At 34.7% G+C, this 288358-nt stretch overlaps 10 protein-coding genes and 2 long non-coding RNA genes across 17 annotated transcripts in view; 7 read left to right on the plus strand and 5 right to left on the minus strand.

The window, feature by feature from the left end:
- The first annotated feature begins 13150 nt into the window (after positions 1-13150).
- On the plus strand, positions 13151-15159 carry LOC111514819 (uncharacterized). Its single transcript, XM_023171061.2, has 2 exons — positions 13151-13625; positions 14066-15159. The coding sequence occupies exons 1-2, from the start codon at positions 13293-13295 to the stop codon at positions 14861-14863; spliced, it is 1131 nt and encodes a 376-aa protein (XP_023026829.2). The 5' UTR covers positions 13151-13292; the 3' UTR covers positions 14864-15159.
- A 656-nt stretch (positions 15160-15815) lies between these two features.
- Positions 15816-21819, plus strand: LOC111514852 (uncharacterized). Its single transcript, XM_023171094.2, has 2 exons — positions 15816-18892; positions 21477-21819. Exons 1-2 carry the CDS (start codon positions 18509-18511, stop codon positions 21621-21623), a joined length of 531 nt encoding a protein of 176 aa, XP_023026862.2. The 5' UTR covers positions 15816-18508; the 3' UTR covers positions 21624-21819.
- Positions 21820-22656: 837 nt separating this feature from the next.
- LOC111514829 (acireductone dioxygenase 1) lies at positions 22657-25192 on the minus strand. 3 transcript variants are annotated; one of them, XM_023171078.2, is made up of 4 exons: positions 24927-25191; positions 23953-24252; positions 23399-23498; positions 22657-22888 (listed from the first exon to the last, which is right to left on the minus strand). In XM_023171078.2, exons 1-4 carry the CDS (start codon positions 25047-25049, stop codon positions 22854-22856), a joined length of 558 nt encoding a protein of 185 aa, XP_023026846.2. In that variant the 5' UTR covers positions 25050-25191; the 3' UTR covers positions 22657-22853. The 3 variants fall into 3 exon arrangements, with proteins under 3 accessions (XP_023026846.2, XP_023026852.2, XP_023026841.2); XM_023171073.2 differs by lacking the exon at positions 22657-22888 and adding an exon at positions 23206-23342 and having other exon boundaries at positions 24927-25192; XM_023171084.2 differs by lacking the exon at positions 23399-23498 and having other exon boundaries at positions 24927-25186.
- Positions 25193-26208: 1016 nt separating this feature from the next.
- On the plus strand, positions 26209-27049 carry LOC111514870 (uncharacterized). The gene is made up of 2 exons (XR_002723443.2): positions 26209-26494; positions 26716-27049. It is a non-coding gene; the product is annotated as an uncharacterized lncRNA (long non-coding RNA).
- Positions 27050-27589: 540 nt separating this feature from the next.
- On the minus strand, positions 27590-28754 carry LOC111514860 (THO complex subunit 7 homolog). The gene is made up of 2 exons (XM_023171103.2): positions 28333-28754; positions 27590-28280 (listed from the first exon to the last, which is right to left on the minus strand). The coding sequence occupies exons 1-2, from the start codon at positions 28340-28342 to the stop codon at positions 27715-27717; spliced, it is 576 nt and encodes a 191-aa protein (XP_023026871.2). The 5' UTR covers positions 28343-28754; the 3' UTR covers positions 27590-27714.
- Positions 28755-29726: 972 nt separating this feature from the next.
- Zwilch (zwilch kinetochore protein) lies at positions 29727-41164 on the plus strand. 2 transcript variants are annotated; one of them, XM_023171139.2, is made up of 9 exons: positions 29727-29978; positions 30034-30471; positions 30529-30693; positions 31210-31477; positions 31699-31778; positions 36469-36668; positions 40004-40327; positions 40718-40836; positions 41022-41164. In XM_023171139.2, exons 1-9 carry the CDS (start codon positions 29886-29888, stop codon positions 41096-41098), a joined length of 1764 nt encoding a protein of 587 aa, XP_023026907.2. In that variant the 5' UTR covers positions 29727-29885; the 3' UTR covers positions 41099-41164. The 2 variants fall into 2 exon arrangements, with proteins under 2 accessions (XP_023026907.2, XP_023026899.2); XM_023171131.2 differs by having other exon boundaries at positions 29728-29984.
- Positions 41165-45161: 3997 nt separating this feature from the next.
- chp (leucine rich repeat containing G protein-coupled receptor chaoptin) lies at positions 45162-67950 on the plus strand. Of its 2 annotated transcripts, XM_023171120.2 has the most exons (17): positions 45165-45466; positions 48239-48530; positions 52585-52755; positions 52909-53092; positions 54453-54750; positions 58154-58464; positions 58687-58906; positions 58962-59186; positions 59467-59857; positions 60991-61238; positions 61297-61581; positions 61922-62116; positions 62279-62563; positions 63362-63487; positions 63548-63667; positions 63861-64096; positions 67203-67950. In XM_023171120.2, exons 1-17 carry the CDS (start codon positions 45464-45466, stop codon positions 67465-67467), a joined length of 3855 nt encoding a protein of 1284 aa, XP_023026888.2. In that variant the 5' UTR covers positions 45165-45463; the 3' UTR covers positions 67468-67950. The 2 variants fall into 2 exon arrangements, 1 of the variants encoding a protein (XP_023026888.2); XR_012467976.1 differs by lacking the exon at positions 67203-67950 and having other exon boundaries at positions 45162-45466; positions 63552-63667; positions 63861-63999.
- A 4150-nt stretch (positions 67951-72100) lies between these two features.
- Positions 72101-138880, minus strand: Lab (labial). The gene is made up of 2 exons (XM_023171150.2): positions 138075-138880; positions 72101-73553 (listed from the first exon to the last, which is right to left on the minus strand). Exons 1-2 carry the CDS (start codon positions 138751-138753, stop codon positions 73108-73110), a joined length of 1125 nt encoding a protein of 374 aa, XP_023026918.1. The 5' UTR covers positions 138754-138880; the 3' UTR covers positions 72101-73107.
- Positions 117428-118210, plus strand: LOC111514914 (sperm flagellar protein 1). Its single transcript, XM_023171160.2, has one exon. It carries the CDS (start codon positions 117506-117508, stop codon positions 118193-118195), a length of 690 nt encoding a protein of 229 aa, XP_023026928.1. The 5' UTR covers positions 117428-117505; the 3' UTR covers positions 118196-118210.
- A 3229-nt stretch (positions 138881-142109) lies between the features above and the next one.
- LOC111514925 (uncharacterized) lies at positions 142110-144869 on the minus strand. The gene is made up of 2 exons (XR_002723451.2): positions 144343-144869; positions 142110-142569 (listed from the first exon to the last, which is right to left on the minus strand). It is a non-coding gene; the product is annotated as an uncharacterized lncRNA (long non-coding RNA).
- A 55564-nt stretch (positions 144870-200433) lies between these two features.
- On the plus strand, positions 200434-205787 carry LOC111514747 (mesoderm induction early response protein 1). The gene is made up of 4 exons (XM_074185008.1): positions 200434-200588; positions 200647-200723; positions 203441-204234; positions 205482-205787. The coding sequence occupies exons 3-4, from the start codon at positions 203485-203487 to the stop codon at positions 205737-205739; spliced, it is 1008 nt and encodes a 335-aa protein (XP_074041109.1). The 5' UTR covers positions 200434-200588; positions 200647-200723; positions 203441-203484; the 3' UTR covers positions 205740-205787.
- Positions 205788-218621: 12834 nt separating this feature from the next.
- pb (homeobox proposcipedia) overlaps positions 218622-288358 on the minus strand; it is a 117870-nt gene continuing 48133 nt past the window's right edge. Inside the window, exons 2-6 of one of the 2 annotated variants that reach the window (XM_023171177.2) lie at positions 280656-280721; positions 230528-230670; positions 226036-226357; positions 223956-224258; positions 218622-220992 (exon numbers count right to left, since the gene is read on the minus strand). In XM_023171177.2, the coding sequence (XP_023026945.2) occupies positions 220052-220992; positions 223956-224258; positions 226036-226357; positions 230528-230670; positions 280656-280721 (1775 nt within the window). In that variant the 3' untranslated portion in view covers positions 218622-220051. The remainder of the gene's footprint in view (positions 220993-223955; positions 224259-226035; positions 226358-230527; positions 230671-280655; positions 280722-288358) is intronic. The other variant, XM_074184974.1, reaches the window with a different exon arrangement.

Raw genomic sequence — 288358 nt, forward strand, 5'->3', positions numbered from 1 at the left:
GAGATGTCTCCCAGAGACCTGTCCACCTTCCTGGAAAGGACAGGATGGACGATGACCTAGAAGGAAAATGTAGAATGGGTCACATGTGCCCTAAGTGCTGTGGGCCTACCCTCCCTACTTCACAGATACAGATGTATTTTTGATGAAAAAATAATGTTTGTTACGCAATTATAGATATAAACAAATTAGTCTCTTTTATTTTATTTTAAGATGATAACTTGTACAACAAAGATACCTGCATTTTCTGAAAACGTGACGTTTCTATGACAAAATGAATGTCGGTTTCGGGTTCAGCAGACCCAACAAACATAAGAAACACGCAATTATCAATGAAAACATTGGTTATATGTTATATCGGCCCTGTATTCAGTACTCTTGCTACGTTTCAACGTTTTTATATGTAATCCGACTAGGGAATTCAGAATCTATCAATAACTATCCGAGGTTAACAAAAGGAATACCATAAAAACCATCCCCCCGACTTAGGGATATATATTCCCGTCTATTCTCGCCCGAACGTTTTGTCAGAAGGCATTATTGAAAGCCCGCATTCTTTACCGAACCTACAACGCATCCCGTATCATTCAAAAAGGATTTGAACGACTCTCAGCGGACTGCTACGGCTTTTCACCAGTCTATTTCATGTTTGCGTAGCTATTCCCACGAACGTATTACACGATCTGAAGACTTTTCGGCCATCATGTAAAATTCTCTCACGAATATGCGGCAGTTCATTCAAGCGATGGAATTTTGATAGAATCGATTCGGATAAATGCTTCAGATTGTTTCAGTAACGTAAAAAAGGGAACTGAACTTGGGAATGTTTGGAAAAAATTATAGCAGGAGGCAAAAATTAATTCAAGGAATGACAGACGCAGCTTTAAATTATACCACAATCAGTGACACAAAGTACGCCACAATACTTCAATGGAAATGCAGTTCTTCAGATCTTTTTTCAAACGATTTCCTCATTGAGGTTCATTCGTATGTTTTCTTGAGCGTATTGTCCCAGTTCTTTCATATTCCTTCTTGAGCTAATTCCGGACCTGGTATTGTACCATAGACTTCAGTGCCTCCACAGCAGGTGGTGTTGGCTGTCTTTGTCCATCACCTAACTGCTCAAACTATAGATAGCTGCCTCTTGTTAGTGCGTCAGTTGAGATGATAAACATACTCAGCTAACGGGTGTCTGCTTCCTCTCAACACCACTATATGTGGTTGTAACACAACGATGGCTCTATCTTGGGATGTGTCTGTACATACCAAAGGGATAAGCCCATCAGTGTCATTAACAGAACCCTCGAGATACAGGCGGTCACTTGTCATAGAAAGCTTCTTCACATCCACTTCATTTTCCTATCTACTCATGTGACCCTTCGAAGACCTTCGAGTAAACAAAAAATCCAACCCTGATTCTATAGAGGAGCGTTGGCTGCCCTTTCTCTGACGTCGGATCAAAGCAATAGGTTCCTGGTTCTCCAACGTCTGATTCTACTGAAAAACCTAGGAAGCTTGATGATGCAGCCAGAAAACGACCAAATCGCTTCTTCAAGAGCAAGATATCTCATGAATCTGCCTTGAACCTAATTCTTGAGCAGCAGAAGTAAAATCAGCATAGTATGATATGTCTAAATCAAAGGTATCATCAGGTGTAGCTGACTCACAAATGCCCTCATGTGGGAAAGTTTCTGGGGTTATTCGGTTTGAAACTTGCACCTTATCATATGACAACCTAAATATTGATCAGTCAACTCGAATATCTCCAGTATGCCTTTATAACTGTCCCAGAGGTTATTTCAGGAGATCCACAAGTATGATGCCAGAGCTACAAATTTCGGCCTGACTCAGAAGAGCAGCCATAGAAGGGGGCCTCTATGGAATGCGTCACAGGACACTTACTTCTCGAGCCACACATTTTCACTGCTTGCTGAATTGTAGTTGAGAATTTTTTAAACTGTATTGCTGATCATTCATTTGATATGTGTGAAACAATAATTTTTCAATAATTATTTCTGAAATGTTCACGATAACATAGAATGGTGGATATTGGGTGGTTATTTCCATGTGTTTTTGGAAGTGTATGTTATCTGGAGAATGAGCCTTCTTCAGAAGATAAAGTGCTAGAAGTAGTTAGAAACAGATGACCCCTATAATAACCATTGCATTGAAAGTAAATTATGAGAAAATCGAGCCAAAAAAAAGGATATGAAATTAGCATCATTTTTTATCAATAGTTTATTTCTCTACTCGACAACCCCAAATAAAAAAACAACAAATACGCCAACTGTCCCTATATATCTATAAAAACAAAGGATGAAAAAATGAAGTAAACAGCTACAGAAACGTATGTATGCAATCACAACTAGCAAAAATAATTGATTATAGCTACTATATAAGATTGAGTAAATTCACTGAACATCACAAACTTATTCCTTATTGCCAATACGGCTTTAGGCAGAAAAGATCAACATCTGCTGCGATGAATGAACCCTGTGATCACATATATATGAACCTAAATGAGAAGTGATTCCCAGTCTGCGAATATTTTATCTTACCAGGGCTTTCGACACCATTAACCCTGAATTACTGCTTGAAACACTTTACCGAATAGCGATTAGGGGGTAGCCAATGACTGGGTTGCCTCATATCTAAAAAACAAGATGCAAGTAGAAGTTATTGATTCGATAAAATCAGAACATTCCCTTGTTACAATGGGGGTCCCACAAGGACCAACACTGACCCCGCTATTTTTCGTAATCTTTGTGAGTGATATAGTACTTGCATCTTTGTCACAAAATAAAACTATAACATATGCAGATGATATAAGCCAAATAGTAGCAAAAAACAACCATCCACTCTCGATAGAAGTCATATTAGATACTCATGACTTACCATTGATCAAAAACTGACTTGGGAAAATGTAAAAAATCTAATCTCAAAAATGAGTACCTTATGTTTTGTTATGAGACAGTTACGGGGAATTGTTTCATTGCAGGTACTCAAACTGACGTATTTTAGACTCATACAGTCTGCAATGTCTCATAGACTGGCATTTTGGGAAAATCTAAAGCAAATGAACTTTAAACGTTCAGGCCAGTCTCCATATACCTACACAGTAGGTTTAATGGACTGACGCCTATCAGAAAACAACTACTCCCCTGGCTAATACCACGAAGGGCGTTGGATTATATCTGACAGGCGTCAGTGCAGGAATATTCACAGAAAATATCCTGCATATGCAATTGGCAATACAACTGAAAGAGTCGACCCTCAATTTTGGAACGGGCACACTTGCAGACCGGTTTCGGGCTCATTAGCCACTCGTCAGTGCAAGATAGTACCCTCGATCTAAAGTCAATGATATTCCAGAATTGAAAATCGGAATTCTTTCAGAGTATTTCATTCCTCTTCCGAAGTTGGAGCGAACATCACAAAATGTCACTCCATCTAGTGGACGAGAATTCCGATTTTCAATTCTGAAATATCATTGACTTTAGGTCGATGATGGTCACTATCTTGCACTGACGAGTGGCTAATGAGCCCGAAACCGGTCTGCAAGTGTGCCCGTTCCAAAATTGAGGGTTGACTCTTTCAGTTGTATTGCCAATTGCATATGCATATTTTCTGTGAAGATTCCTGCACTGACGCCTGTCAGATATAATCCAACGCCCTTCGTGGTGTTAGCCAGGGGAGTAGTTGTTTTCTGATAGGCGTCAGTCTATCAGGCATAGCCCACTGACTAATAAGAACATTTTGGGAAAATTCCGCCCATATGATGAAAGTATTCAATGTGCAAAAAAGGATAATAAGATGTTATAGAGAATCTTCTAGGAATACCTTTACTGAACTGACATTCTTAATGGCAATTAATTTGATAGATGTAACTTCAACAAGATAACCGTTTTCAATTGTCAAACTTCAGAAGACCCTATATAACTAAAAGAAACTTGTAGGAATAGAATAAAAAATTATATTAGTTCGGAAAATAATGTAAAATCTTTTCTGAGTATTCACTTGTAATTGAAACAGTACCGGATTTAGGACTGCAACAAACCATGCTGGTTTTAATGGTACATATTACGGTTTGGTTGTTTCATCTAATCAAAGTATTCGTTTTCTGATAATTAAAAGATATTGTGGCTTTTAGGTTAATAGAATTTTGCTCTACACAGTCGGTGGTGCCAAAACAATACATCCGGTACAATGCACAAAAGTGCATCGCAAACATTGCAATTCAAAAATTTCAAACTATATGTCAATAACGATTATAACAATTTATTGTAATATCCGGTCCAACGAAAAAAGAAACAAATATTTTGGAAAAAATTTTATTCATTTTTCAATATAATCTTGTTACAGCTCCATACACTCTTCACAGCGACGTTCAAAAAGTTCGATATCGTTTCTTCTTCATCGGTGGAAAATCTTCGACCGCTGAGCAATTTTTTCAAGTTTGGCAACAGAAAATAATACGAGGGGGCTAAATCTGGGTAGCAATTCAAACTTCAATTCGTCAATTTTAGTCATTGCGCACTTTTTGGAATGGCTACTAAGTCTGCTAGCTCGTGAACATGTAGACTTTCGGGAGCAGACTCATCCAGAGTAGAATCTAGTTCATCTTTTATATTGTTTGGGCTGAGGCCTTTCAAATAAAGGTATTGTACCACGTAATGGTACCAATTTTCTCCATTTTCAAAAATTCACCGAAAACGTTCACTATTAATGGCTGCCAAACAAATACTAAACAACGCAGCGTCTTCAAACTTGAAATATATGATTTATAGATTGTTAACATTGTTAACAAACTACCGCCATCTCTAGGTCAGCACGGGTACTTCCAGGATGGCCTAGTGGTGTCAGTTTTATGAAATCGAGATTAGCATTTACGACTATATCATTACCAATAAAAAAGGCTCACAATCGGGTCTGACGGTTTTCAGTAATTTGACTCTTCATTGAAGAGAAATTGTTTGGACGGGTTTGCCATTCGTTTCAGTCAATTATCGTCCGGTTGCTTCGATGCCTTCCCATTTGTGAATATTTGTGTAGGAAGCCGCACAGCCTTCTCGGTCTCTCTGTTTCCACCTGCCTACATAACTTGAAAAGAAGAAACTCATATTTTCCGTCAAGGATGAAAGCTCGTTTTTCTTTAGAAAACATGCTGCTTTGAAGTTCTCGGCTTCTGTGCAACAACAAATAGTATATTGAGCTAATAAAAAGGCAAAGATAATATTGAAAAATATACTTCGCTTTTTAGAAGCTGTGAAGTGGAAAACATCGTTCAAATGAAGGTGATCATTCGAACTCAAGTGAAATTATCGGGTCTGACCTTCGAATATAATAAAGGAAGTTTTATCTTTCGAAGCGGTAGTGCTGTCAAGATATGCTGGAACACGTTTTGAAGTGATAACTTCTTATGGAAGGGTGAACCGCTTCGTTACCTACCGCGTAACAGCGCCAGTCTGTTTGAATTTCCTTTATCTCACGCATACGTTAGCGGAAGCCAGGCTCCTCCTCTCTCGTCGGACAAACGCTCAGTGTTATAGAGTGTTATAGAGATATACTGTTGACAGTATAATAAAAATCTAACCAGTAAGCACGTAATACACATTATTAGTGTCATTATTTATTCCCATAAAAGTAACAATTGGCTTATCTGTATATACACAAAATAATCAATAAAAGTTTTCAATAATGAATAACCTTTCCTTACATTATTTCAATGTTAAATGGTTTGACTCAGATTAGTTTAAGTTATCACTTCTGTCAGGCGTCTCGAGACGCACACATTTTTTTATTTCCCATGCGTCAAAGGCAACTATGGTGGACTATGGTGGTTTGATTTTTGAGTTTATCTTGGTTTTCGAATGAGATCATACAGTAAAAACTTACATATAGTTGAATTGTATCAAAACTGGAATTGTTTTGGTATCATCAACTGCATACTATGTATCTACGAATAGTCGTAAGAGAGATTCATGTCATTTGTTTATTTACGAAATAAATGTTTCCAAATTCGAGTCACTTTTATCCTTATGGGGTGATAAAATGAAGAACACTCATCTCATATTCTAAAAAATATGTGAACTATATATATGGGCATGTTGCATGCCCAAACCCTTACCTCTCATGGGAGACTTACGATTTTGTAGGTACGTGTGGCAGATACTTGACGGAAAAACAATAAATAACCCTGCTGATGCTGCGCAGAAATCTGAAGTAAAACCATCAGGCACCTGTGCAACGTCTTCTATTTGAAAGATGTTTCTTCTGATATGAGTCTTCCGAATGAATAACGTTGCACAGGTTATACTTAAGGACTAGTTTTTTCATCGATTTTTGTAGCCAGTGTAACAACTAATGCAGATATGTATCACAATACATGTGTTTTCCGACGTTTTTCTGATCATCACTGTATTGTCATACAATTCCCGATCGGAGCTACCTCAAAAAAGTGGGGACCACTATTTTTTGGGTCCAGAACTCGGTACATGAACTCCACATATCGGAGGAACATGTAATATACCAACTAACAAACATAAAATAATTCGTGTCACAATACTCTCAACCATCTACTCCTGAATTATACAGAAGATACTTTTCTCTACTCAGTTTGTATTTCAAACATTCGTTGTGGAATAAAAATAATAAAAATCAGATATCACTCACATGAGTTCTACTTTAAATGAATGGTAACAAATTGCACTTACATGGAACACTGTCATCCTCACTGGTAGACATCGATGTTTCGCCTCAAGACACTTGCTCTATGGCTCTTCAGTACCAAATTGGATAACATTATAGAAAATACACACACTTCATTCATGAATTACGATTTTTTTTAATGTCACGGAATAAGCTTGATCTGCTTATGTCATCGATGACATCCTAATGACATTCATTCACCTATTTGATTTAATCCCAGCCAAGAGGAATCTTATTTGAAATGAAGGGGTTATATTTTTAGGAGTGATTAATTTTTAGAAAAGAAAGTTTTTGGCTTTCTACTACTCCATCTTGATACAAAAAAAAATGAGGGAATCTTCCAAAGAAAGAAAGGAAGTAATCAATTTGAAAATAAGTAACTCTATACATGGATGTGTAGATCATGCAAAGAAGTCACTTTCAGACACAAACTGTCTACCAGTGAGGATGACAGTGTTCCATGTAAGTGCAATTTGTTAACATTCATTTAAAGTAGAACTCATGTGAATGATATCTGATTTTTATTCCACAACGAATGTTTGAAATACAAACTGAGTAGAGAAAAGTATCTTCTGTATAATTCAGTGTTCATATAGAAGTATTTGTTTCGAAAGAATTTTTTTCTTTCGTGTAATTCAATGTTTATATGAAAGTAGCTGTTTCAGGAGGACTTTCTTTCAGTTTGTGTCTGAAAGTTACTTCTTCGCATGATCTACACATCCATGTATAGAGTTACTTATTTTCAAATTGATTATTTCCTTTCTTTCTTTGGAAGATTCCCTCATTCTTTTTTTTGTATCAAGATGGAGTAGTAGAAAGCAAAAAACTTTTTTTCCCAAAAACACTGATGATCTCCAAAGATGACTCAACCTTTGACGGAAGCACAAAACTCTTAAGAAGTTCGAAATAGAGAGTTGAATTGGAATGTTCTGGCACTATTAAAAAAACATTTAATTGTTTCTCATCCAAAGAAGTCCAATCCTATATGTTCATTTCGTAAGAATCCGAGATTTCGAAATTTGTTTCCAATACCGTAGATTACATTATTCGATAATAGTTTGTGTCAATGTCTTATTTAAACAAAATACAAATTTTCTCTTATGTCCCACTCCAATTTTCATACCCATTCAAAGTTTCAAAGATAAAATGGTTGGGGATTAAAAGTTGAATGCCTAAATGAAAATTCGAAAATAAAAACCGGTCTATCCGAATATTTTTCTAATATATTTTTGTCGGCGATTTCAAAGAGTTCATCCATTACTTTCGGAAAACTCAGTATATCAATTATAGTTTGGTTTATAAGTGTCAAAAACCACAAAACTCACCAACTTTCCTCAGCCGCGACCAGAACCATAAAATTTTCACTCCCCGATTCCTTCGAAACTGTTCGAAAAGTTTTTGTGTCTGTGCTAAATAAAACACCACCGCGTCACTCGCGCTTGCACAAGTCGTTCGAAGTTGTGGAACAAGTCACGGCGTTGGACTGACTCGCGTCTGTTTTGCCGACGCTGTTACCTGGCCAGCGGCGCCTCGACGCCTCCGTGAAACTCGCGCACTTCGAGAAGACGCTTCGGACGGCGTTGTGGACTTCTCTCACTGGTGATCAGTTCGTGAAATGGAATTGATGACATTTCAATGATGATGGTGGTGAATTTTCTAAGTTACTTCTGACCGGAGTGGAAGAAGTTTAGGGAAATTCAAACAGAGTTTTCCTAAGTGGCAGGGTATGTGATTTCATTCACCGATATACATTAAGCTCAGGCTGAATTTTTGGAAGTCATGATACTTCTTTGTACGTGAAAATCCTAAAATTCTAATAATGGTTACGGCTTGGATCGTCTCTAACCTGCAAACGCCGTACATAAAAATGGATCAGGAATGAAAGAAAAATGTTAATTTTCTTCAAAATCAGTTTTTTATACAAAACATGCCAATTCATTCAATCACATTTTATAGAATTGTTAATTTATGGGACTTTAAACATATGATCAACCCCCAACTTATACCTGAATGAGTTTCTAAAACTAATTTCGTTCGTTTTTTGGGAAAGAAAGTTTTTGACTTTCTACTACTCCATCTTGATACAAAAAAGAAGGATGAGGGAATCTTCCAAAGAAAGGAAGGAAGTAACTCTATACATGGATGTGTAGATCATGCAAACACATCCATGTATAGAGTTACTTCCTTCCTTTCTTTGGAAGATTCCCTCATCCTTCTTTTATTTGTATCAAGTTGGAGTAGTAGAAAGCCAAACACTTTCTTTCCCAAAAATTAATCACTCCTAAAAAATATAACCCCTTCAATTCTAATTTCGTTCCTTTTTCAAAAACTGAAAATTCAATTGTATTACAAATTCCGTTTAAAATCAACTCAAATTTCCTTGTGTTGCTTTAAGATATATTTGATTGAGGTCTGCTATCTCTTGATACCTTGAGGTATCTCACGGTGGCCTCCGCGAAGGTTTCAGAAGGTGTAGCGACATTACTGTCGTTGCGCGGCTTCTTCAACCCTCTTGGGGTTCCCTCCGTGGAGGTGCACAATTGAGGGAGATTTTCTACAGGGGTAGCCGGTTCTTAGCTTTTATTCAAGGTGGAGCTCTTGGCGCCTGCCGCAGGAAGTGTCCTTGCTGTTGGAGGTGGAATGGAAGAGGAGTAGGGTGCACTTATAGGTGCTGCCACTCCCGCCTCTTTCGCTCTCTTTCTCCTTTTGGCATCGGCGCCGCAAATGCGCTTACGCCTTGGCCTTCGTATTACATCACGAGGTAATCTGCTATGTCCAGGCTCATTCCAAGCGGTAGATTGGGGTGGACATTTCAGTTCGTCCCCAGCCACTGCCTTAGATTGAGGTAAGCACTTCTGTCCAACCTCGGGATTGGTTTTCGTTTTGTTGTTTTTGTTTTTGTGTTGTTTCATTCATGTGTGTTCCCACGAGTAACAAGGGAAGAGTTGGTCACCTCTGACAGAGCCCCACTATGTAGGCTGATTAGAATGAGGTTTCGCCCAGTTCCCCAAGGGGATCGTTCATGACAGCATATCACCCTGCGGTCATTCAGCTGTCGGCACGATTCCTTACACCTTAGCTTGCAAAGGCTTTTGAGAAGTTTTAGTTTCCCTCGCCCTACTTATTTCTGCCACTGACTAGGAGTCCGGCAACCCCGTCGGTAAGGCCACATTGGCTTCCCGGACAGGGCCTCCAGTCCCCTGACCGTTTCCCTACCCGCCACCTGGGGACGCGCCCGATAGGTAGCCCAACCCACGGGTGTTTTAGAAGTATACATCCTAGTTTATACAAATAGCCAATTTGAACACCAAACTTCGTACTAACCGGACATAAAAATACAAGAATCGAGTCACAATAAATTCTCCATAAATTTTTGTCTATCAATCCATAAATCCTTGCCCATTAATTCTACTATAGAAAATAACCAATCTGTGAAGAACCAATTTCATTCTAATCGGACGTAGCTTTTTATATAAATACGTGAACCGCCTCCCAATGAATATTCCATAAATCCTACTATACAAAAATAGCCAATCTGTGATTAACAAATTTCACTGTCCATAAATCCTTGTTCGTGAATCCATAAATCCTTATCCATACCCTACTTATGTATAAAAATGGTCAATCTGTGAAGAAAAAAGTTCATATTAACCGAACGGAGCTTTTTATATAAACACGTAAATCGTCTCACAATAAATTGTCCATAAATCCTTGTTCATCAATCCATGAATCCTTATCCATACCATACTTATGTATAAAAATGGTCAAATTGTGAAGAACAAAGATCATACTAACCGAACGGAGCTTTTTATATAAATACGTAAATCGCCTCATAATAAATTGTCCATAAATCCTGGTCCATAAATCGTACTATATATGTGAAAATTGCTAATCTGTGAAGAACAAATTTCAAACAAATAGCTACATATAGGCTACAATTTTGGTCATAATATAACGATAAGTATTAGGGAAGTCGGAAAATTCTTCCTCCCTGAGAGCTACCTTGTCGTGCGCTGCCTATACCGTTGGAGTTACTTGCAGACAATGTACCATAAGATTGTTTATCTCAAATTGTTTTAAATAAAAGTCCGCGATAGTATATATCTACCTCTTATGTGGTAGCCATTATATGCGAAATACTGAGCCATAAATACAATTAAATTGGAAACTTTTTTACAATGCTCATTTCAGAGTATCTGTCAAATACTTATAAAAATTGATACAATTGTCATTTTAACTATTTGACATAGATTAGCTTTGTCTTTCACACTAAGTAATTTGGACGAATCGTTTAGAAGTTATCACGATAAGGGTAGTGGGGCGGTCTAAGCAATGAAGCGCCATCGCCGAGAACGCGACCCGAACACGGGCAGACGTGTGAGGGCAGACGTCGTTGACGGTCGTGTTATTTTTGCGAATTTCTTCATTTGTAACATAATTCGACTCTTGAAGCTATTCATTACTTAGTGCAGTTGGCATTTTTTTCAGTAACTGTATTTTTTAAGTAAAAATATAAGTTACCAGCTGTTGCCCGCTCTCATATTAACGTACAGCCCTATGCTACTGAACCTATAAACTTGAAATATGCAGGCAGGTGCTTTGTATAGCGTAAATAAGCATCAATGAAGAGAATCAGGAATATTTCCACCCCCAAAAGGGGAATAGAGGTTCATAGATTGTATTTAATTTCGTCAGTTTTGAAGTTGGAAACCTGAAGTTTTCGGTTGATAAAAAAAAATTTGTAACTATTTATTCAAAATGGTCTGTCACAAACCAAATTCTACGCATGCGAAGCCGCGGGCAACAAGTAGTGGTCCATAAATGAGGGATGCACCAACGACCCCGTTTACACGGGCATATAACATCCATTGTTATAACAATCGGAGATCTAAAATCCAGCGTGGGCCTAATCGAAGCGTAATTCTCGAGTCGACATATAAACTAATGTCAAATTCAATTATATGCGATTATAAACATACTCGTTTGCCCTAAAATGTCAAATCACGTCATTTTGACATCACTCTCTAGTGATAAAAGATCTCCATTGGTAAGTATTTACTCAGTTCAAACCCCACTACCTTCATAAACCATGTCCCTGATATATTTTCATTGTAAATAAACAAATATGATTTACAATTCGTAATTTAAGCAGATGAAGTGACATTCATTTGAGGTTATTTTCCTACATGATGACAGAACTTTTTTTCTGTTACCATGCTATTTCGATGTTCGTAGTAAAGCCATATATTCAGAAAAAAAGAAAATGCAGTTTTATTTTTTATAAAACCATGCAGATATTTGTATATTTTGAATTGAAAGGAGTATATTTTTTACAGAGAATAATTTTTATGATAGAAAGGTTTGGGCTTTTCGCATCCTTACACAAAAAAATTAAGGAACTTCCAAAGGAAGGAAATAAGCAATTCATTTCGAAATAAACTCTTGACTACTGATTGATTCAACATGTATATTGTCTCTCTACTTGGAATCGTCTCAACAAGCACTGAATGTTGTTCTACTATTGTTGAATATAATATGGTATAAACTTAGAATGCACAAAAAACTTGAAAAGGAAAATATACGTGAACAAAATTATTGAAATATGGATATAAAGTAGACTACATCATCCCCTGAAGATGCCAACTTGGTTAATGAAACACGCCTCCAAAAAAGTGTTGCAGTTCTGGTGTTTGGAAACAGTACTTGTTTTGAAAGTTGTCTACTCCATCTTCTGAAGACGTCGAATTGGTGAAACTTGCATCGAGAAGAGTGTAACATTTCTGGTATTTGAGAACTAGATTTCGATAATTTTTTTGGGATAACTTCAAATTCCACGAAAGTTCAGAATGTGTATACAGTGTGTGAAAACAATAACAAAAGTAACAGCACCTCGCCTTCAGAGGATAAGACTCCATGTATAAAAGTGTAAATGGACCTGTCTCATCAATAGAATTGAATTATGTATGATAATAGTATACAATACATATATTTTTCTTTTTCAAGTTTCCTGTGCATTCTGAGTTTATAGCATAATTATTATCAATAATGAAGAACTGCATAAAATGTCCATTCTAATTTCATGTTAATGATATGTTTTTCCAGAAAAATCATTCAGATAAAATTATAAATTTTTAATGTCAATCTATCACTTGTAAATACATATTGAAAAAATAATAATAGTATTCCGTACTCCAGTGAACCGTATATTGAATATTGATTTCTTCTGCTTTAGTACTAGTGTTGTTGAGTAACGCGTGCTGAAAGTTATGTTTCGTCGGAACCACAACTATATTAAAATTGAACAGAACTCTTTGTGTGGTGTTGGTGCGACACGAGGGCACTACAAGGTTCACCTATGGAACACGCTATTATCACTTTCTACCAGTAACTTTGTATTCCGTCACACGCTTCTGACAAATATATTCTGTGGTCTGGTTTTTTTTCATCTTTGAAGTTGTCAGTTGTCAGTTTTATTATTTAAATATTGTGGATGGTGAATCCCAAATCGATTCATTTTTACGATATTTTTCTTTGGAGAACTAATTCAATCTCTCGATTATGAGTTTCTTGAAATAACTCAAAACAAAATGGAACTGGAACCAAAAGTGATCCGTATTGTTAACTTGCAGAGTATCGAAACTAATGAGTCTCTGAATAATTTTTTGAATGATCAATTGCAATTACAAGGAAAAGTCGAAAAAATTTATATCGGTCGTGATACAAAACTAAGTTTGGTATTTGCCTATGTCATATTCGAATTCAGCTGTGATGCCACAAGAGCTGTGAAAGAATTATTTGACTTCGTCTACAAATCATTGAAAATTGATGTTGCTATTATATCACCAAATGTTAGAATCAAACTATACACATCTTCAGGAAAGACATCTTCCACAGAAAAAACAGTTACACAAAAATCTCAGGTAAATTTTGATGTGATTAATAGTACTTTTTGAAAATATAGACATTCATACATATTATTTTTCTAATTTGTTGAAATTATTTTATAAACACTTTGTGATAATTGAAAAAAATATTTTCTCTTAAAACTACAATGCTCATTAGTTGCAGTGCGAATTTTAATCTCAACATTATTACATTTTTGTTACAACAAATATTATAATGTAAGTACCCTATAGTAGAATGAAACAACAGATTCAAAAAATTAAGAGAATTGTCGACTTTTTTTTATTTTTGTTCATCCCCACTCAAACAGGACTATGTTTAATTTGCATTACACCTATAAGATACGGATTTTCAATACATAACTATTTTTATACCAAATTGGCACATTTGCAAAAATATTCTTTTATCTTTTAGAGCTTCTTGTTATTCTACGCAATAACTTTAATCTTATTTTTAGACTACAAGAAAGCTTATAGGCTCAGAGAACAGTTCTAATGTGAGCAAAGAGCAAAAGGAAAAAGTTCTTGATGCATTCAGTCATTCTAAGGCAAAGAAGAATAAAAAAATTGCTACTTCCTCCTCGAGGAATACTCATTCAAAACACTCTCCAGGTGCATTAGAAATTGCGAATACTCCAAGTAAACCCCAGAAAAACAATAAAACTAACGACCTTAAAGACAAAGGAGCTATGAGCAAAAATTCTTCCAGAAAGTCAACTTCAGGTTCAACTCCACGAATAAATTCCAAAACAAATGGTTTAGGTGTGTCGCTGGATTCAAGAAGGGGCAGATCAGATTCATACCATGATCATGACAACAAAACTAAAACCACTGAAGTGAGCAGAACGTCTCGTAAGCATCCGATCAAATCAGAAAATAAAAATGATATAAAAGAATCTAGGTTAGCTTTGTCGACCGCTCTCAATAAAGATGCACATCTGTTGCAAAGTTCGAAAAAGGTACTTACAGATTCAAATAAGGCGAAACCCCAACTCAAAATGCCAAAAGAAAAATTGTGTGCTTCTGAAAAATCAAAGGGTGATAAATTGAAATCTAGTCGTTCATTGAAATATGCCAAAAAGAAATCTAGTCCTTCATCAGTAAAAAAAAAATCCACTAATACAGGAGCCGTAAGCCTAATATCATATTCTACTCTGAACACTGTGATAAATGATTGTGTGGTATCAGAGAGTACATTAAAAGGGAACCTCGAATCAAAAAAACAACAAAAAGCAAGTGGAATATTACTGAGCTGAATATTCAATCAAAAGGATCAATAACAAAAACGACATTTAAGATGAGTGCTAGTTGTTTTGAAAATTTAATATACTAAGGAACAAATTCATTCACTTCAGCTTTGATTACCAATATTAATGAAAGATAAGTTTTACAGAGGGAAGGCAAACAAACAAGGAGGAAGGATCTAAGATCTTAATGAATCTATGTTTATGAAATCAAGATATTATTTATAGAAGTTGTATGTTTAGTTCCGTTTGAATTAGCTTTTTTCATGATGTTTTTATTCGAATTGGAAAATATAATGTTATCTGAATTTCTCGCTCTACTTAGGTATTGTATGAGTTTTGCATGTGATTTTTATAAATTATGGAAGTTACGAGTGAAATAGTGTAATTCTGCTTGTAACCGTTTTCTGTTTTCTGCAATAGAGAATCTGCTGAAGTGTAGATGTTTGACATTTCGGAAAATGATCTTTTTCTGGTTTCAAACCCCAAAAAAATTCCATGAATTTCATGTAATGATATGCCAAATATATTCAAAAGTCGTCACTATCTCTATGCTCAGATTCCTTCGAAATATTCTTAACTGGCTCAAATTTTGTTTAATATTTTTTCATACTTGTATATGGGTTTAGTCTGATCATATAGAGTGAATAATAATAATAATAATTTTTATCAGTCTCAAGAAACACAGTTTTTAGACACGTCAATACAATTTCTAAAATAGGTTTGAGAGGGTAAGATTTGTCAATATAGTTTTCAAAAAATGCTTGTAGATAAATTAGATTTCCAAAAAAAAAATACAAGTTAACAAGATAAAATTCCAATCTTATAAGACTTGACTAAAATGTAAATCCATGAGCTTTTACAAATTATAAATCACATAGCTAACGTATTATATATATTCAAAGTTCAGGAGGTGACCACAAAAGTGTCTCTTCTTGGATAACTTCGAAAAATTGATCAATTTCATAAAAAGGATGTTTGGTTAATATTTTCTTCAATAAGTTTTTGAATCTTCTAAATGGCAAATTACGAAATTCGGCAGATAAGGCATTGTATAGCTTAATTCCTATATTATCTGTTCTTTTCAACCTATTAGCTGTAAGAACAAGGTTTGATTTATTTCTTGTATCATGTTGGTGTATATCCTTGTGAGCAACTTCATTCAACAACTGTTGTTGAACAAGAAGCAGATTTTCATAGACAATAACTGAATATAGGGTCATAATTTTAAGTTTTACAAATATTGGTCGACACTTTTCATCATAATTGGCACAGATTATGCTTCTTACTGCAAATTTTTGAATGACAAATAATATTCTATTAAGATTGCATAATTCCAATTGATTATACCATACCTAAGGACTGAATGAAAAAGATAATGATATGTTGCAAGTGCCGCACTTTGATTTACTATTTTTTTAATTCTTCTGATAGCAAAAACCGTCTTACTAAGTTTACTACACGTGTTATTTATGTGGTCTATCCATTTCAGGTTGGAATCTATTTGTACTCCCAAAAATTTGGTAGAATTTTTGTTATCTCGATTTAAGCAAATTGTTTCAAAAGTTAGAGTTTCTGTTTTTTGTTCATTGAGAATCAAGTCATTTGATGTGAACCATGATCGAGCTTTCTTTAATATGTCAGTATGGATCATATGAGGATCATCTATTTTATATATTTTTTTGCCCAAGGTTGCATCACCTGCATACAATATAGTTTCTATGCCTGACGAGTTCATCACGTGAGGTAAGTCGTTGATATATATTAGAAACAGAAATGGCTCCAATATTGACCCTTGTGGCACTCCTCCAAATCTTTTTCTTTTTTCACTTTTGGTATTTCCTAGATCAACAATTTGATATCTTTCGTTAAGGTATGACTTCATCATGACCAGGCAGACACCTCTCACTCCGTAGAAATCTAATTTGGCCAATAAAATCGAGTGATTTACCGAATCGAATGCTGAAGTAAGATCTGTAAAAACGCTCACATATTTTTCTTGGTTATCAAAGGCGTCTTTTATACTATTTGTGAGAAAGTTCATTGCATCAGACGTCGATTTTCCTTTCCGAAATCCAAATTGATGAAGACTCTGAAGATTATTTATATCAAAGTATTTTACTAGTTGTTCGTAAATTATGTGTTTGAAAAGGTTGGCAATATTGCTATATGTCGAAAAGTTTTTGGTTCGGATGTAACACCTTTTTTATGAATTGGCAGGATTCTACCAATTTGTAATTGCTGAGGGAAGTAGGCTTCACTTAGACAGGTATTGATAATATCTGTTAAGGGTTGAGTTATACATTCAATGGCACTTTTTATGACTAAAACATTCACACCGTTTATATCTTCCGTTTTTTTATTTTTTTACTTAGTTATGATTATTCTCACCTCATCTGTCGTTACAGGCCTAAAGACTTATCGTGGAATAAACGTTATAAGTGTTTTGCTTGTTCAGCGACTTTATGCTATCAAAAAAATTAAAACAGAAAAATGTTCACAAGTGGTACAAACAATTCAGACATTGTAGCACAACATAAGAATATGTTGGTGGCAAATAGATATCTTGAAAATTTCCAAAGTTATTTGCAAAAACACGCTCCGAAAATAATATTCTTTTTTGTGCGCCATATTTGGGGAGAGCAGATCGATTTCCGTTTTGAAAGTGGAAATTTTTTTTAGGATACGTCCGGGAGATCAATTTGAACGGCTCTCTCGCATATGTCGCACTTCAAGTGTGAATTTGGCGAAATAAAATATATTTGAAATTCCCGCCATTTTTTATTGTTTATATCTGGAAAAAGTTTTATTTTCTACTAATTTTAAATACCATAAAATGACAATTTTGGAAAGTTTTATAAACTCGATCCTTACAAAAAGATCAAAACAGCATTCAAAAAAGTTTTTTGTCGTTATATTCGAAATGTTCCCCATGTTATAATAATGTTACTAGCGTTCAAAATTGAAACTATTCCAACAGGTTAATTGTAATGGTCCTGCTATTAATTATGGTGAAAATCGGCACCTTTCTGGATAAGTCGCCGAGATTATCCCTGATCCTCTCATGTTGAGTGGATCAATAGGACTTCGTAATGACCTTGAAGAAATTCATAATGAGTTCATTCCTGTTTGCAGATAAGCCAATCTAAGATTTTTAACTTCTGATATGAATCAATAAATCTCTCCCCTGTTGTCAGGGGAAGTACAACCGTGGAAAGGACGATTTGGGATGCACATCGAGTTGACGCAGCTTTTCTTGAGTCCATCTCACTACTAAAAACAAGAAGAATAAGTTTGGAACGGCAAGCATATTCGTAGCAGCAGCTTTGTTCTTCCCCGGCAGTTCCGATGGTTAATATTTCAGTTTTTTGTAGTGAAACACTTCAAGAATCGGCAACATTGATCACGTTATCTATATGTATGCAACGCTGCAACTGTGTAATGCCACATCATTCGAATGAGTCATGGGAATCCCAATCCCAGTATAAAGTTATATTATATTTTCACATTAAAGATACCAATAATTTCCATTTCATAGTTATCGATATATTTATACCAATTCATTTGCATAATTTTGAAGACATATCCCCTTAAAAAAATTATAACTAATAAAGTATATGAAGTGGTGTTTGAACAGTTCAGTATAGTGAAGAAACAATGGATAACTCTGAATCGAAAGTAATCCGTATTGTCAACTTAGATAAAGACACCACAAATGGTGAACTGAAAGAACTGTTGAAGGAACGAGTGAATCTACGAGGAAAAATTGAGAGAACCCATATTCGAACTAATTCAAGGCTTAATTTGGTTTTCGCTTACATTATATTCGAACTCCAATGTGATGCCAAACAATCAGCAGAAATATTGAATGGTGCCTATTACAAAGAGCGTCAACTAGATGTGGCTGAGGTCACTCCGTATGGCACTTACAAGAAATACTTGCAGAGTCCAAGAGGAAACTTACCAAAATTTCGTCTGGAAAGAGGATTTGGCGAGTTCCGGAGGGAACTTGATGCCAAGATTTCTGAAACTTCTACAAAAGTAGGTATTTCTACAATTCTTGATGATTTTAATATACCAGGTTACCATGAGAATCATTACACCAATTTGAGCGATTACTCACTACTTGAACATAGATAATTTTGAATAACTACTGCAGAAATCCTCAACAAAAGTTTTTATGATATTTATTCACCTTCAAAAATTTTTACAGAAAACAGTGTGTTACAATAGTTAAACAACAGTTTTTTGTTTAGGTACATCACAATATTATAAGGAGTATTCTCAAACTAAAAAAATATTTAATAATAAAAAAAGTATGTTAGTGTATCAAAAATTAGATATTTACATATATAAAACTAGTCACACATACATATATGAACAGTTTAAGTTTAGAGGCACACATATGGAAAACACAGAAACATCAATCCCAAAATCTGTAGTCCACACTCTTGACAAGCAAAAATATAAGTATTTGGACCCATGAGTGAAGAAAAATTTCATTTATATCATATAGTGGATTCAGTAGCAATGATTATTTTAGTTGGTATTTTAATTTTTTAGTTGTGTAGTACTTCCATTCCACTGGTATTTGGTTGTACAGATTCATTGGCAAATATTCAGTTTTTTTTTTGTTATTTACTTTTGGCATCCTATATTGATTTTTATTTCGTGTATCATGTCCATGAAAATCTGTTCCCGAAATATATTCATCTTTATTTTGATGTATCCACAGAATAGCCTCCATTATATATATATATATATATATATATATATATATATATATATATATATATATATATATATATATATATATATATATATATATATATATATACAGGGTAATGTCAAGATTTTTATTTCAATAAAAATTGGCTTGGCATGTGTTCTGTTGCCCAAATTGGCCATAGTTCTTGTAATTTTCTTTTGGCTCACCAATAGTTGAACAAACCCGGCTTGGCTTGTTCCCCACAATAGCACCCCATATACAAGATGGCAATGTACCATGCCATAGTAAACGGTTCAATTTATTTATTGAATTAGGATTCCCTAATATACAGGTTAGCTAACTTAAAATATAATATAATCAACAAGATTTATATAAATAATACAACTTTATATACATACATAATTTGAACTGAACAAAAAGGAATTTTTCAATTTCCACCGTGAATATATTTTAACAGTTCGCTCTTGAAAATCTTCTTCCATGATAGAGTAGATTTAATTGAATCAGGTAAATCATTGAATCAGACAAAACCTTTGAAAAATAAACTGCTCATACTATTTCTTGTAGATATTTGTTCTGTTTATATGAATGTGACTGTTGTACCTAGTAGAATGGTGATGAATGTCCTTATTGAAAGTTATTAATGATGGCAAGTATGGTGGGGTCATTTTATTTAATATTTTATAAATGAAAACCATGGAACAATAGAATAATCTTTTGGATACTGAGAGCCATTGTAGAGCAGATAGCGTGGTAGAAATTGGTGTATACCTATTAAATTTTAAAATTATTCTCATTCCTCGATTTTGTATTTGTTGCACTTTGTTCAAATTAAAAGAGAATAAAATAGATGCACAGTAGTCAAAATGGGGTTGGATTATAGATGTACATACCATAATTTTTGTATCTGTTGATAAGTTAGTGGAGATTGTTGAGAAAAAATATATTTTTTGCAATCTTTTTTTCAATATATTTGAAGTGGTCGTTGAATGATAAGCAATTATCAAGTTGAAATCCCAAATACTTCACTAATGTTACTATTTCTATATGTTCACCTTCAATTTTTATATTTATGTTGTTTGTATTCATATGATTATATTGGAATTTAGTAGTGATTATCAGTGTTTTTGTTGTTTTAACGTTAAGTTTCATTTCATTGGTTTTCAGATATTTTTCTACTTTCTCTAGAACTTTATTCATTCTGCCAACAGTTTCTTCTAAATTTACTCCAGTACAGGCCAATAAGGTATCATCTGCAAATAAGTTAATGAACTGTAAATAATTGTATATCAATACTTTGCTAGATAATACTTCCCTGATTTCTCAAAACAAATAGAGCCTTGGATAGCTTTTTTTGAGTTTCATTTATATATACTTTCCAATTCAGTTGAGCATCAACATGAAAACCCAGTAGCTTAACTGTTGTTTCATTGTTGAGCGCTTGCCGATTTTTTGTGAAAGTGATGTTTCTTGTTTTATTTTTGTTTAGCGTCATAACGTTTGAATTTGAAAAGATTTCCATTTTTAATAATGTTTTTTCTGACTTACGTTCTATCACGCTTGAGTTTTTATCCTGTAACAAAAAAGTAGAGTAATCTGCATACATAAAAACATTAGCAGCATCAATTAATGTTGAGCTTGTCAGAAATTGCTGATTATTAATAAGCAACATGAACATTGGTATTTTATCCAAATTCTAAATCACTTGAATAATCCGTTTTTGTTTCATCTAGGCAATAATATTGATAAACACTAAATTCACTGTTCGTTATCTGATTTGAATTTGCTGGAAAATTATTGCCTAATTCAGTTTGTTTAAGAACTATAAGTGAAAATTTTACTGTCATTCCTTAACTCATATTCGCTAGTTACCTTAACAATTTTTTTTTTCATGAGAATTTGGTAGCAGATCCAAGATCATCCCGCCAATTGAGAAGCAACTTATTTGTAAATATACCTGAAAATCTATTTAAGCCTGGAAGTAGGCATCGAATGCACTTCGTGAACAATTCAGCCATTGGTGAAGGGGTATGGCCTGCATAACGGAAGAGGCAAAAATTAATGAAAAAAATGAAGCGAACTTATTTGGAGTTTTGATCTGGAATCAGTATTATTTTACATTTATAATTATTATTTCTACCTGTGAATATTTCATGAAGATTTAAGTAAAAAGTATCCATGTTAATTGTAAGTTGACCATATCTGAATATATTAATAACATACATGATTATTCTCAGTATTTATCCAATTAGTCCGTAACACTTTAGTCAATATACACAGTCTTTTAAAAAATAAGGTGCATTTTCATTTTTCTCAAAAAATATTTATTCAATTTCTAATTTGTCCCCTACACAGTAATTCCTCTCAGATATTAAACACTTATGCAAGCGCAAAACGCCGTCCTTTCATAGGTCTCTTCAATTTTGGGAACAGGAAAAAGTCCCTGAGTGCCAAATCTGGTGAATACAGTGGCTGAGACGTGATTACGGTGTTGGCTAAAAAATTATGAACAAGCAACGCGTAAGCAGGTGCATTATGGTTATGGAAATGCCAGTTTGTTTTTCCACAATACCGGACGTTTTCTTCGTATTGCTCCTCGCAAGCCCTGCATAACTTCGAGATAATACTCCTTATTGACTGTACTACCATGTAGCAAGAACTCCTGATGCCACGGTAATCGAAGAAAAAAGTGAGCAAAACTTGGACTTTTGAACGAACTTGGCGTGCTTTTTATGGTCTTGGCTCTCCCAGGTTCTTCGATTAGGACGATTAGATTTTAGTTTCGATGTCATAACCATATACCGATGATTCGTCATCAGTTATGACCCTTTTAAGCAAATCTGGATCGCCACTGACTTCATTCAACAATTTCTCCGCTACCACACGCTTCATGCCCAAATTTTCTAATAGCGGTTCGACGATTCTCCAAAATAATTGTCTAAAACATCAATATAAAACATTTTTTGGGAACCTCACTCCTCCACCTCAAACTCCAACAAAAAAATCCTGGGAGGTAACATCCCTTACAGAAGAAAGTCAACAGTTAGCAAATTTCAAATTCATAGATAGAGGAATAATAAACAAATTGAGTATTTATTTAATAGATGTACCCCAATAATAAACATGTTTGAATATATTTCAAAACAGTATATAAAAAAATCCAAATATAAGTGTAACTATACTTTCACAAAGGTTCCTGATCCGAAACTCTCAACGTAGTGTTTTCGACACTCCATATTATCACAAGGTCGATTGTGAGCCGTCCAAACTGGTTCACCTATGAAGAATCGTCTGGCTATTATGGTATTCTGTAAAAGAAATTGGATAATTTTTTAGTTTTTCAGTGGTTCAGCTAAAGATAGGAAGACATCGTGAAGATATTTTTTGTAAGCAAACCTCATTATTGATTACCGGAGTTGCGCCAAATTATGGAAGTTATTTGTTTGGAGATTGTTAAAATGAATATGAAACTGATGAAAACTCGGAAAAGACTGCTCTGATTTCCAAAAATGAAACTTTTGGACAAAGAATTGAAATACTTATCAAACGAGGTATCACAAGACCCCCATTCGTTAAAAAAAAAGTTGGGAGCGCTCTCTTGACAAAGTAATGCAAAACTGTTGTCTTTCTTCATAAAAAGTTACCAAAAATTATTCCTTTTTACTTTATTTTTGTCTGATATTGATATCTTGTCCCGTTCAAAAGATAATGCTGAGGGATGTTTATGACCGGACTGTATATATTGTGCCTGTATATGCCTGCCTAGAAATGAGTCCCAGTATGGTCAAGGATGTTATAAGGTAGCGTTTTTTGTTTACCTGAAAGACGTGCCTTTGAACATACGAGGGCTGCAAGTTTCACCCTATAGAAATTTCTGGAATGTTTGGAAAGAATGTATACAGAAATTTGACAGGAGACCTATAATAGAGTATTCTAATTACTTTCATAATATTGAATTCAACTGGAACAAAAAATCAATAACTCAACTGTAATAAGAAAAAACGCAATGTCACTAATGAATAATAAATACTATATTTGTGAAAACTATATCAGAGTCAGGGGTCAGAAGTTGAGAAATTTGAAGATAAGCCTCAGATATAAGTGGTAACAAAAACAAAAATAAGTTGAATGACTAATAATTATTTCCTTTAGTTCAACATTGAAAATGTAAATTTGAGAATAATCGAGACACTACCTTTATAGTTTTTAGAAAACTGATAATGTAGACAAAGTTTTGTTATTCACAGAATTACATAACATGAAGTAAAAACAGTATCGTAAAAAAGAAAGACACACTTGCATAGGTGTTGAAAAATACAATCATGAATTTAGAGTGTCTTCCATAAGAAATACTCAATATGTGTGTACTAACCTTCTCATCCAAAGTGAATCTGTGATAAATGCCACTTGGTAAAATCAACAAATCTCCTGGTACAACTTCAATCCTGATCCACTCGTCATTCTTATCCCTCACGTCGAAATACCCGGAACCTTTAACCACTAGTCGTATCTCTTCATCAGTATGTAAATGTTCAGTATAAAAAATTTTCAGTTTCTCCTCATAATTTTGGAGGCACCCTTCAGAAATCACTATTTCATCTTCATATGTGTAACCTCTTTCTTTTTTTAGCTTCTCTAAAATCCCATCGGTTTCCAAGGTATCGATATTCAGCTATAAAATGAATATTTAAATTATTGAAATAGTCATACAAATACTATGATGTCAAAATACAACAAACTGAGCTCCGCCTCTCTAGATACCTGTCAAAATTAGATATTCGCTTACTGACTTCATTTTGTGAGAGATTTCAAAGCGACCTGGTATCAATATTGAAAGTACGAGATATGTTCAAAAATGAAGGGAATTCTCGTTTCCTTTTTGTACATATTTATTTATTTGTCTACATTAATGTTATCACCACTAGATATTATCAGTGCTTCCAATCCTCGAAGGATTTCTCAGACTTGATCTATGGGATAGCTCTCAGCTCTTCCAGCGATGTGGTTTTAATGTCATCAGGTTCTTTTTATTAAAAAAATAAATAAAAAAAATCACATGGGTTCGTGTCTGGCGAATATGGAGGCTTGAGCATTCTTACAGTATTACTATTGGTCAAAAATGGTGTATTATCCTGATGCAGAAGCCATGAATCGTTTTCCCAGATTTGGGGTGGATTCGTACACCAGTGCAAGTAATAATATATATGTGCACCAGTAGCAAGTAATAATATGTATGTGCACCAGTCATAAGACTTTAGTAGCAAATTAAAAACATGAATTCTTATGACTTCAATCCATCAAGAGTTAACATTTACACTAACCAACATATGTTTATTGAAGAGTTACCTTGAAATATTCAACACCAGATAGTTTGAAAAGTTCATCAAGCTCAATAAATTGAGGAGGATTGCGGTGGTGTTCTTTTCTTTGATCACTATGATCATTGTCCATAAACCAAGCCCTCACCATCTTAACGTATTGACAAGCTTCAAATATTTCAGTCCATTAAATATTTACCAATTATAATCTAATCAAGTTTATAATCAAAAAATATATTCATTAAACTCCAGTTACGGCGTTCCTCGGTTCCATGTCAACCTTTGAATATTTACTTTATTTCACTAGCGCCTAGACACAACAGATTGCATTCATTTTAATTTAAGTGTCCTGTGCTAGAGATAACATTCTATTTAGGCAGATTAACTTCTGAGCAAGCACATTATTTGCGCAGAGGCATATAAAATATATTTCGTGGTGGAGATTCACATATCACTGAAGATTCGAATAGAGCATCGCATAATTCAAAACAAATATCTCATGAAAACAATTTGATGCTGAATTATGACAATCGAAAGTTTTGTGATTCGTGAACATTTCCTCAAACTAATCTACAGCAATCGGAATGTTCTAGTTACCAAAACGAAAATTTTTCTCTGTGACGTACCATTTAGAGTCATTGCGATTTTATTAATGGTCCGTGTTTGACCAAAAATTATAATGAATATATCATAGGGAACTAGACTTTTTTCTTCATATATCAGATTTCAAACCTATTGGGTGAATTTATATTTATTCTGTATATTTTGCTAATTTGCACCAAAGTGGAATTGAGCAGAACAATAACAGTGTCAGTGAAACGAGGTTGATACTGGTTTGACAATGGCAAACGCCATCAAGAAGATGACAGATGTCAAAATAATCAAAATCAGGCTTGCTACTCAGAGTAATAATATAATATTTTTTATTACTCTGATGCTTGTTACTTCTATTTTACTATACATTTTTATTACGTTATCACACCAAAGCATATTACGTTTTCATAATTCGATTATTCTGATCATTTTGCTGGTGTTCACAAAGTCTCCAAATGCATTTTGAAAGCTCATGTTGAACTTCCACTGGCTAAATTTTTTGTTTATCAAGTCTAAGTCAAACCCATTCTACTTATACAACTTTGGTTTCAATTTTGCGTCGAAGCACAATCTATTACGTTTTCATAATTATTTAACCTTATTAGTTTGCTAGTGGTAACAGTTTTCATGTTCATTTTGACGGCTCGTGCTCGTATTAAACTTTTATTGATTTGTTCATCAAGTCTAGGACAATGATCGTCTGGCATAAAAACTTCATGGAAACTTTTGAATATCTGACCTTGATGTATGGAGCATGAACAAAAGTTATGGAATCTGAATTAATCATGAATTATTCAAATTTTAGTACGAAAATAAAATATCTAGTCAAGGCAATTGGTAACACTGATGATGGCAACCCTAATCAAAATACAGAAATGAAGTGCTGAAAATATATTTTTTCAAATTATATAAAATGAAAAAAGTATCTAAATTTGATTTACTGAGATTCCCTCTTCTTTTTGGGACCATGCTGTCCATATTAGGAGTTGGTTTCTTGTACAGGTAATGGTTTTTGAAGGTGTATTCACAGGTTATGTTTGGAAATATTTACAAAAAATATCTACTAGAGTTAATTCAGAGTAGATTTTAATCGACCCCTAATATTCACCGTTCGAATTATTCTTTCAGTTTTTAGTAATAAAACCCAACTTAATCAATTGCTAGTTCCATTAGACATTTTTCAATGTCTTTGAAAAAAATATTAAAGCAGCAAATCATTTCAGAGAAAAATGGATGGGAAACATTGAAATGGAAAGGAGTAAACTCTATAAGCAAAATGTTGAACCAGACACTTTTTTAGAAGAATTGAAGAAGATGCATAAGCAGAAGTGATTTTTTAATTAGGTACCTATAACTCTTTAAAATTAAAGTATCTATATTGTTTATATTATTACAACTTCAATACAAATGAAGCAGCTTTAGAATTTATAGTTGTTACTATTTATTATGAGATTTTTACACTATAAAGGGTTTTACATAAACTGCTATATGTGTTTGGCTCTACAATAGTTTCCTAGGTTTCATTAAATAATGTTGAATAAAATTTTGGACTCATTATTTTAGTGTTTTTTATCCAAGCAAGATTTTTATTTTTCTAAATTCTTTTGGCATATGCTAGGAATTAATACCCTTGCGTATTTATATTTTTTTATTCAAGTTTTCAACTAACAAATTTGTTATGCCAACAGACCTGATTGATACAAATGGAATGAATGTTGTTGAAGTTAACATTCTATAAAGTTTTTCGTAGAGAACCCTTGATATCTTGAAGAAAATTAAGTAATTCTTATATAATGAAACTAAACAGTAACTTTTCAGTCTTGTGAAATCAATAAATAACAAAATTAAAATTCATATAACTAACAACTAACGGACATTCACAGAAGTCTTAATAATAAAACAATCTCATTATTGAAAAAATGTGACTAGCTGAAGCTATCTATTTACCTAAAATGTAGCTTGTACTTCATTCTTTTTTAATAAATCTTAAAGTTGATTGGCACTTGTGACGACTTTAAACTGCTTCCTACAATATGACTAGTTCAGTCTCCATCAAACATTATTTCTCCTCTCATGATTTTTAATAAAACTAAATGGTAACTTTTCAGTCTTGTGAAATTATTAAATAACAAAATTAGAATTCATATAACAACTAGAAGACATCCACAGAAGTCTTCATAAAACAATCGAATTAGTAAACGAGAATGACTAGCTGAAGCTATCTATTTGCCTAAAATGTCATCAGCATCACTTTTATTCAATAACTCTTGAAGTTGATTGGCACTTGTTGTTATGACTTTAAACTGCTTTCTACAATTCAACCACTCCTTGTTCAATTTCGTTTTTATATCGTTGAGCTGCATTATCTGTTTTGACAATTCTTCAGATTGTTTAGTAGTTTCTTCCCTTGAAGGTTGGCCTTCGATATCTCTTGCAATCATGTCACAATTCAATTTATGGACTTTTGTGTACTTCACATCAGCAAGAAGAGCTGTACTAACTCCTATTGCCTTCTTTACATTTCCTATATTATTTTCCATTGCTTCTTGATAGGCTTTATAGGACTTTATTTGCTTGTCATAAGTTTGTTTTACCAGTTCAGACTTTTTTCTGGAGTGTTCCACTGCACTCAGTTGGCAACAAATCTTATGGTACATAACTCGCATCTCATCTTGTGAATCATTTGGGATCAATATAAACTTCAGGATCATCTTTTGAAGAAAATTGATTCTTCTCTCATCCCCAGTTCCGTCGCCATCAAACATAAGTTTCCTTCTTATGATTTTTTCTGCAAAAACATAAATTACCTACATTGATGGGGTTCAATAAGTTATGCATACCGTCAGACATTTTTTAGAATTATTTGAATTTTATTTTTTGATAGTTTTGTAACTTCAGATTACCGCTAACTCTAATATCCTACTTCTCCGGACGGTGTTGCCAGGTGCTGTGGTAAGATTGAGCTGATTGTAATAATCACTTTCTATACTGATAGTCGATGTGTTTATTAATTGTAATAGAAACGACACAACATTATAACTGTCAGTTAAAAACCGAAGTTAAACTGTAAACAAGTAGAGTCGGTGTATGAACATTATTAACAATTGAATTCAAAACCTATGCAACATGATATTACTGGTGCAATACTTGTAGGTTAAATGGTCTTCAAACAGGAAAAAAATTAATGCCCATTCCAATATTTGCATTTTTGTTACGAATCGCAAAATAACCATCGCATTTAGCGTTTACAATTGTAAGGCAATTTTTTATGCGGATAGTTTGTTGTCAGCTGTCATTTTCTTTCAATATTAGACACTTCAATGTCAACGCAGAAGTTATTATGTATTTTGTTCACGATGTAAGTGACTTCTAACATACAACAGGGGCCTAAATCTCAAGTTATAGAAACATTTTCCCATAAAAACTAATGTAATATTCAACTATCCACCGTAATCAACATATGTCCTAGAATATGAAATTACGCCATTTTGACGACACTTGACACTTCCTCGAGTCAATAATTAGACTTCAAGAGAAATGATCCAGCATGTCTACTTAAGAATTACAGTCGTCAGCTTTTCTGCATGTCTCTGGTACTAAGAGGCCACATGAAACGTGTTCAATAAAGTGTGAATAATAGTGAAATGCTATTACGAAATGTAGATTCAAGCTAGGTCAGTTAATCATGTCAATCTGTTTTATCATTCTGGTGGCACGGCCATCTAATGTCATCAATAAAGATAGTCTGAAACTAATGGAGAATATGTGTCAATAATTAAAAATTCAAAGTTTGTGGTGTCCCAACGAATACAAAATTCTCTTAAACATTTTATTAGGCATATTTCTACAACACAATGAAAGCTGCAATGGCAAAGTGTTCCTGTATGTCTTCAAAAATAGAAGTTATCTCATAGTTGTTGACTCAATAATGTGGTTCATAATAAGCAACTTTACTCTATAGTATGTGATAAGGTGTGGTAGTCTCCCTGTAATTTTTAAAAATTTTATGAACACACTTATCTTTCTTTTCATTGAAGCTTGTCATAGTTTCCAGAAACGATATAGTTGATAAATTATTCCTGGTATCCAATTCATAGTTACGGAATACCGTGTTTTGGATTCACCAATTGTCTACCATATCTAGTGATGAAGCAGCTTTAAACGCTGGAAGTTGCTGGACGCAAGCAGTAACATTTCTTAAAGACATTTTTGAAACACTGTGAACTGTAACGGAACTGAAAATTTTGAAGTTTGAATTTGGGTTTGATATGACGGTTAACCGTTAACCTAGAAATTATAGGAATAAAGTTGCTGAAAATATATATTCGTATATGGGAATCCCATTTACGTAAATAAAGAATATAGAAGTATATTTGAGCATCCCTATTTTATTATGGAATTAAAATCTATTCTGAGAAAGCCTCCATCCTACTTAGAGGCTGTACATTATTCAGATATTTGGACTGAAAATATTGAACTTGTTTATGTAGAGGTAAAATATATTCACAATCTGCACACCCTGTTGATCCAATTTTTTTCAGGCAGATAACAGTGATATTATTTCTCCAAAACGAGAAAGCCTTCTGCCAGATCAAAGTAACGGCAGCATTCTTGAGATAACTGGGAGTCCACTTGAAGTCGATCTTCAAGGCGATGAAAGTCTTATAAAATTGAATAAGGCAGTTGTGAACCACTGGTCTGAAGAAGAATCTAAGCATTATCCGATTGATATCAAGACGGCCAGGTCCTATATCAATCAGCAAATGAAATTGAAAATAAGAAATCACGAACCTCTCTTTGTCATTTGCAATGGAGAAAACCCTCAGCGAACAGTATTAATAGGAGCTCATAGAACAAACAAATTCATATCGACGTGTTTACTCCATGTTGTGGGTTGTTTACCAAAGGATAATGAACAACTATCATTAAATGAAATGGAAAACAGTCATCGGATTTTAGTGAGACGTGGAGATTATAAGGTAGTCACTTTTGTTAATAGTAAACCTGAAGTAAAAAAAATATAATTTTATTTGTAGATCAATTACTTAGTCCGATTTAAGTACTATGTATTTGGTCATTTTCTTCAGAATGTGAAAGATATTTATGCAATGGAAAATTCTGGAAGTGTCAGTATCGAAATTATTTATAATAAAAAATATCATTTGGATCTACCCCAAGACTCGCCGAATGTAAAGAAAATGGTGAGTTAGTTACATATCTATACATTACATTACATAAATGTTGAAATTAACTTGAGAGGAATTGAAATTATCTTTTTTAATAACTACTTGTATATTCAAAAAATGCACAATAATTATATTTTAGAAAATTATAATTCTTGGTATAAGGACTTTGAATCACGAATGAATCAGAAACTGTTTATATGCTCCGTGAATTTTACAATTTGGCAATGTTCATTATTTGTATTGTTCCTATTGGTCAATCGAAAAAGAAGCGCCCGTGGCGTCACGGGCCTAGAAAATCCGATTTTCATTAATTTATTACTGGAAAACAACGCTATTTAGAGAGCTGAAACAAAGTAAACTATTTTTCAATTTGAAATTACTACCAAATGAACTGTAAACAGAAAATCATGAATCAAGCCCATTCAGTAAAACAGTATCACAAACAATTCAACTTGAGATCATCATGTGGAATACAGACAGAAAAACAAGCCTCATATATTTTTTGAAATCTAAAAAGTTTTTGTTTTCCAGGTTTTACAAATTATAGCCGGTCACAAGACGTCGCCCGTTCATTTTCTGTGGGAAAATCTTTGTTTGTTACAAAACTATCTGGATATTTTGTTGAGCAATAATAATGACAGGCTGTTGTCATTAGAATCTTTGTCTAGCTTTGACATTTTTCAGAGCATTAAAAACATTGTCGGCACGAATTTTTGGAAAAGAGAAACAAAAATTGAATTCAGCCTTGAAAATATTCGACATAAGAATATTTTGGATAAACTCTGGAACATTTTGAAATGTATGTGCTATTTATTGGTAATTATTAAGGAGCAAGTCAATTGAACGAATGCAAATTACAACTTTCAAATTAATTGTAATATTGAATATTAATGTGTACAAAATAAAAGTTAACAGTGTCATAACTTTCACCAACTGAAACATGCTTTTCTTGCTTATTCTTTTTTAGATAATTTGTTGTTGAATAAAGTTGGCTGTATGTTATAACTTCTTTCATTTCAGTTTCTGAGGATTTGCCTACCTTGAGGGATGCCTTTCACTGCTTATTTGAAGAATTAGCACATACTGATTCCAAGTTCCAAGTGAGTGACATGGATACATGTACTTAAAATTGCTTTTTTGATACTAATATATATTATATATTTAGCAACTCAATAGCATCATCAATTTTTATACAAATATCACACCTCAATACAAGACGAAAGTATTTAAATCAAATTATATGAGGTCTGTTGAAAAAATAATGTGAATTTTCATTTTATTCAACACATTTTTTGTATGACTATGGAGAAGTAGGAAGTCAAAACCTTGTTTTCCCAAAAATTAACCTCTCCCAAAAATATATCCCTTTCAATTGATATAAATATCTAAGAATGACCATTATAATAATAATAATAATAATAGAATTTATTCATCAATCAAAGGTTATACAAGGCATTATTCATACACATACATAACACTTATCAGACTAGTCAAGAAAGAAAAGAAGGTAATCTACAAATAAGTTGTTAATCGGAAACAAACCAGATAAATTGTACATACAATAGTCAGTCTTACAATTATGAGACATCACGAATTATAAAAGTCTTCAACATTATAAAATACTTTTTCAAGAAGAAAGTTTTTCAATTTATTTTTGAATAGAATGTCATTCAGATTCACATCTATCAAATCTCTTATTTTATTGAAACACTTGATACCAATATGCTTTGGTGAATTTTCACAGACTGATAACCTTGAATAGGGTTGTCGAAGTTTTTCTTTATTCCTAGTATTATACATATGAGTGTCTTCATTCCTCATTATTTCTTTTTGGTTACGTTTTATGTACATAATCAGTTCAAGAATATATAAACATGGAAGGGTTAGTATTTGGAGATTCTTGAATAAAGGTTTACATGTTGTGGTTGGATGAGCATGACAAATCGTTCTTATTATCCTTTTTTGAGATACAAATGCCCTTTCAAAGTGACAAGACGACCCCCAGAATATCACGCCATATTGTAGAGTAGACTGTACCATCCCAAAATAACATAGTCTCAAGATGTCTGCTGATACAGTATCTCGCAGATTTTTTATTATATAACATGTAGTGCTTAGTTTCGAACATACAGTATTTATGTGTGCTTCCCATGTTAGCTTACTATCCAAAGTAACACCTAAGAACTTGATGGTTTCCATGGATTGTATAGATTTACCAGATAAGGTTAAGTATAGGTCATAATTTGGATTCATGTTTTTTGGCAAGAACCGGACATAATTGGTTTTTTTTCCATTCAGGCTGAGGCCATTCTCAAAGCTATACCTTTCTATTTCATTAGATGCCTTGTTACTTAAATTTGTTAATTGATCAATGTTATTGTGTGACATCAGAATATTAGTGTCATCGGCATATAATATCATTTGATTTGCGAATTTACAGGTGTCTTCAATGTCACTCAGAAAAGCTACAAACAATAGTGGTCCCAGGATTGAACCCTGTGGAACCCCTGAATTTATTACTCTTGAATCTGACTTCACACCATTCACAACTGTCGTCTGGGTTCTGTTTGTTAAGTATGATGTTACCCATTGAAGCGGAACACCCCTGACTCCTAACCCTTCCAATTTCATGATTAACAAATGATGATCAATGGTATCGAAAGCCCGACTGAAGTCATAGAACAGTCCTAGAACATTATTTCTATCATTCATTGCACTGTAGATAAACTCTAGGCAATCAGAAATTGCCGAGCTGGTTGATTTGTGCTTACGGAAACCATTCTGATTTGCTGGGATGAGCTCAAAATATTCCAAGTACTTGGTCAATCTATCACAATAGGATGCTTCAAATAGTTTAGCGATTTGACTTTGTATGCATATAGCCCTATAGTTATGTATGTCACAAGCAGAGCCCTTATTTTTAAATACAGGTATACATTTTGATTCCTTAACATCTGGAAATGTTCCAGATGTGAAAGACTCATTTATTAAATATGATATGATATCTGCTACAAGAGTACAGACAGATTTGAGAATTTTCCCATTTATGTCATCTATGCCAGCAGACTGTTTAGCTGTTGTCTTATTTATAATGGATGTTACTTCTATGGGTGTCACTGGTGTTAGAAAAAAACTTTTGTGGAATCTGTTGATTTTTTTATCACCATTATTGGGTTTGTTGAAATTGTGAGAAGAGTCTATGAAAAAGTCATTGATGAAGTTACTTTTTATCATTGGATCAGTAATTGTCTGTTCTTGATTATCAACAATATTGACCTTATTTATCTGCTTGGTACAATTTTCCTCTTTAATAATTTTCCAGCTCTCTCTCATGATATTAGGTGAATTAAAAAGTCTGTCATCATTTTTTTGTTTTTTAAAATGTTTTACTCGGCATTTATACTCTTTTTTAAACTGTTTATATGCTGCAATGTAGTTCTTGTCTTGTGTTTGTTTTTTTACCCTTTCCATTTCACAAAGTTGAGCATGCATTTCCTTGATTTCAGGGGAATACCATTTTTTTGAGTTATTTTTCAATTTAGTTTTAGTTACGGGAAATGAAATGTTATAGTAGTAAATGAATGTTTTATAGAATATGGAAAACTTATCTTGAAATATCATTGAATATCAATATCCACATTTTCTATAGTTTTGGAACAAACTGTATACAATGATGAATTTTATTGAAGAGTTCAGTATACTAACTGTAACTCAGCGAGGATTTAGGAAAAATAGGTTAGTTGAGACAGTTTTTTTTAAAAACATAACAAGCACTACAGGATTTCCTGGAATGTAAATGGAATGTCGAGACAAGGGTGCTTTCGTTGGCAAAAGCAATATATTGGATTCTTGAGTCATTGATATACAATATGGATCCCTGGGGAACATCAGCGTTGATGGTAAACGTATTCAAGAGATATCCATTGATGGCTACTTGTAGGGAAGATTTTTTCAGGAAGCTAGAGAGCCATACACGAAAATTATATGACAGCCAAGTTTGGTCAGCAAACCCTCATACCAGACACAGTCAGAGACCTCAGAAATATCAAGCGGAACAGCTCTTGACTCTCCATGTTTCTTGATTGCCTCATTCCAAATATGGGTGACATATGATAGAAGGTCGCCTGTTGATCTTTGTTTCCGAAAGCCATATTGATGATCGCTCAATAGAAGGTCGCCTGTTGATCTTTGTTTCCGAAAGCCATATTGATGATCGCTCAATAGAAGGTCGCCTGTTGATCTTTGTTTCCGAAAGCCATATTGATGATCGCTCAATAGAAGGTCGCCTGTTGATCTTTGTTTCCGAAAGCCATATTGATGATCGCTCAAGATGTTAAAGCCTTCCAAATATATAAGGATATGATGGTTTATGGCTTTCTCCATGATTTTTGATATCACTGATAGCAAAGCGACTGTTCTATATAGCAGTGTCTGCACATCCATTGAATTTCGTTTATTACCAATTGAATCAAGATAAGCATGTAGACTGTGGGAAAAAACGGGATGCTAATAATTAATTGTGTACTGGTATACACTTCATTTTTGTTTAAAATCTTTGAACATAATTATTGAACATTCCACACCCTTCTGCAACGAAATATCCTCAGTGGTTTGTAAGCAATTGGTTTGCCATGGATGTCACAGTAAAATTGTACATTTTATTGGGACAGAGAATTATGTAGGTATTATTTGAAAGGAAATATCTTTAAATGCCACAAAATAGTTCCATTTGAAGCATAATCTCTCATGACTCTTCTATTTTTTATGCCTTCATCAAACACGTCTTTAACCACCAATGGATAAGATATTTTAAAATTTCAAGACGTGATTGCATATTAAAACAAGTTGTGACTAGAAATAATTTAGAATTCAGATTTTATTTCATAAGCTCCTAATGAAACTGAGGATGAAAATTCCATGGCTTAAGGGAATACAATTTGGCTGTCCCTTCAATAAAATAATACAATTTTCCGGACAGATTAAAAAAGGTGATAGATACAGGCTCATATAATCCTAAGTTTGTGAGAATTTCAATCTTTTTTGCACTAAGTGCTATTAAATATTGGGTAATATCTCTTCATATTTTTTTTGATTACTTGTAATGCCTTTTTAAACCACAAGGTAGACATTTTTATTACTGTAAAATTGAAATCTTTTCCTTGGAAGTATACCGTCTGGGTTTTCTACTGGAATGTTATGGAACCCTGCTAATGCATTTCCTATACATTTGGGCGTCTGGCTTTTCCTGACATTCTTAATTTTGTACCTGCTTCGGCTCCGCCTACTACTTTCCTATTAATTGATTTTTCTTGCCAAAATCATCCCACTCCAAAACTTATCATACCTAAGAACCCGCCTTTTGTTGTAAAAAGTTAGGAACATTCTGTACAGTAGTTTATAAGTAGTTCTTGAGCAACCTTTGTAGCAAACATTCGCTTTCAACTAAACTTAGAGTATATTAATTGCTCATATTTTCAATTTGGTACAAAAAAAATTGCGATATGTGATAGAATTGGTCGATACCTAAGGAACATCTATACCATATTGAAGTAACACTTTATTTTAAGGTTTCAACTGAACAGTTTATCATATATCGAAACACGTGTTGCAGTTTTGCAAACTGTGCAGTAAAAATATCAAAATAAAGTGTTCCTCAAATCAAATGGGAGGCATCTCTTCCATGATTCAAATGACGGTTCGTTATGTATATTACTCGGCAGTGTTTTCCTGTTTAGTTTTTACAGTTGGAATTTTTTACGATTTGTATTGTAACATAATAACTATTTGTAGGTTCCCGAGGGCCAGACATCCAATATTGGTATCATTATAAATGGAATTCTGGATGGGAAATTTGCCGTTCCAACTTTAACCTATCAACAGGCTTTAGAATTTTTATTTGAAATTGGGGCAGAGAAATTGAAAAATGACTATCAGAGTATCATCAAAAATTTTTATTCGACATCTGGTACCACAATTTCTGCCAAGTGGAGGTAAGATTGACTTGGAATATGTACCAGTATCACTGAAATATTTAATCCTGAATAAAGTGATTGCAGTGCTCACCTTTAATGTTATTACATAATGAAGATTGGGAGGATCTGTATCTCTCTGAAGGAAATGCAAATAAAAAATCTTAAGTCTTTTTACAAACTGTCAAACATCTATTCGATGTTCTTTTCCTCTGAAAACTGGAAAACCAAATCACAGATTGACCCAAAAAAGCCATGGTTGACTTATTATTGGAAAAAATTGTATAACTTCTATAGCCCAACTCCCAGGAAATGAAAATATCAAATCCTATTATAAAACGTGTAGAAATGTATGAAACATCTGTTGAATGTAGCATAATTGTACAACAATAGCCTGTTCGCCAACTCTAAAAATAAAGCTAAAACTGCTCAGATCATAACAAATCATTTTGCTGAGTATTTCATTAGTATTTCCACAGTAGACAGATAGATAGATAATTTTATTAATTCCCATAAATCATTTACGTGACATGAGATAAGTCCAATGGTAGTCATAAAGATAAGATGAATATAATAGTTTGAATAGTCAGCTATTTACACATAACAACATTTAGTAATTGATTGAGCACACAATATACAAATATAAGTCTAGAGTTGGAATGCAACTGTTTACAAAACCTGAAAATATAAAATAAAATGTACATATAAAATATACTAAAAGTGTTCAAAATTTGTCTATAGGTCAACTTAATGTAGTCAGTTCAAGAAATACTTTATTGTGAGACTTTCTTCTAAAACATTTTACAAAAACGCAACACGTGTTTCGTTATACAATAGCTTCTTCAGTCACTTCGCCACAGTAATCGAAGAAAACTGAGCAAAACCTGAAGGTTTGATCAAACTTGGGGTGCTTTTTCTAGTCTTGATTCTTTCCGGCTCTTCCAAATGGCTGATTGGACTGTGGTTTTGATGTCATAACCATATACTCATGATTCATCACCGGTTATGAACCTTTTGAGCAAATCTGGATCACCGCAGATGTCATTCAACAATTCCTAAGCGATGCTTATGCGATAGTTTTTTGGTCACAATTCAGCAATTTTGGAATGAATTTCGAAGCCACACGCTTAATTATCAAAATTTCCGAAAGAATTGCATGACAACTTCTCAAATAGTGATACGATGATTCGCCTTAACAATTTTCTTCACTTTCTCAACAGAAGAACTATACCAAGATGGCGACAACGAGCAAGTCGTCTGAAAGTGCTTAGTTTAAAAATGAGTGTGATTATTGTAAAAAACAGTTGTATATTCAGTGAAGTGTTTAAGATGTATGGATATCTTCCACCCATGCTGCATGGTACAAGCAGCCCATATAAAAAGTGCATCATGTCGACATGAGATAAAGAGTTCTATGGCTATGAATGAAGTGACTAATAAAAAATTTCAATAAGATCTGGAAATAAACCCATATTCAATTGAAAATCAATTCTTGCATCAGCTACTGCAAGAGTTTGAATTTAAATGTGACATACTAAACGAAAACTGCAGTTTGTTGAAAGACAAAATTATTTATCTAACTGAAAAAGTAAATAGTTGTGAAGTAAAAAAGAGCTACAACTCGGGTAATACGGCAAGTGTAGAAAAATGCCATATACCAACAAAAAGTGCTGAAATCAGTCAAACAGGAAAAACTCCTACTACTGGTTCATCGAAGATGATACAAAAAAAAACCTACCTATAGTTCAGTGGCAATAAACAAGAAAACGGTTAGAAATACAGCGAAAATGTTCACCCATAAGGAGGTTAATGCAGCAATCTTGTCAGCTGAAACTATAAATATAATGCATGATTTACAGGACTTGGGAACAAATTCAGATGAACAAAAATGGGAGAAAGTTTCACATAGAAAACATTTTAAAAATAAAAAAAGATATATGGTGGGAGGAAACGAAGAATTTCCAGGCATTAGTACAGTACCTAAAGTTATATCACTGCATGTTATACGGCTCACTCCAAATACAAGCTCTGATAATTTAAAAAAGGTTTCAGTGAAACAGTTACCAGACCTGTATGCTTCTATGAAAGAACTATTAAACAAGAAAACTTCAGCAGCGCTGGGAAACTTGAAATATGGCCAAGCGGTGCTTTTGTATCGTGGTTTTTGTGAAAGAAGAGGACTGCACCACAAGAACAAGTATAGCTGGTGAGTCCAGGGAACAAGTGAAATTTCAAAAATAATATCAAGAGATATCTTCTCAACCACTGTTTCTACACAATCGAAGAATATGCTGCTGTAGCTGGTCAATTCATAGTTCTTGAAAAATGATTTATGTTGTAAAGCTGGGATAAAGCCTGTTCTTATTTTTGTTGACCTTTTTATATTGATATCTTTATTTTAATAACATTCATGTGACACTGATCATTTAAGGAATTTTGATACGACAGTTTTATTTATTTATAAAATTTATTACTTCAATCTAGATACGTTGTTGCTCATCTTAAGTGTCTGACATAGTACCTATAGTATCTATGACTTGCCATAAATGTATTTTGTATATAAAGTGGTCAAATGAATTACTCTACTCTACTCGTTTTCATCGGTTGTTGATGTGCTTTGGCGTCCTTGTACCGCTTGTAAACATCCTACAGAAGTGCCACGAGGTTCTATTCTGGGACCCTTGCTTTATATAATCTATCTAAATTATTTTGCAGGTAATGTTATAACAATAATGATAATAATTTTATTAGTCTTCAGAAACACACGGTTTTTAGACACGTCAATACAATTTCTAAAATAAGTGTGAGAGGATAAGATTCGTCAATACAGGTTCTAAAAATAGCTGATAGATACATTAAATTAACAAAAAAAAAATGAGTCTTATAAAAATTGACTATAATGTAAAGTCATGAGCATTTTACAAATTATAAATCACGTAACTGACATATTATATCTATTTGAAGTTGAGTACAAGTTCAGGAGGTGACCGTAGAAGTGGCTCTTTCTTCTTGAACAACTTCGAAAAATTGATCAATTTCATATAATCAATGTTTGGTTAATATTTTCTTCAATAAGTTTTTGAATCTTCTTATACAAAATTCGACATTATGACACTACCTTACTGGTAAATGAAAAAAACATCACAGATGCAGGTGACTCTCTCCACAGGATTGGTTCTCCAATAATTAATCAATCTGTAATGATAAAACATCTTTATTTGTAAGATCTATCACAAATCAAGTAGTTGAAATTAGTGTATGAAATGCTTCCCTAATTATTCCGATTGTTACTCAAGTGAATTTTGTATTTCATTAACAAATATTTCAGTGAATAAACATTATTACTGTTGTTACAGCAATCTCCAGAAAAAAATGTTTTCGGAAGACTCCAACAGAAAAACCAGAATAACAGTGAACCTGAAAAGTGCCAAAGTAGATGTTATGAATGCTGTTTCGAAATTAGCTTACTTAGGCAAACTCCATGTGGCGACAGAGATGATATATTTGGTGAAAACTCACATTCACTTACCGGAAGATGCATTCCACTACTTCTCCGAGAAAATTTATAAGAGCTACGTAGATAAAAACGCTCCTTCTGATTACTTCTTGGAGTTGCAGGACAATCCTCTTTGTGAATTTGAGACGGCGATTGATACTCCGAATGAAACAATTATTAAAACGTGAGTAATTTTGAGATAAACATAGGGTATAGGGCATAGAGCTTCAAAAAGATGTGTCACAAGACCCCCTTTCCATTTAATTTTTTTTTCCCAGATGGCGACCAGTCGCCATCTTGAAAGTTTCATCTGTCAATTTCACTTCAAAATAAAATATTCTTGCATTAATTTCATTATCCCAAATTTCAACTTTTTGAGTTGACCTGTTCAAAAAATAAAAGGGGGGCGTTCAAAAAATAAAAGTGGGGCGTTCAAAAAATAAAAGGGGGGGTGTTCAAAAAATAAAAGGGCGTCGTTCAAAAAATAAAAGGGGGGTGGACATTGAAGAAAGGCACTGTACATATTCATGAGTTACTCTGTTTCCAGTATATTAATATTATTCTTTCCTTTTAGAGAATTGCCTGTATCGTGGTCATTGCAGATGACTTCTTCAGCTGATAATTTGGAGGCGACAACGGTTTATCACTTGTCAAGAACTCCTATAGTTCCAACAACAATTTTCAATAATTACGGTGAGTGACTTTATTAAAAATATTGGACTGTTTGGATATAACAAGTTTTCACCTCCATAAATACCAAAATGAATAGATCTGTTGAACAAATAGAGTGGGTGCATATGATTATTCTTTCAAGGGTTATTTGAGAATTGAACTTTTTTTTGTATTATCACTTCAAAAAAACTTCTCACTTTTTTCAGATATCTCTAAAATTTCTGAGGAAGATGCGATGGCCTATTACGTATGCAAATTCGAGAGCCACAAGGATTTTATATAGTGAAATATTTTATGTTAGTTGAATGATATATTTATGTTTTTTATTTTGAATATAAAATGTAAAATATTTTTTGTTTCAATTCCATTACTACTTTTTTCTCTCATTTACATATTTTCAAGTTTTTCAAGAACTTTTCTAGGGATCTTGCTTTGGAAACATTTTCTTTAATATATTCATACACCGACGAAAATTGGAGTAGTTTGAAAACCAAAGTTGAAAATCAAATCGAAACACTAAAAGATTGTTTGAAATTAACTTTGAAAAAACCAAGTTCCTGCAGTTCGCAAGCTACGAAAGTCATTTGCCAAACTATGATAAAATAATACTGAATGATCGCAAAAAAAACGTGGAAATTTCACGAGCAGACCAAATGAAATACCTGAGAGTTTTAATAGATCCTCATGTTAGATGGAATAAACATATTACCCAGATCTCGAAATCGCTAAATGCATACTACATAAATTTAAATACTTGAGATCTTTCCTCGATATCAATCACCTTAAAATATTCGATATCAGACAAATATACATATACAACTCATCTTGTATATCTACAAAAACAAAATAACTCTTCGACCAATTAGACACAAATATAATAGCCGCACTAAATCATAGGGTGATGTACAAGTGAACGTAACAAAAAAATCCATTGGTCAACACTCATACAAATACCACAGTGGGAAAATCTTCAACTTCTTACCGGACATGAACAAGACCTACATTTATACAATATTCAATATCAATAGGGTCATCGTTCATATTTTTATAAAAAAATAAAAACGACAATAGTTATCCTAAGTTCAAAATCTGTTATTCTTTCCTTTTATACCATTGCACATTTGCACTTATCACTCAAATATACCTATCAAAGTACCGTAATTCAATATTATATTTATGTCCATAATTATCTATTATATACTTCTAACTGTTTTATATATACAGTAGGCTGTATTACAAATAATTGTATTGTTTCTCAATTCAGCTCATTAATTATGCATTTTGTAATAGGAGTCCCACGCACAACTTGGGTTTTAGTGGGTTTCTCTGTCTTTGTTTGTACTGCGTTACTTAATATCACTGTTTCAAATTATTGTAAAATGTATTTATGTATGAATGAAGCTATTATTATTATTATTATTATATATGACTGACCCAGATTCAGATCCTATCATTTTTTAAAAACTTATATTCCATGAATAACTAACCATTAAAATCTTTCAAGAGATTCAGAGTTTCATTCAAATCGTATAAACCAAAAATTTATCATATTTTTTTCAAATTTTATTAAAACAATGATAAAAATGAAAACAACAATAAAAATTAATTGGCGCTCCGGGGCGACTTCATTGATTCCAGTGGCGCATTTGCTTTTTCAGCTGCAGGAAAACCCAGAAAAACCTGCAGCACCACATCATCTGAAGATCTTGATCTGCCAATGTCCTCTCTCTCATAAAACAAAATGTAGGGTGTCTCCAGAGGCTCCAATAAATTCAATGCATCGCCAGAACACTTCGTGACACGACTATCGTCAAACTTAAACCGGTCCGTTTCGTATTTGACCAAGGCGTAATAATGACCAAATTCAATGCCAGAACCACAGTGAACAATGACTGCATGAATATTATAATAGTGGTCTGCTAGATTGAAATGTTCATCTATTTCGAACCTTCCAAAGAGTTTCTTGATTCCGTCAGAGGTTGAGTCTTGTTTGAAGATCATCAGTGTTATTATTAGATTGGTGCCTCAGCTATACTTGTTTCCTTATAACAGTCTGTTAGTTTGGCAATAAAGTCGATCATCACCTGTTAAAAATTCCATTTTCAGATGATTTAACAATAAGCTTTGCACGGACTGGTTATTAGTCATATTAGGAAAAGCTAGATGAAGATGAAGGAAATTTCTGCATTCAAAAATTGCATCCCTTTTGGTAAACTTATCAATATATGTATAGTCTATCCATTCCCAATTGGAACGGCAATAAAAATAAGAGTACAGTCATAAACATTTCTTGTCTGTGGCTCCTTGTTGCCCAGAAAGTTAGTAAACGTGCTATCAAATGTAGTTGAGGAATGAAGGCTCAGCTAGCTGGACGGGCTGAATACTGATTTTTTGTCCGTTTCACAATATTTCTTTATCAGTGCCGTCTGTTCATGGGGTTAGGTGAGGTAGTGAGTGGTTTTGCAAACCGATTTTCGAAAAAATTTTCTAAAGATCAATTACCTTAACACCAAACTGATATTGTCAATAATAGATCAAAAAACGGACAAATTAATTTGCAGGTAGTGGTTCCACTAGTTAATTACCGAAAAATCAATTAGGATAATCATCATTTAACAAACAAAGTTCACATCGGACCAAAAAACTTTGGGTATATAAACAGCTAACCCTTGTCTTTAGAATCAGTATCCATTTGCTTCTCCTGAAGATGCTAACCTTGTTAGCGAAACGTGCGTCGAGTGCAAAAATATCAGTTTGGTGTTAGGGTAATTGATCTCTAGAAAAAGTTTGCAACTTTTACACCAAAGGTTCCAATCTCATCGTTTAAACCGATTTTTGTGAAAATCTTAGTGTTTTTGGATACTTTCATCAATATGGCTTTCTGGAGATCTTTTAAAACAAATGATAACATTACGTGTGAGCAGGGCCGTCGCCATGGGGGGGGGGGGACGGGGAGAGCCTATCTCCCTGCTTTTTCGACTTGGGAAAAAGTTGGTAAATTTTGGGCCGTGAAGATAGAAACAAATAATAGTAAAAAAATTTAAAAAATAAAAATGAGAGAAAAGAAAGGGAGAGGTGATAAAAAAAAGAACCAGGAGAAGGTTGGGATTTCCCAACATGTACAACTTGGAGATCCCTTACTTTGAAATTCAAAGTTGTTTGAAAACTTCAAAATAGTTCAATTTCTCCCAAGTAAGAGAACAGTCCTGTACAGTCCACAAATTTTGAACTGACAGTTTTACAAAATTCACAACTTTTCGCTGTTTTTTCGACTTGGAAAAGTTGGGAAATTTCGGGCCGTGAAGATAGAAAAAATAATAGTAGAAAACAATAAGCACAATATTATTTAAGTGTTGTTTCCTTTCATTTGTATTGAATATTCCTATACATGGTGGATAAGGTGGAAGAACAAGGACTTTGGTCCAAAGTAGAATAGTTCTCATTATTATTTTTATAATTACCAAAATTCATTTTTGTTTGTGCATACCCTAACGGGCATAAGCATTCAGCCAATCTTTGGATAGCTAAGTAAGAAAATTAATATAGTAGTTACTAATTCCTTGGCTTTCATTTTTTCGAAAGTTGGGAAATTTTGCTGGTGGGGTTGGGAATATTTGGATTCCCTCCCCCCTGGTTTTTATTTTCGCTACGGCCCTGCTTGGGATGGTAATGTCTGTATAGCTAGGTTTTCTGAAAACATTGAACTCAGAAATCCTTGGCATGCAACCACAAGTTCCCGAATCTAAACGATGCGGAAATTTTGCACTATGCAAGGAAGGGTTGCAAACTCAATTACCTATTTAGAATCTTTGGAAAATCTCAAGCATTAACATTGCGGGTGCAACCTGTTAAATGATCAAATCGATTTAGTTTCACCGGTTTTCAAATTATTAGCATATCCGCATTGTAACTATTAAACAAAATTCAGGTACTCAATCAAGCCAAGTACCTCTATTATTACCTACAGGGCTGCTATGTAAGGGCTAAAGTAATCAACCATTGTTAGTTTAATGTATGTCCTTATAGCATGAAACTAAGATAACGTTAGTTACAAATAAAAGTAGTTAAAAATATAGAAAGTTTCAATTCTCTATTCTTCATTATGATCTCCACGTACATCCATCAATTTATTTCTAAATAGTGTTGTCGTAAAAGAGACTTGTCCAATTTAGGTGAAGTTCAGTGAATGAACCGATTATTTAAAAACTTTTCTAATTGAAGACGTAATTTCCATCCCATCTCACTCATAGGCTATAAGCTGCTACCTAATTACTCATTCAGCTGAGTGTGTGGGTCATAAACAAATTGCCCTAATTAACGACCTTTGCTGACACAAATACCTATTTTGAATTCAATGAAACACATATTTTTTCAAATCCAATTGCAGTTCAATTTCGCAATGAATATCCAGGAAACGATGTGACACAGAAACAATTTGAAACCAATACACTGAAGGAATAAAGAATGAATTTAATCTCATTAGAGGAAACCTGAAATTCGTTACGTAGGTACATAATAAGGATTCATCACCTACTTCGGTAACATGTTCAGTTTGCTGTTCACGTCACAGGAGACAGGTATTGAGGAAAGTGTGGAAATAAGTTCGATTGTGTCGTAGTGTACGTTTTTGCTTTATGGTAATTTGGAAATGGTATGTATATATTATGTTATTGATTGGTTTATTGGAGAAGTTTTTCTACACATAAGTTTTTTATATTATTACAAAAAAGGCGAAATTAATCAACACTTCCGAAAAGTGATTAATTTCAAGGTATGATTCTTCGTCATATTTTATAAAAAAACTTCATATAAACTGATTTTTCTTTCGATGAAAAAAGACAAATCCAACAATTTTTTAATCGATTTGAAGATATAAACGTGAGAATTAATTTCAGCTTTACTTTTTGTATTGATATAATCCCTTTTTGTCAAATCTATTAGGATTTAATTGATTTTCTGAGTTTTGCGTATGACCCCCCTTTTCATTCATTTATTTTTCAAAAAGTGAATATCTACTATACAACAAGCAAGATATTATTTAAAAATTATTCAAACTCACGAACAATTATTATTGAAGGTACAATGAGTTTTATCCTAAATAGCAATGGAGTGATTTCATATATAGCCAAAGATACGACGAGTACAAAAAGGCATATATAAACCCAATAACGTATAAATCAAACCTCGCAACACACGCCATACAAAACAAACTTTCCCCCACCAGAGAACATAAAACTCTTTAAACAAGCCAACATCTGGAAAAACTTAATATCCATAAATTTAAAAGTCATAATTCACTTATCGAGGAACAAATATACAAATCAAAACACAACAAGACCTAACATTCAATATACTACACAATAAAATACACCTAGAGAACCTAGAGAAAATCCGATTATGTAACCCAAATAGAGTCAAATTTACCTGCAGTACCTGCACTAAGGTGTTCTAATCGCATAAAAGAGCAAACAAGAAGATACAACATTCAGTTTTGGTAGAGCCAAGAAGATGATAGCATAGCCAGCTATCGATAGCGCTCGCATATAATAAATAGGAGTCATAAGCTTCAAAGTTTTGTGACATATGTTAATATTGAAATACTGAAAATAAGGAAACATTATATGCATCATTAAAAAAATTATGTAGAAAAAAATGTAAGTACCTAATTAATAAAAAAACCTTTCTTTCTTTAAATATTCAATATCCGATAACTTGAATAAGGCATACCTATGTTCATATGAACTTCATCACTTATGACTCACCTCATATTTGTAGTGAGTTCTAAAAACAGAAAGTGAGAGATATGAATAAAGTATAGGTTTCAACTTTGAAATTGAAGTATGAAATGAATTTAAGAGAAACCATTAACAATTAAAACTTTTTCACGGATATATTTAAACCTCCCTATTTTTCCTAGTGATTTTGGCTAATGTTTGGCCTAATTTTGAAATTTTCTGCTATCTCGACGCATAATTGAATTATATTCAATTTAAAAAAGTGTATTTTTCATGAAATGCAATTTGCGTAATACCAAACATGAGAAATATATTATTGTCCTTGCGCTTGTGTTCAAAAAGTAGTCTGAATTATGATATTAGAAACGATAAACAAATTTGTAAAAAACAAATACTAAAATATTGAATCTACTGTTGTTTTTGAAAAGTTAGAAAAAAATACTAATTCTCGCTACTTTTATATCTGGTTAATGATTCAAAAAGTTCATTTATTGGAATTTACTTCATAATCAATTTTGACCCAGATTTTTTCTTAGATCCTTCCTTTCTGGGAGACTCGTTTTTAAGTTCCTACGTCTCCGTTACGAGTAAGAAGGAAAAAAGAACTTTCAAAGAAAGAAAAAACCTATATGAAATAACTACTTTTTATTGTCGACATAAAACGCTACATAAAGTAATAAATGACAGAATTAAGCCTTATATAAGAAGAAATATCACTTAAAAAATTGATATCAATCCTGGAGTTTGGATTAAATATTTGGTTCACCTAAACTAGGATTCTGGGGTGGATTTTGGTTCTCTTCCTTCTTTAACTTCAAATTTCTTCATTCCGGCCTGGAAAATAATAGTTTTCTCCTGAAAAATTTGTGTTAACCAACTCAAATTGAGCTATACCGGATATCTGATATGGAGATATGCTAATAAAGGTATTGTAGACTATAGTGACTGACTTCAGCGGCGAAAACCAATTAATCGACTTCTATAGGCAAATTTTCGTAAGATCTAATTTTTTTTCGAAATGTTACGGATTCCTAACCAAAAAAAGGTACGTTAATGAAGTGATGGGTGTCCAGATACGCCACAGAGCAGAAGCAGGAGGGCATATTTTCATTTTTATGCACGATGGGGCCTGCTCCTACGCTGCAGATATCGTGCGTCAGTACCTACAAACCAACAATATCCCAACTTTGGGGTTGCCCGCTTGTAGCCCGGACCTGAATCTCATCAAACATGTTTGGGGTCAACTGGAAAGAAGTATCCGAAGCCTTTAAAACCAACCCACCACTTTTGATGATCTAGAAATCGCTCTTAGAGTGGAAATGTTTGCCTCAAGAAAACCTCAGGAGGCCCAATAAACATGCCCCGGCGAATCTGAGCTGTGATTTCCATCCGAGGAAAACACACAAGATCGTAGACATAAATTGTAACACAAAAACAACTTTATGTTTACTTTTGATTTCAATAATTATAGGGTTTTCATTTTGATTTTGGTAGTTCTTTCGAATTAATATAACATATAATAAGTTTTTTACTGTTAAACTGTTTTTAGGAGTTTTTCAATTAGCGAAAGAGGTGACCACAAAATATGCCTCATTACTTCAAAATTAAAGTTTCTCATGGTCCATGTCAAGTTCTACTCTTTTCCACAACAGTTTATACACGTTCCTTGATTTCTCTTTATTTTCAAGGATCATCTACAGATTATGAAATTTGGATATGCCATAGTGATAGGAGCTTTCATTCTCATGATGTGGATTTCCATGTTAGAATCCAAAGAAATCGAATCCGTTCACTACCCGCCGTGTTTCTTCAATCCTCTGTGTAGTTGTTCGAAGTCCGTGCCGGATTTGGGTATCGTCAGGTGCCAAGATGTTCATTTGCCAAGAATTCCAGAAACTGTGAACATTTCCAAAGTTTTCATGCTACATCTAGAGAATAACAAATTGAGAACACTGGAGCCTTTTTTTCTTCAAAGTACAGGTGAGAACGAAGTAAAATCAGTAAGGTATCAGTATTCCTGCTCCATTTCTGTATTCTAGAGTAACATCGTGAGCGTTTTTAAAAGCTTTTATTTAAGTTGACTTGTATGTATGTTAACAAATCTTTCAAGTTTAATTTGACCCACTTCCCAGTATCCGATTGATCTGAAATCGGGCATGTTGGTCCAGAACCGATGACAATGCATGTTAATCATAAACGTGACCTGATGCTGCTGCCAGGATCGGCTCCGTACGAGAGATCACCTCAGCGGTAAATAGATAGCAGGGACACGAAATTTTGTATACGCATTCGTTTATCAGAGGCAGTTGGTAGGCCCACCATGAAGTAGATGCCACATCCAGGGTTGGCTTCAATGAAATGAATATATTTCTAAAAAAAAAAATCAAGCTTTTAGCTTTAAATACCTACTTCCCGACTCTAAAAAGAAGACAATAAATGGTGTAGTAGTTTGTAAGAACCCATATTGATTTGCATTGTAATAAAATAATTGCATAAGATAGTCTAATAGATTATTCTAGAAAAAATGATAATATAGATTCAAATAATATTATACCATCTGATATAAACAAGACTGGGGGTTTGCCTAAAGAGTTGGAATATTTGTGGGGGCCAAGGTGATGTTGCGATACAATGTTGATGTGTCTAAGGGTCTAGTGAATGGTGTCATCGGTCATATAATAGAAATTATATGGCCCTGTTTCCGGGGAGCACAAATGTATGACACGGACATTCCATCAGTCTGTATCGACTTCGGAAAAGATGGGATCTACGTTATTCAACCGAAATCTGTGCAATTTCCAGCTGAATTCAGCCATGGTACAGCTGAACGTAGAATGGTGCCAATTGTTTTATGCTGGGCTTGTACAGTTCACAAAATGCAGGGTAGTACGGTTGAGAACGCTGTTGTATACTTGGGTTCAAAGTTATTCGCTGCCGGCCAAGCGTACGAGGCTTTAAGTAGGGTCACATCAATAGAAGGCCGCCTGATAGAAGAATTAGACTGTTCGAAATTAACTGGGACTCGGCCATGTAATAATGACGCCATCAATGAAATGAATAGACTAAGAAATAGACTAAGAAATATAACAAACTGATTCTTCTTTAAAGGAATGCCGGAGGAGTAGGTACCAACCTACTTCTATAGAATATAGTTTATCCTTATAATAGTTTTCCCCGTTCCTTAAGTTTTTCTGTTGAAGGACTCTTCCGTTTTATAGATGGACTTTCGTATTGATCGATAACTATCGATTGATACTAAAAATATAAAATAAAATAATGATAATAAACTTTTTAAACAAGCTTTCATTTAAGTGCCCTGAAAAGGTCAAAATAAAATTTTAAATCACATTAACCACATTCATTTATGACTTTACAGAATTGAAATTATAATAAAAGCTTATCGCGATGCCTAGAAGAAATCTCTACATATTCAGTTAGATGAAATTTAAATAAAATTTTAAATTTCAAACCCGATAAATCCTATGTGTGCAAAAGAGTTATTCAAGGTTAAAGTTCCACATTTCAAGCTTTCACGTCACTTTTATTTAATTACAAACATTATGAATTGCTTACAAGTTTAGTAGGTGCTTACCTAACTACAACATTTGAATTACAAATTGAAATTATCGCGACAAGCTTTTATTATAATTTCAATTCTGTAAAGTCATAAATGAATGTGGTTAATGTGATTTGAAATTTTATTTTGATCTTTACAGGGCACTTGCTTTAAAACAGCTTGTTTTAAACGTTTTTTTATCATTATTTTATTATATGCTACCGAAAAGTAAAAGCCTTTTTTGTTGGCTTAAAGAAAGTCACCGAGAAAAGCAGGAGATTGAAGCTTATTCGGGTGTCGTGGATTTTGCAGTGGTTATACTGAGTATTATTACGGCCTGACAATTAATTGTTTGTGCAACAATTGATATTGTGATGTGAAACCAGAGTTGACAGGTTTAAACCAACATGCTTGAAACCATGGTTCAAACCAAGATTCAAACCAACTGTTTTTTTATTGGGTTCTTCTTTCTATGTTGTGGATATTATTTTAATAATGAAAACTACAGCTCAATAAACTATAAATCAAAATTTGATATTTAAATATTTAAATTGATATATTTTGAATTATTCTAATAATTCAAATATAATTTCATACTAGTAATATTTGAATTTCAATTCATTTTGATATAATTCAAGACCGGTTCTGATGGGTCCAGCAAAAGCCTTCAAACTGGTGGTTTCATTTAAAGTTTTATTACATCTGCCGCAAATAAAGATGAATAAATTCTATTTTTGTATTTTGGAACTTTGTTATTTTGAATACTAGTACGTTTGAAGATGTTTTTTTGTTGAATAAAATAAAAGTTGTTTTGTAAATAAAAATAAAAGTTGTGTTAATCATTATTTTATAAAATAGTTTAATAATTTTTGAAGTATTTGGACTTATAATACTTTGAATCAAATGAACCTAGTTTATACAAAAAAATCTGTTTTTTTGAAAAAAAACCTTGTAACACGCCAATTTTAGTTACCAGGGTGACATTCTACGTGAAAATCAACCTCTTGCCAGCCAACCTACAACCCTGAAAATTTCAAATGGAAGTAATAGTCTAATGAAACCTTATTTGAAAGGTATCTCAAGTATTTACCCAATTCTGTAATATTTTCGACATTGCGTCGATGAGCAATGTCATAAAAAATCAAAAATTCACTCAATTGCACCCTTTCGTTCTTTGTAGCGATCCTAGAAGCCTATTCTTTAAATAATTTTACAGATTTTGTGAGTAACGTGGAGGAGCGATGTCCGGTTCATACAGAAAGTCCACTTCTTCTTCAATTCAAGATCATTTACTATGATACTAGTAAGATCTGGGTAGATAGCATTCTGAAGTAAATCAAAATACTCGTCACCTATAAAGTTTTCAGGGCGAATAAAATACCCAGAAAAAATTACAAAAAAAACAACCCTTCTGTTTAATTTTCGAGGGTTTTGTGTATGTACCGCGTGACTAACCTTGAGATAACTGTTTCTCCAGCCACAATAATTGTGGCGATTCTTCTCTATACCAGGTGCTTCTACCTATTATGTTTTCGAGATGACTGGTAATTATCCACCCTTCACAGTTTGGGACTTCAATCATGAAGTTTGTATCAGATCTGTACATCGGTGTCATGTGGTCCGTGTAAAAGTAAAATGTTCGTTTCTCTACATATTCCGAAATTTCAATTTTGCCTGATATAGTTCTAGTCAAAATTGCACTACTCTTACCTTCCTCATTATTGCTAAATGTAAAGAGTGAATGTTACAAGTTCCATTGTCTAAATACTCTAAATTATGAATCCAACCACTAACAATCAACTAAGGGAGGAATCGATCAAACATTCAGATTCTGTAATACGAAGGAAAGCCCGAACAAGAAACTGGGCCACATCATGCGAGATTTTCAGCAGAATGGCTACTTTTAGAAGCTGATGGAACAGACTTGCCTAGAAGACAAGAGGAGCAACGGAAGGGGAAGATACCGCCACAAACAGTACTAACCTTTCCTTAGGATTGTCGGTGAGGATAAGAAGAAATAGACTGAGAGTGCGGCAAGTCCTATATCGAAACCAAGATGTTGATGAAAGTTTGCATTGGCGGAAACAAGAAAAATATTCAGCAAAGAGAAGAAACCAGCAAATTGGGAATAACAGAACATGCTGGAACTCACCAAAACAACAAAAACCAAGTGAATTTGAATAATCCATAGGAATACACACACTGGTTTGAGAGAAAGTTCAAAGGTGTTGCATAAATGTTGAACGAAGACACATTCAGCCAGGGTAGTGTAGATATACGAACGTAAACAAACTATGATACAATTATCAAATTTTTTTTTTACATATTTCAGATATTTCAATCGTAATCATTGAAAAGATACTACTTTCTGCAATGAACGTTTTCCTACATTCACGATGAAACTAATCTTTAAATCAGATGATTTAAAAATGATCACTATTATACAACTGAAATAAAATATAGTATACATCATTTCAGGTCTGTATAAAATTATAATAAGTGAAAACCCGCTTACAACAATACCTGATGAGGCGCTCATGGGTTTAGAGAGATCTCTCTGGGAATTGGAAATAAGTCATTGTGATCTCACATCAGTTCCTAACAGGGCAATAAGATATTTACAGAAGTTGAGACTTCTAGATTTGACAGGTAAGGCTATATCAAACCTACCTAATCATTTGCTACCCGAGTGGGACACAAAATCTATGACAAACATTAACTTCGGGAAAATTTTATAACATAGATAATTTCGATTTCGTAACCTACCTCATATAAAACTTTACATTGAGATCGCCTTTTTAGGAAATGACATCAACAAAATTTCTCCTGAGAATTGGAGAGGAATTGAGAACTCTTTGGAAGTGCTTATACTGGCGGAAAATTCAATAAACTCTATTCCAACAGATTCTTTTTCTGGCTTACCAAATCTGGAAACGATAGATCTCAGAGGCAACAATTTGAGGGAAATCGACCCATCAGTTTTCAGGTGAAAGAACAAAAAATAAGTGCATTTACAAAACTTTTTTTTCAAAGTAATCTAGTATTAACTCAGTCTTATATATATTTATGTGATTAGGTGTGTTTAAAATCGAAATATGTATTCTGTACATTTACATGTCGATGAAACTTTTAGACGCGACTGACAATTTGCTGAGAATGAACCTTTTCCGTAAATTATGAGTTGATGAATTGGTTAGGGCTTTCGCTGCCGAAATATTCAGTGTTACTATCTCCATTCGGATCTGAAGGCCGTCGTAGTTTGGAACTGCATCCTAACATTTCGCCAGCACGAGTGGCTGGATCCTTCAGAGGTTTATTTATCTTGATGATTCACCGATGACTGGTGATTTCTTTCTACGAACTAGAACCAGTCATCGGTGAACCATCAAGATGAATAAACCTTTGAGGAAGCCAGCCACTCGTCCTGACGAAACGTTAAGATGCCGTTCCAAACTACGACGGCATTCAAACCCGAATGGAGAGAGTAACACTGGAAATTATGAGTTGTTTGCAGAAAACTCAAACAGAAAATTATAAAGGTCGTCTGTTCTTAGCTAGTACTCCTATTTAGGAAATGGTAAGACTACCAAGATTGGTGAAATTAGATATCTTTTAAATCGCGATGGTCGTTTTCGAAATATTGGCGAACTTGCCGGATTCTGTTTGCCATTTCACATTATAAAAGGATAAGGCGAAGGAAGTTTTTATGCTGGTTCTGTTTGTTATGATCTGATATAAACCAATTTTAGACGCGACATTTCGTGTCATCTTTTTCAGTTAATACGGATATCTAGTTTATCGTCATAAATCATTTATGCCTTGGTTACTGTATGGTGGTCAGTGGCTGGTGTGATTAACTATAACTTTCTGCAACCGGGTCAAACCATCACAGCAGCGTCCTATTGTGTAACGGAAATTACGTCAGCAGCAACCACAGTGGTCAACAAAAGAGGTCCGATCCTGCTTCACGACAACGCTCGTCTTCACGTTTCACAAATCACCACCCGAAAGTTTACCACCATACTTCCCTGACCTCTCGCCAACGGACTACCATCTTTTCTAGCACTTAGGACCAGGTAAAAACGACCATCGTCGACTTAATCGAATCCCAAGCATACAATATTCATGTAAATGGAATTAATCAACTTGCATTACATTGACAAAAGTGCAGTGATTCAAATAACACTAATTTCGATTGAGTTCAATGATAATTCAGTGAGAAATTACAGTTTGAAGTAGACTCATAAAAACGGACTGAACTTCTGAATCAATCTAATAGTATCAGCACTCCAATAAAAAGTTTCATTCATAATCAGAAAGATTCAATCTTATTATCTATTCTTCAGGGATGGAATGGGCAGGTTGGCACATCTCTTACTGAGCGACAATCAATTGAGCGCCATCCCTTATCAAGCACTGCAACCACTCAGAATTCTAAAAACACTCGATCTGAGCTACAATAGAATAAACAAGATGATGCCCGCTACAGATCCTGGTGTGAACATAGCCTTCAATTTCCAACTGAACCTGGACACTTTGAGATTGGACTACAATCAGCTGACTATCCTTGAACCAGTTTCGTTCCAGTATTTTAGTGTGTTGAACAGAACGTACCTTGATGGAAATCCGTTAGCTACCCTGGAAGTATGTATTACCATCCAAGTAATATGCCCTGCACTGCACAAGGTCAATAAGTATTCTCCCGACATATTCCAAAATTATAGAGAAAGTAATGAAAAATCAAATGTGACATTTCAATAATCGTTACAATAGTTTGCCACATAAACAGTCTGGTTTTAGGAAAGGTTATAGTTCTGCAACAGCATTATTAGAGATCGTGATGACATAATTAAAGCTATAGATAAAAATGAAGCCATTTTGATTCTGTTGGATTATTCAAAAGCATTTGATACCATCAATCATAAAATACTTTGTGCTATATTACATTTTTTTGGGTTCAGTGATGGATCAGTGATGTTGATATCATCTTATCTAGATAATAGATTACAAAAAGTACAGATTCATGATATTTCTTCTACCTGGAGAGAAGTTGAAACAGTAGTACCCCAAGGCAGCATTTTAGGCCCACTGTTTTATACCTTCTATACTGCCACATTCATCAATAAGATGAAGTCTTGTAAATATCATCTTTCAAATCTTCAGATATAGGTCAAGCAGTAATCGATGACCTAATATAAGTTTTGATTTAAATATGATTCTAAAAGTGTCCACTGGCCATATGTTGAAAATCAATCAAAACAAATCAATAGCTATTATTTTTGAAAGTGATAGCATCAGGGAAGAAGTAAACAACTACAGCTTCAAAATGGAAAACTCTGAGATACAATTCAGATCGTATTCAAAAAATTTGGGGTTGATTTTAGATCATAAACTAAGATTTCATGAACATATAACCTACAAACTTTAAATTGCTTAGGCATCATTGAAACTCATATATCCCCATAGACAATATTTGGATATAGATGTCAAAAAAATGCTATATGATTCATTAGTTTCATCTCATTTCAACCACTGTGACGCTGTTTATCATTCATGTTTAGACAAGAACGACAGGTGTCGCATACAAATAGTTCAAAACTCTTGTATCATGTTAATATTTGGTATCAGAAGAAGGTCCAGATTTTCACACAAATTAGCAGATTTGAAGTGGTTGAATATGTTTAATCGTAGACGTCTTCATGCATCATGCATATTCTTCAAAATATTCAAATATAGGAATCCTTCCTACTCATATGAACATTTGTCTTATAGAACAGATATCCATAATCTGAATTTTCGTAAAAAGACAGTGCTAAACATTCCTGTACATAAAAGAGAAATATTCAAAAGATATTTTTCCTATGATATCTCCTTCACAATAAATTATCTCCATAAGTGGGAAAACAATTGTTTCAACATGTCAGAAACTGTTTTTAAAAGTAGGTTTAAACAGCATCTGTTCAGCATTCAGAATAACTAGGTCCGCGGCGAGAATCCTGAAAAAGGTTTCAGCTATTCATATATCTGTATATTTATATTACCTTCTCTTTCGTTACCTTTTTTTTTTCTTCTTTTCTTCTCTTCAAGCCCTCATTTATTTACTTTTATACATTTTCGGCATTGGTGGAAGAGCAGACGCGAATGCAAATTCGCGGTCTGAACCAAAATCTATTTGCAATCAAATACAAAGTGTTTTTATTTTTCTTTCTCTTGTATTTTGTTTTTTGTTATTATCTTGTATTTTGATGGGCAATAAACTTATTACTATTATTATTATTTTTTCCAATGTTGTCATAATAATGAGTGAAAAAATTACTTCTATATTTTGAAATAATATTTTTCAGTATTCAAAGAAATCGGGAGCTTGTCTAGACTATATATTTTATCACCATTTCTGAAGTCCCATTCTTGAGAAGCAATTCAGCGATCCAAATATTTCCTACCTCAATCCAATTTTAGATCCATCTGGTAATAATAATGTATTTGATTGTACTTTTCTGGTTTGAAACGGATTTAATGTCACATTATTCTAATCTTTATTTCATTTTGCTTTCTACACAATTTTTTTCCTTGTGTGGATAAAATCCATCTCCATTTATTTCATCAACTGGCAGATTTCTCAAGCAATATCTAGTAGACGAATAAATCACTTTTTTTCTCAAAATACGAAAATTTCACTGTTTTTCTGAACCTAATTTTTTGGTGTGGGGTGGAAATTCTCATAAGACAAGACCGCTACAATTTTACCTATCTCAGGACGGGATTGCTCGGGATGAGCGTTTTTCAAGTTCTATCGGTTGGACCATCATTTCGCCTCTCATCCTTCTCTTTGATTTCTATTATATTTTGTAATAGCATATCGCCGACCTTCCATTTCCGAAGGGATCATACGCTCTTCCACATCTACAGTTTGCTGGGCATCCCACAATAGCATTGTTTTCATCCAATGGAAGTTCCATTTGGGCCATATCGACACTGTGTGTTCCACATCGTCGGTTTCATTGCAATATATACATTGTTCATTTTGTGTTTTCCCAATCTTTTTCAATATGCTCGGAAGGATCCATGCCCTGTAAGTCTGTAGTATATTTTCTTATGCTTACACGCGGTATCAGGTGTTGAGTCCATCTGCCTTTCGTGCTTGCATCCCAGCGTTGTTGCCAGGTTATTATCGTCCTTTCCCTGGCTTCTGTCCTCTTAATCTTCGCCTCTTCCATCTCGCTCATGAATCGTCCCTCTTCTAGCTAGGATTTCAAAGGGTGGTATTCCCGTGATCACCTGGAGCGCCTTGGTGGAAACAGGCTGGCTATCCATATGAGAGACATTCTTTGGATACTCTCTAATATGTTCCTATATTTGCCAATTTCAATGACGCTATGCCATACTGACACCACATAAAGTATGATCGATTGCAATACTCTATTTAAAATTGCTCTCTTCGCCCAAGTGGGTCTTCCGACTTTAGGCATCAGGCTCGTGAGCGACCTAGCTTTTTCTTTTGCTTTCTCAGTACCTCGACGATATGCGAGCCGAATGACAGCCTTCTCTACGGAATCATTTTTTTCTTCATTTATTGTGAAGAACACCTCCAACCTAGCTCTGGAGCCGCTCATTATAACGGCTTCACTTTTCTCCAGGGACATCTTCAAGTGATTCCGCCTCAGCCATTTTCCGATATCATAAAGAGTGTTGTCTGCTCTCTCCATCAGTTCCTCAGCGATGTCTACACATTATATGGCTAATATGACGTCGGCGTATCCTACTAATTCGACTCCTTTCGGTTGACCACTTCTCAAAATAGGGTGGTAGGAGATGTTTCATAGTGTCTGAACCTTCCTGGTATATTTCAAAGAGACTACTTGGTAAATTCAAACTTGAAAATGTCTACAACTCTTTAAATTTACCTGAAACCAGCCTTCAATAATTTTATGAAAAAAGCTCGGAAATAATTTTAATTACTGTTATTATACCACAAGTGTTGTGCTTGTTTTGTGTTGATGATGTTGTTTTCTTACAAGAAAATACCCTTATTGACTTTTTTTTGTAGGAAAACGCTTTCAGACAGGCAAACATCAGAGAGTTGTACATGAGAAGTTGCGGTTTGACTGAGATTTCTCCTGCTGCATTCGGTGGTTTGGACAACTATCTGGAAATACTAGACCTGTCTGGAAATAACATATCTTTGCTTCCCCAAGCTATTTTCCATCGTTTTGCCTTGTTACGTACTCTATCCCTGCAAGACAATATTGTGACAAGGTTGAATCCAATTGAGGCTTTCAATGGTTTCCAGTTCACCCTGTACAAATTAGATTTGAGTGGAACTCAGAACGAACCTGTTTCGCTTCAGGATTTGAGAAGGTTTGATGTATTTTAAAATATACTTATTTGTAGGCAAATATTGGGAGTGTATCCTGAGTTTATCTTTTCCCTTGATATACAGAAAGAAATTTTTCACACATTTGAAAACCTGAGAAAATATTATTGAAAACTTCACATCCTTCTTGAGTTCCTGCTATCTCTTCAGTTTGTTGACGAAATAATGAAATTCTTGAAATGGAGGTTCTCTTATTCCTTTTTTAGGTTGAGAAGTTTACGAACTCTTTCCCTCTCAAGATTATCACAACCGGAATTATCACCTGAAAATTTTCTGGAATTTGGTATAGACTTGGAGGAGCTTCAAATCAATTTGGCAAACCTGCAAACCATTAAGAATAATGCTTTCAAATACATCCACGCCTTGAAATCACTCGACTTATCTGATAACTCCATTAATACTATCGAAATTAATGCATTTACTGATGTGAGTAAAATTAATTAACCGTGTAAGATGTGGGATTAACTGAATTTTTTTTTAGATAAGTCATTCATTGACTCAATTGAAACTAGCCCATGCTTTATCTTCTTCGATGTCAAATGTACCAACAGATGCAATTAAAACTTTGACAAGTCTGAGAGAACTCGATTTGAGTAACAACAAACTCAAAACAATGCCCGATACCTCTTTTCACTTTCTTCATGATCTGAGGAAGCTGGAACTTCAAGATAATATCATCGAAATCATTCATAAAGGTACTTTTCAGGTAAGGCTGTAATTGATGAACTGCAACTGCAACCCAGTTAACTCATTAAAAAAAAAGAGTCATTCACAAATTAGAAGTAGGCAAAACTGAAGGAGAACTCTGGGGGACCTGAGGTGGTAACTCTTTGGAAGCGATTGCAAAATTTTTCAGCTCAAAAGCTCCCAAATCAGTAACGGTTGAATATTGAAGTCTGTTTAGATGTTGAACTACCCCCTTTCTGTTCTGTGAAGTTTCAATGGAAGAGAAAGTATAATTTCTTCAATAATTTCACTCATTTTAGGGGGACATACATGCAAATCTTGAGGAAATCTATTTTTCGTTCAACAACATCCGGGCAATTAGTCAACATTCCTTTGTCCATCTTCCGAATTTGGAGCAGCTTCATCTAGATGACAATAAGATCGAATCTTTGGAAAGACGTTCATTTATGAACCTAGCACATATTAAGCGACTCAATTTGAAGGGAAATAAAATCACCAAGATATCTTTCGAAGCCTTTCAAAACCTTCCCGAACTAGAAGACCTAGATATGTCCTACAACGAGTTGAATACTTTCGATTTTACGATGTTCGATCAAGTAGGAACTTTGTCCATATTCAGCGTCAACGTGAGTTATAATAAGTTGAAGGATCTCCTGGTGAATGTGCCGATGAGTTTTGAATCTAGTGCAGGTGGGTCACTTGATTTTTCTCTACATAAGTTTGAATCTCTTCAATGGTTATTTTCCAAATGAGTTATTTCAACATGGATCATGGTGAAAATATTGAAAAAAATGTTGAAATATGTCTAAAAAGTGAATCATGAATTCGAGGTAAAAATATTTTATATAGTTTTCCCGTAAATAGAATTATTAATTCAGCAAGTGAAAGTTTTATATAAAACTGGTATATCCAAAAATGTGGTTTAATAAAATTTCGAAGATATAGTTTATGGATTAGTGAGTATAGTCATAACTATTATCAGTCCTGGCCACTCTGGCCTGGAAGCTAACTACTGCTGACTACTTTGCAAGGGGACAACTGGTGTCATTGGATCAGAAATTGTCATTGGTATCGCTTTAGGTTTTTGTAAATAGACACTGCAACAAGAATTTTTGATTTCTGGAAAAATCTACTGGAACTGGCCCATTTCGAGGCATTAATACATTGAAGAATGTTACCAAACACTTGTTAGACTACAGTGTAGCTGATCTTTGTTATTTACTAACCCAATTACAGGTCTCTCTTGTCTGAAACTTCATATGAAGAGACTTGAACATTTTAAAGCAGATCGTGCCGTCTCTATTTGGAAGATGATGAAACAACAGACATACTTTGTGTCAGGCCCGCCGTGGTTTCAATTGGTTTCTCTATATTTATAAGAGTTTGTTACATAATAAACCAATTCTCTTTTGATCTCAACCTAATTTACGATAATACTACAATAATGTCTATATAGCTGAAGACGGTGGAAGTCTTACTTCGCACATTCCTGGATAATTTTTTGATGAGGGCTCTATAGTAATCTATATTTAAACCCTTCAGAAAATAACTTTTATAACAACAGCAAAAAATGTGGTGTAAGTATTGATAACACAAGAGATATGTCGTAGCGCACAAAATAAAAGAGTGTTTCAAAACTGCGAACTGTTGTGATTGAAAGAACGTTTGAGAACACAGAGTAAATTGATGACACATAAAAACATTAAGACAGAAAACAGTACCACATTGAAAAGGTTCTATATTTTGAAGCACTCTGTTTCAAATTAGGTACTCTATGAAAAAATGAGGCACAATTTTTGTAACAGTCTGTTTGCTTTGCGCAGGTCTTGGTAGTGTACATTCGAATATCAAAATACTAGATTTGTCTCACAACAACATATCGTCCATATCTAAGCAGTTCTTCAGACCAGTAGATCTTTCTCTGACACATCTATATTTATCGCATAATCATATTTTGAATGCAACCAAGGATGTTTTCGGAAATTTAAGACATTTACAGTGGTTGGACATATCTCACAATGGAATGTATGAAATGGATTTTGATATGTTCAGGAATACTAGGAAACTGCAGGTCAGTGAATATTATTTTTCTTTCTAAGTAACAATAGCGTAAATGTTTCTATTTAAAGGTACTAGTTGCTTCCCACAATCACATTGCAGACGTGCCAAGTGACCTGTTTCGCTTTCTGTCCTACCTTAGACTGGTAGATCTATCTCACAATAGGTTACGTTCTCTTCCGGATAACTTGTTTAGAGAAGAAGGGTTGGAGAGGTTGGACATATCTCACAATTTGCTTAGTAAATTACCACTAAGTAGTATGTCGGTTGCCACAGCGATGACTGTATGTGAACTCGATTTATCTTGGAATAGCATTTCCTCTTTGTCACATGGTGGATTATTAACTAGATTCAAGGTAAGGTTCTGATTTAAGAAATGTCAGTATATTTGAGAATTTTTGATTATTTCTGTTTATCTTCCGGATTTCAGAAAAATTTTGAATATATGCTGAGCCTGATTAAAATTCACAACATTTACTGATGATTTTTTTTTAGTTTTGATATTTTTCATGTAAGTTCTATTCTCCTTAGCCTTTCAAATGTTCTCAGCCTCAATGTATGAGTTGCATCCTCATTAAGGTCTATAACAGTTGCTTGATGTCATGAAGAAATATTAAAAAATATGTGATTTTCCATAGTTTTACCGTAAACAGAATTAGCTATCAATTGGTTCAACAGTTTTTAATTCCATTCTAGAGGCTAAACTTTCTGGATTTGTCATACAATCGACTGGCTCAAATTGATGCTGGTACATTCAAGAGCTTACCTAGGCTAACGAGTCTTGATTTGAGTCACAATAGTCAATTGACTCTTGAACAAAATGGGTTGAGCTTTCAAGGACTGGAGTACTCTCTGCTGCATTTAAAATTGGATAATGTATCTCTGACAATGGTAAGGTTTCCTTATTGTCATTTATGAATCTTCTAAAATATTCTGGAAACTGTTGTTGTTGGACCAATCGCCATACTTTTTGGGAAAAATAATTAGTTCTGACTACACTAATTGAGAGATAGTTTCAGATAAAACTACCTGACTAATTTTACATTCTTCCAGGTACCTACATTACCGACGCCCAATTTGGTATCTCTGTCCCTAGCATACAATTCGCTACCGACTGTACCTCCAGAAATGGCAACCAATATGACGAATTTACAAAGTCTAAACTTGAATTTCAATGATTTGACCGCTGTGCCCATCGTAACACATTCTTTGATGGAGTTACGGTATCTCTATATGGTGGCTAATCCGATAACTTTCCTGAGTAATACTAGTTTATTGGGTGTCGCAGATCATCTGGTTGAGCTAGACATAAGGAATGTGGAATTGAATTCTTTAGAGGTAAAATAGTTTCATATTAATATACTACAAACATATATTTCTACTTCTCATTTCCCTAGTTCCTATATATATTTTGGGAGGAAATTGAGGTTGATTTTTGTCTCTTTTTCAAAATTGTGAATTAGTGGTCCTGTTTTTCGGTGTATCGTGATGCAAAATGAATTTTAATATTTCGAGGATATAGATTTCTGGACTCGTGCAAGATTATTCTTTTTCTAGAATTTTTTCGGTTTCCAAAATTTTTTTTTCATCGAAGTTGGTCTCCATCGGCATTTTTTTAATGATTTTTCAGTAAATCCTTCTCTTATTGAACCCTATTTGATTATTTACTGTCATACCTACAATATTTTTGTTCATATCGGGCTCGAAAAACAAAATATTCCAGGTGTTTCTCTTACAGTGAGAAAATGAACTTATCAACGATGATTTTATATAATAAAAGGAGATTCAGGCTCTCGTAGCTATTTATTAAAACTTTATTGTTTACGCCGTCATTTGATGGGATTATTTCCTGATGTTTCACCGACAGGAGTGGTTTTCTCCTTCAGAGGTCCCTGTCATTGCTTCCAATATTGGACATATACTGACGTTTGGCCAATTAGGTCAGCGAAAAGTTACTAAGAAATTCCAATAGATGACGGCACGAAAATCCGAAACCTCAAATAATTTTATTACGCAAGTATGTCTAATTTTATTTTTTGAATGAGGAAAATTATGAAAACGCCGTTTAATATTTCTGTTTACTCGATAAATCGAACAGAAAAGAAAGCAAATATTGAATCTGACTATTTGTTTCAGTCAGGAGCTTTTTGTAAAATGTATTCTCTGAGGATACTCAAGTTGAATTATTACCAAAACATGAAGAATTTCAACATCCCCACTATACTTCAGTTCGTCTCTGGTTTGAGAAATTTGGAGATACATGTAAGAAAATTATGTGAAAAATAAGGGTGGCAATGTCAGCTTTCATATATTTTTTGGTAGGTAGAATCTCCAACTGACAACAATTTGGATAAGGAAATGGCAGGCGAGCTGCCACCAAAGTTGAGAAATATTACGTTCACAGGGAAGGGTCTCAAAAGATTAGGATCGAATGTTTTACAGGTACGTATCCTGAGATCATCATAAATGTTCCAGTCAACTCGAAGAGGAAAGTTACGTCAACATTTTTTTAACTTGAATTGTTCGTGTCGCTTTGTATCAAGTGAATAAAGTTGATACCTGAGAAATTCCTGTTTTACGTTTCAGTTTTTCGTTGAAATTGTACACGAAATCTACACGAACATTGTTTTTTCAGGGGGTGAGAAGTCCAATTCTGCATTTCGGTGTACATAATACCAGCTTGATAAAAATCGTGTATGTTGTATTCGAAAATATTGGTTATGCCAGAAATTTAACCGTTGACGTTAGAGGAAATTCGCTACAGAATTTGTTGAATCCTTCCACAGGAACGAAGCCAAATTTATATAAAAAAGTTTTTCTACAGGAACTGAGGATATCAGAAAATAAATGGTCATGCGATTGCGATTTAGGGTAATGTATACAATGTTTTTTTTCCAAATAAAAAAAGGGCAAAGCTATACTGAAAAGGTTTTATTGCTTCTACAGCACACTTCCAACTAAAATGTAATAACTCCTAACTTCATGAGGCTCATTTAGAAAGTAACTTAATTTTTTAGTATTGAAGGTTGAAAAATATGGAAGGCATTATCATCCGAGGCGGAACTTACGCCATAACTAGACTTCAGTTCTTTTCAGGTGTTTTTTCTTGTCTACGAGTTAAAACTGCAATTATTCTTTCTCAATATATCGATAAGAGTCATTGCAAAATTGATTTGATGAACGGAAAGCGATTTTTGTTTATTCCACGGTTTGAGTATTCATAAGTAATTCGAATCCGATAAAGTACTTTCAGTTTAATTCGAAAAGGTATATTCTCAGGAGAGGACAATTTTTGGAAATGCAAGATTTTGGCTTCCTACTTCTCCATCTTGATACAAGAAAATATGGGAATCTTCCAAGGATGTGTAGATTATGAAAAGAAGTAACATTCAAACACAAACTGGAAGAAAAAGCCCCCTCGAAACAACTATTTTCATATCAACATTGAATTACACGAAAGAATAATTCCTTCGAAACAAATACTTTTTTTTATGAACGCTGAATTATACGAAAAACACTTTTTCTCTATTACGTTTCTATTCCAAACACTTGTAATGGAATCGAATCAGATATCATTCACAGGCTTCCTACACAATATAATTATTGAAAGGAGTAAAATTTCACTTACATGAAACACTAGCATCCTCACTGCCAGACATTTATTTTATTATGATCACCGCAATTTTGATTTTTGAATGCTAATACTTTCTAACTCACTAATATAGTTTACTGTCTGATTTTCACTATAACCAGTTCAATAACAAGCTAGATTCCTAGACATTGCTGATTATTTTCTTTGGAGGCATCTTGCGACTTTGGTGTACAGTCAACCAATTCAAACTGAGAAAGAATTGTTAAGCCTCTCGATATTTTCCTGTGAAGCAATAGGGAATACTCCAGGATTTTCCAATGACTACGCGAATCAATGAGAAGTAGAGCTGAAGCTTGCATACTTGCAGAAGGCGGTCATTGTGAACAGTACATTTGATTTTGGTATTTTTTGTTCATAATAGTTTTGTTTCCAAAAATAAAAACTGCAAATGGAAATTTCGCCGAGATTATTTGGTTACCACAATTATGAAATTAGGAATAAGAGAAAAAATCGAATAGGGACAAGCAAATAAATGCATTTTATTATTTACCTCAAAAACCGTTCTCCGGATAGAAAAAGGCAGGAGACCTTTTGAATTATAAAATAAAAGTAAATTTAATTTGAAAGGGTTATATTTTTAGGAGTGATTAATTGTTGGGAAAGAAAGTTTTTGGCTTTCTACTACTGGATGAGAGAATTTTCCAAAGAAAGGAAGGATTAATTAATTTGAAAATAAGTAACTCTATACATGGATGTGTAGATCATGCAAAGAAGTAACTTTCAGACACAAACTGAAAGAAAGTCCTCCTGAAACAGCTACTTTCATATAAACATTGAATTACACGAAAGAAAAAAATTCTTTCGAAACAAATACTTCTATATGAACACTGAATTATACAGAAGATACTTTTCTCTATTCAGTTTGTATATCGAACATTTGTAGAGGAATAAGAATCAGATATCATTCACATGAGTTCTACTTTGAATGAATGGTAATAAATTGTACTCATATGGAACACTGTCACCCTAACTGGTATACACGTGTTTCGCCTTAAGACACTTGCCCTAAGGCTCTTCAGTACCAAATTGGATAACATTATAGAAAATACACACACTTCATTCATGAATTACGATTTTGAATGTCACGGAATCAGATGGAGTAGTAGAAAGCCAAAAACTTTCTTTCCCAAAAAGTAAATTATAAAAATGACACTGGCGTATTATGATTGCGATTGAAAATATGGCAGGGAATGTTAACAGGGACCAACTGATGAACATTAAGAAAACATTAACTAAGGAAAAAAGCGTTTTTTGCATCTACAATGATTAATATTATTAGAGTTTTATCCCAATACCAAACCGTTATTTGTAACACCTCAACACGTGTTTCAATCACTAAGTGATCATTTTTAAGAAGAAAAATGAAGATTAGTTTAAGACTGAGGATTAGTTCAACATTTCTCTTGAAATGATTACTTGGTGATTGAAGTACCTACGTATCGAGATGTTAAAAATAACCATCCTTCAGGATCAGCATTCAATTATGAAACACCTTGTATAAGATGATACCTGTGCTCAAAATAGGTTTGCAAGTTGTTTCACCCATTCAAAATGCTGCATTTTTTGTAAATATATGGGAGTATCATAAAGAATAAAATCTACAGTAGCCCTATCAGACTGTGATCAGAACCTTCCATTCATAGAGTTGTATGCGAATCCTCGATATCAATTGGTCATTGCATATAAAAGGTTTGTTCTGGTTCTACGAAATTCAGGTTCTAGGACGTCGTGATCATGCGCAGTTGATATAGAGCGTTCTGGTTCATTGAGGATAAGTTCGGATTGATGAATCCTCTGTTCTGGTTTCGACTGCGAAATGATCCTAAACTGTCTTGAACCGTCCTGAATCGTTTATTCTCTGGAGGCTAAACTGTTAAGAACTGTTCCCGTATTCATGTGGAAATTTGTTTGGGCTATTTTCTAGGATTTTTTTTCGTTTATTTGATTTGAATAATTGATGAATGGGGTTAGATAACATTTGAACTGACTACAAGGATCCGCTACATAACAAAATGGACCAGAACCAGAACAAACCTTATTACAAATCTGTCTTCCAGAAGGTTTTGTAATATTTTGATAACAAATAGCCGCTTGATATCATTAACATTTTGGCCCTATGTAGCTCATACTTCAACAGAGCTACGGTGTGGTAACTCATGTTTCACTTTTGCCTCTACAACTGAGGGGACTTACTTTGTGAAAGACCCTACAGACTCAAAGGTCAGTTGATACTTTTCCATAGAGCGCTTATTTTTTGAACAACCCTCGTACTCCTTCAGCATTGATATTGATCAATAACCTGCAAAGTATTTTTTTCTTCTGTAGGTGGATTGAATTTTGGTTAAGAAAACGTCGTCAGTATATATGTGAAGACAGTCCAAGCATACCATCTTCAGTGAGAGACCCAGAATATACATGTAGACACGCAGATGACGACCTAAGGACTGCGAAATGTCAGAACAGGAATAATGTTTCAGTCATCGAAGTCCTCAAAACAGATATTGAATGTGGATGGAGCTCTGCAGTGGCATTAGTTTCTTCTTCTTTGTGTTTCGTGGTTTCGATCGCTTTGTTGATGGGATTTGTGTGAAACTAGGATGAAACTTTCTTGGATTCGCGAAGAGAATATTGTGAAGATCACATTCTAGTGCACTGACCTAATTTGAAGATATCTTGTCTGGTGGTTCTTTTCGAACACATTTGGTTAGCAAATGAGTGAGTTTGTATTTATTTCATGTATCATCATTGATTTTAATCATGCGTATAATTAGGAAGTGAATTTTTTACCTTTATGATAGTGGTGTTTGCTGCTGATTATATATTGATTTTTCAATGTGTCATTTAGTATGGAATATAGGAGGGATACTTGAAGCTCATCGCCAAATTCCCAATTTTTTTGCAACTGTATTGGATACATAACTTATATCAAACAAATACTCAATTGTGATTGGAAAACATGATACATTCCTTATCAATTATTCTATTGTGAACATTCTTTTAAAATTTTCTCATTTTCTGGTTTTAAAAATTTATATGATTCAATGTATCCTAAGATATTATAATGGTGATTCTAGATCATAGTTTACTTTGTTCCCTGTAATTAAAAATGATTAAAAATATAAAACATTCGTATTGTTGACTGAAATTGTTTTACAATTTGGCGATTATTTTAACCAAGTCGAACTGCTTCTTGGAATTCTGCTTTTATGCCAGCTAGGTATATATTTGGGATGATTTTTCTATAATGATGGCCAAAAAGAATAGAGAAGTTGTTATAGAAGCTACCGGAACAAGAATGGAGATGAAACCCGTCGAAATCATTTCTACCATCTTTCAAAAATATAAAAGTGATAGCCGATGAAATCAGCGTTAAATTTTCAGTAGTGGGTAGAAAATGAAAATCTGTTAAAACAATCTGTTTTCCGTTAACCAGCTGTCACACCCCTAAGAAAGACAGCCCTCAAAGGTAGAAATTTTGTGCGAGATGAGGATTAATGAGGTCTCACATTTTAACGTGCGATTCTTATGACGATACGTATAATAAAAAATTTTCCCAAGTTTCAATTGAAAAGTCAACACTATCAAACTTTTTTAATTCACATTGCAGGTAGTGATAAAATTAAAAGATCATATAATCAATGAAACAAGGAACCATTTAACGTTATGGGATTTTTTGATAAATACATGGGACGAAAGACATTTTAGATTTCAAAAAGTTGATAGTGATTTCAATTCATAAAAAGCCAGATATCTTGTGAGTATTAATGTGGAATTAAAAATACAAAATTGTTTCGGTGACATTTTCAATTTTTTTAATTTGAATTAATTCGTAACATGATTTTTGTACAAAGGTTTTCATGAAGTAGAAAATGAATTCGACAAATTATATTTTTTTTGATAAATGTCTTGGACATGTCAAAAAAATTGAGAGAAATCTAATTATTTGGAGTAGTGTGGTATTTTTTAATCGACATTCGTAAACAGTTTCATAAAATGCAACCTTTGTTTCATATAACACAGATGGGAAGATCATATTTGTAAATACAGAAATGAAAAAAATATAAATTATGAAAGAGAGTTTCGCTAATAATATCTTTCAAAATGTACAAAACTCATTAACCAACTACAAACGAATAATAAAATAAATAACATAGATAAATATTTTTCTCGTGAAAACGTCGTTTAAAGGATCGACAGAAAGCTCCAACCTACAATTTCAAACATGAACAAAAGCGATCTATTGCATAATCGAGTTTTGATAGTGACCACCCGAAAAGAAATTGCTTCATTGGAGCCTATATATTCAGATGCTATTATTCTATTTCCAGATTAGTAGTGTAAGCTGCAGATAGGAGGAAAGCGATTTCTCATTCAGTGGTCACTGTCGAAATTTCGCTTTTCATCAGGCCGCTGTTGAAACTTCCATTCAATTTTACTACTTGTGAATCGAGATGCCATCTGCATTACTTTCAACCTAGCATTTCTCTCTCTTTCTCTCTCTCTCTCTCTCAGGGGTACCTGAAGTTGTACTTGACAGATTGAAAGATGGATACAATATTTTTGAATTACTTTATTTTATTAGAGTGACAGTCGGAAATGAACCTGGCAATATGGCAATCGAGTCCAATAGAAAAAAATTATGTCACTAGTACGTACTTTGTTAACATTTTATTTCGTTATTACATTTACAATCCCTGAGCAACTTACATGAAACCAATAAAATGTATTTACATCTTTATACAACATTTTCAAAATATCAATCACATTGAATATATTCAAAAGAAAAAGTCCATCAATACATTGGAATGTCTCATTTATTACATGCACTTAATGATAGTTGAAGAATCAGGATTATTTTTTCACACTCTTTCTAAACTTTTTTTTTGTGTTAGTTATTTGGAACGTAACAAATTTAAGTTGCTTTTGCCAACTTATTTCATAATGGGCATTATTATGCCCATTATTTCTTAATATTGGTCAATTAAACAGTATAAAAGCTATTTTTAGGGCTTTTTAGCCGTGGTCTGCAGGTTTTATGCCTGATTTTTCGTCCACTATTGCGGTAGACGTTATCAAATGCTATGTGGTAACGGTCGCAAAGCCCGAGTTGGCCTACCACGGCCAGAAAATCCGGAGAATAGCTTTCACAAAGTTCTCTGGCCGTGAAAGTTTACGTTCTTTGAATAAAACAGTATTTAGTTTATAATTTTAACAACCATCTCATCAAAAATACATCAGTTTACAAATCATTTTGTCATCCTGTATACAGATATCTGTTTAAATTTTATCAGAGAGTTTTTATTAAGGATGGCTGATTTGAATTATCCTTACAATAGGTCAATCAATCTAGGGATTCTTGACGATAATATTCTACCTTCACGATTTCAACGAAAGAGTTAGTTATGTGAGAAAATAATCTCAAAGACAAGGTGTCAATATCTTCATCAGCATAAATTTCCTAATATTAGTTGTTGATTAATATTTACATTATGGAGTTTAATGTACATGTTTAATAAATAGATATGACATGGAAACAAACTCGTTTCAATTCTATACACTTTGTAATAAACTATTTATCCACTCTCGATTATTAAAATTCATTTCAATCTCTTTGGCGATATCAATAACAATTCACAATTTGATGAGAAATAATTGCATTTCGGAACAATTGAATTGTTGACATTTGCTGGAGTGATTTAGTACAAAAAATTTATTTGAGTAAATAAATATTAACATTATGTACAAAAAACGTTTTTAAATTCGTTAAGGTTATGAACAACATCATAATTTGAAAATATATTTCAGAAGAAACCTTTCTTAATGAATCCTGTTCATACAACAAAAGTGATTTACAGAAATGCGAAATTTCAATAGCACAATATACGTACTTGATTGAGTAACCTTACAAATATATTTTGTGGAAATAAAGTGAAGGACAAAAAAACGTACCGAAACAAAAAATATGATCCGATTATGAAAAACTCCGAAGGCCAATAATAAATCAGACGATCTGAAACGATTATAAACAAAAACAAAATGGTAGATACATCATCAAAGAAGCAACGAACATTTGAGAATGAAGTAGGAAGTATTTCAAAGCTTTCAATGTTGTATTTAACAATACTAAAATTGTATTATAAAGCCGCACGCTAAACTTTTCATATTCTACATGTGAAGCTTCTGGTGTTAGCAGTGGACCTTTCATTCTTGATGAATTTCACTTATTCGGACTTTCATTGTCTAATATATAAAATGATTTGAAATCCCTGAAACAACTAAAAAAGAAGAATTAAAAATGAATAGCTGAAAATAACAATTATATTAAGCAAAAATAACCTGAAATGAAATGATAGTGAAATAAAATACAAGTAAAAAGAGAACGATTGAACAAAAAATAAAGAAATAAAAATGAAAATAAGAATAAAAAGTTAAGAGATTCCAAGCCACGTTAGTTCACGACGTTTCGACGTTAGTATCTACAATCGTATTCGGGTGATGACTGGACTGATTTCTCCAAGAGATGACTATTTATGGGTCGTTCGAATACTTATCCCCGCTTTCCATTTTTTCCGCTTCACTGGTTCAGTGGGAGATGATCGTTTGGCGGGAGTTGGCCATTTTTCGCTTGATGATGGGTTTCTATATGTTGCGTATCTCTACGCTAGATTGGCTGAATACGTTGTTGGACAGCATATATGCGGCTTCCTTGAATTTTCTCCTAAACCAGCAAATCAGGAATAGCAGCCCATCTTTGGACCCATCAACACAACATCGAGTGGACCCAAGCTGAGATCATACACAGAAAGGAACATTGGTTTAGGAGAAAATTCAAGGAAGCCGCATACATGCTATCCAACAACGTATTCAGCCAAGCTAGCGTAGAGATACGCAACGTATGGAAACCCATCATCAAGCAAAAAATGGCCACCTCCCGCCAAACAGCCATCTCCCACTGAACCAGTGAAGCGGAAAAAATGGAAAGCGGGGATGAGTGAAAGTACTCGAACGACCTATAAATAGTCATCTCTCGGAGGAATCAGTCCAGTCATCACCCGAAGATGATTGTAGATACTAACAATCGAAACGTCGTGAACTGACGTGGCTTGGAATCTCTTGATTTTTTATTTTTATTTTCATTTTTATTTCTTTATTTTTTGTCCAATCGTTTTATTTTTACTTGTATTTTATTTTACTATTATTTCATTTCAGGTTATTTTTGCTTAGTATAATTGTTATTTTCAGCTATTCATTTTTAATTTTTCTTTTTTAGTTGTTTCAGGGATTTCAAATCATTTTATACGAAACGAAAAACAATTCCTCATACCTCGTGGTAAAAATATTACTAGACTCTCTCATCATTGGCATTGTGGTGAAGCTATTCCAGTTCAATATTCACAGGAATAAATACATTGGCAGTGGCATTTAAACAGCGATCCCTGGAGAAAGAAATCCGAGTCAAAACAGTCACCCAGGCAAGTATTTTCGGAAAGAAAGTTGAGGAATTGAAAAAACTTGCTGATAGAAAGTTTGACTGGTTTTCTCAAGCCTAATATTCAAATTTCCTTTCAGTACTACAGATCATCCGATCATCCCCAAGTTTAAAAAAGATCATGAGTGACCACATCAGGATGGTAGAGTAGCCACCAAACATTTCGAGAATAGTAAATATATTCGTAGTAGATGTGAAACTCAAATCAACTCCAACCTCCCTATGGAATCATTTCTGAGAACGCGAATAAAACTCTGGACTCTGGTCATCTACGATGGAAACAAAATCCACTGAAAGTTCTTACACTGTTTTTTGAGTGCAACTTCTTTACACTCATTATTATTCTTTGCTTTCATCAAACACCAATTTTATTTGATCATGAACCAGCCACCATGATTATTTAAATGGAGATACGCACTTGTTTTAAATTTTTACGGTACCTTTGAAGTTCTGGCCCACAATCATCAAGACTTATTGTAAACCATCAGCTAAAAATTGTTTTTTTGTTAATACAAAAAGGTTTGAGGTTATGACTGGTTTTCGAAAGGGTGTTAGGGTGAAAAGATCAGAGCTGATTGAACTAAATTTTTGCATATCATGTAAAGAATGTTTTTTGGCTACTTTCAAAACAGAACATACGCTTCTCTCAAAACCAGGTTATACCAGACAACTTTGGGTGAATTCGAAATACATTCAATTTTCCAAAATGCAATCATTTAACATGTAACCTAACCTAAAAGCTCAATTCGATTCACGGCTGTTCTCATTGCTCCCTGTAACAGACTCATTTTGGAGAACATTCGTCGACGAGGGAGAGTTGCTATTGCTTCCAGAATTCAAAGCAGGTTCGGGAGGTATCAGTCCCTCCTTCATCCTCTTCTTCTGCTTCATTCTCCTGTTCTGGAACCAGATTTTCACTTGCGTTTCGTTGAGCTGTAGCGCTGAAGCGATCTCTATTCTCCTCGCCCTAGTTAGGTATTTATTGAAGTGGAATTCCTTTTCCAGCTCTGTGAGTTGTTTGTTGGTGAAATTCGTTCTTCCGGTGTTCAGGCAATTGAGGCCCAGAAGATTGGATGTGTTTGAGCCCAGGCAGGAATTCCTTGAAGCCGGGTTTTGGGTTTCTATGTTGAGGGCCGAAGGGGAGCTGGCTGGGTACTCCGTCATAGTGGGCGATGAAAGTTTGGAAGCTGAAAAAAAAACTTTTATTATATGGTACTGTATGAATGAGCAATAATAACAAATGCACATTAGAAAGGGAAAATTTGAGTTATGAACGGATTGAAGTGGAAAAAATTTCCACTAGAAATTATTTGGAATTTTTTCAACACTATTGAAAGTGAGTCGAAAGAATTAGGTGACGATGAATAATTATGTAATAGTAATAGGTAATCAACAACCCAGGTAGCACCAACAAAATTTTATCTATCAGTGATAGGTAATTTTGTTCATTTCATTTAAGTTTTCTGTAAATACTGCATCTTCCTGGGATATTAAATTACCTACAATTAAGGTGTTCTGTAATAAATATAGTTTAAAAAAACTAAAAAACATGCTTTTGAAGAACATCGAACTAAAAAGTTGAAAATATTTTTTTTTAATAAGCTTAAAACAATAACGATTGTGAAAAAAGCCTGGGCGCTAGATATACAGAAAATATGGCACAAAGCGCCCACGCTTTCATCACAATAATACTGGTATTTTTCAATCGCTATTGTTTTAATCTTATTTAAAAAAATATTTTTAACTTTTCAGTTCAATGTTATTTGAAAGCGTGTTTTTTTGTTTTTTAACTATATTCATTTTTAACTTTTCAGTTCGATGTTCTTTAAAAGCGTGTATTTTAGTTTTTTTAAACTATATTTATTTTTAATTTTAAGTTTCATATGCTATAAAAGCCTGTTTTTTCAGTTTTTTGAACTATATTTATTATTTTGATATTCTTTTGAACAACCTATCAAGGACGTTACGTACAGCGCCATCTGCCCGCGAATAGATCAAGAAATATAAAGTAGGTTACATACAGCGCCATCTGCCCGCGAATAGATCAAGTAATAATGCCGATAATTTTGTCAATACAGATCCCGAGCTTGAGAGTTACAAACAAACATGCATACGAAATTCTCGAACGAGGAGTTTTCTGGATAGCAAATTAGCAGGAGAAGTATCATGGTATGGCTTCCTAGATCACCCTATTTCACAACGTTAGACTTTTTGTGGAATACTTGAGAGCCGAGCCGCATTTCGTTGAAGCCTCATGAAATAGATTTTTCGAGAGTTTAAGTTAATGACATTAAAATGTACTTTCGAAATGTTGAAAATTATTTTGAGAGTGCTGCTGCCGAACTATAGTGGTGAATAAGTTACATCCTTGTGGACCGGAGAGTTGACTAGTAACACGAACATTGCTAATTGTCTGGTTATTTTCATGACAGTCTGGCTGAAAAAAAAATCAGCGAAGCATTTCTCTCTTGAATCCATCATTCCGGTGAGAAGTAAAAAAATTCTTATACCTGTTTCCTGCTGAGGTGTAGCCTGCTCCGGATTTGGTTAGGCATTTTGGTCATCATGTTTTTATTCCTAATTTTTTTTCGGAGCTTTGGTATTTTGTTGTGTTGGTTTGTTTATCAAATCATAGTGTGCCAGTTTCTTCATTTTTTCCTTATCGCCCCACGTTGGGCGCCAGATGTGACGAGAGGTCTTCCAATGAGAAATAAATAAATGCAGGAGTGATGAAGATCAATTTTATTTTTGCAAGATGGTTACCGGAGGTCAGATTCAATATTTTATCTTCAATCTGTATCTGTAGAGTAGGGAGAGGAGTTGTCCTCCTAGGTCATCGTCCACACTGTCCTTTCTAGAAAGGTGGACAGGTCACTGGGAGACACCTCCTTTATATCGGCAGGTGTAGGCCAAGACTCGCCGAACACAAACTCTCTTATTGACGATAACTCCGGGCACTCGCTTAGGACATGCTTGACAGTCTCATCTTTCTGTTCACACATTCTGCAGAGGTGTCTACTAGCTCCATATTATGGAGGTGTTTCTTCAGTTGACAGTGGCCAGTCAGAAATCCTACTGTTAAGCGTAGATTTTATCTTTGAATTTTGATTTCAAGGTCATCATTTCAAGGTTCATCTCAAAATTTCTGGAATAAATTCAAAATCTCGAGTTTTAAGTCAAAGTTTCGAGATTTGAGTCGAGATTTTGAGTATAAACTCGAAACAAATAATTAAAATTTGTGGCCCTTCCGTCCTTTCATGCGAATGACATTTTTAAATTGATAAATAGTTCTCAACTTGCTTTGACAATTATCAGTTTATATTAATGATGTGCATACTATCCTATCAATGCTATGAATTATTTCACACCCACGAATGAAATGATGAGTAATGAAAAAACAGCCATAGTTTTGCGTTCAAGTGAATTTTTGATATGGTGGAATTGCAAAAATTAATGTTTTTTCTATAGACAACTGTGTGTATTATTTTTCACTTTTATTATTTCTCCCCATCTCGCTAAGGAATTGAGTTAAGCATATCGATTTTTCTATAGTAGTTTTTTTATTTCGTTGTGTTCGTTGAGTTGAAATGGTTCATTATTGATGACAAGTAAGTTCTGAGTTATTCAAAACATCTGGAAGTTTCGTATTATTAATGATCTGAATAGATGATTGAATGAAGAAAGCTTGTACTGATTTTATGCCAACTGAATTTGTCATACTTTCTTTCGTAAATTATAGCGAAATTTCAAGGAAACATTTTATTTTCGAGTCTATTTTTTTAAGAACCTTCACCTTAAAACTTGTTGAACTACTGTAGCACTTTTGAAAAGTTATCCTTTGTGGAATTTTGAGATGGTTCGTGATCACCAACTTTTAAATCCACCTCTAGATTAGTTGTAAAATTTATAATATGAGTGATATAATCTAATATTATATAAAAATGGATGTTTGTTGGTTGGTTGGTTGGTTGGTTGGTTGGTAAGTGTAAGCAAGTAATTTTAAATAGAGAAGGTTTGTAGGCTATCAATTTTTTTGTAACTCACCAATAGATGGCGCTGTGGAACAATTCTTTGAAAGCACTGTTCTATAACGGTGCGCACGTCTAAGTTCGTTGATTCTGATTTTGTCAAAACATTGAAACAGCAGCGATACAGCAACATAGTACTAGTATAATATAAATATGAATATTGCTGTAGAATGCAATCAATCTATATCAATTTATATAGTACTAGTTGTTGCTCGCGGTTTCGCCCGTGTAGAATTTGGTAGTGAAGTAATGATTAGTACTATGTTGCTGTATTGCTGCTGTTCCAGAATCAACGAACTTAGGCGTGCGCACTGTTATAGAACAGTGCTTTCAAAAACATTTTCTACAGCGCCATCTAGTGGTGAGTTACAGAAAAATTGATAGCCTTTTCTATGAAAAATTACTTATACATGTCAAGTTTCATCACGATCGGTTGAGCGATGTAGAAGTTTATCACTTACCAACCAATCAACAAACACCCATTTATATACAGGGTGTCTCTGGACTTCCTCTTTTTCTCTCGTGAATATATAGATGGGGTCAAAATATCACCAGTACTTCATATAACTTTTTTTCCTAAAAGTCTTCGTAACCAAGTTACGGGCCCTCGAAGTTACAAAATGAAAAATGTTTTTCTTTGATAACTTTTCAAGTGAATATTCAAAATCATCCAAATTTTGGTAATTGACTAAACAAATGAATTCCGTCGATGAGCTTTCATGCAGGAGTCAGTTGTTTTGCTACAAAGTCAGGAACGGACTACCCCCGATGGTCCACACCCCAAAACTTTGAAATGACAGATATTTTTCAATATTTTTCAACAAAATAAGGTTACTTGGACAATTTTATGAATAAAAGTACTCGTGTGGAAAGTCGATCGGAGCAACGAGTCTTGATAAAAATGTAGTTCTACTCGACGACATCAAACCCGCTCGTCCACCATTATTTGGAATGAATAATTATCAAAGCAGAAATAATAATGATAACGTTGATTCAACAACATTTATAACAGGAATAATACAAAGTATGCTAAAATGAAGTCGTAAACAAAAAGTACAGTACCTATATGGAAGTTTAAGTCACAATTGTGATAGCAGATATTTTTTCAAAAGAAATATCAAGTTCTGTAGATGTAGATCAGGTGAAAAATATTCAGGGAATAATTATGTTCCATTTCTTTCACAGATGTTGACAAAAAAACCTTTTAGAAAGTTTTGATAAAAAATGAGAAACTGGAATGCGATTTTGTTTTGTTGAGTGGTGCGTTGTCATATGACTATCATTGTATTGTCAATATTCTGTAGGATATTTTGAATTTTTTTGAAATGCCGAACAGTTTACATTCAATGAATATGCAGATATGCATGTATTTTATGGACGAGCATTTTGTAATGCTGCAGAAGCTCGTCGTCTGTATTCCGAGCATTTTCCCAATCGAACGGTACCGTCAAGAGAAACATTCGAGCGTGTCGATCGCAGCTTGATGGAGACAGGTATGTAATAATTGATAATTAATTTGAGCACGTTGTTTTATTTCGATATTATTGTAGGTACAGTTTTGCCAAAACGAGGTGGTGAGGGCGCTCCTAGGACTGTACGTACCGTTGTATTGGAGGAAAATATTTTGGAAGCCGTCGCTGATGATCCTTCAATGAGCATCAGAAATCTATCAGAACAGTTCCATACATCCAAGTCCACTATTCATAGAATAATTAGGGAACAACTGCTCCACCCATTTCACATCCAGAAGGTACATGCCATGACACCTCAAGATTTTCCAATTGGTTCATGGATAGGCAAAGAGAGGATATGACTTTTATTAATCGAGTTTTATTCACTGATGAAGCAGGTTTCAGTAGAGATGGAGTTATCAACTCTCATAATCTCCATATATGGGCCGAAGAAAATCCCCATGGGATATTGCAAACCAAACACCAACGGAAATTCAACGTGAATGTTTGGGCTGGTATCATAGGAAACCATCTTATAGGACCATTCGTTCTACAGGACCGATTGAATGGAGAACGTTATTTGGAGTTCATTCAGAACGATTTGAATGGACTTTTGGAACATGTTCCATTGCAAACCCGAAGAGATATGTGGTTTATGCATGATGGCGCTCCTCCTCATTTTAGTTTGATTGTGCGTGACCATCTGAACCATATTTTCCACAATAGATGGATTGGTAGAGGTGGGCCATATTCATGGCCATCGCGGTCTCCGGATTTAAATCCATTGGATTTCTTTCTGTGGGGGCATCTAAAAAGCCTTGTTTACGCTACACCTATTCACACAAGAGATGCATTGTTGAATAGAATAACATTACATTGTGAACCCATACGAAACGACCCTGGAATGCTATTTCAAGTACAGAGAGGGTGTCTTCGCAGACTAAGAAAATGTATAGAGAGAGAAGGTGGTCATATCGAGCAGTTTCTGTAGCGGATTTTTCATTTCTGTTTGCTCTTGAGGCTCTTGAGTTTCGTTAGTTAAACATGTTTGCATTATAAAAATTCGTTATGAACATTTTACCTATCATTTCCATTTTCCTTAAAAACTAATATTTTCGAATAATGGTAGACATCTCAGGATAAATGTTGTTGAATTAACGTTATCATTATTATTTCTGCTTTGATAATTATTCATTTCAAATAATGGTGGACGAGCGGGTTTGATGTCGTCGAGTGAAACTACATTTTTATCAAGACTCGTTGCTCCGATCGACTTTCCACACGAGTACTTTTATTCATAAAATTGTCCAAGTAACCTTAATTTGTTGAAAAATATTGAAAAATATCTGTCATTTCAAAGTTTTGTGGTGTGGACCATCGGGGGTAGTCCGTTCCTGACTTTGTAGCAAAACAACTGACTCCTGCATGAAAGCTCATCGAAGGAATTCATTTGTTTAGTCAATTACCAAAATTTGGATGATTTTGAATATTCACTTGAAAAGTTATCAAAGAAAAACATTTTTCATTTTGTAACTTCGAGGGCCCGTTACTTGGTAACGAAGGATTTTAGGAAAAAAAGTTATATAAAGTACTGGTGATATTTTGACCCCATCTATACATTCCCGAGAGGAAAAGAGGAAGTCCAGGGACACCCTGTATATTAGATAAAAACACTATTTGCTCATGAAAGATGATGATTTATCATCTGGATATTTCACTACTACGTATTTTGATGACGCGGATGACTATCGTAAATAACATGAGGCAATTAAATGTAATGGAAAAAATGGATGTGTTTGTCTAGCTTGTTTGCTTTACAATTCATTTTCAACTATAACATGCTGTGCCACCAGTCAAAGTAATAACTTTAAAAACCCGCAAACTGGCGGAATCCACCGGTTTTAAATTTCTCTTCCAATTCACTTAATGGAACAACAAAGACCGTATTAAAAAGTAACTTACCGGGGTCGCACCACCATAAGTTGGTGTTTTTTTACTCGATTTATCAAGACGTTAGCGGATGAAAAAATTGGAAGCCCTCCCAGAAAGACAGCGAACAAGATGAATTGCGGAAAAGATTCAATTAGTTCGGATGTGAGATCGAATGCAACGCGTTAATAAGAAGGCTAATCTGTCTTCGTTTATTAGTTTTTCTCGGTTTCGCAGAAACTCTCTTATAGTTTGGTTACACTGAAAACTTGTACCTCTGGACATGTTTCAGATGTCAAGAAACGGTGGTGTGAAGAAGGCTCGTTAATGTAATAATTAATGAATAAATCAATTAACATTTCCAGTTAGGTACATAAGCTTGCATATAACTATTACTTGTTCAATGTAGTGACCTTTTAAAGAAATACCGTGGATGAAAATCTCGGTCAACGACTGTCGTGTAGAAACCCCAATGGTGAAAATTATAACAGGTTTTTAACGATCACAATAATTTTAAATTTTTAATGAATTGAAGTAAAGGAACCAACAGCCGGAAAATGAGGAATAAACTTCTTGCTGGTTCTGATTGCTCCAGATCTGACTCTTGATAACAACAGACCTCCCATTGAGCGCTAAACGCCCAAAAAAGAACGATTGGGAGGTCGTCAAGAAGGTGATCACAGCACCGGCAATTGAATAGGCTATCAAGTCGTTTGAACCCTTCAAATCTCTTGGAGAGGATGGTATATTTGGAGAGGATGGTATATTTTCAGCTCTTCTTCAAAACGGACTGGAAATAATTGTATAGAGATAGTCTGGCAAGGGTGGTATATATACCTAAAGTGGATCGGAAAGATCCACACCCTAAATCGGTACGACGAATCATGCAGCCTTACATCCCTCCTGTTGAAAGGACTTGAGAGGATATTGGACGGACACATCAGGAGGGTGGCATTATATTCATCCCCCGTGAAAAACCACCAGTATGCTTATGAATCCAGCAACAGATTTATCATTGAACAACCTTGTACAATGGAATCAACTGATAACAAGGAGATTGCGGTTAAGGTATTTCTCTATTTCGAAGAAGCATTTGACAATGCACTAGGATCGTCTTTAGCTAGAAAATGCAAAGAATCGACCATAACTGACTGGATCTATGTCATGCTAGTAAACAGAACTGTAACTACAACTCTTCAAGGCGAGGCCATTAGGTTCAGGGTCACCAGGGGCTGCCCTCAAGATGGGGTAGTCTGCTTAATGCCCTCGACAGAATAAAAGTAGATATGCAAGTTCATGCAGATGACCTTGTCATCTTGGCAAGGTCCACGCCGAGAAGGGTAGCCTGTAACATCATCCAAAGCACGTTGGACGTTGTTCAGAGTTGGTACCCGAACAAGCAGATGTCTGTCAACCCCAGCAAAACTGTGATAATCTCCTTCACCAGGAGGAGAAAATTGGACAATCTGACGCCACTTTTCCCTAATGGTAAGGTCATTCCATTTGGAACGGAGGTGAAATTGGCATTGTCCTAGATAAAAACTCACCTGGAACGCTCACTTGGAAAAAGTTTCACACAAAGCCATAATGTCCCTATGGATATGTCGAAAGATCTGTGGTAAAGCTTGGGGTTCAGGACCCAAAAAAACCATTGGTTTTATGTGATGATTGTCAGACCAATGATCACGTATGGTGCAATTGCCTGGTGGCCGAAGGCTTATTGAAAACGGCCCAGGCGAAGCTCTCTTGCTTACAGAGACGGGCTTGTCTGGCCATCAATGGTGCCATCAGTACCACACCGTCAGCGGCCATGAAGATCCCTCCTTCTGGAAGTCACAGAATTCTGGAAATGACCAACTGTCCAACTGTCAACTACGAAAGAGAAAGAAATATTGAGATCGGATAGTTGTTGGTTCACAAATGGAACCAGGACACAGATATCAACCTGCCTAGGAACCTATGCGACTGTATCAGGACCGAAGCCGGTTTTTAGAGTTCGGCGGAGTCATCTGACCTGAAAAACCACTCACCATACAAACTTATCGGCTTCGTTAAGAAGCTGGGTTTGTATGGTCGAGTACGAATGGGTGTGAGCCACAATAAACCCTCGCGGGTTGCGGTGGAAGGTCGAATAGACCCACTCACTTCGGACCTGACCTAATCTAGCCTAATTGCTATATATCTACCTGATTAGTGGCTAAAACCGTTCAAAATTCCGCCTTTAACACTCAGGATAGTTTAATAACATTAATAGGGATAGAAAAAGAATCTACTTGATAAATAACTTGCTTCTTTCTCTACACTTAATTTCCGGAAAAAATCCACGAATTATAATGCACAATGCTTGATGAAAGTTATGGTTCACAAGAAATACCCGTCATCACATTTAAAAAAATACTAACGAACTAGCGTCAAAATTGTGTAGGCACTTCAATTTGAGAAAAATGAGTTTGAATTACTATCAGTGGAATTGAAAATTATCCAGAACGCTTTTAATGAACACATCTTTGAAAATGAATGCAAAGATATCAATGACATTTCCAACGCTGATTTTACAGCTGCTTGGCTGAGTCATGGCCGGTGAGAAGCCCCTCCCTCAAGATGTGCAGTAGATGTGTAGAAATGTGTTATCAATATGTTAGATTATTCGAGCCGTGAACATCTAAATTCAGGACCGTATTCAGTTAGTGACGAAGTTTATCATACACCGACCCAAACTTTACTCAGATACGGTTTCTCCCACCGGCCATGACTCAGTCCGGCAACAATACAGAGTGAGTCAACAAGATTTCCTCGGTCCATTGCTATCAGGGAAGCAATTTTTCGAATTACTCATTTTTTCCAAGAATTCCACCCCAAACATTCAGTGACCAACGCTGTTGAGGGTTCAGGTAACAAACAAAATGGGGGTTTCTCGTTACATAATAATGCATTCATTTTGTGCATTTAGAAACTTGGGTTTCTAACAACTTAACCATGCCACACAATCCCCTACGGCTCTGAGGAAAGATTGATTCTTTTGAAATGTATTCTCTTCATTTGTTACAGACACGGACGAACTTCTTGTGATTGGTAAATCTTGTTTTTAGAACCTGTGAATCTTAGATGCAAGGAGTCAGTTTCCATCACTTTCCCCCAAAGCATAAACCATTTGCACCATATATTCTAATGAAAATGAAAATGAAGGTGGTTTTTAAAACAAGTCATACACTACAGAGCCTTTTGGGAAGTCCAATAGACAAAGTCGAGAATTCGGAAAAGTCTGGAATTTACGAAATTGAATGTAAGGACTGCGATGCAAAATATTATGGACAGACAAAAAGATCTATTGAAGTAAGATATAAGGAACACATAGCACACTTAAAATATGGAAGACCTGAAAAATCAGCAGTCGCCCATCATATTTTGAAACAAAACCATTCCATAGACTTCAGTTCATTAAGATTAGTTAGACAAGTTAACAACAACAGGCAACTAGATGCCTATGAGAGTGTAGAAATATTGCTTATCCTAATAAATTTGGATAGGCAATATTGTGAAATTAATTTTTATATAGCTGAAAATTGGTTTATATAAACATATATTGTAAAATAATAGATAAGGCAAAATTGTAAAATTAATTTAGGTTGGTATACCTGTATGGGTGGTACGCCTGGATGGTTTACCTGTATGGGATACCTATATAGCATAAATAGGGCTAGCTCGCATTAGTTTCTAGTTTTAATCTTCCGTTTTGAAGATGATCACTTGGTGATCGAAACACGTGTCGAGGTGTTAAAAATAACGATTTGGTGTTGGGAAAAAACTCTAGTAATATTTAGTATACCTCCGACAAAAATGTAGTGAAATGTTGAAACATTTCATACAAATGAATAAATACAGGGTATTGTTTTTGAAAAAGTTGAACTATGTCCATACATTGCTCCCGAAAGTTGAGATTCCCGAAATTATCATAGTGATGTTTTACTATTCTTAAAAAAATCCACTTAATTGCTGTAGACATGCCGATGGCGAATAAAAAAATATCGTCTGCAAAATAGGGTTTTCTGGAATAACTTGGCAATGCCGCAATGGAAATTCAAAAACAAAAATTTCTCAGAGAACTAAGAAATATAGAATGGAATGACGTATTCATATACTGGGTGTTCTATAAAAAATATCACTTTGGTTGGCCACGTTCGGCTGAATCACCCAGTAGGTATGCGAGAAAATAATTTTAAAAGATAGTACTTATCGATATGACTGCAAACAATATTGAGCAGTTCGAAAAATTGTTTCTTTTGGTAGCATCTTGTTGACCACCCTGTACATGCACGCTTATACGGTACCCCTCAAAAATGAAAGGTCTAAATATTTTAAGACATAACTTTTTTTCAAAAACAACTACTAAAAATACTTGCGCTAAACTGCCGGACATTTTTGAAAACTTTTTAGTTTGAGATTTAAACAATGCAGTCCAACAGTTTTTATGAAGATAAATTGACTGGCCCTAGATCCCGAGATTTTACAATTTTTACGCCTTACGGCACTTCACTGATACAGCATTATCAACAAAGTATTATTTCATATAGTCACAGAATTGTTGAATGAATAAAATGGTACGTCAGCGGCTACACTTTTGTTTTATCGCCGTTCTTTTTTGTTTAGCCCTACCCCGTAGAGTGGGGAACGAAGTGATCAATTCTCGTACGTGACAGCTTAACATATTCATACTCGCTTATTTTTCCAGCTTTTATCTACTGTACCAGTAGCATTATTATTCCATTATACAATACACGAGAAATAATTCAAACGGGGTCCGTGGATAAAATGTCCGCTGCAAATATTGTCGGGGAGAAAAGCTGGAATTTTTTACCTGGAGTGAAAATTGAATGAAGTCGATGAAAATAATTAGAGTTTATCCATACAAAAACACATTTGCATCATGAGTAAAATAAATGGATGAATCAACACAATGAATGAACGGTATTCATTACACAAGTACAAAATTGTTGATATAATTGGTATACAACAATAGAACTAAGGAAATTGAAGGAAACAACTTGAATTATGTAATTTATTTTCTCATGTCTTCGATATTATGTGCTAAACACTACCTACTTCTACAATAATCTCGCAATAATCTTCCTTTAAATGCGAGTAAATGTAATGTAATGACGTACTAAACAATCGTCCATTTTTATATCAATATTAAATAAACGATATTCCACTTCAGCGGCCTCTCATATTTACCGATATAGGTGTTACCTTATTTGACACGAAACTTTCCTTCGTACCACACATTGTAGCCATTCCGTCTGCTGCAAACAGAATGTATGGATTTATTGCACGAAAATCCGGAGATTTCTCGGATTCATCTACATCGAAAACCTTATACTGTGCTTTCGTCATATCAAAATCAGAATATGCATTCATAATCTGGAATCTATCTCATCAGTTGTATACAGAGAAAGTTGAATCAGAACAAAGTCGTTTCCTAAAACTTCTCTCCTATAGATCAGACAATATCTATCCAAAAATTGGATTTTCCCATGATGCATTGTTAGCTAGATATGCTATGAATAGCTTGAATTGCAATCGTGATTGTGGCTCCAAAAGTCTTCTTTTTAAACTGATTAATAATTTGATTGTTGAGCCACATATTCTGCAAAAACTTAATTTCAATGTACCTAGACCAACCTCTAGAGTGGTTAATCCTTTTTATCTGCCAAAACCTCGTACAAATATTCTGAAACTTTCCCCTCTGCATAACATGTGTGTCAAATGCAATTCTGCAAATTGTCAGCTCGACATTTTTTACCGTTCCATCTCTGAGATAAGGTGTTTTTACTTCAGCTAATTCTTTATGTATTGTATTTATCTTATTGTAATTGTATTGTGATTTGACTTATATCCCTGTTCTGTAGTTGGGTATAACCTGTAGAACAGTGTATGAATAAATAAATAAATGAATGAAATACTATAAATATCACTGGAGTTTTTTCCCGACACCTCGACACGACAACAACATCACGACAAGAGGAAAATTAAACTGTTTTATCTACCTCTCGAAGATGATCACTTGGTAATACGAAGGAAGGTCTCGACAGGGAAGTAGACATCATCAAAAATGATCTTTAATTATAATGTCTCTGTTAGTAACTATCTTCTGTTCGAATTTCAATATTCAATACAAACAAGAATAGAAATGTTCGAAATTTTGTTCTACAAAGAAATATAATAAAGAAATGTATCTCATTGATTTGAAAAATCTACACGGTTGCCGAAAAAATAGTGTACGCAACACATCCGAAAACAGTTTTTATTGGTTCGTAAACTTGCAGGATTCGTCTACGGCTCGTCCTAGAATTTTGTCTTCCCCTCTAAGAAAAAAAAAAGAAAAACAGTATTTTTTGGACTTATCACGTAAACTACTATTATTTCCGTTTTTTGGTAAACATGTTATTTCATGTTATTTTTTCAATATCGTACTGTATCATGATACTTTTTACGTTTTTCAATTTCAACTAATTCATATAGTAATGTACTCTTACAATTGTCTCCCAGAAATAAGTGAAGTTAGGTTATACGATATATAAAGCACTAAAGCACTGATATCAGTTTATTTTGCCAAGTTTGAGCCCTTTATTTACAATAAAATTGCTGTCTGGGGTTTAGCAACTGAGGTGGGCAGAATTTTCATAAAACAGAAAACATTAGTGAGGCTAATTTTCAATCTAGATTACAGAACAGCATATACAGAGATTTTTCGTCAAAATAATATACTAACTGTTGCCTGTTTGTTCATTCTAAAAATATTGACGTATATCTATGAAAATAGAAGACAACTAGGTAGGAATAACCACATGCTCATCACCCAAAAACACCATTACGCAAAGTATAAAAAGTCTCCTATGTTTGCTGGTATCCGTCTCTTCAACATACTGCCATGCGATATGAAGACACTGCCACCTCAAGTTTTTAAAAAACAGTTTAAAGTGTTTCTATCAGAAAAAGGTTTCTACACAATAGATGAATTTATACTTGAAGTTGGTAATGTCAGATCACTGTCATTGTGACGTACCTATATATCGTAACATGATTATTTATCTATTTCTATTTTTCACTTATATTTCAATATGTATGTATATGTTTATATATCTGTGTATATATATCTTTATTGAAGACATACCTGAAGAAGCTATTGCATAGCGAAACACGTGTTGAGTTTTCGTAAAATTATTCAGTGACAATCTCACAATGAAGTGTTTGTTGAATACTTAAAGATTATCCTAGACGAAACATTTAAAATTCTGAACTACCGGACATTATGAAAATAAACTCCCCTCTATTGAACGGATTAGTATGTAAATCAGATTATTCAGAGCGAACATTCGAATTGAGTTAAAAATTCAAGATTTTATCCGGTTTCCTGCTGAATCAGACTGACAGTGACACTGACAGTTTCGCTATCGTTTCCGTCCTGGAAATTCCGTCTCTTGTTTCAACCATTCGCAAAAGTGCACTTTGGCTCTGCGTTATCAAGAAACTTAATATTCTGATATGCCTTACTTGGCTATTTTGCTGATATGAATTATTGAAATTTCACGGTTTTATTGCATTGCATGTTAGTAGCTTGCAATTATTCAAATGTTATCTTCAACACCCACGCCAATTAGTGAGGATAGACGACAGCTACAGCAATCCCAGCACTATTGAGTATGGAGTACTCCAAGGAACAATTTTGGGGCCACTTCTCTTTGATATTTACGTGAACGGAATATTTTCGCTGAAGACTATGGGAGATATCCTGGGTTTCGCTGATGATACAGCCATTTTTTACAAAGTTTATTCGTGGGACGAGCTTAGGGACATAGTTGAATCAGACTTTCATATAATCTGAAAATGGCTAAATCATAAATTACTCACAATCAAAGCTGACAAAACACACTTCCTACCATTCTGCTGCGATAGGACACCTTCCCCTAACTTGGGAGCAAACATAGATATGCATCTTACGTGGAACTTTCATATTCAATCTCTATGCCAAAAGCGGAGGTTCATTCTTCATAAGTTTAAAGTCCTGGCATCCTCACTACCACTAAAACAAGTGAAAACACTTTATTATACCCTAGTAGAGAGCCATCTTCGATACGGCTTATTGGTATGGGGTGGTGCCCTAGAAACTCATTTATATCCTATAGAAGTCCACCAAAGGCACACACTTCCACATGAAATAACATTGATAATAAATCCACTTCGTTTCCAAAAAAAAACAAATTCACTCAGATGGAAATAGGTAGGTAAAAAGTTTCAGTGACATCCCTTCCTCGTGTCAGATAACTGTCGTATACAAGGAACAATATAGGACACAAGAGGTTATTGGAAGTTGGTGTTGGTAAGCTCAAGAAAAACATCTAGCAAGGAGAAAACAGCAAGTAAAGAATAGCGGAGCTTGTTTCAATATACGAACATAATCAAGTAGTCCAAAGCTGAACCCTGTAGGACAGGTAGGAACTGCAGTTTCCTACCTGTGAATAATACTGGCGCGCCTTTCCGAATGTCTTAAGGCTTCGGGGGATAGGGCCTGACCAGCGCATACTACAGTGAAAAAAAATAATAATGAATAATGAAAAGCACATTGCATGGGGTCTTCTCCTATAACATCAGAGACCTTGGCTTCTGACTTTCGCTTTCCTAAAGTCGAGTGGGCTGAAGTCGGAAACTGAGGGGTTCATCATGACCTGCCAGGATGGTGTCTTGAATACCTCAGTCTACCGCAATTGCGTGATGGATATAGAGGTTCCTGACACCGGTGTTGCCCTACGCTCCGGGGGTTATTGAATCTGTTGTGGGGAACGAGAAATGCCGGATTTGTTGGAATTATTCTTTCTCCACCTTCAGGTTCAAACAAACTAATAAGCCTGATGTAGTCCTTCTTGACCACCAGCTCGTGGCGAGACGAATATCGTCCGAAAAAAGGAGAAAAATCGTATAAAATGTCGCGATTTCCTCTTCGAACTCCGCAGACTCTATCCAGACCACCCTGTCAAGATAGTTTGTTTGATTATTGGTGTCCTTGGTGGAATGATGCCCTATATACTCTCGAATCTCAAAATCATACCGGCTTGCCGCACTAAGGCAGAAATATCAGCCGGACAGATAAAGAAGGCTGTCATTCCTGGCTTAGGGCACATGATTATCGAACCCAATGATCACTTACCCCACGGTGTGGGGAGTTGTCGTTGGTTGATAATGCTGGCGCGCCCTACGAATGTATTGAGGCTTTGGGGGATAGGGCCTGACCGGCGGAAACTTTGATAAATGATAATAATAATAGTAATATTGGTCTTTATTGGATGAAATATAAAATGATAGCCAAAAGGCGGAAGTTCCAACCTGCAGTGTGGATCATTGCAGTTCTGTTCTACCAATTAACCTTCACTTGTTCAATACTCATTGAGCATCTGAAGAAGTAATCTAGTGAAAATCTCGCAATAAAGTCAATTTCATCAAATACCTAGATGAATATTTCAATTTTTTTTTTGAATTATTCGATGTTCGATTCCATAAAAAGATGTAAGTTAAGTTCAAACAATGAACTAATATATAATATCAATAATAATTGTAAACAAAAGTTGTTGTCTTACGTGAAACATAAAAATTATGATAACTTCAAGTAAAACTTCATTGTGAGAATTTCACTAAACAATTTACAAAACTAAAACACGTGTTTCAATAGCTTCTTCATGCGTGTTAATACTACTAGAGTATTAACACGTCGTAAAATGTTTACTTATGAATATTTGGAATTTCCATTTGGATCATTCCGTTTCCGATTTTATAAAAATGTGTTTGTTAAATTTGAACTATCAACCAGTATATAATTCCAGTGATATTTGTAAACAAAAGTTGTATCATGAGGAATATCAATTTTATTCTATCAACAAGTGTGACGAAGCTATTCTATAGTAAACACATGTCGTGTTTTTGTAAACTGTTCAATGGAAATTTCACAAAGAAGTCAATTTCATCACACACTTATCCATGTTCCGAATCTTTATTTGAATTAGTCGATAACCGATTTCATAAAAAATTTAAGTTGAATTTGACTTATTAACTAGTAAATAAATTCAATAACGATGGTTAACAGAAGTTGTTTCATGAGAAACATTAAATTTATGGTAATGACTTTGAATGACACTTCATTGTGAGATTTTCAATGAACACTTTACAAATCGAACACGTGTTTGACCGGAAAATAGCTTCTTGAGGTGTCTTCAAAACTCATCACTGTTACTACTACCAATTTTAGAATCTGACATAGTTGAACACTAAATTAAGTACTGAAATCCATTATCAGTAACCAGTTTCGTCACAATTGAGAACGTTATCGAGAAAAAAGTCCCTGAAATGAATTTGATTGATCATCCAAACACGGGTATCATTATGACCATCTCATGAAGCAGATATTTGGATTTGGAAGATCAATAACTTCTGAGATTGTAGGAAGTAGACTCTTAATCCACTTAAATATGTTATCAATTTTGGTGGGCTCATATGATTAAATAAAGGCCTTATCTGAAAGAAAGTAAATGTAGTAACTCTGTTCACTAACCAAATAAAGCAAATCTTAATAGTCCTCGAAAACTACCTAACATTTTTGAAATCATCTGAATGCTATGTGAAAATTCAGTTCTAGATTCATTAATATCACTTCCGAAGTCCCTCAAGGCTCCCATCTGGGGCCTCTTCTTTTCAACATTTATATTAACGATATATCAATTGTTTCTCCCACTGCGACTTTTCAATGTTTGCTGACGACTTGAAAGTCGATACTGTGACATGTTCCAACGATTCACTCCTCACTCAGAACGACATCAATTATCTTGTGAAAATTCAGTTCTAGATTAACTAATATTACTTCCGGAGTTCCTCAAGGTTCCCATCTGGGGCCTCTTCTTTTCAACATTTATATTAACGATATATCAATTGTTTTTCCTACTGCGACTTTTCAATATATGCTGACGACTAATTCCTCATTCAGAACGACATCAATAATCTTGTGAAAATTCAGTTCTAGATTCATCAATATCACTTCCAGAGTCATTCAAGGCTCCCATCTGCGACCTCTTCTTTTCAACATTTACATCAATGATATATCGAAGATCTTTTTCGAATACTTGAGTATGACTTTCGATCAAAGGTCACGTGGAACCTCCACATCCAAAAACAGCACATAAGGGCAGGGTGGCCCTAGGAATCTGCAGATGAATGTGCGGGAAAAACTGGGGGTTGAGTGAGACCCTTGAACTAGTAGCAAACAGCCTACCGGTAAAAGTGGAAGAAATTTGGTATACAGATGGTTCAAAAACCCAAGAAGGGGTGGGAGCTGGTGGGTATATACGGAGGCAGAGCAAAGACGAGAATCGCACTCAGCTTCGGACATAATGCAACTGTGTTCCAGACAGAAGTAGCGGCTATCGAACACTGTGAAGGGAAAATAAAAAGACAGAAAACCACAAATAAAACGATTGCCATTTTCTCCGACGGCCAGGCGGCAATTAAGGCACTCAGCTCATTTCAAGTCTTCTCAAGACTAGTGGGAAGCTGTCTTAGGAGCTAAGTATCCAAAATAGGGTCACTCTAGCTTGGGTACCCGGACATGAGGGTCACGAGGGCAATGAGGAGACCGATGTTCTAGCCCGTGAAGTCGCATCCAAGGCTATGATCAGCTCAGAATCTTTCTGCGGGGTAGCAAGAGCATGTATGAAGGCATCCATAAATTCATGGATAGATTGGTGGAATAAGCTCCCAGGCAGGCTAAAGAGTGTATCGCCCAGATTCACGGAAGACCTGCTAAACCACAATCATAAGGTTGTAAGGGTAATGTAGGGTCTACTAACGGGGCAAATTGGACTCAGGAAAGATATGAGCAACATGGGTCTGACAGGTTCTGTCAAAAAGAGGAAGAAACCGCACTGCATGTGCTCTGTGAATGCGAAGCAATAGCAAGATGCGGGGAAGAGAAACCAGAGGCTACCAGCTATATGAAGCGGTCACTGTCAATGCTATAGAGTCATCAAAGAGATCAAGGTAGACAATGTGTTCTAACAACAAATGAACATCACAATAGATATGAAAATTTCGCAGTGAATCAGGCCAGAGGCTATCTTCCCGACAATCTAATCTAATTTAATCTTGATGCTGGCGAAATTAATCGACTTATGTTATGTTGGCAAAAGTTCGCTGATTCAAAAGGCGCTTATTTTGATTAAAGTGAATGCGTTTTCACTGAAATATTACAGTTTGAAGAAGACGGACAAAACTTCTGAACACACTCAATATTTAATTCAATTTGAAATAGTTCAAACAAATATAAAAAAACAGTGGGTGTGATTAATAATAATAATAATGTTTATTTTGACAAGTTTTAGAAATGAATCAAATTCACAAAATACAAATAAACATGATAGATCTCACTGAAGTTGTGAATAACTTACATTATTCACCTCTTGTACGTGAGTTTACTTAGCGTGCTGAATATACTATAACTCCACATAAAAAAAAAAAACAAAAAATATATACATATATACACATATACACATTCATATACACACCTACATACATATAAAATAATTATTTGGTATATCTGGTTTATTTTATTTTTATAATCAGGTAATCTCATATTCCCACATTGAACGTGTATTCTGGTTAGTATCTTAAACATTTTTTTGATAAATTAGGAGGTTCTCATATTATCATATTATATAATTTAGGACCCAAATAATAGAAAGTATGTTGTCCGATAGTTTTATTGCACTTAGGAACTTGTGTTCTGATATTTTTAGTTCTTGTCTGGTAAGAATATTCTGGTGGGCATATTAAATCTTTGTTTGAGTACATATAGATGAGAAGTTTTTGTCCATATAACTGCCTTATATCGCATACTTGACTTATCTGATATAGTTTGTCAGAGGGGTAACTGATGTTTTTTTTGTATATGATTCTTAATATCCATCTGTGTAAGACGTTTAGTTTTTCTAGATGTGAATCGTATACTCCTCCCCATCCAAGGATGCCATAGGCTAGGAGAAACTGAACCAAAGAAAAGTAAATGATTTTCTGATGATTTATATCCAGAAACTGATTCAAGAATCTGAATCTTCCCAAAAGGCCTCTCAATTTATTGACAAGACTATTGATATGTAGATCCCACCGTAAATGTTGATCCATGGTAATTCCCAAGTACTTTACTATTGTGACTTCTGGAATATGTGTGTTTGAGTCAATTATTAGATTTCCTAGATTTGGTAAGTGACTTTTATATGAGGCAAAAGACATGTACTGTGTTTTATCGACATTTAATGTGAGCTTATTTAACTGAAACCATTTTTGAACCATTGAAAAATCACCCTCCGCATCGATTTTCAGTCTCTCCCAGCTTTGTGACGTGTAAAATATAGCAGTATCATCAGCGAAACTGATAATACTACCCTTTGATTCAAATTTCAACAGACTGTTTATATAAACGCTGAATAAAAGAGGTCCAAGTACTGTTCCTTGGGGAACACCAAATGTTATTGCTCTCATTTGACTGACACTGTTATTCAAAGATACTTGTTGTTGTCGATCAGTCAAATAACTCTTCAACAAATCATGAACTCTACCTCTTATTCCATAAGCGTTTTTTTGAGATAACATTATTTTCATCAAAGAAATTCATAATCCTGATTTTCAATATTTTCTCGAGAATTTTTGCTATTGTAGATATTATTGTAATAGGTCGGTAATTGTCTACTTTTTCTTTATTGCCTTTCTTGATTTGATTTGATTTGATTTGATTTGAACCGAATCACTGATTAATGAGCCAAGAGCTCTTCTATTGCTCTCCTGAAACTTCAAATTAATGTGACACAAAGTAGTTTTCGACTAAACCTATTTTGTTATGAAGTGAGAAACTCTTGAAAGATATCAATTTTTTCACCACACTACAAGTTTTTAGTCGGAAAAATTAGTTTTCAAGTCCATGCTTCTTATGTTTTTTTTTCATCAAAAACTATATTTTTTTAAACGAACTGTTAGTTTCAGTGATTAAGTATGACGTTCAAGAACTATTTTGAAGGAGGTATATCATGAATGAAAATATTTTTAACTATTATGAATTTGCTCATCTGTGATTGGGCTTGAAAGGTATTGAGTAATGTATCAAATCAACTGTGATTGGTTCGAAGGTGTTAGGTAATGGATCAACTAGAATTCAGCAAGCAACAAGAAACGGTCTAACTTCAGTGTCTTCACACATGAATTATTTCCATTACCTTGAATTTGTATCAGACACTTGCTAACATTTAATTAGTAGTATAATATAAAAATAACAATAAAAATTAAAAATTAATTGGCGCTCCGTAAATCAGCAAATTTTTTAAATATATTTTCAGATGCCGGAAGATCAACTACAGAGGGGATTAGCTACACTCAATCATGGATATCTACTCTTCTTTCAGAATATTGGCATCTGTTACAGCAATGCCAAATTTGCAGAGCCTTAATGACCCACATGTTGTCATATATTTGACCTTCGTACAATGAGAAAGAGGTAATCTGATGCAATTGTTTCGAGCACTTAATCTCTACCGTCCACTGTGCTTGACCAGCTGGCCCCTTAACGCAACATTTTAGTGACATTTCTCACAGTGAAGGGTGGAAACAAACATATTAATTCAATCAATAATGTACTGGGCGTCTAATAAAAGGTGCTAAAATTCGATATCTGAAGTATTTTGGATAACAGACACTGATGCTATCAAAGAAGCCAATGAAAGACAAAGGGTATTATTATACATCTGTAGTTTTATCTTTCAATCTTTCTGTATCAAATTCGTATATTCCATTGTTCACTCAACTGTAAAGAACTATAAGAATATCACAATTTCTGGGAATAAAATCAGAATTCTATAAATTCAACACAAATGAAAAACAGAGGGTTTTGTAACACTCGGTAGTCTCAGTTGAATCATAAAGAATCGATCACGATTTACTTTCGAGCAAGCTGTTTTGTCTAGGAATGCGTGACTCATCTCTGGATTGGTTGAGATCTTATCTGGATTGCATAACGCAAACTGTGAGAGTTAAACTGGAGGCCAGGACCTTCCACTCTAGAACCTGTGTCATCCACACCGGTGTTCCCCAGGGTAGCGTCCTAGGACCTATGCTCTTTTTTTTATTCGTACGTGACCTCAACAACAGAAATCGTCAATATTTTACAGTGCAATTTGCCGACGATTCTTCGTTCACTCTAAAGTTATTGGATTATGAAGGATTGTCGTGTCAGGTCAATCAAGCAGTTGCTAATATGCAAAAATATTGTTCTCAAAATGGTCTCGTTCTCAACAGCTCAAAAACAATCGTCTTTTCACTAAATGAGAATGATCGCAGTGTTCTGTTCAAAATAAATGGCAAGTCAATACAACTTCATCTGTACAATATTTAGGTTTCAACATTGATGCTCAACTCTTTCGGAACAAGCACATTGATTATATTTTGAGTAAACTGCCGAAACATTGTTGTTGAAGAGCTATGATTATGCTTATATTCAATTTTCACTAAGTTATTGTGTGATCAACTTTGGTAACTGCACAAGAACAAACGAATTTATGACAGTCATCGCACCTTGTGTCAGAAACAAATATATCCATCACGTGACTATGGTGGCCCACGGTGTTGAATGCGCCATTCTAGTAGGCCATGATGAATCTCTCAGTTTTGAAATTTAGACCGTTGGGCCTGAGAAAACAAACCACGGGTGATTTAATTCGCCTAAATATTCGAAGTATACGCAGAAAACTCAATGATTCGGTTTATTCTTGCCGCAGACAGTGTTCATCACTGATATTACCTCTTTAAAGTGATGGTGTCCCTGCACTATTGATAACTGTTCTATTGAACTATTGGTAAAAGTTCCTTGAACTTTTATCAAGGATTGTATCTTTTTCTTATAGTTTTCAATTGTTTTATTTCATATGTCAATTGAATTCGCTGTCGCTCTTTTTATCGAAGAAATCAACAAAAGTATCATAAATGGCAACATAATCAATGGATAAAGTGTTCAAAACGATCTCTATCTAGTTCCCGAATAATTCTCTGTCGCAGGTATTCTAGATTTGTAGAATTTATTTAATTAGTAGTGAACGTTTTGAAATGAACGACAGTTTTTTTGCACTGGTAGTTTTTGTTGAATCCAGTTGCCGCAGAACAAAAAGTAGATAGTTGGCCACTGTCACTTCTTCACGAATTATTATTCAGTCATCCTTGTTCACTGTGTTACATCATGGTTCATTTCACTGAAGAAAGAATAGAAATTGTTTCAACCTATTATCGAAATAATGAATGTGCTAAAGCTGCTGCAATAATTTATTATACGAATCATCCAGACCACAACCTGAACCATCAATACGTTGAACAGTTAATGGATGAGTTTCGAACTTCAGGTTCTGTTCACAACAGAAAACATGAAGTAATCCGTCCTGTCAAAAATGACGGAGTTGAAGTTTCAGGACATGTACAAATGAATAATCGACAATCTATCATACAAGTAGCTATAGTGCTGGAGCGTCTGGTGTATCAGCTACTAGCGTTTTTCGGATTTTGAATGCCTACAAATTCCATCCTTTCAAAATAAGGCTAGTTCAGAATTGAAACGAAGATGATCCTGATCGTCGACTTCAGTTTTGTGAGGTGTTCAGCGAGAAATTGACCAATAACCGAAACCTAATATACAATACATGTTTTTCAAACGAAAGATTTTTCATGTTGAATGGTGAAGTGAATAAATTGTATATTTGTCGTTACTGGAGTGATGTGAATCCTCATTTGGTGAAGGAAACACAATCACAAACTCCACAATAATTGAATGTCTGGGCCGGCATTCTTGGAGACACATACTTAAATCTATTGCAAGACTGTGTACGTATGATTACACACATTTTAGAAAATGATGACAGTTCAGTGGGAAATGAAAAAACATTCCAGCAGAATTTGATGTTTGGGTGAGACAGTTTCTGGATGAACGTTTTCCAATGCGTTGGATTGGCAGAAGGGGTCCAGCGGAGTGGCCAGCTAGATAACCTGATCTCATACTGATAGACTTCTTTCTATGGGGACACCTGAAGTCAAAAGTGTACTCCACTAAGCCTACAAATCTATAAGTCCTGCGGGAAAGCCGGACATCTTGAATAATGTACGGTACGCTATCGAGAGTAGACTGTATTATTGTATGGAACTATTATTGTATGGAACATTTAATTTCTTAATAATGAATCAACCAATTTCGAAAAAAATCAAAGAGGTAATAGGGTAACAAAAGACGTTTCAAATGATATATCATTGAAAGAATAGGGGGGTAGTTGCTGACCGCAGAGGGGTGAAGTTTCGGGTATGATTTCCATATTAGAATTAGTCTTCCTTGAAATAAAAATTGGCATGTTCTTCGAAATTTTCGATTACATGTCCGTTTCTGTCTTACAGGGGAGGTCAAGTATTCGTTGGAAAAACTTTATCCATATATAAGTACACTTATTTGCAGAAAAGTTTGTGGATGTGGTTTTTTTCTCACTGAATAGAAAAAAAACTGGTTTGTGATATCTTTATTGTTTGTTGTAGTCATTCCATCATGAGGAATGAATAATTATGAACAATCTGATCCGTTACTAGACGGAAATCCGTAGCACTATCCATCATTATAATAATAGAATTTTTACAATAAATGTTACTCAAGACTTGCTAGCTACACCAGTTACTGATGAAGCTACCGTATCGCGAAACGTGTGTTGAATGATATTCATTCTGAAAATTTTATAATTATTATCATGGATGGTTTCAGGATGATTTCCTCTCTTTCTAAGTCCTGTCTAGTTTAACGATAACGAATTTCCATGGAGATTCCTCTTTGTTGTTAGTGACTGTGACTATATTCGTCGAATAAAACAAAGGTTGGGGCAATCTTTATTGCAATGTACAAGGAACATACATTTGAGACCTCAACGAAATGAGCGGATATTTTCATAGACAGAAAAAACAGTGTTGTTTTTGGGAATTGAAGTTTTTGGCTTTCTACTATTCTATCTTGATACAAAAAAATGTGGGAATATTCCAAGGAAAGGAAAGAATCAATCAATTTTAAAAGAATTGAAACTCTGTACAAAGATGTGTATATCATACAGAGAAGTAACATCCTTTCTCAAAAATTAGTCACTACTGAAGTATAAGTCCTTCAATTTAAAGTGCGTTGTTCTATTTGAAATAACAAAGATATCTTTGTCCCAAATTATAAAAAAGTGACAATGATTTTTGAAGATTCTGTATAATATTGAGCAATCAATAACTCAAAACCCCTTTTAGGCTTGGTCATAATTAGAAAAGATGATTTCTATACATTTCGAAGTTATACATATAAAAAACAATAACACGAGAACGGTTATAGTTAGGTTAATAGTACCTTATATGAAATCTTTTTTTTTTCTGGCATATTCAGAAGTATAACGAAATACAGGGTGTTTCATGTAAAACAAACCACAAATTTGATATATCACACTTTTTTGAGCCACCTTGTAGACCTTCTACAGCCCTAATCAATATATACATAATGAAATGCAGACATTCCCGAAAAATGGTTTGGTTTACAGGGACCGCGTCGTATGGGGTGTCCCACCCTGTATAATCATTTTATCATCCCATCTTATTTCATCTCTTATTTCAATTATTGAATCCAAAATTCTGGAAGTAAGTTGTTAACAACAGTGAAGCCACTTTGTTGCAACGGTGAAGGTCGAAATCCACTCAACAGGTATAATGTTACCAACAAATATTTATCTTTTTAATTATGTTGTTGGCTTTGAACCCGTCGACAAAAAAAAATTGAAAAAAAATCGTCTCCGAGACCGTCGATCGCGTCCCATCGAAACCACAGACAGACGGACAATTAGTTGCTTCATTAATTTGATAATAAAGGCATAGGAGATGCTCGGATCCCGTGTCATGTCCCGGTCCGTCATCAGTAATTACTGACGTAGCGTGTAGTTAACACTGAGCTGTCACAACAGATTAATGAATGTCTCCCCAGACTTGCACCTTAGCGTAGAACTCCCACTTCTCGACGGCCATAACCCATTAAAAAGTTTATGGAAAATGCGACGCCAGGCTTCCGATCAGATTCATTGCGGTTTTCCGGATCGGGCTTGATTTCCATCGAAACATATCGGAATGTATGGGAAGGTTGCGATGATATGTCATGGCGAAGTTTTCGATGATCCATCAATGTTTGGGACTATCGACAGTTTTGGTGAAAGAGCGGGTTATAGATTAATTTTTTTTCAATGTTGGACGAAATTTGTTTTTTCTATATTCTCGCATTATAGGTGGTTATTTTATGAGGCTTTCAATTAGGCGGTTCCTATCTTTGAATTTGAATAAAACAGAGTGATCGTTAGATGTCATCGAAATTTTTCATTCGTTCAAACGCCCACCACGGCTTCTTCAGGTGGAACGCATCCGAAACGTCCAATTTTCTATAAGTCTGGCGCATAAATCAGGCTGAATTCGACCGATGGAATGGGTTATGTTGGTTTTGAGGACCGCTATAATAATAATAATAATGATAATGTTTTTTTGCACAATGAAATAAAAGCTCACAAAACAATATAACATTTGTAAAAGAACAGATAAACAGGAAAATCGCAGAAGAAGTTAAACTGCTTGTACGTGATATAATGACATATCCAGGTAAAGTTATATTTGGATTTTTTGACAAGTTACACGTAGAGTAAAGTTCACACTTCGGTAAATGACATAATCAGGAGGTACCCTTTTTTTGTTTTTCTTTCAAATACCCACTAATTGAAAATCGAATTCCGTCAGAGTATCATTTCTCGATTTAAGCTGAAGAATACAACAAACAATTCGATTTTCAATTATCGGAAATCATCGACTTTATGTTGATGATATACACTACCTTGCACTGACAAGTGGCCAAACAGCCCGAAACCGGTCTGCAAGTGTGTTCCAATATTTGAAAATCTATTGCGGCAGTTGTATCGACAACAGCATATGCAGGAATAACTTCTGTGAAGAATCCTGCACTGACACCTGTCGCATATAATCCAACGCCCTTCGTGGTATTAGCCAGGGGAGTGATTGTTTTCTGATTAGTGTCAGTCCATTAACCTACTGTGTAATTTCATTGAAAGAACATATTTATTTCATTGAGGTTAGAATCGAAATGTTTCTCAAATCCACTTTCGGACAATAATAATGAAATTAATGTTATCAGTGATATTCACCAAACAATAAAACTACAAAAAAATATTTCAATGAATGAATAGTTATATTTGTACATCATCACGAGAAAGAGAAGCCTTATGAAATGCATATCAGCTGATCAATTGATATAGTATGTTAATTACATTCGCATGACAATGCTTTTTAAAAGGGAATCCTTATCAAGTTTCCACACGCTAAGTGAAACTCACGCACAGTCGCATTCCCCTGACTTCCGAAGTTCAGAATCTCAATTAATATGATAACGTTATTCCAGAAACAAGAAAAGGGTCTGAGGTTTCTGGAAATATTCAGTTACTGTATAAAAAGCTGTTGAACTTTCCAGCTGAATTTCATTAAATTGATAGATATTTATATCCATATAATTTTGCCAAACAGCACCAAAGGCCATGAAAATTTTGATCCACTTATTCAAAGATAACCCTGTCCCTGGGGTTGCTTCTATTCTAGGGGTGGATGCCATCCCTTCTCGAGAATAAAAAATGTTTGATTGAAAATGAGTCAGGTAATGAATAGTATAACTGATTTTCAACAACTTTTGTTATTGTCTTGATTGGTTTCTGGTTTTTTCCATGGTCTTCTTTGGTTACAATCTCTAAAAGTTTCAACTGCAACTGCGGCAGTCATATTCAGTAATCTTCTTGACGTATCAGTTGATACGTATCAATTGATACGTGAAGAAGAGTACTTTGACCATGCAAGGACTGCAATGTTGACTATCATAAGAACATGGAAGCTAATATTTTCGAGGAATGGTTTGAAAACACATTCCAATAACTTCATCGTCAGTGAAGAAAAAGAAGTAGACGTGTTGGCCTATGTTGAAGTACAACTACAACTACACCAATATCTCTACGATAACGATCACAACCAAATATTGACTTATTTCAACTGGTTTTTGACTAAATACAGAGAAGATGTACGTTTTCCATTTAAAATCATTTATTCAGATGAAATCTGATTCCCTAACTTGGGTATGTTAAATGAGAATAATGAAAGGAACTGGTCTCAAACAAATTTACCTACATCTGATGCAAGAAGGACATTTTCAAGAGCGATTTGGTTTCAATTGCTGCATGGGTATTATCGGAGGAAAATTTTTAGGCCAATAATTTTCGACGGACAACTGACTGCGGAAAGATATCTACAGTTCCTTAGGAATCAAATTAATGATTTTATTGAAGATTTGCCACTGGCTAATCAAGTTGATATCTATTTTCAACAAGATGGAGCGCCACCTCACAATTCTCAAGTCGTAAGAGAACATCTGAATGACACCTTCCCAGAAAAGTAGATTGGCACTCATGGACCTATTCAGTGAACTGAGTTCTTGAGTTGTCATATTTTTATATAAATGTATTATTTCTTTTTCATATCCCAGATCACCAGATCTTACTCCGCTGGATTTTGTTCTCTGGGGAACAATTAAAAATCAGGTTAACAATACATCATCTACTCGTGAAGAACTAGAACTAGAGCATAAAGTAAGGGTGGCATTCCAGAACATCACTGAGGACCAGCTAATCAATGTGAAGCGCGCAGCAATTGAAAAAGTTGAACTTTGCCGTGATCAAGGAGGAGGCCATTTTGGAAATTTATAACCTTAATGGACTAATATGTGTGTGGCATAAAATTATTCGTAAGAAAATGATCTTTCACAAAAAGCCGACGAGTCACCCCGTTTCCATTTGAAAATATCAAGTTAACCGGAAAAATTCATATTTGCGAGTGTGAAATAAAACGACTGTGAAGTCATAAGTCTCAAAAGTCGTAGTCTTCCCACGTTATTTGATCAAGAATGAAGCGATTTACACGATCCATGGCATTCTAGATCCAAAAATTAAAATTGGAATAAAAAGCAAGAAAATATGTCACAAAATGTACATGGAACCATAATACACAACCCCTTGATTTCGTTTTTCTATCTCCAATAAGAAAAAGTTATAGGGGTGAGCCACCGAAGAGAATCACCCGGTATATGTGAGTAAGCAGTATTCAGAAGTATTTTTAAATATCACCCGCTTATTTCAATCCCTACTTTCCCACTCACCTATATAAACGAAATAATTATTATATGTATTACTGTATATATTTTTATTAAATATAAATCATATATTCATTGTGACCCTTATACAATCAGAAATGATTATTGAATAATGAAATTAGTTTATATCTGTTTAAAATCTGTTTTTCCGTTAATCAGCTGTCGCCCCTATACGAACGACAACTCTCAGAAGTTGAGAAACTTGTGCGAGCTAAGGACTAACGAGATCTTACCTTTTAACGTGTGATTCCTAACAAGGTTGCAGAATCATTCCAGCTTCAACCAGATGAATTCTCCCGAGAAAAATATCTGGTCGAGGCGGGAATCGAACCCACGGTCTTCCGATCGTGAGTCGGGCGCACTACCATCGCGGCCAATTCCACAATAATACAGTTAGCTCCTTAACTGTAATAATACAGTCAGCTCCCTAACTGTATTATTAAAGGAGAGCTGTTGGGAAATAGGTTGCACTATATCGTTTACTTGAATTATACCATCTGTTTGTTCGTAAAAAACACCATGCAACTGGAAATTGGTTAGATTTCTCAATGATTCTCAATGTATGTTTTCGTGTAAACCTTTCAAATGACATGTAACGAAATGTTGATGTCTTGATTCTTTAAAGAAATTGTGTCTCCCCTGTATCCACCGACCACAGTTCCTTGATTACTTCTGCTAGTGCTTTGGTTAGAACCCCTTTCAAACTTCTGTTAATAACTTGTTAATCCCCTACACTAAGAGGAGAAAATTGGACGATCTTACGCCACTTTCTCTCAATGGTGTGGTCATTCCATTTGGAACGGAAGTGAAATATCTTGGCATATATTGGATAAAAGACTCACCTGGAACGCTCCCTTGGAAAAAGTTTTACATGAAGCCAGACTGTCACTATGGACATGTCAAAGGATTTGTGGTAAAACTTGGGGTTTAGGTTCCAAACAAATCCATTGGATTTATGTGATGATTGTCAGACCAATGATCACTTATGGTGCAATTGCTAGGTAGCCAAAGGATTTACAGAAAACGGCCCAAGCGAAGCTCTCTGGCTTACAGAGACAGGATTGTCTGGCTATCAGTGATGCAATCAGAACCACACCGTCAGCGGCCATGGAGATCCTTCTAAATCTACCTCCTCTCCACGTTTTGCTGGAGAGGGAGGCTAGATGGACTGCATACAGTCTTGTGCACATTGCCATTTGCACAAATCAATTCAATGCAGAGTGCAACAGACTGTTGGTTGACATTGGAAGTCACAGCATTCTGGAAATGTCCTTTGACTTTATGCCAACAACTGTTAACTACGAACTGCCTTATAAAGTACTATTCCCGAGTAGAGAGGACTGTATCCTCCGGGAGAAGGAAATATTAAGAGCAGATAGTTGTTGGTTCACAGATGGATCAAAAACACCTTCCGGTTCTGGTGCAGGTGTTTTTAGTCGTAGACCCAGAACAGAGTTATCTACCTGCCTAGGAACTTATGCGACTGTATTTCAAGCGGAAATTTATTACGCTATTGAATTGTGTGCGGAGAGATTGGATAAATCCAACCTCATTCACAAGTATTCTCGGAAAGTCAAGCGGCGTTGGAAGCTCTTGGCTCCTACCGAACAACGCCTAAATTGGTACAAACTTCCTCGATAGGAAGACTTAACAGATTGTCTTTGGTCTGGATTCCTGACTATACTGGCCTGGAAGGCAATGAAGCTGCTGACTCTCTTGCTAAGGAGGGTGCTACAAACGGCTTCATCGGACCAGAACCTGTCATTGGCGTCGCTTTGGGCTTTGCCAAACAAACACTGAACACCTGGATGGCAAGAAGATTCATGGACTTCTGGAAGAATCTTCCAGGATTGGATCACTCCAAGGCGTTTATTCACCCTTCAAAACTTGATACCAAACAGTTGTTGGACTACAGTAGGGATGAACTACGATGACTAACAGGCCTTCTTACAGGTCACTGTCATTTGAATCATCATATACAGAGACTTGGGCTGTCGAAAGACGGTGGGTGTCGCCTCTGTCTGAATTATGAAACAGCAGAGCATATACTTTGTACCTGCCCCGCTGGGGACCGAATCAGGTTCTTAGAGTTCGGCATATCTGTACTCTCACCATCTGACCTGAAAGACCACTCATCATACGAACTAATCGGCTTCGTTAAGAAGCTGGGTTTATTTGGTCGAGTGTGAATAGGTGTGAGCCACAATAAACCCTTGTGGGTTGCCGTGTAGGGTCGAATAGACCCACTTACTTCAGACCTACCTACCTACCTACCTAATAACTTGTGAAAAATTCCGAATTTTATGAATTAATTGCTGTCTAAGAGAAATCGGTACATTCATCGGCTTCAACAGTCAATTCAGATCCTGATTTGCAACAACTAATTAAAACTATATTTACGGCACAAGTCAGTTACCTGAGAAGATTAGGATCGGACTGTTCCGTTATACTGAACAAATTTGGCAAGTCGTCATGTTGCTCAAATTATAGGAAAGATCGAATTCGTGTAGTTGAAATCCGATATAGAAGAAATCCGAAGGTATATCGATATCAGTGGTGTTTCTTAACTGACAGCTCATCGAATCGTGTTAAATTGGTTCAATGAATTTGGATGTTTTTGTGGCGACGAGATAAGATACCTCGAAGTCTAGTTCATTTGATGCAGAGACGTAAAATTAATGAACGTACAGGGTGGGCGGTAACTGAAATCGATATTCTGAGAGAAAGTTTTTTGAGTAACCTTCACCTGTGTTTACAAAATTAATATTTGAATTATTTTGTTGAAGGTAAGAGTTAACTGAAGCTGCTGTTTTCTTCTTTTGGTGTATCTTTCAAATCAGCTTTTTTCAGTCAAACAACTAATTATGGCTCTGTTTTATTACTTCACACCAGAAAATATAAACAAACATTTTTTGTAAATATGTTTTACTTCATATGATCTAAGTAGGTTTTTTTCATGGGCTGTCGATTTAGTAACGATAATAATGATAGTCATAATAATGAAATGCTTTTATTCACACTAAAAAAAAACCAACTAGCGTGTAGGAGGGAAATGTATCATACTTATCAGCTGCTCTTTCATTCAAGCCAAAAATTTATTTACCTATTTATTTATTTCAAAATAGGAAATTCTAATATAAATACAGGTCCAATAAGGTGAAAATGGTATATAAAAAATATTAAAATAGTATAAAAATTGTATAAAATTTGTCATCAAGCTCCACGTCGGGAAGGGTAGCCTGTAACAACAGTATCAACCAACAGGCTGTTGGTTGATACTGGAAGTCACAGCATTCTGGAAATGATAGAAAGACTCAACAGATTGTCTCTGATCTGTATTATTGGTCATACTGGCCTGGAAGGCAATGAGGCTGCTGACTCCCTTGCAAAGGAGGGTGCTGCATGGAGCTTCATCGGACCAGTAGGAATGAACTACAGTAGAGATGAAATACGATGTCTAACAGGCCTTCTTATAGATCAGTATCATTTGAATCATCATATGCAAAGAGACTCGTACTGTCGAAAGACAGTGTGTGTCGCCTCTGTTTGGAAAATGATGAAACACCAGAGCACATACATTGTGCACGCCCTGCTGGGGACCGAATCAGGATTTTAGAGTTCAACAGAGCCGTACTCTTACCATCTGACCTTGAAGATCACTCACCATACAAACTAATCGGCTTCTTCGAGAAGCTGGGTTTATTTGGTCGAGTGTGACTAGGTATGAGCCACAATAAACCTTTGCTGGTTGCGGTGGAGGGTCGAATTGACCCAGTAACTTTGGACTTGACCTAACCTAACATAACCAATATGATATATTGCTATTATGTCACTCCCACTTCAGTTTCAATTATTTCTTTTAGAATTTTCACATATAAATCACGAAATATTCATCACTCACATGAACTTCTAGAAAATTCCAACCGTGGGCGTCATTTTAAAACTACCAATATACCCTCAATCAAATATCTAATACATGTAAATGTGACTAAATATCTCTTCAAGCAGGGAAGTTGGCTTGCTGTTAGTTTTAGAATCATTTAGAGTGATTTTGGTTCAAAGATGAGAACTTTTGCATAAGATATGATAGATTGATGGTTGCAGGAGAAGAATTTTCCTCCCAGGAAATATTCATCATTTATATGAACTCTCAGAAAATTCCAACAGGGGGCGTCACTTTCAAACCATCAAGAAATGCTCAGCGAGAGAATACATTTATATATGACTAAATGACAAACACATTTCAGACATGGTGGTATGTTTGTTGTCAATTTCAGCAAATAGAGAGTGTAAATTTCTTCATCGAGACAACTTTTGCATAAAATATTAATATATTGCTATATATCTGAAGGAAATGAAGTTTCCTTCCATTTCAAAGTGTTTCAAGTCTTCTCCTTTGTAACTTCTAGATTGTAAGTTTCTCTTCTTTAAAGTATCATCTTCTGTGTGTTGTGTCTATCTGGGATTTGTTTGAAAATGTCCTTGTAGGACGAAATTGCAGTAACGTTAGTCACGAAATTCTCATTTTTCATGAAAAAAAAATGTACTCAACCAGTATCGCTGCATCAAGCACTAATTTGAAATTCTCGACGTAGTCATTACTTTGAATGTCACCGTTGCCCTTCGAAACAAAAGTCACAGTCGAGCGATAAGAATCTTTGAAAATGTTATTCAACGTGAAAAATTCCGCAAGTCACGTTTCCTGAAATGTTAGTAGAGTGCTCGGTCTAGACACAGTCACGCACGCCAATGAGCCGGGGCTGGATATCGCTGCGAATAAAACAAACAGACCGTATACCAAATCCATTAAATCTTTATTTATATAAGGTTATTCTATCCAAGATTGTTTAATATAGCGTAACCCTATTTTGACGGACCAGTAGAAGCTGAGGTCGCGAGGCTGAAAATTGCCGTAAGGAAAAAATGAACTGGGTGTTGACACTCAGACTTCGAACCCAGTTCAAACCCTGGCCCTTCACTATTTTTATCATTCATCGATTACTTTTCCTGAATTATCATTTCTTTCAAATTATTCTATTATCAATGAATATAATGCAACAAAGTGACTTTCTGTTGTGAAATACTCACATTCAGAATTTTGGATTCTATAATTAAAATAAGAGTTAAATTAATGGATGTAGCCGTTACTATGTGGTAGGAAATCATGATGAAGAAAAGAGAATTGAAACTTTCTGTTTTTTACCACTTTTATTCGTAACTAACGTTATTGCAGTTTCGTCCTACTAACAATGGTTTATTTATTACATTAGCCTTTATACAATAGCACCCCTGTAGGTAATAATAGAGGTACTTGGCTTGATTGAGTAACTGAATGTACAATTTATAATGCGGATGTGCTAATTTGAAAACCGGTGAGAAAACTAAATCAATTTGATCATTTAACAGGTTGCACCTGCAATGTTTATGCTTGTGAATTTCCAAGGATTCTAAATAATTGAGTTTGTAACCCTTCCTTGCATAGTGCAAAATTTCCGTATCGTTTAGATTCGGGAACTCCAACTTGTCCACCTTATCTTTGGCATTGAAAAGGAAATAAGATAACCAGGCATGTGGTCTGAATGTCACTTCCACATTGTTTTTTCTGAAGAAACCCGCAATTACCCCTGTTTTTTTTCCAAAATATGTTGGAGTTAAGTATCCATTTCTTGATTTCTGGTTGTTTGACCTGAGGGTATATTAATCTGTAAGTGAATTTAGGGCTTTGTTTTCTGACTAACTTCTGGGTAGTATCTGCGTTGAAACCATTATTATGACCTATTTGTGTAATTATATCAATTTCCTTAGTTAGATTGTTAGCAGACAAAGGCAGTGAGAATGCTATGTGAAACATTGAATTGTAGCCTGCTGATTTATGACTGTCTGGATGAAAATAATCGCTTGGGATAATAATGTCTGTATAGCTAGGTTTTCTGAAAACATTGAACTCAAATTTATTCTGGTTGTGTGTAATGGTCAGGTCTAAGAAATGTATCTGTTTCTCTATCTCTGTTTCGAGTGTAAACTGAATGTTGCTATTGAGAATATTCATGAATAATATTTTACCCAGGTCGGAATTTACTATAGTGGTCTCCAAACTGTTCATAAATATGTCTGCTAAAAGTGGACTAAGGGGTGAGCCCATTGGAAAACCTGAATCTTGTTTATAAAATTTGTTGTTGAACTTTTGGTAGCTCTGATTTAGATCTGAATTATGTGGCGTGGTTTGGTTCCTTATGTATTCTACTAAAGTCAGTGAATTTTCAATGCTGTGAGGTGGGACGAAATTGGTAATATTTTTGAACTACTTGTTGAGACGTATTCCTAGTTCTCTTACCGGACTATTTATATACGAAACTACCGGTCTTATGGGGTTATCCTCTTTATGTATTTTTATCAGGCCATATAGTTTAGGGCAAGAGGGGTTTAAGCTGGTGAGTCTCCGTTTCTCTGATTACGTGAAAATGATTTTAGTATCTAAGAGGAAATTTTTCAGTTCATTTTTACTATTTTTCGTTGGGTCTTTCTTGATGATATTAAGATTTTCATTTTGAATGACTCACTCAATTTTCTGAAAATTACTGTAAAGGATTGGACAAAATAGAAATTTGGGACTATCAATTAATTTTTCAAGTTTCGTAAACTTTTCTCAATTTTATAAAAAATATATGAGCTTCATCCCGAATAGCACTAGACCACTAATAAATGAGCGGACTTGAATCCTAATAATTGCTCACTGTAACGATAATTGATGATGATAAATACACTTCTATTTTTATCATTTTGGTTCTGAATGGATTTAGCGTTTCCTTACTACTCCTTAGTGTAAACAATGAAATAAAATGATTACGTTAACATATTTCTTGTACGTCATTCTATTTGAACAATTCCTACTAAGTGAAATTTGAACAATGATTTCTTGTTGACAATTGTGTAAATCTTCATCGTCTGCAAAAAATACAAACGAAATAGTAACAAATGTCAATGTTGTATAAATTTATTCAGCAATATTTCTCTTGGAATATTATTTCGTTAATATGATAGAACTTGTCGATACTTGATGAAAATCCATTGTAACTTATTCAAAAAACACATTTTAATGTTAGATTTCCACTTGACGGTTTTTATTTCTCAATTGTCGCAGAACACCGTCCTTTCATGGGCCTCTTTAATCTTGGAAACAAGAAAAAGTCGCAGAGGCCAAATCTGGTGAATACGGTGGCTGAGACATGAAACTTTTCAGTATTGACATTACCAGTTCTTTTAAATATTGTTTTTAGAGCCTGAAACATCCTTCAATCTGGTTGTCTTCTTTCAGGGAACTTCTCTTTGTAAATCCTAGATGTAAGAAGGCAGTTTCCGTCACTTTCCCCCAAGACACAGACCATTTGCACCATATTTTCCACTGCATAATTCATAATGAAAATGATTCAATCTACACGCGAAAGAAACTTCAACAAATGGCGTTATTGACAAATTCCGACATTTACTTTTTGATATCAGTCATGGATAACTGGGTTTTTGAAGAAAAAAGCAGTATAAATATTCTTTAGGTTTTTTACGCATTTCTTACCGTTGAAACCGCTGATGACTATCACAAGATGTTACTATACAAGACGTAAGAAAATACATTTTTCGTGTTCACAACAATTACTAAAACTTGATATAATTTGTAAAATATCGGTTTTTCGTATAGTATACTTCTGATAAAAAAAGCGAAAGGTTGAAACATTTCATACAAATGAAAAAATGTAGGGTATTCCATTTGAAAAAGTTGAATTATGTCTGTTTGAAAATGAATGGAACTTGACCGGTTTTACCGAGTACACTATACATTGCTTTCGAAAGTTGAGATTCCCGAAATTATCATAGTGATGTTGACTAACTATTTCTAAAAATAATCCAACTTATTGCTGTAGACATGCGGGTGGTGAATACAAAAAAAAAATAGTGTCTGCAAAATAGGTTTTTCTGGAATAACTTGGTAATGCCGCAATGGAAATTCAAAAACAAAAATTTCTTAGAGGGCTAAAAAAATACGGAATCGAATGACGTATCCACATACTGGGTGTTCTATTCAAAAAAATATAACTTTGATTGGCCACGCTCGGCTGACACCTAGTATGCCAGAAAATAATTTTAAAAGATGATATTCATCGATATGACTGCAAAATAAATTAAGCAGTTCGAAAAATTGTTTCCTCTAATAGCAATGGACCGAGGGATTCTTGTTGACTCACCCTGTACATACAGGGTGTAACATAGGTACGTTAAAATATTCAAGTGACGTATTTCTGGGACCATTGTAATAAAAAAGTATTTTTAGACTTGTGTCCGAAAATGCTTCGTTTCGGAGATACAGCGTGTTGAAATTGAATTTTTTCATTCGTGTTTCAAAATAACTTTTGCAAAATATAAGTTATCTGCACGAAATGTGTACCCGGGGAAATCATAATTTCGTATTAATTTTCATGTAACATCTAGAGGGCGCTGCGTACGCTGTCATTTTTATTTCAAATTGCCCTAACTTTTTTGACAGAAAACTTTCGGCAGTTTTCATGAAAATGCCCAATTCCCACACATTTTCCAAGTGAAAAAAGTACACTATCCCAACAACGCTGCAGAGGATCGTTATCTAGATATTTACAATTTTCTATAGCGATGCATATTACTTAGCTCCTAGAACGCTAAGTGGAGTTGCTGAGAACCTTACATAAACTGAGTATGTGGTGGATTTCTTCAAAATAAACAACTTTTCTCTACAAAATGTTTGCTGAAAATAACTAAAGTTGCAAAAAACTTATGACAAAAACCAACCAGGTTTTGAAAAATGTTCAACAGTTTGTATCTCGAAAACGAATGATTTTTCGATGAACATTGCATACGAAAAAGTTGTTTATTTTGACGAGATCCACCACATACTTAGTTTTTGTAATGTTCTCAGCAATTCAACTCAGCGCTCTTGATACTAAGTAATATGCATCGATATAGAAAATTGTAAATATCTCGAAAACGATCACTTCTAGCGTGTACCTTTTTCACTTGGAAAAGGTGTGGAAATTGGGGTTTTTCATGAAAAGTACCAAAAGTTCACTGTAAAAATGTTGGGGCATTTTGAAATAAATAATAACAGTGTACGCAGCGTTCTCTAGATGTTACATGAAAATTAATACAAAAAAATATGATTTCTCACGTCGAAAAAACCCCGGGTACCAAATTCCGTGCAGATAACTCATTTATTGCAAGTTATTTTTAAAAAACGAATAAAAAAATTCAAATTCAACACCCCGTATCTCCGAAGCGGAACGTTTCCGGACATAGGTCTATGAAGACTATTTTCCCAAAATTGTCTCAGGAATACGTCATTTGAATATTTTAACGTACTTGTTACACTCTGTATATACATATATGGACAGAAATGAACACATATACGGTTATATGAATTAAATATGATTCAGAATAATCAGAATGGCATCATGCTGACCACCAAAAAATAACATGGGCAGGTAGGTACTTGATACTTCATTGGAGTGGAAGTAACCAGGTTCAATTCAATACCACAAAAATCCAGGCGTTGGTTTTCTCCAAGAAGATAAATGTCTCCGAACCGAATATATGTAGACAACTACAGACAGATATCTTTACTTTGTTCCCTCTCTAAACTGTTTGAGAAAGTTGTTAGTAACATAATTCTGAATTACATGGATCAAAATAATCTTTTTAATAATAACCAATATGGCTTCAGGAAGAACAAATCAATTGAATCAGCTTCATACCATTTATTAAATTTCATTTATACACAAGTTGACTCGAATAAACTAGTTGTAACACTTTTTTTCGATTTGTCAAAAGCATTTGATACCATTTCTTCCGAATTTCTTATAATTAAACTTGCAGGCCTAGGTTTCCCAAATAATCTATTGAACTGGGTGAAATCACATATGGAAAACCGTAGTCTAATAGTTAGCTGCAATGGAATTTTATCAAGTACCAAAGATGTAAAACTAGGAGTGCCTCAAGGTTCTGTCCTGTGACCATTGTTGTTCCTCAATTTCATAAATGACCTGTCTGAATTCTTTTCTGAGTGTCACATAACCATGTTCGCGGATGACACTGCAATTACTGTGGCCGACAAAAACGAAGTTGAGTTGTCAGACAAAATAAATAAAATAATAGATAAATTCAGTGCTTGGTGTCAACGTAACAAACTTATTCTGAATAAATCTAAATCTGTTTCAATGAAATCATTTATTAGGAAAAATTTCAGCAGTGACTCTTCCACAATAAATGGTATTCGATCTTCCAGCGAAGTCTTGTTTTTAGGAACGTCTTTAGACGAAAATTTGACCTGGAGTGGTCATATTCAGAAGATCTGCAACAAACTCAATTCCGCATATTACTCAATCAAACAATTGAAAAACAGCTTTAATATCATTTCTTGGGGATGTGCAAGGGAATTTCCACGAGTTTTTGTTGCTCAGAAAAGATTGCTGAGACTAATTTTTAATATAGATTTTCAAGATAGTTGTAGACCAATTTTCTTAAGAGAGGGCCTATTGACGGCACCTTCTTTATTTATCTTGAAGTGTGAAACTTTGCCCGTAACAATATAACTGAATTTGTCACAAATGCGGATATACATGGTAGAGACACCCGTCATGGGAAACTGTTAAGAACCCCCTCACACAAAACGGCTCACTTTAGATGCTCCCCACTATTCAATACAACAAACTGTTATAATAACTTGCCGGCATCTATTAGGAAAATCGAGTCAGATAAACTTTTTAAAATTGAGGTGAAGACACTTCTCTTACAGAAGTGTTACTACAGTCTTGAGGAATTCTTGCACGACACTTTTTCATGACATTTTGAGAGTATTTGCTAGAGCTTCTCCGATTTTTTATATAATACTTCTATGTTGTGAAAGTTTGTGGACGTGAACCATATTTATTGTTTTTGTATTGTTCAACTTGTGTAGTTTTATTTTTTAATTATGACTTAGCACATGTACTCAATGTACCAAAGTGTCAAATAAATAAATAAATAAATAAATAAATAATGCCAGAACAGACAATTCCGCTTTCTGCTTCGATAAGTTTGTTGGGGGTTAAATGGACACCAATATGTCTTGGCACAATCATGTCGCTGGAATTGCAAAGGCTGCTTCTCAAAAGCTTGGAACACTGTTCCGAACCAGAAAACTGCACACACCTCAGCAACTTTTGATGCTTTATAAAGCTCAGATAAGACCTTGTGTGGAGTATTGTTCTCATGTATCAAATACAGCGACTGGCTTGTTTAAACATCACAGGAGCCATGAGAACAACACCAACCACGGCAATGGAATTAATTACGGGTCTGACCCCTCTGGACCTGTACGTTAAGGAGGTTGCGTTGATGTCCATGATACGATTGCGCACGGCTAGTGTAAACCTCGAAGTAGGAATGGGTCAATTGAGGCTGGGCCTATGGCGGGAAGCGCTTACTTCGCAACCTCTGCTGCACACACCTCAGCAACTTTTGATGCTTTATAAAGCTCAGATAAGACCTTGTGTGGAGTATTGTTCTCATGTATCAAATACAGCGACTGGCTTGTTTAAACATCACAGGAGCCATGAGAACAACACCAACCACGGCAATGGAATTAATTACGGGTCTGACCCCTCTGGACCTGTACGTTAAGGAGGTTGCGTTGATGTCCATGATACGATTGCGCACGGCTAGTGTAAACCTCGAAGTAGGAATGGGTCAATTGAGGCTGGGCCTATGGCGGGAAGCGCTTACTTCGCAACCTCTGCTGCAGGCAACCAGTGATGCGATTGAACCCAGGTTTGTGTTTGATAAACCCTACAAAATACCAGCGTGGTCCAAACAGAACTGGCTGGTATCTCAATCGCCACAAAAAAAAACAGGAAATAAATCTCTGGCAAAAACATAACAATCTGCACTGACAGCAGACAAGTCCTATTAGCCTTGAACAGACAACGTATAACCTCGGGGCTAGTACTAGAGTGTCACCAAGATTTAGCCAAAGCCTCGGTAGATAATAACATCATCCTGAGGTGGGTTAAAGGGCACGACAGGAGTAAAGGTAATCGCATTGCCGACTCTTTAGCCAAGGAAGCGGCTGGACTAATAATTTTAGGACCCAGTGGCACCTACGGCCTGACGACTTCGACAATTGCGGAACTAGCCAAATGTTACAAAGAGATGGGATGGAATCAAAGGATGCAATCTTGTCAGGATCATCTTGGGCGATAATGGGAAGCTGGCGCCAAAGAAATATCTGGCGATGACCAGGAAAAATCTACGCTTCTAAACAGTAGGGTTTCTGACTGGCCACTGTCAACTAAGGAAACACTTCCATGTTCACCTAGTGGACACACCTCAATGCACGATGTGTGAACAGGAAGATGAGACTGTCAGGCATGTCCTATGCGAGTGCCCGGAGTTATCGTCAATGAGAGAGTGTGTGTTCGGCGAGTCTTGGCCTACAGCTGCCGATATAAAGGAGATGTCTCCCAGCGACCTGTCCACCTTCCTGGAAAGGACAGGATGGACGATGACCTAGGAGGACAACTCCTCGGGAGGATGTACAAAGAGTCACATGTAGCCTAAGTGCTGTGGGCTCACATTCACCCTCCCTACTCTACAGATACAGATACCTTGAAGTTGCAGGTTTCATCATGTGTAACCTTGATAGCCTGAAATATCGAAGAAAGTTTGGAGGTTTGTCAAGATTTGTTCAAGTGACTTGGCACATTTGATTCCACCAATAGCGGTACATATCAGAAATATGCGACGGACTGTAGCTGCTCATTGTTTTGAGGTTCAACTCAGTACACCTCGAACTTCACTATTTAAGAACTCTCTCATCTGGAGAACTGCGTTTATGTGGAATGAACTTCCTGAAAACGTTGTTCCAAATGGATTTAATCTCCAGCGATTCAAATCCAATGTGACTCGCTACTCTCGCACAGGCACCGCTCTGAGAGCGCTTTAAGGATTTTTATATAGTGCTTGTGTTTTGTCCTTTAAAAAAAACTCAAACATATCCCTGATGAATAACGAATATGCAGCAAAATTAAAGATATGTTAAAGAAGATTATAAGAAATGCCAAAGTAATATGAACCTGTTATTATCATGAATTGAGTGGAAATATCGCTGTACGCCAGTGAGCTCCGATAAAATCTAGTGGTCCATTTTATGAGGTAGCAGGAATAAAATAAACACAGCTGATGAAAAAGTCAACAAGGATGGAATGTGTTGACAGAGGAGCTTTATTACCATGAACGATATAGGATTACAATAGATTGAGAGAGAATGCACTTTTGCGCAATAAAAATAGCAATATTATTTCTACTTTTTAGTATACAAACCTACAGTCTACTATAAAAATACAAATTTAACGGTAAGAAGAGCCACGTCAAGACATAATATTCACTAATCCACAGATGAAAAAGGTTAACATGCATGCAAATTCTAGAGTGTCTTTCACAGACCTTTTTTTCTATTATTTGACCAATGAAAAAGATTACTCACCTAAATGTAACCAAGGAGAATTTCTTATTAGCCAAATGGACTGTAGCGCAACATACAAAGCACTGTGAAAAGTACCGAAGGCGATGAATTCAGAGGTTCTTCTGAAAGAAAATATTCGCCCAACTTTGCTCCAGTCTTAAATTCCGAAGGAATTTCCGAAGGAATAATTCCGCACAGGCACCGCTCTGAGAGCGGTGCCTGTGCGATAATTAGGAACAATAACAAAATACTAGAAATTAATTTAATGACCCTTATTATGTCAGGTAATGGTTCATGTAGATGCACATAAAAACAATAACATAGCCATAGGAATGATTCTAACTCATCTAATTATTATGCTAACTTGATTAGGGAAACGCGCGATCCAGAGACATTATTTTTGTTCTGGTGTGAGAAGTGCTTTCAATAGATGGTGCGCGATTATTTCAAGAATACCATTTTCTTCAGAATCCTTCGCTGTGACGTCATCTGGTCTATTTGTGCCATGCGGCTGCTGTTCCTAACCACTTTCAAGTTCACTTTGCTTTTCACAAAGATTAACTTTTAACCAGCGAACAAACCTAGTTTCGCTCTCTTACATTAGGTGCGTTTTGTTGCTCCAATCTCATTTCAGATCTGACTCTTCCCACCAAAAGATTATTTACTATATCTGCTCGACATTTCTTCAGAGGGTTGAATCTATATGTCGCCCATACAGATGTCCGACAATATCCACTAATGCAATTAACAGATGGTTGGTGTTACCTGCATTTATCGATAAGTGGGTTATAAATCCTACTAAATTACACCTTCAGCCTGGGTGAATTGCATAAATTTTCGGAATGTGTGGAAAAGATGGAAGAAAACACACTGAGTCCATAAGGCAACAATGTTTTCCTCAGCGTACAACAATATTTTGGATAATTTGAATCATTTTTCATGTCATTTATAAAGATAAAAAGTAGGACCAAGTTGGGAGCCTTGTAGTACTCCCGACGTTACATCAATAGATGTTGATTCGAAACCATTCATTGCCACAATATGTGATCTATTGAAGACGTAGGAGGAGAATCACTGCAGTAGATCATCATATACCACTCATGATAATATCAAACCAGAATCAAATACCACCATCTTAATCACAACGTTCGGAACAACTTAAGCACCAACTTGGGCACTGCAACCGTTACTACACCGCTTGATACTGTCTACTGCAGTAGTAGACGAAACATGATGTATAAAAACCTGCAAATCATGGCCAAAAAAATCCGGAAAATAGCTTCCACACAGTTATGTCCGGTCGCGAAAGTTCACATTCTTTAATTTATACAAAGTCCTCAACTTTGGATGTCTTTGTATTAGAATAGAAGTCCATGGAACTTACTCTAACTCATCTTTTGCTTTCAATTCAAATATGCTCATGAACATATAAGCTATGAAGGGGTACAGTGGGTTTCGCATTGCCGCGCCTTTGTGCTGTCTGCAGAAACAGTTGTTGAACTGGACGCATTGCTGTTCCATACATATTTTCGTTAGTCATATGCGATATTTTCTTCATTCTCCACTGGGACCAATGATCCTCAAATATACAATAGGGTTTGGTATAGTGAAATGTGGAAGCGAGGATACATCAAATGATACTAAAATATCTCCATCTTGCAACTTCACATCCTCAATCAAAGTACATATTGAAGTTCAATCTACTATTCATTCCGTTATTGAAGTTTCAATCCTCTCATATGTAAACGCACCTTGAGAACCGTTGACACCCATCATCAGAAGTGACAAAAAGATGACAGTTTGTTTTTTCAAATTTGACATTCTATTTTTTCGTGAAATCTAAAATAAAATCACCATGAACTTCGATTCCGATGATCTGTACAAATGGATTGACAGTCATACAATCACCAGGCAAAAACGAAACCTCAATCGTGATTTCTCAGACGCCCTTCCTTTGGCAGAAATACTGAAATTCCACTACCCGAAGATAGTAGATCTGCACAACTACAGTCCTAAGAATTCTTTCGCGCAGAAGTTGGCGAACTGGGAGATGATAAACAAGAGGGTTTTGAAAAAACTAAAGATCAATTTATCCTCGGAAGAAAGGGAACATCTAGCTAAAGGCACGCCAGGCGCAATTGAGAAGCTGCTCAGCATAATCAAAATGAAAGTGGAGAACAAAGCCTCTGGAGACACCGACACCGAAAGCAGCAGGATTTACTACCTAGAAAGTGGATCGAATTTCTCCTCCAGAGAGGGAATCGTTCCGATAAAAATAAAAAATGGGACCAAAGTGATAGACCGGAAAATGGTCCCCAACCAAATTTTCGACAAAATGGAAAAAGATCTTGCTGTTAAGGAAGAGACAATTAGTGTGCTCAGAAGTAAGGTGGATCATTTGGAAAACTTAGTGAAAATTAAAGAAGAGAGGATAAAAGATCTCACTCAGCAGTTACAAGCGGTTGTGAATAACAATTCGGGATCTGAGTCTTCTTCGAATATGTTATCCTCTAAAACGAGATTTTTCAATAAAATATTTCAATAAATTTTTCGGTTGAGATATGGTGGGATTTGTAACCTTTACAGTTCTGATTTTTCTTACAGAGTTTTCTTCTGCTCCTCTAATATCTAAATATTGGAACGTTGGTCTTTTGAGCTGATACCAACTGCAGAAAAATAACTTTTCATCTTTTAATAGGTAGTGGTTTCATTATTGAATTGAATCATTTGAAAATAATTACAAAACTGGAATCTGAAAATACTCCATAAAAGTTTCCTATGAAATGTGTTCAAATACTGATATATAATTACTAATTGATGAAGAAACGAGAATTGAAATCTTTTATGTTTTTACCACTTTTATTTGTAACTAACGTTACTGCAGTTTCGTACTATAAGGACATATTCAAACTTATACATTAAACTAAAAATGATTGATTACATTAGCCCCTTCATAACACCACTGTAGGTAATAGAGGTACTTAGTCTAATTGAGTACCTGAATTTTGTTTACTTGTGTCAATGCAAACTTGAAAACCGGTGAGTAAACAGGTTGCACCCGCTATGTTTATGCTTATGAATTACCAAGAATTCCAAATAATTGTGTTTGCAACCCTTCCTTGCATAGTGCAAAATTTCCGTATCGTTCAGATTCGGGAACTTGTGGATGCAAGCCAAGGAATGGTTTAAAAACGTCGAATCATTTTTACCTAGTCTGAAGGACCTTTCATATTCAGCATATCGTTTTTGGAAATTTCGACCATATTTTTCCACATAAAGACTATTACACCCCGGACAATTAAGCTTATAAACTCCAGATTTTTCCAACTTGTCCACTTTATCTTTGGCATTGAAAAGGAAATCAGATAACCTGGTATATGATCTGAATGCCACTTCTACATTGTTTTTCTGAAGAAACCCTCAACTATCTCTGTTCTTTTACGAAAATATGTGAGAGTTACCCAATTTTTGATTTCTGATTGTTTGATTTCGGGGTATATTAATCTGTAAGTTCTTATAGGACGAAACTGCAGTAACGTTAGTTACAAATAAAAGTGATAAAAAACATAGAAAGTTTCAATTATCTTTTCTTCATTATGTTTTCCTACCACGTAGGCTACATCCATCAATTTAATTACCAATTTACAAATACAACGATCTCTATATACGAATAGTATTGAATAAAACAATTCATTCATGATTCATTCCATTATGGCAAGAATGATATTGTTTTCACAGAAATATTAAATAATTCGTGAAAATTATCCCTGAATCAATAATGACGAAGTAGTGACAGAATGGGATACTACTGCAAACATTTCAATACTATTATTTTAGGAAACTTTTCCATCAATACAATGGACAAACTTCTTCATTTCTTGCAACAGAAAATGCTGAAGCGTTCTGAGTTTGTTTCGCCCTGTATTAGTTTGAAACATACTTACTGAACGAAGTCAAATACTAAGATCGAATATAACTTCAACAATAGAAAAACCTAATCGTAGTGCTTCACGAGGCTCGGTTTTGGATCCGGTTCTTTCCCTTATTTCTGTAAATGATCTGTCACATATGATTTCGTTGCATTACATTATTTGCTGATGACACTATTATTTGGAACAGTACCAACATTGAAGATTTAGAATAATAGTATGTTTCAGTATATCGAATACATGACATTTAGCAATGTTTAGTTTTAAACGATTATTGGAACACCAATCATATATTAGATCTAAGTCATAGGTACTGTAAATCTAAGCAGTGTCCATAATTTTCAATCACTGAATATTTCAATGTCATCGGCGTAGAGCAGTTTTAAATTGTTCATTATTTTAGTTGAATTATTAATGAAAATCAAAAACCAAAGAGGTCCTGAATTCGAGAATAGATAATTTGATATGAGTTTCACGAAACTTGCTGAAAAACCAAATTCTGAGAGACGCTTGAGAAGAATGAAGAAATCTATTTGATCAAAAGCTTTTGCATGCCTGTATAAATGACATCAACGTGCAGCTTCCTAGCCAAAGCTTCAGAGACACATTGTGAAAGACATGCAAGATTGGTTATGCACGACTTGTTTCCTACAATGCTGCTCATTTGATAATTTGATATGATATTTCGTATGGGACTGTAATTATTGGAGTATAATATTATTTCAAATAATTTGGAGAAATTACTTGATATTGAAATGACTCTACTTTTTTATTGATGTAATATCACACTTTATAAAATGTTGCTCGAGCTTTTTTCCAAAGCTCAGGAACTAACAACTTCTCAAAGAAATATTGAATATATGGAGTAGGGGACTGAGGAAAGGGTCAATACAATCTTGAACTACGAAACTTGGTATGGAGTCAGGAACGACAATTATATGAATCAATTTCCTGCTTGATGTTAGGGGAGTACGCTAATAATGAATACCACAAAGTCATATTCTACTTTGCAACGAAGTTAAATTCTTAGGCAAACTTCTAGACTATGGTGTTAAAGAATTAGTCAGTTTCCGCTTCTAGTCCATTCGAGCTAAGGAAAGTAAAGGTCAGCTGCTTTGATAAGCCAAGGTTCTTGATGCTGATATGGGCCTGTTGCTGAACGAGTTTCACCTTAGTGCCAGATTTGTGGCCAACTTTAACAGTGTCAAAACTTGAACTAAGTTCATTAGCTCCAATATCTGGTCATTCAAGGCTGCGGACTATGTCCAAAGTTGACTTTGGTTGAAATGATATTAGCTCATTTAGTTGGATCACCAAACCTCTCACATTCAATCAATCTCAATGAGAATTTTTAGCCAAATCCTGATAAACTTTAAATTGTAAATGTGAGCTTAGGAATCAATCCGCTATTTACTCGTGCTTATCTGAAATCAGTTCCAAGAGGTAATCTAATTAGGTTGCACGCGACTCAACAAAAGTTGTGAAACAACTTCAGAAATTAGAGCCAATCCACCGAAAATATAGTCGCCAATAATTACCTTCAGGAGTGTGTAAAATTCTTTTAATATCGCATTTACCCATGGAAAGCTTTTAGTAGGGCCGGCGCTATCAGTTGGCGTGGATCTACAACTTGATCCCATCAAAAGTGGCCTTTCAAATTTGACATCGGCCACATGTATATTGCTTATTATTCATTTACATGATTTTAATATAAAAATTAATAGGCGCATTTTATTAGTCACTATAAAGGAGAAAGGAAGACTGGTTTGTGATCGTATTGATTTATGACCACTATTTATTTAAGAACTATTTGACCGATAACCATTTCCGCAGGTTTAATTGCATTTGCAATTAAACCTGCAATTGCAGATTATGTGACTTCTCATAAAAGGTACTTTTACGATCCAAGAGAATAAAAGAGTTTTTAATGAATGAGGGCTGTTTATTCTCAGGAATAGTGAAAAGATGGAATGAGGGTAAATTAAAAATATCCATAGAACTCTCAGCAAAAATGAACAAAGCGTGTACATAGCAATGAATGATTTTTAAGATTTGTTATTGAGATGGAAAAAATTTGTTTTCGGCAGTGTCCATTAATCGAAGAATTTTGCAAAGATTTTTAGGTGAAAAATAGTGTTTTTGTCTGCCTATTTTGCTACTTTCTATTGAATCAAAAGTTTGTTTAATTAGTGGATTTCGTCGACAATTCGACAACAGTCAACAGACAGCGTATATCTCAAACTTCTAATACAATCTCGATGTGACACATACTGTATATATCGCGACTCATGATTAGAATTTTCTCCAATTCGATGGATGACGCAGATGAGCTGATAAATGCTGTCAAATAAACAAATATACGATATCGAAATATTTTCATTCAAATAAACAAATCATTATCGGAAATCTAATAACACTCACGCCTAATATCGAACAGAAGATTTGACGGTATCACAATAAATTAATGCTTGAGTTCATATAATTTTGCCACCGGTAATCCCCTTTATCTAATCGTATAATCCTTCGAAAGTTATCTAACTATTTTGAAATATTTGTACTCGATGAAAATCTGTTTTTTATTGCTTACAATTGTTATGTAGTATCTGTTAATAATTGTCGTACCGTGAAATAAAATAATTATTTGGTAATTGGTTGAAATTAGACTTAATGGTTGATCTGGCTATACACGTTACCCAATCAAATTAAATGAAAAAGTAGCGAGCTCACAAGAATTCGTATACAGCTGAAAAGTTGTTACAAAGCCTAAATACACTCTTATAAATCAGATATCAGAAGTCCACACCGATCCTATATGAGCTAAAAATGTATTGGAGGAATTAAGTTTTTCCATGAAAAGTACCAAAAGTTCACTGTCAAAAAAGTTAGGACAATTTGAAATGAATAATGACAGCGTACGCAGCGCCCTCTAGATGTTACATGAAAATTATGATTTCCCACGTCAAAAAAATCCCAGGTACCAAATTTTGTGCAAATAACTTATTTTTTGCAAGAGTTATTTTCAGAAAGCGAGCAAAAAAATTCAATTCCAACACCCCGTATCTCCGAAACGAAGTATTTTCGGACACAAGTTCATATAGACTTTTTTTCTTAAAATTGTCTCAGGAATACGTCACTTGAATATTTTAACGTACCTATGTTACACCCTGTATATACTGATCGTCAGAGAATTCTGTACTCTATACATTGGTGCTGTTCATTCTTTCCAAACTTCAATTTTTTGCCTCGTCCCGGCTTATTTCTATCTATCGCTCAACTAATTCTAATTCAACCAAAGCACTGCAAAAACAGCCCGGAAAATCAACCAGGTGACCTTGGTTTGCGCAATTATGTTCTGGATATTTTAGCCTTGAAGATGAGCCCCAAAGTGGTTGACCTACAGTAATCCAGGACGACGATTTGAGACCCTGTTGGAGACTTCATAAATGGTGACTGGGATGGCGGAAGAACTGGACGTCAGGTCCCATGTGCTTTTTGATGCGTTTGCGCAACCAAAACGATTATTTTGCGTAACGGATCGTCACGCGAGATGAAAAGTGGTTTCTCTACGACAAGAGACGTTCAAGATAGTGGTTGGGCAACGATGAGCCAACCAGACACTTCCAGAAGGCCAAAATCCACCAAAAAACACCATGGTTTCTGTATGGTGGCCAGCGGCTGGTGTGATTCACTATAACTTTCTGCAATCGAGCCAAACCATTACAACTGGGTCCTATTGCGAGGAAATCGACGAAATGTGCCAAAAATTGCAGCAGCAGTTGGCAATGGTCAACAAAAGAGGTCCGATCCTGCTCCATGACAACGCCCGTCCGCACGTTCAGGACGCCACTCAGGACCAGGCAAAAAGGCTTTCGTCGACTCCATCGAATCTCGAGATGGTGATTTTTATGCTGACGGAATCGATCGACTTTTGTTACGTTGGTGTACACTGTTTCACATGGCGCTTGTATCGATTAAATTGAATAAGTATTTACTGATACATTATATTAATAGAGATTTTGGCCATGCTGTAGTATTTTTGGTGATGACATTTCCGTTGTCCCCAACGCTGAAACTGTAATGCTGGTATTTGACTCCGGTTTTATATTATTATAGGTGTGCGTCGCTTGGTTTCTCTTAATTGGATCACCTGACTTTTTTTGTATACAATTAAGAACAGGTAGCCAAATTTCATCAATGATCATTGCCTCTTCTTTTATATTGAAATTATCCCTGTAATTTTGATTTTCTATTGCATCTGTATATACTCTTGATCCGACCCAAAGCTACAATGATACCCTGGGTGCTGCTAAAGGTTATCTGTGGTCCTTATCGGATCTTATACTCCCTCCGATAGTTTTTTTAGCCTAAATATTAGTTTCACGTCGTGATTCTTTCAATCTGTTTTGTAAAATTTTTAATGTACTGAAGGAAAGCTTTTCCTTTGACTAGCTTAGCTGGGATTACTTTGTCGTTCTCTCTCCTGGATTGTATGGCCCGCTTGAATTCTCTTTCACTTCACCCATTCCCTTTGAAGGGGTGAAAACCTTTGGCACAGCTATGTATGACCGATAAAGTTTACATTCTAATTGATGTTATTAGTAAGGTATATACGAGGAACAGCAAATGGATTTGATTTTCTAAGAATTTGCAAGTAGTTTGCCATTTAGAGGTATTGTGACCAAATACTGTTTTTGACCCACGATTATTTCATCGTGAGTATGAATGGTTAATGCGCACAAGAATTATAATAACTCTTGTGAAAAGATAGGATGAGAAAAATAACTGGTTAAATGTACTGTAGACAAGACAAGATTCATTCCAACTATACTCTTACAAGGTTTGAAACGTAATGAATGAATTTTACAAAATGCAATATACATCGATAGTTAGAGAAGGGGTCAGACTCGTCATTGTAGGGATAGACAGAGGTTTGGATTAACAAAGGTAGGAAAGGTCATAATTCCCAAGATAAGGGATACAAAGAACAATTAAGGAATTCAAAAATCTAGCTATTTGTAGCTTACAATATTTACGTGAAATAGACTCAAATATACGGGTTGCTTGAGAAAAGATATTCGAGAATATTGAATTTTATGAGAATAAGTGGATTAGAAAAGGCCCGTACATTAGAAGACCAACAGAAAAACCCCGATTGGGAATAATGAAAAATTGAATAATTTAGACAAGATCAGTTAACAATACATAACATTAAAATAATGTCATAAAACAATTTGTTTTGTTGTACAAATTTTAGAGCTGGCAACTTTAGGCAACTGTTTTATTTGTTCAACTATGGAAATTGAATATAATGAAATTTGGAACAATCATGAAATACAAATCAATTCAAAGAACTAAGACTATAAAAAAAGGAAAGGAGAAAAAAAATCACATCAAAGGTGCTGCTTCGTTCCTTCCTGTTCATAAAAGAGGACAAATGCCTCATTGCTCACAAGTGATTTTGGCGGCGAAATTGGGAACACGTGTGAATCGTTGTATTCATGCCATGTGCCACTATATGGGTGTCTGCAATATGCTGTGTAATGTCCGTTGTAAGTAGTCCCACTGTGATTTGAAAGTGCATATAGATTATAACGACAAGGAGCCACATTGTCTGCTGCATAACTGCTCATATCTAATCCATCTGAAGAAAAGTCAATGGAAACATCCAATTTGCCTCTGAACCTTTCCGTCGGAGAGAATCTTTTCAAATGAATTACTAAAATACGGGGAAACTAATAGATTGATAAGGACTTTGTACATTTTCTCCTTTGCTTGCACTTCGAACACATTGGTTTTTCATCTCCATCCAGAGTTTCCTCTCTTGTGAAAGAATCTAAGCAATGTGACAAACTCACTTGGCCAGATCTTTGTGGTATGGGAAGAGACAAATCCCAGAAAGGATCAAAGATCACTGATGAGTGTCCACAGTGTGTGTACTTCATAGTGGATTTTAATTGACCAACGAAATAGTCTACAATCTTGGAGTTGTTCATATTCAAATATCTCTGCCAGGACTCTTGTGCTTTTCCGGAATCGCTCAATTTTTCGTCAATCTCAGTTGAGATCGGTTCAGGTTTCTCTTTAGGCTAAATACTAAAAACATAAGATTCACTTAAAAAACATAATAGTTTCGATAGCAAGATTTGGAGACCCGGATTATTTATTTTTTTGTCATTCCTAATCAATACATTCAACTGTTAGAAACTGGTTCGTATGAAGTTTACCTTCACCTACTTGAAACCACTTGAGATACGACATAATTTAAATTGATCGTGTAACACCGATAAATGTTCTACATTTAGCACTTCATCAATCTGAATGTTAGTCAATCCATTTGAAATGTGTCAAAAGGCGGAAATAAACATACATCGTCACATTGCTATAATGGAATATAATCAAAATATTACAAATTTTATATATGTTGTATAAATCTTGATTCCTGTTTTTTCATCTCAGTTAAGAAATAATTCACTACTGTAAAACCCTACTCAATTTATAATTGGTGTCGATTTTTTTTCTAGATAGGAGGGGTCTAGGAATGAACTGAGTATTAGAACTAACACTTTGGTAACACAGCTACTGAAGTTACTTCAGTTAACAATAATCATTTCAGCACTTAGATACGTGAGTCGGTTATTAACTCATGTTTAGGTGTATTTAGGTATACTTTGCTCTGATATCTATATTCAGTTTTTGATTTCCAATACTGAAATTCATTTTTATTGTTCGAAAATACTTTATATCCGACTAGAATAAAGATTCCATGACTTTGATTTTCAAATTCATTTGAAATCTGTCACATTACTTTTTGGCTCCAATACGACTTCCACTGCATTTTTGTTCGGCATCTATTCGTGAAATTTGTTGAATTCCTTATCGGAAATCGATATTTTCAAACATTAAAATTTGAAATAGGTATATATAGCTAGCTCCAAAAGAAAGACCTGCCATGTGGACCGATAACGGAAGAACAATTTTTGTGAATACTTTTTTGTATCTTAAAGTAATGGGGCAGCGTTTTTGAATAAAGATTCCAAAGTAGCACCAACGCCCCGATTTCGTAAGGATTTCACTGCTATATTTCAACCAATTAACGTAAAGCATACAGATAAACCTTCCTGAATTAGAAATTATACGAGGAATGAAAAAATTATAATTGAGCTGTTATTCAATTGTATCCTAAATCACTCCTGATGAAAATCTGTTCACTAGTTTTTGATTTTCTTACGCTCATACTGAAACAGATAGACAAACAGATCAGAGGGACCCTGTTTTATAATTATTTTATTTTGTAGCAATTATCGATTTATCGTACAAATACGCACTATGTCTATACCAGCCGTTTACACAGTTTTATAATAATGACAAACAATAACAAAAACAATGCTTATATTTTTTCATAATAATTTCATTGTTCCCGTCTTTATCTAATCCAAACTCTGATAATGTTAGGAATCGAATTTAAGTTAGCTGTAAAAGCGACAGTGGTGTCCTGAACTACCCTCTTCGCTGCATCCCTATTGGTTCATAGAATTTGTGACAGGAGATGAATAAGGGGACATTAGTCTCTTGTCGATGGTAGAACGGTTTCAAAAAATATACAAGCTCTTTTTTTAGATGATTACACTGTTGCGCTATCTCGAAAACAGTAAGATCTACAAGATCGCTCAGATTGGACAAAAGTTTCCTATTTACCGGAACTAGAATAAACTCTTTTCAGATCGAGAATATTTGTGGTTGTTTTTGAAATATTTGTCAAAAATTAGTATTGTCGAACTTCGCTTTTTGGCTCTACCGCTTCCATTTTGAATGATACGAAAAGGCAAAGACTTCTGATACTGTTTCATATTTCGTATAATTCGATATAAACCAATTTGCAATGCGGCGTTTCGTTCATTAGATTTCATCAACTTGATTTTTCAAATACGGACCTCTAGTTTTCTTCGTTGATTTTTGTAGCCACTGTACTAACAAATTCAATCGATGAAATCACCTATGACAAAACTTCAACTGCTCTAACTTCGACGTAGTGCCTTGTTATTACTGTTAGTATTATCATTTTTCACTTCAATAACGTTATTCAGAATAATGCAACTTTTCTCTTTGCTACATTCGAACGGTTCGCATGTCAGATATGAAGGACTGGCTCTCGAGGAACGGACACGCAACTTCGGTCAAGTTAAGTGACCGACGGCCGGCCCACGCTTCGAGCCCACTGTCACACGAGTTTTTATTAAGCGATACGGTCAATTTCGATAAATAATAAGCTGGTCCGACTCGATTTGTTGGATGACTTCCTGCCTGAGGACGAGGCGCTTTGACGGAATGGAAATTAGATCAGTACAGACTATTGATGTAATTAAAAATATCTTAGGCATTGGCAAGTGCGAATGAGAATGCGAATGTTTTCTGCTGATAATCGCGAATGCGAACATTTAGATTTTAACGAGTGAAAAGTATATCAATTTTTAGGCATTCGCAAGTGTGATTGAGAGTGAGAATATCTTCCGTTGATATTAACGAATGGGAATATTCACTTTCTAACTACAGGATATCAATCATTAGGCATTCGCAAGTGCCGTTGACTCGCAAGTGCCGTTGAGATTGCGAATATATTCCTTCAATATTCGCGCATGCGAATATTAGTTTTTGATAATTATATCATTTTGAAGGTATTCGCAATTGTGAAGGGAAATGTGAATATATCCTGCTGATAATCGCAAATGCGAATATTTACTTTGAATTATTTGGCTTTCGCAAATGCGACTGAGAATGCGAAAATGTTGTGTTGATATCCGCGAATGCGAATATTCACTTTCTAACAAGTGATAGGTATATCAATTTTTAGACATTCGCAAGTACGAATGAGAATGCGAATATATTTCGCCGATATTCGCCAATTGGAATATTGACTTTTTAACATGTATAAAGAGATGATCAACTCCAGTACGAGTCCCACAGGGGTCCTACAATGTCAAACGCATGGCTACCGAGATATTGGTATGTTATTGGTATGACATCACAGGATGTCAGATTCATAAACAAAAACAAAAATGATGTACTGCCTAAAACATTTGATGTATGTACTAGATCTATATAATGAGCGACTAACTTTTTTAATTTCATCATGTTTTGGGAAATTAATTTTGTAACATACCTACCTGCTCTCAGACGTGAAATTTCATTTACATCCAGTGATGGGACCAGGCATATATGTTTCTCAAACTTTTATTTTTTGTCAAATCAAATATCTTACCAAATGATCCACCACCAAACACTTCAAATTCCTGGCCATATTGGCCTTCCAGGAATCCAGACCAGAGGCAATCTATTAAATCTTCCTATCGAGAAGAGGCGATTATGTTGATTTGCTACCAATTTAGACGTTGATCGGTAGGAGCCAAGAGATTTCAATGCCGCTTGACTGTCTGAGAGTATATTTATTGACTTGTGTATGAGGTTGGATTCTTCCAATCTCTCTGCACACAATCTAATGCGTACATTTCCGCTTGAAATATAGTCGCATAGGTTCCTTGGCAGGTTGATCTCCTGGGTTTGCGACTGAATACACCTGCACCAGAACCGGAAGGTGTTTTTGATCCATCTGTGAACAAAAAACTATCTGCTCTTGATATTTTCTTCTTCATTCAATTTCATTTTCAATTCACCCCTCGTAGTTTATGAGATATTACTCGGGCTTTACACGTGCTTTAACCTGCTGTATAATATAACCTCTAGCAAAGGTTTGTTTACATATTTACATATTCGAATGAATCGAGGCATCTTCATAAATTATCACTGTTTTGTTATCAATTTCTCTCACAGATTGAACTGTTATTCACTTTTCTTGTAGAATATTTAACCTTCGTTTCATTCATAAGCATGGCTCAGATAAATTCATCGAATGCTTTTCCACAGAACTGATACCCTTATCAACTACATAGTTTAATATTTGCTTACATATGTCAGACCGTTTATCTATTGATATTTGTAAATATTCGAGCCGCATACCAAATATTATTCAACATTAAAAAATATTTAACGTCATTAATGACATCCCGTCTCCTTTGTTGATATAGGTGTTGTCTAGGGTGAATCGTATTCATTCGTTTGAATCACTTCAGGTTCGACCGTTTTTCTATGAATTTTCATTCAAACAAAGTGGAATTTCTCTTCTGAACACAGTTCAGAAAAAATATTATAACTAATGAGAATTTTTGTAAAATTTCACAGGTAAATGTTGACGTTGTGACCACGTAAACTACTGTAAATTTACATATTTTTTATTCCCCTCCATGTGAAATCACATATCAATGTTACATGTTAAATTATGTAACTTATTCCACATCAATTTGTTGAAAAACTAGGTATTACATAATTACGTATGTAAGTCTCCACGACAGTTTCACAGTTTACATTCGCCGTAAATTTTCAGTATTGAAATGTAATATTCATCTGTAATTCATCTTGGCATTATTCATTTTGGAAACTGCATGCCTGATAAGAAAACACATTAACAGCTTTGAAGCCGTCTAAAAGAATTCTAGTACTCGGCAGGCAGAAAATATTAGATATTACCTATTCCAACCTAACCTCAAATATTGTCAAAGAGTCTGTTATATACAATAGTTGTAAAATATATAATAAGCTACGACTGGAGATAAATAAAATTAAAAGCACAATCTGTGAAAAAAATTGTAATGTATAAATTCATGCAGTTGTAAAAGAGGCTAACTTTTAAGGTCGATATGTTACTTCATGCATTCAAAGTATTTTTCATGAATAAAAATGTAGTATCCATTATATTCTTTTATTTTGTCTATCATAAGGACTAAGAAATTGTGCAAAATTTTCCTAAATTTTCGTAGGCTAAAATTTGCCTCATCTTCAGATTTGTAAAAATATCAAATGTAACTTGCAGTTTTTTCTTCCATTTGCATCATTTTCAAAGTTCCTCGACAGATATCAAATGAATTTTGAAATGTGAAATATGTCAATGTTGTTGATTGACTTCCGAAACATTTGAAATAGTCTGTTGTCTGATATTAGTCTGTTGCATATTCGTTACTATCCATATCTCTCTTTAATATAGTTCTCTCCAGATTCATGCTGATTCTATTAGCTTACGTCTCTTGGTATGTGATTTTTCGGCAATCATTCTCATCGTGTCCCATTAAACTCGATGTTCAACGTCTGCTTTCAAAATATGTTTCTATAGTTTTGAAGCTGTTGCTTGCTTATTTCTTATGCAGCCTCGATGTTTATTCTCATGCACTTTTAACGGTCTCGGTTTCATCAATATAATACAGTGTCTAATATGATTCTAATATGGCCATTGAAGAAGCCTACAAAAAGCCCCCAGTCTGGTTGAGATATGTTGACGACACCTTCATAATATGGAACCATGGGAATACAGAACTAGATACCTTCCTGAAGCACATGAACAACGTGAAGACTTCCATTACTTTCACAATGGAGAAGGAAGTCCACAGCAAATTGCCATCCTCAGACGTATTAGTAAAAAAGTCAGACATTGAGTGGGAAACATCTGTATAGCGAAAATCCACTTACACGGGACAGTATCTGAATAGCGAATCAAACCACCACCAATCTACCAAAAGAGGAATCCTCAAGAGTCTAGTCGATGGTGCTTTCAGGTTCTGTAATACGATGGAAGGTCTCGAGAAAGAACTTGGCATCATCAGAAAAAGTCTTCAACGGCATGGTTTTAAGTGATGATGGAACAGATTTTGGCTAAAAGACAGCAGGAGCTTCGCAAGGAAGAGAAGCCGACACAACCAGTGCTTGCCCTTGGCTACGTCAGAGGATTATCGGAAAGAATCAAAAGAATTGAGTCCAAATGCAACAACAGAACTTGCTTCAGATCCGGAAACACCATCCGTACCAGCCTCATGAATACTAGGCCACCAAACGCGTGAACTGCGATTCCAAGAATTGCATTCACCGGATATCCTGTGAGTGCGGAAAATCCTATATTGATAGAACTAAGAGGTCATTGAGAGTCCGCATTGTTGAGCACATGAGAAACACACAGCGAGAAGAAACCAGCAAATCGGGAATAGCAGAGGTTTTGACTCATCAAGTGGTCCTAAGCTGACATCATGCACAGGGAGGAACAGTGATCTGAGAGGAAGTTCAAAGAAGCTGCATATATATTGTCCAACGACGCATTCAGCCAAGCTAGCGGAGAGACACGCAACATATGAAAACCTATAACCAAGCGGAAGAAACGGTCAACTCCCGGAGAGAGAGAGAGAGAGAGAGAGAGAGAGAGAGAGAGAGAGAGAGAGAGAGAAAGAGAGAAGAGGGAATATGTGAAAGCGCTTGAATGGCCTATGAATAGTTATCTCTCGAAAGAATAGTCCAGTCATCACCTGAAGACGATTGTGAATACAAACAATCGAAACGTCGTGAAGCAACTTGGTTTGAACTTTTATTAATTTTTCAATATTTTTTTTTACTCTGTGGTCATTTTCATCTGTTATCTTGATTATTTTATTCGTTTCATTGTATTTTCATTTCACATTTTATTGCTTGATATAATTTATATGTTTGCCACTTATTCATTCTAATTTCATTTTTTTTTTCATCGATTCCGAATTATGTCAGAATCATATGAGACAATGAAAATCTGAAGTAGTGAAATTCATAATGAAACATTGTCAACCAATTTCAAACAAACGTAGATACTTGTGCTTGCTAGTGCGATGTCTTTGTACTGCATGAACAACCATTGTTTTCGCCTGTATGATATACCTGGGTTATTTTCAGCTTGCCGTGCGTGACAAATTCCTGGATAGTAATTTCAACCCAATTGTGAATGGGCTCACCCCATGTCCATTTAAGTGTGGCTATATTTGGCTCTAACAACAACGTTCGTTACCAACTGGCCGGATAGCCTTAGTTGTTGAAGCCATTGAATCGAAAAAAAGAAGAAGAAGAAACGTAGATATCCAATTTCAGGTTATGTTAGGTTAACTGGAAGTAAACCTAATCTAACCTGAAGTAAAAATATTTTTTTAACATTTCTACCACTTCTCTACTAATTATGTTTTGTTTGACATCGGTATAGGGGACATAGAGAACCTTTCTGTCAACTTGAGCCCGTATTTTCCATACATTTTCACTTGAGTTGCAACAGACACCACCGGTACGCCAGAAGAATTATTCAGTCTATTATTTCTACTAACACGACATGCATCCTGCCAGTTGAGCTCAGTTAATGTACGCAAAATAAGGGTAGTAAGGGGTCAAGTGTACTTTTATCAACGACCGAGATCTGACGTGACATGGCTAATCGATTCCACTAAATGAAATACACCGACACCCAACTAGTTAGAAGTCGGCATTTCATGCATGAGTTACACACATGTACATAGTAAACTTTGTACTGAGTGCTCGTATCAAAGATCGGGGATTAGCGGTATCTTTCCAGGGGATTATTCTCAATTTGAAGGAGGCAAAGTCCCCTAGAGTAATTTTCCTCAGGGTCACGTAATTTGCGTTATATCGGAAAAGATCACTATTCTCTATGAACATAATTTTTTCAACTTCAATAGATTGCTGAAAATAATTAGTTCAGTTCTGGATCAACTGTAACAGAGCAATTGGTATCTCAGAACAAATAGCTTGCTGATTTAAAAAAATTGAAAGTCCTTGATAATTTTTTTAAATGAGGTATCAATTACTTTGAGATTTGGCCAAAATTGAACATGCGAAAAATTGAACTTGTGGTTCAAGTTGCAAAACCTCGTTGGGTAATTATCAGATCGAGAAATTCAGGATATGTCCCAAAAGTAACTAGAAATGTGGTTTTGGTTTTCACACATCAGCGAAATTGTGGTTCTAATGAGCAATTATCGGCCAATTTTCCTCAACAAATTCAAAATGAACCATAGTGCTGCCGAAACAGCTCAAAAAATCAATCAGGTATTTGACCTTGCCTTATAAAATTTCTTTCCGGAGATTTTACCCTCTACGTTGAGCCCCGAAATGGTCGATCTACAGTAATCCAGGATGAGGATTTGAGGACCCTGTTGGAGACTGACCCATTACAAATGGTGCGTCGGATGACGGAAGAACTGGCGGCAACGCCTCTGTGGTTTTTCATGGTTTGGAATGTATTGAAAAGATCAAAAAGCCTGAAAAGTGAGTGCCCCACGATTTGAACGATTAACAGAAATTGACAAGTTTCAAAGTCGGTTCTTCTTTGCTTTCGCGCAACCAGAACGATCCTTCTTTGGATCGAATCGTCACGTATGATAAAAACTGGTTGGACACCGATCACCCAGACACTTCTCAAAGGCGAAAACCCACTGAAAAAATACCATGATTACTGTATGTTCGTCAGCAGCTGGTGAGATTCACTATAACTTTTTGCAACTTGGAAGATGACGAGTTTGGATTTGGAATATTTGAACAGGTGATTGTCAATAGGTTCTTTGAACAGTTTTATGTTGTTGTGTTTTGGGAAAAATCAAAAAACTTTCCAAACCGATAGTTTTTGCAACTGAGTTGCAGAATAGACCCAGTCACTTTGGACCCAACCCAACCTAACCTCTTCAGCTGAAGTTTCATTTGTTGTTGGCCAATGCATTCAGGTATATTCTTCAACACATTTGAAAGGCTTAATAGATGGGACTGTGGTCAAAATATTCATCCATCTTTGAAGTAGTAAGAAAAAAAGTACTCCTTTCATCTCTGTTAAAAAACGACTTGGTTCATCATCCTCTTCTACAATCACCAATTAAATATTTTATCGAATGCGGACGATAACATACTGGAGTAAAGAAATGTAAAGATATTTTAATCGTCAGCTCATGAAATGAAAGTGGAACCCTCTTTAATTTTCATCTTCCTCCAGTGATTCATCAGAAAATTTGAAAAATAACGACCAACTTCAATATCCAGTTTGAACAATTAAACAAAACTGGCTCGTCACAGTGTATGGTTTCCAGTTTTGAAGTCGGTAATAATTCAGCTATCGACTTATCAATGACATAACTGACACCACCGTCGTGGTTCAAAAGTAACCAATAATAATATAATTTTCAGCTAACCGCTGCCAAAAATTCTGCCCATAGTAGCTGTTACGAAAAGGTTATTTTTTTTAACGTATTTTATTCAATATAAGGTTCCGTGGTGGTTAAAATATGGAAGCCATGAAATATTCAGTCGGTTTAAGTTAGTTTTTCAAACCAATAAGTCGCACTTGTTGGTTTGAAAAACGGGGCGTTTGAAAAGTTTTTCCCGTATAGTTAGGTTTTAATCATAGATTTAAACTGGTTATTCTTCGTTACAAGCATTAGCATCATAATATTTATCTTTGAGACCCAATGCATAAGGCCAAAGTTTTATTTGGATTGATTTTCAGTCCATGATTCTCCGAGTAAAGGAATGTTTTGTGCAAATCTGTGTTTATATTTGCCACGCAAATTTTTGTATCGGTGTTATGAGAGAATAAATATAACTGTATATCATCTGCATATAGATGTACTTGACAATGCGATAAGAAAGTCAGGTAATCAAAAATAAACATTGAAAACATCAAGGGTTCTAAAATACTTCCCTGTGGTACACCTGAGATTGTTTCCTTTAGGGATGACCATGAGTAATCACCCAGTTTGACCCTCTGTGATCGGCCTGTGAGATAGTCATCCATGTAATGGAATCCTATGAACTGGAGCTTGCCGATGAGTAAATCGAAATTAACTTAAATCGAGAGATTTACTTTGATCAAGCAGTACAGACTTTTGATTGATCTCTGAATTTCGCAAGATCGTCGATTAGTTTCAAGAGGGCAGTTTGTGTTCCGTATTTTTGCAGACTGCTCGTACGGGAGTATTCGGTTTTCTTCAAGAAAAGCTCTTACTTGACGTGAAACATTTTTCTCGAATATTTTAGAGAATGAGGGCAGAATGCTGATAGGGCATGGGTCACTGAGCATGGTAGGTGCATTCTTTTTCGGAGTTGAAATTATATTAGCAACCTTCCAAACATCTGGAAAAATAGCCTGTCTGAGGACTCGTTGAAAATATGTTTAACTTCATCAATACAGTGTGGTATCACTAAAGAAATCATCTTGATATTTATATTATCAATACTTAAAGCATTAGATTTTATTTCTTTGATAGCAGTCAGAATATCATCATTAGGTACATATATCGGTGAGGGAAAAGTTCATAGGAGCGTTCGATTTATTATTACTGTAGAATGAAAGAGTGTTATTATTTACTATTGAATGTCATTGATTTCTTCAGGTTATTTTTGTTCAAAACAAATTGTATATGAATTGATGGGGTTATATTTTCAGGACTTTGAAAAAAAAGGGTTTCGCTTTCTATTACTCCATCTTGATACAAAAAAACAGGAAGAGGAAATCTTCCAAAGAAAGGAAGGAAGTAATCAATTTGAAAATAAGTAACTCTATACATGGATGTGTGGATCATGCAAAGAAGTAACTTTCAGACACAAACTGAAAGAAAGTCCTCCTGAAACAGCTACTTTCATGTAAACATTGAATTACACAAAAGAAAAAAATTCTTTCGAAACAAATACTTCTATATGAACACTGAATTATGCAGAAGATACTTTTCTCTACTCAGTTTGTATTTCAAACATTCTTTGTGGGATAAAAATCATGTCATTACGATGTCATCGATGACATAAGCAGATCAATCTTATTCCGTCACATTAAAAATCGTAATTCACGAGTGAATTGTGTGTACTTTCTATAATGTTATCCAATTTTGGTACTGAAGAGCCTTGGGGGAAGTGTCTTAAGGCGAAACATCGATGTATACCAGTGAGGATGACAGTGTTCCATGTAAGTGCAATTTGTTACCATTCATTTAAAGTAGAACTCATGTGAAAGATATCTGATTTTTATTCCACAACGAATGTTTGAAATACAAACTGAGTAGAGAAAAGTGTCTTCTGTATAATTCAGTGTTCATATAGAAGTATTTGTTTCGAAATAATTTTTTTCTTTCGTGTAATTATGCAAAGTTTCAATATTAGTCACAATCATATTGGTTTAATTTGATATGGGCAATGAAAGTGATTGAAATTTTCAGAATGGTACATAACTAGGCCCTGATAATTTCATCAGTTCGGACTTTAATTGTCTATTATGATTCACAATCCTTGAAAGAATCATCAAAATTGAAAAGATTACCCGGAAACAATTATATTGAGAAAAAAGGCAGTCATTACCCGAAGATCATTGTGGTTAGCAATAATCGAAACGTCGTGAAGTAACTTGGCTTAAAATTTATCAATTTTCATTTCTTTTCGATTGTTTTATTTTCAATTGTTGCTCGTATTTTATTTTATTGTAATTTCCGTTGAGGGTTTTATATAATTGTTATTTTCAGCAACTCTTTTTTATTTTATTGATTCTTTCAAAGTCAAATCACTAACTCACCTTCTTACTTGGAGCTAAAATTTCATAACAAATTGTCTGAATCATCGAAAACTACTGATAGAATTCAGGTTTTCAAAATCACCCTTAAAAGGTTTTTACTCGATCATAATTTTCATAACATAGATGAATTTCTCAATCTTCCGTAATTTTATTTCTCAATCACATTAATTTAATGAAACTGGAGTTGAATGAAGTTGATATATTTTGTCCAACATTGTATTCCTATGACAATCTTTCATATTTTTTATGTTTGGTTTAATTTTACTTCAATTATTATTTTATGTATGTACAAAATGTTATTTGACCTATTCTATAACTTTTTAAGTTCTACAGGATTGATAAAGTGATTTGATTTCTAAGGATTTCAAATCATTCTATATCATATCAGACAGTGGGAGTCTGGAACTGATGAAATTCACCATGAAACATTGTCAACCACCTTCAAACAAACGAAGGCCCTGAGAGTCAATAATAATGACATCTAGATGTTGATTTTATCTCTGACAGTTTCATCGCTGTTGGAAAGAAGCGTTTTATCACTGTTTAAAATATGTCTGTCTATTTTTCCGTTAACCAGCTGTCGCGCCCCTACGAAAGACAACCCACAGAAGTCGAAACTTGTGCGAGCTAAGGATTAACAAGGTCATTCCTTTTAACGTCTGATTCCTAACACGGCAGTCAATTCGAGTGAGTGAACAAAGCACCCAAGTCGAACCGCCTGGCTACTGTGAAACTCTATTTTGATAACACTTTGAGTTCTTGCTCTACTTTCTATAAAATCTCATCAGTTTCTTCCACAATCAATATCTGTGAATCAGTATCTATTGTTACAATTTGGTGAACTATTTTTCATTCTCAAACTAACCAATACTACACCTCTCACGTGGAGGTGTAGTATTGGTTGACTACGAACTGAAAAAAATGTTATTATTTTCATCAGACTACTGAAATCTAATGAGAAAATAATATAGGTATTCCTGCCTATGCGATATACGTAATAAAAATAATCATCGTTAATCCAGGTACTTAGTTCATAGCAAAATACTCACCGGAGGGTTTAGGAACATTTCTCTTTACTTGCATCCACTTGTAAGTCGGCAAAACAGGCTGAGGAATCGAAACGGGAGACAAACCATGCATTCCATGGTGCTGCCGAAGTCTAGAATGTTCTTCCCCAGGCCCCAGCTCCTCCTTATACTTATGAAGGTGCTGAAACTCCATACAAGCGTTTGATGCACCTGCTGTTGGAGATATCAAGTAGTTCCCTTCTCCCATCTCTACCTGGTACTTGTTCTCATGCAGATAGCTGTGATGCAGCTCAGCGCCATCTTCGTTATGCTGCAGCAAGTCCTCTTGGTGAGATCCCCTGTAGCTTTCGCTATAGCCCTGGTGATGGTAGAAGGAGCTGTTGGATTGGGCATAGTCCAGATTGGTGTAGCACAACCCGGTATCGGTATTTATTATAGGGTTTTCCGAAATGTGCGGCGGATGGTAGTAGTTGATTTCGTGGGGAGATGGAGGGGTGTCAACAGAGTCTGTAGCCGAGGAAGCGTACAAGTAGGGCTCCTCGTAGTGATAGTTGGACGAATAGTAGTTCTGGAACTGGTGATGGGATCCGGGATGGTTCAACTCACTCGAATGGTTATAATAGTTATTGGAATCCCCCGAATTGTAAGACGCACTGTGCTGGTTATGATGACCGTACATACTTATGTTCATCATCATCATTGTCGTTCACCGCTTATCACGACACATGAGTTTCTTTATCGCACCATCCACTGTGTAACCGTTACGACACTGAGCGTTAGTTGTTACTACCTATGCCGGTCATGCCGTGCACGGATATGAATGGTTGTGTTTGCGATGCCGTTGAGTCGGGGGCGGAGCCAACGGTACACGTGTCTTGCGCGGTGACGACACCGTCCAATGGGAGTCTCGAAGCAGGGAAAAGATGTGATGCTGGGCGAGGGATTGGTCAGCATCCAGCCATCATTGGGCTTTTGTTACAGAACATTTCAATTTTGGTGAATGTTACATGTGTCAGCTACTGTGTGTGACATGACAGCTTCAGTTGTATGGTTCGCATATGCTGTTTCTGATAGGCCGACTATTGCTGAAGGGCTATTTGGTATTTCGATAGTAGTATCTGAATTGAGTGGCGTCGAGTTTGTTTTAAATATATGACAGCGCTCAGTAAAAAAAAATTAAATTGTGAATTGTCTCAACATTATCATTTTAAAATTTTGAATGGGCTGACCCATCAATTGATGAAAATTAATAATACTATTTATGATAATTATTATACAATTTTCACGAATATTTTCATTTCTATACGCACCGTAGCTTCCTCGGTACCTTCTTCCCACCGAGTCTGCTATTTTTTATGTTCAGGGTACACTATTCTTGGACCAAATGATCGCTCCCCTAACGGCGAGGGAAGTAATCATTTTAGAATAATATTTAACAATGGTATTTGGACTTTTATTGGTATCTTTCAGTAAGCGTTTTTCCTAAGTGTCATTCAGTAATAGCTTCAAATACTTGAAGTTATTGTAGTTAGCAAATAACTTCTTCAATAGAAATGTATTTAGGAAGTTTTGATAACTATCTATATTATTCTCTGACAAATCAATCAACAACCTCACACACATTGTTTTCTATATTTTGTTTCTTCTAAACACTTTATACAAGGCGCTAATTACTATGATGATGTGATATCACAATATAAATCCATTCACAAGATGAAGTCAATACTATCTTTTTTCAAATTCATATTTTTGAAGGGAGTTCATACTTCAATACCGCGAAAGAAAAAGGAACTATGGAAAATTGTACGACCTTACTAGAAATTAAAGTTTGAGATATACACAAGGTATTCCAATATTTCGATAAGTTTCACTATCATAATCAGGGAATAGCTACAATTATAATATATGATAAAACAAGAATCTAGTTGATATACTCATTTGTAGCTTTTCCCTGATGATGACAATGAAACTTATTGAAATTCCTTGTGTGTACAATTCCGTTTTGCTGCTTCCCCCAATGACGTCGTTGTCTTGTTTTTGACTGTTCAGCAGATATAACCTTTCAAATAAAAACATATTACTTTCATTAGAGCGATCAACTCGACCACAATGAATGCCATTTTTTTTATCGACTACTGAGAATGTATCTCGGTAATGAAGAGAAAACACCCGATGGAAGACAAATAACTGCTTATATTAACAGCCACAAAAACAGTACCTACAGTCATCATTTCGGCTGATTTATACGTACTTGAAGGTAGTTGTTATCTATTGTTCTCAAAAGAGGAAAGAGAAGAAGAGAATGAATATCAACAACAGTTCATAGTTTCGGACTTTGGATGGCGAAAATACTCCAAAATAATGATATCAACTACCTACAGTCCTTACCTTACAGTTACCCAGTATAGCAATCCAGATTTCTTTAAGTGATATTCTGCTATTGGAAATATATGTTTTGCTACCTATGTTTTCATAGTTCAACTTTCTTTTTGGTCACCATCAGCTGTAGCTTGAGGGAATCGGGTGTTAGCAGTCGATTGGAAACAGTGTAAATATTATAATATATGTGTAAATATTATAATAATCACATTTTCTCTGGTGCTGTAACAAAATTTTCAACGTCAAATTTTGCATTTGACTTTTCGTTTTTATGTTTGGATTTATATGCCATTTTTTATATTTCATACTAACTTTGGTGAGTCTTTTGTAACATATCTATTACTGTATAATATTCGCATGATCTTTATTTTGTAAATATTCTTGATAAAGGAAAAAAAAAATATTTCCAAAAGCTTGAATAACAAAAAATAGTGTTTCCATAGCCCGCAGATATTGACTGAAATACCCAACTCAAAAATAATTTATAGTTATATATATATATATATATATATATATATATAGTGTTACCATTACAGTGCGCACCATATGGGAAACTTTTTTTTCGAAAAGTTTCAATGAAGTTTAACTTCGGCACTTGTTTGTTCTTCAAATTTAACTTAAAATGATGCGGCCAACTGCGACCCACTGACGTTCAGTGTTTGTCAAATTCAACTTAAAAAAAAAATTGAAAAAGTGCATTTCTAGATCGAATTTAACAAAAAGTTTCTTGAAAAAGTTGTGTCTACGGCAATTTTATATCCATTTGCCAAATTTTATGCAACTAGGATAAAGTTAACGTTTTGCTTATTTTTGACAGATATCCCCTTTATTTTAAAAAACAAGTTCGGTTAATTGTCATTAATTCATGTATACATAACAAACTCATCATGGAGTTTAACTTTTCTGATACATTTTTACTTATACGGAAATTAAAAATGTGCTATAAAAATTTTAACATGACTGGTGACTTTTCGAAAAAAAAAAGTTTCCCATATGGTGCGCACTTTAATGGTGACACTATATATATATTTATATATATATATATATATATATATATATATATATATATATATATATATATATATATATATACATATATTTATATATTTCAATATTAAATTCTACAAAAAGGATTTGAAGCTTTATATTTTCTATATATATATATATATATACAGTGTACAATGGAGAACAAACAATAGAAATTTTGATCAAGAGTAAACTTCCCTCATTTTCGACATTATTGAAGAAGTTTAACTAGGAAAGTTGTATAAATTTGAAAGCAATATTCAGCCACCTTCGTAACAAAAAAAAACATTTGTTATGGTTTTAGCCTCATGAAGAGTATAGGTACTAGTATCTAATATACCCCTTAGGCGCCTAAGAATAAAATTTTCTGACAAATACATAATAAAAAATTTTCCATATGGTGCAAACTTCTTGAAACTCACTGTACATATCGCTGGTCAATCAGAGAGTCATTGATTTTATAGATTGTATACTTCTGTGAAGTTTTCAGTATGAACAATCGACATATTTTCTCTCCCTATTCCCTCTCTCCGTTGTCTTTTTTTTTTATCCAGTTTTGTTTTCTCTTCTGTAAGGCTAGAACTAAGATCAACAGTACTCCTCCGGTACAAGATTTTCCAGCTTCAGTTGTATTTTCATAGATACTACAGATATTGATAATTATTGTATTGATTTATATGTTGTGAGAAACTACAAATAAATTATATGCAAAATATAAATAGACTTAGAAATTTCCACACATACGAGCATGTATGAAGCTTTATGCGACTTACAAAATTGGCATGATTGAACTTTGAAACAATTCATTAGAAAACATTCATTACACTTAATTCAATGTTCTTAAATATTAACTCAATTGTACAAGTTTTGTTTTGAAGGTAACTCAAAGTAAATGAAATCACTTAAATTTAACACCGAGCAATTAATGTATAATGTTCATTTGACAGTTCAATGAAGAAACAATTTCGTGGATTAGGAAACTCGTTTTATGAGCATAAACATCGCAGATTGATACATTGCCCGGACCCTCCTCCACGTCTAGCACAGAATCTGCTACAAGCTGGACTGGTGGATCCAAATCCACATTTCACACTTGATGGTGCTTCATATGCTGGAAAAAAATTAAAAATCAACAAACTATTCAAAAATTTCAAGTGTAGAGATTTTTCAAATAATTGTTCATCCCCTTATTCTATTTTCCAATAAAATTCTCTCTTTGAATTCATTCATTAATATTTTTTTTTCTATTGAACTAATATAATGATATTGAGGCCATTTTATCTATTTCATTATTCTAATAAAAAATATATCATTGAATTGTAAACTTTCGAAAATATAGATACGCTCTGATTACTACTGTAGGTAGGTATCTATAAAATTACTCATAATAGTGTTCACCATCGCCTTTGTGGGTTTGAAAAAATATTAACATTCGCAATCGGGTTTCAAACTTCACCCTCACAAGAATAGATAAGGTAAATATACTTATTTTTTTCAATTAGGTATATGCCGCACCTTTTCAGACTTCAATGTAACATGTAACAGACATCTGTAATATTGTAATTTCCTCAGATATACTGTCATTATTTAAGGCAGCTATATAACAATTCTCAATTGAAATAAGTAAGAAATCAATTGAAGAGTAACTTCTCTGAAATTCAATAAATCTATTTTATTGGTATTAGTATTATACAACTCATATTTGAAAAAAATATTGAAAAAATCAATCACATATTCATATTAACAGTTTTATCATTGTATCAATTAAAACAGATTGCTGGCAAAACAATCTTGTTTAACTATGAAATGCATATTGGTGTTGTAACCACTGACATTAGAATTGGATACAAATATAATGACCAAAAAATTGTTAGACTTGATACACATTTATTTTAGTTCTCTTATGTTTTCTGACAAACTTTGAGTATAGATAAATAAAAATCTGAAAGAAATTTTCTGTAGATAATACAAATTATGAAATTATGGAACCTAAAAAATTAATTAGCGCTTCGAGACAACTTGTTTGATACCAGTGGCGCATTTGCTTTTTCAGCTGCAGGTAAACCTGGAAAAACCTGCAGCACCACATCATCTGAAGATTGATCTGCCAATGTCCTCTCTTTCATAGAAATTCAAGACATTGCTGAAATATTTAGTGACACGGCTGTCGTCAAACTAAAACCAGTCCGTTTCGTCTTTGACCAGTGTGTAATAATGACCAGATTCAACGCCAGAACCACAGTGAACAACGAATGCATGAATATTATCATAGTGTTCTGCTAGATTGAAGTGTACATCTGTTTCGTATTTTGTACAAATTATTATTATTCTTCTATTGAAAACACTTCTCTCGCACCGGAACAATGATAATGTCATTGCGTGGTTAGCGAATAACGAGAGACGGATTAATTTTGTTCTGGTGTGGGAAAACTATTTTTTCATAATATTTTTGTTGATTTTTGATTGTTGATATTCAAACATCATCACAATTTCAGTATACCCACTCCTATTGGGATTTTTTTACAGTGTTTAACCTAGGAAATGAATTTGTGAGAATAATCTCTGGTGTCTGGTGTAGCACCCCGCTTCACTCTTTGAAGTCACGAGATTCATGAAAATATAGGAAATTTTCTGTCTACCCTAAACATCAGTTGGGCATAACTGAACTTAACTACTTTGGTAATTCCGAATCGAAAGGATTATTTCGTTCATAAATTTCATTCACACTGATCTATATTCCACTTCATAGCCTAAGAGTTGTATCAATTCCTTACATATTATATGACAGCTGAATTGAATAAAACCTGTAGTCTATTCCCTCATTGATGACTTAATTTTCAATCACTAATTTGAAAACTCAGATTTTTGATAAACAAAAACTCACCTTGAGCTACGTCCAAAATAAGACAACCCATCAAACACAAAGCCAAAATAATAACTGCACCCTTCATATTCATCGTTCAGTTGCTGCCACAATTGCTACAGTTCCAAAGGCAGAACATTCACAAGTATTTATACCCAAATTAAAGACAGAGTGTGGTGAATTATCCGAAACAAAAATAATTGTAGTTCCCCTTGTCCAAGTCGAGAGTAAACATTTACGAAATATAAAATTATGATATTAAATTTTATAGCTGTTTGCAATAATGATTATGAATACATATTCAGATTCGGTGACTTCTTGGAACAAACCACGCGCTTCTGAGAGTTGTAGTCGGATAAATTGAAGGTCAAAGGTTTATTTTAATTGATTCTTAAAATAATTGAAATTAGTTCTTTTCATTGATAACTGTATACATAAACAGCAAACAATTCAGATCACAAAATCAAACATTTTGTATTTTTTCAGGAAGAAACACAAGCACTACAGAAAAATCCTTAAGGCGCTATCAGAGGGGTGCCTGTGCGAAAGTAGTGATTCACATTGGATTCAAATCGCTGGAGATTAAATCTATCAAAAAAAAACGTTCTCACATAAACGCCGTTCTCCAAATGAAAGAGTTCTCAAACAGTGGAGTTCGAGGGTGTACTGAGTTGAACCTCAAAATGATAAGCATCCAGTCCGTCGCGTATTTCCGATATGTACCGCTCTTGGTGGAAGCAAATTTGCTGAGTCACTTGAAGAATGACTCTATCAATAGTGAATAATCATAATGAACTAGAGTATGAATATTTCTACTTTGATTTTAAGAAAGCTGATTATTTTGGATTGAATGATTATTTAGCTGGTATTGATTGGGAATATCATTTGAGGAATATAACAGATATAAATGCGGCTACAAACTTTTTATATAATTTTTTGTGTGAGGGTATATGTAACTTTGTACCGTATGTTAGGCAAACTAAGTCAAAATTTCCCCGTTGGTTCAACAATGATTTGAAGAAACTCATTAGTGAAAAGAAAAACGCTCATAAAAAAACTCATAAAAGCTCATAAAAACTAAGTAAATCTTGGGATCAAACATGAAAAGCTTTTGGAATTTTGTTAACAACAAACGGGAAAATTATGGCTTTCCTGATACTATGTACTGCGGGGATGATAATATTTATAAGAATGGAAATTACATTCTTAATGCATTTGCAGACCAGTTTCAATGAGTTTATAGACCACATGAAGATAATGAAATACCAATTTTAAGTTATGAGAAAACAATTGATATCAATAGTTGTACAGTTTCCTTAGAAATTATCCTACAAAAATTATCGGAATTGATCCATATAAGGGTCCGGGACCAGATGGCATTTCACCGATGCTACTGAAAACCTGTAGATTTTCACTAGCTAAACCATTATTCTTATTATTTTCAGCTTCAATTAGTTCGTAAAAATTACCCCTCATTTGGAAATCAAGTTATATAACGCCAATTTTCAACTCTGGTAACAAAGCTGACATAAATAATTTTAGACCGATCAGCATATTAAGTACAATACCCAAACTACTTGAACACATCGGTTGTGATAATATCAAGAGTTCTTTAAAACAAGTGATTATCGACGAACAGCACGGATTTAGTGAAGGTAAATCTACCAACTCTAATCTACTGTTGTACACCCAGTATATTTTGAATGCTCTGGAAAATAAACAACAAGTGGACGTAATTTACATCGATTTTTCAAAAGCATTTGACATGGGGAACCATAAAGTTCTTTGTGAAAAATTAAAGGCAATTGGCTGTTTTGGGAGTTTGCTGGAGTGGTTCTCAAGTTATCTTTGAGATAGATCACAGTTTGTGAAAATTAAAGGATTTATCTCTCACGAGATATCTGTTACCTCAGGATACCTCAAGGGAGTCACTTGGGACCCTTTCTCTTCAATATCTTTGTAAATGATATCAAAGAAAAAATTACTTACTGTGAAATACTGATTTTTGCAAATGATCTAAACATTTTTAGAGCAATTGATTCGTTGCAGGATTGTGCGAAAATTCAAATGGACCTTAAATCTTTTTCTGATTGGTATAAGCTGAATTATATGGATGTCAATGTGGCAAAATGTAAAAGTATTTTCTTTTCAAAGTCATTACACCTTAATACAGCTGGTTGAAGTATTGCAGGGAAGAAGTTGGAACGTGTACAATCTATACGAGATCTGGGTGTTATGATGGATGACAAGATGGACTTTCTTTTACAGTATGAACACATATCTAACAAAGTGATGAAAATGTTAGGATTCATATGCAGATCAACAAAAAAATTTACCAACATTTTTTCTATCAAAATACTATACTTTGCATTGGTTAGATCAGTGATTGAGTATTGCACCTGTATCTGGTCTCCAACATACTTCAATCACAGTTATGATATTGAGAAAGTTCCGAATGAATTTCTTAGATATATTGCCTACAAAATGAACATGCCAACTAGATGTCATTCGCTCTTCGAAATTTGCTCTACTATTGGATTGCTCAAACTCAGTACAAGATGGGCACATGCAGATATAATATTCCTACATAAATTGTTAAACAACGAAATTAATTGTCCAACTCTTCTCTGTCAAGTCAATCTGCATGTTCCCCCGAGAAGGACACGTAACAACCAAACTTTCAGTCTCGACTTTCATAGGTGTAATTATGGAAAACATTCTCCTTCGTCCAGAATTCTATCGAATGCTAATGGGACCAATATTGATTTTTTTCATATCACTCAGAGCACTCTTAGATATACTCTGCGTGGTTTAGATTTATAAGACTATTTTTTTATCACAATTTTATTTTAATTTTCTCTATATTGGTTGATTTATTTGATATGTAGATACTAGAATAGTTAACTTTCTAAGGTTAATATATTGTATAAAGATTGGGGGTTACCCGTTGAAAAAATAAATAAACACTTCCCGTGAGAGTATCTATAGAAGAGTGACAAATCTTCAACCTTTCTTCGATGTTTCAGACTATCAACATTGCAAGTGATGTTCGCGTCTTCAATCAGGCCGATGGTTCTTTTCCGAATGGAATCCAGCAGCTTCAAGGTATGTTTGGGGGCGGAGGTCCAAACATGAGAACAATACTCCAAATAAAGGATGTTTAAGCCGTTGCTGTTCAACCCCTTACCAGGGACAAATGTTAGCCCCATAAAATCTTGAACTAGGAGGAGGGTTAGGTTAGGTCCAAAGTGAGTGGGTCTATTCGATCCTCCACCGCAACCAGCAAGGGTTTATTGTGGTTCACACCTATTCACACTCGACCAAATAAACCGACCTTCTTAACGAAGTCGATTAGTTTGTCAGGTCAGATGGTGACAGTACGGCTCTGCCGAACTCTAAAAACCTGATGCGGTCCCCAGCGGGGCAGGCACCTACTATATGCTCTGCTGTTTCATCGTTAATGAGGTAGTCGGATATTCAAGGTGCAAGATTCCCACCTTGACACCCGCGACAACCTTCCCATATGAGGGTTTTTGCACGTCAGCTACACCTGACGATGCCTCAGATTCACTCGTGCAGGGCTTTTTCGCCTCTGGTTTTGGGGAATCATCACTTGACCGCAAACGTTTACTAACTTGCTCATGTGGGGTTTGTTCCTCCACTTGAGACAGATTCTGTGTATGCCGCTCAAGAATTTGGTGCAAGGCGGTTTTATAAGGTAGCCCGCTCTTGAGAAGACAACTCAGTCTTTTCCTGGCTGCACCAACAATCTTTTTTTTAGGTTCAGTTATTGGATCAGGAGTTGAAGAGATGAGAAGCTCTCGCTCCTGACCTAAATTTACAGGGAGGTCAGTTGGAGTCGTTAGCTCGACATGCACCTCCTCTGTAGACTCAGCTTCAGAAATAATTTTTGAGTTTACTCTGTCCATTAAAGTCTCACGAGTAGTTGGGGAAAGAAGGTCAATCACGGCAGAGCCCCGTATTACTGTGACAAGGCGATGCTACGACGAGAGGGCACCCGTTATCTCGAAGGTTCCGTTGAGACAGCTGATACGCTCAATGTCATTCATCCTCTCGGCACGGATACATATACCTAAGGGTTAAGTCACCGTTGGGATGCCATTCAGTTAGGGAATAACAGAACCACAGGTGACTCTGTCATTTCCATATCCAGCGGGGCTACGTGGAAGCAGGCATCTGATGGCCGGTTTGCTCAACCCCCACGTCCCAAGTCAATGACAGCATGCATAGTGGTTCAGGCAGTGAAAGAAGAACAAGGACAGCCAACCCGCCTAGGAGGGGGGGTGAATGTTACATCATTTTGAAGAGCTTTCAATTCAATTTTCAGTGCTATCCTGCTTTATTATTTTTTGACTATCAGTTTTTGAAAACTCCATTCGAAAGTAACAGTAGTGTTTATATCAGAACATAGGCTTTCACGGCATGAGCCACGATTAGAAAATACGAAACTTGAGCTGGTAGGTCTTGGTCGTTAGGAGCTATTCATATCAAATGTTTCTTGTGCGGCAGAAATCGTCAGAGGTATTTGCGTTGACTGCGAACTGCGACTGACTGGTATCAGTCGAGATATGAGGTTGTTTCAAGACTTTTGTAGGTTTCAATGCCTTGTATTTTTGTAGATCCATAGTGCAAAACATTTTTATTCTACTGTGTCGTGGTACATACTGATATGGTATAAAATTTTTTCTCTCAACATTGATGTCGATTTTTTCCAAATTTAAATTTTTCAATGAGCGATTTTTACACAATTTTCCAGTCGGACTTCAAATTGAATGAAAACGCTACCGAAACAGCCCGAAAAATGACCAGGCATTTAGTAATGAACGCAGCAGCAGCAACCAGAAATGGTTGTCCCACGACAACGCTCGTCCGCACGTTTCACAAATCACCGTCCGAAAATTGAAAAAATTTCAGCGTAAAATTTCTGCCTTGCGTACCATACTCCCCAAACCTCTCGCCAACTGACTACCATTTTTTCAATGACTTTGATAACTTTCTTTCTCATCGGCATGAGAAGAATAACTTTCTCACAGGTAGAACCTTCGCCAATCAGGACCAGGCAAAAATGAACGTCGTCGACTTCATCGAATCCCGATCATACAATTTCAATGTTGGCGTTGGCAATGTTGCATTGATTCAAATGGCGCTCATTCGATTAAAATTAATGAGTATTCATGAGATATTATAGCTCAAAGCAAAACTTTTGAAACAGCCTTACGAATAAACAAAGCATCTGTAAGATATTTTATTGTTAAAAAGATTGATCCAGCATTAATTCAGTGATTTCCTAATTCTTGTATATGCACATGCTTCAAATATCAAAGATGTATTCATATGCTGATACGAAAATATCAACCTATTGTTTTTGTTGAATAAAAATTATCAGAAATGCAGTCAATGGACCATATCCAGTTAGTATTCCATTAAGAGCTTATTTATTTTACTAACACTTTGGGTATGTGTCATTAGTGCTAGCAGTCATATGAAGATGCTATCTCTATTGTCCATTTTGATGTGAAACATCTATAGCCGCACGTAAAACCGTTTGCTGGCGTGACGATGGGTCGCCATGCAGAAGCGACTGAGCGATTCTCTTCCCACTGAACTCGGGTACACAGTTGTGTTTACTACAGTATTCACGATATATTTAGACCACATAACATACATAATCTGTGTTTTACCGAATAAATAATTGTTTAAAATGATTAATAATAAAATATGTCTGACAGTGATTATTCAGAAAGTAAAAGTGAGCAGCCTTCTGCAAATAAAGCAAAATCACACTATGACTCACTATGTTAGTGATAATCTCACAATAAAGTGTTTTTTGAATACCTTGAACAAATTTATCGTGTTTCATATTTTTATATTAGTTTTTTGCTAAAAGTACATTTTTATGGTTCACCCTGCATATACTGTTTCAGTATTATAGTCTTGTCCCTGAATTGGATTTTTGTTCAATAATAAAAAGTTTTGATGAATATATTTCTCGTCACCATGTACCCGAAGTCATATGGAAGTATCTTCTTCAATAACAATGAAAGATGGAAACGCAAGTGTCTTCTGGAATTATGTAGAAAGAAATGGAAGTTAGCAGTCGACTCACTATCTTTGCTATCAGACCCTCAGCGGATCTGACAAGGGTGTCATGTCTTGAAAAAGTTATTCTGACATCTCGTCTCGCGTCTGGCCCAAACTGTCTGTTGCCCGCATCCATTTCAAGATAGCTCAATATATTCATTGGAGAGGAATATGTGCCTTATGCTTGAGACCAGAGGGTTCATTTATGAGTGATTTCACTGTCATATTCCGGATATTTCGTTCGCCGTAGATGTCTTGCTGTGGCTGTCAGTATCTCACCTCATCACACTGTAGAATGGCTAGTACTAAGTATTTATTAATAATTATAACTGGCATTGTGATGTTTCAAATGTACCGACTGAAATACTTTAAATGAACTGTTTGTATACAGGGTTAGAAAAGAAGTGAAGGATTTCGGAGGCCCGAATTTTCTTAGTTGGGAATTATAGATGCTTTAATGTGAAGATGTAAATATGCACAAAATGTATCTTTCCTTTCTTCAAAAATAGGTAACGACTAACTCTCAATAATTCAATTGATTATTATCTTGGCATATCAAATCTTTTCATACCAAAAACAAATTTATAATTTTACAACAGTGATAACACATACATCATTTCTTTTCTTTCTTGGTGACTCACTCACTTTTTCACGAATATAAACTATTTTCTGTATCTGTAGAGTAGGGAGGGTGAGTGTAAGCCCACAGCACATGTGACCCATTGTACATCCTCCCGAGGAGTTGTCCTCCTGGGTCATCGTCCATCCTGTCCTTTCCAGGAAGGTGAACAGGTTCGGTTAGGTTAGGTTAGGTTAGGTTAGGTTAGGTTGGCCTACACCTGCCGATATAAAGGAGACATCTCCTTTATATCAGCAGGTGTAGGCCAAGACTCGCCGAACACACACTCTCTTATTGACGGTAACTCCGGACACTCGCATAGGACATACCTGACAGTTTCATCTTCCTGTTCACACATCCTGCATAGAGGTGTGTACACTAGCCCCATATTATGGAGGTGTTCCTTAGTTGACAGTGGCCAGTCAGAAATCGTACTGTTGAACGTAGAATTTTCCTGGTCATCGTCAGATATTTCTTCAGCGCCAGCTTCCAAGGGTCTCCCGGGGATTGAATATGGGTGTAACATTTGGCTAGTTCCGCAATTGTCAAAATCACATGGCCGTAGGTGCCACTGGGTCCCAAAATTCTAAGTCCAGCCGCTCTCTTGGCTGAAATGTCGGCACAGCGATTACCTTTACTTCTGTCGTGCCAGGATAATGTTATTATCTACCGAGGCTTTGACCGAATCTTGGTGGCACTCTAGTACTAGCCCTGAGGTAACACGTTGTCTGTTCAAGGCTAATAGGGCTTATCTCCTATCAGTGCAGATTGTTATGTTTCCGCCAGAAATTCCTTCCTTGGATACCAGCCAGTTCTGTTTGGACCACGCTGGTATTTCTTCCCATTCCCCACTTAATCCTTAGGCTTAGTGATCTCGAAGACACTCCACATCTTGAGCCATCTTTGGTTTTTGAGCCGTCTGTATATATGCGTATTGCATTTGTAGCATCTGACTGTGTTCTGTTTTATTTGTATTTTGTAGAGTTTATTAAACACAAACCTGGGTTCAATTTACAAACTATTTTATGGGCAACATATATAACTGAACAAACAGAAATTTACATAATTTTTCGCTAATCGTACGTGAAGCACGTTGTTCTTTAAAAGCGTGTTTTTTAGATTTTTAAACAATATTTATTTTAAACCCAAATCGCCATGTCCTGCATTCTCGCCCTATTATCGAAAGTGCATCGATCTAATGAAGAGAACTACTCTATATCTTTGTTTTGTTGGATTCCATACCGGTGGATTTTATCATGAAAAATTAACGAGTCTCGCGGACATGTGACAGTGACACTACACGTTTTCATATGAATTTATCTGATCTCCGAAGTGTTGACTTGGCTTCCTTATCTTTCTTTTTCTATTTATTAACGCGCACCTCGTTAATGAAACGTGTTTTAATAGGCAAGGCAGAAATAATTTCCCGATTGATATGGAGTTTGGTCTGGGTTAGAGCCGGTTTATTGGATGCATAAGTCATACACTGAAGAATAAGTATAACTCACCAACTAACCCAATAATTATTGCTACCTGGAAATAAGGTGAATCAAGTTAATACTTTGATATCCTAAAATCGCAATATTTTGTTAAAGAACATGGAACTGAAAAGTTGAAAAATTTTTTTTTGAATAAGCTTAAAACAATAACGAGTGAAAAATACTAGTTTTATTGTGAAAAAAAGCGACGGGTGCTTGATATACAAAAAATATGGCACAAAGCACATACGATTTTTTCACAATAATACTAGTATTTTTCGGTCGTTATTATTTTAAGCTCATTTATGAAAAACTTTTTTTAGCTTTTTAGTTTGATGTTCTTCAAAAGCGTGTCTTTTAGTTTTTTAAACTATATCCATTTCTCATTTCTTAGTTTCTCATCCTGATGATGAGGCAATTAGACACATGTCTTTCGAAACTTCGAAGTCCACTTTTGAGGATGAAAATATTCCATATAGGTGAATTTCATCTCACAAGTGGTTCGAAAAATATCTCACAGGAAGAAGCCAGATTGTGAAAACCTCATCATCCTCATCAGAATGCGAAATAAAACAAGGTTCAATAATGGGACCGATACTTTTCCTGCTATACATAATCGATTCAGCATCTATCGATATAAAAGGAAAATTCACCCTATTTGCTGAAGACACCACAATATTGTGGTGTGATAAAACTTTATGTAATCTACACGAGAAAATAAGTGCAGATATAAAAAAAATTAAAAAGTGGTGCGACTCTAATCTGCTGTCTTTCAATGTTTTAAAAAACAAATTCAATATCATTCCGCTGATTGAGTGACAGCATTCCTTTACCAACACAGGACGCGGACAGGATAATTGAAAACAGACCTATTTCAAAATTTTTGGGGGTAATAATTGACAATAAACTCAAATTCGCCGATCACATTGTAACCCTCAATAAAAAGTAGTTTCAGGGTGTTTTGCAGTGACAATAACATATAAGGATCTTGGTTTGTCTGCCGCTAAATCGGCTTATTTCTAACTTGTTGACTCACATTTAAGGTATGGAATTCCTTTCTGGGGAGTATGTTGCAAAACTCTGGAGACAGTGTTCATTATTCAGAAAAGGGCTATAAGATTCATGTGTAATGCCAAAAGTCGAGACTCCTGCAAATCCCTATTTGAATTACATAAAATCCTGACAGTTTTTGGAATCTTTATTTAAGAAACAGTATGTTTGATTAACAAACATAAATTGATATTTAGCGGTTACACCAATTATTATGCCCTTCGTCAATCTAACGACCTAAGATGACCCATACCAGCCTCTACTCTAGTCAAAGACTCTATATTAGGAGATTACGTACAGCGTCATCTACCCGCGAATAGATCAAGCAATAATGTCGATGATTCTGTCAAATACAGATCCGAGCTTGAGAGTTACAAACATGCATACATAGATACAGGTGAAGCTAATAAAAGCATGTTAAAAAATGATGATTTCTCTTACTGAAATTGTGGCAGTGTGAACACGAGTGAAATTAGCATATTACCACAATCAATGAGATGTCTGCCTGAAAAATGTATTTGGATACCCGTAGTTTAAAGAAATATGAACATGGACAGTACATAATAAACAGAACATTTCAAAAGAAGTTAATTTGGAAAAAGAATTTGAAAATTACCAAATATACGTATTACCTGGAATGAATTTTCAGATTTCAAGTCGCTGTTTTTTTTTTCGAAATACGTCCAACTAGCCCTTGTCACAAATGACCTTCTATGATTACTAAGCATATATTTACACTTTCAAGAATATCGGGTGATATGGGAACATTGAAGAGACTTCCATTGATATATTAAAAAATATATGCTGCCAAATTGAAAAAAAAAATGATTATTTTTTCAAACAAATCATATAGATAAACATTCAATCCACTCTTGTGATAAGTACAAATCTACCAACGTATTGATTTCGCACGAATTCCACTTTGCATATTTTCCTCTCAGTTCAAAAGTTTCTATTCCTACCTATGCAAAATAACATAACAACAAAGACTCTACAGGAGTTCAACAAATATATTTTCAGAAAAATCCTCAGCATGTAAACAAACACTGGTGTCAGTTATACAAAGATCTGTTTATGGAATTTTACTGTAAATATAATAAGGAGGTGTCTATTTTGAAAGGTTTTATACAGGTAGATCCTATTATTAGACATATTTCGAATGTTGATTGACAGATATCTGTGTGGATGACTTCCTAAGTATCTGCATAGGGTTTGAAAGAATTATCCAGTTGGCTTTAGTGTAATTGTATTACAAGGGGATTATTTTCCGGTGTATTTAGTTGTTTTCTATAATCGCATTAAACATTTGGAAAGGTTTCATAGATCTGTATTTGTTATTGTTTTGCACAATCATCAGAAATAAAAAAATAGCTGAAATATTCAAGAATGTAGTAACTTAAATTGCATTTCACTTTTGGTTAATTAAGAAAGACAAGTTAATGATTAATAAGTAAATGAACAACTGACACTTCATCCAGGAATTTACCAAACTTTTAGGGAGAAATCTTGATGAATATTTCATAATGAATCTTTATTCAACTGCAATAACGATATTTTCAAAAAATTATGCCACATTGATTTCACAACATCTGAATAAACAGCATACCAGGGATTAATTGTAATAATTTTCAGGATAGAAGAGATTTGGATGTTACAAAGAATTGATACTTTATTTTTTATCGACCTTTTTTGAGTATTTTTATCTTCCACAATCTGAAAATAAAAGTACTTGATTTCTTATAATAGTCTGTCGGTAGTTGGTCGGTAGCCAAGCGGTTTGACGTGGATGCTTTGTTCACTCACTCGAATTGACTGCCGTGTTGGTCGGTGGTTCAAGCCCTAGACTGAATAATCGATTTTCACTTGCTATCGTCCAACCCGCCCAACACGCTGAAACGTAAGACCTCGTTAATCCTTAGCTCGCACAAGTTTCGACTTCTGAGGGTTGCCGTTCGTAGGGGTGCGACAGCTGGTTAACGAAAAAACAGATTTCAAACAGATTTTTTTTAGTCAGTTAGTTTGGCGCATGTTTGGCAATACAGTTGATCATCACTCGTTGAATGTTCTATTTTCAAATGATTTGACAATAAGCTTTGCACAGACTGCTTATCAGTCATATTAGGAAACGCTAGTTGAAGTTCCAGAAAATCACATACGTTGTATTACAACGAATGTTTCATTTGTGAGTCAACAACATTTACATAACTTCATATTTCAAAACTCTTTTGACATCAATCGAAGAAGTTGAGCAATAATCAGCAAAGGAATAACTGCAAATATCTTTGAATCTTTTGTCCATTTCTGAAGAAGGGGGCAGATTTTGGCTTCCGAAACGTTAAGATAAGTATTATATTATTTCTTAGCAATTTTTAAATAGGCAAAATTGTTAAATAAGACAAATTACTGATTCAGTTACCTGTCGTTTTTAACTTCAGGAACTTTATACTCTTGTATAATGTTCTTCATTATAATTTTCATATTTTTTTCAGATTGTGGAATGTAAAAATACCTAAGAAAGGTCGATAAAATCTTCCTTCACAAAAATTACTTTCGTTGATACTCAACATTGCATTATATCCCCATATCAATGAATTGTTTTATAAGATTCACCTGAAATTGTAATTTGGATTTTTGATAAAGTCAGGTTTTTGGCTTTCTACTGCTTCAAGAAGAAAGTATTACAAATCATGAAAATGTGAAACAACAAAAATTAATTGGCGCTCCGGGGCGACTTCATTGATTCCAGTGGCACATTTGCTTTTTCAGCTGCAGGAAAAACCGGAAAAACCTGCAGCACCACATCATCTGAAGATCTTGATCAGCCAATATCCTCTCTATCATAAAAAAAATGTAGGGTGTCTCCAGAAGCTCCACGACACGGCTATCGTCAAACTTAAACCATTCCGTTTCTCCTTTGACCAATGCATAATAATGACCAGATTCAACGCCAGAACCACATTGAACAATGACTGCATGAAGATTATAATAGTGGTCTGCTAGATTGAAGTGTTCATCTATTTCAAACCTTCGTAAGAGTTTGGTGCTTCCGTCTGAGGTTGAGACATGTTTGAAGATCATCAATGTTATTATTAGATTGACTGGTGCCTCAGATATACTTGTTTTCTTATAGTAGTCAGTCAGTTTACTACAAGTGATGATTTTTCCAGCAGAAGATCTACAAACACAAGACGAGATAGACTGTACAGAATGATTCAATCCATAGCGGTCAGGAGTATCGATTCAGCAATTTTTTTGCTCACGAAGAGTGTTCAACAAGAACCCCAAGAATGCAGAGCAATCCTCTTGTTGTCCTAACGAGTATCTAGTGGACTTCAAAGACTCCAGGAAATCGGCTGGTGGGAAAGATGATACATTCTTACGAAACTGCAACTGCATGAACAATTGTTTGAGTTTGGTGAATAAGTAGAAAACATTCTCGATCATCGTTTAAACCTCGCTCTTGAAATTCTTCGCCATGAACAACACTTGCAAAATGCTATTCATGTAGCAAGGGTTTCCTAAATTATTTAATCCAATTTTCCTCTCAATATTTTCAGGACAACTGTCTACTGATTCGTAAGGAAGAACATGTTACACAGAATATATATCAGACCCATTTCTCAAGCTGGAATCGATCCTCCCAAGTGATCTAGGGTTTCGTAGAGGGATCGATTCGGCTCATGCTTCATGAAGCTCTTCCACTGAAAAGTAACTTGGGGGACAAGAATAGCTTATAACTTAAGAATAACTTATTCTGAAACATTGAATGTCCGCCGTTCAGGATGACAGTGTTTCAAGTAAGTTAAATTTTGCGTCTTTCATATAAGTACTATATTGTGTAGCAATCCTGAGAACTATATCTGATTCAATTTCATAATGAATGTTTGGAGAACCAACAAAATAGATACACGTTTTTGTTTTACCTAATTCACTGTTCATATAATAGTAGTTGATTCAAAAGTATTTTTTCTTTCGTGTGATTCAATGTTTGTATGAAAGTAGTTTATTTGAGAGATACTTTATTTTGAGATCACACTAAAATACAACACGTGTAAACTACTATTACAATAATCTCACGGTATTTTAAAACTGATTAAGTAATTTGTGGTTTGTCAGAAGACTTTTTTGCTAGACGGTATATTTTACAAATATTCAGAGGGATAATCTTCTTTCCCCGATTACTTTGACTATGGCACTCCTTGTCAGCTATGAATGAGTTTTCTTAGAAGGGTGTATTTTTTATATTAATATGAAAATTAGATGTGTGAGAAACCTGACATTGATCTATCGAAATTATAAATTAAACTCCTCCAGTTTCTATTAAGATATTGTTTATTGAACACATAAAAGGAAATTGAATATTGTGGTTATTTTAACAAATAGAGTTCCATACAAGATAATAGTAACGCCTCCGTTGCGCGGAGGCGTTAGACGAGTGCGATAATTTGCGAGTGGACGTAATTGGCCTTCTCCTCGAAGTGCTTACTATACTTTTTCTACGGATGACCGTAGAAACGAATGGTACACTATATTTATGGTTTTGGATAATAAACTCATTCAGTCAGTTAGAACTGACACGTGTAACTGTTGAGCTACCACCAATGTGATGTCTGTTCATGATATGAGTAGTAAACATAACTGATATTCACTTTGTTAGTGATTAAATAAATTTGAAGACGTTTAAATAATATAATTATGTCAAATAGAATTACAAACAGATATCTTTTGGTCTGCAAAATCTTTTCAAATCCTTTTGGTTAGCTGTTATAGTTCATGCAATTAACGGATGTAGGCTTTGCTTTAGAGACGTCTATCGAATGAAATATGATTGGCTGTTGGCTGGTGAGGTCGAATAATTGAGTTTAGACATTTTTGTTGTATCTTAGTATTTCAAAAATTATTGCAAAAAGTTTTTAAACAATGAATAGAAGGAAAAAGCTGAGTTGTGCAACTTTCGAAAACAAATATTTGTGATGTGGAGCTTCCTTAATGAATTAATTTATTTGTTCAGTGCTAAGCGTCGACGATTTATTCGGTTTACATCCATCACATTTGCGTTTCAGAAAGGCACCTAATTTGGAATAATATTTCCTAATGTCTACATTTCCCTTGATATTCAGAGTAGATACTTCTCAGCATACAGTAAGTTGCCCATAAAGACGATGGTTTCAAAGTTTTCGCTAAATCTTCGAAATGAACAGGAAGAACGTTTTCGGAAAACGAAGTTATCTTTTTCTTCTCTCACCAAATCATAAAATTTTCGAAATCATATTCGTATGTTTCTCTTGGTTTTGCTGGCAGCAATTTATTCATCGCAATAATTGCTTGCTCGGTAATAACTATTGGAGTAGCACAAATTTCTTGATCGTTATGAACTTGATCGTTTTGAACTTTCACGGGATACTGAATGACAGCTTAATAATTGAAACAAGTGATGGTTGATTCACGGATAGAACTAGGTTCATTACCAACCCACAAACTGTTGAACAATGAATTTACTGAAAATATGATTTTCATTTCGATTTTACAGATAATTTGAGGAGAAAATTTACTAATTTTGGCTTTTGGACAATTGAATGTATTCATGAGATCATATTTATCAGAGTAAATGTTACATTTCTCATCATTTTTTTTAATTTCTCACGGAAGTGGCCGCCAATAATTTAGAATACACCTGTATTCTGAATTATAACCTACCTTCTGTCAGACACGTAATGATTAGTTCAAAATGGAAGAAGTAGAGAACATTCATTTGATGATTCTTCACCATTTCCAAAAAAAAAATCTGATGATGTGCTGAAACGATATTCAACACCAGGAATTTTGTATAACTGACGTTACTGAATATTTAAATTGACATATCAACATTATCTATCATTCTGAATGATCCAAGATTATTTAAGTATAAATATGAAAGTCGATTCACAACAGAACTATTATTTATACATGAATGATGAACTTATGAATTTTAATGATTTTGTATGTTTAGAACTCAACATTAATTGAATCTTCTTCCTCTATTATTAATAAATGAAAGGTCGGAAAACTGAAATTGCATTTCAGAGAATTTGATAAAATCCAGAGGATGTCAATATTTCCTGGACGCTTTTTCTTTGAAATATTATCCGGCCCAATCCGTTGTTGTCACTGTAAATAAGGAAATCTTGGTGATAACAGTTTATATATATATATATATATATATATATATATATATATATATATATATATATATATATATATATATTATTGTCTCTGTATTCCTATCAATTAAATCAATTATTATTCTCATTATTAATAAACTATGAAGAACAGTAGCAATAGTGAGTTTGGAAATGTGTTTTTCGAAATTTCCAATGCAGCAGTTGCTGCATGCAGGCACAATCAATGCCTGAACATTCAAAGTGCAAAACTATTAGAAATAATGTAATTTTGGCTAACTTGGCATAAAAATCTGAAACTGTCAAATATTTTTCCTTATAGAGCATGTACCTACTCTGTCGCTAAGATTATCGCATTTCCTACAAATGGGACTGTTGGTTATAGAGTGAAGCAAAGAAAAATCTCCAACAGCGAGAAGATCAGCAAATTCATTAGGGAAGCAAATAATGAAACATATCTAAATCTAAAAGTAATTATAACAAAATATTACAATAGTAGAATGTTAAATTATCCATTTTCAGCTAGCAACACCTGTTGGTATCTCATTCTTTTGTTATTGTACACGGTTGTCGAAAAAAGTTTTTTTGGACTCGCAGACTTACGAAAAAATTAAATTTTCCGGACTCACAACGTCCTGTGTCCTGATCTGTATTCAAACCTAGTAGTTTATCAGATTCTTTTGCCAACGAGTCAATCAACTTTATCACTTTGTCCTGGGTCATACTTTCAGTTGATGAAGTTTTTATTGTCAGAATTCTTCCTTCATAAAAAGGTTCTGGACCACAAATAGTAGTTTTGGCCCCCTCCTTCAGGGCGAAATCAGCTTCCGCATATCTTTTGATTTTCTGGTGATCTGGTTGATCGATTTCTATCTGGCAATTGTTTCATTGAGGTTTTCTGTTGAATTTTTCAACAGAAAATGAAGGTTATTAAAAAAATATAATTGCCGAAACAGATGATAAAAAAATCATAATCATACAAAATGTATAAAATTAAATAATAAATATCCAGATTGGGCAACTGTTAAAACTCTTCAACTTGCTATCAGCCAATTGATTAAATTGAAAAATGAATTGAAAAACATATTTTTTTCGATAATTTACAAGGATAAATTCAAAATGTTTCACAATGTCCAAATTTAGTATATAAAAAACAAATATTGCTTCAATTATTTATTTTTTAGTGATAACACGTGTTATCAGACTCAGCTTGTAAATTTATATGAAATTTTGTTGAACGTTTTTCTAAAAAAAATATTTTATATAATTATCACACAGATGAATCTTGACAATTTTCATTTTCACCTACGGTATACTATCAACGGTTCTTATCAGTAGCTGCTTGTAAGGTTAATGGTAGCTCAGGAAGATCAATTTATTTAGAATAGGATTAACTTGTCAGTGTCCCAGATGTTCGATAAAGTTGTCCGTGAAAACAGTTATTTATGATAGCACGAGAAATCTTGATTTTATTGAAATATAGACTTACGCATATGTTCGTATAAATATAAAATGAATTTTCGAGAATTCTGAAGGATGCATTATCAATAATAATTTATAATGAACGTGGTACAACGGTAAATAATTAAGTAATTTATTTTCACCTGGTATCTACATAATGTGGTTTAACTAATGAGTGCAAAATTCCAGGACATATTCAATCATAATCTGTCACGAATGTTTGTTTGGGTTTTCAACATATTTAAAACGAATCAGTTTGTTTAAGATTCCTGAAAGAACACAAATGGAAACGAAGAATTGAAAAAATCTCTCCCAACGTAGGTTTTAGTTTATAAATGTCTTTTATTGACATAAAAACGATAATAATATAAAAACAATAATAAAGGAAAAAAAATTCAACATAACATTATTGTGTCTTTTCTTATTTTGTTTACTTTAAAAAAAATATTATAAACAAAGTATTAAAATTTTCACAACTTTTATCACGCAATCTTCTTTTGTATGTATCTGAGAAAGGCTCCACGATGCCAAAAAATTCTGCGGTAATTATTTAAATATAATAAATACTTTGAACGATAAAGGAAGTTTCTGAAAATTTTGTTAATTGACAGTTGTTTAGATTATTGAAAAAATAACTTTTATGAAAAATTCCAACGGAAATCAGTTCTCTGTGGTATTTAAATTATATTATGAATTTTTTTAATTCTTCTATTTGCCTTAAGTACCTTAAAGGCGATTGACAATGTTCTATGATGAATTTCACTAGTTCGGACTTCCATTGTCTACTATATAAAATGATTTGAAATCCCTGAAACAACTGGTCCCACACTAAGTGGGAAACATACCGAAAACCCACTCATACGGGACAGTATCTGAACCACGAATCCAACCACCATCAATCGACTGAAAGAGGAATCATCAAGACTCTATTAGACCGTGCTTTTGGGCTTTGTAATACGAAGGAAGGTCTCGAGAAGGAACTAGACATCATCAAAAATGATCTGCAACGGAATGGCTACTCCAAAGCGATGGTAGAAAGGAATTTGGCTAGAAGACAGCAGGAGCCTCGCAAGGAAGAGAAGCCGTCACAAACAGTGCTTGCACTTCCCTACATCAGAGGATTATCGGAGAGGATAAGAAGAATTGGTTCCAAGTACAACATCAGAACCTGCTTCAGATCCGGTAACACTATCCGTAGCAGCCTCAGGAAAACCAGGCAACCAAACGCGGACTGCGATTCCAAGAATTGCATTTACGGAATACCCTGTAAAACTAAGAGGCCATTGAATGTTCGCATTGCCGAGCACAAGAAACACACACAGCGAGGGGAAACCAGCAAATCAGGAATAGCAGACCATGTTTGGACCCATCAACACAACATCGAGTGGTCCCAAGCTGAGATCTTGCACAGAGAATTTAGGAGAAAATTCAAGGAAGCCGCATACATGTTGTCCAACAACGTATTCAGCCAAGCCAGCGTAGAAATACGCAACATATGGAAACCCATCATCAAGCGAAAAATGACCAACTCCCGCCAAAACGGTCATCTCCCACGGAACCAGTGACGCGGAAAATGGAAAGCGGGGATAAGTGAAAGTAGTCGAACGACCTATAAATAGTCATCTCTCGGGGAAATCAGTCCAGTCATCACCCGAAGACGATTGTAGATACTAACAATCGAAACGTCGTGAACTAACGTGACTTGGAATCTCTCCACTTTTTATTTCTATTTTCTTTTTTCATTTCTTCATTTTATTTATTCATATTTTCACTTATTTTTTTTTTAGTTGTTTCAGGGATTTCGAATCATTTTATATAGTAGACAATGGAAGTCCGAACTAGTGAAATTCACAATGGAGATACCGTTTCGGAAGTCAGAACTTTTTTTAAGGAAATTTCCTCCTCTTCAACGATCTTTTCTTCAAACAAAAATATTTATAGTTCACGAACTATAAACAACAAAACCGAACACTGCTTTTTAGGGTCTTTAATTATTTATAACTTTTACAATTGTTTATGAACTAATTTACATTTTTTTACAATGATCTAGACAAAATTCCAGATCGAATGAGCCTAACCACTTAATTCCACCACTACTGATGAAATTTGATTTAATTATTAGATCTATTTGCTTTCGAGAGCGATACAATGATTATAGCGGCCATACAATTTTTCGAACCCATTTTATAGGTGAAAGTAAGCCTCAGTTTCGACGATCACCTTTCAGTCAATGCTGATTTTTTTCCAGCCAGCATTCTCTTGAAGTCCCAGAACAAGAAAAAGTCACTGGGGCCCAGATCTGGAGAATACGGTGGAGGCGGAAGCAATTCAAAGCCCAATTCATGCAATTTTGCCATAGTTGCAATAAAAGGTTCGTAGGCTAACATAGAAAAAAAAATCTTTGATGGCATTTGATTTCATTATCGAGAGCGATACAATGATTATAGCGGCCATACAATTTTTCGAACCCATTTTATAGTACGATTTACCTTTAGTCTCAAAGTAGGCCTCAGTTTTGACGATCACCTCTTGATCAGCGCTGAATTTTTCCCAGCGAGCATTCTTCTGAAGTCTCAGAACAAAAAAAAGGCGCTGGGGACCAGATCTGGAGAATACGGTGGATGCGGAAGCAATTCAAAGCCCATGTGATGCACTGTTTGGAACCTTTGGTGTAGTAATAAATGTTATTGGAGTTTTAATCCCAACACCAAACCTTAATTTTCAACACCTCGACACGTGTTCCAATCACCAAGTGATCATCTTCAAGAGGAAGATCAAACTTCCTCCATTGCCACATATCGATGCATACATTCTGATTTTTATGGTAGAATAGCTACAAAATCTGCTCAGAATGATCAATTAGCGACACCCACTTTGAACAGGACGATGTATTTCCCAGGAAAATATTCTTAACTAGTGATAGCTCCATCTTGTGAACGAAGCTCCAAACGGGGAAGAAAAATCCCAGGTATCTGTTCTACGACAGAAATCAAAATACTGTATCGAGAAGCGATACATTTTCAAGAGAAAATAAATGTTTTGAAATGAAATCTCTAAACATTCACCTCTTCCAACGTAGCTACACAATAGCTACGTTGTTCAATGTTCAGTGTGGTATTAGCCGGGAAAGAAATTGTTCTCTGACATGCATTTACAAGGAGCCTAAAAATCAGCTACCAAGGCCCAAGGCAGCAAGCGCGCAAAGGAGGGTTACAAATAAGGCAGCAGTCGCGCGTGATAATAAAAAAAAGCCTTTTTTCAAATGAAGAAATACATATGAGTTCGAATTATATCAAGGAGGTTATAAACAGCGCCATCTGCCCGCGAATAGATCAAGTAATAATGTCGATATATCGAAGAGGTTACGTACAACGCCATCTGCCCGCGAATAGATCAAGCAATGATGTTGATAAATCTGTGAAATACAGATCCCGAGCTTGAGAATTACAAACAAACAAACATACATACATACATACATACATACAGGTGAAGCTAATATAAAGCGTGTAAAAATGATTCTAAGTTTCACCTCAAAATATTTATTTTCCAATACGAATATATCTCTTCTCGATACAGTCTTCAGATTTGTTTTGATTTCTGTTGGAATAAAAAATTTGATCTCATCGAAATTCGAAGGCCAGAAATTCGAGAATGATTTAAATAATATCTAGTTGGATATACCACACTTTGTAGTTGGAAAAAAAGACATTCCTAAAATTATGACACAAACGTACTATGGAGTATAAATTTTCATAGTCGTAGATAACCATGTCATAGCTATTTTCAAGGTTCTCTGCCTGTAGTTTGCAAGTTTCGAATCCAGAGGCCTAATCTACAAATGCGATCAACATCCTAAAGCACAGAAACAATTTCAACCATAAGCACGAGGGAATTAACAGCAATAACGTCTGGCTACCTGCACCCAATTACTCACGTATTAGGTCATTTATTTATTTCAATAGAAACGGAGCTACAACTACCTCCAATGGAATGAAATTGGAAAACCGAATCAATTCTTCAGTATCTACTAGTGAGATAACTGAAACATTTCGTCTGTTGTCTTATTCGCAGTCGTGGACGAAACGTTTGGCATAAATACCTAGAGACTATGGTCAACAAACCCAGTCAATACTTTGATACGAACGTACCATTTTTTCAATAAATTTAATAAGAGTACGTTGCATTTGAAATGAAAATAGCCCTATATTTTCACTTTTTGGAAGAATATTCGTTTGAACACTTGCAACGCTGTACAGGTGGATAGAAAATCTGAAACGAATTCATAAATAATATCGAAAAACATACAATAGATGTTAAGAATAATATCTTCATTTCATGAAGAAACATTTATTTGAAATATTTCCTAATTTAGGTCTATTTTCAGCTATAATATCCCAAGGACATTGATAACTAACGAAATAATTTTATCACAGTTTTCGAAAGCACGTTATTTGGTAACATCCCGACGCCGAAGGCGGAGGGATGTTACCTAAAATAACGTGCTTGAGGAAGTTGTGATAAAATTATGAGTTATTTATCAATGTTCGAGGGATATTCGGCGAGAAAATTTTTTGCGATTCGAACAAAATTATTTATTGAACACACAGTTATTAAAAGAACAATTCGTATAATGATATTCCGTTGATCTTGCTGTATTTGCCTCGGTTACTGCATAGGTGTTTCCACGCATACTATTGATTATTTGGTTATGATGTTCTTGATCAATATTCAAATAAGGTTTTATGGAATTTCCATTATTGTGCCCAGTAATTTTCAACAATTGCTGTTCTTGAACTCCACTCTTAGCTAGTTGACTGCCTGCAGTTGCTCTATTAGAGTGATTGGTTATTTTCCTGTTTCGTATCCAAGCCAATTGCTTCAGCAGAAGATTTCGTCCATCCGTTGATTATATTTCTACACAGAGGCATATTGTCATACCAGTTATCGCTTCCTGTCTTCCAGTGACGATTTGGCCTTAACAATAGTCTATTTGTCTTGATATTTGTGCCTCGTTTTGATAATAATTTAATGAATAATCTGACAGGACAAGCATTGTTATCACTATTTTGAACTAACCATTTGCTAGAGGCGCAGTTCTTTGAACCCCCTTGGCAGGTTTTACTGAAAATTGGATTATATTCTATCCTATTAGTTGGAGATCCATTGTTGTCCTTTTCGATATGATAATAATCAACTAAGCAAGCAGCACCTTCACCACCTCTCCAAGCCAATTCCACCGCTGCTATGTGATAAAATTTGCGTAGGAGTCCTATAGGGGTATTTTCATCCCAAAAGTTTATAATTTTACTCATTTCATTTGAAGTTAATGGTACTCAGCTTGTTTTGCGTTTAGTAGGATCTGTTTGTAAATTTCTTCGTGCTGCGTCGCGTGCATTCCGCGCTTGTTTGAATGCAACACTTTTAAAGGGGTCTAGCATGATATTATACTCCTTGTAATACTTTTCTTGTAATAATTTGCTTGTTATATTCCATACGGTTTTAACAGTAGCCTCCTTAAACCTTTTTTCTCATATTAATCGCCCAATCCTTGAGTATTAATGCAAGCTCTTCGAGAGTACGATTTCCATCCAATTCATATTTTCTGGCGTCACAAAACTCCATAAATATTTTCCAAGTGTATTTTTTACTATTCACAGTATTTTTTGGTGTATTTTCTTCAATGATTTTGTCAATTGCCGCATCATTTTGAACACCAAAGCGAGGAAGTGACATTTTCGAAATAAATTGAATTACTGAAATGTCAAACAACTTTATTGTGTTGGTTGCTTAGCAATATCATGACATAAGTGATAACTACCCGTGAAAACTATCCATGGGTAGTTATCAGTGTAATGATAGTTTCATTGGTTATTTCGACACACATGACTAGAAATAGACAAATTTGATAGGATAATTTTTTTGGCAAAAAATTTTCGGAATTATTGCAATTCAAATTTGAAAATTAGTGCACCAGGAAACGTAATAATTTGAAATATTGTTAAATGAATAGTGACATGTATGCGACTATTTAAGTGAAATAAATATTAGTTGCATAGGAATAATCTATTTTATCCTCCAGAAACATTTTTTTATATATTCAGTATAAAATAACAATTACTTTTCTAATACAAATAATTCGAATGCGATCTCCTTCATCTCTTATTCCAGATCTATTCGTCTGATTTCTTTGTCCTGGTTAAATTTCAGTACAAATTTTACCGTGATTTCTAGGCCCCCTTTTTTAAAAAATCCAGTTTTTACCTTTCTGCAGAAATTAAAATTATGCACCTAACCTAACGGATGCTAATGATTTAAAAAAAATATTGAATCTCTCAAAACCCCACATCATAACATTCTGTCATTGCCAATTCAATTTTTGAGGAAAACTTTTCTAAGGAATTTTCGTAGTCCTTGATGTAGTCATTATAGAGTCCAAAAATTTTTCAATGAATCATTGATTGAATAAACTACTCTCTTGAAGAGAATAGACAAATATATAATTTCATTCATTTCAAATAGCCGAATAGAAATGATTTTAAAAAAATTATACAATTTTGTAGTTTTGGTCCTTTATTATGTAGTATTATGTGGTATTAAGTAAGTCGACAAAATTTTCATCTCGTGTTAACAGTTCTTTTTTTGGTTGTTGCTTTTATTTCATTTCATAGTAATTTAACTTTTTCTTTGTTTAATTCAATTGTTATTTCTCAGAAAATCTTTTTTAATTTTTTACAGATCCTTTCAGGGATTTCAAATCAATTTATATTATATCGGACAATGGAATGAAAATTTTGAAAAATGTATTCACTATGAATGCTTCATTCAATTTTCTTGGACATTTTCAAATTAAATATTCTGCTACATGCAAATTCCAATGCAAATGTTTTAACTATCAACGATTTTCTAACAAAAACAAAACTGATGTACCCAATGACGATTATATGTCAAAAACAATACTGGGTCCTCTCTGTAGATCTCAAAGAATTTCACTCAATAAACCCTGTAAGTCAAAGTAGCACTGCTAAAGTGAATTCAGGTCCCAACGTGAGGTCTGACATCCCTTGAGAATCAGCCGAGTTGACACAAACATCTTTCTAACTGAAAACTACTAGACAACCACCAACTGGAATTTGCTGTCACTTCGTCCTTTTCACTCTCATCTTTTCGTGTATGAAAATGGCATTTGAAAAGATAACGTTTTACATTTCTTTATTCGTCACTTCGTCGGAAGGAATTTTGATATGCGAGCTGACAGCAGTAAAGAATGTATCTCGTATGGCTTTTGATGAAATTGAATTCAGTTGATTTGTGTGTGTTTTGTGGAGGTAGAGGTGATTGTTTATTGTTGCCCAGGTATCCGTTAATTCCGGATTCCACTCTTTGAATAAATACGGTGTACATTTGTCGAGAATGATGATTATTGTGAGAAAAAAAAATTATTGATACACCAGGGGTAGTTGATAGGGGTAGAAAAATACAAAATAGCGTTTTCTGGGCCCGGATGGTGGGGCATTATTTTTTAGGAAAAATAATTACTATACTTTGTTCCACCTTTTTTCAAGTTCAAATTATTAATGTAGTAATGTTTTGTACAGGGTGTCCCATATAAAACTCCGATGACAAATATCTGAAAAATGAGAGAGAACATCCATATTTCGTGAAGGCAGATGATTTTGATATCAAAGGGCGTCGTGACACCGACGCCAATTTTTTTAAATGGTAACCTAGATTTTCCGATTCGTTTTCGAATTCTGCATTAAATTATGAATTCAGCCATATAGCACACTTGTAGTTTTCCTTGAATACTGATGAAAAAAGGCAATTTTATTGCATATTATGAAGAGGGCCATGAATAAGTTAAAATGAATGCAATAATACGAGTTTAATACAATGAATCCATCAGTTATGATTTCATTGTATGTTCAATTTTATTCAGTTGCGTATTTCTGTACAAAATAAATGTTTCAAATTACCAAAAAATATATTACCATAACTCGACTAACATGATGATAACGAAATCAAATAGTTATAACAAGAATCATTTCAGTGAGTTCGAACTGCCTCCCTTCACGTAGAATACACATATTGCATATTTTTAGTAATTCCCGATTCGTGACAGCTAAAAGCATCTCTCGTCTTTGATATATTCCCACAAAAATAAATCTAGTGGAGTAATATCTGGACTTCGAGCTGGCCATGGTAGTAGACCATTATTTCCAATCCATTTCTCATTAAAAGTATCATCCAAATATTGGGTAACTATTCAATTATTATGTGGAGGTGCCCCATCTTATTGAAACCACATATTCAGTCGAGTTTGTATTGGTAAATTTTCCAAGAGATTCAGCAACACATGTTGTAGAAAAACCATGTACCTCTCCCCATTGAGAGGTCCTATCAAATAACTATCAATGATTCCGCACCAAACATTAACCCCACATAGACTGAAATCTCTTTTCTTGCACCCAACGAGGGTTCACGTCAGACCAATAGTGACAATTATGTTTGTTTATAATAATAATAATAATAATAATAATAATAATAATAATAATAATAATAATAATAATATGCAGCATATGCGGTCTCGGCCTATATCCATCGACATAACGCGGCCCTGAGAGTGCTATATTACCATCTACGGCACTCTTACGGTATTGACGAGACACCGGTGTTGCCCTACGCTCCGGGGGATATTGAATCCGTTGTGGGGAACGAGAAGTGCCGAATTTATTGGAACTATTCGTTCCCCACCCTCAGGCTCATACAAGCTAATAAGCCTGATGTAGTCCTTCTCGACCACCAGACCAAAACGATATTTGTCGTGGAGTTTTCAGCTCCTGGCGAGACGAATATCGTCAGAAAAGAGGAGGAAAAACGGATAAAATATCGAGATTTTCTCTTCGAACTCCGCAGACTCTATCCAGATCACTCTGTCAAGATGGTCGTTCTGATTATTGGAGTCCTTGGTGGAATGATGTCTTCTCTACTCTCGAATATCAAAATCATACCGGCTTGCCGCACTAAGGCAGAAATCTTAGCCGCACAGATGCAGAAGGCTGTCATTCTTGGCTCACTGCGTTTGCTCAGGGCACATGATTCTCGGACCCAATGATCACTTACCCCACGGTGTGGGGAGTGGTCATTGGTTGATTATGCTGGCGCGCCCTCCCGAATGTATCGGGGCTTCGGGGGATAGGGCCTGACCAGCGCACACTACGGTGAAAAAAAAAAAAAAAATAATAATAATAATCGTCTTTATTGTTACCCAGCTGTAGTTACATATAAATATTTAAATAAATTAGAGAGCTAGTTGCTGACATAACAAAAGGCGAAGTTCAACTTAGTTAGCACAAGTGCTACTGAGTTGTTCTTCCACTCAACCTCAATACCGTTGTTATGGAAACGGCTTTCATCACTCCATAATATTTTTTCAAAAACTGATTATCATCATGAATGCGGGTGGACAACTATGCAATGAAGTTCAATCTTCTATCAGCATCTCCTGAATATAGGAATATATTTTGGTTATTGAAAATGAAACATGAAGATTATTACCCGGATGTAGTCCTTGAACCAAATGTATTTTGTATGGATGGAATTTTTTTGACAAAATACCTTGTATTGACGATTTCGAAATGTTATAATTCATTGCTACTTGTCTGGTGGAACTATATGGTTCCAACATAATTTGACCTAGCACTGCAACACTGTGATTCTCATCAGTACCGTTTTTGGTTTTTTTCGCTTCCGTTCATTAAAACATCCATTTCATGCCAAATATTTAGCTAAGCGAGCGAATGTTTTGTCTGACGGTAATTTTTTGTCAAGATACCGATCAGCGTATATTCGCACAGCTTCTTTTGAATACATTCTTGCTTCGCCATGAATACATATCATATCCAACTCTTCTGCATTTGAGAATTGAACCATTTTTCAATTTTACGAAAATGTAACACAAAACTGAATACACTTTCATCAAATCTGACAGGTCTTCTGACAGATTTGACTTATTTATGGCCCTCTTTATAATACACAATAAAATTGCCTTTTTTCATCAGTTTTCAAGGAAAACTACAAGTGTACTATATGGCTGGATTCAGAATTCAATATGCAGAATTCAAAAACCAATTAAAAATACTGGGTTACTATTTAAAAAAATTGTCGTCGGTGTCGAGATGCCCTAATGGATGACGCCTAGTACTAGATCTCTACGTAAATAAAAGGACCCTTTGACGAATTATCTCTAATTTCACCGACGTTTCGTCAAAATCTCATTTGTCATTATCTAGGTGTGCTGTTACGTGTTCAGAAGTTTGTTGACCCTGCTCAACTCACTTCTTACTATACTGGTAAAATGGTATTCGTTACGTGTTCAGAGATAGAGTGTACATAAACTCTCTATTACCTACTACTTAAATGTTGTTGAGTTTTACCTGAGTTCTTCTTCTTCTTAGTTGACCTCATCTTCCCGTTAAGGTATCGAATATTAAATCTGAAGTTTTCACGGATAGGAATATGCTGAACTGGTTTTTCCGGGTATTTGATTCGTGTATGTGATATTATTTCTAATTTCACCGACGTTTCGACAAAATCTCATTTGTCATTATCTAGGTGCGATGTTACGTGTTCAGAAGTTTGTTGTCCCTGCTCAACTCACTTCTTACTATACTGGTAAAATGGTATTCGTTACGTGTTCAGAGATAGAGTGTCCATAAACTCTCTACTACCTACTACTTAAATGTTGTTGAGCTTTACCTGAGTTCTTCTTCTTCTTAGTTGACCTCATCTTCCCGTATCAAATACCCGGAAAAACCAGTTCAGCATATTCCTATCCGTGAAAACTTCAGATTTAATATATATATATATATATATATATATATATATATATATATATATATATATATATATATAAATATATATATATATATATTTGTTGTCCTTGAGTTCAGGTTGAACTGCGTCTGGAGTTTTGTGTTCGATGTTTCGGCTCCCATTTTGAAGCAATTTTCAAGAATATGTGGCTTGACGCCGGTAAAGGTTCAGATCGAACTCACGATCTTTCGGTCGTGAGTCGGGCGTGCTACGACTGCGCCAATTCACCGCTAAATGACAATTAACTTGACAGATATAGCTTCAACAAGATGGCCGTTATCAATTATCAAAGATTGACAGTCCCTGTTGCAAGACCCTGCAGATTGAAAACGGAAATATTTTTAGGAGATATTAGTTTTGAGAGAAAAAAGCGTTCTGGATTCGTCTTCATCATGGAACAATTCTCTAGTTCGTCGTGTACTATCTATTGCTATTCATCTCAAATTGCCCCTCCCCCAGAACCTGCACCCTAATAAACAAATTTGACCCGGTGTGGATTTTTGAAAAGAGTTTTTCCCCTGGTAGTTCTACCTTGCATTCGTTTTCGATGTCATAATCGGTATTGTATATTTCATTGCAGTTCGTAAATAGTTGCAGAAGCAGATTAGACCAGCTTGGATATTAGTTCGGAGACCAGGTTCCAGAGCAAACAAGAGAAACTCCTGTAAGCGATACTAAGAAGAGCAAAACTTTTACGTGCATGATTTGCATACATGTTTTTTCACGATTTTGAGAAGTGGAAGCTTTTGCCATTTAGGATGAAAGTAGGTATTACCCCACTGAATTCGCTTCCCGCCTTCTAGTCGTTGTGCTAAGTAAAAATTCACTAACAACGTTATTCGATACAATGTCATGTGTGAAGTAAAAATGTAACGCGTGGTATGGAATGGATCTTAGAGTATGCGAGCGTGCTAATGGGTAGTGACGGGCCGAGTGATGGATCGGTGAGAACCCCAACGCGAAGTCTCTGTAGACGTTATCCGGGGCATAGTTGCCATATTTTTCTTCGTTAATAGGGATTATGCTTGCTTTGGATTGGGTCGGATTGGAATAATCATGGTCCAGTCATATTGCTCAAAATTAAGTAAGTATCTCGAAATTTGAGATATACCCAGCTATGAACTCGTATAAGTTTTCTGACATCCTAAAACTTGTTTCAAAACCTTAATATAGTATTGTGTTAGGTTAGGTACAAAGTAAGTTGGTCTATTCGACCCTCCATCGCAATCCGCAAGGGTTTATTGTGACTCAACCTATTCACACTCGACCAAATAAACCCAACTTCTTAACGAAGCCGATTCGTTTGTATGGTGAGTGGTCTTTCAGTTCAGAAGGTATATATACTATAGACTCAGCATCAGAAAGAATTTTTAAGTTTATTCTGTCCATAAAAGTCTCACAAGTAGCTAGGGAAAGAAGGCCAATCACGGCAGAGCCCCGCATCACCGTGACAAGGCGATGCTACGACGAAAGGGCGCCCTGTATCTCGAAGGTTCCATAGAGACAGCTGATAGGCTCAGTGTCATTCATCCTCAGGATTAAGGTGTCACACACCTTAGGATTAGGCCATCGTTGGGATGTCATTCAGTTAGGTAACAACAGAACCACAATGGATTCTGTCATTCCCGTATCCAGCGGGGCTATGTGGTAGCAGGCATCTGATGGCCGGTTTGGTCAACCCCCACATCCTAAGCCAATGCACTCGCCAAAAACAGCATGCACAGTGGATCAGATAGTGAAAGATGAACAAGGGAAGTCAACCTGTCCATGGTAAGGTGTACGCAACTATTGAAATCAAAGGTCAAAGGTAACCAAAAACCGATTTTTTGCTCCTTTTTTGCAAATATCTTGTTTCCTATGGGTAGAACAACTGACCCCAAAATCGTGGAAGACCTGGAGACAAATGTAGATGGAGACGATAATGAAGAGAAATTTGAAATACTACAGCGGTTGGAAGACTACGATGAAGAAGAAGATAATCAAAATTATGAGTTGTTGTTCTTATAATTTCTATAATTTTTTTTATGTTAAATCCTGGAATAGTTTTCAATAAAAACTTTGATTAAAAATTTTCTTCTTTTCAGTTTTTTATTTATTTGAAACATTATTGATATTAACTACATCAGAAAATTTAATTATGTCAAAATACGAGTTTATACGAGCTAGGTATGTATATTTCGGAGGTGAACTTACTAAGATGACTGGACTATTAGCACTTTGAAACGTTTACAACAAATACAAAAACATTATATTTTTGAAATCTATGGTATAATCACGTATTTCTTACATACTGCACACAATTACTTATGAAATTTCGAAGATTTTTTTTCGATTTTGGGCTATTAATCTCGAATAATTTCAAATTATTGTAGAATAAATTACTGATTTGGACCTGATTTCACTGATAGCAAAAAATTATATCACATTTTGAAAATCTAGAGTAAAATTACTTATTTCTCATATAATTACTTGAAAAATGATGAAACTTTGAGAGTTTCTTTCAATTTTGAGCTATTCATCATCATTCCACATATTGTGGAATCATTTTGAACTTGATATTTTGTTACAATTTTCAAATGAGTATCTGATTTGAATTCATTTTCACTGATAGCGACGAAATATCATCATAATTTTGAGAAAAAAGTGAAAAAGTTTGTATACAATTCACACAAATCGTCCATAGTAAGATAGAGTCTCATTCGTGACAAACAGGTTGAATTTTTTGGATTTATTTATTTTTAAAATAATAATCCTTCATATAGAGTGATATGTGCTTAAGTTATGACCGGTTCTTTTAATGGTACAGACATAGTGAGGCGGGGTCTGTCTTTGTTTACTTTTTTACTGCTTAAACAACCGCTTGCTGTTTTTAGTTCGAGTTAAAATAAGGAGCAAACAAGCAAGCAAAGCAAACTTAGCTATCGAGTTTATGCTGAAGGACCTGTAGTATCACTTCTTCAAGCGATTAGCATCCCAATAATGGTTTTATCCTGAGGGATCTGAATAGTTGCCGAAACGATGTATGACTGTGAATCAATCAGTGTCATTAACGAAACCTATTGATATACCAAACGACTTCTTGTCGTAAAAACCTTGTCACGATAATGTGAGGCCCTGCATTGATTGACCTCCTCTTCCTAGATACTCAAAGAAACATTTATGAACCCTAAAGTAACCAAAGGATCTCCTCAATCTATAGAGGCGTTGTTGGTTGATAAAGAGACACCAGCTGTCCTTCCTGTAAAATTAGATGAAGAACAAGAACTTTTCTGTTTTACAGTTTCTGATCCTGTTAATTAGTCTTAGAGGTGTGGAGCCAGAAATTGAACAGATCACCTCCTCACGAACAAGACATCTCGTACTCAATTATTGAACAGCAGAATCTGCATCGCAAGAGGAAACATACTTCCACTGCGTAGATCAGCAAATGCTTACGATCAAACAATGTATTGTCAGGTGTGCCCCATATGGAAATATTGCTGAGGTCATTGAGGTAAGAACATCCGACAATCTCAACATCAACAGATGACATCTCTTTTCATCATGTCTGCTATAGAGGATATTCCAGGATATAGTCCAAGGTCCCATTCCAAAGCTTCACAATCCGAGCTGAGTAGCTTCAGTTTACGTGATATAACCAAAAGAGCATCTTCTAGCTGGTGCAGTTAGTTCCCTGCAGACAAAATGCTCCCAGATGACCTATTGCCCAAGTCAGCTGATGAAGATACTCAGACTGACCTTCGATCAGTTCCCCACTGAAGTGAGAAAAATGTATCATCGTCTGTCAACCCAGGAGAAAATTTCAGGTGGTAGTACAAACTCTGTCAGAGTCTAACTTTTGCCAGCTGACTTCAAATTTCATTCATGTAGTAAGTGATGAGCTTCGTTGACAAGCCGAATTTATTTGGCTGAGTTTGAATAGGTGTGAGCCTCAATAAATCCTCGAGGGTTGCACTGGAGGTCAAATAGACTCACTCAAGTTAGACTTATCTACCTTGTTGGGTACACTGGGTACAGAGTGGACTAGGAACCAAAATGACATATTTTGAGTTTACAAAATAATAAATAATGAAATAAAAAATAATATGTATCATTTGGAATTCCTATAACGTAGGACTAGACAACATAAAGGTGTTCAATGGGTATTTCGTGTAGGGTGTTGTCAAATATATTTGATTTATACCAGGAGCATCATTGTTGACACAAATATTAGATTCGACCAACAATATTTTCTGCTTCTTCAATAAATATAAAAGCAAGGAAACATTTCAACAAAAAACAACAAAAATTATCAGATGGAAACGGAAACTTCACCTTCTATTTATTTTCCGGACTTGATACGCGAATAACTATTTATATATTATTCACATATTGTTCTCATATTATCGCTAAAATTCATTGTACATTTCTAGAAGTGAGACTTGGCATCCTCGTCAGAACATCTCATGCAGATGAAGTGCGGAAGCTGCGATTCTTCTTGCGCCCCTAATCTCCATTACTGTGACCTAACACCGCACCACCAACCCTGAAGTAATTTAATAAAAAGGCAAATTATACGGTGACAGGCGGGCTCTGTGCTCAGCCCGCCTGCTTTAAAAAATAAACAAAAAGGTAATGAATATGTATTGAAAATTAGTGTTAGTTGTTGTATCTCGTAAGATTACTTTCATGAGAGCTGTGTGAAAATTTGTTTGTCGTTTTTTTTTAAATTGTACGTAATTTTGTCATCGACGCTGTGCAGGTACGAAATCTGAAACAATGTGTGAAAAAATTGATGTAGGTAGAAAAATATGAATAAAAATAACTGCTCTTCGCTTTTTTTTCGTATTTAAACTTTCATAATGTTGCGAATTCGGGCTACAAAACTTCAAATGAACATAAGTCGACTAAACAGTGTGTAAAAGAAAATTTGCAAACTTCTAATAAACTTTAGAAGTATTTTATGAACCTGCTCCTAACGTTCTCCCAGGTTGTTTCAATAGTTCTGTCCATTTTAATATCATGTGTTTTTGTAGCTCCATATCTCAATCGAGATATGGTAGAAATCTACTTTCTACCATGTTAGGAATCACACGTTAAAAGGTAAGACCCCGTTAGTTCTTAGCTTGCACAAGTTTCTTAACTTCTGAGAGTTATCGTTCATATGGGGCGACAGCATATACAAAAACAAAAGTCGATTCAGAAATATTGACCACAATTATAATATCAGGGCAAAAAAAGGAAACATGATGCGCACTGAATACTCATCCAAAACTATTGGTCAGGAAGGATATACTCATCTGAGCACGAGAATATTTTACCATATCCCTAGGAATATCAAAGACTCAACACCAATTGTTTTATTGAAAAAAAAACAAAGCAATACCTTCACGAAATAGAGAGGAAAAAAAATTAATGGACCCAAATAAAATTCTCTGTGGTAATATTCATTAAACGATAGGAAAACTTTACACTACTGATATTATCACAAAAAATAGTGCACATGTACATTGGTGCAGAACTTTTAACAAATTATCCACTGTATGTTATTATCATTCTAGTATTTTGTTTAAGCAGTACAGAATATCATTATTATAGTTCTGTTGATTTGTTCAAGTGAAGATATTATTTTCAAACAATTACACTAAATTGTTTAAAAAAATAAAACGTACTATAACCACGCGCTGGGTTCTAAGTCTTAGTGGTTCATTCGTTTATTTCAAAATGTAATTTTTGTAAAGTATTGAATGATGTTATTTAACTGACTATATGTAAATCTACTCTAGCAACTTATTATTGATATAATTGTACCTTTTTTCTTTGGAAATGAACATTATCATAATTATTTTACTTTGAAACAGTTTCACACCGCGAAAGAGAATTTTTCTTTATTCATTCTCCTATAACCTCTCGACCTCCATTCCAAAATAACTTTTTGGGACACGGTGTAAAAGATCTCACTGTAATAACTCGCTCATTTCAAATACTTCAGCTAATCAGTGTCTAGTCAATTAAACCATTAGCACGGTTTGTTGCTTCTGACTAAAGTTTATTAATCGTGCCGTCGTATGACAGATTAACCTATCAAACATTTTAAAAGAGCGGTTGCGGTGATTTAAACTCCACTTTACAGGGATTATTCGCACCCCTTTAGAGAAAGTCAGTTGACTTATCGACTGGATGAAGGACTTGATTCAAGAGTGAGAGTTATTTGCTTCAAAATACGTCCTTGGAGTTTTTCGAATAATAATCTAATGAATTAAAATTAGCTTTCTATGCCAATTTAATTCGAATTACGGATATGCAGTTGGTTAGTACCTCGTCTAATTTAAAAATTCATTAAGTTGCTTTCAATTGCTAAAGGTTGGGCAATAATAACGAAGTCATAGATTGGTCAATGAATGTGAACTTCCAGGCAATAGATATTCAAAAACACAGAGATAATTTCAATAGAAAAGAAGAGACAATAAACATTAATGAAATCTGGCTACCTGTCCTTAAAGGTCAAACAGTATCAAACAGTATTAATTGAGAACTCATTATTTCTTGTGAAATTGAAAGTATGTTTATGAAAATTCATTGTTACAGAGGTCTGACAAAGAATTTAAATAAATTCGAAACGTCGGCAAGAAAACAATTGTTTTTTCAAGAAAACATTTATTCTGTTACCAACCAACCTTATTTCAGAAAAATTATCGAATCACTGAACTAGTTAATTGAGTATTTTCGTAGTTACTGCCTTTGATGATGTCTATCGCAGTAGTAGACAAATCTTAAGACATGAAAACGTGCAGACTACGCCCAAAAAACCCGGTAAATAGCTTTCACATGAAGTTAGAGATTATTTTCAGCTATAATATCCCAAGGACATTGATAACTAACGAAATAATTTTATCACAGTTTTCGAAAGCACGTTATTTGGTAACATCCCGACGCCGAAGGCGGAGGGATGTTACCTAAAATAACGTGCTTGAGGAAGTTGTGATAAAATTATGAGTTATTTATCAATGTTCGAGGGATATTCGGTGAGAAAATTTTTTGCAATTCGAACAAAATTATTTATTGAACACACAGTTATTAAAAGAACAATTCGTATAATGATATTCCGTTGATCTTGCTGTATTTGCCTCGGTTACTGCATAGGTGTTTCCACGCATACTATTGATTATTTGGTTATGATGTTCCTGATCAATATTCAAATAAGGTTTTATGGAATTTCCATTATTGTGCCCAGTAATTTTCAACAATTGCTGTTCTTGAACTCCACTCTTAGCTAGTTGACTGACTGCAGTTGCTCTATTAGAGAGATTGGTTATTTTCCTCTGTTTCGTATCCAAGCCAATTGCTTCAGCAGAAGATTTCGTCCATCTGTTGATTATATTTCTACCCAGAGGCATATTGTCATACCAGTTATCGCTTCCTGTCTTCCAGTGACGATTTGGCCTTAAAAATAGTCTATTTGTCTTGATATTTGTGCCTCGTTTTGATAATAATTTAATGAAAAATCTGACAGGACAAGCATTGTTATCACTATTTTGAACTAACCATTTGCTAGAGGCGCAGTTCTTTGAATCCCTTGGCAGGTTTTACTGAAAATTGGATTATATTCTATCCTATTAGTTGGAGATCCATTGTTGTCCTTTTCGATATGAAAATAATCAACTAAGCAAGCAGCACCTTCACCACCTCTCCAAGCCAATTCCACCGCTGCTATGTGATAAAATTTGCGTAGGAGTCCTATAGGGGTATTTTCATCCCAAAAGTTTATAATTTCACTCATTTCATTTGAAGTTAATGGTACTGAGCTTGTTTTGCGTTTAGTGGCATCTGTTTGTAAATTTCTTCGTGCTGCGTCGCGTGCATTCCGCGCTTGTTTGAATGCAACACTTTTAAAGGGGTCTAGCATGATATTATACTCCTTGTAATACTTTTCTTGTAATAATTTGCTTATTATATTCCATACGGTTTTAACAGTAGCCTCCTTAAACTCTGTGCTATCCTTTTTTCTCATATAAATCGCCCAATCCTTGAGTATTAATGCAAGCTCTTCGAGAGTACGATTTCCATCCAATTCATATTTTCTGGCGTCACAAAACTCCATAAATATTTTCCAAGTGTATTTTTTACTATTGACAGTATTTTTTGGTGTATTTTCTTCAATGATTTTGTCAATTGCCGCATCATTTTGAACACCAAAGCGAGGAAGTGACATTTTCGAAATAAATTGAATTACTGAAATGTCAAACAACTTTATTGTGTTGGTTGCTTAGCAATGTCATGACATAAGTGATAACTACCCGTGAAAACTATCCATGGGTAGTTATCATTGTAATGATGGTTTCATTGGTTATTTCGACACACATGACTAGAAATAGACAAATTTGATAGGATAATTTTTTTTGCAAAAAATTTTCAAAATAATAGACACAGAGTGAACGTGACACAAAGATGAGTACTCTAATGAACTTATGAAAAACATCAATATTATTACCATTAATGCAAACCAATTTCATCAGTATTTTTTAACCGTTGCGTCGACTATATTATAGATATTTTTTTTCATTTTTTTCTTGTTTGATGTTATTACCTACCCCAGAACATAAAAATTCAATATTATATTAATGATACTTCATTGTAGGTACCTTCAGGTAAAATTTAAACAGAAATTATCATACAAAAACTTACAATATAAGAAGGCCAGCTTTAGAGTGAGGAAATAGATTACTCTCTCTCATCCACCATATTGGCTGATGAAACGCATAATGAAAATGCTGTTGCAGTTCTGGTTTTTATGAGCATTGCTTGTTCAGGATCGTATATTTTTATTTTCTATCTTTAGGGTCTTCCAACGGGGATTTTGTTAATTGAAAACAGCCATCTTGTTAGAGCTACATATGTCAAATTAGCTGTTATTTATTCAGTCTGTTCTGCCAAATCAATACAGATGGAAAATGGGTGTTCTGTTCGGGCAACGTACCGCGCTCTTCGTCCATTTTACGGTCGCCATAATCGTCCTACCGATCGTCCATTGGTTCAGTAAACGATCGACCAACACTCTACGTCGACGAAACGTAAGATCTGCCGAAAACAATGACGCTGCCTGTGACAATGTGAAGGAGAATCCGAGGCAGTCGATTTTGGGTCACTCACTGAAACTGGGCCTCTTGTAGACGATAACTTGGCGAATCAGGCATCGTGACTTGAGCCTGCACCTGTACAACTGTACCTGGAACTGAAGATAAATGACCATATGCAACGACATGTGTTCGCTGAATGAGCTCTGAAGAAGATGACAACTGATCCCAATTTCCAGCGAAAAATCATCTTTAGCGATGAGGCTCATTTCTGAATGAATGGGTACATAAGCACACAAAATTATCGAATTTGGTACAATACCAATCCGCACGAGTTTCAAGAACGTTCAACAGTTTTTAACAGCGTTTACTGTTTGGTGTGAATTTTGAGCTGGTGGCGTCACCGATAAAATGAAGTTATCTAGTAGAAATTTGAAAAATATTCATGTTTTGAGAAATAGATATCCTAAAACCCTTACAGGCGCTTACAAAGAGGCCAAAAAGAAACATGTTATATTGTTGGGAGACTCAAAAATACATTTCATCAGAACCGAACTACAGATTCCCCTAATCCTAGTAGAACAGCAAATAAAGTAATATCCGAACTTCGAAATAGGAAGGGAGACGCAAAAAATATTCAAATAATGAAAGACGGACTTTACAAGATAACTCAGGTGATTTATCAAATGTATTCAATGAATTTTCCATTGATTCTCCTTCAGAAATTATAAGCAAAATAAAGGTAGATGATGAACTAAACAATCGTCCCATAAATACAAATCTACATTTCATTTTCTTAGAGCCTTTTATACCAGAGGAATCACTTTTTTTGCTTAGCAGCAAAATCAAAAACAAACACTCATCTGGTCCAGATGAAGTTCCGTTATTTCTCATCATGAAATCTCTTCCCTTCATTATAATGCCACTCAACTTCCTTGCCAACCTTTCATTTCTAACTGAATCATTTCCGCAAATATTGAAAGTCGGCAAAGTTGTCCCAATTTTTAAAAAGCAGGACCCAGAAAAACTGGAAAACTATAGGCCAATTACGATAAGTCCGGTACTCCTATTTAGATAGGTTACTGAAATTCCTAAAAAACAACGAATATTCTCAGATAAACAACATGGTTTCCGCACAAAAAAAATCCACAAACACTGCAATAATTTCATTTATCGAAACAGTTACAATGTTTCTGGAATCAGGAGAATGCCCTGAGTAGGGCTTTCCACTGTGTCAATCAATATCAACTCATGTCAAAGCTTTATTCGTATGGTATACGAGGTATTGCCTATGACTGGACTTCATCGTTTCTGAAGAATACACAGCAGTTTGTTAGCTTGAAATGTCATAGTGAGTCTCCCACTACTACCTTTGATTCTGAGCGCGATGAGTGTACCAAGAGGATCTGTGCTAGGTCCGATATTATTCCTTCTTTATACGAATGAAATCGATAACTTGGTGGTGTCCAGTAATGTGGATCATTTTCTGTTCGAGAAGTGTGAAAGTACTCTGAAGTCAGTTGTGAATTGGTGCGGAAACAATTCATTGTACCTCAGTGCTGAAAAACTCAGTTGGTGAGATTCCACAACCGTCAGACAATGCGAAAAAGTACAAATTCAAATAAATGATCAAACACTCAACAGTTCAGATGATACAGCATTTCTGGGGATAATCATGGATGCATGTCTCATTTGGAAAAAACACTGCACCCTCGTGATAAACAAATTGAATCCATTGTATTACCTTTTCAGAAACCTCAGAAGCATTTTGGCAGAACAACTAATATCATTGTGTCACGCCCAAAAGTTGCGTCCAGGTTGCGATATGGCATATGTACGTGGTGTAACTCTACACTAGCTTCAAATGTGTTTATTGTACAGAAAATAAATATTCGTATAGTATAAGGAGTTCCTAGTACATTTTCTTGTAGCGATATATTTCGAAAATTTAGAATTTTAACTCTATCGTGTATGTACATTTTTGAACTCTTAATCTATGTTTTTAAAAACAAGAATACATTTCCTTCAAACTCAAACAGCTGTTCATGCAGCTGCAGTTTCGTAAGAAGGTATCATATTTTCCTCCAACCGATTTCGTGGAGTCTTTGAAGTCCATTAGATACTCGTTAGGACAACCAGAGAATTGTTCCGAATTCTTGGGGTTCTTGTTGAATACTCTTCGTGAGCAAAACAATAGCAAAATCAATACTCCTGACCGCTCTGGACTGAATGATTCCGCACAGCCCATCTCGTCTTGTGTTTGTGAATCTTTTGCTGGAAAAATCCTCACTTGTTCACTTTGAGGTAAATGTTCAAGAAGTACCGAAAACTTATGTGAATTTCTGGAACTTCATCTAGCTTTTCCTAATATGACTAATAACCAGTCCGTGTAAAGCTTATTGTTAAATCATCTGAAAATAGAATTTTTGACAGGTGATGATCGACTGTATTGTCAAACATGCGTCAAAGTAACTGACTGTTATAAGGAAACAAGTATAGCTGAGGCACCAGTCAATCTAATAATAACACTGATGATTTTCAAACAAGACTCAACCTCTAACGGAAGCAAGAAACTCTTTGGAAGGTTCGAAATAGATGAACATTTCAACCTAGCAGACCACTATTATAATATTCATGCAGTCATTGTTCACTGTGATTCTGGCGTTGAATTTGGTCATTGTTACGCCTTGGTCGAAGAAGAAACGGACTGGTTTAAGTTTGATGATAGTCGTGTCACGAAGTGTTCTGGTGATGCATTGAATTTATTGGAGCCTCTGGAGACACCCTACATTTTGTTTTATAAGAGAGAGGACATTGTTGGATCAAGATCTTCAGATGATGTGGTGCTGCAGGTTTTTCCGGGTTTTCCTGCTGCTGAAAAAGCAAATGCGCCACTGGAATCAATGAAGTCGGCTCGGAGCACCAATTAATTTTTATTGTTGTTTTTATTTTATTAAGATGAAATAAAATTTTTTTTTGTATTTATGAATTTCCTTCAAATGGAAGTATTCATAATGTGAACAATAGACAATATAAAACAACACTGTCCAGCAGTGGTAGGTCTTACTATTTTCAACCTCAATAAATTCAGTAACTTGTTGAAGAATTATTTGATTGAGAAATTTTTATAATTTGCAAGAATTTTACGATTCATAATTTGTAGGTGAACCTGTGCTGTATTTTATTTAATTTCTAATATATTATTGTTGTTCTAATAACAACGGTGTTGCTCACATTGTGAATTTTGTGTCATGGCTTTATGTGTACTTTGACGGTTTCAATACATGTTATTTGTTTCCAATGAAAAATAAATATTATTATTATTATTATCGGTCCATATTCCTCAGAGAACGATGTTGTCCAGGTCATAACTGTCAACGGCGAGCACTATAGGTAGATGATTACCAACTTCTGTTGCCCTGAATTGGATGATCAGGATACCAACGATATGTGGTTTCAACAGGACGGCACTACGTTCCACACAACTAATGCCACATCGAATATTCTGCACGAGCAATTTGAGGGTATGGTCATCTCACGTGGAGGTGATGTGAACTGGCCACCAAGATCGTGCGATTTGACTCCATTAGACTTTTTCTTGTAGGGTTTTCTCAAGTCGCAGCTGTGTGCGAATAAGCCACAAACTACAGCGGTTCTCAAAGCCAACACAACCTAGGCCTTCGGTCAAATTTGGCCTGATTTATGCGCCAGAGTAATGTAAAATTCGACGTTTCGAAAAACGCTCCATCTAGAGAATCCGTGGCGTATATTTGAACGATGTTATATTCCACACATAACGGTATCAATATGCCTTCAAACGAATGAAAAATGTCGATGTCACACACACAAACACATTTTGATTTATTTAAATCTAATGATAGAAAGACCCTTTACAATTAAATAGGTAGGTATGTATACACACAACACTGTATAAAATTAATCGTATCGGCCTGATGAATTCCCAGATTTTTTTGCTGAATTTTTTCTATCCCGCTGATTCACCAACGTCAAATTAGATCAAAGCCCGATAAAATTCGTTGATGAAGATATGCAGTGCAGTTGATCTCTCTCATCGATTCGAAAGGGAAACCACTGATATTAACAAAGCTATTAATCAAACACAAAGACATCCGACAAGTCGATCGTGACTGAGAACTCGTGTTGGTTAAGTAGAACAAAAGGGTAAAGACAGCTTGACACCTCTCTTCTGATGTTCTGCTGGATTCAATACTGTACTGGCAATATCTTCGGTTGTTAATTCCCTGGATAGCAAATAGGGAAGGTGGAAAGGGTTGCGATTCGTTCCTATTGTGATAATTAATAAGCTACAACAGTATTTTACGTTGTAAGTCTGATGGGTGACTTATTAAATTAAGAGTTCGGAATATAAACGACTCGTAATTTGTAATTTGTACCCATGAGTTGAAGATGAATAAAATTATTAAAAATATCTACAAAATGTTTGACTCTGCAGGCCATCCTTACAACTTCTTGCTTCTTCGAGCTTAAAATATAAATAATTATTTGACGAAATCACTTGAATGGACATTTTTAAACAACAATACCTATTGAAAGCATCGATTTTGGCCCATCGTGGACATTGGATATAGGTTTCTTTTTAATATTAGTGAAAATATAATATAACATAAATCTTACATAAGTAATTCATTATAACATTAAAAACAACAGTACAAAAATAACATTTCAAAATACTCAAAGGTGTGAACTTGTTTCCTCCTTTTCATAAAAGAGGATGTATGCATCTCCACTCACAAGCGATTTTGGTGAAATTGGTGACACGTGTGAATCATTGTATTCGTGCCACGTGCCAGTATGGTGATGTCTGCAGAATGCTGTATAATGTCCGCTGTAGGTAGATCCACTGTGATTCGAAAGTGTATATAGATTATAATAACAAGGAGTCACATTTTCTGCTGCATAATTGTTCATTACTAATCCATCTAAAGGAAATTCGATGGCAACATTTAACTTGCCTCTAAATTTTTCTGTTTGAGAAAATCTTTTGAAATGAATGGGAAAATACGGGGAAACTTATGGATCGATAGAGACTTTGTGTGCATTTTCTTCTTTCCTTGCAACTTGAACACGTCGGTTTTTCATGTCCATCCAAAGTTTCCTCTCTTGTGAAGAAATCCAAGCACTGTGATAAATTCAATTGGCCAGTTCTTTGTGGTATGAGGAGTGACAAATCCCAGAAAGGATCGAAGGTTACAGATGAGTCTCCACAATGTGTGCACTTCATCGTGGATTTTAATTGACCAACGAAATTATCTACAATCTTATACATATATAGTTATATGTACTCAAATAAATCAGCCATGACTCTTGCGCTTTTTCGCTGTCACTGAATTTTTCGTTAATATCCGTTAAGGTCAGTTTAGGTTTCGCAATAATTCTATTAACGTCATCATGTAAGCCTTCTAAAAGATAACGAAGGAACTCATGTGCGTTTTGATGCGCATGATCCATGAATCGAGGAGCAAAACTCTGAATCTGACTTTTTAAGGAGACTGTGTTCACTGCTCTATCAGATTAATGTTCTGACCACAATTCCTTAATAACTTCTGCGAAAGTTTTGATTAAAGCACCCTCCGTATTAGAAATATTAGTATTGATATCTTCCATGTACTCATCCTTTTTCAAATATTCCAGTAACCATCTCGTATTTGATAAACATTGGATTGCACTGTTGAGGAAACAGGTGTTGCCAATATTTTTCAAACCATTGAGCCCAAGGGTTTTGACTGAGGAATGTCTCACTGATTCAATTGTGTTGTAGCGGTTTTCATTCCAGTAACCACAGATGTAATGATTCTTCCCATTATTGGACAAACGGAATGAGGAATTTGAAGTCAAAATTCATGAAATTGAATCAGAAATCCTCATGGTGGTTTCTTCGAATTTGTGAAAGAAAGATGATTCCAGAACTTGTTTATTTTTCTCTGCATCTTCTGAGACAATTGGGCAATGATCAATCTGCTGACTCCATTTTGCGTTGTTCATCGTATATTATCTGAAAATTTGGACATGGGAAAGCTGTGTGCAAGATGGGTCCCGCGTTAGCACACACTCGAGCAAAAACAGTGTCGTGAAGATGCTTCAATTGAGTATTTAGCGAAGTTTCACGGTGAAAATGCAGATTTCTTGCGTTGTTTCGTTTCTCCCAAAAGGGAGAACCGGCTCCAGAGAAGGCGAAGACCGTTTCATCTGCAGGAAAGGTTTTGGCATCGGTTTCTCGAGATGAGCGTGGGATAATAATTTTCATTGATTAATTTTCTTGAATAAGGTGAAACTATGAACGGCAAGTATTGTGCGAATTGATTGCAACGTTTGAGTAAAGCAATCAAGCAAAGAAGGCCGTAGTTGGTTAAGAAAAAAGTGTTGTTATATTAAGGCAATGCACCAGCTCAAAAATTCATTTATCTCAATGGCGAAAATCAACTAATTGAAGATTGCTACCTCATGCACCCTATTTGGCGGGTTTAGCCCCTTCGAATCATTTTCTCTTCCCAAACTTAAAAAAATTGCTCAGTGGGTTTCTGCTTGATTGCATAAAGGTAATTATTTTATTTTTATTATTCGTGAAGCTTATGTGATGAGATTTTTCCAAATTAAGGGAAACTGCATTATTGTGTTTTTGATAATAATGCACTTTCCCCTAATTTGGAAAAATGTCATTACATAAGCTTCACGAATAATGAAAATTAAATAAATTAAATATATGCAATTAAGTAGAAACCCACCCAAGAAGATAGCGAAATAAGGGATTTGAGATTCATAATAGATGACTAACTTAATCGCAAAGCACATTTAAATGAAATTGCGAACGAAATAATTAAAATGATGGGATTTCTCGTCAAGAACAGCAAAGATTTTAAAAACCCTAAAACATTTATTTCATTATACAATGCATATATCTACAGTAAATTGAGTTTTTGCCCTATATCACAACAACTAGGTGCCAACAAACTAAGTAGCGGTACTGATAGTTTTCCACTTAAATTATTGAAAAAGTGTGCTCATTCACTTTCCACCGTACTCTGTCATCTTTTTAATACTTGTTTAGAGACAGGAATATTTCCAGATTAAATGAAGATGGCAATAGTATTACCACTTTATAAAAAGGGAGAACAGAACGATATGGGTAATTATAGGCCAAAAGTGATCATATCTACTAGAATTATTAATTTCTTCAATGCCTATAATTTGTTCAACGATTTCCAACACGGTTTTCTCGAAGGAAAAAATACAGAAACAGCATTGTTTGATTTTATAGATGAAATTCATTCTTTACTAGAACAAGACTCTATAGCTTGTGGTGTTTTTCTGGACCTGAGTAAAGCTTTTGACTGTGTGGACCATTCTGTTTTATTACAAAAGTTGTGTCATCATGGTATTAGGGGTGAAGCTTTAGATCTCATGATATCGTATCTTAGCAACAGAAAACAAAAAGTTTGCATTAAACACCGGAAATTTTTTACTCTGACATAGCTGATATTCATAAATTTTCTGATGAAAAGGCTAATGTCTTAGCGAAACATGTTGTGATATATTTTCCAAATAAAGTTTGTGGAGATCAAATCGTTGAGGTGTAGTTTTTGAAAAGATATTCATAAAGTTGTCCCACAAGGAAGTGTGCTAGGTCCTTTGTTGTTTATCATTTATATAAACGATTTTTCGGAAATTTAAAAAAAAAACAGTAGCAAACTTGTCAGTTATGCTGATGATTCCAATCTTGTTATACCTCTTGACTGCCATATGAATTTGGAAAGTGATGTATTGAATGTTGTTTCTACATCCTCAAAATATTTCATTCAAAATGAACTTCATTTGAATACAGCCAAAACTAATTGTATAGTTTTCAGAACAGTTAATACTTCCATCATTATTCCAGAGTATGTGAACATGGGCCCTGAAAAGTTGAATTTTTCATCATGTACAAAAATGTTAGGGGCTATCTAGATGATAAATTAAACTTTGACGTACATATTGAGCATCTTGCAAAAAAACTGGCTAGCAAATGTTATGCAATTAGAATTTTGAGAAGTCACTTGAATACTGCTGCACTAAAAACAGCATACTATGGAACCGTATATCCTTTCCTCGAATATGGAGTTATGTTCTGGGGTGGAAGCACTAACTTGGAACGCATTTTCATTATGCAAAAACGTATAATGAAGAATACGCTTAACATGAACTTGACAGACTCCTGTCGCGGAATTTTCAAAAGTAATAAATTACTTACTTTATATGGAATCTATATTTATGTTCGTGTTATTTCCGTTTATGACAACAAAGAAAAATTCATTATTCATTAAAACATTCACGAGTACTATACTAGGAACAATTCGAACCTCGTTCTTCCTAAACATAGACTAAGAAATACAGAAAGAGGTCCACGCTATATGGCCATCAAACTATATAATCATTCACCACTGACAATCAGAGAAGAAGGCAGACGGCATACTTTGAAAATTCTAGTTTTCGATTTGTTGTGTAACGTGGAACCCTATTCAATTCAAGAATTTTTTATGGCAACTTCATGACGATTGAAAACAGAAGAAGGATCGATATTAGTATTAGCCATCAAATTTTTTATAATCCTAACAAATGTAGACATGATATATGCGAGAGTATATTTTCATTTTATTTTGATATCTATATATTTTAGACTAATGCGTTTATATCTGTGACACTTATCTTATTTTTTTTCTCTTTTTTTTTTCAATATTGAGTTATACTAAAATGTACTCTCACGAATGTATGAACCTGTGATAATCTTTTGTTATCTTTTGTTGTATTTCAGTTATATATTTATACCTTACTGACTTAAGTTTTCATATGTTCAATTTGAAAACTTCAATAAAATCTATCTATCTATCTATCTATAATCTGGAACCCAATATATGCAATAGATATCAATAGACTGGTAAAAATCCAAAACAAATTCTTAAGATTCCTGGGATTCAAAACCAATTTCCTTGTATAGGATGACAACTATGAAATCATTAGGAAAAAATTCAATATTCTCCGACTGGATGATAGAACTCTCGATGGCGTATTGTTTTTAACTAAAATCATCAAAAACCAAATCGACTCGCAAGAATTACTGCCACAATTACAATTCAATGTTCCAACAAGGAGCCTTCGAAGAAAGGAATTTTTCAATCACATGAAAAAACACAAAATTAATTCAATCTATGTATGCAAAAATTCGATGTATATATATATTTTCCAACAACGACTTATCAATAAAAAAAAATAATCAAAACATCATATTTTTAACTTTGATACAGTAACATCATAATGTATGATTGAAACTCGTCGGTTTCGTTAAAATTTTAAGATATTTGTATATATATATATATATATATATATATATATATATATATATATATATATATATATATATATATATATATGTATATAATATTTATACGTAAAATACTTGTATGTAAAATATTTTCTTTATACCAATTTTTTTTCTCATTTCAATAATATCTTTATTTGTCATTCAGAATCGCACTATGTATATTTGTAATGATTTCCATAAACACTATCAACCACTGTATCTAAAATTATTGGACACTACGTTTGAAATTGCCTGTAGGTGTCCACAAGCTGCTAAATAAATAAAAAAATAAAAACGGTATCGGACTTTGAATATAGCTGGAAGGAGATTGTGTTGGAAAATAAATAAATTTTATTCCAGAATGTTTGTGTTTTCTTTGTTGTTATCTTGATGTATAATAATAATAATATACTTTATTGTCATTAAGAATACATTTTGTGGACAAAGCTTGTGAAAAATGAATACAAATGTAAATATAGAAATATAAAATGTGACTATAAAAACACCTGCAAGCAACGTCGAAATTTTGTATCGATTCCAAATTGAACGAAGCAATCACTGTTAAAATCTTCTGCTCAACGAATTTGTGTCTGCACGAATCACGAGGTTTAATCTTACACATATACCTGATGGCCCGTTTCTGCAGTACTAATACAAACAGAAGTGCTGATGAATTACATACTCCCAAAAACGGTATTCCATAATTTAGGTGGGATTCAACGAGGGCGTAATACACCATTCTGGCAGTTTTTATTCCCAAATTTATTGAAGTTACTCTCAATGCATAACATTCAGAACAAGTTTCACTTTCAAGTTGATTGATATGTTCAATAAATTTGAGCTTATCGTCAATGTCAATACCTAGAAATTTAGATTGGGTCTCGTCTTGATCAATGAGTTATTAGCATCACACCACTCCTTGATTTTTTTCATTTCAGTAGATATTGCCTTGTGTAAATCATTTGAGTTTTTGTTGTTTCACAATATCGTCGTGACATCAGCGAAAAGAGTGAAATTTACAGAAATGCCAAATTTGGAATGTCATTGACATATAATAAGAATAAGATGTGTCCTAAAACTGATCCTTGTAGAACACCACACAATTTATTTTTTTTCTGAAAGTCTTGTTGTTCTTACCTTTTGATTCCTTCCTGAGAGGTAAGATTCAAACCATTTGAGCGTCATTTCTCTGCAGCCGTATTGGTGAATTTTTCTTAGCAAGATATTATGACCAAGGCAATCAAACGCCTTAGAAAGATCACAAAAGACCGCAGCTGCTACATTACCAGAATTAAACTTTGAATAAATATCATAAAGAAATTAAAAAATGGCATCTTGCGTATTTTTATTGCTTCAAAAACCAAACTGGCTTTCACAAATATTGTAGTGTTGTATGAGAATAATTAGACCATTGATTTTTACCGTGAACCTCATTCTGAAAATATCCATTCTGAAACACCCTATACGGTCATTTCAAATAAAAACGACGAAATTGCCAATTTCTACTATCTGAAATTAGTTGTGAAGTACGTCCACATTCCAGTATATCCCTTAATCCGTAAAGTTGTATATTCTTGGATTCTGTTATATAGAACCCTGTCACAGTGTGAGTTGAAAGGTTTTAGCAAGCGGTGGGGCCCGCTCCGATCCATCATGGCTTGTCAGAGCGGCTACTCACCACCCCTGCCACCTCTGGCACTCTGTGCCATACAGGATCGACCCCCAGACTCTCAACAATGCCAATTATTACCCATATTTAGTCTTTTCATTAAAATCTTTTTTTGTAGCCAGTTCCCTGCGATAGAAATGTTATGGACGGCGGTACCCTTATCATAGAAACTGTCACACGAAGATGATTCAATTCAAGAGATTTAAGGCAAGCGGGCTTTGGAATGGCGGGTTTTTGGAAACATGAAATAGTAGATAATAGTAATGATATCCATTGGCATAAACGATAAACTATAACTAGCTTAATAATGAAGAAAAGAGAAATGAAACTTTCTATGTTTTTTATCACTTTCATTTGTAACTAACTTTACTGCAGTTTCGTCCTATAAGGACATTTTCAAACTTATAAAATAAACTAACAATGATTCATTATATTCGCCATTATATACCACCCCTGTAGGTACTAATAGAAATAGAGGTACATGACTCGATTGAGTACCTGAATTTACAGTTCACAATGCGTATGTGCCAATTTAAAAACCGGGGAGTAAACTAAATCGATTTGATTCTAAATAATTGAGTTTGCAACCCTTCCTGGCATAGTGCCAAATTTCCGTATCGTTAAGATTCGAAAACTTGTGGTTGCATGCCAGAATGGTTTGAAAACGTCAAATTATTTTTTCCTAGTCTGAAGGACCTTTCATGTTCAGCTTACCGTTTTTGGAAATTTCGGCCACATTGTCCCACATAAACACTATTACACTCCGGACACTCAAGCTTATAAACTCCAGATTTTTCCAACTTGTCGACCTTATTTATCTTTGTCATTGAAAAGAAAAAAAGATAAAAACTATCTGTTTGAAATCTGTTTTTCCGTTAATTAGCTGTCGCCCCCATACGAACGACAACTCTCAGAAGTTGAGAAACTTGTACGAGCTAAGGACTAACAAGGTCTTACCTTTCAACGTGTAATTCCTAACCTGGCATGTGGTCTGAATGCCACTTCCACATTTTTTTTTCTGAAGAAACCCGCAACTATCTTTGTTTTATTCCAAAATATGTTAGCGTTACCCATTTCTTGATTTCTGGTTGTTTGACCTGAGGGTATATTAATATCTAAGTGAATTTCCGGCTTTGTTTCCTGACTAACTTCTGGATAGTATCTGCATTGAAACCATTATTATGACCTATCTGTGTAATTATATCAATTTTTCTAGCTAGATTGTTAGCAGACAAAGGCAGTGAGAATGCTCTGTGCAACAATGAATTATAGGCTGCTAATTCATGACTGTCTAGATGGAAAGAATCGCTAAGGATGGTGATGTCTGTATAGCTAGGTTTCCTGAAAACATTGAACTCAAGTTTATTCTGTGTGTAATGGCCAGGTCTGAGAAATTCATCTGTTTCTCTATCTCTGTTTCGAGTGTGAACTGAATGTTGCTATTGAGATTTTTCATGAATGTCATAAACTGGTTCAGCTGTCGTGTAGTACCTCTGAACCAGGCGAAAATATCATCTGCATATCTGTACCAAAAATGAATATGTTTTTTACTCAGGTTGGAATTTACTACAGTGGTCTCCAATTTGTTCATAAATATGTCTGTTAAAGTGGACTAAGGAGTCAGCCCATTGATAAACCTGCATCCTGTCTATAAAATTTGTTGTTGAACAGTGGGTAGCTCTGATTTAGGCATACCTCGAAAGGTGATGAAACTTCAAAGGTACTCAATCAAGTCAAGTACATCTATTTCTATTAGTATCTACAGGAGTGGTATATAATTGCTAATGTAATGAATCATTGTTAGTTTATTCTATAAGTTTGAAAATGTCCGTATAGGACGAAACTGCAGTAACGTTACTTACAAATAAAAGTGGTAGAAAATATAGAAAGTTTCATTTCTCTTTTCTTCAGTTTGATTTCGTACCATGTAGTAACGGCTACATCCATCAATTTATTGAAACAAGCTTAATAATTACACAGAATTTATTATTAATAATAATAATAATGATAATATCGGATGAAATATCGAGATTTTCTCTTCGAACTCCGCAGACTCTACCCAGATCACTCTGTCAAGATGGTTGTTCAGATTATTGGAGTCCTTGGTGGAATGATGTTCTCTCTACTCTCGAATCCTAAAATCATACCGGTTTGCCGCACTAAGGCAGAAATCTTAGCCGCACAGATGCCGAAGGCTGTCATTCTTGGCTCACTACGCTTGCTCAGGGCACATGATACTCGGACCCAATGATCACTTACCCCACGGTGTGGGGAATGGTCTTTGGTTGATAATGCTGGCGCGCCCTCCCGAATGTATCGGGACTTCGGGGGATAGGGCCTGACCATCGCACACTACGCAAAAAATAATAATAATAATAATAAAAATAATGTCTTTTATTGATCGTTCCATACAATTACAACTAATCAAATGGTAGGATTTCATATCTGCAGAGAAAAGAAAACAGTTTGTCATCAAGAACAGTGCAGCAGTATATACAGAAAAATTGAAATACCAAATATATATGTATTTTTTTGAGCTTGGAGAACGGTTGATTGATTTCGACATAATTTGATTAGTTTGATCTATCTATTTCAAAAAGATATGTTTTTATCTTTCGTTTGAAGCTTCCTAATGGCAGAGGTTTATATACAGTGAGTATCCGATTATATGAGTAGGCAATATGGTTAGTGAAAGATCCGCTAAATAGATAAGTTTTATGTTGCAGTATTGTTAAATGTGTCCTGAATCTCAATTTGAGATGGTGTACGTCAGTTGTGATAGATATTTTTTCGAAAAGGTAAGAGGGAACAGATGGAAAATGTGTTCTCGTTTCCTCGTACCCATGATGAACCTAATGCATGCATTCTGGAGCTTTTAGATTCTAAAACTGTCACTCTTCAAAATTTCCGGACCATACACCACGTCTGCGTAGTTGGCATGTGAAAGAACTAAAGCATTGCAGAGTATAATTTTACTTTTTTTGTTTAGAAATGCTCTGTTGGATTATATAATTTTCAAATATGCATAATCCTGTTTCAGAATTTGCAAAGTTGTGTTTCAAAACGGAGACTGTTGTCAAGATATAGGCCCAAGTTTTTTGTAACTCCTTTCTAGGGAAGTTCTGTTCCATCTATTACAATATTTATGAGGCCAGAACAACAATTTCTCGTCGCTGTTCCACCAAAGAGCATGACATTAGATTTAGATGCATTAACAGATAGGCAATATTTAGTTGCAAAAGATAATAACATTTCGAGAACTGTATTGATTTGCCATAGGGCCTCGTTAATTGAATTCTCCTGACCTATGAAATTGAGATGTTTATAAAACGAGCAAGAGAGGGCCCAATATTGAACCTTGAGGAACACCGTTTTTAATTTGCATTAAATCAGATTATACACTCTTTGCGCACTTCAAGCGCTTGGTATATGCGGGAATGTTTTGCAAGTAATCAATAGCTTCTTAACTGGTAGAACTCTTCAGTAAAATACGGAGATACAATATCTACGTCCATTCAGGTTCCATCAGAGGCACCAAAGGGATCCCATATGGGCCTACTGCTGTTCAACTTGTTTGTATCGGACATAGAGTTTGTTTTCAAATATTCAGAATTTCTTATGTTTGTGATGACCACAAACTTTATCGAGCAAATACTAGCCGGAAAGATGCTGAATTAGTTCAAAAAGGTCTCCATGTTGTGTAGAAATAATTTGTTGGAGGTAAACATCGATTAGTGTCAAATCATTACGTTTGCTAAAATTAGAAGTCCAATATTCTTTGAATATACATATAGCTCTTAAAAAAGAAACATTTGTTCGCGATTTGGGAGTTGAATTTGATAGCGAAATTAATTTTAATTTTCAAGTATCAAGTGGCAAAAGTCTCAAAGTGCTGGGGTTTGTGTTGAGAATTTCTACTGATTTTTCAATTAAAACAAAAAAGATTTTATATTGTGCTTTCGTAATATCCATTCTTAATTATTGTTCGGTTATATGGGACCCATACTATAATGTAAATATTGATTTGATTGGGAATGTTCAAAGAAATTCATAAAGAATTACGGTTTTCACTTTGGCATTCAACGACATGAATATAAGAACAGTCAATTCTTACCCAAGTTAAATATAAAATCATTGGAAGATTTCTATAAACTTGAGTTTCCTCTTCAAATTAATAAACAGTGAGATAAACAGCCCAGAACTACTTCAACTAATAACTTTTCATATTAAACAAAAAGATACGAGAAATCCTAACATGTTTCATATACATTTTTTCCATATCAATTATGCTTTGAACTGTCCGATGCCTCGTATTTTGAAACTGAGAAATTTATATCATAATAACTTAGATCTGTTTAATGTATCACTTCAAGTCTTTAAAAAAAGGCTATAGCGTTTGCGAAGCTTTTCTTTACCTTACGATTTTCTCTGTAAGTACCAGATTTGTTACATCTTTTTTCTTGTAAGTACCAGAATTGTTTCATCTTCTAATAATATAGTCACACTTTGCTAAATGTTTTGTAAAATTGTTAATTGCAATGTAGACATCAGACATGAGCATTCAAAAAACATATTCACACTTTGTTGAATATGTTTTTGTAATTTGGCTTTGTCGTTGAATAAATGAATAAATAAATTAAAAGTACCTAAAATGATACTTTTCTATGAAAACTTTTACCAATATTTATAACTTGTTTCGTTCAGAAGTTAAAAATGGGACACTTCGAACGTCCGCACTGTACAGTGCAATAAAAACGATTTGTGTATCCTCAGATATTTGTTTGAATGAGAATTTTCCAATAGAAATATAGGTCTGAAAGTCGAAATAAGTAACTGGAAAAACTGCGTTTAGACTAGTTTGCACATACGTTCTACTTATGTCGCTTTCGAATTGCCTGGTGAGAAAATATCAGAAAATCAGTTTTAGAGTAAAAAGTTGCCGACATCCGTTCGGGGATCCAAAACCATTCAATCTTTCTGGCCTCGAACACGTTGATCCCGAAAAGGGAGTTTGCTGTCGACGTGAACTTGTTTGAAATTATTCTGAAAGGCGATCGATCCGTCATTGGCTGTCGAATGCTCAATGAGCACAATCAGTTCAACAGCTCTTTCCATATTTGACATCTGTCTTATTTTTCTAGCTACCGCACGATTTCGAAGCCGATATCTTTATTCTGGTCTGCGAACGGTTGATGCATATTCCATGAAGAGGGTGGCTGGCGAAACTGTTTTCCCACATCTAGTTTATTTTGAACATGTGATACTAGAAAATAGTTCCGATATCTCAAAACTAAATATCACAGATATTTTCTTATGGTTTATGCTGTGGATATCATGGTAACATTGAAACTTATTTCTTTAGAAAAATGATTATAATCCTCGTGGATATTTTTAATATATAATATCATATATAGATATTATCTTATACAAGAAATATTTCAGAAAAATAAACAGAAATATCTGAGATGACACGTTAAAATAAGTTTGGTATCGAGTAATAGACAATAGTTTCAAAAGTTATTGAGTTGTTTATGTTGATTAAGTTCGGCATCATAATCATAAAAAAATAATTTTTATTTGATTTGTACTTTTATATTTTATACTTACACGAGTATAAATTGTTCTGGAAATAAGTATTTTTGACTTTATATACGCTAATACTCAAATTTTACTTTTATATTTTTCTATGATTTACTTATATTTTTATAGTCTTCTATGATTCACCTATATTTTTCTTTTTTTTTTCTCGCTAGGTTAAGTTAAAAAGCAGCCTACGCTGATACTTCACCTTTTCATTGACCCTTAATTATTGTTCTAAATTTTTGTATGTCATTTTTTATATTATGTCGATGAATCAAAACGATTATTATTATTATTATCATACAAATGGGGTCCTAGGGATCCGATGAAGTAGACGAATGCTTTTTCAGCCTGGCCCTGTACATTATAGAGAGAATACCAAATCAAAGTAGCATAGTCTGACTTGGAGCGAACGAAAGATATATAAAGTATGGTTGAGGCAGTAATATTGGTGAATGATTTACAGTTGCGCAGAACAAAGCCAAACATTTTTCTAGCCAATGCCGCGAAATTATTGGTGCAGCCAACAAATGTCAACCCGCTGTCGAATGTCACCCCTTTCGCGAAGGAGTATTTCATCTTCGAAAATATTAAAATACTCAATAATATTGGCATCACGTGTGAAAGCAAACTTTGCACTATTTTACATTCATTGCCAATTTATTGATTTGACACCAGTTACAGTTTGTCAAATATAGGAAGAGGTTTGAGAATTCTCTCTCTGAAGAGGATAAGTGCGACAAAGCGAGAGATAATTATCTAACCTCTTCCTGTATTTGACAAGCTGTATCTATCAGATCTAACTGAGACTGGAGTAAAGAGCAGCTCTCTAAACTTGTGATAAATGAAAAGATCTTCAAATCGTCTGCAAAAAGTAAGTTGCCACATGAAAGCTCGGAGGTGAGTTCATTTATGAAGATGAGGAAAAGCGGGGGTACCAGATTGGAGCTTTGTGGCACACCGGATGGTGATAAGTATGGTACAGACGCAAATTCATTATGAAAAACAACTTTGGTTCTCTGATCCAAATAAGAGCGTAGTAGCTGAGTTAGTGTAATTACCTGAAAAAAGGAAAAACATTAAAATTTGCAAAAAATAAAGAGGTTCAATGTGCAGAGAACAAAATTCTCTATCGGTCAGTATATACTATGACACAGTAGCATGAATATTTATTGAGATATGGAGCTACAGAAATACATAACATCAAAACAAAAAAAACTGAAACAACCTGATACATGAATTTTTGTTATATATTTATAAGTTGGAATTGCATCAATTCAAAAACTGTTCAAATATGAGAGAATACGTTTTTCGAGTAGGGAAGACCGGGGCAAGATGTGATAGCTAAGATAAAACTAAGCTAAGATAAAACAGAAGTTCTTTAACAGAAGTGATAACACTAATACATTTGCCTCCAATGATGAAACGTTGTAATATACAAAATTACAGAACTTCTTTGGCAAACTCGCTAAATTACTCCTTTTACCCCAAAGCTGGGGTGAGATGGGAAACCCTATGGGGCAGAAAAGTACATATTTCAATCGTACAGGCAGCACATGAATTATGTGCCCAGCCATGGCACACGCTTCAGATGACCCAACCTTCGATTAACTCTAGTATGTGTAAGCACAATAGATTCAAACACAGTCACCATCATCCTCTTCTTGGAATGAACCATCTCTCGATAGAATTCTTAATTAATTAATTTGTGGTTTGACGCTTCTTCTCAAAGTTCTTCTTGTCACTCGTCTTCTCCTGTCATACCGGTATTTTATAAAGTAGATTAATTATCTGTGTTTTCGTTGAGCCAACTCATGAGCAATTACAGACAGATCTTTTCCTGTTGAAAAAGCCGTGCTTACATAGGTTTTACATGAGCACCACCTCATCTTCTTGTTCGGCCAACCAGGGGCAAAACGGGTAGTGTCCCATTATGGTTCGATCCACATGTATTCAAATAAGTTGAAACAATTCTAACTTCAAACGTTCCCGGTGAAAAAATTTAGTGTGAATTCAAAATTGTATACTACTACAATAAACTGAGGATTGAGACATAACATTAACTCAGGTACTCACAAGTCCGCAGTTTTGGAACCAAAAACCACATGAAACACTTGCAAAATCAATTTTTTCTCTCAGCAATGCAAAAGCAAGTTCTAACGCATTTATAAGCTTACTTCCCGTCCTGCACCAAATATTGCTCCAGTCTCCCCTACATATTATTATATACGTATACAAATACGCACAGAAACGTGATACGTAGTCGCATGGAGAAGAAACCCAATTTTATTCTAAGTCGAATAGAAAAATCAATTCGAAAAACTGATATTTACATTATGAAAAACAAGAAAAGATAATATGTTTGTGATATATCGCTAATATATCAATAGTCTCATTTCATATTATAAAATGAAAATGTTATCATGCAGATACATGCATATCAAATGCTTCACTGAATTATTTTTACATTCCTAAATATTAACTTTCGTGACAACTATTCATTTAACTTTATTTTTCTCTTTTGAATCCAAAAGGAAAGCTTTTATGACACTTAAATTTCTCAGAATCAACCCTTGCGACATCTGGTATCGAGTAGATTAGCCCTTTGAAATCCTCAAGGAAGGAATTTCATTCATCCCCTTCAACTGTCCACCTTTTATTGATTCTCCCCTCCAATGTTTGCAAAATTAATGAATGTACTCGTATGCCAATCGATGAAAACTATTATGCATCGAAACATCTTTTGTACATTAGAATTAGTCACAATTATTCATATTAGAAACGTGAAAGATGTAGAAATCGTCGGGTTCAATTTCTTTAGGTGTTGTAGTGAAGAAGAAAAAACATTCAAGGTGTGATTACGTTAATTTTTTATGAATGTTGTTTATGAATGTATGTAATTATTTTTAGTGCAACATGAAATATGTGAATGATGTTCAAGATATGGCAGGATTATAAGAATCAATGATGTCTACCACAATATAGAAGTGAGTTGAAACTACACATTTTTCAATATTAACTTTGCTATGAACCCTGTATAGTAAAACGAGCAATTCACTGGATTGCCGTCCAGTAACTAACGGTTTTGTTCATCATTTTTCAAAATTATAAACGATAGAAAGATATCAGAGCTCATAGGATGGTGGGAACTAATGTTTGTTAAGTCCACCTGTTTCTGTTTTTTGATATCAGTAGAAACTATTTTAATTTGTAATATGTATTGGCATGTATACTATTTACTTGTGAAATTATTGTTTTACATAGCCCCGATGATGGATTTAAAAAAGTCCGAAACGTTGGCAAAAAATTAAATTGTTCACCTACGAAAACATGTTTGATCCCTTTCCCAAGTAATGAAAAAAAAACAGCTTTTGAATATAAAATTATTGTGAGTAACATTTTAAATGCTCAATTCCGAATATATACAGGGTGTTAATTAACTATGTACCATAAATTCACCAGACGATTCTTTAGGTAATTTTAAGACGAAATGGTCATATAAACATGGGTCCGCAAATTCTTCATTCTCAAGATACAGGGTGTTAAAATTAAAAAAAAATGGTTCGAAAAATAACCACTAAACACACTTTATATAACAATTATAAATTGACGACAACTATCAAGTTGTTTATTAAATGCTGCAATCGTTTTCCAAGGCAATCCTTATCCTTGATTATTCATGGTATTTTCAAAAGAGTGCAAAATTCAATTATTCGGCGGCTAGACGGTTGTATTGAAGCCGAAGGAGGTCATTTCCAACACTTAATTTAGTGCAATTCGTTAGTCTAGCTAGATGTTAATGTTATTTAATATTTGTTGTTATTGTTATATAATTAGTAATGAAAAATTGTAAAAATAATAATTTCAAAAAGAAAGATTTAATTCCCCATATTATTCCTTGTGAGGTCCAGGGATATGCAATTAAGTCGACTTTTTTTTCTTAAAAACTAAGCAAGATACGAAAAATATTCAGAAGACAAAAAAGTCGTTTTTCAGATTGCTCGATCCAAAGAAATAATAAAAATTGCACAAAAGTCAGTGGCGTACATTTTTAAGTCAAAAATATTCTTTCAAATCCCGCTCGAGACGCCACTGGACTTAATTAATTGAATCACGTTCGGGCTAACTTAGCTTCTTAATGTTATAAATACCATTGCCAAATTACAACAAAATTAGGATATTTAAGATATTTACGAATAACTTTTTTTAATTTTTATTTTAACACCCTGTATCTTGAGAACGAAGGATTTGCCGAACCATGTTTATACGAACATTTCGTCTCAAAATGACCTAAAGAATCGTCTGTTAAATTTATGGTACATACTTAATTAACACCCTGTATTTCAGGAATGAATTGAAATTGAATAAAATAAGATGAATTTAGAGGCATCTACACCTCATCATTACCATCATTTCCTATGGCAAGTCGAAACAGCACTGACTGTAGGGGATCACGAATGCTTTTTTTTTTGCTCTGATTTCATCCATGTCCTATATGTTCAACATTCTTCGAAAACATCTTATAATGTTTAAATTATTCTGTTCAACTTTCTTATATATTACAAGAACGAAGGAAGATTAAGTGACGTTTTCATAATTTCAGAAAATAAAAAAAAAAGAGTATTCACCTTCAAAAACTGGTATCCATATATAGTTTCATATTTGGGAAATCATGAGAAAAATATAGAAGTTACTTAAAAATCAATACAAATGTAGAAACTGCAGATTAATAAAGATAGATTTTCTAATAATTTTTTTTCAAATTATGGAAGATTGTAATATCCAAAGTCAAATTCACATGCTGCATTACATGAGTCTGAATTTTTTTCAATACGCAACAAAATAATAAATTTCAATTACCTGAAAACATGCCGGACTTCATTTAAAATAACTTTTTTAACTGCAGATTTTCATTTCGATAAATCTAGTAAGATTAAAATTTTTTGGATTTGTATTGTCTTACAGAAATCAAAAGTCTGGTGACTGTGTCAGGGAGAGGTATATACGTATAAAAAAATAAATATTTTGAGATGTTCTATTTTCTAAGTTGAAAGATTTTTAGGAAAAAAAAAATGGAAGAAAGTTTTGGCTTTACATTTCTCCATCTTTATACAAAAATGTTAGTTAATTTATAAATGAACTCTTTACAAAGATATGAAGATGATGCTAAGAAGTAACTTTCAGACACAAACTGGAAGAAAACAGTTAATCGAAACAACTACCTCTTTCATATACTTTATTGTGTAGTAATCCTATGAATGATATCTGATTCAATTTCATAGCGAATGTTTGGAGTACAAACTGCATAGATAAAAGTGTTTTTGTATAATTCAATATTCAAAATGAAATATTTGTGTGGAAAGTACTTTTTCTTCCGTGTAATTCAATGAAAGTAGTGATTTCGAAAAGTATTTTTCTTCCAGTTTGTGCCTGAAAGTTACTTCTTTGCATTTTCTCACTGTATTTTCTTATTTTCTGACGTAAAGGCTTTTTTAGAAACAAGACTGATTTTCGACACTGAAAAAGTCTCCTGTAATTTAGTTGAATCAATTGATAGACAACTTGTGTTTGATTCATTTCAAAATTTCAGTGGGGCTAGGTATCCATGCCTGATCAAAATATTGTGTTACTGTTAAGTAAATAGTTTTTATAACAATTTGAAATGTCTTGAAATGTCAGGGTGCAATATATCAATTTTTTTTAGAAAATCTTGAAGTGGTACCATGTGACCCATTTGATGAACAGATAATGGAAAAATCGATACCAGTCACTGAAAAGTCTTTATCCGATGATGAAGAAAAATCATCGGAGTCATCTGTCGACACTTTAACCAACGACTTCGACATGAGGCTTGAACACGACGACTCAACCTCCTCTAGCGACAACTTCACCATGACTAGGATGAAGATGAAGAACACATTCTTCTTCGGAGAGGACCAAGAGAACCAGAGCCCCAGACGAAAAACAACCAAACACTCCACTTTAAAACCCTGTTACGAAAACGCGTCAGAAAAGTATCAGGACGCCTCGCGGTTGCTACGATCCAAAGTAAACGAAGAAGACGACGAACATTACAATTACAATCCAGATGATGAAGAAAATAGGTTGGTGATAAAAACTATTATGGTTGGTAGCGACTATCAGGCTCAGGTTCCTGAAGGCATCTGCCACTATGACGATGCTTTACCCTACGAAAATGAAGACAAGCTCATTTGGGATCCACAAATTGATGATGAGGCTGTAGAGGACTATTTGAAGAAAGCTCTAGCAATTGACAGGCCTGTACTTCCTCTGGGATGTCATCTGCGGGACAATGAGCAGGCTCTTTATCTACTTCAGCAGTGTGGTCATAATATCGAAGAGGCTCTTAGAAGATTGAAGATGAATATAGCGTTGTATAATGAAGCAATGTCGCCTTGGTCAGAGGAAGAGTGCCGGAATTTTGAAGCTGGGGTTAGAGCGTTCGGGAAAAATTTCTATCTAACCCAACAAAATAAGGCAAGTTTGAAAATTCAATCTTAGAGGCCATATATATAAACATTATTCATAGCAATTCAGTGATTTTCATTATTTTATTTCTTTCTGAAATCTACATAGATAAATACTTTATTTCCAGAAGTACAGAAGCTCGAGACCAATTATATGGTCTGATTGGTCCTGGTCCTGGTGAGAAAGTTATCGAAGTGCTTGAAAAGTCCCTTGAATTTTTACTGCATGTTGAATAAACACGCTGTATAAGCTGCATCAGCAGACACTCATTATTGAAAAATTATTCCTTCTAGTCAGTGTTTACGAAGTCTTTGCTCTGGAATGGGCGAGGATTGCGTTTGAGTTTTTTTCAATTCATAAATGACGTCCTTTTTGTTGAGGACTTCTTAGTTCAAAGGTTGAATTCAAAATTCAGAACTCCTTATTATTCCAAAACAGAATCGAGGTAGAGTTTTGGATTCTTTGAAATTCTAAATACATTCAAAATATACTGTAAAACTACATCACAATCATCCAAAGTTTATGCAGTTAAACGTTACATAGAAGAAGCTAATATGTAAAGCTGAAGGGCTTGAGGGTTTAAGAATTCCATTCTTTTGAAGCTTTCTGTACTAATTTAAATCTAGAAATATTGATTGGTACAACACCCCGTTTACATTGAAATTTATATCCGAATCACCAACTTTTCCGATGCAATGGCTGAATACACAGCAGTGTCACTCTGTAGGTCCTGCTTTTTGGATACTACTAAGTGATGGAGTCCTACATTGATAGCAACTGTGCTTTGCAGAACATCATCACCGGTGGTTATTAAAAAATTGGGCCCATAATTGACCTTTTTGGTATACCTGAACTATCTCTCTCAAGTTTTATGTGTCATTCTCAAGTTTCGCCATTTGAAACCTGACTGACAAGTTAAAAACAAAAAATGTTGATGTTCGAAAGTGACGACGGTCGTAATATTGATTTTTATTGACCTTTCTGAAAATGTTTTCCTCCCAAAATCTGAAAAAAATAATTTAAATTTTAACTTTATATAGCAGCAGAAACATTCGAAAAAGTTATTGTTTTCATGAATACTCTCAATGTTATGATCTTTTTGGTCAGAAGAGATAAAATAACCATTATTTTATTCAAGACATAGCTATGCATAATTTTCGAAGACCTGGGCACATCATTTCAATCCAAACCTAACTCTGCATTACTTATTAGTACTTTCAGTGATATGTGTGATCAATATTCATTATCCTTTTCAGGTACGTACAAGGTCTGTTGGGGAACTGGTGCAGTTCTATTACCTATGGAAGAAATCTGAAAGACATGATGTGTTCGCAAATAAAGTTAGGTTGGAGAAAAAAAAATATGCTCTCCATCCAGGAGTTACTGACTTCATGGATAGATTTCTAGAGGACCAAGACATGAGAGATAGTACGTCACCAAATACTCAGTGTAATGTGGATGAGAAAAGGACTCAAGATATTCAAAATTTGAAAACGAAAGAAAATGAGTTGTGAAATTTGATGTTAATAAACACTAAGATAACCCTTTTCTGGTATTTTCAACCATCTCTACCAATTTTTTAAGAAAATAATTTGAAAATATACAACTACTGTATCTTTGAAATATTAGGAATTTCTTGTGATCGACTTTGTAGATAGGAATCCATACCGAGTTACCCTAATAACAAAATGTATCAGACTCATCCCCCAAATATGTGTGACCTTCTCGGTGACAAATCCGGTGACCTTCTCGGTCACCGGATTTGAATCTTCATGATTTTTTCCTCTGGGCCATGTCAAGCAGAGACACTTTTTTTGTTATCGACTTTGTAAATAGGAATCCATACCGAGTTACCCTGTAACAGAGTGTATATTGTTAGGTATCACTACTGATACTGAGAATTTACTTCATTTTATTTCCAAAATGTTTCGCATCGGATCTTAAGCAAAAAGAATGAAAGAAATTCTTATTCACGCCGTGGTGGGCAGTATGTTCCATGGGGTGTTTGATGGAAGATTTCCTGATAATCCGATCTATCAAAAATATCTTACAGATTTGGTTGAAAATTTTCGAACAACTGTTTAATTTCTCCTGAGATTTTTATGTGTTGAAACCGGTTTCGGTTTATTAAACTATTTTCAAGTTAACTGACGTATTTTGACAAACACATCCTTAAATATACAATGATACAGTCAATGTCGTTTTGGTAGCTGAAATAACAAAAATAATTCCTGAGTTGATATCGAAACAATAATTATTTAACTACTTCAACATATCAAAATTATCGGCTATTGATCCGAATAATAATGGAACTATTTGTCAAATTTCTAGTTGGTCATTGAAAGTTTCAAAATTAGGGTTTTCATACAATTTATTTATTTCTAATGCTTTCAACAAATCCATCTTCCTTCCTCCATTGAACGTATGAAGAATTTCACTACCTGCAAATATCTGAGTGTTCTGTAGTAGGATATTCTTTTAGCGGATCCACGTTTTCACTACTTGCAAGAAACGGAGTGTCCTTTGGGAGGATATTATTTTAGAGGAATCAACATTTTCACCACCTACAAACAACGGAGTGTCCTGTGGGAGGATATTCGTCTAGTAAAATCCACGATTTCACTACCTGCAAAAAACGGAGTGTCCTGGAGAAGGATATTCTTTTAGTGGATTCCATCTATTTACTTCCTTCAGAAAACGTAGTGTCCTGTGGAAGGATATTCTTTTAGCGGAATCCACGTTCTCGGTACCTGCAAAAAACGTTGTGTCCTGTGAAAGGATATTCTTCTAGTGGAATACAGGTTTTCACTACCAGCAAAAAACGGAGTGTCCTGAAAGAGGATATTTTCTAGTGTAATCCACGTTTTCACTACCTGAAAAAAACTTAGTGTTCTGTGGGAGGATATTCTCATAGTAGACCTTCTCATATATTCAGAAGACATACTTGAAGACCGTGTAAATCAAATTAACTAAAAAAAAAATTTGTTCAGGCCTGTCTCGGCTCACCTACACTGTAGGTAGCCAGTCTTCAAGTATGCCTATTGAATATACACACATCGGAAAAGTCTAGGGATATTTTTATAACATACTAAATATCATAAAAATAAATGCATGAGGTCGTTTAATTTCGATTGAATTGGTACACTCGACCACCCTGTAGATTTCTATGGGTTGAACAAAGCCTGCAAAAACGGTAACTAATCTTTTATCAAGTTTTTTACAAACTGTAGGTTTTCGGCCAAAATGAATAATCTGAAAGTGTCGACTTTGTACATTCTATGCAGTTCTTGCTCAGCAATTAAACTGGAAATATTGTGCTTTAACATGGAACGTCATCACTTACCATTGGCTGAGATGAATAGAGCTGTAGGGCTTCTTCAAGGTGGCATGCGACAAAATGATGTAGCTCATCGTTTGGGGGTCTCCCAAAGTGTTATCAGTTGATTGTGGCGGCGTTTCCGTGAAACTGGCAGTCCAGCCGAACAACATCCAGGGCGAGGACGCGCTACAACTGCAGTTCAAGCCCGATTTTTGGTCTTAACCGCAAGAAGACAACCGACAATCACAGCACCTGTTGTAGCAGACGCACCAGGTAACCATTGGTCGTGATACTGTCAGAAATCGACTGCATGAAGCAGATCTCCACAACAGAAGACCACTTAGATGTCCACCTTTGTAGAGAGGCAATCGCGGTAGAAGATTAGAGTGGTGTCAAGAACATCAAAACTGGGATGCAAATTATTGGGCCACAGTTTTGTTTACAGACGAATCCAGATTTGGATTTCATCCAGATTCTCGTCGAGTAAGACTGTGGAGATGACCTGGAAATAATGAACGTTTGAGACACGTCCAGGAAATCCACACATACAGAGGTGGTACATTAATGCTATGGGGCGGAATCATGATCGGCGGCAGAACCGATCTCGTTTTTCCAAATCGCTCCCTCACAGCTCGACAGTACCTCGTCACCATTCTTCATCCGTCCGTTTGCTGGTGCTGTTGGTGAAAACTTCACCTAATGCACGATAATGCTCGTCCACATGTCGCGCGTCTAGTGACTGACTGGCTCACAAACGAAGGAGTTGATGTATTGCCATGGCCAGCACAATCACCGGACCTGAATCCCATCGAGCATGTGTGGGACATGCTTCAACGAAGAATTACTCCGCATATGGGGAACATTCACACAACGTTTCAATTGAGAGAGCTTTTAATCGCTGAATGGGCAAATGTACCTCAACAAGACATTGACAATCTCATTTTGTCGATGCACGATAGATGTAGGGCCGTAATAAACCAGCGTGGAGGCCATACTTTGTACTGATTCCAATTTTTTTTGTATTATGATTTTTTTCGGGGTGCCAAAGAAGAGCCATATATTTTTTTAGTTTTGCTTATATACTCATTTAATAAATTTTGTTGTGAGTTACATTCGTTTAATAATTTTTTTTTCCCTAAAGTGATCTAAAAAAATTATTGCCATTTTTAAAAATATCCCTAGACTTTTCGGATGTGTGTTTATGGAGGTTTTTTTCTTATACGAGGAATTTGGTGAATTTTAAATATGTGGTTGGTACCTCGTTTACCAGATGAAGCGATGAAAAATTTGTTGTTTGTTGTTCGCTTCAGCTTTGTTAGAGGAATGATACTTTGAAAGGAATTAAATTTTCTGTTATGGAATATCATCCACTTTTGGTTGATATGGCTACTACCTTGCACTGAAGAGAGGCCAAATAGCCTAAAACTGATCTGCAAGTGTGCTGCCCGTTCCTATAATAGAAAATCCATTAGCAGTTGTATTGCGAACAGCATATGCAGGAAATACTTCTGTGAAGATTCCTACACTGACACCTGTTAGATATAATCCAACGGCCTTCGTGGTATTAGCCAGGGAAATAGTTGTTTTCTGATAAGTGTCAGTTCATTAACCTAAAGTGTACGTACGTTAGTCGAGGCTGGCCTGAACAAATTGTTCTTTTAGTTAATTTTCTTCTAGTGGAATCAACATTTTCACTACCTGCAAGAAACTACCTTCACTACCATCTAGTGGAATCTACGTTTCTACTACTTAACTGCAGAAAACAGAGTGTCCGGTGTAGGGATATTCTTCTAGTGGTTGTTGCATAGTCAGCTGTACCATATAGTCACAGTAACCAAATAAGGGGTTCTAGCATGCTTATAAAATTATCAGACTAGACACAGAAGAGCATGATTCCATTCCTTTCAGAGAAGAATAATTTCAGTTCCTGCAGGAATCTCGTCGTAATGGACGATGAATTGAAAAGAAGGTCAGAGCTTTGAAAAAGACCTACTTTTACAGAAAATTTAAATGGGGTTGTAATTACTCGGTAACACATTCTTTTGTAGTGTGCTTGTCAGACCTTGATATTATGAATTCAGTTGAGCTTATCCAGAAGCTTTCGTTTAGAGTGTTTCTCTACTTCTGCTTCAGCTTCTGCTAGATCTATCGTGATTATCTTGAAAATATATAATTTATTGAGGGATATCAGAAGGACAGTTTCTTTATCGTCAGGAATAGGAAGAAATCTGTGTGCAATTTCAACAGATATCGATCCAACTTCATCATTGCTGCCTATTGCAGAAAACATACATGAAAGCGTTGAATGCCATTTGTTCAAAACTCATTGGGTGCTCATTCAAAAGCATTGCAATAGGAACCACAGATCATAGGTACTCAAGACAACTCCTAAGGTATTTGACTAACGTGTCATCCACGTAACTTAACAATACCGTAACGTAACATTACTTGGAATACATTTCAAAGATGCAGTGAAAGCAATACTTACGATAATTTTTCTAGTTTGCAATTATCTATTATAGATCGAAGTTACTGAATGTAATTATCTATATTTTCGAAACATATCGATAGGCAATCTATTGGAAATTCGGTAGAGGATTTAGACATGATTTTCAAACATAAAATTATTCCTTTAAAAAAATTGTGCGACCCAATTAATAACCCACAATTATCTTTTTTTTTTTATTTTCACAGTTCATAAATAGATATACTATTACAATATAGCAAATAAGTAACCTAATTGGACTGAAAATATTTAGTGGTTGATCTCAAAACTATGACTAACATATATAAAAATAAAAGTGATGTTTTAAATTGTAAATGGCTACTACTGACCATACTTCAATTATTACACTAACAAAATAGAATTCTGTAGAGGAATGGTATTGATATTCACTCACAGATGGCGAGACGTACACTGAAACTGATTGTGAATTGCGGTTACCACTGCGAGATGGCTCTTCTAAATGACTTTTGAAGTATTCTATAATTTGAGGGGTGGAATAAAGTTTCATTTCTCGATAATCCTGTTATTGAAATATTCGGTATGGTTATAAAAAAGAATAATCGAATGCTACATAATCACACAACCGGTTTCAAATTGCTTCTTGTAATCTGGATTGTTTTGCTAGCTGAGTTCTGGGTTCAAAGTTAATATTCAACGTTTTTCACTGTTTACTGGAATATTTCAAATGAGGGTTCTTCAAAAAATGTGTTTTCTGCTGTCGATCCTTGTGAGAGCTAAGGATCAACGAGGGCTTACCGTTTAATATGCGATCCCTAGTAGGTATATGATAGTAATATCAATAAATTTCATAACAATAAGTTTTCATTGACTGAAAATATCTATAATCATATTTCAAACAATTCTGAATAGTTGGATATCATAATAGATGGTATCGAGGATTCTATATCCATATTTCCATTACTCTTACTGATAGACGGTTGTTTAATCGAATTTAGGATTGTTTCTGCAGCAAAGTTTTCATTTTTCATTGAATCATTTATATATCCTTCCGCCACAGATGTTGGACTTTCACCCTCCATGCCTCTTTTAAGCAGTTATGTCTCCACCTGCATCCACTAGCAGGGTGACAGATGATCTTTGAAATGTATGTCCGGTATAAATTTGTAGATCTAGTTTTGAAAATGTTGCGATCTGTTTATCCATAGCTCCGAATGTATTTGATGCAGTTCTTTGATTGGTCCATTTACCTTTCCAATAATTCACAGAAAAAATGAATTTTTTAGTACATTATTCGGTCGAATCTTAATATATTGAGTTTTGGTGTGCGATATAATGACTGATATAGCCAATCCAAGATCTTTCAAGACCTCTATTTTCAGGATGTGCAGTTGATTTGCAATGCAACCTAAAACACAGTATCATTCCCTTCAACTCCAACTGGTTTACAAATTGAGCGTTAAAGGAAGATTCTAGCCGTGCGATTTCAACCTAGGACGCTGACATGAATCTATTTGAGTTTCTTGGTACTCTTACTTTATTAAGTAGTGACTTTTGAGAAATATCAATATCTTACCTTTGTCGCAAGATGTATTTTGTCAGGTACTTCGCTTATAGATGATTTTATTTCATCTGAGGTGAGAATTTTGTTCACAGATTCACATGCAGAATATGAAACTGGTAATTATTCTGAATTGGCAGGTTTCATTTTCAAAAATAAAAAATGTATGTGTCGAAAATTATGTCCTTTCATAATTTAGGAGAGGTAGAGGTTTTGTACGTCCGCACTGTATATAGGGTGTATCTAATATGATGTCAATAATTTGAGGTGGAGATTATTTGTCACATTTTATGAAAAAAACAGTTCATATGAACGTGTGCCCCAACTTGATTCATTTCCACTAAGCTTCATGTGTTTGTTATGAGGAACGAGGGGCTTCTTTTCATGAAACCAGACTTGGAATTTTGATCCCAATGGCGTCATGGAGGGTTACTCGATTGATATTTATGTTAAAAATCATTGTAGGCCATTGTTTTCGCTGAGTTTGATTTCATTTGAAATAGCTATACATTATTATCGAATCAGAGTCAGCGCCTTAGAAATGGGGATTACACATCATGTAAGATCCTTAAATAGACTTTGAAATGAAAATCTGTTTGGATACTAGATGGAAGATGTACTGCTAGTTGATTTATGTTTAAGTCGGGGAACAGTAGTGGTAATAATGAAAAATAATTAAATCAGATGCTCAAAATGAGAACCTTGATTTGCAATTCAAGCAAAAAATCTTTTTCTCATCGAGTTCCGTACACGTTCAAAAATTCCTGGGGTGTTGAGTATGACATTGGAAATGCGCATTATATTTCTCAAATAATTTTCATCAACAACTAGCGTCGCATAAACAAGCGATTCAAGATATCCCAAAAGAAATGATCCACAGGGTTTAAGTCTAGATATCTAGGTGGCCATGGTTCAGGTTCCCTATGACTTATCCTCTGGCGAGCAATAGTATCAGTGAGATATCCACAAGCGGTTACACTGAAATGAGCAGGCGCCATGTCGTGCATGAACTTTAGATTTCGCCTCACTAGCAAAGGTGCATTCTTTCAAATGCAGCCCTATGAAATGATCACCAAAAATTCCATCGCAGACGTTCAACGAAAAGTCCTGCTGAAACACACTTTCTACAATAGCATGCGGATTGTTGTAATCCCAAGAATGATTGCTATGAACGTTTATGATGAAAAACTTGCCTCATCTGTGAATACAGTTTTCAGGTGAAATTGTGATTTTGTACAATTCTTTGAAGGAACCACTGACAAAAATCCAATCGTCTAGGACATTTTCGCTGTAACAGTGCCTGCACCCGTTGTTTGTGGTTTGATATGTTTGTATGCAAAACTTTCAAAAACTTCTTTGACTGATATTGAATTGTGCTGCTGATTTTTGAGTACTTGTTGGAAAATTGCCATCAACTTTTTGAAGAATTGCTTTCTCTGACCGTGGTGTCATTGTTGTCCTCTGGTGAAAGTTTTTTTCTGCTGGAGTATCTCTGGAGAATATCTTTCTCGATGAAGCAAGTTTGGACAAACGTTTATATGAACAATTTTTTCATAAAATATGCCAAGTAATCACCACCCGACACTAATGACATCATTCGAAGAACACCCTGTATATCGTGGTTGAGTGGTTGAGTAATTTTTGCCAGACTTCGCGGCTTCACATGTAGGCAATTTATTATTATTTATCTCTATTTTTGAAATCACATCCGTAACTGAATCCCACAAAAGTGAATGAACTTTGCATAAGGGAGTATAATATTTCAGGAGGTTATCGATAATCAGCTGATGAGGCGCCGCATACAAGGGGTAGAAAGAGGAGAGAAGAGAAACTCTTAGGGTTGGATGACTCACTCAGTTCAGGGTAATACATCACTGTCAGACACCTTATTTCCAATATACTACCATTCTATGATTTGAGCTATGTATATTTCCCATCGATTAGATCATCCCCCAATAGTGATATTTTCGGTGTGTAGGAGTACGAAGCTTTTTAATTTACTAATGGTTAATATAATTTACGATTAGGATATTTTGGTGGATATAAGATGAATGATTTATTGGGATGACCCCAATTATTGGAGACTACTGTATTAGAGGTGTTCACTCGAGTTTTTAACAACACACATTTTAAATTCATTCAAAGTACAGTGGCTCTGCAACATTCGCCAAAAAAACGCAGTCTTTTGAAATTGAAACATCCACCAAAAAACCTTATCGTTTCGGTTACATTCCATTGCCCTACAAAAAAATATCGGAAGGTATAGAAATTTGGGACTTAGAATGATATTCTGAGTTTACTGCACTTTCCAACAAAATTTAAATTAAGGGGAAGCAATAAGTCACCAGAATTAAGGTGAAACTTGAAGAAGGTGAATACAATTCACTCCCCGGAGAATGAAACGTGTTGCCCAAAAAGCATTTCATGAAAATCAAACCTAAATCTACAGATATGCCTCCTCCAAAGGAGAACTCCAAGGGAGATCTGCAACCCCAACAAGCTGGGATGCGGATCAACTACTTACGAACGACACCATGAAAATTTCACGCCCTGTATGTACAGGGAAAAAAATAAAACCAAATACTCAGGTCATATTTTGAAGCAAATATGTCACTGAGCAAGAAAAGGAAGATACATCCACTCTGGACGCAACCAGTCCTGATGAAAAATTTATAACAAATCAGAAAGTCATTGAAGAAGGTGTAATACTGTCGCAACGCAGTACTCGCTTGGCTTTTTGACGAGAGGATTTTATTCGCTATTTCACCAATTCATCATTCATCCAAAACTTAATTAAATATTCACTGTAACGAAACAGGATATATACTTCAGGAATAAACTTACACTAAAATGTTAATAAAAAATACAATAAATCACCAAAAACTGCCACCCAGCAGGATCGAAGAAAAGATCAATAAATACTGAATGAATTTCTCAATACTGTCTCTTTTTGATCTCGACCTTCCTCAATATTTATGAAGATTTATACGCCGACATTGCAACTTTGATCCGGTCACTGTACTATGGTTACATGCTCAGTATACAATCTGTGCACAGTTTGCGTATTTGGAGATTGTTTTATATTTCTATATCTTGTGATCGTATCAGTTTTGATGTCTATGAATTTGGAATATTAAAGAATGGAATTCTGAATACTGAGTGTTTTTGTTTTAGAATATTGAAGTAGAAGTTGGAACATCTTCAAATTCATGTATTCGCTCAAATAAATTTGAATTATTTCATGATTATTTTCCATATTTAACACAACTTGTAGATCAAGATGAAGCAGAAAAAGCGGAGAAACTATACTCCGTTCCAGCATTTCCACTTTCGTAAGTTCCAGACAACGCAGAATTTGACGCCATCTACAGGAAGAGAGCTCGAAGATGAATGCCAAAAAGTACTAAAAGCCACCTGGGGACCTACAATTCAAAATCAATTATTAAAACTGGAAAATGCCCGAGAAAGAGAAAAATTGATAGACACACCTGCAGAATGGGTTACGGGTAAGGTTCTCTTAGAAGAGGTGGACAGACCGAAGACACATAGTGGGGACTGCACCTCAAGAAAAAAATCCAACTCCCAAATGAAGAATCATTTGTGGAAGAGATGGATATAGAGATACAAGAGGAAAATAAGGAATCAGAAGCTACGCCTCCCAGAAACATCAATAAGTCTAGTAAGGACAAAAAAGATCTGTGTACAGATGTAAGTATTCTTTAAATAAATAATCGATCGAAATATATCAATTTCTCTCAAATGCTTCACTCGCATTCCCGCTTCAGAATGTTTGTGATTTCAAATAGTTCAAAGACAAACAATAGTTTATGAAACTATTTCATTTCTACATATGTATCTATTGAAACAACGATAAAAATAAAATAAAAACAACAATAAAAATTAATTGGCGCTCCGGGGCGACTTCATTGATTCCAGTGGCGCATTTGCTTTTTCAGCTACAGGAAAACCCGGAAAAACCTGCAGCACCACATCGTCTGAAGATCTTGATCCAACAATAGTTATTTATTATACAAGGGAAAAAAGTATTAGATTTTAGCTCGAGGTTGTGTTGTCTCCCGACGCGAAGCAAAAAACCGAGAGCTGAAATCTAATATTTTTCCCATGTATAATACACAATTTTTCTCTGTGACGGGAAAAACGACGATTTAATATTGAATAAAACATATTATTACATGACGAAGAATGACGGGAATGTTTCCTGCTTATTCATCAAACTCAAACAACTGTTCATGCAGCTGCAGTTTCGTAAGAAGGTATCATCTTTCCCTCCAACCGATTTCCTGGAGTCTTTGAAGTCCACTAAATACTCGTTAGGACAACAAGAGGATTGTTCCGAATTCTTGGGGTTCTTGTTGAATACTCTTCGTGAGCAAAACAATAGCAAAATCAATAGTCCCAGCCGCTCTGGACTGAATGATTCCGTACAATCCATCTCGTCTTGTGTTTGTAAATCTTTTGCTGGAAAAATCCTCACTTGTTTACTTTGTGGTAAATGTTCAAGAAGTACTGAAAACTTATGTGAATTTCTGGAACTTCATCTAGCTTTTCCTAATACGACTAATTACCAGTCCGTGCAAAGCTTATTGTTAAATCATCTGAAAATAGAATTTTTAACAGGCGATGATCAACTGTATTGTCAAACATGCGCCAAACTAACTGACTGTTATAAGGAAACAAGTATAGCTGAGGCACCAGTCAATCTAATAATAACACTGATGATTTTCAAACAAGACTCAACCTCTAACGGAAGCAAGAAACTCTTTGGAAGGATCGAAATAGATGAACATTTCAACCTAGCAGACCACTGTTATGATATTCATGCAGTCATTGTTTACTGTGGTTCTGGCGTTGAATGTGGTCATTATTACGCCTTGGTCAAAGAAGAAACGGACTGGTTTAAGTTTGACGATAGTCGTGTCACGAAGTGTTCTGGTGATGCATTGAATTTATTGGAGCCTCTGGAGACACCCTACATTTTGTTTTATGAGAGAGAGGACATTGTTAGATCAAGATCTTCAGATGATGTGGTGCTGCAGGTTTTTCCGGGTTTTCCTGCAGCTGAAAAAGCAAATGCGCCACTGGAATCAATGAAGTCGTCCCGGAGCGCCAATTAATTTTTATTGTTGTATTTATTTTATTTTTATCGTTGTTTTAACATATTGTAATAATTTTATAAATTTTCAATTAAGCTACATTATTCTCCATTATTACAAGATGTTAGAAAATTATCGATGTGAAATTTGAATTTTTAAACAGGTAGGCTAGGCTGTTGCTAGGAAACCAATCAATAAAAAATCAATTATCTGTCAATTCAATTCTGTGATTTGATTTAAAAATTGCGAACTTAGTGGTCAGTAGTTATTTTGAAAAATGTCTAATTCCGAGATTTCTCTGTCTCCACCGGAGTTAGTAGAAGCAGCGAAAGTAGCGTCACAAAAATTATTGCCAGCTAATTCGCGGAAAATTTATGAAACCGCTTATTCAAGATTCATGCAATTGAAGATGAAAAAGATATGCAGTTCTTTCGCGGAGATGGTATTATTGGCTTATTTTTTGGAACTCGCACAGCAACAAGAGCCATCAACAGTGTGGTCGAATGTGAAGTTTATTGAATGGCCGAAGTTGTTGTTGTATTTGGGATTGCAGGAGCTTGTCGAATCTGTGAAATCAGCCATGTAACATTAGATGATATTGAAGATTCGGGAACGTTATTAATTGTGAAACTCAAGCAAACAAAGAATGATGTAAACAGGAGATCCTTCGTCCAGCAACAGTAAAGGATCTCCGCCTGTTTTATGAATATCGCAATGGAAAATGTATCAACTTGAAAATGTCAATTCATATACAGGTTATTCATTACATAGATCGTCTGCTACACTTCTAGTTGAATCTGGGGGAGACTCGATGACACGAAAGAAACATGGCGTTCGGAAGTCATCAACGGTCGCTGGAGGGTATGTTGATGAATCAGTAGCACACAGGACAAAAATAGCTAATAAAGTGTTTAGAATGTTTGGCAGTGCTGAAATAACACCCACACCCGATTTGCGACCAGGTACATCAACGGCAGTTGTGTCGACGGCAGAAAAAAATATAATTTCAACACAAGAAAATTCGACTGTTGTACCGAATAGTTCGAGAAACATATCATTCATGCAATGCACATTTAATAATTGTACTTTTGAAATAAAGGAAATGTAACTTTTAGAAAATATTCCAAAATTAAATTTCTACCTCAGGAAAAAGTACACACTTTTTTCCCGGGGAAAAAAGTAATTTCATAAAGAGTGACATTTTGTTACCTGTTATCAGAGATAAAATGTCGAACTCTTTATTATCTATATTATTCAGTTAATGAATATTACTGGAGTTTTTTTTTTCCAACACCAAATCGTTATTTTCAACACCTCGACACGTGTTTCGATCACCAAGTGATCATCTTCAAAGAGGAAGATTAAAACTTGAAACTAGTGCGAGCTTACCCTATTTATGCTATATAGGTAACCTATTCAGGTAAACCATCCAGGCGTACCAACCATACAGATATACCAACGTAAATTAATTTTACAATTTTGCCTTATCTATTATTTTACAATATATGTTTATATAAAACAATTTTCAGCTACATAAAAATTAATTATTGTAAAATGATAGATAAGGCAAAATTGTATAATTAATTTAGGTTGGCATACCTGTATGGTTGGTACGCCTGGATGGTTTACCTGCATGGGTTACCTATATAGCATAAATAGGGTTAGCTCGCACTAGTCCTTAGTTTTAATCTTCTTCTTTGAAGATGATCACTTGGTAATCGAAACACGTGTCGAGGTGTTAAAAATAACGATTTGGTGTTGGGAAAAACTCTAGTAATATTCATTACTACAGCAAGGTTCTAAGCAGTGCATCATAAGTATATATTATTCAGTTACCAAATTCAAGTGAACTAAACTCTCAATATCAAAAATTCAAAACTCCAGAAGGAAAACAATGAAAGATACGGTTTCCTAATAATGGAATAATAATGAAAAACCTTATAAAGCTAAAGTCGTATATTCATCGATTCAAAATACTAGAGAATACTAATGCGTTACTGTACCTGTACATTATGATGAAATACATATACTGCATATGTACATTCAACAACAATCTACCGTTTCCTAATGTTTTATTAAATATTACATTGAACCATTTTGGCTGTGCATCGTATCTACTATATATTTTGTACATTTCATTAATAAAGGTATATTCATGATTGTTGCTTTTATTTACTTTTTACATCCAAATTTTCCGGTTGAGCCAGTTCTGAGGAAAATGACGATATAGAATAAGAGTTTTCTTTATAAATTGACCATGAAGTAGAAATATTTTGATAAGTCATCATCTACAAGTTGCTACTTATGAAAGTATAGCTTTATAAACATATATACTGAAGATAGACTTTTATCTTAATTTTTTCATAAGATCTTCAATATTTTCTTGGTATGACTGTATTTTAGATATCTAGACGTTCTACCAGAAAGAAATCCTAGCATTTTTTATACTCCATCAAAATGTGGATGTCTGGAAAAAAAGTTGAAAATCGAAAAAAATTAAGTTCTTGAGGAAAAAGCAGTTTTCCAGTGGAAATGTATCATGAAAAAGTATCCCATGTTTCAATCGAATCCATGAAACATCCCAACACAACTTGTAAAAATAGAATCCATATCGATAAATTTACGAAAAACTATATTTGACTGAAAAATCTGTGATGGATTGTATCAATAACACCAAAACTGACAAAAGAATGGAAATTTTAAGTTAACTCTATGGCCTGTAGTTCAAATGATCTCAAATATTAAGATTGATTTCCTTCGGAGAGTAAAAAAAATATGTAGAGCTCCGTTCCTCAGAAGAGCACAAATATATGCTGAAGTGTTATCCGTTCGTCTTTGCCATTATCACGACGTTTCGACCAGATCCCACTTGCCATATTCATGTGCTCTCCTTGGTAGGTAAACTGAAGTTCAGGAAAGGGATTTTGAACTACTAATGACTATAAAGGCTCTATCAATTTAAAAGAAACTGCTTATCATTATTCACTGCTCATCATTATGGAAACAATGATAAAAAATATAACCAAGGAAAGTCTATGGCTTCATATTGTTATATGATATGATGCCATTGATGTTGAATGATAGTATCAACATCAATAGTTAGGATAGTATAAGAAAACCATGTCATTGTATACTTGAGGATCATTTTCCATAGAACTTGTCCATCCAGAACCAATTTCGTTCATGACATACCTTATTTCAGATTGTCTATTCCACTCGCACTATGCGGGTTTCACCCTTATCGACTCAACCAGAACAAAACTCAAAACTAGCCATAAAACTTTCGAACAATAAACAATCAAGTAAAAATCACATTTCAACAATAAAAAATCAACAGAGAACCGTGTCTTCGATTGCACCAAATCAAATCAAATTTGATAATACTCAGGAGTGTAGTCATTTGCTAGGTTGCTCAGGAAATTAAAGTCCGACGAACTATTACTGCCTTCACCAGGTGGCGCTACGGGAGCCTGTGTCTCCCCACCATAAAACTGGTGGTAGTTATTGTAACTGTCACTAGCCTCAGTAGCAACGCTGGCAGGGGGAGTCATCACAGCTGTGGTGGGGTTGTTGGTCGGAGGGAAAATTTCTGCAGGCATACTGTAGGTTGTATCAGAGCTGGCAGGGATGTGGTTAGCGTTGTAAGTGTTTTCATAGTAGCCGACTTTACCCTGGTAGTCTGCGTGGTTTTGCATCTTATTTACAGGAACCATGTTCTCAGTGGGATAGTAGTTAGCTGTGGGATCATGGTGCATCTGCACGGAGTTAGGCATATGCGCCATGGTTTCATTCCCATCATTGGGGTACAAATTATTACCCCCGTAGCCATAGTGATTGTACCCAGTGTGTTCTCCACTGTGATATCCTTGTCCATAGTTTCCTTGCGCTATATTATAGTTCTCCCCAGTTTGGTTCTTATAGTTGCAATACTGCTGCTGATTCGTGTACTCTGGGTGATACGTAGCTTGTCGGCTTCGGCCCGCTATCCTGCTACTACTCTGCCCCAAAGCACTAGGATGACTTTGCCCTCTTTGATAAGAGTGGGGTTCATTCACGGTGGGATGATCAGGGTTGTACAGGTCTCCAGGGTATATTTGATGAGTCAGCTGGTAATACTTGGTTCTGTTGTAGTCCACTTGATTGCTCATGTTGTACTGGTTTGGAAAGGTCGTAGTTGTGGTGCTTCTTGTGGCGAACGGTGACACTGGGTTTGGGACGTTCTGGATGGTGACTGTTGCTGAAGCTATCGCTGTAGCCGTCGTGGGTGATGAACGTTGGAGGTGAGGGTAAACCATGTTGGAGGAGATACCTGAAAAACAATTTGTTAGTGAATGAATAGATCCAGTTGATTATCGAAGTGTGGAACATTTTGTTGTTTGGAGTTATAAGAATATTGAACCGACAATAAAATGTTTTATTACACTGTATCATTTGAAGATGATCATATTTATGTATTGAAATATATTCCAGTGAAGGAAATAGTTTCACCTTATACTTATTGATCCCAGTTCGGATTTATTTGTATGTTTCGAAAATGCTTTTCTTGGTGTATGATCTTATGGGAAAAGCAGAATAGCCTCCATTGATTGAAAAGTTTGTATAGAAACTCTGTTCAAAAATACCAGGACTGCAGTATCTTCTGGACGTATCGATGCTGATTTGAATTTTTTCACTTTTGCTATGCTACGACACCTCTTAGATTTCGCATAGATCGCCAACTGCCTAGATGGTGTCACGCTGCGGGCTTCATGTCAATGGTACGATGAACTTTGTTGTTATATATATTGATAATTTATGGGAAAATATTCAACCACTTGTAATAACCTTAAACGGAATACTCCCTATCTCTCCATTATTCTGATAAGTCGTGTGGTAATCTGTAGCCTTTTTGTGTACTGACTGTTGAATAATGATTGATATGGTATTTTTTCATCAATGAAGAAAATTTTGAATTATAGAACTGATTACTATGATTGGACTGTATAATCCAGTCATTTTAGGTTTTTTAAACCTCAATCTGCGGAAAAATTCCTACTGAGCTGAATTTTGGTATATACCTTCATTATGGCATTTTAATGAAGATGTGAAAAATCGACATTGATATCGTGCCGACTAAAAAAGTTATAAGGGTCAAAAGGTCACGAAAATCAGTTTTTCCCGAATATCTCGCGACTTATGGCTCGGAGGTCAATAAATGTTATTATAAAAATTATTCCTCATAAGATTATCTACAAAAAATGTTCCCTGCATTTTTCTGTAAAGTCAACCGCTTTCGGACTAGAGCGCTGAGAAAGCGAGTAGAATGCACTCACATGGTATTGTATACCGTATACATATAAGGCGTGAACTCTATTGCTCTTTATCAATGTATTTGAGTTTTCTTAAAACTTCCAACTTCTACTCGGGCGTGCATCGTGTTGTATGGCATAAAAATTATACATTCAATATTATCATTAACAAATATATTAATTATTCATCAAAAAGTTTTGGTCAAAATACTGTTGTCATTTTTTATGGTTACTCCGATACCAGTAAAAATATCAAAGCGATGAAACAACTAAGACAAACCTCAGCCGTTTCTACATCTTGTGAAGTGCACTTCAATAAATCGATGGAAGTTCCTATCAGTCAAGAAAAATTTTAATCTAATCGACTTAAAAGAAAATTAATTGAAATGCTCATTGAGAATTTCGAAAAAGTTGGTATTTCTACAAGATAATCACGTGATGATGCTGACGTCTTAATAGTTGGAACAGCAATTGAAAAAATCAATAAATAATACTACAATTATCGTTGGCGAAGACATAGATCTATTGGTACTTCTCATAGCACGCACACAAATACTTGATTAACCTACATCCATTTTTTTTAAGAAACTAGGGAAAAACAATGTTGAAACAAAAATAAACTCGACTGAGAGCCTCAATAAGTATCCACACTGCAAGAAAAATATTCTGTTTCTATATGCTATGACCGGATGTGACACATCTTCAACACTTTTTGGGAAAGGAAAAATTAAAGTCATGTAGATGTTTGAAAAAAGACCCGATTTAGACAATTCTGCAGAAATATTTCAAAAAGAAAATTGCGCTTGTCAATGCCCTTGTCAATACTGGAATACATTTTCTACTACCAATGTATGGTGCTCCAAAATTAGAAAATTCAATTGACAATTACAGATACTGCAGCTTTGCTAAACTAACAAGACAAAGCACAGCTGTGAAATTTCAGTTACTACCGCCCACTTCTTCAGCAGCTCAATATCATATATTTATCGAGTCCTTCATCAAATACAAACCTGGCAAGGAAAAAAAATTGATCCAGAACAGTGGGGTTGGGAGTTGAAAAATAATATATTACAACCAATAACAACTTTATTGCCACCAGCACCCGATTATCTACTTACCACAATCTTTTGTAACTGTACAAAAGGTTGTGGCGGCAAATGTGGATGTAAAAAATTGGATTGAGATGTTCTAAAGCTTGTGGACATTGTCGTGGTCAGTCATGCTTAAATGCAGAGTCCACTGGTGAAGAAAATGATGAAGATGTTGATTCAAATACAGCAATAAGTCCACTCGATGTTTTGTCAGCAACTTTTGATGAAATTGTAATTAAAGATATCGACGACGAATGCATATGAAAGAAAGAAACATACAAATTTTTTTTTCCTTTTTTTCAATGTACAAATAAAAAATTTTTGAGCATAAAATAAAAAAAACCTTTTATTACGGTTCATGGATTATGTAGTCGCTTTCTCAGAGCTATAGTCCGATTTCGGTTGACTTTACAGAAAAATGCAATATTTGGAATACAAATTGAGTAGAGAAAAGTGTTTTCTGTATAATTCTGTGCTGATATAAAAGTATATGAAAGTAGCTGTTTTAGGAATGGTTTTTCTTCCAAATTTGTGTCTGAAAGTTACTTCTTTGCATGATTTATTCATCTATGTATACAGTTACTTATTTTAAAAATGATTACTGCCTTCCTTTCTTTGGAAGATTCCCACATTTTTCTGTATCAAGATGGAGTAGTAGAAAGCCAAAAACTTCCTTTCCCAAAAATTAACCACTCCTTAAAATATAAACCTTTCAAATTAAATAATTATTTATTTTGGCATGGCAGAAAATCTCATGCCACGAATGACATGCAACTCAAAATCGCCGTCTCTCATCTGTTTCCAAGCAAAATACAGGCCTCAACGTAATACAAGAATCGCAATAGTATACAATTTAAAGAAAATTATACACTCCGCTGAAACAAACCAATTACCTAACGGACTGGAGTGCACCACTGTGGCCCCAGGAGTCGTTGAACTCTTCGGTGACATCTTCATCGGTATGCTCTCGTGGGAACTCAAGCTGATTCCGCTGTCTTTGCTATGACTAGGACTAGGCGAAACCTTCCTCACTCCTAATTTCCTATCACACGAATTTGGAGAATTCCTTCTTCCCTCAACTTTCACCGCAGGATTCGCTATGGAAGGATTCTTTTTTTGTATTCTCGGAGATGTTTGCGATCCGCTTCCTTCGTTCGATCTGGAGTCTTCTTCGTTCATCAACTTATCGAAGCTACCTATGGCAGACGCGAAAGGATGTTATGAGTCAGTATAATTGGATAAACATTTCGAAAATATTGAATATTGAAATAATTGCCTCAACATTTTCGGTATTACGAAGCATTTTTGTGAATGACATTATTATAAAATTGCAAGAAACTCTGTGGTATCAAAAATCAGAATCAAGAACCGTTTGTATTTTGAAAATGAAGTAGCCGAAACTTTCAAAATATGCTATCAACAAAAAAAGCAGTAAAATCAAACTGACCACCTATCTGCTGCAGAATTTACTGAGTGACAAAGGTCAGACTCGAATAAGTCACTGTAAATCAGGGAGTTCTTCAACAACAAAGTGTTTGGCCTTGGGAGCCTAACAATATTATTATCAGAAGCTTAATATTATTGTTATAAGAATTATTTGTAAGGAAACTTCCTTTTTCATTGATATACCGTGTGTAAACCTATTTATGTTTGTCCTCATAACTTTTGTGTTTCTGTGTGGAATTTTGATTGTGCGAATGGTAAAAAAATATAGACTTTCAGACAGATCATGGAAGCGAATCAAATATTTTTCAGTGATCATAGTGTCTTAGGCAGTTTTTTAAATGAACTTTGCATTATTTCCCCAGCGAAGCAAGATGTTTGTATGTGAAATGAACTGCTGAATCCAAAATTATATGAATATATTGGGTGTTCCATTTGAAATTCCAAAGTTGGGGAAATTTTCTGTAAAATTGGAAATACTACAAAATTCATTTTTGATCTAATCCATCCAAAGTGTGAAATACCAATATTCCACATTTATACCAGAAAAAAGAGTTATAGTGTCGAGCCTAAATTGATTTACAATCGGTATCGTTAAAAAAAGGCAGCTATTTCGTCATCGATATCATTAGAAACCTTATACGTGTACATCATTGTGACTTAATATTGGGGTAACTTGATGCAATTGCAGAAAAATGGTTTCCAGAAGTTTTTGTGAAGTAGGTAGAAGTGACATTGCAAATATGAGTGTTGATAAGCAGTAGCAGGTGGTGGCGCGGAAAACTAGATAGTTGTTGCGTGTTTTTTTTAGAAAACCTAAGTATCTATACTTGTCTGTAGGGTAATTCAAATTGGATATCCCAATTGGAATATCCTGAACTACAGGAGATACGACGAAACTCAAATTGCTAGCGTTTCCATGTTCAGATTTATTATCCGACGTTTCGTCTTCTGGCAATCATCATCGACATTTTTTTCTATTATGGGCACCATATTTGTTTATCTTTATACAGAGAAATAGTGCTTCTCATTCTGATTTCACCGATGTATATTTTGTTATGATTTGCTCTTCTGAAACCACAAGTATTAAAAAAAAACTTCATCTGAAATGGTCATCACCTAATCGAAAAATTTTGTTCGATAGACAGTAGTTGTCAGAACTCATCAAACATCATAAGTTTGCACAAATACTTCAGTCGAAATGTCCTCATTTTCAAATGAAGAAAAACAAGATATGTTGAAACGTTATTATAAATGTGATAGGAATATGAATAACGTTTGTTTTTGACTCATAGTCTATTTTCAAAGTGTGCAGAAAAATAAGGAAATTTATCTAATTATCGATGAATTTCCTGCTGTAATAAAAATTGTTTGCATACATAATGATACTTTATTAGTGCGCCGCTTCTAAAACTGAACTCTGTAGAAATATCGGAAGAATCGTCATGCTCCACAATAACCCTAATAACTCTATCAATTCTCTAGTATGGGTACAAAAGAGGTTTATATGCCAGGGCATATCATTATTACCTGAACTACCAACACTACTAGCACCATTACTATTAGTGTTGAAGTTAGTGTTATTGTTTGTTGCACTTGGGGTGTTGTTGTTATTCCCTCTATTCGAAGAGATATCAGGAACCTCTTCATGGGAACCACATAATCCAACGGACGGCATTTCGCAGCCTTGACAGCTCTTCTTTGACATCTCTTCTTCTAGGTATTTGTCTCCCAGCTTCGCACTCTTGCTGCCTTCACTAGTAACAGAGTCTTTGTCGTCACCATCCTCTCCTTGCTTGCCGAGAGTTTGCCGTTTGTGCTTCATCCTTCTGTTTTGGAACCACACCTTTACCTAGAAAGGAACTGCTCATCAAAAAAAATACAGACTCTCAATGAAAGGGAAAAATTAAAAATGCATAAAAGTGAGACAATGAGAGTTTATTATGGCTGAAGTTTTGAGATGAGTAGTGCAATATCTGTTGGTATAATATTTTTTTTCAGTAATGAATCTTGGACAACAAAATTAAAAAAAATTCGTTGACAAAAATGACTGGAGAAGTACTTGGAGATTATAGCATATTATTAGGGCTGAATATATTTGATAACAAAGTATTGTATTTTTTATGTTCACAAAACCGCAATATACGGAAATAAACACGATTGGAGTCTTTTGTGATATTGACAAGCATGTAAACTTATTGTAAAACAATCAAATATATAAATTTATCTATTTATCTATCTATTGTACCCAGACTGCTTGACACAAACGAAAAGAAGCTGCACCAGTAAGAACCTAGAATCACAATGCCCATGTCCAAGAATAAAAAAAAGCCTATTAACTTACTGTCACCATTTGAAACTTCTAATGCTGCTAACAAATTGAGATGTAATAACTCAGAATGGAAGGTACATAATAGAGTTTAAACCTTAGATACCAATGTAAAACTAATCCATGCCTAAATAGGCCTAATCCTAGAAAATATAATAGTATGTAAAAATAGGTATTGAACTCGAGCATATTCTTATTAGCGAAAAATAGGTTCATAAACAACCTCTCTGTCGGAAAACGACCAAGAATCATTTGGAACTATTTTAGAAAACTGCCGTTTGCATGTATTATCTCAATTTTGAGAAACAGTTTATTATTGTGTGTGACATGACTTCAAAAGGAGAAGTATTCATCAATGCCAAGTCACAAGTTTCATTCGCATTTCGATAATGACATTGTGTTTGAGCAAAACTTGAGGTGGATAGACAAAACTCTTCAGATAGAATAGAGAAGAGTGTATGTTTTCATTGATATCCCACAGGAAACATCATGGTTTTATTCTTAGAATTCTCTATTATTCTTTTATATAAACAATTATCCGTCGACATGAAGTTCAAACGTAATTTTTCAGTTATCTATACATTTGAAATAATAAATTACTTTCTGCTAGTGATGGGTTAGCATATAAACGCAGATATTCTTTGAATCGAAAAACTGTGCCTTCTTCAAATTTCTAGAGTCATTGTTTTGGCCTTCAGAAAAGAACTCGGTGAAAAAATTTGTGAATATTGATATCCTACCTTTCATTTATACTTGAAAGAATTACGAAATCAAAAATGGAAATATGAAGCAATCAATGTTTCTTTCCTATTGTTTTTGGAACAAATGGAATATTTGTTCGAAAAATTTCTATTACTTGTTGAAATCAATGATTTCTTCAAAAATCAAGATGATTTGGAAGGTTAGAAATTTTTAGTAAATTTCCTGCTCTTCGAGGATATTTTTTCAAATTGCTCACGTGATTTCTTTTATAGCTGTTTTTTGAGTATCCAACCTTCTACAACTTGGGAAATGAATTGAGGCAAATCAATAAAACATTTTAAAGAAAATATACGATAAAGGTTAAGTGAAATACATATGTTTTCGTCTGAGAAACTTTTGAGTTACCGTTTTGAGTTTTTAGAATGAAAATAGATTTTTTTCCGAAAGGTTAGCTGTTTTGAAAAATCTCAATGGACCATCAGTTTCCTAAAACCCCCATACGACTGAAAGGAATTATATTTGAACTGGCTTACCCAATAACCATTGAAGGGTATCCGGATATACATCCAGTGGGGTCCAATAACTAATGGACTGCTATCGGATCGAGGAGCCTTGCAGAATCCCTCTGTTACAGTAAATGGACCTTCTTCATTTTGGGTATAGAACTTGGGTTCTAAATTATCATCTCAATGGACCATCAGTTCCCTCACACCCCCATACGTCCATAATGGACGTCCATTAGTTATTGGACCCCACTGGATGTATATCCGGATACCCTTCAATGGTTATTGGGTAAGCCAGTTCAAATATCATTCCTCTCAGTCGTATGGGGGTGTGAGGAAACTGATGGTCCATTGAGATGATAATTTAGAACCCAAGTTTTATACCCAAAATGGAGAAGGTCCATTTACCGTAACATAGGGACTATGCAAGGTTCCTCGATCCGATAGCAAAAGCTACGATTTTGTTAACCGAGGTGACATGTGCACCTCAGGCGTGTCATTCCTGAACTGCCGCTGGACCAGACCTTAGAAGGAGATTGGGTGTATATATCCAGTGTTTTGAAAAAGCTGAGTATGATTGTTTTTCGAATCATTCATTACATTTGCAGGCATTTGTGAATACTGAAGAAGTTACTGAGTAATTGGACTCTTCAGAAGGTTGCAGAAGGTTGAATACCCAAAAAACAGTAAAAAACATTGATTTTTCCACAAAAAAAGTATCTCTTAGAATATGTTGTGAGATTTTCTTCAAAAACTATTCCACTTTTACCAATGTAGCTACCCTTTTTCAAAAGTTTTGTGAAATTTCATGAATTTTTCTGGAATGATTTCATATTGAATGAAAACTTGATATAAAATTCAGATTTTGGCAATGGTTTTTAATAAAATACCCAATGGACTATTTTTCAAAAATACGGGTATGTCTCGGGCCTAACACGTAGATAGCGCTAATGTTATTGCATTCGCCACATTTTCAGTTAGTACTAACCTTCAAAAAAGCTGTTGAAATTTCATAATATTCTAATCATGAGTTTGTGAGTTATTGTGCTAAGAGTGTCATTGCTTTTGTTATTTTCGAAACAATTGATAAAAAAATTCTTATTTTTATTTTACACTGCTTCTCGATGGGAAAAAATACAGCCCAAGCAAAGCAATGGCTGGAAAAGTGTTATGAGAACTCCGCTCCATTAGAAACAACAATTGAACGTTGGTTTGCTGGCTTCAAACGTGGTCATAGAGACAACGATGATGCAGGAAGCAGTGGACGTCCAAATGAGGCAGTAACACCAGAAAACAAAAAAAAAATCCACAAAATCGTTTTGAATGATCGAAAAGTGAAGTTGCGTGAGTTAGCTGACAATGTAAAGATATCACAAGAACGTATTGGCTTTATATTGCATGAGCATTTGACTATGAGAAAGCTCTGTTCAAAGGAGGTGCCGCGCGAGCTCACTGTTGATCAAAAACAAGAACGTCTTGATGATTCTGAGCACTGCTTGGCTATGTTGAAACACAACAAACCTGAATTTTAGCGTCGATATGTAACAATGGATCCATCACTTCACTCCGAAATCAGAACGATCTTCATCTGGGTGGAGAGCAACTGGTGAACCTCGTCCAAAGTACTTGAAAGCACAACAATCGTTTGGAAAGGTTATGGCCTCGGTATTTTGGGATGTGCCTGGTGTGATATTCATCGATTGATTTGAGAAGAGAAATACCATGAACAGTAAATATTATACAGCGTTATTGGAGCATTTGAAGGTCAACATTGAGTAAAACCTACCCCGTTTAAAGAAAAAGAAAGTGCTGCTTCAGACAATGCACAATGTCACAAATCACTGAAAACGATGGCAAAATTGCATGAGACAATAGTCTTCGAAATTTTTCCGCATTAAACATATTGACCAGATTTGGCTCCCAAAGACTAATGGCTGTTCGCAGACTTCAAAAAAATGCTCACAGGTAAAAAATTTTGCTCAAATGAAGAGGTTATTTTGCTGAAACTGAGGCCTATTTTGAGACCAAAGATAAATCGTTCAACAAAAGTGGTATCGAAATCTTACAGTGACCTAGGAATGATTGTGTGGCCCTTACGTTGATAAATGAAGCCAATTTTAACAAAAAAAAAAAAAAAACGTTTTTCTTCATAGGCCCGGGACTTTTCAGCCGATGTTTTAGATGTTATCAAGTTATTACATTTCTATGAAGTATTCTCTTGTTTGTGCCAATTTGTAGTTCGCTTGTGATTCTTCTCGAAATGAGTGACAAACGTGGGTGAAGTTTTGAAAATAAACGGACAAAAAAGACGGTATAAACGAGTGCCCTTCTCGAGGGCACTAGACTAACGCCTACCTGATGCTATCTGGCGCTGCCCTAGTAATTGCTTCGATTTCTTTGATTGATGATTGAGTTAATGGTGCATAATGAAAATCCATTCTCTCATTAATAAAGAGTGTAAAATAACAGGTTACTACTGACAGCTTACCTGTCGTTCGGTCAAATCTAGCGAAGCCGCAATTTCGATTCTCCTCGGTCGGCATAAATATTTGTTGAAGTGGAATTCTTTTTCTAGTTCTAGTAATTGGGTATTGGTATACGCTGTTCTTAGTCTTCGTGGAAGTCCATTCTCTGCAACAAAAACAAAAGCATCGGTAATTATAGATCATCCACGGCATATGGCGTTTTGACTGAGAACACAGGTATTCTTAAAACGTATATTATATTTATATTATCAAATTACCGTACAACCACAATTTCCTTCAGTTTTTTCCCGTTGTTCATTTTTTATATGAGTTCTATATATTTTCTCGATTATTTTCTTTGTTTAGTTAATGCGAGTTACAACGGAAGCTCCTTTTGGTTCTACAGAGAAAAAAACCGCTGGAGAAGTTTTTGCTAGCTATTGTTATTGAAAAAAACCTTTCAGTGAGTAGTAAGAAGAATAACATTCACTGTGGAAAATTGTTAAAATGGATTTTTCAACATGTCTATTATCCATTATTATATTATCATGGATAATAGACGGTCTTCCAAAAGGGACTTCTGAACAAGATGCAAGATGTGTGGCCAATGAGCCCGAAACCGGTCTGCAAGTGTGCCCCTTCCAAAATTGAAGGTCGACTCTTTCACTCGTATTGCCAATTGCATATGCAGATGTGTGAATCTGTGAAGATTCCTGCACTGACGCCTGTCGGATATAATCCAAAGCCCTTCGTGATATTAGCCATGGGAGAAGTTGTTTTCTGATAGGCGTCAGTCCATTCAACCGACTGTGTAGGTATATTCGAGACTGGCTTGAACGTTTAAAGTTCATTTCTTTAGATTTGTTTACTGCCAGTCTTCAAGCATAGCAAGCAAGCAAGCACTGACTAATTAGAAAATTTTATTTGATCCAGTATGAACCGCACAGTATCACACTGGTACAATTTGATTTTGGAGTTTCTAGAATACCACTTCTTATTGAGATTTTGGAGATAAATGGCATTTGAGAAATTTTTGGGGCAAAATTTCAGCTCTTCAAATTTTTGTTTAAAATTTGAGCAAAAATTGTCTTTTCACTACATCAACGCATTTTACAATATTTGTATAGATAACGTTTAAAAATGGTCTGAGAAATACTCAGTTTCATCTAAAATTCTTGACTTGACCGAATAATCCCAAGTAATTTTTAACTGTTCTGAATCTGAAGGACCATTTCTTTGCACTAACCATACTTTCGTTCTGAATTTCAAATTGATTACCCCAGAAACAACTGAATGGTGTCGTGAACAATGCTTTTCTTGTCAACCGAAATATATCGAGTAATGTAATATAAGGATATAAGTAGTTTATTTATTGAAATAATTTCGTTTCCATTACAGTTTAAATTCTGGTAGGGATTGATATTCAATATAAACGATTTAATTTCTTCTGGAAAGAACATTTGAATATACTAATATTAATTTTTGGGAAATAAAGTTTTTGGCTTTCTACTACTCCATCTGATACAAAAAAAAATGAATGAGAGAATCTTCCAAAGAAAGGAAGGAAGTAATCAATTTGAAAATAAAAATGATCTACACATCCATGTATAGCCTTACTTATTTTCAAATTGATTACTTCCTTCCTTTCTTTGGAAGATTCTCTCATCCATTTTTTTTGTATCAGATGGAGTAGTAGAAAGCCAAAAACTTTCTTTCCCAAAAATTAATCACTCCTAAAAATATAACCCTTTCAATTCAAATAATATTAATATTATTAAAAATGAGAAATGAAACTTCTTATGTTTTAAACCCCTTGTATTTGTAAATGACGTTACTGCAGTTTCGTCCAGTAAGGACAATTTGGCTAAAATTTCTCAATACATGCTGAACATGAAATGTCGTTCGAACTAAGTGAAAATGATTCGACGTTTCGCATGCTACCACAAGTTCCCGAATTTAAACGCTATGAAAGTTTTGCCCTATGCAAGCAAGGGTTATTTGGAATCCTTGGAAATTCATATGCATTGCGGATGTAACCTACTAAATAACCAAATCGACCTGATCTACTCGCTCTTTTTTTAGATTAGTGTACCCACATTGTCACAGGTTACCAAAGTTACTCAGTAAGGTTAAGGACCGTCTGTTATTACTTACAGTGAAATATAGATATATAAGGGTTAACATTGTTGATTATTTCACTTTATTTTTTGAAAATATCTTTATAGGACGAAACTGTAGTAAAGTTAGTAACAAATACAAGTGGTATGGAAACTTGTTAATCTTCTATCAAGTACTAATGGCTACATCTATCAATTTACAACTGAATACAACTTTATTTTTATAAACAAATAGAAGTATTAACAGCCGAAAGAGACAATTCATTTTTCTATATTTTGTAGTTCCTTCTTTGAGTGTTTCAGAGGTTCATTTTCCACGTCAAATGTCATATGGATAGTTAATTAAGTTATTATATTCTTGAATTGATGAGGAACCATCAGTCTCAGAAATTTAAATGATAAAAGATGAACAATTTCAGTTTTGTGTATTTATTTATCTTGATTTATGTATTATCATTGCTCGTACAGCTGTTTAATCAATTCTGCTGATTTAATTATGGTTTCGTAAATAATCTAAGAACACATTTTAACTACAAAAGCTGGAAAAATTCCCTTGATGACGAATTTATCACTGAAATGTATGATCGATGAACTCCTCCGCTCAAGTAAGTTTTAATTTTGATATGAATTTGGCAGGAATTTGACTAGTTAATTTATTAATAAACTATTCTGCTGACTCATCTTGAAGAAATTTGAAGTGCTCGCCTAACAATAAATACAATCATTTTTACAAAAAAAAAATAACCAGGCGATGTGCTGAGGGTTGGGCAGCAGAAACTCCACTATTCTCCACTTCTGAAATTATATAATTTTGGACAATTCCAGGATTCCTGTTAATATCCTATTCAATTAAGTTGCAAGATTTTTCAGAATTTTAGATAGAAGGGAAATCAAAAAACTTATTAACTCATCACGATGTTGATTTATACTATAATATTACAAAAATAGTTGTATCGTACAGGAAATAAATGTTGAAATTGCTCAAGAATACGCATACTGGGCATTTCTTTAAGTGTATCAGTCAACAATGCACGTATACAACATTACTTCGATGATTTATTTATAAGAATTTGAATTTCTTTCACTTCCTGTGATTTCTCTGATATAATTATGAATGTATTTTTGTATCGATGTTTATGAAAACTACTTGTATCTGCATTTGTTCATGACGATAATAATAGGTCCATTTCCTCCATATTAACAAAAAAAACATGTAATGGAGATGATTCAAGCTTAATTGTCGTGTTACATTTCGTTGCATTTCATTGTAATCAGAAAATTACTCTATCATTGTAACAATAACCGCATTTCCACATAATTCTACAGAACAAACACCATTTTTTTGTTGTTAATAATGCTTGAACATCTAACCACGATGCTGTGGTCAAAGAGTATAAAATTTTTCTGTTTAAATACTATAATTAATTATGCATTATGGAACACATGAAAATGACGTGATTTGGATAACCAGATGTAATTTATTCGAAAATTAAATTCATTGAGAATCAGTTTCAACGAGACTGATTATGAATGAATGAAACAAAACTGCTTGTTGCAATTGAGGTTACTCTTTGAATAGCACGGTATTAATGATTTTTATTTAAATTAATCTATTGAAAACATTATTCCCGCAAGATAACAAAATACTGTCTCTTGACGCTCAGAATTGAGATGTTTTAAAAGTTTTCCTGTTTCAATATCATGTGTGTAGCTTCATATCCCTTTAATGTGTTAGGAATCACACGTTGAAAGGTAAGACCTCGTTATTCCTTAGCTCGTACAAGTTTCGACTTCTGTACCTTCAGTGTTGGAAATATAAATAAATTTGACTATCTCCTTATCGAACGCATCTTCGAGTTTTCATTAGTGTATAATAGGCATGATAATCTATATATTCTTTGTATTTACAGAGCTCCTAACTCGGATATCGACATTTTCTTTGCAAACTTCAAAGTCATTCTTACAGCATTATCTCTTAAATCAAAAATAATTGTGGCTGGAGATTTTAATATAAATTACTTTAATGATGAGTCTTTCGCAACCCAAACTCTAGAGAATTTATTAACTACCCTTAATATGGCAATGCATGTATCAGATCCCAATCGGGTATCATGAATACCTTGATTGTGCAGTCATTCCTGCAGGCCTTTCCGATCACGAGGCAATTTTCACTACCTTTCTCATAATTTTTTAGTAATAAAAATTTTGCAAAATTCAGAGAATTTGCCAATTTTTTTCCTTGTTTTTCTGAATGATCTCGACATGAACTCGACATTCGAGGATCATTTACAGTGTTTGCGGATGATACCACATTACTGTGGCATGATAATAATGTTGAACTTCTGGAATCTAACATTTCCAAGGACTTAGAAAAGGTTAAACAATGGTGCGATGCAAACTTGGTTTGCTTCAACATTGATAAAACCAGTATATTGACATTTAAGTTCATGTATAATGACCTTTATCCAGGCAGGAATATTGTTATCAACAAATCACATACCAAATTGTTAGGGATCTACTTAGATGATAAATTAAAATTTGAGGAACATATAAGAAATCTAAATAAAAAACTAGCCTCAGGTTGTTATGCTATTAGAGTGATAACTAATGAACTGGGCTTTAATGCTGGTATAATGGCCTACTCCTCCCTTATTGAATCTCACCTGCGATATGGGATTGCCTTTTGGGGATTTGGAAAGAACCAGTTGATGAATTCAATTTTTGTGTCTCAGAAAAGAGCAATTCGATACATTTCTAAAAGTAAACCTAGGGACCACTGCAAACCACTCTTTCTCAATCATGGGTTATTAACTGTATACTCCATATTCATCTTAGAAACGGTGTGCCTGATGCATAAGTCCAAAACATCTAAAGAAACAGTGTATAATACAAGACAAACTGATAATATTTATCTGCTTAAACCTACACAACGTCTTTAACTAAAAATTCCATTAAATTTGAAAGTGAAAAGTTATATAACCATTTACCTAGTCTCTTTCAAAATATTACAAACTATCCATTATTTCGAAAGACCGTTAAAAATGCACTTGTGAAAAAGGCATTCTACAGTATACAGGAGTATTATGTTGACAATCTGGCTTAGGGCATGTACACAAAACTGCGATGAGACGCGATGCGAATTCGCAACGCAGAAAGTTGCGACACGAATTGCTGCGATGCGAGTTCTTGCGGCAAATGGCTCCCTAGGGTGACCATTCCTTCGACGACCGTCAACCTTACTGGACGTATTTTGCAAACTAGGTCGTGTACAGGTACTAGATGTGGGAGGTGACATGGATCGTAAAAAGAAGTGTGCACTTTTGTTATTGCTTGGGAGATACAGGCAGAAGAAACAAAGAAGATTTTGCGTTCATCCCAATCAATTCGTAAGTTCTTGCCATGCGTAGTGCGAGCTCGCAGATTTTTGCGTTGCGACGTCGCACCGCAGTTTTGTGTACAAGCCCTTAGTCCTGAAAAGCCTTGAATTTGTAATGTTGTCGCTTATAATTTTTACCGTAACTTGGATCATCTTTGCTTTAATCATTCTAAAAATTTATGTACATATATATGTTTTATGTGTTCGTACTTATTTTTATTGACATATTATCATACCTACTGATTGGTAATTGTTATTTAGTCTTGGTTCTGATACTCTATTTATAAGATATTATCGTCGATATTAAAGTATATTTCACCCCGACTCCTTATGATTATGACTATGATTATATTTTTATGTTTATAATTGTATTTATTTTTATATTTATGTATTTATTTACATTACATTACATTTTGATTTATATATATATTTATGTTTGTATGTATATTACTTATATATTTAGGTTCCATGTTTATATTTACGATCCATTCTGTATAGCACGCTTTGTCAATAAAATTTATTCTTGAACAATAAAGCATATTTTGATTTGATTTGATTTGAGGGTTGTCGTTCGTAGGGATGAGATAGCTGGTTAGCGGAAAAAAGCATAAATAAAATGTATTCGTGTCGTATGAACTGTTCGATAGAGAATTCTGTACTCTATACATTCATAGTGTTCATTTTTTTCTAATTTTAATTTTTGCCTCTTTTCAGCTCATGATGTTGTTAAGCGATTTTTGACCAATTTTTCTCTACGAATTCGAATTGAACCAAAGCGCCGCCGAAACTGCCATAAAAATCAACCAGGCATTTGTCAATGATAATGTCAAGGAACGCACTCTTCTACGTTGGTTTGAGAAATTTCTTCCCGGAGATATTAGCTTCGAAGTTGAGCCCTGGAGTGGTTGACCTACAGTTATCCAGGACAAGGATTTAGGAATCCTGCTGGAGACTGATCCACCACAAATGGTGCGTGGGATAGCGGAAGAACTAGGTGTCAGCTCCCATGCCGTTTTTGATGGTTCAAAACGTATCTGGACTAGGCAAAAATGGCTCCGTCGACTCCATCGAATCCCAAGCAACCAGTTTTCATGCTGACACAATTAATCGACTTGTGTTACGTTAGCAAAAGTATACTGATTCAATTGAATTCAACATGTATTTACCGAGATATTATAGTTCGAACTAGTGTCATAAAAAGGGAGTAAACTTTTATAACTAAGTAATATTTTTTTAAACAGACAGATAGTATTTGAAAACGGTTCTTGGTCTTGGCTAGGAATTCAAAATTTTCACCACAGAACCCAAAACGATTTCTTTTTTGAAGTTGGTGAAAAGAAAAGTGCGTTTGATTGTTCAAGTGTTTGTTATTAACTTTTCTTCAGTTTCTCATACCCAGTACATCCGTACCCAGCACTTTGTGAATTGAAGAAGTTGGAATTCTAATCAAGTATATCGTAGGTACTTGGTTCCTACAAAATTTCTCGAATTCTTGATTATTTCAGAAAACAAAATTTCAGGACAGAAGTAATTTCATCACGTATCAAATTAATCAGTCGTTTGTGCAACTACGCTTGCCCACATAATGAAACTTGTGGAAAATCTACAAAAATGATCAAAACCTGACATATTTCTTCTTTCTCGAGCCGGGACAGATGCGGTACATATACGAGGCCTTTTATATTTCTAGTTTAAAGCATAAAAACAAACATAAATCATCGAAAATCACTTTATTATTTTTCAAAATATTCCCCATGACGATCAATTTTTTTCTGAGCAGATGATCGTTCTTTAGTTCCATCTTCACATATATTTTTTTAAATTCATGATCATTTCGTGATATTTAATTCATGATTGGAATTAAATATTTCAATAAGTGATATGAGATGGATTTGACCGATACTTGATGATAATCCATTACTCATTCAAGTAACATTTCATTGTAACACAATCAGCGACAAGCTGATTAACAGAAAAACTCTCAACTCCTCCTTTCTCAACAGTTTTTACCCCATTGAATAAACTTTGGAAAAAATAAGTGTCACCCACTTTCAACAACTAACACACTTGTCTCGTCATTCCATTTGGATTCCAGGACATTGGTTATGGAGGCAGAAAAACCCAGTTATTGCTTTTCTCCAAGAAGATAAATGTCTCCTAACCTGATATAATAATGTCAGTTCACACAATTCCGTTTTCTTTTTTGCTTAGCTACTTGGGGGTTAAAATGGACACCAATATGTCTTGGCAGAATCATGTCGCTGGAATTGCAAAGGCTACTTCTCAAAACATCTAACCTAACCTAACCTAACCTGACCTAACCTAACCTAATCACTTCTTTCTGAATCCTAACACCGTTATCAAGATTTTTTCCTTTCTGAAACCTGCATGGCATTTTTGTTTCGATACAAAAACGTAGCAATATGAAAAATAATATATTCTTGTACGGAAATTGTATTTTGAAAAATAATCATTGGCAGATCTCAAATATTGTCTGAGCAACACCTTGTAATGGCGATATTTGATTATGTTGTATGTCTATATTCCAGAATAATGTTTCACCCTGTATACTTACATTCCGGTTGTTCTTTTGTAATAATTTTATACCGTTCCTCTAGCCTTCAAAACTTGTAACACTTTTTTATTCACATGAATCGTTTACAATGATTTCCAAAAATATCTCACCATCTCATTTTCCGCTAACGGCTCCTCCGCCATTTCTTTCAATCTAATCGTTCTCATCACTGTGTATTTTTTGTACGGTACAAACAAGAAACGCATCAATCATTTTCACAATTCCTGCGACTTCACGGAGAAATCAACTAGGATGACAGAAGCAAAAGAAGAAGTAGGCCTCCGGATAGCGTGGGTTCACACAAAAAGTATCAGTCTGGCGTATATACCTGGTAATTATACACAACACTGTTTATTTGTGTAGCTATTTTCACAGATGTTTGAGAAACAATAGTGTCACCCATTGATGAGTGACGAGGAAGTGGGTCCACAGAATGTGAATGTGGCAGCTCTGCCGATGTGTGGGTTGCACATGAAAACACGGGAAATGTTGCTGAATATTTAGAAAAGTTCAAACGAACTTACTAAAAATTTGGACTTGGCTTTGTTATTTTCGATTCCTGATTATATTGTCATAAAAAAGAGTATTGGTAATAATTTCCAGTATTTTTGGTTACCATTTGTTCTGAACAATCTATATTACAGAATTTTTTGCTTTTATGAATTTGAATAAAATATATATTCTATTCGTATTGGTGAACATATTTTTCCATGTAGTTTTTATGATCATTTTTCCATAAAATTTGAGGTTTCGATGTTCACAAAGGTTAAATTCACAACATTTGAACTAATAGGTTCCAAAGATTGAAACTGATTCCAATAATTCCATTATTTTGTTGATATTTACTTTCAAGTTTTTTCTTCCAAACCCACTGATATTGAATTGATTTTTGGAGAGATTATCTTTTGAGAATGAAAGGTTTTGACTTCCTACTTCTCCATCTTTATACAAAATTATGGAAATTATTCAAAGAAAAGAAGGAAGTAATCAATTTCAAAAAGTGACTCTATCCAAAGATGTGTACATCTGGCAAAGAAGTAATTTTCAGACACAAACTAGAATAAAAACCCTTTCGAAACAGTTATTTCAAATAAACATTGAATTAGACGGGAGAAAAATTCTTTCGAAACAAATGCTTTTATATGAGCACTGACTTATATAAAGAAACATTTCTCTCTTCAGTTTTTTAGAGAATTAAATCAGATATCATTTACAGGATTGCTACACAATATAGTAAATGAAGGGAGTGAAATGTCACGAATCTTTGGTTTCAATAAACATTTTTTCGCCAAAAATCTATGCTTTATCGACACACAACATTCTTTTTTATCAATTTTTTTCAAACCAACAAGAGTTGCTTCATTCAATATGTTCTGTCCCACAAAATAATAATCCGACGGTTATGAAATTTGTACACGTGTCTTTTTATGGTTGAGGTTAACTGAAAATCATATGGATTTAATACTTTCACTTCAACTGTGTGTTATTCTGAGATCTTCTCAGCCTACCTAATATATTCGGTTTTCTGAAAACTCAATCCAACCCAATAGTGTTCGTTGTTACAAATAGTTACTAGAATGAATGAATCTACAATTTCCAATCAACATTACTTTGTTGTTTGAAGGATATCCATTCTTTTCAGTTACTTTTCTGACATTTTTCTCAGTATCATAGCTATCTAATTTTGCTCAAGGGGTTCAAAAATTTTTTTTATTGTGGGCATATTGTTATTCTTTCTATACTCATACTCTTTGATGCTAATTATTTATAACTAACATATCTAAAAGCGATAGTTCCTCGTTTTCTTCATTCTTCGAGGTTAACTTAATACTTGTGTAACCGTTGAAAGAGAAAATTCATCCTGTTAGATATAAGTAGCCGGAATTAGTGTTTGAAATCAGTTTAGAATATCTCCTTATGATGCCAACTTTCTTATTAAAACACACCCAAAGAAAGGCACACTTTCAAGAAAATACCTACTTTGGATGAAATTCGTTTCCCAAAGTATCTGACAAATGTCTACTGGGAATCAATTACTTTCTTATTGTTTTGACTAAGATTTATCACAGAATGATTTCTAACAGATAATGATATATGAGTTTATTCAATGTTCAGTACAAGGATCAGTCAATATCAATTTGAATAATCCGAACAAATTCAGGAAATCCACAAAGGACACCCTGTGCGTGGGTATTATAGTTTTATTCACAATATTCACATTATAAATAAAAGCAGTGAGAGTAAAATGGATTTGAAAATTCAAGTTATGAAAATGTAAAGATGTGGAAATGTTATAAATGTTAAATAGTAAAAATATAATCATGTAAGAAAGTGAGATAGTAAATTTTAAAATGAAAATACAAACATCTAAAAAGTATAAAAATTGCAACAAATGTTAGGCTGTAAAATGTGCCATTATTAGCCATAATTTTATAATACCAATGATGGAAAGAATCTTATACAATTATATGGCAAATAAATGTCCCACTTTACTAGTTCTCATTTTAGTAGGTAGTTTCAACAGTGTTCTTACGTGGTATAAATAATTTTAGTGATGAAGGAACACTCACTAAGGCCTTGCCTGGGCGTGGATGTTCTTTCATCGTGTATGGTTATTGAATAATTATAGGTATAACATAAAAAAATGGAGTAGTAACATTAGACATTGAATATGAACTCGTAGACATGGGTATAAATATTAAGCAGCATTTTGAGTATTACTCTTCATCTGGTAGATATTCATCAGGAACTGTTTCAACTAAATTATCAAGCTGTTACAGGCTGCGTGGAACATCGGAATCATCCAACATCATATGTTCCAACTACACGTTTCATTTTTCTTTCTCAATTAGTGCACCAAACAATCATTTGGAATCTGGAATACATGTTCCAAATTGAAAATCTCACACAACATTATAGATTCTGAATGATATTCTCCCCACAAAAATATTTGGAAGTGAAATTGTTCACGCAAAAGACAATATTTTTCAGAAATGTCAACCTGTTATTCCTACTTGGTCACTTGAATTTGAAGGCCTCATAATAAATGGTGGTACTATCCACATCCTATTTGTATGCTATTTCGCTGGTTATCTCTGGAACAACGTCCACAACGAAAATAGATATCAACGCAAAACACTACTATTATATTCTTGTTGACAAGTAACAAGCGTTAAAACATAAGAAACCTGAACTGCACTTTAGTAAATTGCCTTGTAAAATCTATTGTTTTTTTGCGGTCACGAACATTCTAAGAAACTGTCCCAGCGTGTGAGTTACGGTTCAAATTATCAAAACAATTAGCTTCGTTGTCACATAATTTGAACATCATATTTAAAAAATCATTACGACAAGAACCGATATGAAGGATACGATGAACTTGAGAAAGTAGGTAAACTTGTAAGAACCTCATGATATGACATACGATCAGTTTCCCAACCATTGGGAAATAGTGTATAACCAGTATCTGTCTATTGGAGGGACGATACTGGTCTATTGGAGGGACGATATTGGTTCTTCTCATTCAATCGATTTATGTGAAACAGGGGTTTGAGCCTGATAACTCGACGAATAATTTACACCGCGTATCGTTGGTGTTAAGTCTCCGCTTATTTCCAGCTCACACAAAATCCTAACTCTGAGAGCTGTTGTTTATTAAGGCACCACAGCTGGTTGACAGAAAAACAGTCGTAAGAATGAAATAGATTTCAGAGACATGAGAAAACCGGAAATTCCCTGAGCTTCATGAGAACCTCATATACAAAAAATTATTCGCTGGACTCAGAAACATTATAACTAATAAACAATGAGGTTTTCCAAACGAGCAATTGATATAAATTTCATGGCTTACAATCAATTTTTATCAGACTTTTTGGATAATTGAATTCAGCTAGGTTTTTGATAAGGTTTATCGCACTATTTTTTTGTTGAGAGTTGCTGAGATTCATATTCGTTCTCTGCTACAATTTGTTCATTTCGTACATTATTAATAAATTTCAAGCTGCCACTGTAGGAAATTTGAACATTCTTCACTATCACATAAATAGTTCTGCAAGGACGTTAATCGGACAGTTTGTTACGTTATCATCAAGCTTCAGACTGTCAAAAAGTTAAAATTCAGTCATTCATCAAAATATTCAATCTGAATTTGTCGTGAGGCCAGTTTGGTTTCTGCCATTTGGCAGTATGGATACTATGAGGGATACACGATAAGGAAATCGAATGGATTTCAACTGGTCGCATCACGTAAATGACATTCACGACATAATAGACATTAAAAAAATGTTCCCTATATCCAAGAGATATTTCAATATTCCAAGTTGAATAGTCGTACGTTCCGTAAAATTGGCGTACCTACATCCTTAGAAAATTTCAAAGATTCTATAATTGTTTCGAAAATTATGAAATCAAATATCTTTCTGGGGCGTAACACTTTGAACATGTTTGATAGTATTTTCTGGAATTGAGTATTAGATTACTGTTAACTTTTTAAATATTCTTCAGATATCGATTTCATTGAAACTTTAATTTACTTCTTTAAGTGGTGGATGCCCCGCCATATATATATATAGGCCAAACGGGTAGAAATGTTGATATAAGGCACCATGAACATGTCATTTCGGATGAAAAATCATTAATGTAAGAACATCTTCAAAATTCGAAACATAAAATAGATGAAGATAATTTAAAAATCGTCTACATATGTGAAAAATGGAAAATGATGAATCTGTTGAAATCTATGGAAATAAACAAGTCAAAGAAAAATTCCAATTCTACTATCCTCAACAAACAACTTGATCCAAACAATAGTCCTGTTCTGAACCTATAACCTAGTTCCCAAAACCTACATTTTATCAAAAACAAACATTTGTTTTGTTTAGGAAGATATCCGCTAGTAACGGACTTACCGGTGATCCCATCGGTAGGCCTGAGTTTGTATATAAAATGTATGATTGAATAGTTTTGTTTTAAACACGTGTTGAACAGTTCACAGAGTTCACTGTTGACATATGGGTTAGTATTATGTCTATCTAATATGTTTCTTTTATCAGGGGGAGGCAAATATAATATTTTGTTATGTTCACCGATATACTGCCATTAATTGAGGTTGTCCCAGGTATAGACAGTGTAGGTACCAAATTATTCATAATAGGATAGCCAATGTAGATATAAATGACTCAGATTTGAATGTGATCTAGTTAGTTTTGAAAATGGTGTAATGACGGAAACTAGTTAACAATTATAAAACTATCGTGGAAAATAGACGAAAGTGTGTTTTTATAGTTTTTATAGTGTATCCTCAGCTTTAATTTACTAATTTTAGTTTTTTAATTTGGATATATATTTGCTTCAAGTTACCAACGCTTCAATCGGAATGTTCCGGAGATTCCAGATTGATATTTCGAATGTACTTCATTCAAACCCATAAAGATTCAGTATGGAAAGGTTTTGTAGACAAACCTGTTACGAATTTATTTTCATATGTACAGGGTATGATCGCAAAAGATACAGACGAAAAGGGGGGTAGTGATAGGGAAAATTATTACCAATCTGAAAAAATTTCTATGTCATTTGAGATAGGTTGAAAATATCGTGTTGCAAACAAAATAGTTCTAGAAGCAGTTTAAACTACGTTATTATCTACACTTTTTGTTTTGGAAGAAACTGGACTGTTGAAACAATATTGTACAAATTGATTATTTTATCACTATACCTTATCTTAAGTTTGGTGAACAATTACATACTAGATTTGATATACTATTACTAGAAGAGAAAAACAATAATCCAGGTTTGGAAAAATCGTATTCTCAACATACAAAATTGTAACTGTTGAAGAACATAAAAATATATCAAAATCTACTCAGATAAGTGGTGCAATTCATTAGAGAATGTGTGAAGCCGCGTATATCATCAGAATACAAAACTGTAATAATGTAAAAATCAGTTTTCATTCGTCAAAACCATTGACGGTCCTTCGCTAAGAGAATTTTCGTATGGAAGTGAATCAGGTGATCCTCAAGAGTTGACGTCATGTCTTCAGAGGTTGTATAAATCTCTGAAGAATCTAGCCACTCACGTCAGCGAAACGTCAGGAAAAAATTCTAAAAATCGACAACCTTCAAATGCGAAAAGTACTGACTATGAATATATGTTATGTTTGGAACATTTCTTTAGCATGTCACTGACCAAAATGTATCTACTAATGACGCTAGTTTGGTTGTCGATGAAAGTATTGCCGTAATTCAGAAATATGGCACATGAATCATAGTTAGTTCATAACTATCGAGTCAAAAATTGTTTTTTCCCCGAAACCAAAACGCAATCTAAAATATCGAATTTAAAATAATCCTGTCTACTTGGCAGCGGTATCGAGGGAGAGATCTCCGGTTCCTGTCTGGGTCTGGAGCGGAGTTGTATGCGTGATTGACGTATTCCTCATCAGTATTCCGGCTCTGCGATTGGACAGACTCAGCTGTCAATCAAAAAGTTTTGAACGCGCCTCCCTCTGCCTTTCTACCCCCATCACCGTCCGCAATGTATTGGAATACTTTTATTCCCCGTTTACAGTTTTAATACTTCGGCGTACAAAAATTAAATGAAAATGCTAACTTCACTTCGGAAAGGAGGGTGGAAATTCGATTCGGATTTAAGCGATTTATAAACCACTCCGGGAAAGTCTGAACTATCTTTTTCACTTTCTATCGCGGTTCTGTTGAAATATAATGAGTGAAGTTGAGATTTCATTATACGTGCGTATGTTCTTCATAGGACGCGTCCATAAATTACGCGAGGTTTCTTTTTTTTAATTTTCTGTCCCTGCCTCCCCCTCTGATGAGATGTCGTGAGATTTTACTCAACCCCCTCCCCCATCCCCCAATCTCACGTGATATTTTTCAAAATATTGGGTTTCTTACGTAAACACGTTGGATGGTTATTGTAAAAAAAAATTCTTCGTGATTTTATTTACGACTAGTTAAGACTAGTAATCAATATTGCTGAGAGTTTAATTATAATTGTAATAAAAATTTAACAATAGAATACTTAAATCGTAACTGAGTGGCGTACGAGCTGCCACTCAGCCGAACGCGCGACTCGTTCATCGAGTCGCGCGTTCGGCTGACAGTGGGGCGAAAACAAAGGACGGGCTACACTGTACCGTAAATTCAGATTAAATTGAGCTATTTGGTATAAAACAAATATGGTGGTTTGACTTGACAGTCAGTAGATGTATAACGTCGAAGTATGTTAATCGTATTACGATTACGCTTAAGATTAAATCTTAAGCATGTACAATCTGGATTAAATGGACCAAAATAGTATATTTTTTTGTTTCAATCAGAAAAAAATTGCGTGGTATCCGCCGGGGCCCCCCCTCTCTCCAACGTAAGATTAGATGAGATTTGACTCGACCCTCTCCCCCCCTTAAACACCTCACGTAATTTATGGACGCCCCCTAAGAATTGTTAATATTTTTTGAAGGACAAAATGTTCCAACGGAAGTGGAGAGTGAACAACTTGAGTAAACAAAAATAAAATGAGGAAAATTGCGTCTTGTCATTCTCAACATTCATTTACTTTTTTGTAATATTGTATTACAAAATCCATCCATCTCCGGTATTATTCATTTCTGAACCAAACGTTCCAAATAGTGCATCAGAAGTAATACTAATAAAGCAATGAAAAAATATGTAAAAACTAGATGTAAAATCATTGTCAAATTCCTTCTGAAAATATTTCTTCAGTTTGATTGAAATTCATCGAATAGTAAATTTCGCAGTACCCAGTAACTGGCATTTCAAAGTAACATTCCATGGTTTGACAACGAAATTCATTTTAAAATAAAACAACGTGATCAGATATATAAGGATTTCATTTAAACTATAGGAGTGAATAAAAATGTCAAATGGAAAGAATTCAAGAAACAGAGAAATGAAGTAGTAAATTTATTAAAAAACTGATGTGGAAAACATTAAAAAAGCTAATAAACATGAATTGCCAAAACTTTCCGAACTATATAGAATTTAAATTAACAAACCAGGTGTATATTGTTAATAATGAAACTGAAATAGTAGTAGTAGTAACTACTACTTCATTACTAGTATTCAGCAAATTGTTGATGGTATAGATAATGTTCAAGATTGGAAATTCGATAATTATAATCTATATCCTAATTTTTCCAAGTTTCACATATTAACAATGAATGAATTACGCCTAATTGTTAATTCCTTAGACAACAAAAACAATGTTCATGAAATCTTAAATTCCAAAATGCTCAAAGTCATTATTGAAACAAGTGGACATATAGTTTTAAACCTTGTAAATACTTCTCTTCAAACTTCTGAAATTCCAAATCCTTTTTAAGTTACTACTATAGTTCCCATTCAAAAGATAAACAATACAATCAAGGCCAGTGAATATAGACCTATACATACATTACCACCAATAGAAAAAATTCTTGTACTAGCTGTTTATGAGCAGGTACTTGATCATGTTGAAAAAAATGAAATTTTAATAAATAATCAATCTGGATTTCGTAAAAAATATTCATGTGAATCCGCACTACAACTCACTTTATCTAAATTCATAAAAGGAGTTGACCACGAAAAATTTGTAGTAGCTGTTTTACTTGATCTGAAGAGGGCGTTTGAAACAATTGAACGTAATATTCTTCTAATAAAATTAAGAGGTTATGGCATTGATGGTGATGTTTACCAATGGTTATCTGACTATTTATCCCATAGAAAGCAAAAAGTCAGAGTTCAAGATAATACCTCACAGGAATTGGATATACATATAGGTGTGCCTCAGGGTAGCGTTTAAGGACCTCTGCTCTTCATCTTATACTCAAATGACAAACTTGTTTATAAATGTTGATTTTATAAATTCATTTGCAGATTATACACTATTGGCATGCTACGATACAAGCTTAGATAAAGCTATTGATGAAATGAATGCCGCATTAAAGGATGTAAATAAGTACCTCATGGTAAATAAATTAAAACTGAATAAAATGAAAACTAAAGGAATGATTATTACAACAAAATATAAATGGAACAACCTTGATTTAAATGAAATAAATCTACAAATCGATAATGAAAACATTGAAATTGTATCATGTATCAAATATCTTGGATTCCAGTTAGATAATTTATTACTTTTTGGCAATCATCTCGATTATATATGTGAAAAAATATCTAAAAAACTATATTTCTTTGCAATAATTTCTGGCAATTTATCCACTCAGTCTAAAATTACTGTGTACAATGCGATTATCCAACCACATTTTGATTACTGTGCTCCTATTATTTTCTTCTTTAATCTAAATCAAACATCTTAATTACAAAAACTTCAAAATCGTGGTATGCGAATTGTTCTAAAAGTGAATAGATTCACAGAAATCGGAATTATGTTACAAACTTTGCGCTGGCTACCAGTTTCTTTACAGTTGTATTACTTAACTATGACATTTATATATAAAATTCAGAACAACCTATCACCTTCATATTCTTCTGAATTTGTTAGTTTGAATTCAGAAGTGCACAAATATGCCACAAGAAATCATACTAATTTGCATTTATGCAGAACAAATAGGAGAAGTACTATGAATTCTTTATTTTTCAAAGAGTTTGTTGTATACAATAAATTGCCAAATGAGATTAAATCTAGTCCATCATTAAGTATTTTTAAAAAGCAGTTATTGAAATTCATCCACAATGCTAGATAGAATAAAACTCGGTATGATAATATTAATAAATATAGTATTTGTATCATTGTATTGGAGCTGCACCTATATTGCAATGTATTTTTAATAGCATATGTCGTTATTTTTCAAACTAAAAATGTTTATTTTCAATTTCGATGCTAGTTATATGTTTTATATAATATTGTGTATCAGGATTACCTATTTCAATAAATATATTCTTCTTCTTCTTCTTCTTTAAAAATTAATACGAACACAGATGAAATTAGGAAGCCATCTGATGGAATGATCTTGTTTTACGACGAAACACAATTCAACAATAGTTTATTTTATCGGGACATTTTTATCTTGTTCTGACAAGAACTATTGATATTATTGCTCCAGAGTTAAGCCACCGAATTAGTTAAAATACAGACATATTGTTCACAAACTATAGGCAAAAATAAGAGTGATTATCAGTAACATCCCAAAGCTCCACTGCTGCGGTAAGTATAGATATTAATTTCCGAATCCCGTTGTATGATTTGTTTCAGTTTAATGAATTCTATGCAGCATTTGGCAGTGAAAACTTATCCAATGAGGAGATACTATGATATTAAATTTCACCTGGTGACAGCTGCTGATGTACTTTATCATCGTGAATAGGAAACACGTTAAACTTTGTAGCTCTGGCATGAATTCTTATAGATGTAATCAATGAGAGCAAATAATATGTATAAAAGAAGTAGAATGATTTGATTGATATTTCCGTCAAAATGTTTGCTCTACGTGCTATGTGACATGGTAAATTTCATACTTATTAAGTTTCTTTTTGAATCACATACTCTTAACAGATTTTTTATTAGTCAGTATTCAACATAGTTCCTTATTGGATATAGAAATAATATGTATCTCACTATGAAATTACCAAAAGTTTGCAGTTTTATTGTGATATTTACAGAAAAAAAACCGTCGTGGCCCTATGTTGTAGTGTTATAATGTGTTGTAAATTTAAGTTTTCAACACATCATGCAAGTTCTTCATTATGATATTGGAGAGTTATTTGTCATGAATATTCTAGAATTTCACATAATGATTATCTATTTTGACTGTTAGCGTCGAGAGCTAAAATATTTCACGATAATTTATAACATTGAATTCCTTTAAGTAACAATTTTACCGAATATTAGAAAAAAATCAAACGTTGAACTCTTCGAAAAACATAGACCTGTAGGGGTTTTTCTACAACCACTTAGTTTGAAAACATTTTATTTCTTTATTGATTTTTCTTTTTGTATTATACATTTTTGTTAGGAAATTAATTTTTCATGATTCTATTACCGAGCAGTCGTCCAAAATATCAATCTGCTTGAGTTTTTATGTTGATAGTTAATCCAAAAACAAGCTCCCATTCGCAACGCAAACGCAAACTCGCGGCCATTATTATAATGTGCAAAAAAATTCGCCATTGTAAAATACTCAAGCGCGTCAGATTAGGGTATATATGGTTCATCTTTATGTCCTAGACGTGCTGTCTCATAATCAAAGGAGTAACTTTCAGACACAAATCTGGAAGAAGAAGCCTTCCTGAAACAACTACTTTCATATAAACATTGAATTACACGAAAGAAAAATTCTTTCGAAACAAATACTTTTATATGAACACTGAATTAAACAGAAAACACTTTTTTCTACTCGTTTTATATTCCAAACATTCGTTATGAAATTCAATCAGATATCATTCACAGGATTTCTACACGATATACATATACGTATTGTATCGTATTGCACTTTATTGGTCAGTAATACACGACATAGTGTTTTGACAAGTCATTGACTACATCTAATCCTAAAACTAAATGAAATTTGTTTATGAATAAAATATACATATTGGATTTCACAATAATAATTATACATTTTCACGTCACTGTTTTTATTGTATTCCAAATTTCAAAATTTATAAAATTTATTTACATTTTTGTTGAAATGGGTTCAATAATGTTACACACAGTTTATCGACTAACATTGAGGAAATCTAATTTCAGAGATGTCATAATAGGTAGAGCATTGTAAGTGAGTTTTCAGTTTGGCTTTAAAAATGGCTATTGGAGCTTCTTTGATAAAGTCTGGTAGAGAGTTGAATAATCTGATACCAATAAATTTTTTATTTGTAGAGGTTATTCTGTTATTTGGAATAGCGATATGCGATATGATTCTTGTCAGATAATTGTGTGAATCTCCATTAAGTGTGTACAAATGCATGTGCGTTTTTACGTATATTAGTTTATTGTAAATAATTGCTGACGGAAGTGTCAGTATTTTAAACTTAATGAACCATGGTTTACAGCTTTCATTTTGAGTTATACCGACAGAGCTCTAATGGCTCTTTTCTAGATTAAATATCGACCGAATGTATAGCAAGATTGGCCCCAGTTAATTAGACCGTAAGTCATAATACAGTGAAACATTCCATGGTGAGCTGAGATGGCTGTCTCCAAGTTCACTAGCGATTTCATCCGTCTAATTGCAAATATTGCTTTTGATAACTTGCTTGGTAATTGATCTATATGAAATTTCCAATTAAAGTTGGAATGAATAATATATCCTAGAAATTTTACGCTCTGATTGGCAGTATGCCTCAGTGTCTGAGTCTTGCGTGTGTTCAAGCTTAGTTCGTTTGCCGTGAACCACTCAGTAGCTTGACTTATGATCGATCCTATCATTTCATCAATTCTTGTGGAATTCTTTTCGATTCTGATTGCGAAGGTAGCATCATCGGCAAACAAGGTTATTTATGCGTTTATGCTTTTGGGTAGGTCATTTATATAAATCAAGAACAATAGCGGCCCCAAAACGCTTCCTTGTGGAACACCTTTGCTTATTATCAGGCTTGAACTGCTCTGATTATTACAGTGAATTATTTGGGATCTATTTTGAAGATATGAGGTCATCAGTTTTATTGCGGAGTCAGAAAATCCATAGAATTTTAACTTGTCAATTAGTATAGTGTGATTGGCACAGTCAAATGCTTTACGGAGGTCAACGAAAACCGCCAGAGAGGAAGTTGCGGCTCCAATCCCATTGTTTACAAATCCAACAAATCTTCTCACTGCTTCAGCTGTAGATTTTCCTTTCCTGAAACCATACTGATGTTCTGAGAAAAAACTGTTCTCCCCGAAATAATTAATTATTCTAAGGTAAATCACTTTCTCAGCTAATTTTGCTAAAATAGGTAGGAGAGCTACTCCACGGTAATCATTCAGATCTTCCCTGTCCCCTGATTTAAAGATTGGAATTATTTTCGCTATCTTAAGGTTTTCTGGAAAAATACTTATTGTCACACAGAATGGTTTTTATGATATGAGTAATTGGGCTAACAAGAGACTCAATATTTTCTTTATACATCACTGTATTATGTTCTATCTACACGATATACACTGTCGTGCTCACTGGTAGACATCGATGTTTCGCTGTAAGGCACTTGCTTAGGGCTCTTCAGTATCAATCTGGACAAGATTGGTATATTAGTCATAATAGCATAGTTTATGGTCCCGCTACAGGCAGCAGCAGAGTCTTCGTAGCACAGAAATGAATCATACGATTGATATTCCACTTGGATTTTCGGGAATCTTGTAGAGATGTTTTCAAAGAAAAGAGAATATTGACATTCAGGAGTATCTATTTGTATAAATAATTAATATTTAAAGCAAATGGAACTTCAAACGTTCAAGCCAGTCTCTATATACCTACACAGTAGGTTTAATGGACTGACGCCTATCAGAAACCAACTACTCCCCTGGCTAATACCACGAAGGGCGTTGGATTATATCAGACAGGCGTCAGTGCAGGAATCTTCACAGAAAATGTCCTGCATATGCAATTGGCAATACAACTGAAAGAGTCGACCTTCAGTTATGGAACGGGCACACTTGCAGACCGGTTTCGGGCTTATTAGCCACTCATCAGTGCAAGATAGTGACCATCATCGACCTGAAGTCAATGATATTCCACAATTGAAAATCGGAATTCTTTCAGAGTATTTCATTCCTCTTCCGAAGTTGGAGCGAACATCAAAAATGTCACTCCATCTAGTGGACGAGGAACTAACCAACTGCACATCCGTAATTTGCCCGATTCCTCTAAATAAGGAATAAAAACTTTCTTATTAGTCAATGGGCTATGCTTGAAGACTGGCAATAAACAAATCTAAAGCAAATGGAACTTCAAACGTTCAAGCCAGTCTCTATATACCTACACAGTAGGTTTAATGGACTGACGCCTATCAGAAAACAACTACTCCCCTGGCTAATACCACGAAGGGCGTCCACTAGATGGAGTGACATTTTTGATGTTCGCTCCAACTTCGGAAGAGGAATGAAATACTCTGAAAGAATTCCGATTTTCAATTGTGGAATATCATTGACTTTAGGTCAATGATGGTCACTATCTTGCACTGATGAGTGGCTAATAAGCCCGAAACCGGTCTGCAAGTGTGCCCGTTCCATAATTGAAGGTCGACTCTTTCAGTTGTATTGCCAATTGCATATGCAGGACATTTTCTGTGAAGATTCCTGCACTGACGCCTGTCTGATATAATCCAACGCCCTTCGTGGTATTAGCCAGGGGAGTAGTTGTTTTCTGATAGGCGTCAGTCCATTAAACCTACTGTGTAGGTATATAGAGACTGGCTTGAACGTTTGAAGTTCCATTTGCTTTAGATTTGTTTATTGCCAGTCTTCAAGCATAGCCCATTGACTAATAAGTAATTAATATTTGCCTACATTCATAAAAACCATTTTATTCAAAATGCGGATGTGCACCACTACCCAACCCGTCAAAGAAACCAATTTACATTGGAAATTTTCAACTACTCGACTTACAAAAAAATCCCAAAATATGTTGCTGCAAACTTTTTTACATGCTACATGATGACTTGAAGAATCAGCCAAACCTGTTCAGATTCAAAACAACATTGAAATGTTATATGCTATTTTATAGTATTTCAGCATTCATTTCGGACTGTCAATGAACAGTGTATTGTATATTACCTACTTTCAGTTTTGCTTGGTTTGAACATGTTTTTCAAAGTATTTTATTGTTTTAACATTGTTCTGTTTTTGACTTATCAGTCTAATGTAAATTGGTGTATGATCAATAAATATCTATCTATATGTCTATCCATCTATCTATCTATGTTTCACAAACATTATTTAAAAATGTTAACAGCAATATTCAATTTCAAGGTGGTATAAAGTTTTCCGCGTCAGCTGGTTACTGAATAAATTATCATTTTCACCAGTGAAAAAATTATTTTCCCCACTTCAGTAATTTTTTTTCGATAAATGAGATTTACATTCATGGACTGGTATTTCGGAACATTAGTATGCATAATATGTATAACAAAGGCGTGTGTCCCGACCTTTTCTTCCATTTCTGCTGACAAATTTCCACTCATTAATATCGGTGCTGAGCTTTCGCATGTCGACCGCTTTATAAAGAGCTAATCTGACAGAAAAATATTTGTCAATAAGGTCAACACAGCTGTGAGGAAACGCGAAGATTTATAATCCCTTGATTTCTTCTGATGGACGGCTAGCTAGGCCGCTACATAAAAAATATGTCATCTACATAGAGGCGGTGAAAAAATTTATTGTGTTTCACTAATAGTTATGTCACTGTCGCATTTCTTTTCTGGCAGTGACATGTAGGGAAGATTGAATTATGATTGAAATATGAATGTTATGCAGTACTTTTGAGGTCAGGTTCTTCATCCTGTTTACCTTTCCTAGTGATTAATATAGCAGGGGAGCCCACGATGCAAAATGGGGATTTACTAATTGACACATATTAGGATGCAAAGCTTAGATGATAAGAAGAAAAAAATGTTATATAATATATACCTTTCCACCGGTGGGGGAAGCGGCTATAGATTTTTAAATATGTAAAAAAATACTGTTGCATGGACATACTCGAGCGCCTCAGATATTGATAGCATCCATGTCCTACGTATTTTTAATAATGTTGGTATGTTAATCTGATCGTTTGCATGATGTGGGTTTTTATACGTAAAGGTTAAAAGTGAAAAGAAAAGAAATGTATTCAAGCGCGTCAGATTTTCGAAGGGGGTGTTAAGTGCAACAAAAAATAGCTTCCATTCAATAATCTGACGATTTCGATCTGACGCAAACTCGCAGCCATTATTATGATACGCAACTAAAATTCTCCATTTTGAAATACTCTAGCGCGTCAGATTAAGATATGCATAGTTCATCTTCATGTTTTAGACGTGCTGTCTCATAATCTGATGATTATCTAGAGGGATTCGCTTAATCTGACAAAAACAATATTTAAAAAAAAATTAATTCATTGGACCTAATTAATTGAAAAGCTCAGGAAATAGCATGCAAATGGATAAGTGTATGTTTTTTAAGTAGAATACTTGTATTTATAAGAAAATAATTTTTTTTAAATGCTCAAAAAATTCAATTTTTTATAATCAATTGATTAATCAATGAAGAAAAGAGAAATGCGTTACTGCAGTTTCGTCCTATAAGGACATTTCCAAATTTATATATTGTATAAGTCGCGTCAGGCTACATCCATCAATTAATTGATCAATTAATCATCATCTTCATCTTCATTACGAACGAGTCTCTGTGAGCAGCTGTGATGGCGTCATGGCAACAGAATTTAGAGTGGGGACGGAGTGAGAGAGTAATATATAGAGAAAAAGTGAATAGAGAATAGAGGAATAGAAACTCGGTGAGGGAAATATAGGTATCACACAGCTGCACGCATTATACTTAATCGACGAATTTTTGTTATTTCGGCTTGCGGAAATCGTCAGATTATATATTTTTAGTTTTCCTTGAATTATTTCTTTCAAAATAAAAAAAAATAGCTACGCTTGAGAATGTCAAAATGACGTTATTTTTTTACAACTTTGCTGCTCTCCCCTTTCTTTACGTCACTCTCAAATTGTCAGATTACTGGAATATACACTTTTTAGCAGGTAATTAACTCACCCTACCTTAATCTGACGCGCTCGAGAATTTCTGATGATCAATTTTTTTTACTAATCTGATCCTTTATGCCTCACAGGCGGCCTTATATATGGTGCTCATATTTGGTGGAGGTACTCAACCGGGTACAAGGTATTCCCCTGTATATTAATCTGCCGCGCTTAAGTATATCCCGAAATCCTCGTTTGGGCACCCCTATCAATACTGAAATATTCATTTTATTAATACTCAGACATTACTTGAAATATTTACCAAGAAAGTTCATATATGGTTTTAAATAATATAGTTAATGATTTAAATTTGAAGGTCACTTTGGAATCCTTGAATAGGTCTGAGGTCCAACTAGGACTTATATCTAGAAAATTAATAAAAATATCTCACACAAAAAATACTATGAAACAACAAGTACGATACCGACAATAACGAGTAGATATTCTAGGAAATTTTATCTCTAGTGCAAATAATTATTACACTAATTGAAGACAATCTTTACCGCTCAAATCAAAATTTGACAGCTACCAGTAAAGATTTGCATTCTGTTTTATCGCCGCATGGTGCAAAGCGTTCTTGATCTAAGCGTGTCGAAAAACAAGCTGTAGTCTTCGCGTAGTCGATATGTGGAATTGAATAGCAACAGTCTTCGAGAAGTTTATTAATTTGTTCTTCTGACACCTTTGGTCGAATTGATTTGATACGTTTTTTGTTTTAGCTACTAGTTCATCTCTGTTGGGGCCAGATATCAAAATTGAGGAATCATCTGCGAACATGTAAACCTTTTTATCTTTCTCATGTTCGGGAAGGTCACTTATAAATAACAAAAAATCAGTGGACACAGGACGCTACCCTGAGGGACTCCTGAGTCCACTAAGAATTCATCAGATATTTTATCATCGACTCTAACTATCAATTTTCTCCCTTCTAGGAATGACCGGAACCAGTCCTCAATTTTTCCACGTATACCGAGTGCATACATTTTTGTCAACATGAAGTTGAAATTAAGAGTATCGAAGGCACGGGATAATTCAAAAAACAATACAATGACCAACTCGCCTGAATCAAATCTCTAGTTTCAGTAGAATATCCTTCTCTGAAACCATGTTGGTTTGGGCTAAGTATATTGAACTTTTTAATGTATTGGTTCAACCATCCCTTTCTCCAATACCCTTGACAATATACTCAATAATGCAACAGGCCTCTAGTTGAGCAATATAACACGGTCAATATTGTCGGGCTATTGTCATGCTTAGCAGTATATTTTGTGTAGTAGAAAAAAAGTAAATTTTATAGGGGCATTATAAGTACATGGTAATTTTCACTATATTGTAGAAAGTAAACTGAATCATTAATAGATTCAACTCTCAAGCAGTAGAATAATAACTGTAGAGACAAATCAGGAGATCAATTGCAAAATAAGCAGCACTCATCTCATGCGTTTTCTCGTCATCTGCAGTGAATTGTTTCGCAATAATCCGCAGTCTGATTACATTATGGCTTCGTTGTAAAATATTTGATCTTCTCTATGGTGGCATTGTAAAAAAAAAGTGTGATGGACATTGCTAACTTCCAACGTCCAAACATCCAAATGGAAATAAGTTGGTGATCAATAATGAGCGGCAAACACTTCACTAATTAGCCGTATCTTGCCCTTGATCGGAAGTATAATGTATAAGAAGACCATGTCGAAGCTCATTAGTGTCTCCAAGACCTTCATATCTCTACTCTTTTCGATAAAGGGTTCCGAGTCCTCAATAAATGACTGTAGGATTTCTTATATATTTTCCTATGAATTATTTTGCTTTTCCGAGCGGAGAAAAATTCAACAAATCAAACATGAAAATCGGTTCAGCTGACCAGCAGATCTAATCCACTCGATATCTCACGAAAAAGCACTTGACAACTGAAAAAACTGTGGAATGGCTTGTTCTAAAGGTCAAAAGAATGATTCCTATGAACATTCGTAAAGCGTGACCCTTACATCATATCTTGAAAAGGTTTCAGACAGCGGGAAATATTCAGGTTGGCAAGTTATATGGAGCAAGAATTTAGTTAAATATTATCGTGGTGGCGGAGTGGGACTTGCCGGAGATTTATATGAGGGGAGGGGGAGATGCAGCGATATTTAACTTCAGTTGCGTTCGAATATCCACTTCGGAAGTGTGAATGAAAAAGGAACAATATGTTTATCTGTCATAAATATGAGAGAAATTATAAACTATATGACCATGAATGATATTTATGAGTGGCTGACACATACATTTACTAAATGAACATTGTCATTAGAAGCTGTGATAGTCGTATTTGATGTGGGTGTTTATGTTTTAGATTTTCACTATACTTTCATATTTCAATTCCATACTCATAATATTTTCATATCTATATGTGTTACATAAACTAATCCAGAAATACATACATGAATATAAAATTGAATTTTTATAATTTTTCCAGCAATAATTTTTTCTGGAGAAGACGAAATCACCAATGGTTTTATATACACCATCTACTTGGAAAAAATTTGTTAATTAACCGAAGTGTAATTGAAAAATTGATTGAATTCATTGCCAAATCATTATTTTTCATTCAAATATCCACCAATTTCCAAATATTTTTCATTTCTCATTATTTATATTCAATGGGTCAAAACATTTTTGTCTGTTGAAGCCCGTTTTTCCCATATTTTCACCGTTCATTTGAAATTATAAATATCGGTAATTCAGTTTCGAAAGCTGCATATTTTTTTTTAATAAATTTCATGCTCCCATGGGATTTTTTTCCAAAATTAGAATATCAGTAATAGTTCTTGAAATATTTGCAAAAAAGAACGCGTCGTTTTGATTTGTGAGTAAATTGTTTATAAATTTCGAACCTTCTGCTATCTGAACTTGACTCGAATCCTAAATTATCTACGTAAGATTACGAATCGAATGATAAGTCAATCACAATGTATAGCGATACTATAGTTCCAAAATAGTAGGCACTGAATGCTGAGGAAGCGTCTTGAATAAATAAAACAGGTTGTTCCTTATTCTATAACAATTTAGCTGAGAGTGTATGATTTAAAGGGAATATGATGAAATATATAGAATTACAACCTGACCACAACGTTTTCGTTTTAATGTAACAATATTTTTTAGAATTTAGTTCTAACTATTATGAAATTCTAGTTTTGACCCTAAAGACTGGGGTTGGGAGTTGATCGACAATATATTAGAACCAGTTCAGACTTTTTCCCACCTGCGCCGGAAAATCTGCCAAACAAAATTTCTGCAACTAAATGTGGCTGCAAGAAAGTTGGACTGAATTGTTCTCTAGCATGTACAAATTGTCGAGGCCAGTCGTGCCCCAATGTTGAATCACCAACAGTTGAAGATTTTTTTCATACCAACGAGGAGACATTGCAATGAGGCAATTTATTTGCACCCAGGATGAAGAAGAAGAACATGAAGAAGAACAATGAGAAGAAGAAGAAGAAGAAGAAAAACAAGAAGAAGAGGAAGCAAAAGTATAAGAGAATTATGAATCAGAAGAATGAAATTTCATATTTATTTTAAATCTCACCGCTTTCATTCTGTTCAATCGTTGTCAATATCTTTCATTATTTAATAGTTTCAAATTAAAAAGAATCACAAAGATCCGTGAAAAAAACCGTTATATCTCAGAAATAGTGGCTCTCAGGAAAATAATGTTGAGCTTGTTGCGATGTTTTATACTTCCAGTCTTATTTTTTGGTCTAATTTGACCAAATTTCAATAACCTAAAGATATCAAAATGCATGTTTTCCCCCCAAACAATAACATACATATATATTTCTAAGAAAGTATATGTTGAGAATAGTCCCTGCAATTACAATGAAAATTTTTTGCCAAAAAAATTATCCTATCAAATTTGTCTATTTCTAGTCATGTGTGTCGAAATAACCAATGAAACCATCATTACACTGAAAATTTTTTGCCAAAAAAATTATCCTATCAAATTTGTCTATTTCTAGTCATGTGTGTCGAAATAACCAATGAAACCATCATTACCCTGATAACTACCCATGGATAGTTTTCACGGGTAGTTATCACTTATGTCATGACATTGCTAAGCAACCAACACAATGAAGTTGTTTGACATTTCAGTAATTCAATTTATTTCGAAAATGTCACTTCCTCGCTTTGGTGTTCAAAATGATGCGGCAATTGACAAAATCATTGAAGAAAATACACCAAAAAATACTGTCAATAGTAAAAAATACACTTGGAAAATATTTATGGAGTTTTGTGACGCCAGAAAATATGAATTGGATGGAAATCGTACTCTCGAAGAGTTTGCATTTGTTCGAATTGCAAAAAAATTTCTCACCGAATATCCCTCGAACATTGATAAATAACTCATAATTTTATCACAACTTCCTCAAGCACGTTATTTTAGTTAACATCCCTCCGCCTTCGGCGTCGGGATGTTAACTATAAGCAAATAACGTGCTTTCGAAAACTGTGATAAAATTATTTCGTTAGTTATCAATGTCCTTGGGATATTATAGCTGAAAAATACCGATTTTATCTAGATCGAGTATGACAAAATCCTAAAAATATTTTTCTATGCGATGTTTATTCACGAGACATTTGATACGCGCCCAATTTTACGCGATCCTTTTTTGGGCACACCCAATTTTTCACTATCAAGCCTTTTTTGCATTTTGCTCATTTTTTTCCAATAGATATTTCAAACACATACTTCCGCAGTACTTTTGCCGAACCTTGAAATCCAAAAATGATGACTACGTTTGAATAAATTTTTCACATCGATGAAAATACGAATTATCAGAACAGAACTGTAAATTTTTGTTATTTTGAAATGTAGAACTATTTCCTGCATACTTTTTCCGATTGTTTCGCCATATACAATAACCGACTCGGATCATTACGAACACAGATAACTACGTCGAGCACATATTCGAACGCATCCTTGGTGGTGGCTCATTGCGGCGGATTTTAATCTACATGCACAGGGTTTTTACCCTCGCTTCTCCCTCACGGAACTCCAGAAAAGACTCACGATAAAAACATCTTGTAGCGCAAGATTTACTTCTTCAGCCACATATTCAAATTATCAAGAAATTTGTTTTTCTTATTTTGAAAGTTTAATGTTTTAAAAGTTTTATGTTTTTTCTGGTTGCGGAATTAATGGGAGATTCGCGGAAGCAGAGGCGCGTACATTTTAATTTTTCGCGTAGGACTTTCAGAATGCCAGCGCCTTTGTGAAAGTGTTGACTGAATTCACAGAAACATCGTTGACAGTGAAAACATTGCCACATAGTCATTTTCATGAAATGCTTTGATGAAAACATTAAGAAATGGGGAATTATTTTTAATTATTTCTATTAAATATTTCAAAGTCATGAAAGGGCCATAATTTGCTTGAATTTGAAATTATCTCACTAAAAATGATCTTAACATTCTCTTTGTTATATCTCCTCATATCTTTCGAATCCGGGGAACCACATTATGTCATATTGTGCTGATAAATTTTTTCAATAATCACAGCCTTGCTTTTCAAAGTACAACGGATGATGAGGTATTGAAATAAATCAGAAGTTATTCAGAAAACAAAGCCGTAAATTCACTTACAGATTAATATACCCCCAGATCAAACAATCAGAAATCAAGATATGGGTAACTCTAATATATTTTGGTGAAAGGACAGAGGTAATGGGGAATGTTCCCTAATTTGTGTTATTACAGCAAATGCAAGTTTGAACAAAATAAAGTTCAGTTTAATTCATGAGTTTTTCAAACTCACTTCGAAAAGTATTCAAATGGGTTTTAACTTTTGAAAAGATTTGTTTCTAATTCACATATTGGCAACAGCGCCTATATCAAGTTGAGATAATTTATACGTACCTATATATTCTACTTTAAAAAAAGGAAAATTATCTTTATAAATCAACGATTGAAGCAAAATATAAATTATAGTTCAATACCACCTCCACAAGCCACATAAACAACAGTTGTTTTGTTATTTATTTATATAGAGGAAGATAGGTTAGGTGCACAAAATGTCATATGTTACAGAATGTCTTGGAATTCGGAACATAAGTAAACAGAACAGCACGCTTCTGAAATATGTCATCTTTGTTTGTCTCATACAGGTAACAGATTCATTGTCCTTTATTAACTATAACCGATGTTGCCAAATGGAGAAATAGAAACGAATCCCTTTAAATGTTGAATGCATCATTTCATTCCTCTTTTTTAAGTATTGAAATAATTTTCTAAAGAAAAAGGTTGAAATGATAAGTTTAAAATGCGTTGTTTTAGAGCTCTTTTATGAAAACTACTTGATTTTCGTCAGGAGGAACATTCCCCATTGCGAGTTCCTTCATAGAAAACAATGTGGAAGTGGCATTCAGATCACATGCCAGGTTATCTGATTTCCTTTTTAATGCCAAAAAAAAAGTGGACAAGTTGGAGAAATCTGGAGTTTAGAAGCTTAAGTGTCCGGAGTGTAATAGTGTTTATGTGGAACAATGTGGTCGAAATTTCCAAAAACGGTATGCTGAATATGAAAGGTCTTTCAGACTAGGTAAAAATGATTAGACGTTTCCAAACCATTCCGTGGCATGCAACCACAAGTTCCCGAATCTAAACGATACGGAAATTTTGCACAGGTTGCACCCACATAAACATTGCCGGTGCAACCTGTTAAATAATCAAATCGATTCAGTTTACTCGCTGGTTTTCAAATGAGCATATCCACATTGTCACTAGTAAACAAGATTCAGGTACTCAATCAAGCTAAGTACCTCTATTATTACCTACAGTGGTGTTATATAAGGGAGAATATAACCCATCATTGTTAGTTTAATGTATAAGTTTGAAAATGTCCTTATAGGACGAAACTGCAGAAACGTTAGTTACAAATAAAAGTGGTAAAAAACAGAAACTTTCAATTTTCTTCTCTTCATCATGATTTCCTATCACGTACTTATGGCTACATCCATCAATGTATTCTTTTAGTAAGATCTAAAGCAATTGGTGCCGATAATATCAGCATTAAATTGCCACTGATTTGCTGTTCTACTATAATCCCATGACATATATTCAATACATGTTTTTATCCTTTACTGTGAAAATGTCTCAAACCGCCCCTTTAGCAAATATCATCAAGCCTCGAAATCTTGATAACCTGCACTCAAATGAGCTTTTGAAAAAATAATTAGTTTTCAAATGGGCGCGTTCAGTTTAGTTTTCAATCAAATGATAGCTGTACAACCGCATGGTTGAAAGTTATACTACTATGTCAAAAAATACTATCGTCTTCAAAGAAGGCATCTTCTGATATAATACATTTACGACAACAAACAACTTATTCAACCTGATATGGTTCCGGTCGAAAAATCGACCGGAACTATATCAGGTGAATACAGTGGGTGTTTTATGAGTTATGAAAAAAAACTAGTTAATACAATTCATTGTACGAGTTCCACTACACGTGTTTTGATATACAATAACTATCTCAAGCATAAACAGAAATTTACTTCTAAATTACAACCACTCTATGCTCTAACCTATTACCTACTCGTTTGCCTAATTAATGAATCTACCTAAAAAGGCCAGGTATGGATTTATCAACTATATCAATACTTTTTTCGAAAGTATACCTATGTAAATATACCTAACTATTTTTACCTGGAAAAGAAAAGATTTAATAATGGCAAATTATTCCATTCAGTTTGATCGTTCTTAAGATATTGAGAGTTTTCAATTTGTTTAATTCCATACTCTCCAACAGGTTAAGTTTCAAACCGTTCTTCTGGAAATGGAGGGGCTTGTGTTCATGGTTGAACTCATGTCCTTCAGTGATTGAATGCGTGGCATATGTGAAATTTATTTTTCCATTCTATAAACTATATTTGTGTTCCTTTATGCGGGCTTTGAACATTCTTCCAGTTTGACCTATATAAAACATCGGGCATGACCACACGATAATTTAAACACTCCTGATTTTAGTGAAACTGAACTTTATCTTTGTTATTCTTCATGTGCATGCTTAAATTGTTGTTGGTTTTGAAAGCAATATTCACACCTTTGCTGTGCTGAAAATCTGAAATATTTGTAGTGAGTTGGCCTAAGTAAGTTAAGGTTCTGTAACTTTTATCCTCTTCGAATAAGGAATAAGGAATGTATTAGACTGCTATCGTAATCATTGTTGACGGCTATTTGCTTTATTATATTCAGTTCTTTATTGAAATTCGCATCTGACAAGGGCACATTTATTAGTCTGTGGATCATACTGTTGAAAGCTGCTACCTTGTGCTGATATGGGTGGGTGGACGAATTATGAATGATAATATCTGTATGTGTAACTTTTGTTATTGTCAATGTGATGAAAGGGTGAAGAGAATTGATGAAATTCATAAAGTTAGTCAACTGTCTGTTCGTTCCTGTGGAACATACCAAGATATCCACATATCTATACCAATACACGAAACTTCTTACCAGTGGGTTACTCTGTATTCTTCTCTCCAAATCGTCGATGAAAATCTCTGCCAGAAAAGGAATAACTGAGTTTTCCATTATGAGACCTTTGCAGGATGAGTAAAAAGTTTCATTGAATTGGAAGTAATTCTGTGACAAACACACCGTAAACAAGTCTAATATTTCATTTTTCACTACCGGATTGATAGACTTTTGAAACCGAAGACCAAATTTGAGTGTCTAATGGGTCTGGCTTATTTGAAGCGAATTATGATCATATACTTTATTTCAAAGTAAAATCTAGATTTCTTACCCACCTACTCACTCTTGCATTCATGACATACAAGTATGTTCTTATTGATTGTTGTTTTTTTGTCTTGGTCATTAAAATTGTCCAAGGAAATTTAATAATGTGTACGGAGTATCAATCGAACTACTGTACAGAAGGTAACCGAATCATGAATGGTGAGGCCACAATATTGATCTACCTTGCTCCAATACAAAAATGTCGGATAGCCTTTGATGAATCTGTCAATAACATCCCATTTAATATTCGTTTGTTGAAATAAGAAATAATTCATGAAAAAACTGACGACGAAATTCGTTCTAGTTTCAATATTTATTCAGCTAGAACAAAGAGGAAGTATCATTTCGTGCCGGTATTGTCATATTCAATAATTCATTTATAATAATACCGTATGACTTTACTTTAGTTGTGAGCAGATTTAAACGAACAATAACGAGGTCAAAAAAAGTGCTAAATTGAGGTGATTTTGTCCAAGCGATATGTTCCGCACATGTTGTCAATCAGTTAATATACTTGTCATACATATTTTACAGACAAATTTCCATAATTATGTCTTTGTTGACTTACCAGCGGTTGTAACTATATAAATAGTGTAATTGTGGAAATGATGACAAATTAGGAAATAATTATTGAAGACTTGATGAATATTGGAGAAAAAATGTAGGGGATAATCACTAACATAGACAAATTTGGTAGTTTAGCGTAGGAGCAATAGCAGGTAATAGTTAGGTACTACTAGCATATGAAAACACTAACAGTAGTAAAATTCAGTCATAATGATCTCCTGAAGATGTTAACTTGGTTAGCGAAACGCGCGTAGAAAGACCGTATTTTGTTCTGGTATTGGGAACGTGTTTACAATGAATTTATTATAAATTTGCTTGAAAACTACAGAATTGCACATATTTTAACTCAATAAACTTGTTTTTTTTTTAATTTGGAATACTTGATGATTTTTTTCCGGAAACCAGCAAGCCCGAGAGCACCAGTTAATCAGAACTTTTCCACAAAATGTCCGAATCAATTCACAGTTCTGAATTAGCCACCGTATCAGAGGGACAATCTAGCAGCTATATATAAGTTCGGGATGCAGAACAAAAAGGAAATATATCCATTTTGCTTGTTTTTGCTTCCGGTTGGCGAGCACGGAGGGTCGTGCTTGGCCAGCGGTCATTCTATTAGCATCTACAATCTAGATGGCCGTTCTTGTGGGGACCCTTACTTCACATTCTACATTATTATGTGCTCCTTATCTGACCGCACTGTTAAAATCCGACAGCTAGTGTGTGATACACTGTGTACGGGGATTCGGGAGTGTTGAACAGGAAGGTTAATGTTTCATTTTGGAGTGCAGTCTCCATTATGGTTTAAGGGCCTGGACGCATTGGAGTGAGATAAAAGATAAGATGTGAACTTTTCTGCCAAAATTGGAGCTTCACCAATTCATGAATGATTTTTAATGGTTTCGATATTTTGGTATTCGTCAAAACTAATGATAAATCTGGTTCCTTCACTTTATTTGCCGACGACACTACCATTCTATGGCACTCTGAAGACGTGAATTTGCTTCGAAAAAATGTTACAAGAGACCTACAAAAAATCAAGTCGTGGGGCGATGCAAATTTTCTATGTTTAAATTTCAATAAAACAAAATTTCTTACATTTAAATGTTTTCTTCCGGAAATAGAATTAGGTGCTGACTCTATATTATCTGACAGCAATATAGAATTCTTGGGACTTAATATAGATACCAATTTGAAATTAACAAATCATATTAACATTCTAAACGGAAAATTATCATCCGGCTGTTTTGCCCTCAGATCTACAGCTGAAGAGTCAGGTTACACTGCGGCAAAAAATGTCTATTCTGCTCTCAGTGAGTCAAACTTGAGATACGCAATCCAGTTCTGAGGTTCGTGTAGTAATGAACTCTTTGATAGTGTATTTTTGCTACAAAAGCGAGCGGTGCGGTATTTGTGCCAAGTAAATAGGTTGAGTTCCTACAAACCTCTTTTCCTGAAACACGGAATACTGACACTAACCTCAATCTACGTTTTAGAAGCTACATGTCTCATTTGCAAGACTAAATCTTTATATGAAAATAACAATCACACTGCACGGAATACAATGAATTTATCATTATCATCCCTAAATTCACGCCTGATCAAAGACTCATTAATTTATGTCAGTGTCAAAATGTATAATAAACTTTCTAAAGATATAGAGAAGATGGATTCTCTTAAAACGTTTAGGAAAAAGTAACATGAAAGACTGGCATCTAAAGAATATTACAATCTGACAGAATATTTTAATGACGAAACGATATGAAATTGACGGTGCTTATATGTGATAATATATGTGTACTTTTACCTAGATATGATTCTTTATATGTATTATTTTTATGTAATTATGTAATTGTATATTTATCTGGATGTAGTTATTTACACCAGTGTTTGTCAATAAGGTTATGTATCTTGGATAACAAACACATACTATCTCTCTCTCTCTCTCTCTCTCTTTCTCTCTCTAATGATGCTACATTTCTTGGCATGATTCCATAAAGATAATTTGGGAATTTTTCTAAAATGATAATACAGTAAAGACGTGGTGAAAGTTAATATCAAACATTTCATTTTTTTGAAGAAGCTATCGTGAAAATGAAACAATGATTGAGGCTTTCGCGGCCGATGTTTTCAGTGTCACTCTTTTTCGGGTTTGAAGGCCGTCGATTTTCAGAATTTCTCCCTGTCGTTTCGTTGTCACGAGTGGGTAGCTTCTCTAGAGATTATTAGGTTAGGTTAGGTTAGGTCCAAAGTGAGTGGGTTTGTTCGACTCTCCATCGCAACGGGCAAGGGTTTATTGTGGCTCACATCTATTCACATTCGACAAAATAAACCCCGCTGCTCTGATGTTACATCATTTTACAAACAGAGGCGACACACATTGTCTTCCGGCAGTCCGAATCTCTGAGTTGCGACAAGTGGTGGAGGTGCCGAGAAATAATTCAAAATATTTTATTAAGTTGTAAGTTTCATTTGAATTTCAATTTGCCTTTTTTGTTTTTCGTTACCACCAAGAAAGCTGGGTGCCAGCTTCATCGTGGAGGGGAGATGTGTCAAATATGGAAAATAATCATGGAATAATTCAAATTCATTTAAGCGAATACATGAATTGAAAGATGTTCCAACCTCAACTTCAATATTCTAAAACAAAAACACTCAGTATTCAGAATTTCATCTTTTAATATTCAAAGTTTATAGACATCGAAATTGATCCGATCAAAGGATACAGAAATATAAAACAATCTCCAAATACGCACACTTGGCACAGATTGCAATTCTGAGCATTCTACCTTAGTACAGTGACTGGATCAAAGTTGCAGTTTCAGCGTATAAATCTTCATAAATATTAAGGGAGGACAAGATCATGAACAGTCAGTATTGAGAAATTCATTCAGTATCTATTGACCTTCAGAAAAGGTTCCGGCAATGCAACACATCTTTTCCTCGATCCTACTGGGTGGCAGCATACTGTAGTTTTTGGTGATTTATTGTATTCTTAATTAACATTTGTCAATTTATTCCTGAAAATATTTTTCCTGTTTCGTTACAATGAATATTTAATTGAGTTTTTGAATGAGTTCTTTCATTATTTGGATGAATGATGAATGGGTGAAACAGCGAATAAAATCCTCTCGGTAATAAGCCAAGCGAGTACTGAGTTGCGACAATATGATGATTCGAATGACAGTAACTTGTAAGAATGCCTGTTAGACATCGTAGTTCATCCCTACTGTAGTCCAACAACTGTTTGGTATCAACCTGCGAAGTGTGAATAAACGACTTGGAGTGAGTCAAGGCGTTTATTCATCAGAAGTCCATAAATCTTCTTGCCATCCAGGTGTTCAATCTTTGTTTGGCAAAGCATAAAGCGATGCCAATGACAAGTTCTGATCCGATGAAGCTGCTTGCAGCACCCTCCTTTGCAAGAGAGTCAGCAGCCTCATTATCTTTCAGGACAGTATGGTCAGAAATCCAGATCAGAGACAATCTGAGTCTTCCTATCGGGGATAGTCGGTTTTGGCAATTCACTATTAATTTAGGCGTTGCTCGGTAGAAGTCAAAAGCTTTCAACGCCACTTCACTAGAGATTAATACAATTTGAGTTATCTCCGATGACTTTATATTGATTCACGTAGTTAGCTGTGCTAATGCCTGGATTGGTGAATAGTGTGAAGCGTGTTTATGTTGAGTCAGGTAGTTTGGTGTGTTGATACCTGTTCTTAGATTTGGTAAATCAACAACATTTGTCGACCCTTTTCTACCTGCTGTCATGCTGTTTTATATTCTTGAACTTCTCTGAGAATGGGACTCCATATTTTGTTGAGGTTCGGAGCTTCTTTTTTCCTGTTGAAATTATCCCAGTGTTTGTGAATCTCTATTGCCCTACGTACAAGTCAGCTATGAGCTATGTTATCCCTGGATAGGAGCAATAAGTTTCGTGTTTTCAAATATAATCCTGTGGTTTCCTTCACTGAGTGCGAGTTCCGCCACAGATGACTTATCCGTTTAGCCTAGCCTGCAGTTTTTTCATACTATTTTAGCCTTGTTCCCATGGATCTTTTGGCGGTAGCGATGTATACCTTCCCACAAGTGCATGGTATGCGATGTTCCCCTGCTATTAATACTGGGTCTCTTTTGTCTTCAGCCGACCTGAGACTTTGTTGTATTTTCTTGGTGAGTTGCGGAACCATTTCAATGTTGTGTTTTCCTATTTCGTCTGTGACCCTAAGGATATATGGTAGATAAGCACGTGCAATTATCTGAGCCTTCTCCCAGTTTTGAACCGTGGAACTCAGTTTCATAACCTTGTTGATCTCGGTTACACTGTATCCATTCAATTTCAAGGTTACTTGAAGACGTTCAAGTTTTCCCTCTAGATGCTCTGGTTCACATATTCTTCAAGCCCGTTCAGTTACAGTAGAAATAACTTGAATAGTCGTTTGATAGTGCTTGCAAATATCTATCCGTATGCGTGGGTTTTCGGTACACTTTGTGAGTCAGTATGATCGATGAGTACATATAGGAATGCTATCTGCTGGTCCTGTTTAGTCTTCATGGTGGACTTGATGCTGTGGTGTTCAACGTTCAAGTGATCTAGGAAAAGATTTAGAGCGCCCCTTCCATATTTTCAGGTGATGAAATTGTCATCCACATTTTTCACATCAGAAAAGAATACACCATGGTCTTGTGGCTATCGACATCAAGGAACTCAACTATGATTTATATATTTAAAAAAAAATTCATTCATAGCTATTTTAGTGTCAGTTAACTATATTAGTTATTCAGTTGCATTAGATCATAATTTTGTCAGGCTTCATATCTCAATAAATATTTATTCTACGGTATCATGGTATATGTGGATTGTTGATGATTTTCTACTCTATTCATTTCCAAATTTGAATTTTCTGCCTCTTTTCACTCTACGAACTCAACCAAAGTGTTGTCGAAACAGCCCAAAAAATCAACCAGGCATTTGGCAATGACAGCTCGCCTTTTCGCCAAGTGTTGCGTCTTTGGATTTCACTCGTTGCCACGCCTTTTCTTCGAGAGCTTCATCAGCTCGATGTCCAGCTTCAAGAGACGTATCTTATGAATATGCCATGTCGTTTACAAGCCGAGTCTAATGGATTGATGCTAGGATAACCTTGTGCAAGAAGTAGTTATTATCAGGACCGCAATACTGATGTCCAGGTAAGTGTAATTCGCATGGAAACTTATCAATTAGCGTATTGGCGATACCTAACTCGTGATATGATGGTGCAAGTATCGAAATAAACACGGCAAGTTGTTGCCCAATTCATTTCGCGCTATCATATGTGGCCCATAATGGTGTGGAAAAACCAACATAGCATTATCGATATTATTTCATCCGAATGGAGCCAAATTTGAAAATGTCTATGTGTACTCTAAGTCACTTTATCAACCCAAGTATCAGCTGCTTCGAGAGATAATGGAAAAAACCAAAGGAGTCGATTATTTCTCGTTTCAAAACAATGAAGAAATTATGAGTCCGGAGGCGGCTAAACGAAATTCCATATTCATATTCGATGATGTAACCTGCGATGGTCAACAGAAAATTCCTGAAAATAATTCCATGTGCCGACATGAGGACATTGATGCCATCTATCTGTAATAGTTACCTAAACCATGGTCACGCGACAATTGCAAAATTATTGTATTGTTCAAGCAAGATAAAATGAAATTGAAACATGTATTCGATGAACACGTCTCTCCCGATATGTCGAAGCTAAAATCTCGTAACGGAGATTTTAGCGTCGAAGATAAGCCCCGAAGTGGTCGACCTACCTATGGTTTTTGATTATTTCAAACGTATTGAAAGTGGATTTTCTACGACATCAGGAGACGTTCAGAACAATGGCTGAAAAAGGGACTTCCCAAAGGCAAAAACCATCAAAAAAACCGTGGATACTGTAGGGTGGTCAGCAGAGTCATATCGTGAAGCAATCGACGAAATGTTCCAAAAAATGTGTCAGCAGCAGCTGGTAATGGTCAACAGAAGAGGTCCTATTCAGTCAGCTCCACGAAAATGCCTGTCCGCATGTTCCACAAATCATCGTCTGGAAATTGAACAAATTCAGCATCGAAGTTCTGCCTCAACCACCATACTAAACCTCTCGCCAACCGACTACCATCTTCTCAAGCATTTCGATAACTTTCTCAGCGGTAGAACTATCGCCAATCAGCACCTGGCAAAAACAGCCTTCATCAACTTCTTCGAATCCAGAGCCCTCAATTTTCATGCTGACAGAATTATTCGACACGTGTTACGTTGGCAGAAGTGCACTGATCAAAATGGCACTCATTTCGATTGAATTGAATACGTATTTACCGAGATATTACAGTGTGAAGAAAACCTAAAATTTCTTACTCTTCATTATCTACAATTTTCTGCTGTAATTAATTCGTTCCTCCTCCAAAATAGTTTGTATTGGTTTACTAGTCTATTTGAAAGATCCCGTCGATTGAGAAGAAAAGAACAGAAAAAAATAAACAGCATACAATCGTAAAAAATAACAAGATAAAATTGTGGTGACCTTCTCGAATGTGTTAGAAATGAAAAAATACAGTTCAAAATGTTGAGGCTCGTGTGAGTATAAAACAAGAATCAACAGGTCGGAACGTTAGGAAAACTCTCTTAAAGTGAAATGTTGCGTAGCGGCCATAAATATATAGAGAATCGTAAAACAAATATGAGGGAAATCTGGATAATCCGAGAATTCGGAGAGCAGGTATTACATATTGTCGAGTGTCACAGGCCGGATACAGGCACGCGCTGCCTTTCGGACGGTTAGCAGCTCCGGAGCCCGGAGTTATACCCGGAGTAAGTACCATAAATCCCCGACAGCGCGCTGTCGTCGACATTGTTACTCGCACCACTCCACTAACCACTGCTAACAACTCCCAAATTGCCTTTTAGATATCACCCCGAGATTTCTGTATTCTCTATTAAATGAACAGAATCCGTGATAACGATTTCGTTTTTAATTAAGTTATGGGCATAGATGATTTCAGGGGTGTGCCCATAATCTGACGATAAGTTCCTTCTGTTTTTCAGTATCTGATTGTGAATGTATATTTATACATCTAACAGATAACATCCACTGTTCAAAACTGTTCAAAAATATTCGTTCACTTTCATTGAATACTCGTAATGTATGACTTCACAAACTTAATGAAAGCCTGACACACAACAGTATATAGGACTATATTTTTATTAGCCTCAGCCGAGTAAGCCTCAGAAGTCGAAACTTGTCCTAGATAAGTATTAACGAGGTCTTACCTTTCACCTTCGTTATCCAGCACGGGATCAGTGAAAAGTCAAATTCCCAAATATATATAGTTGCAATTACATAAGTTTACTGAAACATATATAAGGTCTTTTAAAAAAATAATAGGGATATTCAAATTTCGCAGGGTAATTACATTCGATAAGAATTTTTACACCCGTCTCGAGCATATGTTCACAGTCTCAGCTGTTTAGTGTTTTTAGTTTGTTGGTGAGAGGTATAAATGTTAAAAGTGTTTTGCGTTTTCGGCCATTTTCTGGCTGAAATCTGAATGAAATTTAGTGCTCGAAAACACTTGAAATGTTGACAGTGGGTGATGATTGTACTCTGAGTCAGAAAAATTTTCACAAGTGGTGTTTGGTTTTCACCTATCATTGAATTTGGGTTCAGGTATTATTATTATTATTAGTGACACCGGCCTTATACGCACGCACGGAGGTGCATGACAGTGTGTGAATGAAAAACGGCGAGAAGCAAGACACGTGAACCGCTAGATGTTTGTGAAATGAAAAAGTGAATGAAAAGCCGCATAAACATCATCCTTCAATATTCCTTGGACGAGAAAACTCCCTTGGTACCCCATGAACAAATAATAAGAAGTGAAATAACCAGAAAGCAAGTAGATTTTCCGAGAACAAAAATAAGGTTTTGTTGTCGTAAAATATTGATTCCCGAATTGTCTCTCCCTTTTCAAATATTTAATATCCTGCCCACATATGGTAATTACATTCGTTATCGAACAAATGTTATAGTCGAAGTAAACGATATAGTGCACATTTGATGGTAGCGGCATTTACGGTGACGAATAGGAATCGGGGAAGGTTATCGCCGTCGTGTTCAGTTCAGGATCTGATCGCGATTGGAGTGTTGAAATTCGATATTGGTGCAGTTATAATTACTTAAAATTTTTGTTATCTGTTTAAAATATGGCGTTCTTGGATAAGTACTATTAGTAATAACGAGTGTGATAACAACACAGACTTTTCCAGTGTGGTGATTCCAATACCGATGATGAACAATGCGAGAAAGAGATAGCAGTGAATAAGATTCGGATGCATTTGAATATTGAAACACAGAGAGTATGTTTCAATGTATATAATAATCTACATCTCAAGTTTGGTTTCGAGGGAAATAAACTATTACAAGCAACATCATATTTGACTGAAATAACTTTCTTAACTGTACGTAAAATAGTCAAAAACAAAACGTATGAACGCAAGACGCACTGTGATATAGGATTACCAAAACCTTTAGATATTCATCTAATAGTCATTGAATAAAACAATATACGACTGTTACAAAAGTAATGAGATTCCTACAACTGAAATCGTAAGGAAGAAATCGGATACTACTGGCCATAACGTGAGCTGCTGTGACAAAACTCTTCAGAATTGGATAAAGAAACTAGGATTCAGATTTGAAATGATAAATGAACGTCAAGCAATCACGGAAAGCAGAAGAATAGTTGAATTGAGTAACATATACTTAGAACAAATAACTAAATATAGACAAGAATAACGGCAAATTTTCTATTTGGACGAAACTTGGTATGACACTCACGACACAGTTACGAGAGGGTGGACTGATGGTTCGAAAATGTGTACGCCTAACATGCCTGCAAACAAAATTTGATAAGAAGGTAATAAAGCTTATTGAAGAAGAAGTATCTGATATTACCGAAGAAGACTGACAGAAAAGGATTAAAAAGTAAATCCAATTGAATATGGAGATTAGACTATATGGAGATTAGACACTTCCATAATAATGGTGAATTAGATTCATTATTGATTTGAATGACGACAGTGATAGTGACACAGAGAATATGGAAGAGAAATTATTAGAAGCTTTCGAAGAAAGTAAGTAAAGTGTTTTTAAAGCAATCGATTCTATATATAAAATCAGAAATAATTATTGAATAACGAAATTAGTTAACTCCCTAACTCTTATTGAAAGGAAGCTGTTGTTGAAAGGTAAGTTGCACTATATCGTTTAGTTGAACTATACAAGCTTTTTATATGAGGTCAAAAAGATGTAAAAGACGACGCTCGCCCGGACGCCCCAGCACATCATTAACCGAAGAAAATGTTGGAAACGTGAAGAAAATTGTAATAGAGAATCATCGAATCACTATAAGAGAAGTTGCTGAGGATGTCGGCATATTGGTTAGCCCACGCCATGCAATTTTTTTGGAAATTTCAAGCATGAAGCGTGTATCAGCGAAGTTCATTTCAAAATTGTATAATTTTGACGAAAACAATCATTGCATAAGCATTGCTCAGAAATTGTTGTCAACGGTGATTCAGATTTGCTCAAAAGGGTCATTACTGGTGATGAATCATAGGAATATGGTTACGGCATCGAAAATAAAGTCCAATCGTCCCAATGGAAGATCCCAGGAGAGCCAAAATAAAAAAAAGCACGCCACGTTCAATCATATGTCAAGGTTCTGCTCACTGTTCGTTTCGATTACCGTGGCGTAGTTCAAGCCACATGGTCGTACGGTGAATAGAAAGGATTATTTTGAAGTTATGCGTCGCTTGTGATAAGCAATACGAAGAAAAGGTCTGGTATTGTGGAAAAACAATTCACAGGTTTTGCATCACTATAATGCACCTGCTAACTCGCCATTGCTTGTTCGAAATTTTTGGACAAAAACAACACCGAAATCATACCTCAGCCATCGTATCCACCAGATTTAGCCCCTTGCGACTTTTTATTCTCAAGATTGAAGAGAATCATGGCGTTTTGCGACGATGGTGAGATTAGAATCGAATCGCTGTGAAAGCTCAAGAACGTACCAAAAAGTGCATATCAGAACTGATTTGGAGAAAACGTTGGCATAAGTTTATCACTCGTATATCTGAAGGAAACCACTTTGAAAGAGACAGAATGTAGTGTGCGCTAGTCAGGCCCTATCCCCTGACCAGCGCAAAAAAATATTCATCAGTAAATTATAACACATGAATATAAAATGGAGTATATGGAGTAGAATGTACCTTGATGAATAAATACATACTTCAACTGAGGGTGAAAGCCTGTATGTGGGTAAATTACAGAACAATAATAAAATAGAACAATTATGATCATTGAAAACAATATGGGTAAGAAATATTAGGATCCAGATATCAAAATTAACATTTATGTTCCACAGTTTTTGTGTAGATTGAACAATAAAATGAATAAGGACAAAAAGAGTCACTGAATACAATAAACACCTGAAAACTTCTGAAATTTAAAATTAAATTAACATTTATATTCACAATTCAGCAAAACTATGTATTTGCCCAACTTTTTCCTGTAGAAAGAGGTTATGCATATATATTGTAAATAACACAGGCCCTAGTACCGTCCCTTGAGGTACTCCGCACGTACCTCAAGGTGCTTGTTATGTTTCCAATTTTCTCTTTTTGTTTTCTGTTACTGAAATAACTTCTGAATAAACTGTAGGCTGCATCTATGATGCCATTGTCATGCAGAGTATCCAAAAGTATGCCGTGGTCAACGGCATCGAATTCCTTTGATAAATCTAAAAAGACTCCTATGGATGGTTTTCCCCGGTCCAGTCATTCATATACAGTATTTGTTAGTGCGTGAATTGCGTCCTGTGTGGACTAAAGTTCACTAAATCTCTAGCAACTTTTTATCTAAATTCAAAGATAGCAAAAGCCTTTGTATGAAAAAGTAAATGAAAAGCCGCATAAACATCATCCTTCAATATTTCTTGAACGAGAACACTCCTTTGGTACCCCATGAACAAATAATAAGAAGTGAAATAACCAGAAAGTAGATTTTCCGAGAACAAAAATAAGGTTTTGTTGTCGTAAAATATTGTAAAACCCTATAGAATGCAAAACTGGAAGTGATGCTACACTGAGATTTCAGAAGGAGATTTCCCCTCACGCGAGAATTTCCTCAAACGCTTTTCCCCAATTCTCTGAGACAAAAACGAATCACAATCTCAAACCATTCCGTTCTCCGCCTAAAAAAGCGGGCTAATGTGGAAAAGCAAAACAGTAGCATCTTGGAATCACGAATAGTGGCGGCATTGATCTAACATGAATGCAGACACACAAAAGCCATGTAGGGCATCGTGGACGCATCCTCAGCCCATCAATCAGTCACTTGGACAGCGAGCCCGATAACCATGAAAGAATTTACTTTTCAATTAGGGGAGAAATCCTCAGCGCACCAATTTCACAATTGGTAGTACGAGCGGGATGATGGAACGAATTTCAAATCGGAGTGATAATAAATGGAAACGGCCAAAATGTTAAATATTTATAAATCTCTGGCAAACTCTTGGAAAACGATTATACCGGGTGACCACTTTTATAAAGTATGGGATACTAGGGTGGGGGTTGCCGTCAAGATGAAGTGACAAATGGCTTGTACTCACTGAATACTATTCTAATCTGGCGATGAAGCTAGAGAAGATATCAGCTTTCTGTTTCATCAACCAAGCTAACTTCTTCAAAAGATGAAGTAGAGTAATTCCTAACTGAAAAACTGGTGTCTATTGATATCTAATAGGCTACACTTTTACTCTACAATACACATAAATGATTTGCTTTCGCAAGGATTCTGATGAGAATGACAAAGTAAATAGGCAAATGAGTATTTAATCATTCAATAATATTTTTCATCTCATCATCTCAGTTGATCGACCACTACGATGCTCATTTTGGCAGTTTGTTTGAACTCTGCTACCCAATACTTCACTGTTGTAAACATAGAAGCAGACTCACTCAGAGTGGAATCCAATTCAGCTTTTATAGTGGCTGGCCTGAGGCCTTTCAAATAAAAGTATTGTACCACATAAGGATGACCGATTTTCTCAATTTTCATAAATTCACCAAAAACGGTCGCTATTGATGGCTCCCAAGTTAATACTAAACAACGCAGCGTCTTCAACCTTGAAATATAGGTTCATTCTGGAATTGAAACCAGTTAAACTCATAAAAGAAAAATCGGCAGCAAATAACATTGTTTTCACGCGAGGTTATAAAGGCAAAACGGTCATAGCCATGAACAAAGAAGAATACGTAGAGAAGACTTTAGACTGTCTGTGTTAGGAATCACACGTTGAAAGGTAAGACCTCGTTACTCCTTAGCTCGCACAAGTTTCTCAACTTCTGAGAGTTGTCGTTCGTATGGGGGCGACGGCTGATTAATGGAAAAACAGGTTTTTAACAGGTTTTAAATGCTGGCATGTAAGATAGTCTCAGAAACGACCACGCCCATTTATCATAGAAAAAAGTCAAGGAAATTTTGAAAAATATTCATTGTGTCATGGATGAACCGGAATAAAGGCTCGGCTAGCTGGACTGGCTGAATACTGACATTTGTCCGTTTCAAAATATTTCTTTATCAGTGCCGTGTGTTCGTGGGGTTAGGTGAGGTAGTGAGTGGTTTAGCAAACCGATTCTTGAAAACGTTTTCTAGAAACACCAAGCTGATATTTTTGCACTCGACGCGCGTTTCGCTAACAAGGTTAGCATCTTCAGGAGAAGCAAATTGATACTGAATCTAAAGACAAGGGTTAGCTGTTTATATACCTAAAGTGTTTTGGTCTGATGTGGACTTTGTTCGTTAAATGATGATTATCCTAATTGATTTTTCGGTAATTAACTAGTGGAACCACTACCTGCAAATTAATTTGTCCGCTTTTCAATCTATTGTTGACATAGGGGATGTGATTCGGCGAACAATTTATGGTGTATACCAAAAAAAATGAAGTACCAACCTTGGAAATGATTTGATATAAATTACTCGACTATCCCGATTACAATTACAAATCTTTAGAAACTCTACGAGGTGTCTTATTGTCTTGTGGTTTCAAATATAAAAAATTGAACAATCGGATGGTCATAATGGAATTGACATGCATTGTTCAACTCCGACAAGAATATTTGAGGCGAATGAAAAGCTACCGAGAATCCAGCAGACATATAATCTACCTCGACGAAACTTGATTTGACACCCATGATGTTGTCAAATATGGCTGGGTAGACGAAACCAAGTATTGTGCTTTGAACACACCTTCTTCAAGGGGAAAACGTTGTTATAATTTTGCATGCCGGGAATGAAAGTGGTTTCGTACCTAACGCTTTGCTTCTGTCGGCCAAAAATATAAAAGATTCGTCTGCTGATTATCACGAAGATATGACTGCGGCTTTATTCGAAACCTGGTTCAGTGAGCAGCTTCTCCCAAATATCCCTCGGTTATTGTTATGGATAACGCTTCGTATCATTCTCGGTTATTGACTACAATACCAAACAATAACACAAAACAACAGATATTGTTGATTTCATGCGAAATCATGACATGGAAATACCCGAAAAGATTCCATCGAACAACGTAATTTCTAAAAAGAGTATATTATTGATTCGATGTGTGAAACACGTGGTCATATTCTCTTACGTTTGCCTCCATACTATGGTGTGTTCAATCCAATTGAAATGGTTTGGGCCACAATGAAAGAAAGCTTGCGGAAATGTAATCAGTCACCGACTTTGAATGCTGTGGTGCTTGAAAATATAAGGCGAGTGGTGAATAAAGTAGGTAATAGTGATGTGTGGAAGAACTATGTGGCCCGCGTTATAAAAGAAGAGAACAAATATTATGTGCAAAGTTCCATAAATCCGATTGTTATTCAACCCGATGATGATTTCATCTCATCCGAATATAGCGAAGAAGAATTTTGAGTTTTCTAGCAATTTTGTTGGCCTATATTATTTTGTAAATATATGTTTGACGAGAATTCGGTGTGATTATTTGTGTTTTCATTGTTTTTTAATGTTTTCGACTCGGAAATCAGTTACCTTAAATTTCGAAGTTTTTCATAATTACCCATGGTGGATAAATTCAGTTGAGATAACTTCTTTATGGGGTGATCAATTGCAATGATTGTAAGAATAAGTAACTAAAAAACTATCACTGAAAAATAATATGCCGACGCCTATGTCGAGGCGGGAATTACTTCTCTGTGCTGTTCCAATTGGTATTGGAAATACTATACCTGCATGTACATAACTGGACTCAATACTGATATTATTTCAATTACATTGGCATAAATGAACATGTATTTCTTTTTTTCTAACTGAACTCACTTCTGAATTCATCACTGTCTCAATAACACAAAAGATAATTTCTCATTTCCACATACACTCCCAAGTAAACTTTCACGTGATTAGAGAAAGGTCCGTTCTTCACATCATTCATCGCATGTATTCAAGAAGTTTCAATAACTACCCACCCATCTTTGTATTTGTAATGTTTGTCGTGATTAATATGTTATAATCGAAGTGTGCTGTAGCGTGGAAACCATAATTGAAAACCAAATATAGAACATAATTGACTACTGGGAACAGATTTCGCGGACATTAACATGGCAAATAATGGAGTTCAACTGAATGTTGGTGCTATGGAAAAATTTTATTTTTTTCGGCTTAGCGTCAAAGGATGCAATAACATTTTCGAATGGGGTTGAGAATAGAGATAAAGTCAAGGTTATGGGGGCACAACTCTTGTCCCGCAGCCGCCATCTTGGAAAAAGGGGTGCAAAAGTTTTCGCGGTATCTCGTGAATTAGCAACCCTACAGAAAATGTTATATATAATTTGTAGCAAATTAAATTGTTCATAACTTTTTTTCTATTACTTTTATCGTAAAATAGAAAGTAAAAAAATGATAAACAAAAATAACTGAATATTTTTTAACATATTTGCTTTTGGACGTCCTAACTTTTTTCTGGTTATTTCACAATGAAATGACATCAGATAAATTCTTTCAGATCTTCGAACTAACTGTTTCTTTGATGATCTTTCATTTTCCTTTTTGGGTAATAGCAATGATTTATGATGAAGAAAGAAACATATGACATGATACAAGAGGTGTGTTAATTTGGACACTATTCATTTTTAAGTTCTACTTCGCACAATTTTTCATTGAACATAAACGAAAAAAATCGTTTAGTTTGTATAACTCCATGTCAAGACGATAATCAAGCCCACAAGACAGAATGACCGCTCAAATATAATGATACTAGCTAAAATATTAAAATCAGCATTCTATTACGGTACAATTTTATTCAAAATAACCCGGAATACGTTCCTATTTGCAATGGATTATCCGTAGGTAATATTACCCTTAAAATTGAAAATTGCAGTGTAAAATTATGCAGAAGTGTAAGATTCACTGTAGGATTATGGTGGGGTGTGAAATTCTACTGTAAAAGTATGTTGAAGTATGTCAAAGTATGTCAAATTTCATTACAACGCAAAAGTATACTCAAAATAAAAAATTCCTTATTTTTTTGGGATAGAAATAGAATAAATTATTCCGCATAGAACGTGAGATTTCACAAAAGGTGGTTTCTTATCAATTAGTGCAATAATTGAATTGTCGCCGTCATCAGTATTGTAGGATTTTTTTTAACAGTGCACTTGATTCAGTCAGTCAATTAATGAAAAAACAATTATTTTCAATATTTTCAACGAAAATCGTCATCGTTTCCCCAAATAATGAATCTGAACAGGAACGACAACTGAATTAAAATCAAAGACGCCTAAATATTGCTTCTCAAACAATTTCTAACAAACAATTTTCTGGTTTGAATAATATTTCCACGAATCCATATATGTCTTCAATTCTATGTAATAGTGACTTTTTTCAAACTCGAGAAAATTAAACAGAATGAAATACAGGATCTTATTAGTTACACTTATAGAAAATATTTAATGCTCACCATCATTGTCTTCATTGCCAAAGAGCAGTGAGGATAGTTTTTTGTTACTTTTTCTCGATCCTGAATCTGCAATCAAAAAAAAATTTGCATGAGTGAGTTTAATAATTTTGTGAGTTGAGGTGAGACCTGACTGAAACGGGTTTCACAAAGTTCAAATTTTTGAGAGCGTGTTTTCACGTGTGTTCCATTTTTCCATTCAAAAACATTTTTCAACCACGTTCTCCGGAAATTAATATTTTCTCAAGAGCTCAGAACAATAATTCGTAATGTCTTTGTATTCATTTCAAATAAAGTTCGATTCTTTTTATAGGTGATACCTTTCTACTTGCAAATAATAATTGACAAATTCAACTGTATTATTGTTAAAAATAAATTAGTTTGAAAATTTCTGGACTGAGATATCACAAGGGTCAATTATCGGCCCTGTTCTCTATCTAGTTAACTGCTAGTGACAATACCCAATTATATTCTTCATCCACTTGTGGTAATGTACTGTACAGCAATGTTGCTATAAATGAAGAATTGATTCACTCAGTTGGAGTATCAAAAAAACATGCCTTAGGTATAAATTGAAACTGCTGGTATCCAGTGATAACAACTGGAAGACAGAGGACTATATCGAGAGTTGGTGATCTGAACATAATTATGTGATATAAACCTGCCCGTTGTTATTCAAGTGAAAAATCTGAGAGTTAGACTCGACAATAAAATGGAATGCAGGAAACTGTGATATAGACTACCACTATTTTTTGAATGTTTATGAGCAGAAAAGACTATAAAGTGTCCAAAATGCTTGAATGTGATTTGGAATCAGACAGACAGATCCGATCTCACACTCCCTTCTTGAAGCAAACTGGTTGAAAATATCTGATGAAATCATCAGAACTTCAAATTCTCCATATCTATGCAGAAAAATAAAATATAGAACTTATTTACACAATTTTAATAGTAAACCAAATTATACAAGAAGTGTTTTCCCTATAAAATTGCCGAACTATATATATATATATAAAGACATTCCAATTTCTCTCCAGTCCAAATAGATTTCAACTATTTTTTCAACAAAAACTGTAAAACTATCATTGATGTTCTAGTTAGTGTTACGAACATAACATTCATTAGTTATACTTAACTTTGTTCGTCTCATTATTACTATTGCTATTACATGATTTTCAATTTTGTAATTTTCAGAATGGAAATGGAATTATCCAATCTTGTAATCATGTTTTTTGAACCAGTCACTACGGATGAAGTAAAAAAGTTAAAGCCTTGTTAGATAATAAGAAAAACACAAGACATGATGAAGTATCCATAGAAATAATCAAAGAATGCGTGGATATATTATCTGAAGTTGTAGGACATAATTTGAACTTATGTGTTTCCTTTGGAGAATATCCTGACCTGCTTAAAATTGCGGTCCTTGTACCTATACTTAAAAATAGTGACGGTAAAAATATCGAGAATTATCGTCCCATATCAATAATCTGTATATTCTCAAAAATTTTTGAAAAAATTATATCTGCCGGAATAAATGATTACTTGGAAACATTCGATCTAATGACAAAGTGCCAACACGGGTTCAGGAAAAATCGCTCGATAGAAACTGCAACGTTCAACTTTGTACAAGAAGTACATGATTTAATGGATAAAAAACAAACATTGTGGTGGTATAATTTTTTGATTTGATAGAACCTTCGATACCTTAAATATTAAATTCCTATCGTATCCTAACAAATAGATATTCCAGATTTTTTTTTAAACAGATACCTTTACGCAGACGACATTTCCATTATTTCTTCAAGTAAAACAACGGAAGAAATGCATAACCTTGTAAACTCAGTCCCTATGCGAATTTGATGACTGGTGTTACAGGAATAGAATTATAGTTAACCTGAGAAAAAGTTTCTGCATGGAATTTGCAAATCCATCTCGGAGTCTACATGATTTCCATTTGATTTTCTGGAATGAATCCTTGGCATTAACAAGCTCAACAAAATTTTTTGGAACAATAATGTACTCACATTTGACTCGGCGAGAATATATAGAGTCACATCCTAGAAATTGAATCAATCGTATTATCTCATTAAATCCCTGGAAAATAAATTAGATAGGTACTAAACTGATATCAGTTTATTTCTTTAAATTTACAACAACATTGCTGTCTGGGGTTTAGGCAACTGAGGTGGACATAATTTTCATAAAACAGAAAGCATTACTGGGGCCAAGTTTCAATCTAGATTGCAAAACGTCATGTGAAGAGATTTTTCGTCAAAACGAAATACTAACTGTTGCCTGTTTGTTCATTCTAAGAACCTTGACGTATATAAATTGAAATAGAAGAAGACAACTAGAGTCGAGATCGGCAGTCCGTAATTATCATACTAGGAAAACCATATGCTCAACACCCAAAAACACCATCACGCAAAGTATAAAAAGTCTCCTATGTTTGATGGTATCCGTCTCTTTAATATACTGCCATGCGATATGAAGACACTGCTACCTCAAGTTTTTAAAAAACAGTTGAAAGAGTTTCTATCAGAAAAAGGTTTCTACACAATAGATGAATTCATACTTGAAGTTGCTAATGTCAGATCAATGTCATTGTGACGTATATATCGTAACAACACACGTTGTTTATAACTTATATTTTAATATGTACGTGTTTGTTTTACAATGTGTGTTACATACTTTTTTTATTCAAAATGATATCCTTATAATCTTACACATTTATATTATACCTGAGAAATATGACCTGTCCCACCTACATAATGTAGCACAATAATGTAATAAATCTATCTATCTATTTGCTTTCTATTTGCATATCATATTTTCTTGCACTCCGTGGAATGTATTTCATTTCAATAAATTCATTTATTATTATTATTTGATTTGTTATGTATTGTTCGCACGTTATAGTGCGTAAGTAAGTAGTGCGTAAGTGTAGTGCGTAGTAAGACTTGATATTTAATGGAGCCTCATCGAGGCTATAGGAAGGAAATATATTAAATTAATTGATTAGTAAACTAACATAGCCTAACTTTTTTTTTGCGAAATAAACCTATTTAGATGCTAACTTATTGCCATCACCCGTCTCAGAATCCATATCAAAAGGGATAAGTGAAATAGAATATTCCAAGTTAAACTATGTACCAGTGTCAATCAAAATAATTCCTCTATCCATTGAAGTATTGTATAGCTCTATATTTAGTACTTGAACAGTGTTTCTGACATCATTTCAAAGCACTTCACCAAATTATTCCTTCTTACTACTATATTCAAACTGGGAAATAAACAATGAGATGTAATGATCATAAAAGGTATCACGGTACGGTGGTTTCATGAAGATTAGCTGACGCTCATTTCTTAAAGTCATCCGGTAGCAACATCAAAGGTCCGCCTTTAGCAAGTCACGGTACATATGGTAGGTGGTATACAATTTTGTGTTATTGTCTAGCATACTATCACTTTCTATTTGATACATGAAGATTCAAGTGCTATGTGTTTCATACGATTTTTTTCAGTTCACGATTTCATAATAATCATTCGAAGGAAATTTCTATTTAGTTCTTTTTCTATCTAGTTCTTTGAACTCAAAATTACATTAAGAATATTCATCCTCAACCGTTTCATGTTTTTGTATCATTATTATTAAGTCCATATATCGTTACATTTGACTATGACAATGACAAAGAAGAGCTAGATCGAAACACGAAGATATATGTCCAATAAATATTTGTCTCAATCGTCCTAATGGGAATAATGAAGGAAAAGATATGTCTATATATCAAATCAACATGAATGTCCAAACACTCATCTAATAAACGGAGGGATATACTCTTCACAATATTATTTAATACAGTATTGCAATAAACATTAAGAGTAATTGATAAAGAAACAACAGTACGTCCAAAAAACAGTATCATGAAAATTCTTGAAACTGTGTTAACATTTTGGCGAAATGGTGTCAAGCCTGATGAAAGTCTTGAAAATATTGTATATCAGCAGGTCGTAGCCACACCATATTTTGCATTGGAAGTAAGGTACTATCTCAATCAGCTTTTTCCAAATAGGTAGACGCGGTGGAATTGAGAGGCCTACTCGTTCACCAGATTCGACCTTGCTTGACTATTTGAGAGTTTATTCAAAATCTAAAGCCTGCTCTAGCAACACAAGTGACATCAGGAATTTCAAAGACAGAACGCGCAGTTTGAATATTTTACTTTACGTGGTAACATTGAAAATGACTTTTAATGAAAAAGTCAGCGGAAAAAAAACCGTGAACAGAGAATTGGCAATTTTTTCAAAAGAGTTATCACACGCACATTTGTTCAAAATGAAAATTTTGACGAAGGGACAGAGAAGTATTGAATTGAGCTCAGAATTGAATATGATCTGCTTCGGTGATTTTAATATATGCAGCCAATAATGAATTCAAGCATCACTTTATGAACGCACTGTATAAAATTTAAAATGGTGACGACCTGATTGACACTCGTACAACAAAATGAAAATGCAGGAAATACGAGGTCTGTTGAAAAAATAAGGTGAATTTTAAATTTTTTCAAAAATATTCATTTATTAATCAATTTCTATTTTGTCTTCTCCAAAGTAGTCCTTCTTTTTGATATGTCCTTGAGCATTTTCAGTTACTCGGTTTTTACCTCCTGAATACGGTGAATACGGTGGCTGAGGAATGATAATAATAATAATAATAATATGATTTTATTTCCTTAAGACAGTTCAGGCTGTATGGAAAAATGTCAAAGGAAGGGTTTCATACAAAATGCATATACCATCAACAAACACGAATAGCAAACACCGCATAAAAAAACATACAAACGGTTATATATAACAGATAATCAAAAGCAAATGAGTACATAAATAGATGAGAAAAAAAATTCGATGTTAAATAGAGACATTTTTTTACATAAAAAGTGACACATGATTGTTTTTGTTTTTTTGGTAGTATTTAAAATAATATATCGTGAAAATTAATTTGTTCAAAACAAATTGTTTATCAAATGAAGGAAATATATATTATTAAAAAAGTTTTTTTTCAGAATATCGAATAGAAATAGAAATTATGACTGAAAAAAAAACGTTCTTCAATATTCATATTTAGTAGCGAAAAAATTCTTTTGATGCAATAAAAAATTTTTTAAGAAACGATTTTATTTTAAAAGGTCATAATATCCATCATTGATGAAAATTCCCCCAATAAAAGAATACACGTAACCCACGAACTTTGAACATTCACTTCATTTTTTAAACCGCCAATATAGAAAGCTTGTTTGAATTATTATTGTTCAGTGAACGATAAAGTACCAATAATTGCTATAATTGTAATAATAATCCAAATTGTTTCAGCTTAAATATACAATTTTTATCAAACACAACTGGAGAATAGTATTTTGGAAATATTAGTGTTATAATTCGCCTTCAAACTAAACGCATCGTTCTGAATTCGACAAAAAAAATCTAAAAATCACAATATGAAACGCCTCTTCTTTACACACAGAGTTTGACCCTGTACTGTTGGTTAGAGGGTTGAATTAGCGTATATTTTCACCACCGACACAGCCGCCTTACTTCCTTTCGAAAACCAACAAAGTGCAAGTCCTAGTAGCTGAGGATATGCATGGAGATTGGAGTTTACAGTGATGGGTAATTAACTGCAAAAATTTTAAAGACGGAAATGTCAGCCAGCCAATAAAAACCCCATGGCATATCAACCAAAAAAAGTCATCTTCCTCAACTCGATGTCTCGAAATTATCAAACGGTCTTCCGAGAGCAATAAAAATTAACTTGGGAGAATTAATGGACTATTTACATTTTCTTAGGGTGAGGTGGTATTTTGTGCGTAATAGGAAGCTGAACGAAAAAGTACTAGAAATAACGAGGGGAGATTGTTACCGACATGATTTTCGAAACCGTTTTTTGCTTACAAAAATATCTCAAACAAAAGTTGGACACAGTGATGTTTTGAATTGACCATCAGTATACCTACTTCAGCTGAAAAACTTCAATCAACTATGATAAAACTTATTATATTCCATATATAATATACTTACACTGTTGCATAATAGTTCCCAAGATGAAATTTCGTCTACCAAAAGTATTTTTAGATAGTCACTTGAAATGAGAAACGCATCAATAATATCATAAAAAAACTGACATACTGTATGAATTCAAATATTCGTCAAATATCCTGAAAGTGGAACAAATGAAAATAATTTATGATTCATTAGCGGAATCAAATTTATTATATGGAATCGAAGTCTGGGAAGGATCAAATAAAACCAGAAAACAACATTGCACAAAAATACCATACTTACCTAGGGCCTAAATTATATAAGACATTGGACATTGAGATGAAAAAAATTAATTCCCTAAAAATTCATACTAAAAAATAGTTACCTGGTATACCTCGAGAAAACTTACACCCATTCATCTATACAAAAAATAATTACAACATTACAAAACTATGATGGGATATGCTGTGAAGAAAAAATAAAAATGAAAAAAATAATAAAAAAATACGTGTTTTTCTGAGAAGCTACCTTGAATCGTTTGAATCAACTCTAGTTCGTAGACTTTCTCCATCCTTCCTTTCCTTTCTTCCTTCACGGTTTTTCGTAACTGCAATTACATCTTATTATTAATCCTAATTATGACTAATCGAATGATCATCAAACAAATTACAATTGTGGAGTACTGCTTAATGATGGAAGCAAGTTTATGTTCAAATCTGTGATTTGTTTAAGGCTTCTTTTATAATTGTCCGTACATTGTTAGTTATGATCATATGAGTAAACGACTGCTATGCATCGTTATTGACTAAAGACTGTTAGTATATATCATTGATGTATATTAAGTGATAACTTTCATTCTTTTCTATTTTTATCCTTTCCACTTTTTTTCTCTTTTCTCTTAACCACGATACAAAGCAATACTTTTTGTGGTTAACTCTTTATTTATTTGTAATATTTACATTGTTTACTGTATTTATTTTGGCAAATAAATATTATTGATATATCATTATTTAAACAGATTATTATTATATTATCTTTTATGAAAACGTGTTTGCAAAAATTATTTAATGCACTATCATAGTAAACCTCCTTGTTTTCATTAATGGATCAATTCTGACACTGTATATAAACAAATTTCTACTCTTTGATACTACTGGGTAATGTACTAGTATAAGATCTGCTAAAAGAATCCACCAGTTTTTTAAAAGAATACACTTGCATGACAGAAATTACACTAAGAACTTATTTTTAAATAGGAAACAATCTTTGTTTGGATTAATTTCTGGTAGAATGTATAAGTGGTGGTGGGGAATTAGTTAGAGCGATACCCTATAATTTTCGAAGACATCAACAATCACAGCTTGATCATTGAAACACATTTTATTTTGGAAACATTGTTTTTTTTGTCGAATCCTGCAGAATGGCTTATGAAGGTTCATTATAGAAACTCATGAAATTTGATGACAGTTGTCTGTCACATCATTAAGAACACACCGTTGGTGTACCGGATAGAAGTTATCATTTTCAGTGATGGTGCCCATTTCTGTATGAATGGGTACGTGAAGAAACAAAATCTTCGAATTTGGAAGATACCAATCCACATGAGAACCAAGATCGTCTAATGCATTCCGAGAAGAGTCACTGTTTGATATGGATTTCAGGCTGGCGGC

The sequence above is a fragment of the Leptinotarsa decemlineata genome, unplaced genomic scaffold (assembly GCF_025532065.1).
Source record: "Leptinotarsa decemlineata unplaced genomic scaffold, Ldec_3_MD MMD2_tig00026361_RagTag_RagTag, whole genome shotgun sequence".
NCBI classification, from domain to species: Eukaryota; Metazoa; Arthropoda; class Insecta; order Coleoptera; family Chrysomelidae; genus Leptinotarsa; species Leptinotarsa decemlineata.

Coding starts and splice junctions, on each gene's coding strand:
- LOC111514819 (XM_023171061.2), top strand. CDS start 13,293: ATGGAACTGGAACCAAAAGTGATCCGTATTGTTAACTTGCAGAGTATC. Junction 13,626..14,065: donor CAGTTACACAAAAATCTCAG/GTAAATTTTGAT, acceptor TCTTATTTTTAG/ACTACAAGAAAGCTTATAGG.
- LOC111514852 (XM_023171094.2), top strand. CDS start 18,509: ATGGATAACTCTGAATCGAAAGTAATCCGTATTGTCAACTTAGATAAA. Junction 18,893..21,476: donor TTTCTGAAACTTCTACAAAA/GTAGGTATTTCT, acceptor TTTTTTCATGAG/AATTTGGTAGCAGATCCAAG.
- LOC111514829 (XM_023171073.2), bottom strand. CDS start 25,049: ATGGTGAGGGCTTGGTTTATGGACAATGATCATAGTGATCAAAGAAAA. Junction 24,253..24,926: donor CTGGTGTTGAATATTTCAAG/GTAACTCTTCAA, acceptor TTCATTTTATAG/CTGAATATCGATACCTTGGA. Junction 23,499..23,952: donor GATTCACTTTGGATGAGAAG/GTTAGTACACAC, acceptor ACTCTATTATAG/GTCTCCTGTCAAATTTCTGT.
- Zwilch (XM_023171131.2), top strand. CDS start 29,886: ATGGAATTAAAATCTATTCTGAGAAAGCCTCCATCCTACTTAGAGGCT. Junction 36,669..40,003: donor ACAATTTCTGCCAAGTGGAG/GTAAGATTGACT, acceptor CTGTTGTTACAG/CAATCTCCAGAAAAAAATGT. Junction 40,837..41,021: donor AACAATTTTCAATAATTACG/GTGAGTGACTTT, acceptor CACTTTTTTCAG/ATATCTCTAAAATTTCTGAG.
- chp (XM_023171120.2), top strand. Junction 54,751..58,153: donor ATCCGTTAGCTACCCTGGAA/GTATGTATTACC, acceptor TTTTTTTTGTAG/GAAAACGCTTTCAGACAGGC. Junction 63,488..63,547: donor TGAGAAATTTGGAGATACAT/GTAAGAAAATTA, acceptor ATTTTTTGGTAG/GTAGAATCTCCAACTGACAA.
- LOC111514914 (XM_023171160.2), top strand. CDS start 117,506: ATGAACTTCGATTCCGATGATCTGTACAAATGGATTGACAGTCATACA.
- Lab (XM_023171150.2), bottom strand. CDS start 138,753: ATGATGATGATGAACATAAGTATGTACGGTCATCATAACCAGCACAGT. Junction 73,554..138,074: donor AAATGTTCCTAAACCCTCCG/GTGAGTATTTTG, acceptor TTTTTTTTTCAG/CTTCCAAACTTTCATCGCCC.
- LOC111514747 (XM_074185008.1), top strand. CDS start 203,485: ATGGAAAAATCGATACCAGTCACTGAAAAGTCTTTATCCGATGATGAA. Junction 204,235..205,481: donor ATCTAACCCAACAAAATAAG/GCAAGTTTGAAA, acceptor TATCCTTTTCAG/GTACGTACAAGGTCTGTTGG.